Source organism: Adiantum capillus-veneris, chromosome 19, assembly GCF_014529385.1.
Source record: "Adiantum capillus-veneris isolate H3 chromosome 19, ASM1452938v2, whole genome shotgun sequence".
Taxonomy (NCBI): domain Eukaryota; kingdom Viridiplantae; phylum Streptophyta; class Polypodiopsida; order Polypodiales; family Pteridaceae; genus Adiantum; species Adiantum capillus-veneris.
Window position 1 is genome coordinate 41,799,205 of NC_140949.1, and position 288,358 is coordinate 42,087,562.

The following is a 288,358-nucleotide window of genomic DNA, read 5'->3' on the forward strand; positions in this document are numbered from 1 at the left end:
ACAAATGGGGGTTAGAAGTAAACACCATAATCCCAAATATGTCAGTAAAAGAAGGACCATCAACCATAGAATTCGAGGGATGCGAGCAAGTAGATTTAAAGCCTTTGAAACAGCTTAGTACCGATAATCCTAGGATCGGAGTCTATTGTTGGGAGGATAGAAATGTAAAAGATCTTCTGTGGACTTTGTATGCCAAATTAGGACAACTGACGGCCATGAAGATCATCTATATCTTCAAGATCAAGGATAAGGGATCAGCAAACCTACCAACCTACGGATTTTTATAACAACTTTGTTATGATGACTCCTGAGGAGGTAGAACAAACCAATTACCAAGGATATTCCATAAAGGGATTGGATATTGGGACAAGGACCAAAAACAATTCCAAGAGATGAACACCGTGAGAGATCATCTGAGAGAAATGTTAAGAAACCAGAAACCACCTCATCACGTAGAAAACCGGGTGACACTAAGGCCAGTCCAGGGCTACATGAGTCACTATTTCCAACAGACTGGTTTAAAGGACTCGGAACATGACCAACTGCCAGGAGACCGGGAGTTGAACCAAACAGACACGTCAGACCATCTGATTTTCAAAAAGGGATCAAAAAATACAGTGGATCAGGGGATCCATATGACCACTTAGCAAGCTTTAAGCAAGTGCTAAGAGCAGAACGTATATTCGATTTTCATACTCAATTCGAGGGTTTTGGAATGACATTAGAAGAGAAATCATTAACATGGTTCCAAACCAAGGTCAATCATGGACTTAAACACATTAGCTCAAGGATTTGTATCTGCTTGTTCCAAAATAGGGATTAAACACAATACGGTATCTCAAATCTATAGCTTCAAACAGAAACATGGTGAGTCTGTTAGGGATTATGCAACTCGAATGAAACAATACATTGTCAGATGCCCAGAGCTAGAGATACCTGCAGAAGAACGACTAGTATCATTGTTTCTACAAGGACTGCTAAACAAATAACTTCATGCTATACTGTATAGCAAGAAGCATACAACCCTAGAAGCATGTGTGTCAGATGCTATTGACTTAGGAGACAATTATGATATTTTCAACCAAGAAGATATCCCTAAGGATAATCAAAGTTTTTTTACTTTCCTAACCAGAAACCGAGAAAACAAAGATGGTATAGAAGAAAAAGAGACACGAGTGAGAAAACAACATCCACTAAACCGCACAAGTAGGAACGGTTGCTGTAGCACCGCTTTCTGCCATAGAAGACATGCTCAAAAGGATGAATGACATGATGGACAACATGCAAAAAGCACCTATGAGGCGACCAGGACAAGGGATACCTCAACAAGGACAACCAATTAGGCCACAAAAATGGTGTGCAATCGAGGGTAAATGGACCAACCATGAGACCAACAAGTGCTACTTCCGATCAAAGTATGATAAGAATGTTAAGTACGTGCCTATAAGGCCACAAGGACACCCCATGTACAGATATCAGTCTAATATGGCCCAAGCTCAAAGACCACCGATGGGTATGGAAAGACCTCAACAATTGTTGGGTCAACAATTTCCGTATTCAAGTCATAATGTAGTACATGTAAAGTACATGCATCCGGAGGGAGTCATAGATGAACAAGCACCTGTGCCTGTTACGCCTTATGCTGAGCTTAGTCTATCTACAGTAATGGTAGAAGGAGATTGGTATAATTCCACCACCAATGGAAGAAACTGTGACTTATGCTCCACCAGAGCTAGCACCAATGTATTATGTAGTTAATCAAGGTGTCATACCTCCCATGGTAAGACCCGTGATTAAGCCAAGAACGGGAAACGTCACAACCGTGGTGCAGATGATCATTGGAAAAATGAATGCCCAGAGCCTGACAAGAAGCTCAAGCCAATTGAATCTTATTGCATACAATGTTGCAAAAAGGGTGGACACTTTTCGGAAGATTATCCTAAAAATCCTTTAAACAAGGGTAAAACAATAGTAAATGTAGTCCAAGTGATACATAGTAGCTCATCTGAGAGTGAACCGATTGTTCCAATCAAAGTAATAACTAGAGCCTAGGCTAAGAAAAAGAAACACAACTCCTCTGATGATTCGGAGAATACAAAAATTTACTCTCAAAGGATCAAAAGAAGCAGAAGCAAAAGATATGAGATAAGAACACAGAAACAATGAGCTGAAATCGAGGAGAAAGCAAAAAAGCTATCCTAGAAAAAGGTGAAAGAAACTGGAAGCGAAATCAAAGAAACAACCGTGAAATCTGGAGGATCAATTTTGGTTGATAAAATTTTTTAGCCTATTAATGCAGCCTTGGAAGCCTACCAAGAAGGACTTAAAGCAGGCCAGAACATGGAAAACAAATGAAAAAATTATCCCTCTCCAGACATGGAAGCAGTTAAGCTTGAAGCTTATCAAAATTTGGTAAGAATCACGCAAGAAATGGTGGAAAAACAAAAACCCAAGCTCTAAAGTATGGCAAAACCTGAAAGGCTTGTGGTAAGAGACATTAAAGAAAAATACGAAGTGGTGATAGAACCCCACTTTGAACCAAAAGAGCCAGAACTTATAGTGCTGGACAGCGAAGATTCCTTAGACGGAGTTCCATTCGTAGAGGAAGACTGGCCAGGACCCTTATGGAAGAAAGTTCGAGAGATCAATGATGGGTCTAAAGTCACCTCCTATAGAGGAAGTTTTGTTAGACAACCTACCTCCTGATATGGACGTGGATGTACAATCCTTGTATGGGGATTGCGGATTTGAAGCTTCAGGAATACCTAAACCATTGACCTTGAAAACGTTACCCTCTTACTTGGGAGATAACGAAGATGAATCCATAGTGTGTAAGACCACTCAAGTAAAAAGAGCGGAACAGATCCTAGAAGTAGACAACATTCATTCAATCATGTCTACACCCATCCAATGCACTCTTACTTTTGGAGGACTGTTAAAAGTCAGACCATATTTATGGAATGACCTACAGAAAACCCTAGAGAAGGTGGGGATAACGGGGCTAATTGCAAAAAAAATGGAAAAATTGAAACATGAAATGGACAACAAAGAGATTCGATTTGTTCCAATGAACAAAGTCGGAGAATACTATGAAGGGAAAGAAGGAAACACCACCCTTCCAATGAAATATAATGACATTGAAACCATGGCAATATTGGATAGTGGAGCAGGCATAGCCATAGCCACAAAAACAGTATGGGAATCCTGGGCACAACCAACCATTAGACAAACTCAAATCAAATTGTGATTGGCTGACGGACATATTGAAAGACCTTAGGACTGCTAGAAAAGGTGATAGAATTCCTGTGGGATTGAATATCAACACACTTTTGCCATAGTAGACTTTGGAAAGAAACTCAATTATGAAATTATATTGGGAAGACATTGCATGCGACAGGTACAACTTATCTAAGATTGGGGAAACAACTATTTGTACTTGAAGCAAGTCGGATCTATAACAAGGGTTAATTTAAAAGATCACACTTATATGTATGTCTTGAAAACACCCATACAAGAGTTTGATTCAGTCTCTTCGGTTGAAAGTAAGCTTCCATCTTGGTTAAACAAAGACACTCCTGTTTGGATGTGCAGAGCTTCAAAAAATGGAAGCTTAAAAAGAGAAGAATGTGTTTTAGAAAGAGATTGCACAGACGAAGCCTATGTACCTGAACCCTTTCCAGAGCATTTGTTTGAGCCATTTGAGTGGACTCAAATTTTGGCGACAATGGATGTATTTGTGAATACGTCAATGCCTACTTAATTTTGCAATGAGGATAGCTACGACATAATTCCCATCCAAATGATTTCAACCCTTCACATTGAAGATGAAATTGAGGAACCCAAGGACTTGATGAAATCTCAACAAGTCTTTTCATACCTCTACTACGATGCAACAGATGAGTTAGATAAACACTCAGATACCTCAAAATATTCGGGGTCAGAAAAAAAACATGTGAGAGTTAAGCTACTCTTGAAAGGAGGGGAGGAAAAGTTTTTTGACTTTTCTAACCAGAAATCGAGAAGACAAAAATGGTATATACAAAAAAGAGACACCAAAAACGTAAAACAAGACATATGCCATCAGTCTCCAATAGAACACAATTCCTGATGCAAATAGATGCACATGATTATGTCAAGGACAAAATCACTGGCAGATATCCTTCAAAAGAAAATTCAGAAATTTTGAAAATATTAAGAAAACAAAGGAAGGATACCCAAGCAAAACCAAAAAAATAGGAAAAGGAGTCAACCATGACACAACTTGAGCGGAAAAAGAAATATCAAGAGTTGAAAAAAGCTCTAAAGGAGATATATACAACCAAAATGGAAACCATAGAAGAGGATGGTAAAGATGTAATAAGTGTTCCATCTCATTACAAAAAATATACTCTCCAAGACAGAAAAATCATAGTAGAACAAACTGTAGAGAACTACAAAAATAAGGCAAGTCCTACGAAGGGCCTGAGAACGCGAAAAAGATAGACTTGGCTAAACCAGTGGAAGAACCTAGGCATGTCTACATTGCAAATGACCTAACAAAAGATGAAGAAGAACTTTTACTAAGCTTACTAAAAGAATACCGAGATATCTTTACTTGGTCTTATAAGGATCTCAAAAGTGTTGATCCAGAAATCTGTCAATATACCATACCCATGAGAGATGATGAGAAACCAAGTAAACAAAGGCCATACACATATAATGAAAATTTTTCAGGAAGATCAAAAAAGAGATTGAAAACTAAAGGAAGCCGAATTCATTTACGAAATTGAGCACACAGATTGGGTGTCTCCAATTGTGGTAGTACCCAAGAAGAATGGAAAATTACGAGTGTGTGTCGATCTCCAGAAAGTGAATACAGCTATCATTAGAAACAACTTTCCTCTTTAAATCACTGAGCATGTGTTAGAATGAGTTGTAGGAAAAAAAGCTTACAGCTTCTTAGATGGCTTTTCGGGATATAATCAACTTTTGATTGACCCAAAAGATCAGCATAAAATTGCTTTTGCAATGGAATGGGATATTTTTGCCTTTCGGGTTATTCCCTTCGGGTTAACTAATGCTCTTGCTACCTTTCAAAGATTGATGAGCCATGCTTTTAAAGAATATCTTAGGAAATTCTTGGAAGTATATATGGATGATCTATGTGTACATTCATCAATTCGGGTTGATCATTTTTGAACACCTCAAAAAGGTATTCAAAAAATGTAGACTTTATAGGATTTTCTTAAATCATGAAAAGTGCACATTCATGGGTAGACAAGGAAAAATTCTTGGACATACAGTGTTTAGAAATGGCATAGCTACTGATATGGATAAAATTCATGTTATTGCTGATTTTCCTAGACCAACAACAGTCGAGGGGATTCAAGCCTTCATGGGGCGTTATGAATATTACAGACGGTTTATTTACATGTACGTTGTAATTGCAAAACCCGTGTATAGCTTCATTACACACTTTGAGTGGACCGAGCCATGTGACAAATCCTTCATGAAGCTTAAGCAAGCTCTCACCTCAGCTCCAATATTGAAAGCACCAGATTGGAATAAGATATTCCACATACATGTAGATGCTTCCAATTTTGCCATAGGTTGTATACTAGCTCAACCAGGAGACGAGAAAATCGATTTTCCTATTTCTTATGCTAGTTGACAGTTGAACTTGACAGAAAAGAATTACACTACCACAGAAAGGGAAGGATTAGGAATGATCTATGCCGTTAAAAAGTATAGACACTACCTATTAACCAACAAGTTTGTGTTCTTTGTGGACCACCAAGCCTTGTTGTACTTGGTCAACAAGCCATGCAGCACAGGAAGAATAGTGAGATGGTTCATCATTCTTCTGGAATTTGTCAAAAAGGCACTACGCATCAAAGAACAGATCATTTGTCAAGGATTGTTTCAAGAGAATCACGTAGACAATGATCTACCAAATGCCTATTTGTTCTGCGTGGAAATAATACCTCGATGGTGAAAAAACATGGTATCATTGATGACAATAGCTTAAGTGGATTCACAAATACCACTTCCTATTACAATCGGATTAATCGAGTAATCGGCTATGTATCAATTACTAACTGGTAGGCTATACAAAAGAAATCGAGATGGAATATTTCTCTTATGCATTAATCTTGAAGAGAAAAACCAGTACCTAAGTCAAGCACATATTACCATAGTAGGACTTCACTTTGCGGAAGACCAAAGGGTGAAAGCATGTTAACCTGTCATGCTTTTTCATGTCCCGGACAATGCTAGCTAGCACAATTTTGACATATGCTAACTAGTACAATAACTTGAGCTACATCTCCAAGATCTATGACATATGATATATCAATAGAAAGCACTTGAAACAAGGAATCCAAATGTACAACCTCCAAGAAATTTTGATATTATTTGTAAAAATTTTACCGGACGCCCAACGTTTTAAAGATGTGCTAACTTGAAACTGCTAACTAGCACAAAAAGCGCGACAGGTTAACATGCTTTCACCCCAAACTATGTGACGAATTTTGAGACTTGGAGTATTTTGGCTGACTATGAGAAGTGATGTTCGCTCTTTTGTAAAGGATTGTCCTCAATGTCAAAAACAGACACCCATTCCTCACGTAACATTGTTCCAAATGTCACATGTTCCTAAGTGGAGTAACTATCTAGTTACTTACTTATCAAACCGAACATTTCCTGAGGATATGAGTAAACACCACCAAAGAGAAATTGAAACTAAAGCAAGATTCTATGCTCTTATTGGAAACCAATTGTATCGGAGAGGTAAGGATCAACATTTGTGTCTTTGTGCAAATGAAGATGAGTATATTACAATTGTAGAACAAGCAGATGTTGGATTAGCTGGAGGTCACTTTTCTAGTGAGGCCACCATAAGATCAATCTTAATGGCAGGCATATGGTGGCCAACACTTTTTGGAGATGCCAAAGAATATGTTCGAAGGTGTGATGCTTGTCAACGAGCAAAAATGCCAACACATGTAGAGAGAATGCCCTTAAGACCAATGATGGGAGATAGAGCTTTCACAAAATGGGGTATAGACTTTGTTGGGCCAATACAGCCACCTGCTTATAGAACCCAAGCTCGGTATATCATTGTAGCTCCGGACTATTTGACTAAGTGGGCCGAGGCTAAAGCAACTCAAAATAATGATGCTAGAATCACTTCCACATTCTTATATGAGTATGTTTTCACAAAATATAGACTTCCAATAGAGATTGTAAGTGATAGGAGAGCTCATTTCCTCAATGAGGTAATCGAGTATCTGCTTAATGAATTTATGGTCATCCATAATAAATCAGCTCCCTATCATCCACAAGCAAACGGACAAGCTAAGCATATGAACAAAATTCTTAGCTCGGTATTGACTAAAGTGGTTAGTTCAGGAAGGACAGACTATGAAATGAATCTCCATGCTGCTCTATGGGCTTATCGAGGTTCATTCAAAACAACTTTAAATGCTACACCCTTTCACCTTGTTTATGGTCTTGATGCCATACTGCCAATAGAATTTCTATTGCCGACACCAAGGGTAGATAAGGATCTTGAGTGGACTGGACATGAATTGTCAAAAAGACTAGAAGATTTAGAAAAGCTGGATGAGCAAAGACTAACTGCCGTAGCTCACATCTATGCACGAAAACGGAAACAAAAACAGTTTTTTGATTCCCATCTCATCACAAATATCTTCAAGAGAAGGGACTTAGTTTTAATCTATTCCCTTAAGCAACACACTTCCAAGTTTAAGAAAAAGAGAAACGGATCGTTTATCATGGAAGATGTGTCTCCAAGTGGAGTAGTTAAGCTATCCACCCTAGATGGTGAACCAATGGCTAATTAGATTAGTGGATGTCGTTTAAAGAAGTACAATTTTCCGCTAACCAATGAATTGCTAGAAAGAATCCATGCAGCCAAGCAAAGGAAGATAATACGATAGCAAGTTATTGATGAAGCCCAAGAGGAAGTTCGTCTTTGGGTACTCAAACGGAAAGCTGCTCTCAAGAATCAACAGATACCGATTCGCATCAACACTTTCGAAATAGAGGACCGCTCAATGAGCAATGGCACCTACAATCCCTGCCCTATCCTTTGATTAAAATAGAACTGCTACAAGTAAAAGAAAGGCTTTACACCAACATGAAAGTCGAGGGTGCAGATCAAGACCACCCGAAGTGGAGGTTGAGCTGGTTGAACAAGAATCCAAGGTACTTGATTCTGTTCACAAGAGCACCTGCGGCCCTACAAAAGGATCCTACTTTCTGTCTTGTACCAAGAGTAAGGACCTCGATAGCACATGAAGCGCTACTAAAGAAGTGGCCAACTTGGCTAAATTACCCCAGATTGCCTGCTCCAAAAAAGGCACCACCGATGGAAGAGTACATGGTGAAAACCCTAAAGGGCGCCATGTCATTCTTTAAAAGTCTACCAGATTTGTTATGTGCAATGTTATACAAAATCTACCGAATGCTGCTCACCTGCATCGAAGTGTTCCATGAGCTAGAGCAAGAAGGCACCCCTTGGATGTCATTCCTCGAGGGTAACGAAGGGTTGTGCTATGATCTTAGTGGCCAACCTTCCGAAGAGTCCTCTAGGGCTTCTACGCCAGGTGTATGTTTTTACCTTCTCACAATATGCTGGCGTTTGAGAAAGCGTTTAACGGGATTCTTCACTTTGCGAACAAAAATATTTGGGCCAGTGATCAGCAACCTGACATCAAGCTTTGTAGGCTACTCAGCAGTGTAGATGAAAAACAAAGTCACCATGCAGTTCTTGCAAGTGCCACATAAAGAAAGGAAAATCAGATACCAAAAGGCACATTTCATACATGTCAAAAAGACTATCAAGGCCCATCAAATGGAAATCATCCTTATATCACAAATTTTCAAGTACCACGAATGTCCATAGTATCGGATAGAGATCCTAGAATGGCCAGTAATTTTTGGAAGGGTCTCTTTGAGAATATAGATATAATGCTAAACTTATCTTTGGCCTATCATCCCCAAATGGACGGCCAAAGTGCAAAGCTAACCTAACAATCCTTGATCTACTAAAAGCTTATGTCATAGAAGTAGATCAATAGTCCCAATGGGAGAAGTACTTACCCTTACTCGAGTATGCTTACAATAACACTATACATACTTCCACAGGAAAAGCACCTACTGAGGTGATAGAGGGAAGATCAAAAAGTCCCTTGCTACTCAAGGTACATGGGAAGATCTTTGCTGCAGATGAATGTATGTGAGACTGCAAGAATATTTCCAAAAGACTAAGGATGCTATATCCATCTCTCAGCAAAGGCAAAAGACTACTGCTAATAAGAATAGAAGATCTCTAACCTTTAAACAAAATGATTGAGACTTGCTTAAGTTTCCCAAGGCTCAATTAAGACACACAACGGGCAAGAATCCTACGGGACACCAAAAGTACTATGCTCAATTAGCAAAACGGTACTATGGTCCCTTCCAAATTCTTAGGCCAATCAACTCAAGTTACCCAGCCATTGGCTCATACACAATGCTTTCCACGTGAGCCTACTAAAGCCTTACAAAGGAGAGGCACCTCAAGAAGCAATTATTGAAGACCCACCGGAGATCAAGGACCAAGAAGAGGTGTTGCAGCTCGAGTCCATTCTCTTACACGAAGACAAGGTATTACGAGAGGCGGTAAGACTATCCGACGATATCTTATCAAGTTTAAAATTATCCTTTTGAAGATGATAGGATGCAAGGCATACAATTAAAGGATAACCTACACCTTGTCAATGCTTACAATGATTCCCTAGAGTAAGCAAATGTAAATATATATAAATGAACAAAGTTTTTGTCTTATAAAACTCTCTTTTTCTTTATTGTGCGCACATGTTAATAAGTATGCATGCTTAGGATCATGTTTGTGGGGATGATGTCTCCTGCACACCAAGTACAGTTTGTCCCTCTACTATGGAAGATTGATACGGACTAAAGTGTAGACATGCTTGCGGTAGCTAAGGCTCTCAAGCACCAAATGGACTAGTCATCCATTCTGGAATGGTGTCGTAGGGTAAAATAGGGATCCTCTACCCGCTAGCAAACGGACTAATGACTAGGCTTTATCTTCCACCTCATAGTCGAGGACGACTATGATTTCAAGAGAGAGATAATGTCATAAAAACTAATATCTAATTCTCCCAAATGATTTCTCATGTTAAACTGATCATTTAATGTGGGGAAGTACCAGGGGAGTAAAAGCTAGAATATTGGTAAGGCTGCAAGACCGGTCTCTGCAGGGATCCAAATGAGGGAAAATGAGGATCCAAAGGGGGAAAGTCCGTAAAAGAGCGATGTGATTCAATAGGGCTTAAAAGACCTAAGATTCATCTCTATTAAGACTTCCATAGGCTAAGGTTCCTAATTTTTATTCAATAGTCCAAAGGCAATGTAGGGGAAATTTGGATGGTCATGGGAAGACTAAAAAGTCTTCCCACATCCCTATCAAGGAGGGGGTGAGCCATGAGAGTAGGGGATGAGAAAGAAACACAGACACACACACTCACACTCCAAATCTCCCCCTTTACACAAAGGGAATACTGGACACATGTCAGGCTTCTAGGCCAGTTGCCCCCAAGCTTCCCTCAAATCCTATTGGATGGCCATAGAGGTGGACCAATGAGAATTAGGCTAGAGCAAATTTGGTCTAATCAATTTAAAAATGCTTGATAAAAGAACCAATAGAAATTAAGCTCCCTAGAAGACTATTGGACAGTCTAGCAAGGGGTCCAATGAGCATCTAGTAGCCCAATGGCTTGCATGATTCTTATTGGCCAGAAGACAAAAAGGTCCAATGAGAGTTTAGATGAATTATTTAATTACCTAAATCTCTCACAAAAGGGGAAAGGGGGACACTTCTCAACAAACTATCAACTATGCTTCTAATTTGTGATCGGCTAAGCTTTACAAGAGCCAATGGGAGGCCAGCATGAGAATTTAGCAAGAGGGGTCGACCAAGATGAGAGAAGGGGCTGCATTTTACTCTAACTCAATGCTACACACACACACACAAATATACACACAACTCATGTGTGCAAGAAGAACTCCATCTCCTTCTCCAAGCATTGGGAAGTAGAGGCCTACACCAACAACTCTTTGCTATGGAATGCAAATCCAATCAAGAGCCAAGCTTCATTGGCATGCTCATCTTCTCTACAATGCTAATTACTAAGCTAAGCAATGTTATTAGAGTGATTATGTGAGGAGAATACTTCTTTCTCATAAAATACATCTTCTTCCTCTCAATCTATCCTCATTCCCTGCTAGCTCTCACCATTTTTGAAGGTGCGTGACGTCTTGGGACTGAGGCTAGGGACACTAGGTGTGTTTTTCAAGCATAATTTGGTGCATGAAGCTTCCATCTTCATTGCACCAACGAGTTTTGTCAAGGAACACAAGAATTATATTGTACAAAAGTCTCCTTTGATACGAGAAGCTATAATACAAAGCCTTATAAGGGGGGACCGGCTCCATGTAAATCCGGTCAACTATTGTCAATTGTTCTATTTCTCTCTCTTTTCAAGTATTGTCAATTCCAAATTAGCTAGGTGTAAATTTCTATGTTGCTTTCTCAAATTAAGTACTCTCTCTATCCTCATTAGGAACTTGTTCTTAATGAAATGTTCACTATTATCAATTCCCGCTACACACAAGTTACTAGTGCATTAAATGTTACAATTCACATTCACATCATCATTACCGGTTCATATTTTTACATTTTTATAGGGGCTTGGGTTTTCCAAACTCCCCAAGGGTTTTTTAATCCAGGTATCACCGTTTCGTTGTAGAAGCTGATTATTCTTTGTAGCATTTGAAAATACATGTGTCTTATTGTTTATAAATCGAAGAGGATGTATAAATAATCATCATATTTATAATTGCATTGACAAATTTATAGCATTGTTTTATTCATAATATTGTGTAGAGAGCAATGTGTATGTTTTCTTCAAATATATGTGATCGGAATGTGGATTGACTAGAGTGCATTGCAAATCCTGTGCAGATTTAATTACTTTCTTAGTGAATGTTTTTCTAATATATATTGAAAAGAAGAAAAATGTTTTTAAAATTGAACATCGAGTTCTTATGCCTTTAGTATTAAATTGAAATCAATGGAGCAAAATGTCGCCACAAGTAGTACGAAGAAGGCAAAGAATTAAAAAAGCCCTTGGCAAAGCCTCAAGCCAAAAAGAAGGCGGCAAAGCTTGGCTTTTGACCATACATTGTGCCATTTCTGTAAATGACATGTTTTTCCTCTCAGCAACACCATTTTGCGGAGGGGTCTAAGGCACTGTACATTGGTGTTTTATTCCACGAATACCCAAAAATGCATTAAATTCATGAGACATATACTCCCCCCCTCGATCGGAATGGAGGGTGTCCATAGTATATTTCGAGTTATTTTCAGCCATAGCTAGAAATTGTTTGACGCACATAAAAACTTCGGACTTCGCTTTAAGAAAAAATACCCATTCATGCCTCGAGTAATCATCAATGAAAGTCATGAAGTACACGTAATTGCCCAAGGACGGAGTTTGCATGGGCCCACAAACATCACTATGCACAAGCGGCAATCTGCATGTGGCCCTAAATGAACCATCCTTTGAAAACTTTGAACGTTGCATCTTACCCAAAATACAGCCTTCACAAACATGTTTGACAGGTTCTTCAAGAGGCGGCAAAGAACCAACCATATCAGATTTCTACAAACGCAACAAACTAGCAAAATTCAGATGCCCAAAACGTGCACGCCATAGTTTTGCATCTGAAACAATCCTTGAATTTGCAATTGCATTTGTAAAATCTTTTCCACGCTTGTCGTACAAAGTGAGCTTATATAGCCCACGGCACAAAAGGCCAAATGCAACAATTTCATCACCAAAATTGAGATCATCAACCGTACATCTGTCATCCACAAATTTGACTACAAGTCTGGCAACAATTTCATCACCAAAATTGAGATCATGAACCGTACATCTGTCATCCACAAATTTGACTACAAGTCCAAGTCTAGCAAGTGCAGATATAGACAAAAGGTTCTTCTTGATCCCAGGTACATAAAGTGCATCAACAAGTGTGAAAGAACTGCCATTTGCAGCAATAAGCACAATCTTTCCAACTCCCTGAACCAGATAAGAGGAATTGTTGGCACAAGTGACTTATTTCCCATGAGGGACAGACTCGAGAGAGGTGAACAATTCACAATGTGAGATAATGTGCTTTGCAACACCACTGTCAAAATACCACATGTGAATCTACACAATTGACATGCATGCATCATGGACAACAGGATTGTAAGTGCACTCTACCCATTCTGCATCAACATCACCATCACACTCTCCTTTCATAGAAGACTCAACAATGGTTGCATTTGTAGTGGAACCAGCATTTGCATTTGAACCACCCTCTTCCTTCTTAGCCTCTTTGGCCTTCAACTTAGCACACTGCTTGATCAAGTGATCATTAGCTTTACAATAATGGCAATGCATTTTCTTTTTGCCCTTATCACCAAAATTTCTAAGACAAATTGCTCCGGCTCTCAACAGAAGCATTCGGAACAGAGATTTTGCCACTCACAACAGAACCATAAGAAGTGGTTACATTGCTATTACCACCCTTTCTTTGAGAAGCAATAAAAGCCTGTTCAACTGCATGCTGTCTAGTCTTGTTTTTTCTGGAGAGTGACTCTTGCAACAGCAATGTGCATAATGCATCAAACTTGACAACTTCGGGATTTCCTTGGGTCATAAGTCTCCAAGTATTAGCAAAAATCTGGTAAGGCATCAAGAACAGCCTGCACAAGGGAATTGTCTGAAATGACTTCACCTGCAGAAATAAGTTTCTCATTGATATCCTTGACATCAACAAGAAAAGTCTCGATATCATCTTCCTCGTGTATAATCTTCGATTCCAGCTCTTTACGCAGCAAAGCAATTTTAGCCTCATTGTGACTTGCATAAAGACCTGCTAGAATATCCCAAGCCTGTTTTGTAGATTTTGTTGAACAAATGTGAGGAGTAATGGTGCACTTCACAGATAACACAATCAATGCATGAGCCTGCGCATCCTTTACATCCCAACGAGCTTGTTCTACCGTAGGCAAAACAACTCTAATAGCAACAATTCTTGTAGCAAGACCTGCAACATCCTCAACATTGCCTACATCCTCTCAGAACCAGGACGTATATCAATTCCTTGCACAATATTATAGACTTCCTTTGACACAAGAACATGTTCCATCATGTAAGCCCACATACGGTAATTGTCCGCATCCAATATGTCCTCAGCAGCAAACATCTTGAACACATGTGTTTTTGTCAGCCATGGAAAATGCATGCACCTGATGTAAAAACTGCCCGGAATGAGGAGAAACTAAGTGAGACCAGCACATGCTATATAGCACAACCCGCAATAGACTGTATAGGATTTTTTATGCAGAAAACAGAACTCATCAAAATTCTGCAGTAAATGAAATTGCCTATGCAGACCTACCTGTAGTGGAAACAGAGGCTGAAATGAGCCCGAATCAAAATTATAAGCAGACTAAGGCCGTCCCAAAAAAATTGTCGACCTAAGAACGATCGGCAAAGCTCACAAAAATCGAAGAAAGTGAGCACGCGTGTGCTAGAGCTGTTGGCAACTAAGCCCGGGAGGATGCAACATGCTCTGATACCAATTGTTGGAATTAGGGTTGCAGGGAAACGCACACAACTTGGAGAAGATGAAGGAAGCTCAAGGCACACAACAGAGAATTACTTAGTGTGCAATGGAAAGAAGATATCCCTAGAGTGATGGGCGTATATACAATGCACGGAAGAAAAACCCTCCTACAGAGGGAAAAAATGCCCTGACGATCCTAGTGTATTCACACACATCACTACCCCATGTATATGGTAACAGGGGGGTCTTGGCAAGCTTGCTTCAATTTATATTCATTTGCCATGCCAAACATATAATATATTCCTTGTGGAATATCTTGTGAACAGATTGCGTATCGACTGCCATCTTGTCTTAAATGAATTTAAACACACGAGGTGATAATAATGACCACATGCCAATGTATACAATCCACTCCATCCATCAAAATTCTTGTAGCAAACTGGACACTGGGACCGTACAATGCACACACACAAAACACACACCTAGGTCGTGTGGTCAAGTACTCCACTGTTGCCGTGCACTGCGACACAGAGCACGCTCCCACACGACTCCCTTAGGGGATTCACCATTCAGTACCCCCTATACAACGTGTGTTTGCAGGGTATTAAACAAAGCCCTCTTTTAACATGTTTGAATGAATAAAATGACCTCTTATTTTAGGAATTTTCTCCAAAATTGAATATAAAAACCCCTTATTTAATGTATCTCTATTAAATTGGCTTTTTTTTTCATTTTAAAATCGCTTCTAACGAACTCACTTTATACATTAACATGATTACATAGTGCAACCCCCGAGACGATCCCCTCTTTCCCTCTCTCCTTTTGATGTACTTGCGTAGGGGATTCTCTCTCTCTCTCTCTCTCTTTCTCTCTCTCTCTCAAAGTGGCTCAAGAAATAACACCCAGTGGACTCAATTGGAGCGATTCTCTCTCTCTCTCTCTCAAAGTGGCTCAAGAAATAACACCCAATGGACTCGATTGGGGCCCTATATATATTATTTTGCGGGCCCGTTGGGAATTTGGGTTTTCTCGTCGGGCCAGTAGGAAAACACTGATTCCCGACGGCCCCACAAAAATTGTTTTGCCCGACAGGCTTGTTGTGGGTTTCCAGGTTGCTCTCAACGGCTTGTTTGTGATCATGTTAAGTGTGATTATGTAAATATGTTAATAAGACCTTGTAATCACACAAAATCTTAGGTAATTACGCAAATATTAAATCCCTGTCGGATATCCATGGCACATAGATGTAATCAAGACAATGAGGCCACCTATTTAGTGGAAAAAATATGGTGGGGAGAAAGTGGAGATACAACATGTGGTTTTCAAAGTCTTGTATGTGGCCGCCTCTAGAGAAAGCTATGAGCGGAATTGTTCATCTTTTGCCTTACGGACTAAGAAAAGAAATCGATTAACTCCTAAACGGGCTACAGATCTAGTATACGTCTTTTGTAATATGCGACTAATGCACAATCCGGCAAGGATAGCTACACAAGCTACAGAGAAAAGCTTCGGACGTTTTCAGACCCACGAAGCAATTGCAGATTAAGCCCACCTTGATGATGAAATTGAGTGGGATCTTGAAGATGTGGATCCAAATTGTTCAAATGAGGAGAAAGTAAATGATTTGGTGCGTGTGATTGACACTCCAAATGATGTATAACTGACATTATTAATCAAATAAATCTCTTGAGTGTTAGACACCTCTCTCTCTCTCTCTCTCTCTCTCTCTCTCTCTCTCTCTCTCTCTGCCAAAAAGTAATTTTATTAATTTGGTTACTTCTAAAAGTGTAGGCTTTTACAAAAAGAGCAATTACAAAAAGAATGGAATGAACATAGAGAAGATCTAGCTTAGATCTTGGGTGTAATCTCCCATGAACTCCAACAAGCAAAACTCATATGTTCCCATGGATCTACTTGTCTCTTCTTGCAATATATCTTCTTCTAAGGGTCCAAAATTTGCTTCATATCTTGCTAGTTTCTGCTTCAATCCAATACTCTCGGCTTCTAATGCTTCACATTGAGTGCGCAATGATTGTGCAGTCTCCCCTTGGTTGGCGAGTTCAATGCCTTGGCTAGCCAATTTTTCTCAAGGATTGTTGTCTCTTCGGGGAGGTAAGTGAAGCCCTTCTTGGGCAAAGACTCTCCTTTTGTTTGTCTCTTGAGTGTGAACTTGTTCTGCCGGTTGTCCCTTGCCAACTCCTCCCGTGCTAGGTCAATTGTTCCAGCCTACTTTCTGTCCCAAAACATAATGACAATAGCATTACTGCACAAAGTAGATGGCTATATGGTTGTTGTTTGGCTTCTGTCTCTACACCTGTAAAAATCTGGCATGCATGTGTTTTGCCAGTATCGTGTATGGCAGATTTGAAATCTTTAAAGAAGGAGACCCCTTCGCGTTGTCGAAGGACCTAAAAAGTGTGTGCCATGCAAAATGATTTGGGCACAATTCTTGTAGCTAAGCGGTTCTCCATCATTGTCTGATTTATCTTGTTGGGACCTTGCCAAACCACTTAGATCACTTTAACTACATGAATCTCCTCTTCATGGTAGATTTGTTGTGCTAATTCATAGTTTAGGTAGGGATCTTCATTTGCATTTTGATCATGATACGATGGTACAGCATCTTGCTCACAAGGCATATCATCAGCTTGGGAAGGTGTGTCAACGTGATGAGGTATGTTTTCCACCTATGCATAGCAAGAAGCACACATTAACGACATGAAATGTGCATGACCCTCAAACATTGAAATTGCTTTCGCAACATTTTTGGAATTGAATATGAAATAATTTATGACACGATTTTCAGAAAAGACTTAAAGACTTAAATTGAGCAAGCACTGCACACTTTAAAGAATGGAAGAAAACATGTGATTCATATATCATTTAATCACATCAAATGGTCGTAGACCAGAGTAAGTTATAAACTTATAGCCACCATGGTGGCGCTCCATTCATACAAAGTGATAAATCCCATGACATTGGCTTATTTAAGGGATTCCTCTCTTTCCCTTGGGCGATATGTTGCAATAAATTGCACAAAAAGGCTTGTTTTTCACGTTCGGGAGGTTGTGGAATACACAAAATCAAGCTTCTAAGAATCCAACATAAGCTATATACATTAGAGGCTTTAGTGAAAAGAGGGGGGTTTGTGCTAATACTTTTAGGAGGTGCCCATGGATAATATCTTTCTTGTTGTGCTCTTGCTTCTAGGCTTAGTTTTAATATGCAAGGAAAATCTCTTTAGTGTTTGCGACAGTGCTTGATCCCCAATCAACAGAGCAATGCCAGCATACACACCTTTGGTGCCAAAGTGTATCATTATATTACAAGCATGCAGATCATTGTGTAGAAAGTTATCGATATGCAAAAATTTTAGCGTCTGCAAGAGGGAATTCGTGATTGGTAAGATGTCATCAATAAGTTGCTAGAGGTATATTGGAACTCTCTTATGGCAAGTTTTCTCCCACCTTGGTGACATGCTTGTATCCACTGCTCTAGATGACCACTGTTCCACAGTCAGAACATAAACATTGGATTAATGATATGGCACACAACAGCTCTTGCAAGGATCATACCACGATGTTGAATAGTCATGGAAGTGCCCTGTTCTAGTGGCATCTATATGGGAGATTTGTCGTGTGGCATGAGCTTGTAAATCTTGGCCACATACACTGTATCCATGAATTTTGGGTGTGTTAGCTTAACCGGCTTCACAACAGCAAAGCGACCTTCATTGAATTGGGGAGCTTATAGGTGAAAAATAGAAATTTCATCAAGCAAGTGAAGGATGGGGGGGTTAGGCTTTCATCCAAAGCAACTTCCTTCGTAATAGAGGGACATATAGAAGATGTGACTACTCCTATAATTTGGGTGATAGATTCAACAACTACTCCATGAGCAATTGGACCTTCCTCTTCAGTCCTTGGACGTTTGGAGGAGTCTTACTTTCTTCTTTTGCCCTTAAACTCTAAATGTATCAGTGAAATTAATTGCATTCGATTTAGAATCCTTGGGAGAGTCTTCGTCTCAGGATGTTGGATGCTCTTGAACGTCTTGATGATTTGTCTTAAGAGTTGTGGGTGTGTGCATGATAAGGTGTACCCACTTTCAGCAGTTTCCCCCACAAAGACAGCCAAGAAATAGCCTCTTTTAGAATCGTACTCCTTTATAGAAAAAGAGAGATAATCGAGCTCTGATACAATTGACACAAACGGGAGCGTACACGAATAATCACTTGGTAACAGAAATAGAGAGAGAGAGAGAGAGAGAGAGAGAGAGAGAGAGAGAGAGAGAGTTTTATTTTTTAACTTTAGTTGATGACAATCTAGTTGTCCATATGGACGATGAGCTAGTTGGGTAAGTATACACCAATCTGGTTGACCATATATGCGACAATAAAGATAATGATATAGCAAATAATCTAATCTAGTTAACAATACAAAGAACCATTTAAAAGGGCTTCGAGCAATCCTATAAGAAACCATATAGATGACCCTATAGAGAATCATACCATCAACAACATAGATGACCATATGTATCCCTATATAGAAGATCATAGAACTGGCCATATAGACTAGCATAGAACTAACCATATAGACTACCATATACATGTGGTCTATGGAAAAAGGATAGCACTACATTTAGATGACCATATGGATGCCAATGTAGAGGACTATATAAATTCCCATGTAGATAGTCATAGAGACAACCGTAGAGTCTAATATAGATTTCCATAGAACCATATAAAGACAATCATATGTTAATCCATCATATAGAAAGATATCAATGAAGGTGACCATATTGATGACATTAGCCGATCATATTGATGATCCACATAGACAACCAATCTTTAGAAAGTTAACCATGTATATGTCCATGCAGACAATTGTATGAATGACCATAGAGACAACATTGTAGATGCACTTGTAGAGGGCCATGTAAACACCCATATAGAAACTATAAATACAAGCATGTCCTAATCCATTAAAAAAGGATACCAATGTAGATGAACATATAAAGGTCCACATATGTGGCAATCAATCTAATAGTATAGATGAAAATATAGACAACCATACAGAGACCCATGTACCCGGAGAAAGATCCAACAATACCAGATGATCATATCCTAATACATGATAGAAGAGCTAAAATGGGATGTATGAGCCATATGTCCCATTTTAGCACATAGTACGGCCCTTGGGCACCCAAACCATATCGGATGACTGTGTGACTTTTCAAGAGTGGGTGAATGGTGCTCACACCCATTCGTGCAAAGTCTCATGCTCATCCGATATGTTTTGGTCAGTCTCGACCTATACTATGCGCTAAAATGTGTTGCATGAGCCATATGTCCCATTTCAACTCATAGTATGGGCCGCCCATACCATACTGGATGGTTGTGAACCTTTGTAGGGGTGGGTAAGTGGTGCTCACATTCATCTGTGAGACGTTTCATGGACATCTAATATGGTTTAGACAGTCCCAAACCATACTATGCGCTAGAATGGGCCGTATGGCTCATATGACACATTTTAGCACATATTATGGACCTTGATCACCCATACCATATTGGATGGCTATGAAAATTTGAAGGGATGATGAATTTGAAGGGGTGATGAAATGGTTCTCAGTCCCACCCGTGAAAAGTCTTGTGGCCATCCAATATGCTTTGGGTTGTCGCGAACCATACTATGTGGTCAAATGGCCATACGGCCCATTTTAGCACAAAGTATGGGCCTTGACCACCCATACCAGTTTGAATGGCTATGGAACTTTTTAGGAGTAGGGGTGAGAACAATTTTTCTTCCTGTTACAGCCATCCGCTATGGTATGGGCGATCATGGCCGATACTATGTGCTAAAATGGGATGTATGAGCCCAACGGCCCATTGTAGCGTATAATATGGATCGGGACTGCTCAAATCATATCGGATAGATATAAGAATTTGCAAGGGTGGGGATGAGTCCCATTCTCCCACTTGTACAAAGTTGCACATCCATCCAAATTGGTATGGGTGGTCAAGGCTTATACTATACACTAAAATGGGTCGTATGACTCATTTACGGATAGGAGTGAGCACTATTCTTCCACCGTCCAAAGCTGCACATTCATCCGATATGGTAAGGGCAGTAAAGTCCCATACTATTCGCGAAAATGGGTTGTATGAGCCATATATCCCATAGTATGGACCTTAACTACCCTTATCATATCAGATCGTTGTGTAACATTGCAGGGGTGAACTAATGGTTCTCACTCCCACCCGTGAAAAGTATTGTGGCTGGTTTGGGCGGTCCCAAACCATACTATGTGCTAAAATGGACCGTATGTCTCATACGGCCTATTTTAGCACGTATTATAGACCTTGATCGCCCATACCAATCGGATGGCTGTGAAACATTGTAGGGATGGGAGAATAGTGCTCACCCCCACGCGTGAAAAGTCTTGTGGAAATACAATATGGTTTGGGTGGTCTCGAATCATAGTATGCGCAAAAATGGGTCGTATGGCTCATACAATCCATTTTAGTGCATAGTATGGGCTTTGACCACCCAAACCATATCGAATAGCTATGAGACTTTGCACGAATGAGTAAATTGTACTCAATCCCGTTCATGCAAAGTGTTATAGCTATCCAATATGGTTTGAGAGGTCTCAAACCATATATGCTAAAATTTGTTGTATGAGCCATATGTCTCATTTTAGCACATAGTATGGGCCTTGACTGCCCATACCATATCGGATGGCTGGGAAAATTTGTAGGGTGAAAAAATATACTCTCCCCTACTCGTGAAAAGTCTTATGGCCATCCAATATAGTTTGGGCAATCCCGACCCATACTATGCACTAAAATGGGACGTACATCTCATTTTAGCGCATAATATGGGCCTTAATTGTCGATACCATATCGAATGGTTGTAACATTGCAAAGGTGAATTAGTGGTGATCACCCCCATCCTTTGCAAATTCTTATGGCCATCCAATATGTTTTTGGTGGTCCCTAACCATACTATGTGCTAAAATGGACCATATGTCTCATACGGCCCATTTTAGCACATAATATGGCTGCTAATCGCCCATACCATATCGAATGGCTATGAAGCTTTGCAAGGATGAAAGAATAGTGCTCATATCCACCCGTACAAATTCTTGTGGCCATCCACTATGGTTTTGGTGGTCTCAAACCATACTATGCGCTAGAATGGGTCGTATGGCTCATACGGTTCATTTTAGCACATAGTATGGGCTTTGACTACCCAAACCATATCGAATAGCTATGAGACTTTGCTCCAATGAGGAAATAGTACTCAACCCCACCCATGCAAAGTCTTATGGCCATCCAATATGGTTTGAGAGGTCTCAACCCATATGTGTTAAAATTTGTTGTATGAGCCATATATCTCATTTTAGCACATAGAATGGGCCTTGACTGTGCCCATACCATATCGAATGGCTGAGAAAATTTGCAAGGGTGGAAAAACTATACCCTCCCCCACTCATGCAAAGACTTGTGGCCATCCAATATAGTTTTGGCAATCCCGACCCATATTATACGCTAAAAATGGATCGTATGATCATACGTCCCTTGGTGGTGCTTTATTCAATATGTATGGGGAGAGGTGCATTTAACATAGCTGCATATTTACATAAGAAGATTTAGAAATTTTCTAATGTACGAAAACGGGTCTTTTTCAGTGTTTTTCATACAATGCATAACATCATGAGCTTCTGCTCGAGAGGCACCGCATACCTAGCTAGGTACGATTGGGGGCAAGGGACCACCAACCCCCCCACAGGGCCGACGGTCCCCTGTCCCCAATTGTATCTAGCTAGGTATGCAGTACCTCCCTCGCAGAAGCTCATGATGTTGAGGTAAGTCACAATGTTATGATAATTTGTCCAAAACTTCTTGTGAATTAGGGTCTAGAGGAGACATAGGACCGGGATCACAACATACAAAAAGTGAGGCACAATAGCTTAATTCTCCTACAATCTAATGAGGGCGAGTATATAGCCAATGTGAGTGTGATTAAGGTCTTGCAAAAAAATCCATATGGTCTATAATTAAGCTGCGTCTAATTATAGAAGGCTTCATTGTAGTGCAGGGAAACGCGAGGTCGAGCCGCAGTGCAACATTGTAGGGAGGCAAGAGTGGAGGGTGGCAAGTTGAAGGAAGATCAACCTTCGGCACCTCAGATAAGCCTGTGGCACTACACAAGACGTGGGCATGGCTCTCTCTTTCTCTGAAGCGCAGGTCATAGCTCCCCCAACCCCTCTCTCTCTCTCTCTCTCTCTCTCTCTCTCTCTCTCTCTCTCTCTCTCTCTCTCTCTCTCTCTCTCTCTCTGCGGCCCTATGGGGGGCGTCAAGTAGTGAGCACTGTCCAAGCCCCAGAACTTGTTGCCTTGCCCTTGCGTGAGCTACTCGCCAACGGTGCTCAAGGTGCCTCAGCACGTCCTCTATCGACAATCGACTATCGAGTTTTCGTCCACTTACATAGAGTTAACCTACATTAGCTTTTATGCTTTAAGCCTGGGCCAGGCGTACAGCGGCCCCGCGGATCAGCATGCCGCGGTGAATACGTACCCGGGCCGAGGATTGATCTATCGATTGATTCATCAAGTAAGCTAGCTTTCAGGTGAGGAAGACACTCCTTCCGGAAATGAAGGGAACATGTGGCAGCGGAAAAGAAAAAGGCCGAGAAGATACGACGCACCTGCTTCGCCCTCTCCAACTACGCCAGGGCACAGTTTAAGTTTACCTTAAGTTTGCGTCAGCCCTAAAAACAAATACATTTCAATTTTCGCTTGCGTGAAAGGGAATGGAAAAGGGATCCGCTATGCTTTTCACTCTAAGCCTTTGATCTCACCACTCTATCAAAAAGTTAAATAGAGTTTTCAAATATCATAACCTTTGAGAAGGTGTTATTAGCCCCATGTGTGGCAGCGATGTCCTCCTTGGGCACTCCCACTTCACATGAGCTTTCTTGCAGTGGCATCGGCACCAAGGAAACCTCGCCACCCGCTAAGAAGCAAGGATCACAACCCTCGACAGTGAAATTTAGGAACTCATCGAGGAAAATGAGAGACTCAAACAACATCTCCGCAAGCTTGAAGACACTGGGGAAGTAGAGAGCCGACCTCCACTTGCAAAAGCACACGAAGTTGAAGCTTCTTTCACTAAGACTGTCATGGTGGCTAAGAAGGAATCCCATGAAGCAACACATAAGAAGATTGACACCAAGATAAGGCGGTCTTACAAGAATATATGCTACAAGAATCGCTCGACCTCAAGGTTAGGATTGGCGGGCTCCACTCACCATGATGGCCCAGCGAGGACACCCTCGAAGAAGCAATCCCCAGCCTCAATGGCATTCTTCAACTTGTCTTCATTAAGCCCGAAATTGTCTCTTGGATTAATGACACACATAAGCATTTACCACTTGAGCATTGCATACTCACTTTCAAGGACAAAGATGAACAGATGAAGTTGTTACGTCAATCTCGACTTCTCAAGCGAAAAAAGTTTTCAATCAATGAGGAACTGACAACAAAATCAACTCAAGAGTAAAGCAAGCGAGTTGAAGAAGATGCATGAAGCACCCAAGCAAGGTAAATGGGTGGACTGCAAGCAAGGTAAATGGGTAGCCTACCGAGGTGGAAAAGCCATCATCCAAGAGTTCAAACTCCCAAATCGGCTTTCTCATTAGTTGACCCCCCTTAGGTTTCGTTCTTTCCTTTATTTTACCCTCTTGATGGACCCTCAGTCCTTAATTCATACGTATCGATCATCCGGACTTAGGAACCGTTATAATATTTTGTTTTAGCTCCATGGGTCATATATGACCTTCATGAATGATAATTCAATCTCTCTCTCTCTCTCTCTCTCTCTCTCTCTCTCTCTCTCTCTCTCTCTCTCTCTCTCTCGCGCGCGCGCGCGCTGAAGTAAAGAACCCAATTGAAAAGAGAGTGATGGCAAGGAACTGTAGGAAGAGGAGGAGGAGGGAGAGAAGGAGCACAAAGGGGAGGGGGATGTGTACATGTGTTGGCACAGAGACCCCGCCTCACTCTACGTGTGTGTGCGTGAGTGTGAGAGAGAGAGAGAGAGAGGTGCGAATAATATTTTGAGTAACGGGTAAATTACAAGGATATGCTATATAATATTCGAGCATCTCTCTCTCTCTCTCTCTCTCTCTCTCTCTCTCTCTCTCTCTCTCTCGGGCACTAATCTTGTGCTTCCCCTCAATGGAAGCAGAGGACTTGTCTTCAAAAAGGGGCCACTTTAAAGAAGAAAGGTGTCTTTTTAGGAGATTGGCACAACTAGCACACATAATGGAGGTCATGCCAGAGATCAAGGCGGCAAGGGAGAAGAAGAAGGTGTCTTTCTATAGAGACAGCCACGTTGTGATTATGGAGAGGCGTACCACATAACCATGTGAGGCCTACGGGACCAAACTCAACGTTCATGCTTAGAATTGTAATGGGTCTCTAAGACTGGACGTAGGAGCCTTCGAGGATAGCTTCACTAAGAGGGACATTGTATTTTACTCGGACACATCAAGCACTTGGACAAAGTTTACTACAAGTTAGTGGATGGATATAGATGGGAGTCAACCAGACTGGAGACAAGATCAAGGCTCGGGGACGAGGGTCTAGCAGAGTGGTTGTACTTTGCAGGGAGGATGATACACATTGCTCATAGAGATGATTATGCCAGGTATATGTGGATAAAGGTCAAGCCAGAGATTGGCAAATACCTATATACTGCCATATGCAATTTGGCACCTAGTACGTCAACTTATGCGACGCGTAGAGGGCGATCACCATTTACTATTTTAGATGAGGATATATGGGAACTTTCCGAAGATGGTGATATCATGATTTTGGGAAATTTCAATGCAAGGACAACGCAATGCCAGTCATCTTCTATGTCACCTCTATGGATATGTTGAGAGAGCTTGATACTAGTGACATGGGTCTGGCCAAAGTCTCACATGATAGAGAGCAGACAAAGTATGGCAGATGTCCTACTGAGATGGGAGTGCACATGGTTTACCCATCCTACATGGTATTGGGAGATTCCTTGAATCGAGCAGCTTCAGTTATTTTTCCAATTGTCATGGATCTAGTACAGAGGATTATGTCACGATTACACCCAGTTTCCATTCCATGTGTTGATGATTTTGTGGTGGGCCCCAGGCCAATTGGCATGGTAGTGGATAACAATGTTCTAACTTTTTCACTTAATTTCTCTTACAATACAGATGCACCATAACAGGCACCCAGGCCCACTTGTTACACATTTACAAGGGAGAAAAACTATGTCTATATTGATGAGATATGCATGTATCATGTGTGGAGGATCCACGATGCCCTCTTCATGAGCTCACATAGGATCTGGTAGACACACTACATTATAGGCCTTCCCACATAGCCACCCTTTAGAGAGATCTCGTTCTGGGAAGATGCCCATAACAATTGGTATGATGAGGAGTGTAGAGAGATGAGAGTCAGACTATCCACTGAGGTCCTCATGGCCATCACAAATAGTCACAAATTGCCTTCCGATGCCTTGTGCAAAGAAAGAAGAGAGATGACCTGACTCAATTGGAGAGAGATTTATATCAACTACTTGAGTAGGGACTCAAGTGAGGCTTGAAGTTTGTTTCATGAGCACTCTCCAGCACCATCTATTACATCTAAATACATATAAAGTGAGTATGCCACCTCTCTACATGGCCCCGAACCAACAATTATTGCCAGATCCACCAGAGGCATGCCCTTGCATTTGCGCTTTCTTGATTGCAAAGATGTAAGAAGGCTATTGATAGGATGAGGACTAGGAGAGCAGATGACCATGATGGTATGGTAGCTTAGCATTTTATACATGCAAAAGATCTTTTGGTTGATCTTCTTGCATTAATGTTTAATAGAGCTATGTGTGAGGGTTTCCCTGATACTCAAAGCATATCCAGGATTGTACCTGTTTTCAAATATGGGGACCCTACTTTTCTTGGGAATTACCGTACTATCATGATAGGACACACACTAGCTAGATGATATGCATCCATCATTGAGCATGAGATGAGCAGATGGGCAGAAAGAGAGGGCATCCGAGCGCCAGCCATACTACTTTCGGGATGGGTTTCTCTCCCCTAGATCATATTCTCACACTTTGAGCTATTATTGAGGAGGGAAGATTTCATTAGAGGAAGATATACTGTAGCTTTGTGGATTTCAGCAAAGCTTTTGCCGAGGGGAAGCATGATGCACACACTAGAAGAGCTGGGAGTACTAGTAGAGCTCATATGGGGATCATGGTCTTATATATGATGGATCCGGTGATCCGTGCAAAAGAGAGAAGGAGAGAAGGGGAAGGGGATGACTTGTTTTGGTGGAGCTATGAGAGGGAGAATCCTTCTTACTCCTTATTCCTCATTATCACCAATAATAGAATGCAAGAGGCCGGGCGCCGGCCACGGGGCCTGAAACCCTCTTCCATTCTAAAATTGGTTATAATGAGAAATAAGGAGTGAGAGGATCCTCCCTCTCATAGCTCCACCAAAACAGGTATGCCTCTCTATCCCCTTCCCCTTCTCTCCTTCCCACTCTTGCACAGATCACCAGATCCATCAAGTGGTATCATAGAAACTGAAGAACAAGTAGCAGCGTTGGGAGCAAAGGGGAGTCGGGTGGAGAGAGTGGAAGACTCGAAGCCCACACACACACACCCACACACTCCATCTCTGTAGCTTGTCAAAAGTCAGGCTTTCGATAGAGAGCAGTAAAATATTTCTTTAAAATGTGACTCACACATACCCCAAGCATGAGAGACAGCTAGAGAGAGAGAGAGAGAGAGAGAGAGAGAGAGAGAGAGTGAGCAAGAATGTGCTTGAGAAATTGAGAGATAAAGAGAGGGGAGGAGAGAAGGGGAAGGGGATGAAGAGGAAGACGTGTTTTGGTGGAGCTATGAGAGGGGGAATCCCTCTCACTCCTTATTCATCAGTATAATCAATAATAGAATGCAAGAGGGCAGACGCCCGGCCACGGGGCCTGAAACCCAACAATATAGAATAGTTACAAGGCGAGTGCATATGCCCCAAGGGATGTCAGAGATTATTCACTCCGCCACTAAGGTGAAACAGGGCTTCCCATTGTCCCCCACTGTCTTTGGCATGTATGTGGATGAGCCTTTAGATTACATAGAGAGGGAGGGTTAAAAAGGAGCACGATTGGCAAGTACATGGATACCCCTATTGTCGCATGCAGATTGTACTTATTTTAGATTCACTAGAGGGGATGCAACGCCATCTTGATGCTTTACACACATTTGCACAAGGTACTATTCTCTCATGTGTTGTACCAAATTTTCAACTTGGGCTGTCCAAGTCTTTTATAGTGGTATCAGAGCTTCAGTCGTTTGCTTTTCCTAAATCATACCGGTTAGACTAAAGAGCAGATATACTAAAGAGCAACAGAGCAATTTGGTGCTTCCAAATTTACCGGAAATTCTATTAAAGAATCTTCGTGCCTCGACCCCGGTCTCATTACCCACTCCCACCCTTACTTCATTGTGCATCGGACACGCTCCCGTCTTCATCGCTCTGTCTTACAGGGCATAAGCGATAACAAATTCAAGATCACTTGCAAGAGAATAAGGAGTTCGTTTTTGCCCTGAAAATGTTTTTTGACGGTTTTTATTTGTTGCAGATACATTAAAAAATATCTTTAATGGTTGAGGATTTGGATATGCGACAGAAAGCGAAGTTGCTCCTTCTCAACAAGCTCTACATATTGACATGAACGGATTTTATATCCAAAAACATTGGAAAATTAGGGTTTTTGCAAAAAAAATTAGCATGTGGGTAGTTAGTGTTTTTAAAAGATCTTGTTGTTTGTGTATAGATAACAAATAGAACCAAGAATGAGATGTTGACAAATTTGCATTTGAATGCAATCGAGAGCAATGGGAGCTCTAGAGTGAACCTGATCATGATAAGAATCATGAAACACTTTGAAATGGAAAATTCTCGAAGATGACTCTGATTTATGTATGAAATTAATAGTTTTGGAAGAACTTGCTATTTGTGTGCAGATAACATGTGAAATTGATGATGACAAATGCAAATTGGGAGCAAAGACAGCTCCAGAATGAACCCGTTCACGATTCTAAATAAGAATCATGAATTTTGAATGATGATGATGACTAATGATGAATGATATGACTTGATATTGTGGTGAGCGCATCAAGAGAGATAAGATGAGTACACAGCGATAAGATGATTAGAATTGAATGATTGAAACACTCTGTCCAATATGAACTCAGTGTCTGATTGATGAACTAGAATTCTCGGAAATGATTACTGACACATGTGATTGTGTTTGAGTGCAGGACTGAAGGATCGAATGATTGATGAAATGATTGCAACATTTTGGTCTTGAGAAATCTATGGACATCATCGCAATAAGGATTAGTTAATCCGACATTAGTGAGGTCCGCTGTGGATTTGAATGCGATTGCAAATATGTTGCCAGGAATCATAGTCCTAGATCTAGATGGATTCTAGGTGATATGATTTGAATGTGATGTGAATGTACAGTGACTGTCTTCTTTATGCAAGTGCTAGATTTGTGGCGTCTAGTGCATCGGTAATTAGAGTCGGTGTCTACTGAACTGGTTTATGGCTTATGTTTCATTTTGCAGGCATAATCAAGGGTGACATTAGGAATAGGATGGGGTCTAGAAGGGCCTCTTTATTTTCCATGAGATTATGGAAGTGATTGACATTTTGACGAATAAATACATGCCATGTGTGCAAGAATGGTGGGTGTGTAAGAGTAGTCAAAGTATGCACTTTTCCCCCTAAAAAAGGGGATTAACAACTTTATGATTTTTGGCCCTCCACAACTCCTACATAAAATCTTTAGTTTGAGTGGAGATTATAGATCTGTAATCTGAACCCCGAGATCTTTCCATAGATATGTTACATGATATGGTTTTGCTCGCTAGATTTTAAATTTCATTTTGGGAGGGAAATTTGAATTCAAATTAACTAATCATTTTGCCTGTTTGAATTCAAAATTTATCCTTTGATTGCTTTCTTAACGACTCCCTTAAACTGCCAAATAAAGAGGTTCTCCTAGACCTCATTTTCTTCCTAATGTTACAATTCTTTCAAGAGGGGGGTATGTCACAAACTAATGATGTGGTAGAACGGTACGGACCTAATGGTGTGGACAATTGTATGGAACCACTGCAAATTGCGTTGACAAGCTAGCGTGGCAGTAGTACGGATTTATGTGTTTTGTGTTGGCAGGTGCTGACATGCCGGGCGACAGATTTTTGGAAAGTACGATGGTTGCTTTTGGGAGTCCCCATCGCTAGCTTTTGAGAGAAATGCTTTTGGGTTTAGTGCTTTTGAATTGAATGTTTTTGGAGCTCTGCTTTTGGGCATACTTTGTATTGTTTATAAGAGCCCCTAGGACCTCACTCTAAGGGGATCTGGACGCAAAGTCTAAGAGCAGAGGTTCCTCAAGAGTTGTACTTGGCAATGATTAATGACAAAGAAATACCAAAAGGGGCGCCAAATTAGGGACCAATACCTCTGGACGCGGAACTACGTTGGGCCGTGTCGACTCTATTTTGAAAGTGTGATAAAGTTGTGAAGTATTTTAAGTGATTCTCTCGTATGTTGTGCCAGATTTCCAACTTGGGTGTCCCAAGTCTGTTACACATACACAGCTTATGGGAGCTCCCACAAGATCATTATGCTCGACTGGCTATGGGAGCTCCCATGAGATCATTATGCTCAGTTGGTCATGGAGTCCTCCCCACATTTAATAGCATAGGGAGATACATCATGTTGGTATGCACAGATGGCAATATGTTTTGAGCTATAGGGTCTCTCTATAGACAAGCTTCCCCCCTTTCACTATTCCCTAGATGCACCGTTTCTCTCTCTCTCTCTCTCTCTCTCTCTCTCTCTCTCTCTCTCTCTCTCTCTCTCTCTGACACCCACGGAGGGAGGTCACTAGACTGAAAAACATGATATGTCTTAGTTGGATACCAAGAGGACATGGATAAAGCCTATACAAGAGCTGGACACAAAGATAACTAAATAAAGAGAGCATTCTCTCCCAGCTCAAAGAGGGTGGGTTCTTATCTGGGCTTGCCTACATGGCCACCGACTTGTCCCATGGATTACAATGTGCTATTGGACAGATCCAAACATCATCACATCAGTTCGAGCTTGAGATTTCCTACATCGAGACATTTCAATTGAGACCAAGTCGTGCCAGCTATATCAAAGAGAGCCAGAGACACAGCTTCACTATGTATGCCATTGTATAGAGCATACTATGAGAATACATGGTTGCTTTTAGTACCTCTTTAGAGAAGCTTTTAGGCCTCTATCTTATAGTTATGAGATACCAAGATCACAGATGCCTTGGCCTCTTATCTATTGGAGATTCAACAATATCGAGCAAGATTGTTGAGAGAGAGAGAGAGAGAGAGAGAGAGAGAGAGAGAGAGAGAGGGTCACACACTGGGAGACACACCCAGAGACAAATCAGAATGTTCTTCCATCAAAAGATTTAGCACAGACAAGACCATCCAAAGAGGAGGGCTACATGGCACATCACTAGCATAGTATACTGAGTGATCGAGCAACAGAGCTGGGAGATCGAGGTGCCAAGATGAGGGCATGCTCCCATTGACAAGGAGGTGTCAGCAAAGGATTACATCTACATCAGCGAGACATGGGAGACGCTCTGTGTAGACTCACACCATGGAGGATGTCACAAAATGATGATGTGGCATGTCCAACTGATGGATATGATGGATAAAATAACTTTTTATAGGTTGTCCCAACTTATGGGGGTTCCATCCGATGGGGCTCATGTGGACACAAAGAAATTAAAAAGAATTAGCGTGCAACTACTGACGTGGCAAAGATTTTTGTAAATACCGTTAATGTGGCATGTTGTATGGACGGCCCGCAAATTGTGTTGACAGTTGACGTGCCAGTGTACGAATTTTCTATCAATTGTGTTGGTTGTTGGGCGCACTAGCTTTTGGGCCTAGATGCTTTCAGAGCTGAAGCTTTTAAAGTACTTCTTTTGGAAGGCCACCATGGGCCTATAAATATGTAACTAGGGTCTCTTCCTCTCTCAGATTTGCATGGGAGCAATGAGCAAAGAGGACCCTCAGACTTTGTACTTTGCTCAAGCATTAATATAAAAATAAATATCGAAAGGGGCGCCAAACTTTGGGGCCAATACCTCTGGGCACGGAACTACGTAGGGCCATGTCGTCTCTCTATTGAATTGTGATAAAGTCTGTGAAGTGATTTTTAAGTAGTTTCTTGTGTAGTGTGCCAAATTCTTGACTTGAGGTGTCCAAGTGCGTTACAGTGGTATCAGAGCTCATTTGTTTTTCTTCTATGGAGAATCCGATGCCTTTTATCACAACACACATGGATTCAGTCAACAAATCCCGCAAGGAGCAAACTGTTGCACCTGATCAACTAGGTTCAAGAGAGATTCAAATGGGACAATGACCACCTTTTGTTGATTCAGAAGGAGAGTACCTACCACCTTAGCCCACGGAGTATGAACAAATGGAGATGCATCGTCAATAGTAGGTTGATGCATCATCCTCCTTTGGGAGTTCGGACTCCGATGAGCAGATGTTTTACTCTGAGAGGAAGCACTTTTATAGAGACAATCAATATGACTTTCTCGAGGACAAGAGCAAGAAAACCAAAGATTTCAAGGAGGGTGGACAGGCACTAAATTTTGATACTTTTCCACGATTCCAAGATACCCACAAGGCCCCCTTTTATTCAACAGTTCGACATAGCTTATTCAAGAGGGCGCTATTTAGAGCACTCCAAGGTTAGGAGGGCAGCATTCTATCTGAAGGGAAATACACAGACTTGGTGGTCCACTCTTTTGTTACGAAAGGAAGGATCGATGAAGTGACTGCAGTTCAAGCATCTTTTCACTTCCTCTTGGCTCACTCAGGAGTATTTACCTGATGTGGTTAAACCTTGGAATCATCTCCAGATGACCAAGGAAGATACTTTGGATACCTACGGCCAAAGATTTTGGGATACTTTTCTATCGGCCTCTTCTCTTGAAAAGATCATCTTCAAGGAAGAGATCGAGCAATTTTTTTGTGGTCTACCTAAAGAAATACAAGATTACTGTTTATTGCAAAAGTTCGACTCCATTCAACAATTGATGGGACATGCGAAACAGGGATTTGCAATGCATGCAAGTACTCTTACGTATCCAATTGATCAACTCCTGCCCACAAGGATTATATAAAATTTCAATAATGGTAACAAAAGACAAGGAAGGTTTCAAATAAAGAAAGACACATGTCCTCGATTGATAGACGAACAACAATCTAAATATCTAAAAACGAAGAAGTATTTTGAATGTGAAGAACATGGACATGTCAGGATGATGCCCCCACAACGCACCCAGAGGACAACCAGAAGACAAGCCAAAGAGTTCCAGAGCAGTCAAAGAGCGCGGAAGACAAGGAAAGACGAAAGCAGGACTGGTACTAGACTCCGTGGGGACCAACTCGGATTAGATGGACGAAAGCACTCAACTTTGCAGAGCATGGGGTAAAGTGTGAAACCAAGAAGCCCTAATCTTCTTTGATAAAGGAGCCAAGGCCAACTTTATTTCACCAGAATTGGCGGCTGGACTTGGAATTACGCCCGAGGAAATGGGGCCATAGACGGAGGCTGTTCTAGCGGCACCCAGATGGGATGTTTCCATTACACCTATCATTGACAAACTTAGTTTGCATTGTCAGGGGTATTTAGGGCATGAGGACTTTTATAGCATGCCTTTGGAAGGGTGTGACATACTCTTGGGAATCCCTTGGTTATACAAGAACAGTGTCATGGTCGATTATAGGGCAAGGAAAGCCATCTTGCAAAATGAGAAGGGCTGAGAAATTATACTTGATATAAAATTAAAGGGTGATTCTGTCCCACTTGTATCAGCTTCGGCCGTTTCCAAATTAATGAAATCCAATCTTTTTGTTTACTCAATCTTCTTGAAAGAACTGAATGATGAACAAAGGTCAAATATGTATGATCTAGAAAAGGAACGACAAGAATTACATGTGCAGGCTGACTGTTTCTCTGAAGGCCTACCAGGCGAGTTACCTCCTTCACGTCTTGAAGATCACACGATTGATTTGATTCCCAGTAGTAAACCATCGAATGGGTCACCTTACCAAGTTCATCGTTCCCAAGATGAAGAAATAATGAACTAGGTGAAAGAACTTCTTGAAAAAGGTCTCATCCAACCTAGTACTTCACCATTTTGCTCATCGATGTTGCTGGTACTAAAGAAAGATGATCTTGGAGAATGTCAATTGACTATAGAGCTCTCAATAAAATCACCATCAAGAATAGATTCCCCATCCCAAGGATCGATGACATTCTTGACAGACTTCAGGGTCCACTTGTTTCAACAGAATTAATCTGAAGAGTATATATCATCAGATTTGAATTGCTCTTGGAGACGTCTTCAAGACAGACGACTTTTGGTTTGTACGAATATTTGATGATGACATTTGGCCTTATGAATGCTCCAGTGACATTCAATCGTATGATGGGTAGGATTTTCAGAGAGTATCCATCGTTTGCGGGCACGTTCTTTAAAGACATCATCGTCTTCTCCAAGAGTGAGACTGTCACAAAATGATAATGTGGTAGATCTACCCAAAAACTAACAAGATTTAAAGATTATAAGTTGTTCCAAATTATAGGGTCCCATCCAATGGGGGCCTGGGAGACACAAGAAAAATTTAAAAAAAAGAGATCGCGTGAAGGTTGTTGACGCGGCAGGCGCCGTACGAACAACCCCACGTTTTGCGATGAATAATGACGTGGCAGCTGTACAAATTTTTTCCAAATCGTGCTAATGGCTTGGAACGCTAGCTTTTGGGCTAAGATGCTTTTGAGTTTGAAGCTTTTCATGTACTGCTTTTGAGAGGCCATGGCCTTTAAATATGAACCCAGGGCCACTCTTCTACTCCGTTTGTTGAAGAGCAGCTAAGCAGAGAGGACCCTCAGACTCTGTAACTTTGCTCAAGCATTAATTTAAAAAATAATTTTGAAAGGGACACCACACTTTGGGGCCAATACCTCTGGGCAGGGAGCTACGTCGGGCCATGTCGACTCAAGTGAATTGTGATTCAGTTTGTGAAGTGTTTTAAGTGATTCTCTCATGTCATGTCAAAGTCCTAACTTGGGGTGTCCAAGTCTCTTACAAAGACAGAGCATCGACACCATCTTTTACAGGTTATCCAGGCATTGCGGAAACATAAATTGGTCGCAAATGAGAAAAAGAACGGGTTCTTCTTGCCAGAGATACACTTTTTGGGACACACTGTCGCAGCAACAAAAGGTATAAAGATAGCAAAAGGTGTAAAGATGGACCCGGCGAAGGTTGAGACCATTCGTGATTGGCCAAGAATGTTCATGAAATTCGAAGCTTTCTTGGCTTGTGTCATGTTATCGGCGGTTTATTCAAAAATTTGCAAAGGTAGCTTCTCCCTTGCATGTGTTGACTCAGAAAGGTGTTCCTTTTACTTGGGGACCGACATAGATTGCACTCTTTTAGACTCTCAAGGAAAAGTTGACAGCGGGACCAGTTATGGGCTCGCCAAACTTGCAAAAGCAATTTAAAGTTTACTATGATGCTCCTGGTTGCATTTTGGGAGCAATCTTGATGCAAGAAGGCCATGTCATTGCTTACAAGAGCAAGATTTTTTCATGTCGTGAACTTGTTGCAAAGAATTATGAGAAAGAGGTGTTGGAAATTATCCATGCTCTTACACAATGGTTACATTTCTTACTCGGTATTGTCTTCACAGACCATCAGAGTTTAACTACTTCTTGTCGTAGAAGCAGCTTTCAGAAAAGCATTTGAGATGGGCTAACAATACTCTCACATTTTCATTTCTAGATAGTCCATGTTCAGGGACAAAAAAAAATAGTGGCAGATGCGTTGTCTCGCAAGCCCTTGGTCCTGACTATTTCCACAATATGGTAGACCAGTACGCCTTTGAGGAGAAATGTTTTGATAGAGTGCCATTGTCCACCTTTTTCTGGCCACCGCGGCATAGATACCACCTTGAAGAGTGTTGAGCGTTACTTCTACTGGCAAAGGCTCAAAAAGGATGTGGACGAGTTTGTTCGCAATTGCTTAGTATATCAAAAGGTCAAGTTTGATAGGCATAAGTCACTAGGACTTCTACAGCCTTTACCCATACCCTCCCGTCCCTGGGAAAGCAATGCCATGGATTTTATTTTTATCTTCCCAAGACTCAAAGTGGGCATGATGGCATTTGGAGAGTCATCGACAGATTCAATAAACAAGCCAACTTGATTTGGACAATCATCGATAGATTCGGTAAGCAGACCAGCTTCTTCCAGTAAAGAAGACGGTTAAGCCTGATCATTTGGCGAGACTGTTTGTTTCACAAATTTTTTGGTTACATGGTATGTCTGAGTCCATAGTCTCGAACAAAGACCCCCAATCCACTAGTTTGTTTTGGAAGGCAATCTAGGAGAACATTGCCATGCATTTGCAATTCTCGTCCTCATTCTACCCACAGACAGACGGGTAATCTGAGATAGCCAATTCATTGGTTTTTGAAGCGGATCAAAATACGAGAGACTTGGACACTGCTTTTGCCAAGGTCGCGAGGCTCTTGAGAAGTCTCAAGCATAGCATAAGAAGGCAGCCGATAAACATCAACGCGACTTGCAATTGAAGGAATATGATTGGGTGCTCTTACGATAAGAAGGCACGCTTGAGGAAACAAAAGGGAAAGGAGCGGCTTTTTCCAAAGCTAAGTATGCGATATTGCCCTTTCAAGATTCAAGAGAAGATAAATAATGTATCCTTCAGACTGAAGTTGCCTGATACTTGAAAGATTCACAATGCTTTTCATGTGAGTCTCTTGAAACCTTTCAAGGGTGTGGTGACAATCGATAGGGAGCCTAAGGAGCAACCTGAAGTAGAGGAGAACAAGGAGATTCTCGTTTTAGAACAAATAGTGGCTCACAAGGAAAGGAAAGTGAAAGGTAAAGTGATACGGCGGTTCTTAGTTAAGTTCAAGAACTATCCGGCATTGGATGCGAAGTGGATGAAGAAGGAGGACCTGGCAAATGCTCCTCAAATATAAGAACTTTACCTTGAGACTTTTGGTCTAGCTTCGACTATTCCGAGAGATCCCAAAGATCGGCACGGTTGAATCTGATGCAGATGGGACTGCACAAGAGGGGAGTTACTCTGCTCCTTTGTCACAGGTTACCCCAGATGGAATAAAGGATTTCAGGGATACTGATGGGATGATAGTATTCTTCTGTATGACTTTATGAAAAAAGTACTTTGAAATGGGAATTCTCGAAATGAATCTGATTTACATGTGCTCTCTCATGTGAGTAGTGTCTGAGTGCATGTTTGAAAGACGAAATGACTGCATCATTTCAGTTTTGTGATTCCATATGAGATGGACATGATAGCAATAAGAATTAGTCAATCGAGACATATGTGGAGATGTGGGATAAATCTAGATGTGATTGCTAAACACATTGCTGATAGATCATGATCCAATATCTCGATGGACTTTGTGTGATTTGATTTGAATGTTCAGTGATTGTCGTCTTCGTGCAAGTGTTGGATATATGTTTGTCTAGTGCGTCAATGTTTAGAGTGAGTGTCTACTGAACTAGTTTTTGTCTTATGTTTGATTTTGCAGACGTAATCGAGGGTGATTACAATTCTTTCAAGAGGGGGGTATGCCACAAAATGATGATGTGGCATGTCCACTTGATGGATATGATGGATAAAATGATTTTTTATAAGTTGTCACAACTTATCGGGGTTTCGTTCGATGGGGCAATGGAGACACAAAGAAATAAAAAAGAATTAGTGCAAGTGGTGACATGGTAGAGATTTTCGTAAATTTAGCTAACATGGCAAGCTGTACGAACGGCAAGCGAATCGCGTTGATAGTTGACGTTGCATCGTACAAATTTTTCGTGAATTGTGATGGCTGTTGGGACCGCCAGCTTTTGGGCTGGATGCTTTTAGAACTGAAGCTTTTCATGTATTGCTTTTGGAAGGTTATGGGCCTATAAATATGTAACTAGGGTCTCTCCTCTTTCAGATTTGCTTGGGAGCACTAAGCAGAGAGGACCCTCAAACTTTGTACTTTGCTCAAGCATTAATATAAAAATAAATACCGGCACCAAACTTTGGGGCCCATACCTCTAGGCATGGAACTACAATAGGTTGTGTCGTCTCTCTATTGAATTGTGATAAAGTTTGTGATCTTTTAGTAGTTTCTAGTGTGTCATGCTAGATTCCCGACTTGGGGTGTCCAAATCCGTTCCAGAGGACATCGACACGATCATGTAACAATCAATGCAAGCCATCCCCGGATTCTAATACAAATATCCACAATTCTGTCTATGTTCTCTGAGATACACACCCACTTTTTGCATATGTAACTTTCAAGCTTTTGATACCCACCTTTTACAACTCTAGTAGTGTTTTTGTTTAGTTAGTTTCTCTCGTTCTTTTTATTCTAACCTTGTATCAAATTCACAATGATGTACCTCTTACCATGTATCAAATTCACCATGATGTACCTCTTTGGTCTCATAGGTCAATACGACCTTTAGAAGAAGTTAATTCTATCGATCTATCTATCTAACTATTTGCATGTTTGTCTGTGTGGGTGCGCGCGCGCATATATATGGATATGAGGCCATATTTAAGACCCTAAGGTACAGCCGGCGCTATTTTTGCCCGTTGCAACATTCTGTCGCTACCTTAGGGTCTTAAATATGGCCCGTATATATAAAAGAGCCTAAGATAGCGCCGGACATTGTTTCTATCTACTACAACATTCTGAGATCTCTTCGGCTCAAATGGTAGTGCTAGGCATGGCCTCCAGCACCATGATAGGCAAGTCAATTTCTCTGACATTGATGGTTTCCAAAAAGTACGACAACTTTTAAGTTTTCAACAAAACAAGGCTACACTTGACGTTTATTGTAGGTTGTGTTTATCCATGGTCTGTCTACTGTCCAATCCTCCACGACCTGTAAAATTTTTTAGTAAGCCAGAAACCATCCTCTTGAGTCTTTTTTGTATTCACTCATGCAAGATAGGTTTCTATTCGCCCTTCCGAGCATTAAATAGAGAAGCCATATTACAGACATTTTGTATGAAAAGTAGTAACTCTGGGATACCTTTCCCTACTGGAGCATGTCTCATAATCGGCTCCTTTACCCTTGAGCCACACTACATTGCATGAGGTGGCATTCATTGCATCCAATCTCTCTCGAGAATGCTACTCATCCAGAATTTTGCTTATCCAAGGCAGACCTGTGTTTTACATCCGTAACCATCTCAAATTCTTCACATAGGTCTATGTACACACCATCTCAAAATCCTTCAAATGAGTAGGTGTTTGCATCAACTAGACACTTACATCCTCTTGTCGCCATAAAAGGCCCCGTTGTTAGCAGTGTCTTCCTATCCTCATAATCAATAAACATCTCTGATTTTTAGTAGTACCAGAGTCATGCAAGGCACTATCTTGATTTCGTCAAAGTTCAGGGTCAAGGGGCGGCGCACCACAGCCGTATATCTGCTGTCGATTATAATGCGTAATTTCAGGTTGCATGCTGCCGATGCCTGCCAACTCAGCAGCCGAAATACTTAGAAGCCAGGACAGTCTGCAGTGCTGACACATCAGTCCACGGAACGCACTGCAGTGCTGCAGCCAGAATTTTCTGCAAGATAAGGCAATCATCGCATGCCAAGTCAGCAGCTGGAATGTCACCTGCAACCTACGCCTTGAGCTGTACTGTCATCACTGTCACCTACAATTGTTGACGGCCCCCCTCCCCTGGACTATTGACGGCCGGGAATGATCCTTCAGTGACCATTCCCACGAAATAACTGCTCCCGCCATGGCTCACGGCCTCCCCGCCGCTCGCCATGCGGTCACAGTTATTTCGGGGAATGGTCACTGAAGGACCATTCCCTACACCTTCTTGCCTTGCAAATTCCATAATAATCTCAGCCTCTCATACAGACCCCCGCCGCTCGCCATGCGGTCACAGTTATTTCGGGGAATGGTCACTGAAGGACCATTCCCTACACCTTCTTGCCTTGCAAATTCCATAATAATCTCAGCCTCTCATACAGACTTGACCATCCCCATTCAGATTAAGTACATTCTCTGGCAATTCACCTGCAGTAGGCACTTTGAGACGTGTTCTCAGCTTATTTGCTGATATTTATATTCCATTCATCAAAATGCAGCATAGTTACTTAGAGACATCTTGATTGAGCCTTTAAGAAAGGCTTTCGGCTCCCAATAAAACAATGTTCAAAAAGATCCTCGATCACTAAATCTGAGAAAATGCAACACTGATAGTCCCACAGTGAGCCCACAGCAATTGCAGAGAGTCCACAGCCTGCGAGAAAAGACTCAATAGTCCCAATCACTGGGGGCAAGCCTCGAGCTGGCCTCACATGCCAAGCCAAGCGGCCTTGGTAAATCACCGAGACGAATGAGAACCAATCCGGGTGCTTGCATGGCCTGAGGCAGGGTGCGAGTCAACATTTTAGACCCCAGGACTTGCAGAGCCGAGACAGAGCACTGCCAAGACCCTGGGCATTCGAGGCGCTCCAAACAGGGGTAGGGCATCACACTGGACACCATGCTCTATGATAATAGCCATTACACAGACACAGTTTTTGGCAAAAGCATCTTCTCAAAAAACTAAGCAAAAACATCTTTTTTTTTCCCAAGAAAAAGATCCTTCTATTAGTTAATGAAAACTGCCCATAGGGCTACAACAGCCTCTGCAAGAGAGGGCTACAACAACCATGATGGGGAGACTCTCCCAATGAAAAACAGCATATGTACAATGAGGCTAAATCAAGAGATGGGAGGAGGGACTAGCCACACAGGTGGACGGTAGTGCCATCTGAGCACACCCTGGACTATGGTGTAGCAAGGCCCAGGGCGCCAGAGTCGAAGGAAAGCCTCTCAGCGCTCCCGCATGCGATCGGAGCTGCCCTGTAGTCCCTCAAGCTGGCCTCTAAGAGTATGGATCAGCTCTAGCCAAAAGTCACGAACAGTCTGCTGGTGGCACATAGCGAGCCTCAAAGATGCGGAAACAGCGGGCCCGCCAGATGAACCAAAGTGTCAGGCCACTGATGAGCTCCCAACACTCCTCTCTCTCACTGCACCACTCCTGTGGAGTAAGCTCTGTAGCAGGCTCGAGTGTAGGTCGCCCCTCCCGCATCACTATCATTCTGCTGGTGGATGATAGCTCAAACTGAAGTGCCGGGCCCGTGAGGGTGGACCAAGCCGCTGCCCCCCAAGTGTATTGTCGAGCCGTGGAGAGAGCAGGCATCAGCCGAAGAACTCGTAGCCATACCTGCTAGGCCAAGGGACAGTCCCAAAGACAGTGATGCTGACTCTCCACCAAATGGTCACAAGCTGCACATGCGGCCGAGAGACCACTATGCACTAGCCAACTCCCTACTGCAGTAGCTCAATGTGCAACCAGCCACTGAAACAAGGTGACTCGCCTCCGCTGTCTGGAGTCCCACAACCTCTCTCATAAGGCTGCCAAGAACTCGATTGTGAGACCCTCCTCTTGCCAATGACGTGCTGCAGCGGGGCGGGCCTCTCTCTATGTTGCTAGTATATGACGTCCCAGTCGAACAGTGTACTGAAAGAACGGGACTCCTGGGTGGTCTGCAGAAGAGAAGGGGTCCCTCCATAGCCACTCACCAGGATCCCACTGTACTCGTGCCAGTGGACAACACTCCCAAGCCCACAGCCTCCAGTGTCCAGTCTCAAGAGCTGCTGGGTCAAGGTCTATGACGCAAGTCCTCCCACAGATGCCCACTACTCGGATCCTCTAAAAACAACACTCTGCTACTTGTGGGGCCTCTACTGCAACTCGTTGTAGTCGTCCCCCACCCTGAAGCTCAAAGAACACGGCTGGGACAATCTCTGAGCAGGCCCTGACTGAGATGAGAACCTCTAGTCGTGTGAAGGCTCCCATCCACCGAGGTGCTACTCGCTCCAGAGGCGTGAGCCACTCAGCTGGAACTGACGCTGAGATGTCCTGACACATGCTCTACACCCCTCTCATGCCCTGCAACTGGAGCCCCTGCACCTCCTCTGACAAACCTGTGAACTCTAGCCAGTCACCTAGAGAGCGCGTTGGACCTGCTGCCATGGGACCCCAAGAAACATGAGGCCGACTACCAGCCAAGTGGCCTCTCTGAGTGCTAACCATGGGGTTCCAGACGAGGGGCTGCCAAAGGCGTAAGAGCTCCCAAGATCGAAGCAAACTCACAACGAAGCGGTCCTCCAGTCTCCTGCTCAAACCAACTCTGCGCATCTCTGTAAAGATCCATCTGGTCGAAGGTTGCCAAGGGCCTCCTGACTGAGGCACCCTAGCACGAAGCCGCTGTAGCAAGAACTCCTTGCAGGGCTCCTCACCTGGAAGAAGTCCTCTGACGATGAACTTCCCAAGAAGGGCTCTGCTCTGCTCTGCTGTGGTGGATCAATGATCCCAAGCCCTCCCTGAGAACAAGGAACCGTGATGACCTGCTAAGCCACCTTGGCTCGGCCTATCTGAGTGTCATGTTCTGACCAAAGGAAGTTCCTGATCAGCCTCTCTACCTGGCTGATACAAGAACTCGAGAAGATCCAGCAGGAAGTGATGTACCACATAGTCGCCAACAACGCCTGGTTGGCAACTACTACTCTGACAACCAGAGAAAGCCGTGCTGAGCTCCAATGTAACAACTTTTCTCCTGATAGACAGGAGAAGGGGAGCAATCTGCTGCTCGGGAGACAAGTCAAAACCAACCTGACAACCCAAGTACCGAACTGCAGTCCCTGGGGGAATCCACCTGAAACCCTCTCCTGGCATCCAATCGGGCACAGAAGCACTACCAACCAAGAAAGCCACTGTCTTTCTCCAGTTGATCAGTGCACCCGATGCACAACAGAAGGTCTCCAAAGCCTGCTCACATCTCTGAAGGTTGGCCTCCTGGCCATCTAAGTACAAGGCTGAGTCGTCGGCAAACTCAGCGTCCAGTAGCTCATCTCCCCGAATAGGGAGTGCTAAGCCTCGCAGACCAACCTGTTGTGACACCAAAAACCTGCTCATCGCCTCCGCATAGAACAGAAAGAGGAAGGGGGCAAGAGGACAGCCCTGTCTGACCGAGCGTGTAAGCATGAAGCGATCACCTCTACCTCCTGCCAAAAGTACCTGACTGTGATCCTGTCTGTACAAAGCTAACATCCCTCTGATCCAAGCATCTGAGAAGCCCATCCTGCGTAGAGTGCCCTCTAGAAAGTCCCAGTCAACTCTGTCATATGCCTTCTCAAAATCGAGAAGAAGAAGCCTCCCAAAAAGTAAAGATGTTGTCAAGGATACTACGTTCCTGACAAAACCTGTCTGGGTCCCATGTATAAGGCTCTCTAAAAGTGGTTGAATCGTCAAGAGCCTTGGCAAGAATTTTGTAGGCTGAGTTGAGGATGGTGATGGGGCGCCACTGTCGAATCTCATCCAAGGAGCCACCCTCCTTGGGAATGAGGTAGATCAGGCCCTCACTCATGGTGTCAGGCATCACTCCTGTGTGCAAAATGTACTGAAAAGCACTACAGAGATCTGGGCCAAGCAGGTCCCAGTACTCCAAGAAAAAGCTGGGAGTCAACCCATCCTCACTTGGACAGCTACCACGGGGGAGGGCCCTAAGAGCCGTGTGCAGCTCCTCAAGCTGAAGCGGCATCTCTAGCCTCTGACGCATCTCCTCAGTCACAAGACAAGGCATCTGTGCCCAAACCTGCTCCCTGCATGCATCCTGCCGCTCTAACTGCGGCTCTACAGATAGTAACTCACGATAGAAGTCAGTAGCAACTCCACGCATATCCTCGGGCTCACAAGCAACTGACCCGTCGGGCCTCCTCAATTGACTGACCTTGGCATGCGAGTGCCGAGGTCCCACTGTCTCAAAGAAAGCACCAGTCACTCTGTCGCCCACCTGAGTCCCCTGAGATGCATGTCAGTGGAAAGCAAACTCATGTCGCCTCTCCTCTGTGCTAGCAAGCTCTTGACGAGCCTGTTGTAACTGCTCCTCCAACCAAGGACTGTCTGGATGCTGCTCCTGCATCCTCTGTAGAGAAGCAATGCCCCGTCTGAGACGCTGCTCCGCCTCTCTCGCTGCAGCCCGGCGAGCTAGAGACTCCTGAAGAAAAAAATGGCTAATTTGAGCTAGGACTGAGGCCACTCTGTCAGCAGGAGAATCCTGCCTATCCATGCCCTCTGTCCAAAGAGCCTCTACCCTCTCTCTGAGTGCTGAGTCCAACAAGACCCTCTCGGGGATGCGAAGCATCGTGCTCCCACTCCTCTGCCTGTCTGCCACTATGAGGATCACTGGTGCATGGTCCGAGAAAGAGGTCCCTGCCAGGATGCCCACTGACCCTCCCAAGTCACTGAAGTGGTCATTAGAGTAGAAGCGATCTATCCGCGATAGATTCACTCCTCCCACTCTGCGGTCCGATCGAGAGAAGGCAAGACTGTCTGGGGGCCTCACAAAACTAGAGTGCTACCATGTATCCGAGACCCTCAAAGTCATACAAAACCTCTCCCAAGCTGCCAACTCGACTCCATGCACAGTAGCATGGCTGCCACCAATCCTGTCAGAACGGTCCTCCAACATGTTGAAGTCCCCTCCTATACACCAATGATCGGCCTACGGCAAAGACTCAACAATCTGTGACCAAAACTCTGCACGAGCACTCGCCACATTGTGTGCATAGATGTTCAGGAAGCCCACAAGGCCACCCTGAACCTGCATTGTAATCCACTGAGCCCTGCCTGGCACAATAATCCCTCTGCCCACAATGGCCTGCTACAATGAGTCCGTAATAGTCATACATACCCCACCCTGGATGCCTCCAGGTCCAAAAGCAGCTGACCAAAAGGTATCATATCGTCCACACAAAATCTGACCACATCGCCGAATGCGGCTCTCACACAGATGGTGCTCCTGAAGCATAAGGAGATCAAAAGGTATCATATCGTCCACACAAAATCTGACCACATCGCCGAATGCGGCTCTCACACAGATGGTGCTCCTGAAGCATAAGGAGATCAATCTCTCCTCCCACAAGGCAACGCTGAAGATCCAGACGCAATCGGCCCCGCTGTCTCGCTGAAACTGGGGCCCACCTGGTCCCTGCACGTTCCATGAGACGATCCTCATGGGGAGCGAGAGAGAACAGATGTTGCCGCAGCAGCTAGACGGGCTATCTTCGAGGCTGGCTTGGATGGGGAGTAATCCGCATCCGAGCGTCCTCTAGATAGGCGTGACTGCAATGAGTGCCTAGCCCAAGCCCAAGCAGAGCGAGCCGTGCGTAAAGCAACCTCCTCTGTCCAAGAGTCCTCATGAATGTACACATAGCATGGCAAACACTGTGTATCAGCAAAGAAGTAAACCACAATGTGCCTCCATCCTGCTGAGTCTGGGGGTGTCACCGCAAACTTGGCCAATGGCCACAAGGTCTGTAGCATGTCTGTAACTCCTAGTTCTCCCATGTGGTGAGAGAACTCTAGGACCTGTGTATGCAACCATCCCAACACTAAGTCGATAGTCCACTCTGTCTGGGCCCTACCGCAAAGGGGGAAGGAGAAACCAACTGTTGAGTCCAAGGCCTCTGTCCCCCTAGCGGCAAGGAACAGAGCATGCACCCTGAAGCAGGCTGCCTCATGGTCTGCTGAGGGATCGCCGAGAAAACGAGTGAAGCCGTAGTCGAAGAAGTCCCAACGACGCCGGATGTCAATGCTCATCAGACCAAGAGGGATAGCTGCAACGGAAGATGTCTGTACCTGCAAAGGGTGCCATAGGAAAGGCTGACCCTCTCTCGCTAGGCGACTCGTGGCAAAGGCACTGCCAAGAGATCTCCTAGTGTAACCGGCCTGTTAACTTCAAAAAGGGCGGTAGACTTTACTTCAAACCTTGATATAGCTTTCACCCATTATTAGTCGTCTATTCTACCTGTGCTATAATGACACAAGAGAGGGGAATGGGATACAGCTGCTAGAATGCATCTGTATGCGAGTCAGACACCAAATTGGCCCCTAAATAGGCGCCCCTTTCGGTATTTCTTTATTCTTTAACAGAGGGAATAAAACCTGTGATTTCCTACAAGCTGTCCCGCATAATCCAGGCTGAATTCCATCTGTTCTGGCCCAGTTTCGGCAACATAACTGTACTAGGACTCTTCACAGTCAATATTCCCACGCATTGGATGACTTTCCTGACGCATACGGACACTTTGCAAAACCTGGCGAGAATCTGCAGCACGCTGGATTCTCTGTTTTCTACCCCGAAAATGCGCCAGATCACCTGTACAGCAGTCCCCTTGCGTCCCCGAACCTCCTGGGGGTATTAGGGTCCGTTTAGGGCCAAAACCCTAAACCTGCAAAAATACACAGCAGGCTGTAATTCACTGTTTCGGGCTCCGTTTCGCATGCCGGTCGCATCCGTAGCAAGTCCTCGAGCTCCCGCACCTGTAGAGCTACTTGCCCTTTGAATCGGACGAGATTTAGCATGTGAAACCTCTCCAAATCACCTGTACCTGCGGGGGATTAGCCGCTAGCTAATCCAATACCTGTGCAAGAGGCTCTTGCCTCGGCAATCGCGCATGAACCCACACAACTGTACATGGTCAATCTGATGAGCCCACTTGAGGGGCATAACCATAAAGAATAGTGGAGAGAGAGAGCAGTGAGAGGTATGCGGGTCATGACATCCTGCACCTCACTGTACATAGAGGGTAAGCGAGCACTCCATTGAAGCTCTCCCACCTGTGACAGCACTCAAAAACGAGCTCACAGCTCAAAATCACGTTTTTGCCTTCTCTTTAAGTGGTAAACTGGCCTCAGAGTGCCAAGTGTCACTCATTTGTGCATTTTCCTGCTTTAGACCCTCGGGTCTAAAAATATCTCACCTGTAGCCTCTGTTGACTTGGCCACAGAGTAACAAAATGATCCCCATGTCAAACTGCACGTAATGACGCGAAGACATTTTGCCATCCAAAAATAGCAGTCCCTAAAATTTAGGAGTTTCTGCCATTACATTCTTCTAGGTCATCTGACCCTCTTTGTACACTACAGTCACACCCAGAACTGAAATGTAGCCTATGTAGCAAAGGATTTCGCTTTGGCTGGCCAATGACCCCACTTTGGCTAACCATAGTCCTTGTCCAACCTTAGTGCTCTTTAGCCCTCACGCTTGGACTCTCTCTGAACAGTTCCACACTGGCTATGCAATGCAGGGCAGTTAGATTTCCAGAGGGGTGTTTCCAAAAGGTAAAACAAACGAAATTCCCCAAAGAAAGAGAAAATAAACAAAAATGGAATTGCCGCTGGCTGGTGACACCTAGCCGCCGGAGAAGGCCCTGTCCCCTGGGCCGACTGTGGAACTGGAGTAGGAGGGGGGGAGCAGGAGCTAGGGGAAGCGGTGGAGAAGAGGGGCGGGAGGGGGTGACAGAGGTAGAGGGGCGAGGTGCAGAGGCGGCGAGAGCAGAAGGCGGGGGGGAGGATGAGGAAGAGGGGGGGAACTCTGAGGGGAGAGAGGCTGTCAAGGGTGAAGCTAGGGTGGGGGCTGGAGCAGGGACCTCCTCCTGCTCAAGAGGACCAAAGCGGTTCCCCGTGGGAACCCACTGCTGTTGAGTAGGCGCCTGAGGGCCACTCTGAGTGCCAGGCTGACGATGTGGCCCCTGTCGTCGTCTACCACAGGCTTGCTGCCATCCCTCCTCCGCTGGAGCCCCAGGCTCGGAGGGTGGCTCTGCATGTGTGCGTTGTGCCTCTGTCTGTGGCTGCGGGCCAGCCCTGGCAGGCTGGGGTTGAGGCTATGATGTAGGTCGAGGCCTCCTCCGTGGACAGGCCTTCGCTAGATGGCCATCTGTCGGCAAATGAAGCACTGGTTCGGGAGGCCCGAATACTCCACACTCTGTCTAAACCAACCCCCACTCACCCGAGGCAAAAGAATAACCTTCGGGAGCGTGTGAGTGTCTCGGACCAAAACCCGAATTGAGGGAATACCAGTCGCCTTGGTAGCTACTGATGTTGCCGTACGAGGTGTCTCCAGGACAGTCCCAATGGCTGAGCCGATCCTGGATAGAAGTGGTAAGTACTCCCTCCGCAAACCCGGAAAGCAGACCGAGATGGGGATGTCTGCCTCCTCTACTAGAACATCCGAAGCAGGGTCGAAACCATGTCTCCACTGTCGAAAGTGGGCACGTGCTGCTCCGATGGTCAGTGGACTCATGGCGATGACCTTGGACGCCATCTCGGAGGTCTCAAACTCGATGTGGTAGTAGCCTCATCCAAGTATCTGCACGTCCAGGATCTTGCCCACCTCTGCGAGGAGGCGGACCTGGAGAAGGTCACGCAGCTCTCCTCTGCTAGGTCCGGTGCCGAGAATCTTGCAAATGACAGAAGTCACCTGCAAGCGCTCTACCTCTGCGGCTAGGCTCGCTTGCTCTGTCGGTGAAAGAGCAAGTCGAATGGTGGGCTCAGCGGGGTCGGGCGAGGGGGCTTCGGGCGAGTCCCTCTGTGGCGGAGCTGGAGCCTCCATTTGTGTCTACTGCTGTGTCGGAGAAGCAGATAGAGTGATTTCGCTGCAAACGACCTTGACGAGGACTGTCCAAGGAGTAGTACTGCCAACGCCGGCTGAAGGAGACCTTCGGGTAGAAAGGCAAAAAAACGAAGGAAGCAGGGGGGGGGGGGGGGGGGGGGGGGGGGGGGGGGGGGGGGGGGCTGCGCAGGGAGGCAGGCAGGGCAGGCTGTGCTAGGGGACGAGGGTGGGGGTACAACGCAGGGGCAGGGAGGGAAGGTAGCGATGGCCAGGAAGGGGGGAGGGGGAGCGAGCGGGCAGCAGTAGCGAGCGTGCTGGAATAAGCAAAAACATCTTTGTACACATTCTCAAAAAGAGAGCTCCACCGTTGATTGTACCATGCCTTGCATCATCTTCGCACAAAGCGCAAGCTTGTGCCATCATTTTAATGGTATAAGACTGTATATTTAGACTCCACTAGGTGGACATTCTACGAAAAGAGACAGAAAATGGTGGCATTACTGCACAAGGGCTCTTAGGTGGACATTCCACGACAAAAGAGACACAAAATGGTGGCATTACTGCACAAGGGCTCTTAGCTCTATGGAGAGGCGGCAATTAAGCCTAAACATTAGCGCTTCCTTTCAAAATCTTTAGAAATTATTTTGTTGCTGGAGGCCATGCACAGATTCTATTTTCAAAATGGCTTGCTCATAGTTCAAATTGATAAAGAGCTTGACAAAATCAACTAATCATAACTCCTTGTATACAAAAAATGAATCAGTAAATGCAATCTGATGGAATGAATGACAAATTACTCATAATACCTGTGTAAGGTCTTAGGTAATGGACGTACTCTAAATAGATATACATGTTGCATGGCAACTGCAAATAGGATAGATAGCTGCCAAATTTACAAGAACTTGAAGCCCAATTATGAAAAGGGCTCTTTGTACTGAAAGAATACCTGCACTGCAAGAAAGGCTCACTGCGTTGATATCAAATGCTGAGATGCCTGAGAAGCTTGAGAGAGAGACTCCACAACAGCACTCCAAGATGATCCAGTGCCCCAAACTGCAGGCAACACATGCAGGAATGACGGTCATAAGAAATTGGAGTCTTGATGCATCTTCTTGACAAAAATATACAAACACACAAAAATGATGCCCTTTTCAGGAAAAATTCAGTGAGAGAAAATGAACCTCTAGAGTCTACTCAAAACTCAAATTGTGGCATTACTAGTCATGAGTTTGGCACTATTTTAAAATATACTACAGCCTTGTCTACCCCTTCCGGCACAGTAGGTCTGGAATGCCAAAGATGCCAGCATGAACTTTCTAGGCATGAGCAAAGTGTTTTAGAATTTCTAAAGCAGAAAGGGTAAGCAGAGTTCATCCTCAGTCTATGATTCATATGATCTAAGAGACCGTCAACCTCCATACAATGACTTAATCAATGAGCAATATAATAAGGCTTTAGTTCCAGAACATTAATTCACCACTTTTGGCACCCTCCGGCAATTTATACTTCAATTTTTTGTTGGCATCGTTTCAACACGATCATCGACACTGCAACAGATATACAATCATGTAAACAAAGCTTCACCTTTAGCAGGACTATCTATCCACGGTCCATTCATAATATTCAGTATCGTGCAGGCATCAGTGTACTCTAAATCTGGTAGTAGCTTGGGTGTCAATAAAAAGCATCTGAGGAAATCAAGCAATATATTAGCATCCAGCCCTTAAAAAACACAAAGCTTGCCAGCCTTTACTTCAGGGTCATCTTACTGTGGAGTGTTTGGTTCGCTTGCCGCTCTGACCAGCTGTTGAAACATTTTCCTTTCATTAATGGGATCCATTCCTGCACGAATGAATGATGCAAGAGTTGGAGTAAACAACATTAAATGAAACGAACCCTTATTGAACTACCACTTAACACCAGTCAAAACTCTTCTTTGACTACCTCTACATCCTTGATGTCCACAATGTAACCATTCCTAAGTGACTTGAGCTTGCTCCTCTATGTGGTCCCTCATGAGTCCTCAGAAACATATGCATGCATATCAAAGCAAATTGAACATCATTCACTTCCATCACTCAACTTCTAAAAATTCATCTATGTGGACCTAAGTGTCAGTCAAATTTCCTCCAGTGAACACATAAACGACCATGCACCCAAAAATGCATTTCAATCAGCCCTTTTCTGCCTTCTTAATTTAAGTTCCTCTTAATCGTTTTACCCCAGCCTTGATAACATGAAGTCTAAAACTACTGATCTTCAATAACATAACAGTTTGAAAGGAGTTACATATTGTGAAGGGAATGTTAAACAATTCTAACTCCAAGCATGCACTCAAATATATTTCTTAAAAGAATTGTGCTAAAAAATATCATTAGGTGGATAATTCTTTTGATGGAGTAAAAAACACAATGATTCAGTTACAAGTTTTGATATTCAAACACCTTGATTGATCTCATCAACAACTCGAAAAGGGCAATGTGTTAAATCTTGCAAGGACACTAGATAAAGTATTGTTGATACTGAACGCTCCTGGAAAAACAGCAAGCTCCAAATCAACAAATATCAGAAAGAATTAATTGACTCGAACTCAAATGTCTAAAAACATACCCCTCCAGATTGATGATGTGCGCTCAAGACTTGCAACTCTCCAGTTTCCCTGCAAAGAAAGCGTTCTCACAGTAACCTCAGCTATAGATACTGTAAGAAGAAAAAGACTGACAACAACAATAATTTTCAACGTGACAAGCTACTTCTCTGTTAAAGACAAAGTGCCTTAGCATGGTAATTGCAGGTATTTCAAATCACCACAAGTACCATTTCAAACAAATCAAAGAAGTTAATAGATGCAACTGTTATTGAAACTGCGCAAGCTGTAAGATGTAAGCTCATTGCATAATGAAGACAGGTTGACACCTTTGTGTACAGTTCTAACAAGTACTTGTTCTCGACAACCCTCAGCAAAACTTTTAATTAACATATCACAGTATCTATAATCAAATGCATGAGGGCGCACTAACACCAACAAAAATAAGAGAGAAAACATGTGAACATACATCAAATATAGGTTACCCGTTCCTCATCTTTCCCAAAGGTGTGTTCACTGGTCTCCATGAAGTTCCCCTGGTCTCTATAACAAAGTAACCAAAAGGTCTCGATTTTCCCCCACACTGCATGCCACCGCAAAGCAAACAGTGACGGGTTTTAGGCTTAGGGCTTCTACATCAAGGCCAAAAATGCAACTATTCAATGTGCTCTCCTGTAGAGTAGGCACTTTGACACATCTACACCCAGAGCTTGCTTGGAGCACAAGTCTGAAGGTTGAAGGTTCAAGAGGACTTGCAGATTCTTGCCATCACACTCAATCAATAAAGACATACCCAACCAGGGGTGCTAGCAAAGGCGGTTCAAAGCCATCGACTCTCTTGTGCAGGAGCATCCCTCTCCACCATCTTCTCCATCTCCCTTCACTCTCTTGTTCAATTCTTGTTCAATTCTTGTTCAATTCAACTTGTTCAATTGTTTTGAGATATTGAAGTACATTAAAGTCGTGCAGATTTGGTAGTTCCTTGTCTTTCTATCCGACCACTTGTCGGAAGTTGTCACTAAGGTGTAAGAGCTCAGCCCTTTTCTTACCCTTGCAACAAAAGAATGATACTATTGTAACCAGTGGGCACCCCATGTCAATGGGAGAATCACCCAAACAAACTTTAAGCAACTGGAACAGAACTGACAACTTCTAACTTGAGACCTGAAGATGACACGGAAGAGACAGAATTCTCTTCAAAGAACCTTGGCCCTAAACTAGGCACCCCTGGCAGTATTTCTTTATTTATTGATCAAGTTGTCAAAGTTACAACTATCAGAGAGCACACCCACAGAGTGGAAAATATGAGGACTAGAGAGATCTCGACCTCTCGTTTTTAGGCACTAGTACAAAAAACCTCCAAAGCAACTTTAAAAATCACAAGTCATTTTCATAAGTGTTAAAGGCACCAACTATCAATTGATAGCTTTAACTGTCGCACGAAAACAAAATGTTTTCATAAGTCCCAACATAGAGCAGCTCCATCAGCCCTGATCGTCCACTCCCACGTCCACACTGCCGTGCTGTCTCCCATGATGTGGTGTAAATAGCAGCCAGTTGCACTATGACTCGGGTCTGTGGATTCAGGTCCAGCTTGGCTCTACTATTTGTACTTCTCTTCAGGTCCAATGCAAGCAAGCCACGTTACCACTTTGTGACATTCCCTCCCCCACCTCCCCAATCCGTACGGTATAGCCGTACAGTACAGATATTTGTAGCCCTAGCATATGGGTCACTTTGGTCTGGAGCATCTAGACACCTTACATTATCACAAATAAGCTTGCAGATAGTTTAAAAAGAGTATATTGAGTATACAGAAGATTGTCTGCAAAGTCACCACCAAAAATTCTCGCACTTCTTGTGCACGGTAATTGTATCTAGTCTCTTTTGTCATCCATTATGTATTGAGTTGGTTTTCGTTGTATGTAACATTTGAGGAGTAATCGAAGCTGTCACAAGATGGGCACCATGTGCCAACGGAAAAGAACAGACTGAACAAACTTTTAGTACTTCAATAACAACTGAACTAAAAGAGAGAGACGACACGCGACACCGAGTGGCGGAACTCCACCACAGAGAGTATTGGCCCCAAACCTTGGCGCCCCTTTCGTTATTTCTTTATATTGCATCAACACAGTACAAGCCAGTACTCCAGACTCTGCACCTTCTCCAGGAAGCATGCCAGAGAATGAGCCCTAACCTCATATTTAAAGGCCCTTGGCCTGAAAAGCAGTTACAATGAAAAGCTCCAAACTCAAAAGCAACTGGTCCAAAAAGTACTAGCGCCAAAATCTGCCAGCACGTTTTGCAAAAATCCGAACAACTACCACGTCAGCACTATCAGCATGTTTTGCGAAAATCTGCCACGTGAGCATTGTTAGCGGAATTTCAGGGATGTCACAAGACGGGCACCACGTGCCAATAGAAAAGAACAAATTGAACAGACTTTTAACACTTCAATAACAACTGAATTGAAAGAGAGAGACGACACGCGACACGGAGTGGCAGTATTCCACCCCAGAGAGTATTGGCCCCAAACCTTGGCGCCCCTTTCGGTATTGCTTCATATTGCATCAACACAGTACAAGCCGATACTCCAGACTCTGCACCTTCTCCAGGAAGCATGCCAGAGAATGAGCCCATGGCCTCATATTTAAAGGCCCTAGGCCCCAAAAGCAGCTTACATGAAAAGCCTTCAAACTCAAAACCATCTGATCCAAAAGCAATGCCAAAAAGCTGCCAACGTAAATCACGAAATTCCATAAAACTGCCACGTCAGCTGTCAGCACAAAACACGGACATACGTACAAAGCCACGTCATCATGTCAGCGGAAAATCCGAAGTGTTCGTACAACTACCACGTCATCAGCTTTTTAATTCCTTCATGTCATTGGGGCCCAATCGGACGGGGTCCCATAAGTTGGTAGGACTTCTTCTTCTTCTGTTGCTTGTTCTTCTTAGGGTTTAGGCCCCTCGGCAGAGATCTGCAAGTTGGCTCTGCTCCTCACTGACTTGACACGTCAACAGTTTGTGACAGATGTCCGTACAACTGCCACGTCATCAATCCACGTGTGTGTGTGTGTGCGTGTGTGTGTGTGTGTGTGTGTGTGTGTGTGTGTGTGTGTGTGTGTGTGTGTGTGTGTGTGTGTGTGTGTGTGTCTCCTGCTTTATTTTAATGTCTTTATGTCAATTGGGCCCCATCGGACGGCGTCCCCTGTTGCTTGTTCTTCTTAGGGTTTAGGCCCCTCGGCCGTGATCTGAAGGTTGGCTATGTTCTTAAATGACTGGACACATCAACAGTTTGTGACATCCCCCCTTCTTGAAGGAAAGTAATCGTCCGCTATTACAACACATCTGCAAAACAAAACAAGTTAGCTCAAAAATTTCTGAGGGTCATTCAGAGGGACAATCAGTTTGCTCTTTTTGTTAAGGAGTTGGCTTCTCCTTTCGGCTCTTTTAATCAAGGAGTTGGCTTCTGCTTTCGTCCAAATCGGAACTCTTCATATCTGGCGTAGTAAAATTAGCCATCACACCCAAGACCGCAGTCATCTTCCACAGGTGTCTATGCACTAAAATTACATACACAGGCAATCTCATCCAATTAGGAATATTCAGTGGTTGGCACATCACAATGCAACACAAATGCTCACATATGCATGTTACAAACACAACAAACAGCGTCGTTGAGCACTTCCCCGAGACAAACGATCTGCGGTATAAAGCTACTCAACGACTACCTCGTCCCCCCCCCCCCCCCCCCCCCCCCCCCCCCCCCCCGCAAATAACCTAAAAAGGTCAAAGCCATGAGCTCTGAGGAATGTACAACCAAACCCTCCCCAGACCGCAATCTGCGTCGCTTGGAGGTTCAAGCATACAACCAAACGCTCTTCACACATCGGCCTGCGTCGTTCGGAGGTTTTCTAGTATACAACGAAACGCTCCCCGGACATCGACCTGCGTCCTTCTGAGGTTTTCAAGCATACAATGAAACGCTCCTCAGGCATCGGCCTTCGTCGTTCCGAGGTTTTCAAACATGCAACGAAATGCTCCCTAGGCATCTGCATGCATCGTTCCAAGGTTCAAATAGTTCAAATCGGCACCAAGACAGGTTCAAAACAGATACCATCCATTTCAAACAAATTCCAAACAAGATCACCAAACAAGCTCTCAAACAGAACTCAAACTTAAAAAGCAATCTCGACATCAATCGAGCTCAAAAAGTCGACTGACTTTCCATCCGGAAACTTGCACCAAAAATTAGGGTTAGATTCCTTCCATAAGGTCGTAGTCAACCGCAGCATGATCCACAAACTCTTGAATAGTCGAAACAAGCCTCGATAAGCAATGTTCCTCAGGCACAATGGCGGTGATGGTAGTGCCAAGATCTGGCAATCACAATGGACCTCCAAGATTATCATCTTGAGAAGAGACACCTGGTGAGAGATGTCCAAAAATTTCAAGTCGTAATCTGCTAGGGTTTCCATGGCAAGCATTTCAGGATACCCCACTCTGCCACAAGTTACACTCTGAAGGAAGATGTCAGAAACCATATAACTTTGGGCAAAAAATTTCTAGAAAGCTTGCCAAGTCCTTGGAGTGTGCGGCTTGGTAGCTATAGACATCAACATCTGTAAGACACTGCTTTTGAGAAAAACAACAGCTTGTTACAAAACTTGCATCCTTCTTTGCAAGTGATCTTTATGGCTTATGTCCTATAAGACATGAGCGGTGAAGACGGGAGCGCACCCGATGCACAATGTATGAAGGGTGGGAGTGGCTAATAAGTCCGGGGTCGGGACCCGAAGATACTTCAAATAAAAATCCAATAGTCTCTGGTTTGCTCGATCTGCTCTTTTGTAGGACCGGTATACTTTCAAAAAAGCACACGTCTGCTGCTCTGATACCACTGTCACAAGACGGGCACCACGTGCCAACGAAAAAGAACAAACTTTTAGTACTTCAATAACAACTGAACTGAAAAAGAGAAACGACACGCGACACACAATGGCAGAATTCCACACCCAAGAGTATTGGCCCCAAACCTTGGCGCCCCTTTCGATATTTCTTTATATTGCATCAACACAGTACAAGCCGGTACTCCAGACTCTGCACCTTCTCCAAGAAGCATGCCAGAGAATGAGCCCTAACCTCATATTTAAAGGTCCTTGGCTTGAAAAGCAGTTACAGTGAAAAGCTTCAAACGCAAAAGCAACAGGACCAAAAAGTACTAGCACCAAAATCTATTAGCGCATTTTGCAGAAATCCGTACAACTGCCATGTCAACATTGTCAGTGTGTTTTGTGAAAATCTGCCACGTCAGCATTGTCAACAGAATTTCAGGGTTGTCCATACAACTGTCACGTCATTAATCCATGCACGGTGTAGCTCTTGCTTTATTTTAATGTCTTTATGTCACTTGGACCCCATCGGATGGGGTCCCCATAAGTTGGTAGGAGTTCTTCTGTTGTTGCTTGTTCTTCTTAGGGTTTAGGCCCCTCGGCCGTGATCTGAAGGTTGGCTCTGTTCTTCAGTGACTGGACACGTCAACAGTTTGTGATATTCTGTCACAAGACGGGCACCACGTGCCAACAGAAAAGATCAAACTGAACAGACTTTTAGTACTTCAATAACAACTGAACTAAAAAAGAGAGACGACACGCGACATGGAGTGACGAAATTCCACCCTAGAGAGTATTGGCCCCAAACCTTGGCGCCCCTTTCAGTATTTCTTTATAATGCATCAACACAGTACAAGCCGGTACTCCAGACCCTACACCTTCTCCACGAAGCATGCCAGAGAATGATCCCTAACCTCATATTTAAAGGCCCTTGGCCTGAAAAGCAGTTACAATGAAAATTTTCAAACTCAAAAGCAACTAGTCCAAAAAGTACTAGCGCCAAAATCCGCCAGCGCCTTTTGCGGAAATCCATACAACTGCCACATTGGCATTGTCAACATGTTTTGCGGAATCTACCATGTCAACACTGTCAGCCCACGCGTGTGTGTGGGTCCTGCTTTATTTTAATGTCTTTATGTCACTCGGGCCCCATCAGACGGGGTTCCCATAAGTTGGTAGGACTTCTTCTTCTGCTGTTGCTTGTTCTTCTTAGGGTTTAGGCCAAGCTTGGCTCCGTTCTTTAGTGATTGGACACGTCAACAGTTTGTGACAGAAGCTTTATATCTCATGTTCGATTCTAACCACGCGTGTGTGTGGGTCCTGCTTTATTTTAATGTCTTTATGTCACTTGGGCCCCATCATACGGGGTTCCCATAAGTTGGTAGGACTTCTTCTTCTGCTGTTGCTTGTTCTTCTTAGGGTTTAGGCCCCTCGGCCGTGATCTAAAGCTTGGCTCCGTTCTTTAGTGATTGGACACGTCAACAGTTTGTGACAGAAGCTTTATATCTCATGTTCGATTCTAATATTTCAGCTTTGGATGTCTCCAGTGGTCTACGGTTCTACGGTATCGTACAATCGTATGAAAGTCTCAATTTTCATAGTTATCTTGTCTGTCTTTGTTTGTAGTATTAACATTTTGGAGTGATGTTTAAACATACCTAATCTCCAAAAGTATTCTTTAAAAAAACATACAAAATTTATGTACCTAAAAACGCAAACCATTCAGTACTTACGGATACCTTTCCACCTTGCTTAGTTGGCCAGTGGAGCACAAAAGGGTAGAAGAGGTGTGGGTTGATGTATCGAGGATGTGATGTGATACCAAGACATAGAAAATAATATTGTAAACTAGTATCTTTGTCCCAAATTACTCTATAAGTTGAATCCAAGTATAACTCACATCCAGTCCAGCAGTGTCATGCCTTCGTGATAATTCTAGTCCCCTCTAAGCACCGCAATCTGAGTGATGCCTCCTCCAAAGACTACGAGAAAGGTGGTAGCCAAACAATCATGGATCCGCTGTGATTTGAGACACTCTCATTGGAGAATACCAACAAGCCAGATCCCCACCTGTGCTAGCTGTTGCGAAGGCCAGTCTATCATAATTGTCATAAGCATTTCATAGACGCTTGTGACAAAGGCCATGATCATTTAAACGCCAATATCACGCAGATTCGCAGAATGAAAAAAGTGTTTTGCCTCTTGAATTTTGTCAAGAATGAAAATTGAAACTCTTAGTGAGGATAGGTTGAATATTATAAATGACTGTAATAGATGCTTTGCTTCCAAGTTGCCATCCCCTTATCAAAAAAATCATCCCATCAACCTTGTGCCTCACACCTCACAGCCTAATAGAACAATGTAGCAACTGAGTGCATGAAAAAGATCTTGAAACATCACCTGCAACTATAAGTTGCAAGCACAACAGCACAAACCCAACAAAGCTTCAGTAACAATAAAACATATACCCATGAAGAACAAGTGTACATACCTAAACTTCACTTTGATCAAGATCCCATATTGACTAAAATTATTTCCATGTTCATCTGTAAGAATCCAGAACAGAATTCAGTTCTGCAAACCCTTTCAGTTAAGAGCATGATTTTCAAAACACAAAGCTTACCAAGTGCTACCTCGCCTGCAACAGCCATCTCTTGAAAATTCCTGCTAAAGGTTACATTGATTCTAGATACAAGTCCTCTCAAGGTTGGTAACCACTTATCCTAAAAGATATCAAAGATCAGGACCAAACTAAAAGCCTGGTAAAAGCCATATGTCAGCAGACTGAATGATCACAACCTACACTCATCAACCAAGCCTTACTTTGATGGCTTCAACCCCTTGCTTGCATTCATTTAATCTAGTCGCCTCCTCATCGAGTTTGGCACTCAAGCTAGAAATCTGGTAGAATCACCAACTCAATTTCAGTTTTTCCTTTCAGACTTTTCCTCGAGTGTATGTATGTGTAAAAGCACATACAAACAAGACATCGCACAAGACAATATTTAAAAATTTTGGAACTGCAAGGCCTGACCCTACATTTACAAAACATATGCCTTCCTTCACAAAATACGTCAGAGTTTCTGATGACCATCACAAAAAATTAAGTCATTACCATTCGGCAGCGTGCTTCATACTCTTCTAAGACACTATCATTCAAGCAAAGTACAGCATTCGCCTCTGCCATATTTTCTTGAATTGCATCATCCAAATCAGCAATCGTATCTGGCATCTGAACAGCTTATCATGACCAAAAATGGTTTAGCTCAACAACAGAGACCTCAACTACCTTCCAAGGCTACAGCAATGAATGTATCCCTTGCTACCTCTGCAAACTGCTGTTTAATCTCAGGCGTGAGTTTTGCAATGTTTTCTGCTGCAACTTTCGCAGCCTCGACTGCCCTTCTACACTCTTCGACACTTCTCTTACCTGCAACAGTAACAATTAATAAAAAGTTGAAAGACTGATCAGACAGATCAAGGCAACTCAGAAAATCCTAAATGTATAAGAAACCACTCAATTATCTTCTTAAGCCATATACACTTTAGCATCATGAAAAGGATTGATCCTGCCTATTGGTGAGCAGACATACGCCAAAGAAAAACTTACAATGGTCATACTCCTGCTGCGCTTTGGTTCCCTCTGTCTCAATTAATTTCACAGAACGCTCCATTTCTCTGATCTGTTTAGCAAAACACAAACCAGATACAAAATTGATATCCAGAAGAATCTTCATGATTGCACAACAACATAACAGGTTATCCAGAAAAACATAATAAATCTTGCCTTCAATTCGACTTCACAGGCACAAAGACGTCTTGCAAGATACTGTTTCTGGATACTGACAGCTTCATGCAGAAGATCCTGTAGAGCAAGAGTAATATACAATCAAATCCCTCATCTGCAAATCATCTCTGAAATTACCTTCAGTATCACCTCTCAATCACCTTAATTTCAATCGCGCCTTTATGACGCATTTTATTAAGGTCGTGAATCTGCACTCGTATTCTTTGTTCTGCACTTTGAGAATCCTCTTCGCTTCGAATCATTTCCAGCTTCCGCTGCCTCTGTTCTGCATAAACACAGTAAGAAACAGATAAAATTTCATGTTCTTTAATCCAAAACATAATCAAGCTTCAAACAAAGCAAACCCAGATATTACCAACTCTGTTGGCTAAATCTTGGCGCTTCTTCTTTTCCGTCTTTGCCACATTGATAATTCCTTCCTAAACCATTTCAAGCATGAGTACATAGAAGCTCTAAGAAAATTACAATCCATCCTTTTACAATCATAAGAACAGAGCCTCTTGGTAACCACAACAATGTGTGGAACAATAAATCTGTTAGTATATAACAAGCAAAAGAAGAAAATATGCAACCAGACAGTAAAGACTTGGTTATGTATCTGACCCTCTGTCTATGTAACTTTGCTGCATCATCCTCGAGCTGTCTTTGCTCAATGCTTAGATGCCTTAACTCATTGTCGATGCTTCCTAAAGCATCCTCTGCTTGCAGCTTCTTTTGTTGCAGTTCTCTTTGCTCTCTCATATCCACGCCTGTGGGAAAGGGTTGCTGCTATTTCAAGGTACTTTACAAAGAAATATGATAGCATATGCTTGCAAAAGCATCCTTCAGTATCTACTTACTATGTGAGAATATCCGTGCCGGTCTGACAGGCATGACACTTGCAGATATATGGCCTCCATACCTTGAAGCTTGCCAGTGATAGTGATTCTCTGGAGTCCAGAGGTCCATTACCCCAAGTTTGTTTGCTTGATCGGCTTGGCGATTTGTTTCAGAGGTTCCTACAAACTACTAACAAGGAAAGGCATAAGCTACATAGCGAACACAAAATTGTATATGTGTATAACCAATAAGTTTGTCAGCCATCAATAACTTACAGAATGACCCAGCATAGCCTGAGTTCTTAAGACTTCCTTAACAATAGGTGGTGCGGTGAACACATCAATTAGTTTGGCTTTTATCCCCAGGTCTTGCATCTGTCAAGATCATATTCATTAACAGAGGTTGTTAGCAATTGTTAATAAAGCAGCCCAAAAAACTAGATGAAATTCAAACCTGTGCTGTCAAGGAAGGAGAGGATTTGTCTGCAGATGGTACAAAATTCAATACGGGTACTCCAAACTTTTTCAAGTTAATATTCAAAAGATCTCGATCATGCGGATTTTGAGTCACAAAGGCCTAAAAAGTCAAGGCTTTACTGTTAACCAAAAAAACACCAGCTCGAAGTTGGATCTTCAAACAGAAACAAAAGCATTTCAGCACAAGAAGCCTGCCTTCCAGATATAGCCAGCAACGTGACCTTCCAAGTAGGCTGCATAGTCTTGATTTGAAAGATTAACCTGTTAATCAATAGTAAAGTTCACATTGTACTCATTGAGTAGTGCCTGTTTATTACTTCCTCCCTTTAGCCCTTCAATGGTCATATTTAGAATATACGTGTATGAAGCTAAAAACACCCAGAGGCAAGAAGTCTTGTCTTTCAGAACCTTTTCACTTTTAAAGTAGCAAATACGTAGTAGACATCAACCACTCCAACGTGACCGACTCAACTCAAGGGAAGAACATACCTCCAAAAGAACAGGTCCATAAACATCCATTTGAAACTCATTTCGGTGATCTTGCACCCACTGATAAGCTTCAAATATGTGCCGTGCTCCAGAGTCCTTCAAAGCTTGGAGACGACGAGTGCCAAAGCTTTCAATATGTTCCAGCCTAACGCACAAGAAATGCGTAATATCTATTAAGGACTCAAGCCAATCTAAAAGTATCTTTTAGTGATATTTGGAAACTTTCCAGAGGAAGCCAAAGATCTTTCAATCAGAAAATCAATCAACTCCATTGACTATCCAAACAAGTAAGGTGATTGAAAAAAACAGTTTTTCAGTTCAAGAGAAAATCAGCTCTGCTTTAGAAAAAATAAAAAATTTGCCAGCAATCCTAGAGGAAGAAAAACAGCACGTGCTTTCAAAGAAAGAAAACTGTCCAAGCCGTTAGAGACAGAAAACTACACTTTTCTAGAGAGATAAACCTGTTCTAGAGAGAAAAAGCAGGTTTAGCAGGTGAAAATTATTGTCCAAGACATTATATTCTGTACAGTAAATATTGGTCATCCAATACTGTCGTACATATTGTTTTTATCTTTATAATTCTTTTAAAGGCTGCTGATGTTGCATCTTCTTCAAGACCATTTTACTTTAAGAATGATGAGCCAAGTTCACCTTCAAGGCCTATCGATCATGATGGACAAGAAGGGAGCCCGAGTACAATGAGGTAAGTATTATTTTTTTCACTTCTATTATCGGCAAGACGACTAATTTGGAGGAAAACTTTGTTTTTTAAATTTTGATTTTGCATGCTAAGATCTTCCTCACTGGAACTAGATGTCACGTGCACATCTAACCCTATGTGCATGTGGACAAGTTGTTCCTACTTCTAGGGTTTAGGTAGCCTAGGAAGTGTGTTATAGCACCCTTGTGAGCCTGTACGCGGGCCGTGCATGTCCAGGCACTTAGAGTAGCTGCATACCCTCTGATTGCACAACCCATGATCACTACCATTTTATTCAGTACCCAGCATGAGCATTCTCCAGTGCATGAATCCAATTTTGTGACGGCATGTGAACAACCTCTTATGTCACTTTGTTTATTAAGTGACTTTTTAAATAATCCAGATCATGGGGGTTGGGATAGCACTGCTCGACCCAAGATGTTGCACCTATAAAGGGAGGGCAAGTGTCACAAACAGGTGACGTGGTGTGCCCATAGCACACACACACACACATACACCCTCCCCTGGCCGGAAATGCTGGCTGCTCCCGAAATTCACGCGAGGCTGGACTGGACGTGGCAGGCCCGCAAGATTGCGGCGCAAATCCTGGAAGGCCCACGTGGCAGGCAGCGTACGGAATGCAAAGCTGATGGGCAGATTTCTGTACAGCAGTTTTTGCGGCAGTTTTGGGCCAGTTTTTAGTTATGTAAAAACTCTACGCAAGCTAGAGAAAGAGAGCTTTTTTTTTTTTTTAAGCATTCCTTTATCTTACCAAGGCTTGAGAGGAATTACCACTTATTTTTAAAGTGCTTTTGATTTACAGCTTTTGGGGCGCTGCTTTTGGCATCCCTTGTAACTATTTATAAGGGTGGCCTGGCCTCTCACTTCTCAGAGCATATGGACGCAGAGTCTGAGAGTGAGTCCCAGCCACTCAATGTATTTTGTGCAACAGATTAATACAAAATGAAATACCGAAAGGGGCGCCAATCTTTGGGGCCAATATCTCTACACGGTACTCCAGCCAGGCCGTGTCGAATCAATTGTGAACTGTTAACTGTATGGAAGTGAATTCCTATCGTGTCGCGGTAGAATCTTGACTTGGAGTGTCCAAGTCTGTTACAGTGGTATCAAAGCACGATCGATTTCTCTCCTACCGGGAAATCCAATCCTTTTTATGCAGCACTTATGGCTTCAAACAGAGATCAATCGATTTCCTCTGCATCAGACAATGCAAGAAAAGATAACGAAGAAGATTCACGCGAGTATGGCCCGCCTCGGCCTACTGATGCGGAGCTCGAAGAGATGGAACGTCGACGATTGAGCGACGATGCAACAAAGATAATGCTAAATTTTGCGAAGGACCCGAAATTTGCAAAATTTATGAGCCAGACCAAGTGACATGAAACAGGTTTCGATCGTTTCGGGGTTTCGAGGTTTTGAAACGTTTCGTTTCAAAGCGTCAAAAACATGAAACAAGTTTCATAAACGACATTAAATTATATATTCATAAAATATGATAAATATGTATACAATGTAGCACACATGACTCTAGACTTTAATGTCCACGAGAGAGAGAGAGAGAGAGAGAGAGAGAGAGAGAGAGAGAGACATGCTCCCTGCTTAGAAGCGACTTCAAGCAAGCACGATTAAAGAGATGTTCAGTATTGATGAAAGTTAAAACACAGCCACACTAGTTTCATGAATCACACTTTCAATATACCACATGCAAGCTGCAGCGCGCACCTAATTCGTTCGGAATCCCCAATTTGCGTTCGATAATTTCACTGGAGTCGGAATTCGGTAGCAATACGCACTTCGCTACGGGCAACGTTGGGTTCTGGAAAAAAAAAGCCCCAATTTTAAACGTTTCATAAAAAATGCCTATCCATTTCATGCGTTCCGGCAAAACGTTTCATAGGTTTCGGGGTTTCGGGGTTTCATCTACATGAAACGCGTTTTTATGTCACACTGGCCAGACCTCCTTCGACGAGGTGCACTCACAGTGGCGGCAAACCACAGAACCACCCCTCAAACCAGCACTCAAGAAACCTCCTACTCCAAGGATGTATACAAAGCAAGAATTAGAAGAGGTAGTTGATGCACGGATTTCTCGGCTTTTTGACGGGCAGAACAAAGCAGAAAAGCACGACAAAAAGCAGAAGAAAGGAACTAACTTCCCGGGTTATTTGGGTCATCAGTCTACATTTGCATCAGCAAGAAAGCAGAAGAAGCGTGTTCGATTTGAAGGAGTACCCAGTTCTTCTTCTTCTTCTTCTTCTTCGAGTTCTTCTAGCTCCTCTGACTCAAGCGAAGAAGACAGAAAAGGCAAAAAGCGAAGCAAACAACAAAGCTTCGGAAAGGGCAAGAAAAAGGCAAAGAAGTCTAAATCTCGCCCAGTTGTTGACAGTTCTACAAAGGACTCGTCTTCGAATTGTTCGGACTCCGACGACAGCAGCTTTTGCGCAAAGAAGAAGAATTTTTATAAAGCCAACCAGTATGACTTTCTGGAAGATAAAAGCAAGAAAGACCGAGAGTTTAAGGAAGGTGGACAATCAATTAAATTTGACACATTTTCTGGATATAGAGATGCTTTGAAGGCTTTGGCTTTCATTCAGCAGTTTGACATAGCTTTTGTAGATAGCGGAGGCAGTTTCACTAGGTGGGAACCAGCTCTTGGAAAGCCAAGCGGCGGATCATTCAGTAATTACTATGACGGTTACCACAGTAACCCCAAGAAGCTATAAATAGGACCCATTACATTGTAATCGGGTTGGCAATTGTTGGTTGTACTTTTGGGTTGTTTTATCTTTTGACTTCCTACTCTTAGTGTGTGATTGTAGTCCTCAAGCTGTTCCTAAGCTACATTATCCCCACTTGTACTATTACTCTGTAATTCCTAATACAGTAGTCAAGTACACTTCAGCCAGATATACTTTGTATCCATTTCTTCTGGATCTGAATCTGAATCTGAACACTAATTCCAATCATTCAACTTGTCTAATTCTCAGTAGATGTATTCCAGTTCATATAACAGTTCTAGCTCAGTTTCTATCTTTCCTCCAGTCCTACTGATTGAACTAATGAATCACCAGTAGCTGTAAACTCTAACAGTGGATTCAGCTATCTAAAGAGATCAACTCCAATTCCATTTCGGCGATCACGATGGCTAGAGCTGTTGCTCGTTGACCAGCAGACTCTTCTCTCCCAGTTTGAGTTTCAGCTACAGTAATGGCACCCAAACCCAATCGTGGCCGGAAACCATCCTACCGTGTCGACTCTATTCCTGAGAAGTCAAAGAGAGACTCTGATCCCAAGGATGAACAAGTAAGTGACATTGAGGCTCAGGAGGAGCACAGTCATGCTGATGAGGCACAGGACTCTCAGCATTCCAGTCAGCCTCGATGACGCAGAGCTGAAAGGGAAGAACGCAAGGTCAAGAGTTCTCCGACCAAATAGGGAGACAAAAGTGCAAAAGGCAGTAAAGGAAGTCGTCATAGTTCCAGTAGAAAAGCTAGAGAGGAGACAGCAACTGAGACGGAGGCAGAAATTAATTGGGATACAGACACGGACTATTGTAAGAAGGCTGCAAAAAAGAGTCACGATTCCAAGGTGAGAAGAGGAAGAAATGAGGCTGATAGACATGATTACACATCGTCATTAAAAATTCTCTTTTCCCATGTTCAAAGGGGGAAAGAGGGATGTTCATATCCAAGCCTTTGAGCAATATGCTGACTTAAAAAAGATTGATGAAGATGATTGGGGTGACTACTTTCCGCAAACATTAAAGGAGGCAGCAAGAAAATGGTACTACCATTACCCAGCTTGTCAACTCAGATCATATAATAAACTCCTTAGAGCTTTCCGACTAGAATATTCAAACAACAGAGGAGATGAGGATATACTCTGTGAGTTGGATAAGATAAAGCAGGGAAAATTGTCAGTCAGAAGGTATGTTGAGAAAATCAAGGAACTAACTAGACAACTGCAAGAACCACCATCCGAAAAGCGGCTGCGAGCATGGTTTTTGAATGGGTTTCGCAGTAAGAAGCTTAGGGAACAGGAGGTGCCGGCACCAACCCAAGAAATTCAATGATTTGGTGCAGCGGGCCCTGAAGCTCGAACAGCAAGCTAAGAAGGAAAAGAGTCATAAGAAGAGGAGGTCCAGTAGTAGCAGTACTTCTACTGAAGATTCTGAGTCCAGTAGAGCCTCCAGTAGCTCTGAAAGCAGTTCATATGAAAGAACCAAAGACAAGACTAAGAAACAATCTTGGTCTAGGAAGATCGAAGAGATGGTCCGGCAAATTGCTGAAATTAGCCAAACCAGACAGCCGGTAAGAAGAATGGAAACTTGGTGTTCAAAGTGTAAATCTAAAGACCATGTTTCAAACAAATGTCCACAGTGTACTTATTGCAAAGCCTATGGCCATTTATGGAACAACTGTGGTATTCGAATTCATCATTTTAAGAAGGGAAAAGATTTGTCAGTGGTAACATTCACCAATGTTGAACCAGTAAGAGTGGAAACTACCAGTGTTTCTCAAGAGGAGAAACCAGGTGCAAGTGGTATTGGAGCAAGGCGCGGTAGATACCAAGCGGGTACCAGTCGAGGCCGAGGTCATGGTAATTTTCAGAATCGAAGCCTGAATTGCTATACATGTGGTAAGTATGGGCATTTCGCGGCTCAGTGTCCAGACACACCTGGAGTTGCGGATACCGAGACGAAGGTTCCAGAACCGGTTCCTGTACGAGCAGTTACACGAAGCAAAGGGGTGGTGATTGAGGAAATTCCAGACAGACCAGCAAAACCAGTCAATCATGAACGTAGCAAATGGGCTCAGCAGAGAGAGGTGTGGAAGGCCAAGGGTAAAGAAAAGGTGGTTGATGAATGGCAGGAGCAAAGAGAACTAGCGGCAAAAATCACAGGATTTAGCAAAGAAACTGCCAGAGCAACCAGAGAGTTCTGATGCCCGGGTCATTCATAAGATACCTACCCAATTGTCTGAGACAGCACAACCAAATCACTCGAAGACTGGGATGCCTGAGACCAAGTTGCCTGCAGTACAAGGGTTGATGGAAGAGTTGGGAACTGCTAAAGGAGCTGGAAGCACTGAACCAAAGGAATGCTATTGTGAAGATAATACCAGTTCTTCAAGTTCTGACGACAACTCTGAGCATGAGAAAGAGGAGATTCATGTCAAGATTTGTGACAAAATTCAGAAACTCACTGTGGAGTTAGAGGACAGTAAAAGAACTCTACCTGAAGCAGCGAAATTCATCAAGCAGCGAATGAAGGCTGAGGCGGAGGCCAGATCAGTCGACTTGACCGCTATCAGAGATGATGAAGTGCCATTGATTCAGGTGGACTACAAAGTGAGGAAACAGTGGGAACCACTCTCAAGCATTATACTAGATGGAGAAGCAGGGGTAAATATTTTGGGAGTACATCTTCAGCAAAGGATGAGAATTACTAACCTGAAACTAGCACCTTTCAAAGTCCGAATGGCGGATCATAGAGTGGTGCAGGCAATTGGAATGGTAGAGAATATGCAGATACGAGTGGGCAAAGCAAAGTTCAAAGCCAATTTCCTAGTACTGGATGTGCAAGGAGCGTATGGGATGCTACTGGGACGCCCATGGCTGCGAACGACACAGGTTGTTCACGACTATGCTAATCAGACTTTGACAATACAAGGGGCCAGGTAGCAGAATCGAGATTCAGACGAATACAGAAGTTGGAGAAAGGAACTGAGACCCAAAGAGCTCTGCCAGAAGTACAAGGTGAAGAAAATTGAGAAAATGTTGGAAGCTACGAATATTTTTCCATTAACAGAGATAGATCTCAATGCAGTTTTAATAAACAAAGATGAAGCTGAAAAACAAAAGAAACAATTTCCAAAACAGTTCACTGAACTGAATTCAGGAGAACGTACGGTGAGGTTAATTGGAAGGCCAGAAGAACCAGTTGAGTTCAGCACACCAATAGAACCGGCATGCTCTAGAGGAGCTACTGGAAATCGGAATGGTAATTCAGAGCTCAAAGGATCGTCCTTGGATTATGCTGAGGAGTAAACCAAGAGAAAGGGTGGAGGGCCTAAGTGGTTGCTTCCAGATGATCAGAAGATAGAGAAATGTAGTTGAGAAATGGAGTTTAGGGTCTGAAGAAAAGCCTAGAATGATCTAGGTAAATAAACATTTGAATCCTACGATGAAAGAGAAGGCACGACATATGTTCCAGCACTATAAAGATGTGTTCGCATGGGAGTATACTGATCTGAAAGGGGTGGATCCAGAGGTCTGTCAACACAGAATACCACTGAAACCTGATGCCAAGCCAGTACGACTGCAGCGCTATCGAATGAATCCGAATTATGCTAAGAAGGTCAAAGAAGAGATTGACAACCTTCTGAAAGCTGGGTTCATTACTGAAGTAGCCAGTAGCGATTGGTTGTTTCCTATTGTGGTTGTGCCTATAAGAAGAATGGGAAGCTGAGAGTATGTGTAGATTATAGAAAACTGAATGCTCAAACCATTAAGGATCCATTCCCATTACCCTTCACAGATATGTTACTTGATGAGATTGTAGGATATAAGATGTACAATTTTATGGATGGATATAGTGGCTATAACCAATTACAAATTGCTCCTGAGAATCGAGAAAAAACTTTCATTACGGAGTGGGAAGCATTTATGTATCCGGTAATGCCATTTGGCCTTTGCAATCCACCGGCCACTTTTCAGAAATGTATGATGGAAATCTTCAGTAAATTTCTTCATCAATTCCTCGCCATATTCATGGATGACTTCACCGTATATTCCATAGAGGAAAAGCATTTACTATTTCTGGAGATGGTTTTTAAGCGTTGTTAAGAGAAGAGGATTTGTCTAAATCCATTCAAATATGTTTTCTTAGTCTGGAAAGGACAACTACTGGGACATGTGGTGTCCAGAAATGGAATAGAAATGGCCAATGACAAGATCCAGTGCGTCCAACAAGCCAAGGCGCCTAGGAATGCATCAGAATTGAGTTCTTTTCTGGGATATATTAATTTTTACAGAAGGTTTGTGCATAAGTTTGCTTCTCAAGCATTACCATTGTATAAGCTTACAAAGAAAACCAGCAAGTTCATTTGGACTGTTGATTCTGAGGAAAGTTTTCAGAACTTAAAGAGTGTCATCATCAGTAAACCAGTTCTTCGCCAACCGAATTGGGACGTCATCTTCCATGTACATGTGGATGCTTCGGGACTGGCAATGGGAGCGATACTAGCTCAGCCAGATGGAAGAACTGATTTCCTGTATACTTTGCTAGTCGCAGATTCAGCCAGACTAAACAAGGATATACAACCACTGAAAGAGAGGCTTTAGGGATGGTCTTCAGTGCTACGAAATTTCGACATTATTTGCTAGGCAAATTGTTTCATTTCTATGTGGATCATCAAGCCCTATTATTCTTGATTAATAAAGTCATTATTCAAGGCAGGCTAATAACGTGGATGATGTTCTTTATGGAATTTGAATTTCGAATTTTCCATAAAACTAGCAAAAACCACTGTGGCACTGATCTCCTCTCTAGGAGTACGGAGAGCTACTCTGAAGCGTCTTTAAGAGACGAACCAGTGGATGCTGAATTATTTCAGCTAGAAGCGACGGAATCAATTGATCCTAAATTATATGAAGTATATCAGTTTCTTTCTCAGGGTGGCTTCCCAGATGACTGGAAGCAGGTTGGTGGCTTACTCTACAGATTGGGTATCGAAGGGATTGTTCATCGATGTGTGTCTATATGGAGGGCAGACTGTAAGTTATTTCAGAAGCACATCATGGGGAATCTGGTGGACATTTTTCTACTGATATTACTTTCAAAAAGATTCTGCAGGCATATAGGTATATATTGATGGCTACCTGCTATATAACCAAGTGGGTAGAAGCTAAGGCTCTTCCTGACAATACAGCAAAATACACTGCAAGGTTTTTATTTGAGAATATTGTATGCCACTATGGATGTCCTGTGGAGATTGTGTCAAGCCAAGGGACACACTTCATAAATGACACTATGGATATCCTCATGGATATGCTTTCAATCAAGCATCGGAAATCCAAACATATTATCCTAAATGCAATGGGCAGGCCAAAAGCAGCAACAAGACCATTAAGACTATCCTCACCAAGATTGTGAAGAAAAAGCCAGAACAGTGGGACTTGAAGCTTTAGACTGCTCTATGGGCATATAAAACAGCTTATAAGGTCACTACGGGGTTAACACCGTTCAGAATGGTGTATAGCACTGAAGCTTTTGTCCCTATGGAATTTGTTATACCCAGTCTCAGAATGGTTGTAGAGTATGGTTTAGATTTTAACCACAATTTGAAGAACAGACTGGAAGAGCTAACCCAGCTAGACGAGCTGAGACAGAGGGCTATGCTGGAACAAGAAATTGTTCAGCAAAGAAGGAAACACTGGCATGACAAACAAATTAAGGTTCGAGAGTTTCAGAAAGGCAATCTGGTTCTATTATATCAGTCCAAATTAGGCTCTAAGAAACCAAACTTAAAGATAGCCTAGGCAGGACCATTTGAAGTTGATTGGGTGTTCTCAAATGGCACGGTAAGGCTAAAAGATTTGTCTGGATTATTGTTGCCGGGGGTATATAATGGAGCTAAAATCAAGCTCTATTATTCAGAAGCCAAGGAAATGGGCATTGATGGTCTGGGAGTTGAAGACCACGAAAATCCGGGATCAGCTATTTTAGGTCTTTTCCATGTACAACTAGTTCCAGAACCAATCAAAAAGCTAGAACAGCGCCAGTGTGATAAAACCCTGTCCAGACCAGAACCAGAAAAGTATAGACACCAATATCAGTTTTTGGGGGATCAACAGTCACATGGAATATCAGTAGTAATCATTTCAAAGACGAGCGAAACTCTTGTCCAATGCATGTCTGCCTCATCACTTGCGGTGCACAGAACTCTAGGAACGGTAAGTGGTGGAGCTTTTATGGAGCGAACGCGTATAACAATAAGGCGAGTAAGCGTTTTTTCTCGCAAGTCTCCTGCGCAACGCTTACCTTCTATTGTCCATTCACCATCGCCGAGCTCCGAAGTTTCCTCACTACAGCCGCAAACTTCTTCTTCTGAGGAGACTGTGGATTGTCGCTTATCCTTGACAACCACACCTAGATACGGGTTCGACGAATCAAGTAAGTCATATTCTTCTTCGTCTACTGCTTCATCGTCCTCAAGGTGTATGGGTAGGAAGAAAATGTCGGAGAAGATGCAGGAGGCTATCGACGAAACCCAAGCTCTTATTACTACTGCAAAGGCAACTCTTCCACTCATTCCGCATAGTAAGATTCAGTGTTATGTGTTTACTGAGCAAGCCAAGGCTTTACTCCAACTATGGGATTTGCATGTGGTTTTGCAAGCCACAAGGATTGAGTTTGACACAGCCATCATAAGGCAAGTCCTTGATTCTTTTAATGCTGAAGATGGAAGTACTGTGGTCTATGGTAGAAAAGTGACAGTTAATCCAGAGAACATTGCTTTGCTTTCCGAATAACAAATGAGCCAAAGCCATATGTGGCAACCGCAGAGCAGATCTGTGCATCTTTGAAGGAAGATGACGTTGCCAAAAGGAGACGAAAAGCTAGTGCGCAAGGGATTCCAGTAGCAGGTCTCGACCGTCCTGCTGCTTACCGATTTGTGGCTGAAGCTGTGAGCCTGAAAAATAATCCGACATATGTGCCAGAGAAACTCTTTGCTATGCTTTTAGCAAAGAGATTGGATTCTAAAGTCGATATCAACCTCTGTCAGATATTGTCGCACAATGTACTTCAGCAAACTGCCAAGTTGAAGTCTCAAAGTGTATTCAAGGCTTGGTATGTTTAGCAGTTTCTGTACTTGGCAACTTCTCCAGACGCCCATGATCAGGGGAGAATGCCTTAGAGCTAGAAGCCATTCCCAATATCCCAAAATGTGGAATTATCATCTGATGAAGAAGCCCCCAGAAAGCCAGTCAGTTCCCACTGGACAAAAGAGAAAGGCTATACAAGAGGAAGCTGGCAGTTCAAAGAGGCCAAGGACGACACTGACCAAAAGCACGGCTCTCTTGAAGCACCTAGAAAGTCAAATCAAAACAGTGTCTACTGAAAAGACTTCAGCTAGCCAGACTGAACAGCATACGGTCCAAACCACTGGTCAAGTTAGCCAGCCAGCAGGCCAGATTTCAGCAACCACCAGTACTGAACAAGACCAATCAGAAAGGGCCACTCCTGAGCAGCCAGGAGACCAGACTGATAAGGGAAAAGGACCAGCATCTCCAAGTCCACTTGGCAGGGTTTCTGTCCCATACAGTGAAGCGGCCCTGCTATTGACAAAGAAAGATAGGTTACAGCAGATGCAGATTCATCCTCTCAAGGGACGCCTAGTTTTGCAAAAATCTGATTATTCTGCATTACCCTACCTGGCTCCTGTCACGGTCTATGAGCCAACTGACTCTGATCCAGCAGCAGTTAAGGATGGTTGTTCCGTACTTATTCAGTCATCATGGAACACTATTGTCAATTGCATGCAACAAATGCTGGATACTCAAGGGTCAGAAGATGAACTAACTAAGATAAAGACTGAACTGAGGGAGGCTGAGGAGCAGATTGAAAAGCTGGAGCAAGGGAGAGCAGCCCAGAACCTGCGCCACAGTATCCTTGAAGCTCAGTCAGCTAGGACTATTCAACAGTTACAAAGTAAGCTTGACAAGGTGGAGTCTGAGATATGGACCATACGGGAAGAAAAGGCAGGAGCTGAAAGAGCTGCTGATAGGTTTGAAACTATGTTGAGAACGAAGAGAGTTGAGTTCAACTCCTTACTGACCAGCCACACTACTCTGAAGGCCACATTGATAGAAAGATTTATCTATAATAATATGGCCGAGATCTTGAATCCAGAAGGGAATGCTGTTTTCAACATGGATAACTTGAGGGTTCTCATGGAGACAATGCAGAGTGATTTGAAAGATAAAATTTCTGAATATAACAGTGCTCTGGCAAATCAAGCTATCCTTGATTACATTGAACAGCAGAAGGATGATGATAAGGAGGAAGAAGAAGCAAAGAAGGAGGATGAACCAGAAGAAGGGCATGATGATGATGATGATGACTCTCCTCCATCTCCACCTCCAGAACCTGGTACTGGTGGTGCAGGGACAACAAGAGGAAATGATCAGTCTCACACAGACCAACCAGACCAGCCTGAAAGGCAGCAGTCGAGTGATCAGCAACTGGGAAAGCAACAACCCAGCAACACTGGAAAATCACCAACAAACCAGTCACAACACAGTAGAGATGCTAAAGGGAAAGGCAAAGATGTGACTGAGGGTCTAGCAGGTGATGGGCAACATTCATTACAGCTCATCACGCTGAATACGAAATTGAGACATCAACAGACTCCTATAACCAGGCGGTATCTGGAGGATGATGATCTTATCTCTTATCTAAAGCGATTTCAACTACTATATGTCGGCGCCAGGGAAATGGTTGAGCATTGGAAATCAGCTGCTTTCCATGATCAGGAGGTCTATCAACTGCCTGAGCATCCCAGTACAATACAACTGTTAGAAAGGATGCCTGAATGGATATTGACTGTTGAAGAGAGAGTAGCTAATCCACATTGGCAACGGCATTCTATTGCAGATTGTCGTTCCCTAGCCATGGAATTAGAACTTCTGCTGGGGAACAAGCCGACGTATAGATGTATGAAGGATGTCAGGAGTCAATTAAAAGAGGTTTTAATGCAAATGCAAATTGCTAGAGGAGTTCTGGATCAAAGGGTGCGAGCTATTCTTGAAGATCAGACTGCAGTACTCTATCCTCAACACACAGAACCAGTAGATCAGCTCACATACTTCAAGATTACTGATGATCTTCAAGATTGGTATGAGCGATCGATTGTGGAAAGGAAAACCTAGCAAACACTTTTCAATGACGCTCTCCAGCTGAATGATTTCCAGGAGTTAAGAGATGAGGTGAAGAGGATTGAACCGTGTATGGGACAGTGGAAAATTCAGCTCAAAGGTTTCACTAAGATCGCCAACCAACTGCTGCAACTCACTATTGAGTCCTCTAAAGTGTCTTAAAAGGACATTACGGCTAAACCAGGTCTAGGACCCCAATACAGAGAGATGGCTGAGATTCTTTTTGAAGCTAGGATCAGAACTAATCAGCCTCTTCCAGAAAGATGGATCTATACAGCCTCGCATTGTCACAAATTGGCCAGAACTCGTTTCACGAAGGGCAAACGCACGCTCTATGATCCCAACACCAAAACTTATCATCCTCTCATGCCTTATGAAGTAGAAATGACCACAGAGAGGCGGGATGAGCTTGAGCAGGAGGCCATTTCCAGACTCATTCAGAAGGACAATGCTGGCACTGGGACTTCGGAGACACCATCAAGACCTAAGGGCAAAAGAAAGCGGGTTCAGTGGAAGGATACTGGGTAGTTCCATCTTGGTATTTGATAGAAGAATTTTCCAGCCGTCTCAAAATCAAAGAGTTTCAAAATCAGACGGTCAGCTAGGTGTGGATATCTCTCTGGCTGACACCCATGGAATTACAACTATAGGGGGTGTCAAGCAGTCAACAAAGCATGAAGTATGGTATAAAACCATGTTTCAGAAGGATCAGACGGTGGATTTTCTTTCATAAATTTTGGAATCTTACCAAAATTCAAAAAAAAAGGGAAGGATGTAGATGGCGGAGGCAGTTTCACTAGGTGGGAACCAGCTCTTGGAAAGCCGAGCGACGGATCATTCAGTAATTAATATGACGGTTACCACAATAACTCCAAGAAGCTATAAATAGGACCCATTAAATGGTAATCGCGTTGGCAATTGTTGGCTGTACTTTTGGGTTGTTTTATCTTTTGACTTCCTACTCTTAGTGTGTGATTGTAGTCCTGAAGCTGTTCCTAGGCTACATTATCCCCACTTGTACTATTACTCTGTAATTCCTAATACAGTAGTCAAGTACACTTCAGCCAGATATACTTTGTATCCATTTCTTCTGAATCTGAATCTGAATCTGAACACTAATTCCAGTCATTCAACTTGTCTAATTCTCAGTAGATGTATTCCAGTTCATATAACGGTTCTAGCTCAGTTTCTATCTTTCCTCCAGTCCTACTGATTGAACTAATGAATCACCAGTAGCTGTAAACTCTAACACTGGAATCAGCTATCTAAAGAGATCAGCTCTAATTCCAGCTTTCTCTGGAGGGAGTTACTAAGAGCACTCCAACATTCGGAGCGCTACTTCTTACTTCAAGGGTCGAACTTGGTGGTCCGCGCTTCTATTGAACAGGACAACGCCAGTTAAATGGCTGAAATTTAAAAGGCTTTTTATTTCTTCTTGGCTGACTCGAGAGTACAAGCGCCACATACAAACTGCTTGGAACCATCTTCGGATGACCAAGAAGGATACATTGGACTCATACTGCGAGAGATTCTGGAGCTCTTTTCTACCAGCCTCTTCATTTAAGAAGATCTCGTTCAAAGAACAGATTGAGCGGTTTACCTTGGGACTCCCTACAGAGATCCGAGATCACTGCTTAGAGCAAAAGTCAAATACCATTCAGAAACTGATGAGTCATGCGAAACGGGGTTTTGCCATTCATTCAGGCAGTTTGACCTACCCCACAGATGAAATCATGACACAAAGGACCGAACAAACTTCGAACAATGAGGGTAGAAAGAGGAAGAGCAATCCAGAAAAGAAAGAAAAGGATGCACCACCTAAACTCACTCCCTGAGAGAGAGCTCTTTACATCAAAGAGGGGAAGTGTTTTGGATGCGGAGAAACTGCGCACATCTCCGCGAAGTGCCCTAAGAATGCACCGAAAGGACAGAATGACAAAGACGAAGAAAGGCCTGAGAGTTTGAAAGTAGCTGAGAAACGTGGACGACAAGGCAAGATGAAAACAGGACTGGTTCCAAATTGCATGGGTATTGACCCAAGCACGATGGACGAGAGTATAGAACTTTCCCGAGCATGGGGCAAAGTGAAAGACAAAGAAGCCCTGATCTTCTTTGATGGAGGAGCCAAGGCCAACTTCATTTCACCTAAATTGGCGACGCAGCTCGAGATCACACTCGATCGGATGGGACCACTAGCAGAAGCAGTTCTAGCGGCACCCGACAAGGACGTAGCCATTACACCTGTCATTGGCAAACTTCGGTTGCATTGCCATGGGTATTTGGGGCATGAGGACTTCTACATAATGCCCTTGGGAGGTTGTGATGTCCTCTTGGGAATTCCCTGGTACCATAAGAACAATGTCGTGGTCGACTATGGGCGAAAAAAGCAACTTTGACTACAGAGAAGGGCAAAACCATTGTACTTGATGTAAAACTTAAGGGCGAGTCTGTCCCTATTGTATCGGCTTAGGCCGTTTCAAAATTAATGAAATCCAGTCTGTTTGTTAACTCGATCTTTTTGAGAGAGTTGAATGATGAGGATAGGACAAATATGTATGAACTTGATAAAGAACGCCAAGATTTTCACCAGACTCATGCCGACTGCTTTCCAAAGGGCCTGCCAGGCGAGTTACCACCCGCTCGTCCTGAGGATCATACCATTCATCTGATACCTACAAGCACACCATTGAACCGGCCACCTTACCGTGTGAGCTGAGACCAGAACAAAGAAATAATGAACCAAGTGAAAGACCTCTTGGAAAAGGGCCTTGTCCAGCCTAGTACTTCATCGTACTGCTCTCCAATGTTCTTGGTTTTGAAGAAAGACGGATCTTGGAGAATGTGCATCGATTTAGAGCTCTCAACAAAATCACCATCAAGAACAGATTTTCGATTCCTAGGATCGATGATATTCTTGACCGACTACAGGGATCCTCGTGCTTTAGCAGGATCGACTTGAAGAGCGGATATCATCAGATCCAAATCGCGCCGGGAGATGTCTACAAGACAGCTTTTCGGACGACTTTTGGGTTATTTGAGTTTTTGGTGATGCCTTTTGGCCTAACCAATGCTCCTACGACATTTAATCGGATGATGGACAGGATTTTTCGAGAGTACAGACTATTTGTTGGCACTTTCTTTGACGACATCATTGTTTTCTCCAAGGATGAGGCAGAACATAGAGAACATCTGCTGCACGTCTTTCAAGCATTACGAGATCACAAGTTCGTGATTAATGCGAAGAAAATTTTTCCTACCAGAGATACACTTTTTGGGACAGTTGTGTCAACAGGAGTGCAGATGAACTCGGCCAAGATAGAGACTATCCGTGATTGGCCCGATTTGATGAATGTCCATGAAGTTAGAAGCTTCTTGGGATTGTGTTCGTACTACAGGCGGTTCATTTGAAAGTTTGCAGAGGTTGCTTCCCTTTGCATATCTTGACACAAAAAGGAGTCTCTTTCTCGTGGGGACCCACAGAGGTGACTGCCTTTCACACTTTGAAAGAGAAATTGACTACAGGACCAGTTTTGACTTTGCCGGACTTGTAGACTCATTTGAAGTATATTGTGATGCTTGTGGTCGTAGTCTGGGTGCGGTCTTAATGCAAGAAGGCCATGTCATTGCCTATGAGAGGCGATTGTTCTTAAGGCCGGAATTGATAGCACAAATTTATGAGAAAGAGCTTTTGGCGGTTATCCATGCTCTTACTCAGTGTCGACATTGCCTACTCGGAGCAGATTTTACTGTCTTCACAGACCATCAGAGTTTACGCTACTTCTTGTCACAGAAGCAGCTATCGAAAAGGCAGATGCGGTGGGCGAACATCCTGTCACAGTTTCACTTCCAGATTGTCCATGTGCAAGGACAGAAGAATTTGATGGGCAGATGCTTTGTCCCGGAAGCCATTGGTTTTGGCTATTCCCGTGATTCATCATGAGAGCTTCAAGGATATGGTCGATCAGTACGCCATAGATAAAGATTTTGCAGATGTTTTCACTCGGATACGGAATGGGGAGATAGTAGCAAGATATTCCATTCGGGATGGCTACTTGATGAGGAAAACCATGTTGTGCGTTACACAGTCGTTGAGGGAAAAGGTTATGACCGAATGCCACTGTCCACCTTTTACGAGTCACCGCGGCATTGCTACCATCTTGAAAGGGGTAGAGAGATACTTCTTTTGGCCGAGACTCAAGAAGGATGTGGACGAGTTTGTGCGCACTTGCTTGGTATGCCAGAAGGTCAAGTTTGACACGCATAAAGCACAGGGATTGTTATAGCCTTTGCCCATACCCACCCACCCCTGGGAGAGTATTCCAAAATGGATTTCATTTTTAATCTCCCGAGAACACTGAGTGGTCACGATGGTATCTAAACTGTTATTGACAGATTTAGCAAGCAAGCTCATTTCATTCCAGTGAAGAAAACAGTCAAGCCGGATCACTTAGCGAGACTGTCTGTGGCCCAAATCTTCAGATTACATGGCATGCCCAAGACGATTGTGTTCGACAGGGACCCCAGATTCACGAGTTTGTTTTGGAAGGCAATTTGGGAGAACATTGGCACGCGGTTGCAGTTCTCGTCATCTTTCCACCCGCAGACTGACAGGCAATCTGAGATTGCCAATTCGGTCGTACTAGATTTATTGAACTCTTACATCTCGGATCAAAAGACTCAATGGGAAAAGTATTTACCTTTGGTGGAATTTGCCTACAATAACCCGATACACTCTTCGAAGGGGAAGGCGCCATTTGAGATTATTGAAGGTGCTACGAAGGTTCCACCCTTCCTAAGCACAAAAGATAAGATTTTTTAAGCCGATGAGTACACGCATGACTTGGACACGGCTTTTGCCAAGGTCCGCGAGGCTTTGCAGAAATCTCAAGAAAGACAGAGAAAGGCAACAGACCGCCATCGTCGCAATTTGAAATTGAAGGAGAATGATTGGGTGCACTTACGTTTTGAGAAGGCACGCCTGAGAAAGAAAAAGGGAAAGCAGAGGCTTTTTCCAAAGCTTAGTATGCGATACTACGGACCTTTCCAGATCTCCAAAAAGATAAATGATGTCTCCTTTCGACTAAAGCTGCCCAAAACTTGTAGGATTCACAATACTTTTCATGTGAGTCTCTTGAAGTCTTTTAAAGGCGATGTGCCCGAAGATGGGGAGCCTGATGAACAACCCGAAGTGGAAGAAAACGAGGAGATCCTTGTTCTCGAACAGATATTGGCACATATAGACAAAAAGATTAAGGGTAAAGTGATAAGGCGGTTCTTGGTTAAATTCAAGAACTATCCTGCATTGGATGCGAAGTGGATGGAGAAGGAGGACCTAGCAGATACTCCTCAGATTGTGAATCTTTGTAAGAAACTGCTGACGTGTCAAAGCCTTGAAGAATGGAGCCAACTTACAGATGTCAGCCGAGGGGCCTAAACCCTAAGAAGAACAAGTAACATACACACACACACACACACACACACAAAAAAAGAAATTGCGAAGCTGACTGATGACGTGGCAGATTTTGGAAGATCATGCTGGCAGATGACGTGGCATGCTGTACAGATTTCCGCGTTTTGCGCTGACTGCCGACATGGCAGCTGTACGGAATTCCGGAATTTATGCTGGCAGCTTTTGAGCATTGCTTTTGGACCAGATGCTTTTGAGTTTTGAAGGCTTTTCACTGTAACTGCTTTTCAAGCCAAGGGCCTTTAAATATGAGGTTAGGGCTCATTCTCTGGCATGCTTCCTGGAGAAGGTGCAAAGTCTGGAGTACCGGCTTATACTGTGTTGATGCAATATAAAGAAATACCGAAAGGGGCGCCAAGGTTTGGGGCCAATACTCTCGGGGGTGAAATTCCGCCACTCCGTGTCACATGTCGTCTCTCTCTTTCATTGAAGTGCTAAAAGTCTATTCAGTCTGTTCTTTTCTATTGGCACGTGGTGCCCGTCTTGTGACAATCTTTACCGTGAAGCTTTTGGTTTAGCATAGTCTATTCCAAATGGAACCCCGAACTCAGCTTGGCCGAAAATCTGGTGCAACGGGTATGCACAAGAGGGGAGTTACTCAGCTCCTTTGTCAACAGATGCCTCTGAATACAGCTTCAGGGATACTGAGAGCTAACAGGTGTCTACTGTAATGACTTTATGAACTAGAATTCCCGATAATATGATACTGATTTGTTCTTGACTTGTTTAAGTGCAGGAACTGATAGACGAAATGACTACAGCATTTTGGTCTGAATGATCTCCATAGACATGGTTGCAATAGGGATTAGTCAATTGGGCATCTATGAGGTCATGAGTGGATCTAGATGCGATTGCTAATTGCATTGACGATAAATCATGGTCTAAGATCCGAATGAATGTTGAATGTGATTTGTCATGTGATGTCCTGTGATGTCGTGTGATGTGACTATCCATTAGTACATGTGCTAGATGTGTGTTCCTAGTGAATCCCAACTTCCGGATCACAACTTGAGAGACTACCTCTCTCCGATCCGTGGATCTACTTCCCAAACTCGGGTACGAAACCCTTGGGCTGATCTGGCTCTAGTTCCTCAAAGAGCTTTTCTCCTGCAGAGGCTCATGCCTTCCTCTGCTCCTACTCCCTCACGAAGAGGAAGTACACCTGCAATCAAATACTCAAAGATCATAACATGAAAATCGTTACCTTCAAAGTCTTGAAGCTCGAAACGCAACTCGGTTCTCGAAAAAGAAATTCCCCAGAAGAGATCTCTACATAGAAAATCCTCTCTTCCAATCCTACACACAAAAGAGGTGTGTTCTTGGGTTCCTTCTCGTAAATCAGCCCCGTCTACGACGTTTATGGGCTGAAAACAGAGAAAAACAGCAACTTGTCGCGATGGAAACACGCTTCGTAGGCACTTCTTCGCGAGGGAACTCGCGCACTGGGTCTTGACGACATCTGGTACACTTGGGGCAGCCATGGGCATCACCGGCAACGTCTTCTTTACGGCTGAAATCTGCAGCAGCATCTCCTCCTTGCAAAGATTGGTCCTCCTCTCTGAGTAAGGGCATGTGATGCTTTTATAGCTCCTAGCCACGGGCACGAATAGCTGCTCGCGTAGAGATCGCAGCCGTTTTTTTCTTTTTTTTTCTCTTTTTTTTTCTTTTTTTTCGTTTTTTTTTTTTTTCGTTGCTCTGCCAGAAAAAGAGAGAGAGAAAACGCTGGCTGATTTGTTGCCTTATTTATCAGATGGCTGCCCACTTATTAAGTGGGCGGTCGGTCGCCTTTAAAAATGGTCTGAATGTCCAAAAACTCAATAAAACCTTATAAGTTAAAAACAATGCTTTCACAGCACTTCCCAAGCGTCCCTGGATGCAATCACATGCACAGTTGCAATGCAGACATAGACTTCCTCGCGAGAAAGCATTTGCTTTCCCGAAAAGCAATTCCGCTTTCTCAAAAAGCATCCGTTTTTCCTCAAAGTTTCCTCTGAACCCATCTTCATTCAAGTGCTTGCTTTTTCCTTGTTCACAATTCTAACACAGTTCGGAATTTCCTCCCGACTATGGATATTCCCTTTCCGATGCACCCGTCACCCACCTTGTGACGCATCAGGAATACCCATCACCTAGTCCTTTCCTACCGAACTTACGGTACAATCTCCTTCGCGATGCTCTATGTCACCCATCCTATGACGCATCAGAGATGTCCGTTCCCGGATGGTCGGATACTTCTTTCCAATGCTCCCTGTCAGCCATCCGATGTGACGCATCAGAAGTACCCGTTCTTGGTGGCCTTACAGATATTCCCGTTCTCACTGCTCCTGTCATTACTTTGAATGACGCACTAGGAATACTCTGTACTCGGATGTCTCCAGTGAGAAAAACCCTCTCACTTAAATTCCATAATTCATTTAGAATTATTTTTCCTTGGTGTTCCAAGCGAGAAAACCCTCTCACTTATAAATCCAATAATTCATTTAGAATTATTTTTCTGTAAGATAAAGCCAATTTAGCAACATAAAAACTCTACGCAAGCGAGAGAGAGAGAGAGAGAGAGAGAGAGAGAGAGAGCTTTAATTTTTTTTTTTAAGCCTTGCTTTATTTTACCAAGGCTTGAGAGGAATTGCCACTTATTTTTTAAGTGCTTTTGATTTACAGCTTTTGGGGCTCTGCTTTTGGCATCCCTTGTAACTCTTTATAAGTGTGGCCTGGCCTCTCACTTCTCGAAGCATCTGGACGCAGAGTCTGAGAGTGAGTCCCAACCACTCAGTGTATTTTGTGCAACAAATTAATACAAAAAGAAATACCGAAAGGAGCGTCAGTCTTTGGGGACAATATCTCTAGGCACGGAACTCAACCGGGCCGTGTCGAATCAATTGTGAACTATTAACTGTTTTGAAGTGAATTCCTGGCGTGTCGCGGTAGAATCTTGACTTGGAGTGTCCAAGTCTATTACAGCAAGGGGCACCATGAGAAGGCAAAAGACGGTAGTAGAGCCTAGCGCCATCAGACAGCAGGCTCTCTAGCGTTTCCTCGTCAAAAAGATCAGTGTTTTTGCCGCAAGCATCAGCCTTTTCAGCCATCAAGTTCAACGTCTTTCAGCCCAATAACCAGTGTTTCCAGATCAGCCCTTAGCATCACAGTACCGCTATTCCCCTGCAGCAGATCCTTGCCAGTTTTCTTCTATCACAGCACATCAGCCAGCAAGCAGATTTCAGCCCACCTTTCAGCCAGCGTTTTCAGTTTTCAGCCATTGACGCATTAAATCCACAGCAATTCCGGACCGTCGCGTCGCAGTCGCATCATATCCTCAGCAGTTCACCTAGCCTTTTCAGATTTCAGCCATTAGCCTCGCAGATCTCGACCTCGACAGCGACAGCATCGTCGTCGTCATCGACACCAACATCTTCGTCGTCAAGTACCAAAGGTCCAAAGCATCTAGAAGCATTGTACCAAACCTTTGTGCAATCTAAAGCAAATACCTCTCTAGCAATAGAGAGGGGGACCCTTGGAGGGGGGTTTGGGACCCCATTTGGTGTCGTCTCTTCTGTCTCTCTCTCTATAGCACTCTCTCTCACAGTTTGCATTCCACTCTCTTGTTTTGGTCATTGCACATTCTCTCTCTAAGCAAGGAAGGCTCTCCCTTCCTCTAAAGTAAAAGGACCCTTGAGCACTCATTGATCACTCATCCTGAGCTTACATCATCATTCACTTCCGTTGCACATTACACTAGAAGGAGGAGGAGTATTGGAGTCCTCCTCAAAGTGAACATGTCGGTGGTGTTTTCTTTTAGACCCGTTCTCTGCTAAATCCACGAAAGTTGACTGCCAGCCAAGATAGCCCGCGAAAGACTCAAACTTCTCTCCGTTGCAAGATTTTTACCTCTATTTCAAGATTTCATTTATCTTCTACTCCATAACTCGATCAATTTCCTCTGATGTCCAAAAAGCGATCGTCTTATCAGATTGCGGCTTTGTTTTCACTTTCATTGCCAACTGGAGAGGAGGGTTGGCGACCTTCAGACACCTCTCATAAAATTCTGGGATCGGTTGTTTCTTCAAAAAAAATGCATATCTAAGATCCTTAGAATACTTCATGAGGCGCTTTGTACAAGTGCTGACTTGCACTTTCCGTATCTGCAAGTTGTGAATCCTCGATTTGAGATTCTTCGAGTTGGTCAACCAACTCTTCGTCAATCGAACTCTTCTTATTCGAATGTCTATTGCCATTGGGTTCTTCTTCCTACATAACTATAGGCGGGACGTTAAAATCCATGCGTGTGCTGCAAAAAAGTCGGACAAGATCCTCCATAGAAGCAGAATCAATTGAAGCTCTAATACCAATGTAACTGGCTTGGCATTGACAAGGCGGTAATCTCACAACAACAGACGAACTGAAAACTTTAACACTTCAAATCAAACAATAGTCGCGACACAAAGTGGTCGAGTTCCACTTCCAGATGCACTAGCCCCAAAGTTTGGCATCCCTTTCAGTACTTCTTTTTATATTGATAAATCACAAAGCACAACTGGTTGGGAGTCACTCTACAGTCTTGCTTCCAAAGTTAATATGCCAAGAGTGATCTCCTAGGCTCTTATAAAGGACCCTAAGCAGCAGGTACAAAAGGCTAGCACTGCACAAAAGCAATCTAATTTTGGAGCGCAAAAGCCCTGCTTTCACATGTGTAAAATATGCTACATCACCAACAGTACGGATTTTCGTAAATTACGCCGAGAATTTTGGGTGCCATGTCAACAATCTGTATAGCGCATGCCACTTCAGCATCTGACCGATTTTCTCTCCAATCTGTCTTCTGCCGGCAAGTCACACCTTGTCATCACTTCGTGGCAAGGGGATTGGGGTTTGAGAGACGAGCCATCACATCTCGTGGCAAGCATGTTTGCAAGCGTCTCTATATAAGTACGTGCATGTGTATGTGTTCGTAAGTGTGTATGTGGAGGTGTGCATGAGTTGAAGAGGCATGTGTATATATGTGTGTACACATACATAGATGTGTATGTGCATGTGTATGGGTTTGTGGATGTGTATGTGTATGTGGAGGTGTACAAGAGTTGAAGAGGCGTGTGTAAGTCTATGTGTACGTATATATACATATACCTAAATGAATGAAGAGCCCAAATTCACCCATGAAGGAAAGTGGAGATATAGACTCATGGTAGTTGTAATCACTTCCGTTGAGGAATCGGCAACAACTTCAATAACTAAACTGATTGAGAGTGAAGGGGAAAGATGTCGGACCGACATGCCTCTGTACACAGTTGGTGGCCTTCCGGAGAGAGATCGGACAGAGACACAGAGATATAACTGCAACCTACACACTTAGCAACACTTCAAAACAACTGTGAACGAGAAGTCTGGATTTCACTTCAGGCCTGCCTAGTTAGCCTCTTGGCTATCTGCCCTTCCATTGCTCCATCATGCTGCCATTTTGGCCCCACTAGTCTTATGCAGATTATATTTCCCTGTTTAATGTAGCCACCTTAGCCCCACTAGTCATATGCGGATTATATTTCCCTGTTTCATGTAGCCACCTTAGCTCCACTGCTGCACTAGGCCACATTGTTTTTCTTTTCCCACCCTTAGTCAGCTTTCCCCATCCATTCCAAATCCTTCAGCCCTTGCCTTTTCTGCCAATCCCTTTACCCTTGCTTGCTCGCCATGTTGCCTTTTCCTCGCACACCCACACACACATAAATGTATGCACAGATACCCTTCACAATTTCACACAAGGATTTTTCAAATGGGCAAGGAGTATGTTGCTTCCTAGGGAGTAGTTGCATTAGTGGTGGTCTTTCTTGGAGGGAAACTGGTGTTGGTGCTCACGAGCCTTTTAGGTTCACGACTCCGGTAAGGCATCAATTGATGCTTCTGCACAAATATGACTTCGAGCGACAAAATAAACAGTCTCTTGCCTATCTTTATAGCCTGATCCAAAGCTGCATGCAAAAGAATTGTTTCCATACAAAAAAATGGGCCACTCTTCTTTTTGCCAAGCTTGAAACAAGCACATGTTCCCTTAATTCAAAGCACACAAAATGGACACCCCTTGCCCTTCATGTCCAGCAGATTGGGTCGATACCTTTTTACACAATGCTCCAATAAACGACGTTTCTGGGTTGCCAAGCCTTCTTTTTCCTGTTTTTGTCTCTTCTTCTCATCAGCTAACAGTTCTAATTCGTGAATTTGTGTACTGAGGGTCTCCTGAAATGCCACAAAGAACATGTTTATTTCTAGCAGATCAAATGATGTCACGCCCCACAAAAGTAACTTACAATTTCCGCCCTCGGAGGCTCATACGGAGCTATGTTTGAAAGCTCCAGTTCAGCTGCTTGCAATTCCTGACGTGCCTTATCAATGCGCTCCTCTCGATGCATTTCACGACTATGAAGTTCTTCAATCTCTGCTAATTTTGACTTCACTTGCACACTCTGTTCATGCGCTGCAGTAAAAAAATCAGTATACATTCCAGTGGGCCTATAAGGACGACTTATCAACTTGAATGGACAAAATGAACAGCCTAGCTCATGTTAATGTCATTAGAAGCTAATCAAGACCCACCATATGATTCTCTTTTTCCGTCAACTGACTTCTTCTTGAATCCAGCTTCGCCTTAGCCGCCAGAATCTTCTTGCAAGCTGCCTCTGCCTCGTCTTTGAGTCCTTTTTTCATACTACAAGAACCAACCAGAAAAAATCAGCGAACTTCTCCAATACCATCGAAAACCTTCCACATTTTGAGCTTTACTCCTCTTACTCTATAGGTGCACGCAGCTCGATCATCTTTTGAGCCAAACCTTGTACGTTCTTCTTTGATTGCTTTTCCTTCTCCTTTTGTTTCAGTAGAATTTGTCGTTTGGAATCAAAAACTAGCCACGGCCGTTTCTTCTTCATTAATTCAGCCTGGAATGAGCACATACACGCACTTCCTTGCCTAAGCCAATCCTCTAAATAAATGTTATAAAAAAACCCTCCTTCCCTCCCCTCTTCTACACCACGCTCCTCATGCCCTCCCCCCCCCCCCCCCCCCCCCCCCCCCCCTTTTTGCATGCTGCCCTTCAACAATTGTTACCGTCTTTATTCACAAACCTTGCCTTTTAAGAGCAACAGGCAAAAGTTACCTAAGCATGCACATTGCTGGTGAAGACACACGGTCAAAAAATGGGCTTGAAGAGGGGGAATTTCAGCCCTCTTTGAGGGAAGAAATTGACAACATCAATGAGGAGAAGAAGTCATGGGCCGCGGTCATATCCGAAACGCAAAAGAAAGTAGAGGAGGCCGAAAAATGGATTGAGGTTGCCAAGAAAGGGAAAGGTAAGGAAGCTCCTTGTACACCCACTCTTATCAACATGACCCTCGAAGAGGAACAAAGAAGGAGGGTGCGGGCTCTACATGTGAGGGTAACCGGCCTCAAGGACATAAACAATGTGGAAAAAGAGGTCACAAGCCTCACATCAATGATGGGGGTGGAGAAGCCTTCACACACAAAGGCATGGAGAGTGGGCAAGAAGAGTGAGGGCCCCGGAGAATCTTCAAAGGAAAGAGCTCTCATACTACGCTTCCCTTCATTGGAAGAGAAGAAGGAATTCTTGAGGAAGAGACCTACTCTCAAGAAGACAGGTATTTTCTTAGGCGATGACCTCACTCTCTCACAACTTGCGCATATGAGAGAAGTAATGCCCGAGATTCAAGCGGCAAGGGAGAAGGGGAAGATGGCCTTTTACAGAGATGGTCGGGTGGTGATTGTAGAGCGGCGCTCTACATGACGGTGCGAGACCTATGGGACCACATTGAGGATGGCGACTTGGAATTGTAATGGGTCTATGAGGTTGGATGTTGGTGCCTTTGAGGACAGTTTCAGAGACAAGGACATTGTTTTCTTTTCAGAGACTCACCAGGCCCCTGGCCAACTGTTGCCACATGTGGTGGGATACAAATGGGAGACAGCCCACAGAACAGTCACGAGATCTGAGCATGGGAGTAGAGGTTCAGGAGGAGTAGCGGTGTTGTTTAGGGAGGAGCTACAGCCACTACTACATATTGTACGGAGAGATGATCAGGCTAGATACATGTGGGTGAGGCTGAGAGCTGACACAGGTCGATTTCTATATATTGCTATATGTTACTTCCCCCCCAGTACGTCAGTATATGCTGTATCCAGAGGGCAGTCGCCTTTCTCAATTCTAGATGATGATATATGGGAGTTTTCTAGGGATGGTGATATCATCCTCCTAGGAGACTTCAATGCTCGAACGGGCAACTGTCAGACAGTCTTCTACGACACCTCAGATGAGATGCTTAGAGAGTTGGATGTGGATGAGCTGGGGTTTGACAGATGCTCACATGACAGAGAGCAGACTGAGTATGGGAGATACCTCACGGAGATGACGACTACACATGGGCTAGCCATACTTAATGGCTTACAGCGGTTTCCTGGAGCAGCAGGCTTCACATGCTTTCCACACAGACATGGGGCCAGTACAGTGGACTATGTTATGACACAGCCGAGCTTTATTCCTTGTATTCAGGATTTCACGGTGGGAGCCAGACCAGTGGGCGTAGCAGTGGATCATGCTCTCTTGACACTGTCCGTATCTTTTCAGTTTAGTACAGCCCAGAAATCAGGAGGCAGGTCACACACCCGTTATACATTTACACCAGAGACTGACTCGGTTTATACAGAGGCGATCTGGGATCGTCTATGCACAGTTGCTCCAGGCCTCTCAGTAGAGGAGTGCACTACTTTATTGACTGAGACACTACATGATGCAGCATCAGAGGCATACCCACACACTCAACCGGATCGGAGGCGACATTCTGGGAGCATGCCCCAGAATAGTTGGTATGATGAGGAGTGCAGAGAGATGAGAGCCCAGCTTCAGAGGGATCTTCATTTAGGAGTCATCACCTACAGACAGTCGCGGATTGCTTTCCGGCGCCTTGTGCGAAAGAAGAAACGAGCTTACCTGGCCCAGATGGAGCGAGACTTGTATCAGTTGTTCTTGAGTAGAGACTCAGGCGAGGCATGGCGACTCTTCCATGAGCACTCCCCTCCCCCAGTGATTACTTCTCCTGATGTGTGGGGCCAGTATGCGACATCGTTATATACGGTTCCTGGGCAGGATCCCCTTCCAGATCCTACAGAGCCATGTCCACCTACGAGCACCTTCTTTACCACTGAGATGGTAAAGAGAGCCATTGACAGGATGAGGACCAGGAGGGCTTACGATCATGACGGTCTAGTAGCGGAGCACTTTATACATGCTAGGGATATGCTGATGGAGGTTCTTGCAGTGTTGTTCAATCGTGCCATGTGTGAGGGATTACCTGAGACTTGGAGGTTGTCTACTATTGTGCCTATATTCAAGGCAGGTGATCCTACAGAGCCTGGAAATTACCGCACTATTATGGTTGGACACACACTGGCACGATTGTATGCATCCATTATTGAGCAGCAGTTGAGTAACTGGGCAGAGGGTGAGGGTGTACGGGCAAAGGGACAGGCAGGTTTCAGGAGGGGTTTCTCCACTCTTGACCATATTCTGACACTCAGAGCTATCATTGAGGAGGGCAGGTCACATGGGAGACGGATTTATTGTAGCTTTGTGGATTTCCGCAAAGCATTTGACATGGTACCGAGAGCTCGACTGATGCGCAGACTGCAGGAGATGGGGGTGCCCACAGTGTTGATTTGGGGGATTATGGCTTTATACAGATCAGTGATGGGACATGTACGCACCCCAGAGGGGATATCTGACTTAGTTCACTCCACTATCGGGGTGAAACAGGGTTGCCCATTGTCTCCTACTCTATTTGGTATGTATGTTGATGAGGTGTCTGATTACATTGACAGAGAGGGTGATAGAGGTGCCCAGCTGGCAGGGACGTGGATCCCATTGTTGTTATATGCTGATGATATTGTCTTGATCTCTGACTCACCAGAGGGTATGCAGCGACAGTTGGATGCATTACACAGTTTTGCAGAGGATAGTGGATTGTCTGTAAACCTTGGTAAAACCAAGGTCATGGTGTTTAACACCACACCGCAGTGGATCAGGAGATCGGCACCGACCTTCACGTATGGTCAAGAGATTGTGGAGTATACAGATGCATACACTTACCTTGGGATAGTCTTCACTGGGCCGAGGTTTTCTTTGGGGAGAGCAGCAAAGACTAGACTGACCAGAGCTTATGCGGCCTTGGGAGGCTTGGAGAGGATGTGTTCGCAGGTTCAGTTCCAGGAACCTCGGACAAAGTTATGGCTCTTTGATACTTTAGTAGCCTCAGCTATGATGTATGGGGTACAGGTATGGGGACCTTCTGTAGGCCAGGATGGTTGGAGAGGTATGGAGAGGCCCTTGGTATCTATGATCTCCCGATTGATTAGAGCCAAGGCCTCCGTACCTCACGCGATCATTCGAGCAGAGCTAGCTGCCCCCCCCATGGAGATTGAGGCGCTTACCAGATCAGTGTCCTTTGTGCACAGCCTATGGGATACTACTAGAGACAGATATGCTAGATTGGCCCTTGAGTCTTCCAGACAGTTAGCTCTACAGGGGGACACTTCATGCTGGTATGCACAGATGACTTCATGGTTTCAGACGCATGGCTTCACCATGGACAGGTTGCCCCCTTTCCAGTATTCTCTTCAGGCACCCTCGCTGTCTCTTACACGGGTGGAGATCACTAGACTCATTCGTCAGGACCTGATCCAGCTCGACACTAGGAGGACATGGATAGAGCCGCCTCAGGAGTTGAGCACAAAGATGGCTTTCTATAGAGAGCATCTTCTCCACCTCACAGGAGATGGGTTTGTGATTCGACCCAGCTACATGGACACACATATGTCTCATGGTTTGCGTTGTGCCATTGGTCAGATACGCACATCCTCACATCAGCTCGAGATTGAGACCGGTAGATTCAGAGGGATACCAGCAGACAGCAGGATATGCCGATTATGCCAGAGAGAGCCAGAGACAGAGTTGCACTACATATGTCATTGCACAGTGTTCTATGAGATACGGGGGCGTTTCCACTGCTTATTCAGAGAGGGTTTTGGTCCTCTATCTAGGGTCATGAGTTATGAGGATCAGAGATGTCTTGGACTATATCTACTTGAGTTACACAGGTATAGAGACACTTTACTGGGGAGAGCTAGAGAGAGGCAGTCCCAGAGACACATTACAGATTTCTTTTCACTAGATATGGGACAGCCAGAGGAGCAGCCACCACTGCAGAGCTCGTCCCACACTCATTCGACCACTACTGGCACTCTCATCGACCGAGCATTGGAGCTACAGAGATACAGACGACCGCGACTGAGGAGAGGAGCTACACAGCATCGACGGAGACTACAACAGAAGATTCGAGCCATACTCTCTCGACATCCAGAGTGCAGATGAGGATGGATCCTCACCATTTCTTCCATCTTTGTTTCTCACACTGTTACATCCAGTTTACCGGGTACCTATTGTATCAGCTGCTACACCCACGTAGTTTTAGATTGTAGTAGTAGTAGTAGTATTTTGTTCCACTTCTAGTTCTTTTGTACCCAGACATGGTATTAGATTCACTATTTTGTAACTGATTGGTCTCATAGGTCATTTTGGCCTTTTGAAGACGTTAATATAACATTTCATTTTCATTTCTCTCTCTCTCTGTGCGTACCTGCTGCACCAGCGCCCTCCTCCTGCTGCACCAGCGCGCGTACCTGCTGCTGTGCTGCTCCACGCACACTACTGCTGTACTGCGCACTGCTGTGTCACCCCAGCTGCTCAACGCGCCCACCCCACCTGCACAGCACCCCCAATACCCGCCTGTTGCTGCTGCTGTTATACCAACCTGCTGCTGCTGCTGAATTGCCTCTCCTTGCTACACACGTACTCCCTCTCTTCCCCTCACGCAGCCCCTCCCCCCCCCCCTCACGCAGCCTCCCTCCAGCCTCCCCCTCCAGCCTCCCCCTCCAGCAGCCCCTCCTCGCTCCCCATCACGCAGCCATCTCTCTCTCTCTCTCTCTCTCTCTCTCTCTCTCTCTCTCTCTCTCTCTCTCTCACACACACACACACACACACGGATACATACCCACACACACACTACACACATACACGCATACACACACGTACTCCCTCTCTTCCCCTTCTCCCCTCTTCTTCACAATATGAAGAGAGGGTAGTTTCGAAGACAACCATGTCTTCCCCCATCATCAAGACGCCGACATCGACAATGAAGACAACCTTCATGCTCACGAACAAGAGGCTTGCACAATTGGAGAAGGACATGAAAGAATGGTGGATGGAGAGAGAGATATGGAGGGAGGAGAAAGCCACCTTCATCAAGCTATGGAACGAAGAGAAGGAGGACATGAGAGCGGAAATCCAAAATCTCAAAGAGGAGAAGGAGAGAAGGGAACGGGAGAACGAGAAGGAGAGGGAGAGATGGAGGAAAGAGCAAGAAGAGATGAAAGCACAAATCGATCTCCTTCATGCTTCCATCACATCCCTCACCCCCGAGGAAGGAGAGATTAAAGAGGAGGCTAAGGAAGCCCTCAAGGAGGAAATCACCAAAGCCCTCACCGCAAGCATTGAGGACAAATTAGAGGCCACCAAAGAAGGATGGGTCGAAGTGGTCAAAAAGAATATCAAGAAGGTAGCAAGAGAGGAAGCCCAAAAAGATGAGGTACTCATCGTACACACAACCATCGAGGAGGAGAAGATGCGACAAGCTCGCCGTCTCAATGTGCGAGTGACCGGCATCAAAGAAGAAGAAGGGTCTACACCCGAGAGCGATGGGAAAGCTTTATGCAAGAAAGTGGGATACAAGGAAGAAGAGATCCCTTTCTCCAAAATTTGGAGAGCCGGCAAAGATCCAAAGAAGAGAGCTCTCATCCTCCAATTCGCCTCCGAGGAGTCTCGAACTTCTTTCCTCCGAAAGAGGGTCATCTTGAGAGGGCTAGAAGGCCCCCCGATTTATCTTGATGACGACCTCACAAAGATGCAACAAGATCACCGTCGCGCGTGCATGCCTAGAGTCCACCAAGCCCGCAAAGAAGGGAAGAAGGCAATATATCGAGATGGTAGGGTTATCATTGATGGCAAGACCATCACATAGGGACTCGCGGCCTGTGGGACACACGAGGAGATTCATGTCACGGTTTGGAATTGCAATGGAGACCTATGGACACACCCAGAGAGACTTGAGGAGGTGATGAGAGGTCGAGACATCATTCTACTTACAGAGACACACGAGAGCCCAGAGAGAGGGTTACCACGGATACATGGATTCCAGTGGGAGTCTCTACATCGGGGATGTATGCGCCAGCACACCACTCGCGGCTCAGGAGGAGTGGCCATACTCTTTAGACAGGGGCTTCACAACAGACTACAGATTGTTGCCCGGGACCCACAGGCCCGCTACATGTGGATTCGCCTCGAGCTCTCACGAGACAGGATCGTCTACATTGCCCTTTGCTACTTTGCTCCCACAGGCTCCAGATTCGCCCCTATTGAGCAGGAGTCACCATACGCATGCCTCACGGAGGAGATTATGGAGTACTCCACACTGGGTGAAGTCTTCCTTATGGGAGACTTCAATGCTCGTACGCGCAGTGAGCAGTGTGAGACATATGACCACGAGGACTCAGAGGCACTACACACTCTAGATGAGGAGGCTACTATGAGAGATACAGCAGACAGAGCTCCAGTCACAGCCTACGGACGACATCTACTTCGACTTGGCTCCCAGCACCGTCTCGTTATTTATAACGGGATGGTCCAGTGGCCCACCTCAGGGGGCCTGACTTGTATGCCACATGGAGTTACAGAGGGAGGGGGGAGTACAGTCGACTATATTCTGGGACCCAGGGAGGCTACACACCTTATCACATCCTTCACCATTCCACCCATACCCATCGGAGCCGACCACACATACCTCTCTTTCTCCATCACCGGAGATACCATCCCACACAGCTCCACAGCACACACTCCACACACCACCATCCATTTCACACATGAGCTAGCCTCTCTTTACTCGGCCGAGGTCGAGCATGGCCTATGCCTCCTCCACCCATCCACACCACTCTCAGTTCTCACATCACATATCTCTTCCGTTCTCCACACTTCAGCTATTAGCTCTTTTCCACACACCACTCACACAGGACGCACTCCCCCCCCCCCCCCCCCCCCGAGACTATGCCTCAGAACCGCTGGTATGATGATGAGTGCAGAGAGCTATACCGACGCCTCCGTGCACGGCGAGCCTTAGGAGAGATCACAGAGAGAGAGGCCAGACGGCATATGAAGACGCTGACACGCCAAAAGCGGCGAGCATTCGAAGAGGCACAGGAGCTTGAGCTATACCGCCTATTCATGAGCATGGATAGCGCGACGGCATGGCGCACCCTGCGCGAGCCACGTCCGACTACAGCTATTCAGGATCCACAGATATGGCATGATTATGCAGAGCGACTTTATGAGGTGCCAGGGCAGCCTCCTATCCCACAGCCACACGAGCCACGCCCCACGTGCTCCTCCTCCTTTACAGCAGAGATGGTAGAGAGGGCCATACGCCGCATGCAGCACAGACGATCAGCTGACCATACTGGATTACAGAGTGAGCACATCATTTATGCGGCCTCCACTATAGCCCCGTTGATTGCACATGTCTTCAACCGGGCTATAGGGGAGGGCTTCCCAGAGGAGTGGACAGAGCACACCATAGTGCCTATCCACAAATCTGGCGACACCTTGGACCCAGGGAACTACAGGACTATCATGATTGGCCACACGATGGCCAAGCTATATGGAGCAGTACTTGAGGCACAGCTCAGCTGCTACGCAGAGACCGAGGGTTTAGGAGCTCCAGGCCAGGCAGGTTTCAGACGAGCTTTCTCCACCACTGATCACATCTTCGTTCTGCGCTGCCTCATTGATGGGGCAAAGGCGCGGAAGAAGAGGCTTTACTGCTGCTTTGTGGATTTCCGCAAGGCCTTTGACACAGTCCCACGCGAGAGACTCTTCCAGCGCCTTCACAGCATTGGGGTACCAACAGAGATGATTTGGGCCATATATGCTCTCTACGAGAGGGTGACGGGTCGAGTTCGCTTCCCATGCAGTTTTTCAGAGACCATTGCTAGCACCATTGGTGTGAAGCAAGGATGCCCACTCTCCCCGACACTCTTTGGGCTCTACATCGACGAGATCTCCGACTACATACTGCGAGCAGGGGGAGAGGGAGCGACTTGGCAGGTACTCCGGTCCACATCATGTTATATGCTGATGATATTGTGTTGATTTCAGAGTCACCCGAGGGCTTGCAACGCCATCTTGAGGCCTTGGACGAATTCAGCCCACACAGGGGGTTGACTGTGAACCTTGGCAAAACCAAGGTTATGATCTTTCACACATCCAGTGCAGTGAGGAGCGCTGCCACCTTCACAGCAGCAGGAGGACAGGTTGATGTAGTCACCTCCTATGTCTACCTTGGCATCACATTCACCAGCCTACCAGGACCCTTCACTATGAGGCAGGCTGCTGCTGACAGGCTCACCCGAGGATATGCAGCTCTAACCATGCTAGAGCGGAGATGCCACCAGGCACACTTTCAGGAGCCCCGCACGAAGGGGTGGCTTTTCGACACCTTAGTCACCCCGGCCTTGATGTACTCGGCGGCAGTATGGGCACCAGGATTGACAGCTGACCAGTGGACACAGCTTGAGAGGCCACAGGTATGTATGATCTCACGCTTGCTCCGCAACAAGAAGACAGTGCCACATGACATTATTAGAGCCGAGCTCGCCACACCACCTATGGTTGTAGAGGCACTATTCCAGACAGTCTGCTTCATCCAGAGGATGAGAGAGCTACCTCCTGACAGACTTACTCGTAGAGCATTTGAGGCAGCTATACAGCTATCAGAGAGTGGGCATGAGAGAGCATGGTACTCACAGGTCAGAGCATGGTTTGAGGGACACGGTCTTGACATGGAGAGCCTACCACCATTCCAGTACGACCCCCACTCACCATATGTTCACCTCTCTCGCAGTGAGAGGAACTTGGTATTGAGACAGGATCTGTGGCAGCTATACACTAGGAGAGTCTGGGAGTCACCTGGCTTGGGGACGAGGATGTCAGATTACAGAGACCAGTTTCTCACCATATTGTCTGGGGGGTTCATACAGAGACCACGCTACATGGACACATATATGCCACATAGCTCACGGGTGGCGATTGGTCAGCTGAGAGTGGCTTCACACAGGTTAGAGATTGAGATCGGGAGACATACTGGTGTTCCCAGGGAGGAGCCTGCACAGAGGAGGTGGAGAGTGAGGAGCACTTTGTATGTAGATGCAGAGCATACACTGAGATCAGAGGCAGGTATGAGGCCTTATTTAGAGGACAGCCCACTCTCCGAGAGATCATGGACTCTCGAGATCAGAGACAGCTCGGACGTTTCTTACTAGAGATACAGAGCCATCGGGACACACTGCTACAGCCACACACAGCTACACAGACAGAGGGGAGACAGTCGCAGCTCACAGACTTCATTCAGAGGATTGCCGCCCCTCCCTCACCAGACACTCAGAGGGGAGTGACACTCCCACAGGCGGAGGTGAGCCGAGCTAGACGACGACCACGAGTCACAGGCTACAGGGGCGCGAGCTCCCACCACCGACAGGTCGAGGAGATCCGAGCCCAGGAGCGCCGTGCCACTGAGGAGCGAGTGGCTCAGATGAGGGCCGACCCGACAGCTTTCATTCGGGTAGCCTTGGCCCCAGACCCGCCCATGTACCACATCTTACATCCCCCCATTAGTACAGGATGGAGATAGATAGCTTGATGCATTCTCATGATTGTACTACCTTGAGCATATAGACATGCATATACCCCTAGAGATAGAGCTCCATCCCTCCTCAGATACTCCACTACCTACATTCAGTTCAGTTTTGTATCAGTTTTGTTTCATTTGTCTTTCCGATAGACGGATGACATACACACCATGTACATTTGATTTGTCTCATAGGCCGATTTCGGCCTGACATAGACGTTAAAAATCTTTCTTTCTTTCTTTCTCTCTCTCTCTCTCTCTCTCTCTCTCTCTCTCTCTCTCTCTCTCTCTCTCTCTCTCTCTCTCTCTCTCTCTCTCTCTCTGCTGCCGTGCTGCCTGCCTGTCACGCTGCCGTTCAGGCCCTGCTGCTGCAGCTGTTGCGTGCTACTTCAGGCTGCTGCTGCTGGCTGCTGTCCGCCTGCTGCGCCACCCCCAACACTCTCGCCCACCCCCCCCCCCAACCGCAGGTACACTCCAACAGTCCATCTGCAACAAGGATTTTGAAATTCCAGAAATTTTCAAATTCTCAAACTGTCAGAAATTCTCACAATCTACAGGCAGAAATTCAGAAATACAGGAAATTCAAAAAATTCAGATTGGAGATTTTTTCGGCAGAAATTGCAAGGACCTGCAGATTTACAAAATACAGAACAGCATTGACAGAAATTAGCAGAAAATCAAAAAATCAAAAATGTATGATTGATATGAGGAAACATATGTATGCATTATGCAGGACATGGATGTATGCGTGATGTGGATATAGTGGGTTGGCCTCTCTTGCAGAAGTGCAGATTGTGTTTTTGATGGAGGTCATGAGCGCTTCGCCAATGTGTAACGGATAACACAAATGGAAAGGGAGATGAAGGAATGGAAAGCAGACACGGAGGGATGGTGGAAAGAGAAGACCAACCTTCTTCAAATGTTTCTCAACAAAGGCGCGCAATGGAAGAAAGAGAAAGAGGACTTGCACGCAGAGCTACAAGCACTTAAGGCGGATTCCGAAGCACTTAAAGAAGAGGTCTCAGCCCTCAAGCGAGAGCTTGCTGATAGAGCAAGCAGTGGACTAGAGGAAGGGGAATTCCAGCCCGGTGATAGAGGAAATCAAGGTCATCAAGGAGCAGGTACGGATGATCAAAGAGGAGGAGAATCAGAATGTGGTAAAGACGTCTTCGTGGATGGATGTGATCACGAAGACACAGAAGAAGGCGGGTGAGGCTGAGAAATGGATAGAAGTCACTAAGAAAGGGAAAGGGAAAGAAACCACATCTGTCCCCACTCCTACAATCATCAACATGACTCTAGAAGAAGAGCAGCGAAGGAAAACTAGAGCTTTGCATATAAGAGTAACCGGTCTAAAAGACCGAGATGATGTGGCAGGGGAAGTCGAAGAACTTCTCCGCATGATGGGTAGTGAGGCTACTCATACAAAGGCATGGAGGGTAGGGAAGAAGACACAAGGAAATGGGGAGACTTCAAAAGAGAGAGCTTTAATCATCCGTTTCCCATCCATGGAGGCAAAGAAGGACTTCTTGAAGAGGCGTCCTACACTAAAGAAAACGGGCATATTCCTTGGAGATGACCTCACTCTCACACACTTGCGCATATGAGAGAGGTAATGCCAGAGATTCAAGCGGCAAGGGAGAGGGAAAGACGGCCTTCTACAGAGATGGTCGGGTGGTGATTGTAGAGCGGCGCTCCACATGACGGTGCGAGACCTATGGGACCACACTCAAAGTTGCCACCTGGAATTGTAAGGGATCTATGCGCCCTGATGTGGGTGCTTTTGAGGATAGTTTTAAGGGAAGAGACATCGTTTTCTACTTTTGAGACACATCAAGCCCCTGGGCAGTCTATGCCTCACATTAGTGGATATAGATGGGAGACAGCCTGTAGACAGGAGACACAATCAGAGCACAGAGGAAGGGGCTCGGGAGGAGTGGCAGTGCTATGCAGGGAGGAGTTGCAGCCATTGATACATATAGCCCTTAGGGATGAGCAAACTAGGTACATGTGGGTGAGATTGAGAGCAAAGACAGGCAGATATCTTTACATTTGCTATTTGCTACTTTCCCCCGAGTGCGTCAGTTTATGCACCACCGAGAGGACAGTCCCCCTTTTCTATTTTGGATGATGACATATGGGAGTTCTCTAAAGATGGTGACATCATCATTCTAGGGGATTTCAATGCTAGGATTGCCCATCATCAAACAGTATTTTATGATACTTCACAGGAGATGCTGAGAGAGCTGGATGTTGCAAAGACGGGCCTATCCGGACTATCACAGGATGGGGAACACACTGAGTATGGACGACACTTGATAGACATGGGGGACTGCACATGGATTGGCCATCTTGAATGGCCTACAGAGATTTCCCGTTGCGGGGGGTTTTGCATGCTTTCCACACAGACATGGAGCCAGCACAGTGGATTATGTCATGGCACAGCCGAGCCTCATCTCTGGTATCCAGGATCTCGCGGTTGGACCCAGACCTGTTGGTGTGGCAGTGGATCACGCTCTTGTGTCGTTGACCATATCTTTTTAGTTTAGTGTAGCACAAAGCCACGGGCACCAGCCCCTACTCGCTACACCTTCACGCGGGAGACGGACTCTGTATACATAGATGGGATCTACAGACACCTGTGCACAGAGGAGCCAAGGCGACCTCTGGAGGAGCTTACTACTATAAACACACAGACACTACATGATGTAGCAGTAGAGGCATACCCACATACCCAGCCTGAGCAGAGACGCCGTTCGGGGAGCATGCCCCAAAACAATTGGTATGATGAGGAATGTCGGGACAATAGAGCTAGACTTCAAAGGGAGGTGCTTTTGGGGGATATCACTTACAGGCAGTCACAGATTGACTTCCGACGCCTAGTGCGACAGAAGAAGAGGGCATTTTTGGCTCGCCTAGTGCAGGATCTATACCAACTATTCTTGAGTCGGGACTCACGTGAGGCATGGCGGCTCTTTCATGAGCACTCCCCTCCCCTTGCCATCACTTCTATAGAGGCCTAAGAAAGTACGCATCATCTCTGTACACACTTCCTGAGCAACCCCCCCTTCCCGACCCCCCCGATCCATGCCCACACACATGTGCTTTTTCCACCGCTGAGATGGTGAGGAAGGCCATTGACAAGATGAGGACTGGGAGAGCATATGATCATGATGGCTTAGTGGCTGAGCATTTCACGCATGCCAGAGATCTACTAGTAGAGCTTCTAGCAGTTATGTTTAACCGTGCCATGTGTGAGGGCTTGCCTGATACTTGGAGCCTATCTACTATCATATCTATCTAAAAGTCGGGAGACCCTATGGAGCCTGGGAATTATCGCACTATCATGATTGGACACACATTGGCACGGTTGTACACATCCATTCTTGAGCAGCAGCTGAGTAGATGGGCAAAGAGGGAGGGGATACGCGCAGCCCGACAAGCAGGGTTCAAGAGGGGTTTTCTACTCTTGACCATATCTTGACACTCAGAGCCATCATTGAGCAGGGCAGATCAAATGGGACACAGATCTATTGTAGCTTTGTGGATTTCCGCAAAGCATTTGACACAGTACCCAGAGCTAGATTGATGCGCAGATTACAATAGACGGGAGTACCCACAGAGCTCATTTGGGGGGTCATGGCATTATACAGGTCAGTAGTGGGGCATGTACGCACCTCAGAGGGTCTATCCACACCGGGTCACTCAACTATCAGAGTCAAGCAGGGTTGCCCGCTCTCTCCTACTCTATTTGGTATGTATGTGGATGAGGTTTCTGACTACATTGATAGAGATGGTGATAGAGGTGCACAGCTGGCAGGGACATGGATTCCACTATTGTTATATGCTGATGATATTGTGTTGATCTCCGACTCTCCGGAGGGGATGCAACGTCACTTGGATGCTTTGCTAGGTTTGCCCAGGAAAGTGGTTTGTCCGTCAACCTTGGTAAAACCAAGGTCATGGTATTTAATACCACCCCACAGTGGATCGGGAGGTCAGCGCCTGCATTCACATACGGCCAGGAGGCAGTGGAGTATACAGATGCTTACACTTACCTTGGAGTGGTTTTTAGTGGGCCAGCATTTTCATTGAGAAGGGCAGTAGAAACTAGATTGACAAGAGCCCATGCAGCATTGGGTAGATTAGAAAGGATGTGTTCACAGGTTCAGTTTCAAGAGCCTTGGACGAAGCTCTGGCTCTTTCACACTTTGGTGGCTTCTGCATTGCTTTAGATTTGGGACCTTCATTGGATCATCACAGGAGGACAGGCCGCACTGATGGATGGGGGAACATGGAGAAGCCTTTGGTCTCTATGATCTCGCGGCTCATTAGAGTTAAGGCTTCAGTACCACATGCTATTGTCCGAGCAGAGCTAGCTGCTCCCCCACTAGTGGTTGAGGCGCTCACTAGATCTGTCTTCATACACCGCATGTGGGAACTTCCCAGAGACAGATATCCCCGCCTTGCACTTGAGTCCTCTCGACAGTTAGCCATGCAGGGAGATATAGCATGCTGGTATGGAGAGATGACATTATGGTTTCAGGCGCATGGGTTCAGCATAGACAGATTACCTCCCTTCCAGAACTCACTGGATGCACCCTCTCTAACTCTTACACAGACCAAGCTCACCCGCCAAGACCTGACTCAGCTAGACACCAGGAGGACATGGATACAGCCAGCACAGGAGCTGGAAACGAAGATAAAATACTAAGGAATCCTAAACTGCTAGGTGTGAACTAAGCAGCTAGCTAGGATAGCTAGATCACAAGAGATCCAGCATCGGTCGCTGGTGGATCTCATCAATCTCCTCCATGGTCAGTAGTCTGACCGGGCGTCGTGCATGTCGGGCCAAAGCGATCCGAATCCTCTAATGCAGCCTTTGTCGATACTGTGTAGTCCTCCGCAGTCGTGGGCGTCTGGATCTCCCCAGCTCGGTCGCTCGGTCGATCAGTGTGCCTCTGGTGTGAGGTGACGAGCTCTGCTGTGGTAGTAGCTCCTCTCGAAGTCTAGTGGCAGCTCTAAAGAAGTCTGTGATCTGTCTCTGAGATTGGCTAGCCTCTCCTCTCATCAAGCTCTCTCTGTGTCTACGCAGCTCAAGCAAAAACAAACCTAGGCATCTCTGATCCTCATACCGCATGCATGACTCTGGAGAGTGGTCCAAAGCCCTCTCTAAACAAGCAATGGAAGCGGCCTCGTATCTCGTAGTAGACATTGTTGTGGCATGTGTAGTGTAACTCTGTCTCAGGCTCGATGTCACACAGGAGGCATGTCTTGGCCTCTGTTGAAACTCCGCTGTATCTCCCAGTCTCGATCCGCAGCTGGTGTGAAGATGTGCGTATTTGGCCAATAGCACATCGTATCCCATGAGACAAGTGGGTGTCCATGTATCTGGACTTTGTATCAGATCCACCACATTGTAACTTTTTGCTCTCTCTCTCTCTCTCTCTCTCTCTCTCTCTCTCTCTCTCTCTCTCTCTCTCTCTCTCTCTCTCTCTCTCTCTCTCTCTCTCTCTCTCTCTCTCTCTCTCTCTCTCTCTCTCTCTCTCTCTCTCTCTCTCTCTCTCTCTCTCTCTCTCTCTCTCTCTCTCTCCATGTGTGTGTGTGCACGTGTGCGCGCGTGTGCGTGCAGGTGTGTGTGTGTGTGTGTGTGTGTGTGTGTGTGTGTGTGTGTGTGTGTGTGTGTGTGTGTGTGTGTGTGTGTGTGTGTGTGTGTGTGTGTGTGTGTGTTTTCAATGCTTTGGACTCTCTTGAAGAGTTTACCCGCGAGATGCGAGAGATCAGGCATCATTACGCAACTACATCCGGAGTCACCCGGAGCTTGGCTTGGATGGTAGTGCAGTTGCTCTTCTACACTCCTAATCATTTGGATTGCTACCTTCAGAGTTGCTTACACTCGCCCTCGATAACCTTATAGCAGACTTATCCCCCGACCTGGGCAGTAGGCCACTCCCAGCTCATTCACATTGAGAGCCACACCGACAGGCGGTTTGGTGGCGTTGTTGGCGTAGATTCTGTTTTGGTTGACACTGGAGATTGGAGGAAGGAGATACAGGCAAGATGGCGCAGACAGATTGGTCTGGCCTTATCTCTTCTCAAAGGATATTCACACAGCACACTGCTCAGTCTTGCTTCCCTACTTCTACATGATGATTACGGTGCAGACAGCTTGGTCTGACCACACCTCTTCTTACACCCTTCACAACGTAGACTGTTGAGTCTGGCTTTCCCCTCATCTTGGATTACCGTACCAACTGACAGGACACCATCCGGTGGTGGTCCATGCGATCTCCCGGTGACTGCTACAGCTTACGGTAGCTTCTACAATGCAGACTGCTTAGTCGGGCTTTCCTTGATTCGCAAGACGTTTACAGTGCAGATTGCTACATCTGGCTTTCCCGGAGTTTTACACCGCTTAGTCACCTAGCCACACTGGGTTACAGGTTCATGCATTGACAGGCTTCCGATCATTCTCATGACGGTTCCTGGGCTTCCCCATTTTCTCCCAACAGTTTGACTACAGACACCACAGATCCTATTGGGCAGGACACTTGCAGGTCTATTGGGAATTCCTTTACGACGACGAGTTGTTTTCACTCAGTTCGGGACCTTCACGTAGTATCTTCACCCTATATCGGCGGAGTACAGCAGTTTGCTACACTGCTCGTGACCGCACTTTACCATGGAGATCTCTCGAAGGTTGGGACACCCCAGACTGCTGCAGACATTGAGCACATATCTTCATCTGCCTCACATCTTCGGCTTCACGCAGTTTGTTCAGCATCCGGTGTTGAGAGGGGGTGTTAAGACTTATACCACTCCGCTGCTTCATAGGTCTAGGGCATGCATGTATGGCTGTTGAAAACGGCCTGTTCAATCCAAAAAGGGCGGTAGACTTCACTTCAAACCTTGATTTAGCTTTCACCCATTATTAGTAGTCTATTCTACCTGTACTTTCAAGACACAACAAAGGGGAGAGGGATACAGGCTGCTAGCTTGCACCTGTATGAGTAGACCGACACCAGATTGGCCCCTAACTTAGGCGCCCCTTTCGGTATTTCTTTATTGTTTAACAGAGGGAATAAACGTTGTGGTTCCCTACGAGCTGTCCCGCACAAACTTGGCTGAATTTCAACTATTCCGGCCCGATTTCGGCAACATAACTGCATTAGGACACTTCACAGTCAATATTCCCACGCATTGACTGACTTTCCCGACGCATACGGGCACTTTACAAAACCAAGCAAGAATCTGCAGCACGCTGAATTCTCTGTTTTCTGCCACGAAAATGCGCCAGATCACCTGTACAACGGTCCCCTCGCGTCCCCGAACCTCCTGGGGGTATTAGGGACCCTTTAGGGCCAAAACCCTAAACCTGCAAAAATACACAGCAGGCTGTAATTTACTGTTTCGGGCTCCGTTTCGCGTGCCGGTCGCATCCGTAGCAAGTCCTCGAGCTCCCGCACCTATAGGGCTACTTGCCCTTTGAATCGGACGAGATTTCTGGCGTGAAACCTCTCCGAATTCACCTGTACCTGCGGGGGATTAGCCGCTAGCTAATCCAATACCTGTGCAAGAGGCTCTTGCCTCGGCAATCGCGCATGAACCCACACAAATGTACATTGGTCAAATGAAAAGCCCACTAGAGGGGCATAACATACTGCCATAGGGGAGAGAAAGGGCAGTGCGTAGCGTGCAGGGCATCACTCCTAGCACCGCACTGTACATAGGAGGGAAAGCAAGCACTCCATAGCTCTTAACCTGTGACAAAATATCTGCAAATGAGCCCTTCTCCTCTCTAAAATCAGCGCCCCCTTCTCTCGCATGAGGAAAGTGCACCAGAAGGTGCCACTTGGCACATTTATAAGCATTTTCCCGTTTCGGGATTGCCGCCTAAAAATCTCCCAATCGGTCGCCCAGTTGACTTCACGACAGAGTAAGAAAATGTTCTCCTTGTCATTCCGGAGGTAATGACGCAAACACATTTTCAAGTCCCAAAATAGCAGTTCCCTAAATTTTAGGAGATGCTGCCATTGTATCTTTCTAGGTCATCTGACCCTCTTTGTACACTGCAGCCACACCCAGAACTGAAATGTAGCCTTTGTAACAAAGGATTCCAGTTTGGCTAGTCAATGACCCCACTTTGGCTAACCATAGTCCTTGTCCAACCTTAGTGCTCTCTTGCCCTCAGGCCTGGACTCCCTTTGAACAGTTCCACACTAGCTATGCAATGCAGGGCAGTTAGATTTCCCGAGGGGTGTTTCCAAAAAGTGAAAGTAAATAGATAATAAGAAAGAAATCAACAAAAAGGATAGATAGTAGTCACACGCTGGTGACATACCCCCCTCTTGAAATCTCAAACGTCCTCGTTTGCATCTATGTCGTACATGCTCACGGTCAACACTGATGTATTCAACACCTGTCGACACATGTACGACACATACATGCTCATTGTCAACACTGATGTATTCAACACCTGTCGACACATGTACGACACATACATGCTCATTGTCAACCCTGGTGTATTCAACACCTCGTCGACTCATGTATTGCCTGCGTGTGAACCCTGTCCCAATGACATAGTGGTAGCTTCGCACTGTGCCATTGCGAGTCACTAACTTTCCAATGACAAAATGGTAGCTGCACATTTTGCCATTGTCTTATAGTACACGTTGGATCCCGTAACACTTTCGAGCATACCCAAACCGACAGTTTAAGAATGCAGTTACACATGTACTCTTTAATAGAAGCAATTACTGTATCCTTGACATACTGACAAGAAATACTCACTTCTATAGCACTAACCAAACTTTTGGACATTCCATAAGAGCAATTGCCAAACTGACAATCTGTACAGCTCTAACATTCATGTAACAGGTATTTCATTTGAGCTCACTTTAAATACCATGTACATTATTTGTTTCAGAAGCCATTGTCACACTGACAATCCATGTAGCTCTGAAACTCAAGGGGTCAAGGTAGGTTGCAAATCAAAGGCTTCAAGGTAAAGTGTTAACACAGTTGGTGATTCTGCAAGTTCATCTTCTTCCATCCACTTAGCATCCATTGGTGGATAGTTTCTGAACTTTACCAAGTAACGCCTAGCAACCTTGCCTTTCACTTTACTTTCTTTGTGTGCCAAAATCTGTTCCGGGACCAAGATCTCGTCAAGTTCCTCGACTTCCGGCTGATCTTCACCTGGCATATCTTTTGGCACATCACCCACATAGGGTCTGAGAAGACTCACATGAAACGCATTGTGAATCTTCCAACTGTCAGGCAATTTCAGCCTATATGCAACATCACTGATTATGTCGCACACTTGAAAAGGCCCATAGTAACGCATGCTGAGCTTCGGAAACAGTCTTTCCTTGCCCTTCATCTTCTTTAACCTTGCCTTTTCAAAGCGTAAAAGCACCCAATCACCAAGTGAAAATACCACTTCACGACGGTGACGATCAGCTGCTTTCTTTTGCTTTGCCCGAGTCTTTTCTAAGGCCACTTTGACCTTCTTGTACATTTCATCCATGTCCTAAACATACTTGTCTGCTTCAAATATCTTGTCCTTTGTATGCAGTATGGGAGGAACTTTCTTGCCACCTTCAACTATCTCAAAAGATGCCTTGCCAGTTGATGAATGCACTGTATTATTGTATGCATACTCCACCAATGGTAAATACTGCTCCCACTTTCCTTTATGCTCTGACACATAGCACTTCAGCAGATCTAGGACACTAGAATTTGCCTCTTCTGACTGCCCATCTGTTTGAGGATGAAATGACGAAGAGAATTTGAGCGTGGTGCCCATATTCTCAAACAAGCCTCTCCAGAACAAACTTGTCATGCGTGGATTACGATCGCTAACAATTGACTGTGGCATGCCATGATACTTGAAAATATTGCTCATAAACAAGCCTGCCATCTGATCTGGTTTTATCTTCTTCCTGACAGGAATAACATGAGCCTGCTTGCTGAATCTGCAAATAATGGTCCAAATACCATCGTTTCCTGTCTGCGTTCTCGGAAGATCAAAGATAAAATCCATAGCAATACTTTCCCATGGTTTATCTGGAATAGGTAGTGGTTGCAATAACCCTGGTGCCTTTTGCCTGTCAAATTTGACCTTCTGGCAAATTAGGCATTCTCGCACAACGGCATCCACATCTCTTCTCAATGTAGGCCAATAGAAGAATGTCTCAACCGCTTTAACTGTAGTATCGATACCGCGATGCCCTGCATACGGTGGGACATGACTCTCTTCTATAACTTTGCGTCGCAATGGCTTTGTGACACACAATCTGCCATGCATCATCATGAACCCATCTCTGAGAAGATAGTGTTCATGACGTTGTCCATCCATTAGCTGCTCGAAGACCCTTGCAAAATCTTCATCATTTGCATACTGTTCTCTCATATCATCAAGTTCATGATGATAAGGAATTGACACAGCTGAAATTTGTGGCTTCCTTGACAAGGCATCAGACACAACGTTCTTCTTGCCTTCCACATGCACAATCTGAAAGTGGAACATGGACAAGATATTTGCCCATCGCATATGCTTCTCAGATAACTTTGCCTGTGTCAAGAAGTATCGCAAGGTCTGATGGTCCGTTTGGACAACAAAATCTGCACCTAGCAAGTAGTGTTTCCAACTTAAGAGCGCATGAATCACAGCCAGTAACTCTTCCTCATAGACCTGCATGGTCATCTCTGGCCCTTGCAAAATTCTGCTCTCATAGGCTACTACCTTGCCATCTTGCATTAGCACTGCACCAATGCTACTACCACAAGCATCACACTGGACCACAAATGACTTCCTAAGATCTGGCAACACAATGACTGGATCTAAAGTCATCTTTTCCTTTAAGAGATTAAAAGCTGAAATCTCTTTCTGTGTCCATCTAAAGGTGACTGCCTTCTTTTGAAGAGCATGTAAAGGTGAAGCAATCTCAGCGAAATTTCGGATAAACCTTCTATAATAGGAGCATAGTCCCAAGAAACTTCGGACATCGTGCACCGTCTTCAAATCTGGCCATGACTTGAACGCTTCAACTTTTGCAGGATCTATTCTGACACCATCCTTTGAGACAATGTGTCCCAAAAAGTGGATCTCTTCCAAAAAAAAATCACTTTTCTTTGCATTGATGAGCAACCTATGACTGCGTAGCTCTTTGAACACAATGGCCAAGTGATGCCTTTGCTCCTCTTCATTCTTTGAGTAGACTATCATGTCATCAAAGAATGTACCAACAAACTGCTGGTGTGGACGGAAAATTCTGTCCATCATCCTATTGAACATAGCAGGAGCATTTGTGAGACCAAAGGGCATCACTAGAAATTCGTAAAGGCCAAACGTTGTTCTAAAAGCAGTCTTGTGCACATCCTCTGATCTAATGCGGATCTGATGGTACCCACTCTTTAGATCTATCCTGCTAAACATAGCTGCTCCTAATTTGTCCAGAATATCATCAATTCTAGGTATAGGGAACCTATTCTTGATGGTATTCTTGTTCAGTGCACGGTAGTCAATGCACATACGCCATGAGCCATCCTTTTTCTGCACCAACAACACTGGAGAACAGAATGGAGATGAACTGGGCTGAATCAGCCCCTTTTCTAACAACTCCTGTACTCGGCCCATTATCTCTTTCTGCTGAGCCGCACTAACCCTGTACGGAGGCTTATTTGGTGGGCTACTGCCTGGCACCAAATCTATCGCATGGTCCTCGGGTCTCTCTAGCGGTAATTGAGACGGTAATGAATCGGAAAAACAGTCACTATACTGTTGTAAAAACATTGGCCTTTCTTTATCTAGCACAGATAAATTTGATTCATCACAATCTGACACTTCACGTGCAAAAACCAAGTACGCAGAAAGATGCTTTTTCATTACAGAAGTAATAGCAGAAGCTGACACAGTGGGAATAGACTCCCCTTTAAGCTTTACATCCAGAATGTGAGTCTTTCCCCTGCTTGTACAGAGATCTTTTTGTTGTAGGTATCCATGATTCCCTGTACACGAAACAACCAAGGAATACCTAACAACACATCACATCCGTCCAGTGGCATGATGTAAAATTCTTCAGCGTCTACATAGGACTGGATATGTAGGCGCAACTTTCGGATGATGGGTGTCACAGCCTCTGTATGGCCAGGACATGCCAAACCTACCTTTGCTATATACCCCATCTCTTCAGGTCTGATTCCCAACTTTGAAGCCAATTCTGGGGAAATGAAGTTGGCTTTGGCACCTGGATCAAAGAAGATAAGCATTGTTTGATCCCTTACCTTTTCCCATGCTCTGCAAAGCTCACTTGCATTTGAATTTGGCTTGTCGCCCACCATATCTAGCACTAGACCAGCCATGGGCTTCTTTCCTTTCCTGTCCTCCTCGTCTTCAGAATCAGCTGGCCTTTTCTTTGTAGGACAGTTGTATGCAATGTGGCCAGGCTGCTCACAGATGAGGCATTTGTTCTCTGACCTTAGGACCTTCTTTTGCTCTTCTGACTTGCAAGGAAAACGTCTTTTCCATTTCTTCGTTGGTCCCTTTTCTGATTCAGCCGTAGCTTTGTCTTTCCCTGCGTTGGCTGGCTCCTAAGTCACTTTAGGAACCTCCTTGGGAACATACTTCTTCGCTGAATTTTTCTTGGCTGATCCTTCCTTGACGCCAGTATTAAATTCACAATCTTCTCCCTTGAGCAAACCATTGTCAGTGTTTGCTACCTCGATGAGCTGCGTCAAAGTAGTGACTTTGGTCTTCGTGCAGTACTTTCTCAATCCTTTGGGTAGGCCACAACAGTATTTTTCAATCTATTCTGTCAATGGCACAAACCTATAGGAAGTTATTGGAAGTAGAGCTTTCCAAAACTTCCGATTATAGTCATCCAGATTTCTGCAAGTGGCAGGATTAAGCTGGTGCCATTCTGTCATGACATTTGCTTCAAAGTCATCAGATAACCATGCTCCTGCAAAAATCTGCTTGAAGTAAATCCATGTGGACGGAGCTTGCCCTTGAAGCAATGAAGTTGTCCACCATTGTCCCGCATTCCCTGTCAAGAAAGTGGCTGCCTTGCGGACCTTTGAAGCCTCTGTAAAGTTTCCCCCTGCATAGGCCTTGTCAAACTGCTGGAGGAATGAAACAGCCTTCTTCCTGTCATCAAACCCTGTAAAGGTCGTGAATGTCACACCTTTGCCACCTTCTTTGTACGGAGTTGGCCTCTCCAGCGGCGTTAAGTTGTCATATGGAAGTGACTAAAACATGGAAACATTGTTAGGGTTCATTTGTGTTCCCTGACCGCAATTAAGTTGACCTGGAAATGCCATATTTGGCTGCTGATTTGTAATTCCAGCCATACCCAAATTTGCCTGTGGCATCCCAAATTGGCCCTGAGTGCTTTGAAAGCCTGGTAGCATGCCCGTGACACCATACATGGGGTTAGGCATCATCGTTTGAGCACCTCCGAACACTGTTCTTGGCATGTAAAACTGATTTCCAGGTGCATGACCAACCACGCTCTGGAATACCAATCCACCTCCAAAATAGCCAGCGTGTACTGAAGGTGGTGGGAAGACCTGTTGCATAGCCTGTAGGTTGCTTCCCTACCCATTAGAACTAGCTATAGGCTGCTGAAAGGTGGCGCGCTGAATTGGTACAGCTTGATAGACTGGCATCTCAGCCACCTGCTCTTGCACCTTAGGCACAGGTTGTGGAGACTGCATGTTCTCCGTCAAGTGTACAGGTGTTTCCATTGACTCTGCAGTATGAATCACCTGTGCTCGAGCCTTAACAGGCTTTTGAATATGATCCAGTGACCCAACTTGCTGAGACGGAACAGGAGGTTGCAGAAAGGCTAAAAACCTCGGGTTCTGCATTACTTGTGTGAACATAGCCACAGCAGTAGCCAACGGGGTCCTGAATATATCATCATCCGTCTGTGGTGGTCTTGAAGACTCACCCACTTCATGTGTCTGTTGACCCTGCAAAGAGGAAACCTCATCAGTCACATCATCTGGTCTGTCAGCCATAATTGCAATTCCCTGTGTCTGGTCTATGATCCCCTGTGCCTTTAAGCCCAAACTGACCAAGGCTCACTTCTATGGGAAAAAGTGATTTAATCCCGTCGATGGAACCATGAAACCGGCCTATTCAATCCAAAAAGGGCGGTAGACTTTACTTAAAACCTTGATTTAGCTTTCACCCATTATTAGTCGTCTATTCTACCTGTACTTTCAAGACACAACAAAGGGGAGAGGGGTACAGGCTGCTAGCTTGCACCTGTATGAGTAGACCGACACCAGATTGGCCCCTAACTTAGGCGCCCCTTTCGGTATTTCTTTATTGTTTAACAGAGGGAATAAACGTTGTGGTTCCCTACGAGCTGTCCCGCACAAACTTGGCTGAATTTCAACTATTCCGGCCCGATTTCGGCAACATAACTGTATTAGGACACTTCACAGTCAGTATTCCCACGCATTGACTGACTTTCCCGATGCATACGGGCACTTTACAAAACCAAGCAAGAATCTGCAGCACGCTGAATTCTCTGTTTTATGCCACGAAAATGCGCCAGATCACCTGTACAGCGGTCCCCTCGCGTCCCCGAACCTCCTGGGGGTATTAGGGACCGTTTAGGGCCAAAACCCTAAACCTGCAAAAATACACAGCAGGCTGTAATTTACTGTTTCGGGCTCCGTTTCGCGTGCCGGTCGCATCCGTAGCAAGTCCTCGAGCTCCCGCACCTGTAGGGCTACTTGCCCTTTGAATCGGACGAGATTTCTGGCGTGAAACCTCTCCGAATTCACCTGTACCTGCGGGGGATTAGCCGCTAGCTAATCCAATACCTGTGCAAGAGGCTCTTGCCTCGGCAATCGCGCATGAACCCACACAAATGTACATTGGTCAAATGAAAAGCCCACTAGAGGGGCATAACATATTGCCATAGGGGAGAGAGAGGGCAGTGCGTAGCGTGCAGGGCATCACTCCTAGCACCGCACTGTACATAGGAGGGAAAGCAAGCACTCCATAGCTCTTAACCTGTGACAAAAAATCTGCAAATGAGCCCTTCTCCTCTCTAAAATCAGCGCCCCCTTCTCTCGCATGAGGAAAGTGCACCAGAAGGTGCCACTTGGCACATTTATAAGCATTTTCCCGTTTCGGGATTGCCGCCTAAAAATCTCCCAATCGGTCGCCCAGTTGACTTCACGGCAGAGTAAGAAAATGTTCTCCTTGCATTCCGGAGGTAATGACGCAAACACATTTTCAAGTCCCAAAATAGCAGTTCCCTAAATTTTAGGAGATGCTGCCATTGTATCTTTCTAGGTCATCTGACCCTCTTTGTACACTGCAGCCACACCCAGAACTGAAATGTAGCCTCTGTAACAAAGGATTCCAGTTTGGCTAGTCAATGACCCCACTTTGGCTAACCATAGTCCTTGTCCAACCTTAGTGCTCTCTTGCCCTCAGGCCTGGACTCCCTCTGAACAGTTCCACACTAGCTATGCAATGCAGGGCAGTTAGATTTCCCGAGGGGTGTTTCCAAAAAGTGAAAGTAAATAGATAATAAGAAAGAAATCAACAAAAAGGATAGATAGTAGTCACACGCTGGTGACAGCTGTTATGTCTCCACGCTGGCCACCCATAGTCTATAGGTTGCTCCTGGTCCAACGGACCCCCGAGTTTGGGGCCGGTCGCCCACCTTTGTCCGCGTGTCCATATATATGTTTTCATATATCATTTATGTTGGGTCGTGGGGGAATGTTTCCAGGCTTTGCCCTACCTCCCCTTGGGCACCCATTTATGGGGCCAAGGGGATACCCACTTCCACACTATCTGGTTATGTTGTATTGGGTCTCTTGCTCATGGTAGTCATGGGGAGCTTATCGCTCCCTCTTCACCATCTCTGGCATTTGTGTTCTCTGTCTCTCTCTCTCCTCTCACGCTTCCCCACACGTGCACTCTTACAATGGCCTAGTAGAGAGCATTTTATACATGCCAGAGATTTGCTTACAGAGCTTCTAGCAATGATGTTCAACCGTGCCATGTGCGAGGACCTACCTGATACTTGGAGTTTGTCTATGATTGTACCTATCTTCAAATCAGGGGACCCTATGGAGCCTGGGAATTACCGCACTGTCATGATTGGACACACATTGGCACGGTTGTACGCATCCATCCTTGAGCAACAAGACAAGCGGGTTTGTTGCTTTGTGGACTTCTACAAAGCCTTCGATACAATGCCCAGAGCTAGACTGATGCGCAGACTGCAAGAGATGGGGGTTCAAAAGAGTTGATTTGGGGGATCATGGGTCTATACAAGTTAGTAGTGGGGCATGTACACACTCCAGAGGGGATTTCTGATTTGGTTCACTCCACTATTGGGGTAAAACAGGGCTGCCCGCTATCTCCTACACTATTTGGCATGTATGTGGATGAGATTGCTGACTACATTGAGAGAGATGGTGATAGAGGAGCACAATTGGCAGGGACATGGATCCCGCCACTATTATATGCTGATGATATTGTGCTGATTTCTAACTCCTTGGAGGGGATACAGCGTCATTTAGATGCTTTGTACACATTTGCCCACGATAGTGGATTGTCTATTAACCTGGGGAAAACCATAATGGGTCAGGAGGTCAGCACCTACTTTTACATATGGCCAGGAGACGGTGGTGTATACAGATGCATACACCTATCTTGGGGTAGTCTTCAGTGGACCCACATTTTCATTGAGGTGCAGCAGAGACTAGACTGACGACCGCTCATGCAGCCTTGGCAGGTTTGGAGAAGATGTGTTCGCAGGTTCAGTTTCAAGAACCTCGAACAAACCTGTGGCTTTTTGACACTCTAGTGGCTTCAGCTATGCTCTATGCGGTTAAGATTTGGGGGCCCTCAACGGACCACCAAGGCAGATCTAGTAGCACTGATGGATGGACGTGTATGGAGAGGCCTCTAGTCTCTATGCTCTCTCGGATGATTCAAGCTAAGGCCTCAGTGCCACATGAGATTATTTGGGTTGAGCTAGTTGTCCCTCCTCTCTTAGTTGAGGCCCTTACTAAATCAGTCTCTTTCATGCATAATTTATGGGACCTTCCCAGAGACATATATGCTCGGCTAGCACTTGAGTCATCCTAACAGCTAGCGCTACAAGCATGTTGGTATGGGCAGATGACATCATGGTTTCAATCACACGGCCTCAGCATGGACAGATTGCCTCCATTATAGTGCTCCTTGGATGCACCCTCCCTTTCTCTCACACGGATGGGGACAACTAGACTTACACGTCAAGATTTGATTCAACTAAATACCAGAAGCACATGGATACAACCGGTACAAGAGTTGAGCACGAAGATGGCTTTCTATAGAGAGCATCTCCTCCAACTAACAGAGGATGGATATGTGATCAGACCGGCCAATATGGACACTCATTTATCCTATGGACAACGATGTGCTATTGGTCAGATGCCCACATCATCGCATCGCACACCATGTCACGTGACACATCCAACCCTATGTGTCCGTGGACAAGCTACAGCATAGCCAGGGTTCAGTTCAGTCAAGTCAGTATAGAATAGGAGGTGATCTGGCACTTTTGTGAGTCTGTTCGCAGACTGTGCATGTCCAGACACTTAGAGTACACGCATATCCTCTGGTTGCACACAGCATGATCATTAGCATTATCATCAAAATCCATCAGCAGCATTTTCCAGTGCACAAAACCTATTTTCCTTATTTTTGACATTTTTCACTTATTATTCTTAAGTGACTTTTGTTGGGAACTAGGTAGGGCAAATTACATAAGTTTGTATATAAGAAACCTAGCGCTAGCACTTTTTGGCGGAAGAGGCAGCAGGAACCCGGTGTTCATCAGGCAACTTCTAAACAAGACTTCCCCCCCGCGACAACTCTAGCGTTTTCACTCACAAGAAGGCCTAGCGTTTTTGCATCAGATCAGCCAGCGTTTTTGCACTTAAAGATTCTCGATGAAGGTAGATGGCAGATCAGCTCTAGCGTTAGCAGATTCCCCAGAAGACAGCAGATCCACTAGCGTTAGCACATTCTACAGCACTTAGCAGATTTCCACGGCAACAAAAGATTTTCAGCCCTAGCGTTTTTGCATCTGCAAGACACCTCAGTGTTTTTGCAGATCTTCGCAACGAAATCAGCCCTAGACTCAGAGTTTTCTGTTTTCAGCAGTCAGTACCTGCAGTACAACCCCCAAACCTCGCAGATCTCACCTTCTCGCAGCAAATCCTCGCCGCACGGTCAGATCCAACAAAGTTTGCAAATTCAGCCCGGAAAACGCAGATTTCCGCATCTGGGTTTTCAGCACGTCGTCGTCGCATCGTCGCCATCGATATCGTCACCGACATAGAGTCAGAATTCAGCAAATAAAGATTTGCAGATTTCAGCCCTTAGCATTTTCAGATTTCAGCCCGTCTCCTCGTCGTCCTCATCGTCGTTGACCTCGTCGGCAAGTCCAAGCATTGTAGAGATTTGTGTAATCATAAGTAGACCGCTCTCGCCATAGAGAGTGGGGCCTTCAGAGGAGGGTTTGTGTCACAAAAATACGGAAGCGTAAACTGACGTTTAATTGCACTTCAAATACTCAAGAGAATTAGAGGGAGAGAGAAAACTTGACACTTCATTGAGGACCAGAAGATGGGCTGGTCCCCCCCCATAAAGAGAATATCTTTATTACTAAGGGAGAATCTTTACAAGCACAAGAACGGGGCATACGCCCATCCTCTATTCTTTCTTCTGTTCTGTTCTGACTACTGACTGAGAAAGTGTTTCCACTTTCTTTCTGCTTAGGGGATTTCCCCTCTTTTGCGAGATTGGTTGGAAGCTCTCGAAAAGAGAGTCTATCTTCCAAAACAGCTCCTCGGAAGCTCTCACAGAGGAGAGTCCATCTTCCATTAGGTGTTGCCTTCATGCTCATTCATTCATGCATCGAACACAAAAGAGAAACAAGCAAAATGCACACGCACATGCTTGCTGTAATTTTCTGCACATAACCTAAAATTCTTACCTGTGCACACCCCTATGCCGAAACAGAGGTCTTCTTCGCGATGGAATCGCACCAAACTTGATGTAGGCTTAGGATAAGGAGAGAGAAGAGAATTTCTATGGTTGTTCTGCTGAAAACAGCTCTCTTTCTGAGCCTGTAATCTGAGGCTGCTATCTACCCCTTTATTGAAGTCCCGATTTCCCAATCGCTAGAGCTTCAAGGTATTTTTCTGCTAGGGTCTCCCTGAGGTGCACTAGCCCAAACTTGGGCGCACCTGAGACCCCAGAACTGCTAAATCTATTCTAATGTGCACACAACTAATTAGATAATTCTTTTCTCGTAAATAAATTAATTATTTACAAAGTCCGACTTAGTTACATCCCTCTTGGTTCTAAACAATTGACCTCAACTGTAGAGCGTCAACATACCTGTGCAAGATGTCAGGGTAGTCCTTAAGATCGGACTCGGTCATCCACTTTGCATCTAAAGGAGTGTAATTCTTGAACTTGACTGAGTACTTTTGATGTAGACTCCCCGACTTGAGATGTCTCTCCGAGTGGTGTATTATCTGTTCAGGTTGAAGGATTTCCTCAGTCTCTTCGACTTCTGGAGGATCTTCTTGTACGGGCGCCACTGGAGGAGGTCCAACATATGGTCGGAGGAGACTGACATGAAAAGCATTATGGATGCGCCAGTTAGAAGGCAAATCCAATCTCAAAGTCACGTCATTGACTTTATCTGTAATTTTGAAAGGGCCGTAAAATCTATGGGAAAGTTTGACAACTTTCCCTTTGCCGACCCGCTTTTTCAATCTAGCTTTCTCAAACCGAAGCAGAACATATTGTCCTTTTTCAAGATTGAGATTCCTTCTGTGCTTGTCTGCTTTTCTCTTCTGTTGCTCTTGAGTACGAAGAATCGCTTGCTTTACTTGTTGATTGGCAATATCAATATTGCGCACAAATTCATTTGCAGCGAAGATGTTTTCTTTGGTCACCATAATAGGAAGTAAGAGTGGCTTCCCATAAATAATTTCGAAAGGAGCTTTACCAGTTGAGGAATGTATAGTATTATTATACGCAAACTCAACTATTGGTAAGTACTGTTCCCATTCGGATTGTCGTTCCGAAACATAGCACTTGAGGAGATCTAAAACGGTGGCATTAGCGATTTCGCTTTGACCATCTGTTTGAGGATGATAAGCTGATGAAAAATCAAGCTTAGTTCCGAAGTTTTCGAACAATGCCTGCCAAAATAGACTAGTCATGCGGGGATCTCTGTCGCTCACAATAGTCTTTGGCAATCCATGGTGTTTAAAAATCTGAGCTAGAAATATTCTAGCCATGTGATCAGCTTTGATCGTCTTCTTTACTGGAAGAAAATGGGCTTGCTTACTGAATCTTTCTACTATAGTCCAAATTGCATCATTTCCATTCTTAGATCTAGGAAGATCCGTAATAAAATCCATGGCAATACTTTCCCATGGCGTGTTAGGCACAAGGAGCGGCTGAAGCTTGCCATAAACTTTATGTCTGTCATATTTCACTTTTTGGCATACTAAACACTCACGTACATGCTTTTCAATGTCCGCACGGAGTGTTGGCCAAAAGAAATACCTTTCGAGGGCACTAGTGGTGGAAGCAATTCCTCGATGCCCAGCATAAGGAGAATTATGTGCTTCATCCATCACCTTTTGTCGTAAGGGCTGAGCTATGCATATTGCTTGTTGACGATAGAGTGTATTATCCCTGATAGAATAAGGTGGCTTTGAGTGACCAGCTTGAAGATCTGCCCAAATTGTGGCGAAGTCTGGATCTTGAGGATACATCTTGCTGAGAGATTCTAGTTCCTCATGATAAATTGTTGTTAGTGCATTGATCTTTGGACGCCTGGAGAGAGCATCTGCAACTGCATTCTTTGTTCCAGACGTGTGTAAAATCTGAAAATGAAACATTGAAAGAAAGTTGGCCCATCTCATCTGCTTTTCTGATAACTTTCTTTGTGTGAGGAAGTAGCGAAGACTTTGATGATCTATCTTGATAATAAAATCAGCTCCTAATAGATAGTGTTTCCAAATGGAAAGAGCATGAATTACTGCCATTAGCTCTTTCTCGTATATGGAGACATGCAACTCTGCATCTTTAAGGCGCCGACTTTCATAGGCTATCGCGTGACCCTCTTGGTTCAAAACTGCTCCTACACAATCTCCAGATGCATCGCAGTATACTTCGAAAGGTTTGCGAAGATCAGGGACGGTGAGAACAGGTCCGTGACTGAGTAGATACTTCAGCTTTTCAAAAGCTTGTTTTTGTCCAGACCCCCAATGGAATGGAATCCTCTTCTTTGTCAGGTCATGGAGGGGACCTGCTATCGCGGCAAAAGCTCGAATGAAACGCCGATAATAGGAACAGAGGCCAAGGAAACTTCGTACATCATGTACTGTAGTTGGCGTAGGCCATTCTACAACTGCTTGAATCTTATCAGGGTCCATCCTCACCTGATTGTGAGACACTATATGGCCAAATAGTGGATTTCTTTTAGAAAGAACTCACTCTTCGCATTCACAAATAATTCGTGTTTGTGTAATTCTTCAAACACTAAGGCGAGATGCTTATAGCGTTCGTCTTCCGACTCTGAGAAGATTAAGAAGTCATCAAAGAAAACGCCTGTAAAACTTCTATATGAGTGGAAGATTCTATCCATCATTCTGTTGAATGTAGCTGGTGCATTAGTGAGTCCAAAAGGCATCACTAAGAATTCATACAACCCGAAGGTTGTTCTAAATGAAGTCTTATGCACATCCTGAGGAGCTATGCGGATTTGATGATAACCGCTCTTCAAGTCTATACGACTAAAGACACTTGCTCCTTGTAACTTGTCAAGAATGTCGTCAATCCGAGGGATTGGAAATCGATTCTTGATTGTGATCTTGTTTAGAGATCTATAGTCTATGCACATGCGGAATGTGCCATCCTTTTTCTGTACTAGCAAGACAGGTGAACAATATGGAGAAGTACTAGGCCTTATTAAGCCCTTCTCCAAAAGTTCGTTAACCTGCTTGAGAATTTCCTCTTGCTGCATTAGACTAACTCGATAAGGGGGCTAATTTGGAGGAGAACTTCCTGGGATCAAATCAATTGTATGATCCTCAGGTCGCGAAGGTGGGAGTTCATTTGGAAGTTCATCTGCAAAACAATCTTTATATCTTTCTATTAACTTAAGTCTTTTTTGCTCTAAAGAGGAAGAAAGTTGTGAAACAGACACATCTCTCTCTCTTGCAAAAATCAAGTACGCTGAAACACACTTTTTCATTTCTTTCTTGATGGCAATGTGATTGGCGATAGGAATACGCCAATCACCTGCATCTGCAAGTACAAGATACTCCTTTCCTTTATGAGCAAAAGATAAGGTTTTCTAAACATAGTCAGGAATGGGATGCATCTTGTAGTGCCAAGGCATTCCCAAGATAACATCACATCCTTCAAGTGAAGCTAGTAAGAAAGACTCTTGATCCTTGTAGTCGTCGACCTTTAGATTCAACTTCCCTATGATTGGAGTAGAGTTTGAGTTCTGCCCTTTGAAAGCAGATTGCGCTTGAATAGAGACTCCAAAACGATTGGGCTGCAATTTCAGGTCGTCAGCTAGCTTGGTAGAGATGAAGTTGTCTGTACTACCAGGGTCAAACAAAATAAGAGCCCGCTGGTTGTTGATACTACCCCATGCTTTGAGAAGAGCTCTTTCTTTTCCATCCTTGGTTGTATTTCCCTGTACATCTGGGACTGCATTGGAAGAGGGTGGTTGTGGAGGTTTGGTAGGACAGTCACCCTTCATATGACCAACTTGTCCGCACTTGAAGCATCTTCCTTCACTAATGTAGGTTCGCAACTCAGTAGGAGAGAGATATCTCCCTTTGTTGGGCTGATTTGGCTTTGCTTCTGCTTCGGAGGCGGTTCTTTTCTTCTTTTGAGAAGAAGTAGAAGAGGTAGGCTGCTCATGGAGAGCCTTCTGCTTGGCATGGTAAGTGCTTTGCTCCATCTTCGTGGGAGTACCCTTGTCATGTATTCCATCAGCTATGCGGGCTGATTCCATAAGTATCTGCAAGTTACCTCGAGGGTAAAGCTTCATAGCCTTTTGCAAGGCTTCATGCAATCCTGCTTCAAACTTGCGCATCTTTTCCGAATCGTCAATCTTCTTGAATGGAGTGACTTTCAAGAGAACGTCCCAAAACCTATCCACATAGCGTGGAACAGTTTCATTCTCCGACTGTGAAAGTCGATCCCACTCTTTCTTTACCTCTTCCTCATAGTCTGGAGGGAGGAACTGTGCGTAGAACTCCTTCTTGAAAGCGGTCCAATCTTGGGGTTTGCGATCTTCCAGGATACGGGTTAACCACCAATTGCTGGCGGTGCCTTTCAGGTACAAACTGACATGGCGAAGCTTGGATCTTTCCTTAAAATTCCCTTCTGCAAATGAAACTTCAAATTGGCGGATGAAAGCCAAAGCTTTGTCGTTATCACGCCTTCCATTGTAGGTGTCGAATTTCACATCTTTATCTTCCGACTTGAATGTTTTCTGCCTGTGGTGCTTCTTCTTATGGTGCTCCTTCTTTCTATGCTTAGACTCCTTGTGGACAGGAGTCCTTTCCCTTGAATGCACTTCTTGCTGCGACGGATCGTCGAGAAACATGTCTTCCGGAGCAACTATGTCATCCAAATCCTTCATGAAAGAGAACTGAGGGGAATCAGGGGGAACCTGCTCTTGAACTTTTGGATTAAACCGCACATGACGTTCTGGAGGTTTCTTTTGCCTCTCGTGCATGCGGGAAGTTCCAATCAAGGGATCTTTTCTTGGTTGTGGCGCCTTTGGGTTCTGCGGGATTTCTCCCGACCCCATCGGCATTTTCTCCTTCCCTTTTTCAAGAGTATGGAGAATCTTTTGGACTTCTGGATGGGAGAGAGCTTTCTGCAACTCTTCCACCTGCTGTTGAAGGAGAGAGAACTCTATCTCGCGTCCTCCCATTTCTGCAGTTTGCCAAGAGTCGTCAATCCCTTTAGGAAGAGAGAGAGGACCTTGCTCTGATACCACTGTCACAAAAATACGGAAGCGTAAACTGACGTTTAATTGCACTTCAAATACTCAAGAGAATTAGAGGGAGAGAGAAAACTTGACACTTCATTGAGGACCAGAAGATGGGCTGGTCCCCCCCCATAAAGAGAATATCTTTATTACTAAGGGAGAATCCTTACAAGCACAAGAACGGGGCATACGCCCATCCTCTATTCTTTCTTCTGTTCTGTTCTGACTACTGACTGAGAAAGTGTTTCCACTTTCTTTCTGCTTAGGGGATTTCCCCTCTTTTGCGAGATTGGTTGGAAGCTCTCGAAAAGAGAGTCTATCTTCCAAAACAGCTCCTCGGAAGCTCTCACAGAGGAGAGTCCATCTTCCATTAGGTGTTGCCTTCATGCTCATTCATTCATGCATCGAACACAAAAGAGAAACAAGCAAAATGCACACGCACATGCTTGCTGTAATTTTCTGCACATAACCTGAAATTCTTACCTGTGCACACCCCTATGCCGAAACAGAGGTCTTCTTCGCGATGGAATCGCACCAAACTTGATGTAGGCTTAGGATAAGGAGAGAGAAGAGAATTTCTATGGTTGTTCTGCTGAAAACAGCCCTAATCGAGGTGATTAGGGACTGAAAACAGAGAATTACAGCAGCCGCACTCTGCTAAGAGAGCGTCTACGGCAGCTTCTCGCGATGAAACTTCACCAGAAGGTGTCTATGACTGTGAGATCCCTTGTTCTTGACAATGGGAGCACAAGGCTACCACATATGTCGCACGGGGCTGCTCTCAAGCTTCAATGGAGGGCTCCACCGCGTAGAGCACGCTCACATTAGGGGAGGGTAGGTGCACTGCCAGCCCTGAAAATGGGGGAGGGGGGACTCCTAAATAGCCATCAGGAAGAGGGGGCGCTAGGAAGAGAGAGAGGGTGAGAGTGAGAGTGAGAGAGTTAGTTTGCTTGCATTGGTAAGTGTGCCACTTGGCACACTTACTTAATAACTTTAAAAACCCCTCAACTTTCACTTTTAAAAATCCCTAGGCTATTAATGAGATGTGCACATTAACTCACAATTGCACACACAGATGCTACTAATGAAATTGTTCGCTACTCCCGAGCGCAATGCCCTACCGACACTGCTCTGGCATTACCTGCTCGCACTTGTCCGGCCATTTGGTCCGGCATAGACAATTTAAAAATACATTAATTGACTTATCCTAAGGCCGTAAAATGATTCAAGCCTTAGGATTATTATTCTAAGGACCCCATCTCATTCCTGTGCTTGCACTAACGCGCGTATCTTTCTGAGCCTGTAATCTGAGGCTGCTATCTACCCCTTTATTGAAGTCCCGATTTCCCAATCGCTAGAGCTTCAGGGTATTTTTCTGCTAGGGTCTCCCTGAGGTGCACTGGCCCAAACTTGGGCGCACCTGAGGCCCCAGAACTGCTAAATCTATTCTAATGTGCACACAACTAATTAGATAATTCTTTTCTCGTAAATAAATTAATTATTTACAAAGTCTGACTTAGTTACAGTTTGACAACATTCTAGTGTCGTATTCTTCTCTCTCTATCTCTCAGTCTCATACACCTTCATTCACAGTGTTCACCACTTTGTTTGTGATCATTGCACTCTCTCACTAAAGGAACGGAAGGCTCTCCCTTCCATAAGTAAAAGGAACCTTAAGCACAGTTCAAAGCACTCATCTTGAGCAAAGTACAACATTCACTTCCACTGCACCTTACATTGGTATCAGAGCTTTGGAAGTGTTCTGTATCACTCAAGGAAAGAAACAAAGAATTTTTTTTGCTTGTTGCGATCGCACGTAACCCATGTTCCTAATCGTGTGTTTGAAGAGTGACAGGAATCCCAAGAAAGAAGGGCTTGTCCAGCCTGCCCTTGTGCCTCTTTTCACTCATTGAGAGCGGACCGTGCACTTAGCGGCCGGCCAATCGTCGGGTGGGAAAAAGCAACCTTGGTGTGAGCGCAAGGCCGCCAAGAGGTGCACCCGCAGGGAAGAGCAAACCTCGGGTGAAGAGAATATCTTTCTCTAACACAAATTGCAAGCTAAAGAAGAACCTCAAGAACTCAAGAACCTCAAGAACCCAAGACCCACAAGAACCCAAGTTCCTCGTGAACTTCAGAACCCAAGACTTTAGTGGATGGTCATCACCCGAAGCGGAATGGATACTTTGCATGGAGGTGGTGAGCATGGGAGTGGCGAAGAAGAGTTTTCCCCACCCGGAGGTTTTTCTGACTCTCTCTCTTCCCCAACTACGCCAAGGATTGCACTAACTTCTTTGGAAGCTTTCGATAAGATGATTATGGACAGGACGATAGAACAAGAAGCGCAACGCGTCGCCTTGGAGCGCGAGCGCAAAGCAAGAACAGTAGAAAGAAGGGCAACCATAGACCGTGAATACGAAGAAAGAATGGGAGCCATAGCGCGTGAGCACAAAGAAAGAAAAGCAGAAATGGATCGCGAGAACAAAGCAAGACGAGCAATGAATGACCGACACATGAAAGAGATGTTGCAACTCTTTTCTCAAGTGCAAGCACAGATGCACGAGATTCAGGAAAAGGAGACTCTCTCAATCTCTTCTTCTCCAAAGCATGCCACACAGGATTTGCATGGTTATGATAAGCATGATGAATTGCATGATAAGGACAAGAATGATGATCAAGATGTGATTTCTCACGAGCATGATGATTTACATGAAGATGATGTGTTTGTTCACAAGGATGATGGTTTAGTGGATACTTTTTCTAGTGAAGCTAACCTCATTGCAGATTCGATCAATCACCAAAATCCGATCTTGGCTCTCAAGTCGAGGTCCACAGAACGACCACCGGAAGATTCGATAGATGCCGCAAAACTGATCTTGGCTCTCGAGCCTAGGTCCAAAGAAAAACCCCAAGAAGTACTATGTGTTCGAATGATTAGTCAGCACGCATTGTTCGAGTGTTTCATTCAAGATCGTTTCCTGTATTTTAGTCAGCGTCTTTATGTGATCCCTTTCCATACGCATGCCATATTGTACATTGAGCAAGATTCACTCATGAATGAGCACCGATGTATGTGGATGACTCATGAAAAGATGAAAAGTAATGCATTCAAGGAATTCACATTCTATGTCTCTTCCTTGGCATGACACAGTTGTCGAAAGAGCACAAGAAGGATTAAGCACCAAGCATCGGCATTTCCATTGTGAAATGCCACAGTTGATAAGGATAGATCAGAAAAACAAGATTAGATCTCATTGTTTGCGTGTGTCTGATGAACGGTTTGGCACTTCGTCTCTTTGTTCATCTACATTGCATGTACAATCTTTTCGAAAGAATAGTGTGTTTCCAGTCACTTTACATGGAATGGGTATGTTCATCTTTTTGTGTTGGAAGTGGTTTCAAGAATTTTCATCCTCAGAGATTCTTGAAGAAGGTAGACGCATGACTAAAGACGAAGTTGAAGCATTGAAGGAGCCACAGATGACTTTGTGTCACTTTCGGCACGGCCCAAAGAAGCAAGCGTTACAGACCTTTACGAAGTTCAACTATCGCATGACCCACGCATCAGAGTGGGCTGGCAAAGAATCCTTTGGCGATCTCCCTCGAGATACAATTCGGTACCAGTACCTCACTTTGAAAAGGAGGGGATGTCACGTGACATATCCAACCCTATGTGTCCGTGGACAAGCTACAGCATGACCAAGGTTCAATTCAGTCAAGTAAGTCTAGAATAGGAAGTGATTTGGCACTTTTGTGAGTTTGTTCGCAAACCGTGCATGTCCAGACACTTAGAGTACATGCATATGCTCTGGTTGCACACAGCATGATCATTAGCATTACCATCAAAATCCATCAAGAGCATTTTCAAGTGCATAGAACCTATTTTCCTTATTTTTGACATTTCTCACTTATTATTTTTAAGTGACTTTTGTTGGGAACTAGGTAGGGCAAATTTCATAAGTTTGTATATAAGAAACCTAGCGCTAGCACTTTTTGGTGGAAGAGGCAGCAGGAACCCAGTGTTCATCAGGCAACTTCTCAACAAGACTTCCCCCCCACGACAACTCTAGCGTTTTCACTCACAAGAAGGCCTAGCGTTTTTGCATCAGATCAGCCTACGATTTTGCACTTGCAAATTCCCGGCGAAGGTAGACGGCAAATCAGCCCTAGCATTCCCCAAAAGACAGCAGATCCACTAGCGTTAGCACATTTTACAGTAGTTAGCAAATTTGCACCGCAGCAGAAGATTTTCAGCCCTAGCGTTTTTGCATCTACAAGACACCTCAACGTTTTTGTAGATCTTCGCGACGGAATCAGCCCTAGACTCAGCGTTTTCAGTTTTCAGCAGTCAGTACCCGCAGTAGAACCCCCAAACCTCGCAGATCTCACCTTCCCGCAACAGATCCTCGCCCCACGGTCAGATCCAGCAAATTTGCAGATTCAGCCCGGAAAACGCAGATTTCAGCATCTGGGTCTTCAGCACGTCGTCGTCACATCGTCGCCATCGACATCATCACCGACATAGAGTCAAAATTCAATAGATAAAGATTTGCAGATTTCAGCCCTTAGCATTTTCAAAGTTCAGCCCGTCTCCTCGTCGGCAAGTCCAAGCATTGTAGAGATTTGTGCAATCATAAGTAGACCGCTCTCGCCATAGAGAGTGGGGCCTTCAGAGGAGGGTTTGACAACATTCTAGTGTCGTATTCTTCTCTCTCTATCTCTCAGTCTCATACACCTTCATTCACAGTGTTCACCACTTTGTTTGTGTCCATTGCACTCTCTCACCAAAGGAACGGAAGGCTCTCTCTTCCATAACTAAAAGGAACCTTGAGCACAGTTTGAAGCCCTCATCTTGAGCAAAGTTCAACTTTCACTTCCGCTGCACCTTACACATAATTTATCTTTTCGGAGATCTGGAAAGGTCCGTAGTATCGCATACTAAGCTTTGGAAAAAGTCTCTCCTTTCCCTTTTTCTTTCTCAATTCTCCTTTCCCTTTTTCTTTCTCAGTCGTGCCTTCTTAAAACCTAAGAGCACCCAATCATTCTCCTTCAATTTCAAATGGCGACGATGGCGGTCTGCAGCCTTTTATGTCTTTCTTGATATTTCTGCAAAGCCTCACGGACCTTGGCAAAAGCCGTGTCCAAGTCATGCGTGTACTCGTCGGCTTCAAAAATCTTACCTTTCGTGCTTACGAAGGGTGGAACCTTCGTAGCACCTTCAATAATCTCAAATGGCGCCTTCCCCGTCAAAGAGTGTATTGTGTTATTGTAGGCAAATTCCACTAAAGGTAAATAATTTTCCCATTGAGTCTTCTAATCCGAGATGTAAAACTTCAATAAATCTAGTACGACTGAATTGGCAATCTGAGATTGCTCGTAAATCTGCGGGTGGAAAGATGACGAGAACTGCAACCGCGTGCCAATGTTCTCCCAAATTGCCTTCCAAAACAAACTCGTGAATCTGGGGTCCCTGTCGGAGACAATGGTCTCGAGCATGCCATGTAATCTGAAGATCTGGGCCACAAACAATCTCGCTAGGTGATTCGGCTTGACTGTTTTCTTCACTGGAATGAAATGAGATTGCTTGCTAAATCTGCCAATAACAGTCCAGATACCATCGTCACCACTCTGTGTTCTCAGGAGATCAAAAATGAAATCCATTGCAATACTTTCCCAGGGGCGGGTGGGTATGGGGAAAGGCTGTAACAATCCCTGTGCTTTATGCCTGTCAAACTTTACCTTCTAGCATACCAAGCAACTGCGCACAAACTCGTCCACGTCCTTCTTGAGTCACGGCCAAAAGAAGTATCTTTCTACCCCTTTCAAGGTGGTAGCAATGCCGCGGTGAGGTGAACCTTTCCCCCAACGGTTGTGTAACGCACAGCATGGTTTTTCTCACCAAGTAGCCATCCCAAATGGAATATCTTGCTACTGTTTTCCCATCCCGTATCCGAGTGAAAATGTATGCAAAATTTGTGTCTGTGGCATACTGATCGACCATATCCTCGAAGCTCCTATGATGTATCACGAAAATAGCCAGAACCAACGGTTTCCGAGAGAAAGCATCTGCCACCAAATTCTTATGTCCTTGCACATGGACAATCTGGCAGTGAAGATGTTCGCTCACCGCATCTGCTTTTCCGATAGCTGCTTCTGTGAAAAGAAGTAGCGTAAACTCCAATGGTCTGTGAAGACAGTAAAATCCGCTCCGAGTAGGTAATGTTGCCATTGAGTAAGAGCATGGATAACCGCCAAAAGCTCTTTCTCATAAATCTGTGCTGTCAATTCCGGCCTTGAGAACAGTCGGGTTTCGTAGGCAATGACATGGCCTTCTTATACTAAGACCGCACCCAGACTACGACCACAAGCATCACAATATACTTCAAATGACTTCTGCAAGTCCGGCAAAGTCAAAACTGGTCCTGTAGTCAATTTCTCTTTCAAAGTTTGAAAGGCAGTCACCTCTGTGGATCCCCACGAGAAAGAGACTCCTTTCTGTGACAAGATATGCAAAGGGGAAGCAACCTCTGCAAAATTTCTAATGAACCGCTTGTAGTACGAACACAATCCCAAGAAGCTTCTAACTTCATGGACATTCATCAAATCGGGCCATCAAGGATAGTCTCTATCTTGGCCGAGTCCATCTGCACTCCTGCTGCTGACACAATTGTCCCAAAAAGTGTATCTCTGGTAGGAAAATTTTTCTTCGCATTAATCACGAACTTGTGATCTCGTAATGCTTGAAAGACGCGTAGCAGATGTTCTCTATGTTCTACCTCATCCTTGGAGAAAACAATGATGTCGTCAAAGAAAGTGTCAACAAATAGTCTGTACTCTCGAAAAATCCTGTCCATCATCCGATTAAATGTCGCAGGAGCATTGGTTAGGCCAAAAGGCATCACCAAAAACTCAAATAACCCAAAAGTCGCTCGAAAAGCTGTCTTGTAGACATCTCCCGACGCGATTTGGATCTGATGATATCCGCTCTTCAAGTCGATCCTGCTAAAGCACGAGGATCCCTATAGTCGGTCAAGAATATCATCGATCCTAGGAATCGAAAATCTGTTCTTGATGGTGATTTTGTTGAGAGCTCTAAATCGATGCACATTCTCCAAGATCCGTCTTTCTTCAAAACCAAGAACATTGGAGAGCAGTACGGTGAAGTACTAGGCTGGACAAGACCCTTTTCCAAGAGGTCTTTCACTTGGTTCATTATTTCTCTGTTCTGGTCTCAGCTCGCACGGTAAGGTGGCCGGTTCAATGGTGTGCTTCTAGGTATCAGATGAATGGTATGATCCTCAGGACGAGCGGGTGGTAACTCGCCTGGCAAGCCCTTTGGAAAGCAATCGGCATGAGTCTGGTGAAAATCTTGGCGTTCTTTATCAAGTTCATACATATTTGTCCTATTCTCATCATTGATCTCTGTCAAAAAGATCGAGTAAACAAACACACTAGATTTCATTCATTTTGAAATGGCCGAAGACGATAGAATAGGGACAGACTCGCCCTTAAGTTTTACATCAAGTACAATGGTTCTGCCCTTCTCTGTGGTCAAAGTCGCTTTTCTCGCCCGATAGTCGACCACGAGATTGTTCTTGTGGTACCAGGGAATTCCCAAGAGGACATCACAACCTCCCAAAGGCAATATGTAGAAGTCCTCATGCCGCAAATACCCCTGACAATGCAACCAAAGATTGCCAATGACAGGTGTAATGGCTACGTCCCTGTCGAGTGCCGCTAGAACTACCTCTGTTAAGGTCCCATCCGGGGTGTGATCTCGAGCCGCGCCGCCAATTCAGGTGAAATAAAGTTGGCCTTGGCTCCTCCATCAAAGAAGATCAGGGCTTCTTGGTCTTTCACTTTGCCCCATGCTCGGCAAAGTTTTGTGCTCTTGTCCATAGTGCTTGGGTCAGTGCCCATGCAATTTGGAACCAGTCCTGTTTTCATCTTGCCTTTTCGTCCACGTTCCTCAGCTGCTCTCGAACCTTCAAGCCTGTCTTCATCCTTGTCATTCTGTTCTTTCGGTGCCTTTTTAGGGCACTTCGCGGAGATGTGCCAGTTTCCCCGCATCCAAAGCACTTCCCCTCTTTGATGTAAAGAGCTCTCTCTTGAGGAGTGAGTTTGGATCATGCATCCTTCTCTTTCTTTTCTGGATTGCTCTTCCTCTTTCTACTTTCATTTTTTGAAGTCTATTCGGTCCTTTGCATCATGATTTCATATGTGGGGTAGGTCAAACTACCTGAGTGAATGGCAAAACCCTGTTTCGCATCACTCATCAGTTTCTAAATGGAATCTGACTTTTGCTCTAAGCAGTGATCTCAGATCTCTGTAGGAAGACCCAAGGTAAACCGCTCAATCTGTTCTTTGAACGAGATCTTCTTAAATGAAGAGGCACGTAGAAAAGAGCTCCAAAATCTCTCGCAATATGCGTCCAATGTATCCTTCTTGGTCATCCGAAGATGGTTCCAAGCAGTTCGTATGTCGCGTTCATACTCTCGAGTCAACCAAAAAGAAATAAAAAGCCTTTTGAATTTCAGCCATTTAACTGGCGCCGTCTTGTTTAATAGAAGCGTGGACCACCAAGTTCGAGCATTTCCCTTGAAGTAAGAGGTAGCCCTCCGAATCTTGGAGTGCTCTGAGTAACGCCCTCCAGAGAAAGCTATGTCAAACTGCTATATGAAAGACAAAGCCTTCGACGCATCTCTATAACCAGAAAAAGTGTCAAATTTAATTGATTGTCCACCTTCCTTAAACTCTCAGACTTTCTTGCTTTTATATTCCAGAAAGTCATACTAGTTGCCTTTATAAAAATTCTTCTTCTTTGCATAAAAGCTGTTGTCGTCAAAGTCCGAACTATCCGTAGACGAGTCCTCTGAAGAACTGTCAACAACTGGGCGAGATTTAGCTTCTTTGCCTTTTTCTTGCCCTTTACGAAGCTTTGCTTTTTGCTTCGCTTTTTCCCTTTTCTGTCTTCTTCCCTCGAGTCAAGAAGAGCTAGAAGAACTCTCAGAAGAAGAAGAAGAAGAAGAAGAAGAACTGGGTACTCCTTCAAATCGAACACGCTTCTTTTGCTTTCTTGTTTATCCAAATGTAAACTCACAACCCAAATAACCCAGGAAGTTAGTTCCTTTCTTCTGCTTTTTGTCGTGCTTTTCTGCTTTGTTCTACTCGTCAAAAAGCTGTGCAATTCGTGCATCAACCACCTCTTCGAATTCTTGCTCTGTATACATCCTTGGAGGAGGAGGTTTCTTCAGAGCCGGTTTGAGGGGTGGTTTTGTAGTTTGCCGCCACTATGCATGCACCTCGTCGAAGGAGGTCTGGCTCATAAATTTTGCAAATTTCAAGTCCTTCGCAAAATTTAGCATCATCTTTGTTGCATCGCGGATCAATCGTCGACACTCCATCTCTTCGAGATCCGCCTGAGTAGGCCGAGGCGGGCCGTACTCCTCGCGTGAATCTTCGTTGTGATCTCTTCCCGCATCTCCGGAAGCAGAGGAAGTCGACTGATCTTTGTCTAAAGCCAGAAGTGCCGAGTAAAAAGGATCGTATTTCCCGTAGAAGAGAAATCGGTCGTGCTCTGATACCACTATAACAGACTTGGACGCTCCAAGTCGAGAATCTACCGCGACACCACAAGGATTCACTTCAAAACACTTCATAGTTCACAATTGATTCGACACTGGCCCGGTGGAGTTCCGTGCCTAGAGATGTCGGCCCCAAAGACTGGCGTCCCTTTCGGTATTTCTGCAACTCAAAGTACAAGGGAGTGGGAGGCTCTCACTCTCAAAGTCTGCATCCAGATGCTCCAAGAAGTGGGAAGCTTGCCACTTATTTAAAGGTTTACAAGGGATGCCAAAAGCAGAGCCCCAAAAGCTGAAAAATCAAAAGCTGCCCAAAAATAAAGCACTTTCGCTTTTCCTCTCACAAGCCCTCTTAGGGAATTAAAGCAAGGCTTTAAAAACTAAAAGCTTTATCTCTCTTGCGTAGCTTTTGCGTAGCCAAACAGCAGAACGTCCATACACAGCTTCCCGTACGCTGTTACCACATTAGCATTCCGCAGTTCGCGCCGGATTTTGCGGGCATGTCCGTACAGCAGTGCCACGTCAACAGTCGATGCAGGCAGCAACCACGTCAGCAGTTTCAGCCGGTTTCTGCAGGACTATCCATGCCAAAGGGGTGGATGTGTGTGTTGCATTGGGCAGCCATGTCATCAGTTTGTGACACACATTTACATCACATTTCACTACAAGATACGAGGCCGCTTCCACTGTCTATTCAGAGGGGCCTTTGGAGCATTGGCTAAAGTCATGAGATATCAAGATCAGAGATGCCTCGGGTTGTTTTTGCTAGAGCTACCCAGACACAGGGAAAGTCTCTTGAGGAGACTAGGTAGTGGGAGACATTCACAGAGGGAGATCACTGACTTCTTTAGAGCAGAGACTCAGCAGCCGGATGAACATGCTTCCCAACAGACTTCAGTGCCCACTTCTACCAGAGGTATATTAGTGGACAGAGCCACTGAGCTCGCGAGAGCTAGACGCCCACGTCTACGGGGGCGACCACAACATCGACGGAGGCTCCACCACAAAATCAGGACTATTCTAGCACGACATGGGAGACGCCCAGTACGATTCTTTACACATGCGGACATTGACGAAGCTCTTCAGTGACGACCGATGCAGTACTGTCTCGGACAAGTCTTGATGCGGGCATCCTCAAGCATGGATGAAGATGATGATGCTAACAATTTCAGTCTTTTAGTTTTAGTCTTTCACTTTACTTCGTTTTATTTTTGTACCCAGACATTGGATTAGATCCACAAGGATTGTCTCAGTTTGGTCTCATAGGTCATTTTGGTCTTTTGAAGACGTTTAATATATCATATCATATCATATCATCTCTCTCTCTCTCTCTCTCTCTCTCTCTCTCTCTCTCTCTCTCTCTCTCTCTCTCTCTCTCTCTCTCTCTCTCTCTCTCTCTCTCTATCTATATATATATATATATATATATCCACACCGGTTTACTCCACTATTGGGGTGAAGCAAGGTTGCCCGCTCTCTCCTACTCTATTTGGTTATAAGGGGTATGAGCCTCCCGAAAGCGACCACGGGAGGGGACCCCCCACCTAGACACGTTAGCCCCACTCCACGCACTCGTGCACCGTGGGGGCTCCGCGCAAGGTTCCCCAGGGCACGCTATGACCCTCCTTGAGTGCGGGGGAGCTTGGGGCTACGTGGGGCTAGGGACCCGGAACGCGAGACCCTCGGAACACACCACGGCCGCGGACCCACGGAACGCAACGCGACCCAAGCCGGCCCCGACTTGAGCCGGGCTTTTTGAAGGCAAACGTGCCCACCACGCACCTCCACATGACGCGCCCAACTTTGGGCCGTCACACTTGGCATCAGAGCCCCGTTTCCGCGACGGCCCCAACTCTGGGCCGTCACACTTGGTATCAGAGCCCCGTTTCCGCGACGGCCCCAACTCTGGGCCGTCACACTTGGTATCAGAGCCAAACCCAGGAGGGGGGAGGCTACGGGCAAACCTACGACCCGCCACTCAGTTCGCCAAACCCAGGAGGGGGGAGGCTACGGGCAAACCTACGACCCGCCACTCATACTACTGCTACTACTCAGTTCGCCAAACCCAGGAGGGGGGAGGCTACGGGCAAACCTACGACCCACCACTCATACTACTGCTACTACTCAGTTCGCTAAACCCAGGAGGGGGGAGGCTACGGGCAAACCTACGACCCACCACTCATACTGCTGCTACTACTCAGTTCGCAAAACCCAGGAGGGGGGAGGCTACGAGCAAACCTACGACCCGCCACTCAGTTCGCCAAACCCAGGAGGGGGGAGGCTACGGGCAAACCTACGACCCGCCACTCAGTTCGCCAAACCCAGGAGGGGGGAGGCTACGGGCAAACCTACGACCCGCCACTCAGTTCGCCAAACCCAGGAGGGGGGAGGCTACGGGCAAACCTACGACCCGCCACTCACTTCGCCAAACCCAGGAGGGGGGAGGCTACGGGCAAACCTACGACCCACCACTCACTTCGCCAAACCCAAGAAGGGGGAGGCTACGGGCAAACCTACGACCCGCCACTCAGTTCGCCAAACCCAGCAGGGGGGAGGCTACGGGCAAACCTACGACCCGCCACTCATTTCGCCAAACCCAGGAGGGGGGAGGCTACGGGCAAACCTACGACCCGCCACTCAGTTCGCCAAACCCAGGAGGGGGGAGGCTACGGGCAAACCTACGACCCGCCAATCATACTACTGCAAACACAAAGGAAAGATGCGAGCCAGACAGGGCTCTCTATAACAAAATCAAAAAGAGAAAACGCGATGGACTAACTCAACTTAGTTCGTCGCGCCCGGCCACTTTTGTGGCCTATGCTGAACTGAAGACCCATTCAAGTCTACAAGAGACCAAAGGGGCACCGAGCTAGCCCTCCAAATGAAGTCCACACAGGGACCAATGGGATCAGTTTGACGATTGAAGATTCAGCCAAAGCCTTCATGGTGTCATGACAACCAAAGCTACTTCAACCTAAAGACTGAATCTAACCAAGTAACCTTACCCGATTCAAGATTCAGCGATTGGAAACCAAAGCTGGTGTCAGCCTAAGTCTACAACGCGCGTCAAAATGACGATAAGTTTCCTTGCAACTTCGCAAGGGCTGCATTGCGACGGACTTTCCTTCAAATTCGGCTTTCAAAGAAGTCTCCGCGCGGGCCAACGCAGCAGGTGGCTCCGCGCACCTCGGGTTACCTTCTGGGGAATGCTCAAGTATGGGGAATTCTACTTGGGTATTCAAAGCATATCTTTTTTAGCCTTCTGCCAACACACACAAAAATACACACACTTTATTCCAAAAATTCCAATAACAAAGCATGCTATCTACTTGCATTTTCGGGTACAGTTTTCACGCACTTTGCACTATATGCACCCCTTAGACCTTTGGCCTATGCATAGCCAAGCTCTCTTTTCTCCCCTTGTTCGACGAGGACGTCGACCTTTCTTCAACCGGGGGTGTATATAAGGGGTATGAGCCTCCCGAAAGCGGCCACGGGAGGGGACCCCCCACCTAGACAGGTTAGCCCCACTCCACGCACTCGTGCACCGTGGGGGCTCCGCGCAAGGTTCCCCAAGGCACGCTATGACCCTCCTTGAGTGCGGGGGAGCTTGGGGCTACGTGGGGCTAGGGACCCGGAATGCGAGACCCTCGGAACACACCACGGCCGTGGACCCACGGAACGCAACACGACCCGAGCCGGGCTTTTTGAAGGCAAACGCGCCCACCACGCACCTCCACATGACGCGCCCAACTTTGGGCCGTCACACTTGGCATCAGAGCCCCGTTTCCGTGACGGCCCCAACTCTGGGCCGTCACACTTGGTATCAGAGCCCCGTTTCCGCGACGGCCCCAACTCTGGGCCGTCACATTGGTATATATGTAGATGAGGTTTTTGACTACATTGAGAGAGATGGTGATAAAGGTGCACAGCTGGCAGGGACATGGATTCCACTATTGTTATATGCTGATGACATTGTGTTGATCTCCGACTCTCCAGAGGCACTGCCCCGTCTACTACGAGATACGAGGCCGCTTCCATTGCCTTTTCAGAGAGGGCTTTGGACCATTCTCTAGAGTCATGCGGTACGAGGATCAGAGATGCCTGGGTTTGTTTTTGCTTGAGTTGCGCAGACACAAAGAGAGCCTGATGAGAGGAGAGGCTAGCCAGTCTCAGAGACAAATCACAGACTTCTTTAGAGCTGCCATTGGACACCCGAAGGAGTTACTACCACAGCAGAGCTCGTCGCTTTACACAAGAGGCATACTGATCGATCGAGCGACTAAGCTCGGGAGGTCCAGACGCCCACAACTGCGGAGGACTACACAGCATCGACAAAGGCTGCATCAGAGGATTCGGGTCACTTTGGCTCGACATGCACGATGCCCAGTCAGACTACTGACCATGAAGGAGATTGATGAGATCCGCCAGCGACCGATGGTGGATCTCTTGTGATCTAGCTATCCCAGCTAGCTGTTTAGCTGCTTAGTCTACACCTAGCAGTATAGGATTCCATAGTATTTTATTTTGTCATTTTGTCATCTTGTTACTCTGAAAATTTGTATCAGATCCACCACATTGTAACTTTCTTGTTAGGCGCAGCGGAATGATTGTTTGCGCTTTGCTCAAGATGAGTGCTCCGAACTGTGCTCAAGGTTCCTTTTAGTTCTTATGGAAGGGAGAGCCTTCCGTTCTTAATGGAAAGTGCTATGATCACAAACAAAGTGAATGGACATTGTGCGTGCAAGTGTATGAGACTGAGAGATAGAGAGAGAAGAGAGATACGACACCAGAGACGTTGTAAAACCCTCCTCCGAAGGCCCCACTCTCGTCGGCGAGAGTGGTCTACTTATGATTGCACAAAGTGGTACAATGCGTATGCAATGGACTGATGCAACTTAGGACTATGCCGATGACGACAACGGTGGTGACGACGACAACTTTAGGGCTGAAATCTGTGGTCTACTATCTGCTGAATTTCGGGGCTGTTTCGGTGGCTGAAAATGACTGTTTTGTCTGCGTTTTTATGGGCTGAAAATGGGGGTCTTCTGCAACCAACTAGGGCTGAATCTGCTACTGTCCAAGAAGGCTGAAAACGCTGTTCCTCTGCTGCGGAATGGGCTGAAAACAAAAACACTGGCAGATTTGCTATCGCTAGCAAAAACGCTAGGCTGTCTGAGAACTTCCGACGATGGCAGCAATGGAAAACGCTAGGGGATATGGTACTGCTGATGGTCTGCAAAAATGCTATGCAATCTGGTGATGATGGCGATGATGCAAACTGAAAAACGCTGGGGCTGATGTGTGGCTAGCAAAAACGCTAGGCTGTCTGAGAACTTCCGACGATGGCAGCAATGGAAAACGCTAGGGGATCTAGTACTGCTGATGGTCTGCAAAAATGCTATGCAATCTGGTGATGATGGCGATGATGCAAACTGAAAAACGCTGGGGCTGATGTGTGGCGAGGATGGGGACCAAAAACGCCAAGGTGCTGGGGGTTCTGCGGGTTCTTGCTGAGAAGGTGCCTGTTGAGCGCGGAGCTCCTGCTGCCTCTTCTGCCAGAAAGTGCTAACTTGGGTTTGCTTATATATTAACTTAGCAAAATTGCCCTATCTACTTTTGTTTGGAAAGTCACTTAAAAATAATAAGTGAAAAATTCTCTCTCTCTCTCTCTCTCTCTCTCTCTCTCTCTCTCTCTCTCTCTCTCTCTCTCTCTCTCTCTCTCTCTCTCTCTCTCTCTCTCTCTCTCTCTCTCTCTGAGACAGCTCGGACGGTTCTTACTAGAGATACAGAGCCATCGGGACACACTACTACAGCCACACACAGCTACACAGACAGAGGGGAGACAGTCGCAGCTCACAGACTTCTTTCAGAGGATTGCCGCCCCTCCCTCACCAGACACTCAGAGGGGAGTGACACTCCCACAGGCGGAGGTGAGCCGAGCTAGACGACGACCACGAGTCACAGGCTACAGGGGCGCGAGCTCCCACCACCGACAGATCGAGGAGATCTGAGCCCGGGAGCGCCGTGTCACTGAGGAGTGAGTGGCCCAGATGAGGGCCGACCCGATAGCTTTCATCCGGGTAGCCTTGGCACCAGACCCGCCCATGTACCACATCTTACATCCCCCCATTAGTACAGGATGGAGCTAGATAGCTTGATGCATTCTCATGATTGTACTACCTTGAGCATATAGACATGCATATACCCCTAGAGATAGAGCTCCATCCCTCCTCAGATACCCCACTACCTACATTCAGTTCAGTTTTGCATCAGTTTTGTTTCATTTGTCTTTCCGATAGACGGATGACATACACACCATGTACATTTGATTTGTCTCATAGGCCGATTTCGGCCTGACATAGACGTTAAAAATCTCTCTCTCTCTCTCTCTCTCTCTCTCTCTCTCTCTCTCTCTCTCTCTCTCTCTCTCTCTCTCTCTCTCTCTCTCTCTCTCTCTCCCCCCCCCCCCCAAGTATCATAAATGATACATTAGAGGAAGAGAAGAGGAGGAAGGTACGAGCTTTGAATGTCCGTGTCATGGGTTGGAAAGAAGACAAGACCCCCAAGGATGATGCTCTTGCCTTATGCACGAAAATGGAGGCAGATGGGAAAACACAAGTAGAGGCATGGAGAGTGGGGAAAGATGCATCAAGAGTGAAACCACTCATACTGAAAATGCTGATTTCGAAAAAAAAAAGGACTTTCTTTCGCATCGACGTGCCTTGAAAGGAGAGAAAATATTCCTAGAAGAGGATCTTACCCATGCCCAGATCGCGCATAGGAAAGAATGCATGCCACGTGTAATGGAGGCTAGAAAGGCAGGCAAGTGGGCTGTTTACAGGGATGGAAAAGTAGTGATCGATGAGAAACAAAGCTTATGCCGGTGTGCGAGCTATGAGACCATGCTTACCTTTGCTGTATGGAATTGTAATGGATCACTACGTACAGATGTTGGTGCTTTCGAGGAGACGTACAAAGGACGGGATATCATTTTGTACACAGAAACACATCAGTATGGGAGAAGCATCCTACCCGCAATACCAGGTTACAAGCGGGAGTCATTAGCAAGGAAGAAGCCTCGTGGAAATACCTCGAGAGGATCCGGAGGAGTGGCTGTACTATATAGAGAGGAGCTGCACCGTACCGTACAGGTTATGGGGAAGGACGAACATGCCCGTTATATGTGGATTAGAGTGCAAGCTGAGGACCAACATCCATTGTACATTGCAATATGCTACTTCGCACCATCAAACTCTGCCTATGCGGGTCCGAATGGGCTGTCATAATCTTGGATGATGATATAGCACATTATTCTCAAATGGGAGATGTCTTGCTTGCTGGGGATTTTAATGCAAGGACTGAATCATTGCAAACCTCCTTTTTTGATACCTCAGCAGCTGATTTTCGAGAATGTGATAATGTGGATCTCGGGATTGAAAGAGTCTCCCATGACACAAGCAAATGCACAACATATGGCAGATATCTTTTAGAGATGGGATCCACGGATGGGCTAGCCATACTTAATGGCATAGCCAGATGGCCACACTCAGGAAGATTTACCTGCTATACACACCGCAATGGTACCAGCACGATGGACTATGTACTTGCACCGCTTGATCTCATCCCATGCATTCGGACTTTCAGTGTCTCAAAGACTAATTGGGGCTGCTATTGATCATGCATACTTGTCCTTTACACTAGACTGTCGCTACTCTATGCAACCCATGGCTACCCAACAGGGCCATTCATACCCAGGTATCATTATACAAAGCAAACTGAAGAGGTATACGCATCTGAAATTTTCAGATTGTTATCGGTAGTAGACCCGAAAGTTCCATTGACAGCGCTGACGCAACAACTTACACATGCTCTTCATACAGCTGCAAATACAGCTTTTCCCCACTCTCGAGGCACAGAGGGAGAAAATAAGGTTACTAGACCACGAAATAGCTGGTATGATGATGAATGCCGAGAGATGAGAATTAAACTTCGCAAAGAGGTAGCAACAGGGATCATTACACATAAACAGTCCCAAATAGCTTTCCGGCGCCTTGTAAGGCAAAAGAAGCGAAGATTTTTAGCCCAACTTGAGCAGGAGCTATATGAGTTATTTTTAGGTAAGGACTCCAAAGAAGCATGGCGACTCTTTGAAGATCAGCGAGCTCCCATATCCATTACCTCTACAGACACTTGGGGGCAATATGCGACTAGTTTATATACGGTACAAGATCAGCCACCTCTACCATTACCTTTGGGGGGCCGTCCTCAGTGTTGTACGCTCTTTACTGAGAGCATGATACATTCAGCCATTGATAGATTGCATATGGGCAGGGCATCTGATCACGAGGGGTTGGTTGCTAAGCATTGCGGCATGCTCAAGGTACATTAGCACGTTTGCTGGCAAATATGTTTAACAGAGCTGTAGTGGAGGGCTTTCCTGAGAGTTGGAGTTCTAACATCATTGTGCCGATATTCAAGTCGGGTGACTCTACTCTACCTGGTAACTATCGCACAATCATGATATGCCATACATTGGCTAAGCTTTATGCTTCAGTGCTTGAGCACGAGCTCGGTAGTTGGGCAGAGAAAGAGGGTGTAAGAGCACGTGGGCAGGCTGGTTTCAGGAGAGGCTTTGCTACCCTTGATCACATATTTACTCTTCGAGCCATCATCGAGGAGGACCGAACACGCGGGCAGCGCATTTTTTGTTGCTTTGTTGACTTCCAGAAGGCTTTTGACACAGTGCCTAGAGCAAGATTGATGTGCAGATTGTACAATCTCGAGGTCCAAGGTGAGATCACATGGGCTATCCTTGCACTATATGAGACTGTGACAGGTAGAGTGCGCACACTTGAGGGGCTATCAGAGATTATTGAATCTAACATTGGAGTGAAACAAGGCTGTCCACTTTCTCCCACTCTTTTTGGCATGTATATTGACAAGGTTTCAGATTATATTGACAATGATGGAGACAGAGGTGCATTGTTATCAGGGAATTGGATACCCTTGTTGTTGTATGCAGATCATCTCGTGCTCATTTCTGAATCAGCAGAAGGATTACAGAGCCAGCAGGATACATTGGAGAGATATGCACATGATAGAGACTTGTCTGTGAACCTCAGCAAGACCAAGGTGATGATTTTTAATACCACGGCACAATGGGTGAGGGCATCAGCTTTCTCTTCGGTGAGGAAGAAGTGCAGCTGGCTGAGAATTACACTTACTTGGGGGCTGTTTTCACTGGACCCTCCTTCTCCATGAGAGAGGCAGCAACCTCTAGACTTACACGAGGATATGCAGCTCTAGCACGCTTGGAGCAGATGTGTTCACTAGTACAGTTCCAAGAGCCCCGTACTAAGCTGTGGTTGTTTGATACGCTGGTGACATCCACCATTTTGTATGGAGTTCAGATTTGGGGACCGAGTCTTGACCATCGCAAGCAGTCTGGAGAAACCTCTGACGGGTGGAGAGGGATGGAGAAACCTCTTGTCGCTATGATCTCCAAGCTGATTCGATGCAAGACAGCAGTGCCCCATGAGATTGTTAGGGCAGAACTGGCAGCTACTCCGATGGTGGTTTGAGGCACTTACCACGTCAATTATGTATGTATGTGGATTGTGGGATCTTCCATCTCACCGATATGCTAGATTGGCCCTTGAATCATCCCGCCAACTAGCTTTGGGAGGTGACTCCAAATGCTGGTATGCACAGATGTCGGCATGGTTTCAGCTACATGGTTTCACGATGGACAGGCTGCCACCTTTTCAATACTCCCTGGATGCACCATTGCTCGTACTGACTCGCCCGGAGATCAGCAGGATAGTCAGACAATATTTCACACAGCTCGACACACAAAGGACATGGTTGAGCCCCCCTCAAGAACTGGGAAAGAAGATGGCTTTTTATAGAGAGCATTTTCTTCACACTTCCGAGGATGGATATGTCTTGCGGCCGTGCTACATGGATTCACACCTCTCACATGGACTCCGCTCAGTGATAGGTCAGCTCCGCACCTCCTCCCATCAGCTACATATAGAGAGAGCGCGATATACTTCGACTCATGTAGAGGAGCGGATATGTGAGCTATCATCTACGCGACACAGCGCCAGAGATAGAGGAGCACTATATCTGTCACAAAGTGATGACGTGGTGGACAGCAGAAACCCTAATTTCTGGAAATCGCGGAGGTGTTTTTTTTTTTTTTTTTTTTTTTTTTTTTTAAATGAGCGACGCAAAACTCTGCTTTTTTCCTATGATTTGGGAGAGAAAAAGAGAACTTGCTTTTTTATTGGCTCTCATTGAGAGAGAGAGAGAGAGAACTGCTTTTGCTTTCAAGCTTTTGGGGCTCTGCTTTTGGGCATCCCTTGTAACCTTTAAATAAGTGGTGAGGGTCTCACTTCTCAGACCATCTGGACATAGAGTCTGAGAGTGAATCCAGATCCACTCTCTTGTACTTTGAACTGATTAATATAAAAAGAAATACAGAAAGGGGCGCCAATCTCAGTCGACTCCCTCTACATCTGGAGATGCGGACTGGGATCACAACGAAGATTCCGGCACGGAGTATGGCCCGCCTCGGCCTACTCAGGTGGAGCGGCGAGAGATGGGGCGTCGCCAGTTGATCGGCAATGCAATGAAGATGATGCTCAATTTTGCGAAGGACCCAAAATTTGCAAAATATATGAGCGAGACTTCTTTTCAAGAAGCGCGTGAGCAGTGGCAGAAAACCACAACACCACTCCCGAAACCCGCTCTCAAGAAACCTTTTGCCTCCAAGAAATATACGGAGAAGGAACTGGAGAACGTGGTTGATGCACGGATTGCTCAGCTTTTTGACGCCCAAAAGAAAGCCAAAAAGCACGGCAAAAAAAGCAGAAGAAAAGCGCTGACTTCCCGGGATATTTGGGTCGTCAGTCGACTTTTGACAAGGCAAAGAAACAGAAGAAGCGTGTTCGATTTGAAGGAGTACCCAGTTCTTCTTCTTCTTCTTCTTCTGACAGTTCTTCTAGCTCTTCAGATTCGAGCGAAGAAGACAGAAAAGGTAAAAAGCGAAGCAAGCAACAAAGCTTCGGAAAGGGCAAGAAAAAGGCAAAGAAGGCTACATCTCGCCCAGAGACTGACAGTTCTACTGAGGACTCGTTTACAGACAGCTCAGATTCCGATGACGAAAAGTTTTATGCGAACGAGAAGAATTTTTACAAAGCCAACCAGTATGACTCTCTCGAAGATAAAAGCAAGAAAGTCCGAGAGTTTAAGGAAGGTGGCCACTCGATCAAGTTTGATACTTTTTCAGGATACTCAGATGCTTCGAAGGCTTTGTCTTTTATACAGCAGTTTGACATCGCTTTCGCGGGAGGACGCTATTCAGAGCACTCCAAGATTCGGAGAGCTGCCTCTTACTTTAAGGGGAATGCTCATACTTGGTGGTCCACGCTTCTTTTAAACAAGACTGCGCCAGTTAAATGGCTGAAATTTAAGAAGCTTATTATTTCTTCTTGGTTGACGCAAGAATATGAACGAGATAAACGAGCTACGTGGAACCATCTTCAGATGACCAAGAAAGATACAATCAATGCTTATTGTGAAAGATTCTGGAGCTCTTTTCTACCCGCCTCTTCATTCAGGAAGATCTCGCTCAAAGAACAGATTGAGCGGTTTACCTTGGGTCTACCTACAGAGATCCGAGATCACTGCTTGGAACAGAAGTCAGCTTCTATTCAAGAATTGATGAGTCATGCGAAGCGGGGCTTTGCCATTCACTCTGGCAGTCTGACCTACCCCACCGATGAGGCCATGACACAACGAGCCGAACAGACTTCTGGGAATGAAAGTAGAAAGAAAACGAGCAACCCAGAGAAAAAGGATGCACGACCCAAGTTTACTCCTGAGGAGAGAGCTCGCTTCATTAGAGAGGGGAAGTGCTTTGGATGCAGGGAACATGGACATATCTCCGCGAAGTGCCCTAAAAAGGCACAGAAAGAACAGAATGATAAGAACGACGACAGGCCTGAGAGTTCGAGAGTAGCTGAGGAACGTGGCAGAAAAGGCAGATAGAAAAGCAGAACTGGTACCACATGGCGTGGGACTTGCACCAAATCTAATGAATGAAAGTACAAACTTTGCCGCTTTTGGGGCAAAGTGAAGGATCAGAAAGCTCTTTTGAAGGAGCCAAGGCCAACTTCTTTTCACTTGGAATTGGCGGCTCGATTTGGAATTACGCCCGGCAGACTGACGCCACAGGCGGAGGTAGTTCGACTGGCACCCGGATGGGATGTTGCCATTACACCGAGCATTCGCAAACTTCGTTTACAATGACAGGGGTGTTCAGGGCACGCGAGTGACGTTCTACTCAGGATCCCTTGGTACCACAAGAACTACGTTGTGGTTGACTACCGGGCCGAGAAAGCGACTTTGATAAATGAAGGGCTTAGAGATTGTACTTGATGAACTTCAGTTTCTTACTCATTCTTTTGGGAGAGAACTAAACGTTGGATAAAGGTTGAATATATTTTGACCTGATCAAAAGAACGCCAAGAATTTTCTCCACACTCATGCCGATTGCTTTTCAGAGGGCCTGAAGATCAAACCATTGATCTGATACCTGGAAGCACGCCACCGAATCGGCCATGTGAGCCGAGTACAGAATGAAAAGATTATGAACCCAGTGAAAGACCTCTTGGAAAAGGGTCTTGTCTAGCCTAGTACTTCACCGTATTGCTCTCCAATGTTGTTGGTTTTGAAGAAAGACGGATCTTGGAGAATGTGCATCGATTATAGCGCTCTCAACAAAATCACCATCAAGAACAGATTTCCGATTCCTAGGATCGATGATATACTTGACAGGTTACAGGGATCCTCGTGCTTTAGCAGGATTGACTTGAAGAGTGGATATCATCAGATCAAGATAGCGCCAGGAGATGTCTACAAAGACAGCTTTTCGGACGACTTTTGGGTTATTTGAGTTTTTGGTGATGCCTTTTGGCTTAACCAATGCTCCTGCGACATTTAACCGGATGATGGACAGGATTTTTCGAGAGTACAGGCTATTTGTTGGCACTTTCTTTGACGACATCATTGTTTCTCCAAGAATGAGGCAGAACACAGAGATCATCTGCTTCAAGTCTTTCAGGCATTACGAGATCACACGTTAGTGATTAATGCAAAGAAAAGTGAATTTTTCCTACCAGAGATACACTTTTTGGGACACATTGTGTCAGCAGCAGGAGTGCAAATGGACCCGGCCAAGATAGAGACTATCCGTGATTGGCCCGATTTGAGGAATGACCATGAAGTTAGAAGCTTCTTGGGACTATGTTCATACTACAGGCGGTTCATACGAAAGTTTGCAGAGGTTGCTTCCCCTTTGCATACCTTGACACAGAAAGGAGTACCTTTTTCGTGGGGACCCACAGAGGTGACTACCTTTCGGACATTGAAAGAGAAATTGACTACGGGACCTATTTTGACTTTGCCGGACTTGCAGAAGTCATTTGAAGTATATTGTGATGCTTGTGGTCGTAGTCTGGGCGCGGTCTTGATGCAAGAAGGCCATGTCATAGCTTACGAGAGCCGTTTGTTCTCTAGGCCGGAGATGACTGCACAGGTTTATGAGAGAGAGCTTTTGGCCGTTATCCATGCTCTTACTCAGTGGCGGCATTACCTACTCGGAGCGGAAATTACTGTCTTTACAGACCATCAGAGTTTTCGCTACTTCTTGTCACAGAAGCAGCTTTCGGAAAAGCAGATGCGGTGGGCGAACATCTTGTCAAAGTTTCACTTCCAGATTGTCCATGTGCAGGGACAGAAGAATGTGGTGGCAGATGCTTTGTCTCGGAAACCGTTGGTTCTAGCTATTTCCGCGATACATCATAGGAACTTCGAGGATATGGTCGATCACTATGCCACAGATACAGATTTTGCAGATATTTTCACACGGATACGGGATGGGGAGACAGTAGCTCGATACTCCCTTCGAGAAGGCTACTTGATGAAAAAAAAGACTATGTTGTGCGTTACACAACCGTTGAGGACAAAGGTTAGACTGAATGCCACTATCCACCTTTTATGGGTCACCGCCGCATTGCTACCACCACGAAGGGGGTAGAGAGATACTTCTTTGGACCGAGACTCAAAAAGGATGTGGAAGAGTTTGTGCGCAGTTGCTTAGTATGCCAAAAGGTCAATTTTGACAGGCATAAGGCACAGGGATTGTTAAAGCCTTTACCCATACCCACCCGCCCTGGAAAAGTATTGAAATGGATTTCATTTTTGATCTCCCGAGAACACAGAATGATCACGATGATTTTACGATTACATGGCACGTCTGAGAAGATTGTCTCCGACAGAGACCCCAGATTTATGAGTTTGTTTTGGAAGGCAATTTGGGAGAACATTGGCACGCGGTTGCAGTTCTCGTCATCGTTCCACTTGCAGACTGACGGGCAATTTGAGATTGCCAATTCAAAAGACTCAATGGGAAAAGAACTTACCTTTGGTGGAATTTGCCTACAATAACACGATACACTCTTCGACGGGAAAGACGCCATGTGAGATTGTTGAAAGTGCTGCGACGGTTCCATCCTTCCTGAGCACGAAAGATTAGATATTTGAAGCGGATGAATATTCGCGAGATTTGGATACGGCTTTTGCCAAGGTTCGCGAGACTTTGCAGGAGTCTCAAGAACGACAGAAAAAGGCAGCGGATCGCCATCGTCGCGACTTGAAATTGAAGGAGGATGATTGGGTGTGCTCTTACTTTTGAGATGGCACGCCTACGAAAGAAAAAGGGAAAGGAGCGGCTTTTTCCAAAGCTTAGTATGCGATACTACGGACTTTTCCAGATCACTGACAAGATAAATGATATCTCCTTCCGATTGAAATTGCCAGATACTTGGAGGATTCATAATGCATTGCATGTGAGTCTCTTGAAACCTGTTAAGGGTGATGTGCCTGATGATGGGGAGCCTGATGAGCAACCCGAAGTGGAAGAAAACGAGATCCTTGTTCCTGAACAGATTTTGGCACATAACGATAGGAAGAAAGGTAAAGTCCGAAGGCGGTTCTTGGTTAAGTTCAAGAACTTTCCTGCATTTGATGCGAAGTGGATGGAGGAGGAGGACCTAGCAGATACTCCTCGGATTGTAAAACTTTACCTCGATGTTTTGGTTTAGCATAGTCTACTCCAAACGGAACCCAGAATTCAGCTTGGCCGGAGATCTGGTGCAGTGGGATGCACAAGAGGGGAGTCACTCCGCTCCCTTGTCAACAGATGCCTCGAGTTTGATACTAAAGTCACTGATTTCTCTTTGAGCTTCAGGGATACTAATAGCTGACAGTATTCTGCTAGATGACTTTATGAAATGGAATTCCTGATAATGATACTGATTTGTTCTTGACTTCTTGTGAGTGCAGGAACTGATAGCCAAAATGACTGCAGCATTTTGGTCTGATTGATCTCGAATAGACATGGTTGCAATAGGGGTTAGTCAATCGGACATCGATGAGGTCTCGATTGGACCTAGATGTGATTGCTAGCTACATTGCCGATAAATCATGGTCTAAGATCCGAATGAATGTTGAATGTCATGTGATGTCCTGTGATGTGACTGTCGATTTTGTACATGTGCTAGATGTGTGTTCCTAGTACGTAGGTACTAACAGTCAGTATCTACTAAGACGGTTTATGGCTTTTGTCGGTTTTGCAGGCGTAATCGCGGTCGATTACAATGCTTTCAAGAGGGGGGTATGTCACAAAGTGATGACGTGGCGGACAGCAGAAACCCTAATTTCTGCCAGAAACCCTAAAATTCCTGCAAACCCTAATTTCTGCCAAAAACCCTAATTTTCGGAAATCGCGGAGGTGTTATTTATAAATTTTTTTTAAAAAATGAGCAACGCAAATCTCTGCTTTTTCCTATGATTTGGGAGAAAAAAAGAGAACTTGCTTTTTTATTGGCTCTCATTGAGAGAGAGAGAATCTGCTTTTGCTTTCAAGCTTTTGGGGCTCTGCTTTTGGGCATCCCTTGTAACCTTTAGATAAGTGGTGAGGGTCTCACTTCTCAGAGCATCTAGACGCAGAGTCTGAGAGTGAATCCCGATCCACTCTCTTGTACTTTGAACTGATTAATATAAAAAGAAATACCGAAAGGGGCGCCAGTCTTTGGGGCCAATATCTCTAGGCACGGAACTCCGACGGGCCAGTGCAAATCTATTGTGATTTGTGAATTGTTTTGAAGTGGTTATTTGGTGCTGTCGCGGTTGATTCTTGACTTGGAGTGTCCAAGTCTGTTACAATATCTGCCAGTGTCCAGTGTATTATGACTCATGAGATCAAGGGACGCTTCCACTGTCTTAGCCGAGATGGTTTCGGGCCTTTGTCTAGGGTGATGGATTACGATGATCAGAGGTGCCTCGAGCTCTTCTTGCTCCAACTACGGCGACACAGAGAGGACCTATTACAGAGGGTGAGGTGTTCTAGGCCGGGGCCCATCCAAAGGCCAACTACAGCCTACTTCCCGAGCGGCCGCCCCCAAGCAGCAGACTACACGATAGCCTGACTACACGACAGCCCGACCCACTCCTTGAGAGAGCCACAGAGATCAGCAGATCCCGACGCCCATGACCTCCTCACAGGTAACGCCGCCGCTCCATATACCACCAGTGTATTCGGGCTATCATTGAGAGATACAGAGCGACTCCTACGAGGTTCTTCACAGAGCAGGAGATCGATATCATGCTACAGAGACCCATGAGAGAGTTCATGGGATGACATAGGACAGAACCAGGTCCAAGAGGACACCCCTCCACCAGTTGCTTGGAGCTCAGCAGGCTGCTCCAGCCTCCTATGCCAGCCACTCACACCCCCTCCTTTTCAGATGTTCAGCCTTTACTTCAGTACTTCATTTTTGTATTAGACACTTGGACACACTTGATGAGGATGTGATGTATTGGTCTCTAGGTCTTTTAGGCCTTTTGTAGACGTTAATAAACATTTCATTTCAATTTCATCTCTCTCTCTCTCTCTCTCTCTCTCTCTCTCTCTCTCTCTCTCTCTCTCTCTCTCTCTCTCTCTCTCTCTCTCTCTCGGAGCCCCAACTCAACTGTTGCCCCGCATGCTGCCGCTCTCCACACCCCCCCCCTCCCGCGTGTTGCCGACTCTTGAGGAGTCGAGGAGCTTCGCGCTCTCTCCTATCACGCTCTTTGTTAGACGCTTGCAAAGGTGGTACTCTCTCTCTCTCTCTCTCTCTCTCTCTCTCTCTCTCTCTCTCTCTCTCTCTCTCTCTCTCTCTCTCTCTCTCTCTCTCTCTCTCTCTCTCTCTCCGCGAGCAAGATGCTAAGCGCGAGGGTCTGCTGTCTAAGCGCGAGGCTGTTGTCTGAGCGCGAGCAGGCATGGCGGGCTGCTGTCTGAGCGCGAGGTTCTGACGGGCTGCTGTTTGATCGCGAGCAGGTCTGGCAGGCTGTTATCTAAGCACGAGCAGTGCGTAGGTCTCAAGGTAGAGTGGGTTGCTGAGCGTGCAGGGGCAGCGCTGGAGAATTCCCATGGCCGTCACCCTTTACAGTGTCCACCAGCTAGCAACATCAAGGGTCTCTCTCTCTCTCTCTCTCTCTCTCTCTCTCTCTCTCTCTCTCTCTCTCTCTCTACGCGAGCAGGATGCTAAGCGCGAGGGTCTGCTGTCTAAGCGCGAGGCTGCTGTCTGAGCGCGAGCAGGCATGGCGGGCTGCTGTCTGAGCGCGAGGTTCTGACGGGCTGCTGTTTGATCGCGAGCAGGTCTGGCAGGCTGTTATCTGAGCACGAGCAGCGCGCAGGTCTCAAGGTAGTGGGTTGCTGAGCGTGCAGGGGCAGCGCTGGAGAATTCCCATGGCCGTCACCCTTTACAGTGTCCACCAGCTCCACCTGCTAGCAACATCAAGGGTCTCTCTCTCTCTCTCTCTCTCTCTCTCTCTCTCTCTCTCTCTCTCTCTCTCTCTCTCTCTCGGCGCCGTCGTGCGCCACCCCAAAGGGCTGCCGAATTTGGGCGCCACCACATCTGCAGACAGGCGCTGCCTTTGCCGAAGATTCCATAGGTAGCAGGGGTCGCCACATTTGTGGCTCGGGTTCGATGGATCCGCCTACCGAAGGGAAAGGGCCGGGTGTAGATAGCTACACCACCCCAAAAAAAACAACAGCTACATTTAAACGGAGAAACACAGATACTGTACTATCACCAAGATCCTTACGAGTTGGGAAAACCTCCAGGATACATATTGAGCTAATGATGGAGAAGGTCCAGGTGATGCTCACATCAGAGCTAAACTATATGAGGGATGACATCAGGAAGGAAATGCACGCGAGCGCTGAGAGCTACAGGAACTCTATGTATGGAGACATGATGAGAGAACTAAGGAGAGAGATCCGGGGGATACAGAATGAGGAAATTCAAATCTTGAAAACGGAATTACGAAACCTAATCAAGGCCGAAGTAAATGTAACAGAATGAGTTATGCAAAAGAAACTCGATGAGGCAGTAGCAAGTTTTGAAGCATGGAGAACAAATATGGAAAAGCACATGGGGGAAAAAGATGCAATAATCGAGGAGCTAAAAGGAGAACTCGCGGCTTGCAAATGCAACTAAGGAGAAGGGAGACGACCAACCTTCGGTGCTGAAGGAGCTCGAGGACATGAAGGATCATATGAAAGCTCTACGGGAAGGAGATGAACAGAAATCGAAAACAGCATCTTCATGGGCGGAACGTCTTTTTAAGACACAAGAAAAGGTTGATGAAGCAGAGAAATGGATTGAGGATGCGAAGAAAGGGAAGGCCCAGATGCCTGAGACCACACCTACCTCCACCATTATTAATATGACCATCGAGGAAGAGCAGAAAAGGAAGAATCGGGCTTTGCATGTGCGGGTCACAAGAGTCAAAGACAAAGAGAATGTAATGAAGAAGTGAAGGAACTGCTACAACGCATGGGCATCACAGAGCCTACTCACACAAGTGCATGGAGAGTGGGCAAGAAAGGAATCAATGAGAAGGAAAACGTAAAGGATAGGGCACTTATTCTCCGCTTCCCGAATATAGAAATAAGGAAAGAATTTCTAAAGAAGAGGCCAACTCTTAAGAAAACCGGTATTTTCCTGGGAGATGACCTTACATTGGCACAAGTGGCACACATGCACGAGTTGATGCAAGAGATCAAGGCAGCAAGAGAAAAGGGGAAAATCGCCTTTTATAGAGGAGGGAAGTAGTGGTTCTGGAAAAGCGCTTATCATGACGGTGCGAGACCTATGGGGCGACGCTCCGGATAGCGGCGTGGAATTGTAATGGATCATATAGGCTAGATGTAGGTGCCTTTGCAGACAGCTTTAGGGACAAAGACATAGTTTTCTACCTAGAGAGACACCAGATACCGGGACAGCTTATGCCACATGTGAAGGGTTATTTATGGGAAACAGCTGGTCGACCAGACAAGAGATCTCTACGGGGTAGCCGGGGTTCAGGAGGAGTAGCAGTCTTATTTAAAGAGGAGCTGAAACCACTACTACATATTATCAGGAAAGATGAGCAAGCAAGGTATATGTGGGTGAGAATGAGAGCCGAGACAGGTAGATTTCTATATATCGCTATATGCTACTTCCCTCCAAGTACATCAGTCTACTCCTCACCTAAAGGACAGTCCCCTTTCTCCATATTGAATAATGACATATGGGAGTTCTCTAGAGATGGAGACATCCTTCTCTTAGGAGACTTTAATGCCATAACGGCCAACTCTCAAGCAGTATTCTATGATACTTCTGAGGAAATGCTCAGAGAAGTGGATTTATCATAGAGGGGGCTTACTAGAAACTCACAGGATAAAGAACACACTGAATATGGGAGACATCTCATGGAGATGGCAACTATACATGGTTTGGCCATACTTAATGGTCTAGAGAATTTCCCTTTATATGGAGGATTCACATGCTTCCCGCACAGGCATGGGGCCAGTGCAGTGGATTATGTCATGACTTCACCAAGCTTTATTTCTAGTGTCGAGGACTTTAAGGTGGGACCCAGACCGGTTGGGATTGCAGTGGATCATGCTCTCTTGACCTTATCAATCTCCTTCCAATACAATGCCTCTCAAGTACAAAGGAAGAAGACACACGCAAGATATACTTTCACGCCAGAGACTGATTCAGTCTATGTGGAAAAGATCTATAATAGGATGTCGGCAGCTGAGCCAGTATATACTGTAGAGGAGATTACTTCTCAGTTAACAGAGATACTACATGGAGCAGCACAAGAGGCATACCCACATACTCAACCTGATCAGAAGAGAGGACCTGGGAACATGCCTCAAAACAGTTGGTATGACGAGGAATGTAGAGAGACGAGAACCCAGGTCCAGAAAGAGCTTACACTTGGGATCATCACATATAAGCAGTCTCGGATTGCTCTTCGGCGTATAGTACGTCGCAAGAAAAGGGCATTTTTAGCCAAACTGGAGAAGGATTTGTATCAACTCTTCTTGAGTCAGGACTCACATGAGGCCTGGCGTTTATTTCACGAGCACTCACCGCCTCCAACGATTACTTCTCCTGAGATTTGGGGTCAATATGTAACATCATTATATATGGTATCTGGACAGCCTCCATTACCAGATCCGCTAGAGCCATGCCCTGCTACTAGTACTTTCTTCACTACAAAAATGGTGAAAAAAGCCATTGATAAGATGAAGACAAGAGCATATGATCATGATGGTTTAGTAGCTGAACATCTGATCCATGCAAGGGATCTACTTTCAGAAGTCCTTGCTCGTCTGTTTAATCGGGTCATGTGTGAAGGATTACCTGAATCTTGGAAATTATCTACTATTGTACCTATTTTCAAGTCAGGGGATCCTATGATACCCGGGAACTACCGTACCATTATGGTAGGTCACACATTGACCCGACTCTACGCATCCATTCTTGAACAAAAATTGACTAGATGGGCAGAGAATGAGGGCATAAGGGCAACAGGGCAAGCTGGATTCAGGAGGGGTTATTCCACTTTAGATCATATTCTTACGCTCAGAGCCATTATTGAGGAAGGAAGAGCAAGCGGGAGAAGGATGTATTGTTGCTTTGTGGATTTTCGGAAAGCTTTTGATACAGTACCAAGGGCCAGATTGATGCGCAGGATGCAAGAGTTAGGGGTCCTCAAAGAGATTATTTGGGGGATCATGGCCTTATACGGGTCAGTAACTGATTATGTACGTACTCCAGAAGGGGATTCCGACATTGTTCATTCCACCATTGGAGTAAAGCAGGGATGCCCACTGTCCCCTACTTTATTTGGTATGTACATAGATGAGGTATCAGATTACATTGATAGAGAGGGTGACAGAGGTGCTCAACTTGCAGGGTCATGGATCCCTTTGTTGTTGTATGCAGATGATATTGTATTGATAGCAGAATCACCTGATGGAATGCAGAGGCAGCTAGATGCATTACATAAATTTGCGGAGGACAGTGGACTGTCGGTAAACTTGGGTAAAACCAAAGTTATGGTGTTTAACACCACACCGCAGTGGGTTAGGAGATCGGCACCTACATTTGCATATGGCCAGGATACAGTAGAGTACACAGATGCATACACATACCTTGGTGTGGTATTTGCAGGACCGAAGTTTACTCTTAAGAAAGCAGCGGATGGTAGATTGTTCAGAGCCTCTGCGGCCTTGGGAGGGTTGGAGAGGATGTGTTCACAAGTGCAGTTTCAGGAACCACGAACAAAACTTTGGCTCTTTGATACTGTGGTGGCTCTGGCTATGCTTTATGGGGTCCAGATTTGGGGACCATCTGTGGATCAGGATAATTGGAAGTCAATGGAGAGACCTTTGGTATCTATGATTTCCCGAATGATTAGAGCCAAGGCCTTCGTACCACACGCGATTACCCAAGCGGAACTAGCTGCCCCTCCGATAGAAATTGAAGCTCTTACCAGATCAGTGTCCTTTATACATGGTTTGTGGGATACAAATAATTGCCGATATACTAGACTGGCCCTCGAATCCTCTCGACAATTAGCAATGAAAGGGGATACATCATGCTGGTATGCGCAACTGTCCTCGTGGTTTCAGAGACACGGGTTCAGTATGGAAAGATTACCCCCCTTCCAATACTCTCTTGAGGCTCCATCACTGGCAATTACACGAACGGAGATTAATAAAATCATCCGCCAGGATCTTATACAATTGGATACTAAGAGGACATGGGTAGACCCCACACAAGAATTGGGCACGAAGATGGCCGACTACAAAGAAAACTTCCTACAGCTATCTGAAGATCGATTTGTGATTCGCCCAAGCTACATGGATACCCACCTGTCTCATGGTTTGAGATGTGCTATTGGTCAGATTCGTACATCCTCACACCAGCTGAAAATTGAATTTGGCGGATTTAGGGGAATCCCACCTGAGAGCAGAATTTGCAAGTTATGCGGAATGGAGCCGGAGACAGAATTACACTACATATGCCATTGCACCGTATACTATGAGATACGTGGGCATTTACATTGCCTATTTAAAGAAGGCTTTGGACCTCTAGATAGAGTCATGCAATACCAAGATCAAAGATGCTTAGGCTTGTACCTGCTGGAACTACATCGGCACATGGATAATCTAATGAGAAGACAAAGAGCACTACAGCCTCAAAGGCAGATCACAGATTTCTTCGGATCGAGAGAAGCAGGAGTGGAAGGAGAAGCAAGAGGCCAGCAGCCAGCACAAAGGAGTACCCACATTCATACCAAAGGCACCCTCATTGACAAGGCGATTGAGCTTAGCAAATCGAGACGACCACGACCGAGATGCAGAAGCACGCTTCACCGGAGGAGACTAAAACAAAGGATTGGAAGCATTCTAGCCAGACACCCAGAATGCTCCTAAGAAGTTTATTTAATACTTTGTATTTAGTTTTTCACATTTATTTTCACACTTAGTACTTTAGTACTAAGGTCCCCAGACATTGTAACAGATTCACCACTTTTGTATCAATTTGGTCTCATAGGTCATTCTGGCCTTTTGAAGATGTTAATATAACATTTCATTTCATTTCATTTTCTCTCTCTCTCTCTCTCTCTCTCTCTCTCTCTCTCTCTCTCTCTCTCTCTCTCTCTCTCTCTCTCTCTCTGCGCGTTGACCCGCTATTGCACCTGCGTGCTGCCCCCCTCAGACCCGCCCCCCTCAGCCCCCCCCCCCCCCCCCCCCACACCCGCAGGTACAGCAGCAGCAACAAACAGTCCAGCAGCAGTCTGCCAAAAACCAGAAATCGCAGGCCTTCAGAATTTTGCCGTTTTTTCGGACAATTGCAGAATAATTGCAGAATTCAGGGAATTTACAGGAAATTCAATAACTGCAAAAATTCAAAATTGCAGAATTGGGCAGAAAATTGCAGAAATTACATAAAACGGGGTTTTTTGTCGCTTTAGTCGTATTTTGCAAAAATTGCAAGAAATGTGCCATGTATGCTTAGTGTGGAACATGTATGCATAATGGGGAAGCAATTGTACGTGTAGGTCAATTTTTTCTCGTTTTTGGCACCGATCAAACATGAGGAAGCAAAATGATAAGGCCGACCCCTTAAAAGATGCAGTCCATAAGTGCAAAGAAGAAATGACCGAAACCATTAACAAGATCAACCGCCACCTATTAGGGACAAAAATGCTCGAAGATTGCGTTTCAGCCCAAGAAAGCAAGATCACGGCAATGGGAGATCGGATGACGGCCCAAGACGAAGAGATTGCGTCACTCAAGAAGGAGCTCACTGAGGCACGATCACGAAACACACTTCAAGAGGGAGAATTGCAACCCTCTGTGATAGAAGAACTCAACACTATCAAAGAGCAAGTGGGAGCCATCAAAGAAGGGGCAGAGCAACATAAAAAAATGACAACTTCTTGGGTGGACGTTATTAGTAATTACAAAGACTCGGCAGAAAGCAGATGAGGCTGAGAAATGGATTGAGGTTGCCAAGAAAGGGAAAAGCAAGGAAACAACATCCACACCCACCATTATCAACCTGACACTAGAAGAGGAGCAAAGAAGACGTGTACACTCTCTACGTGTGAGAATTTGCGGCCTCAAAGACAAAGATAATGTACACGAAGAGGTAAAAGAACTCATGGCTTTGATGGGGGTTCATGAGCCGACACACTCTAAGAGCTTGGAGAGTGGGCAACAAGAAAAATGGGAGCAAGGGGGAAACCTCAAAAGAAAGGGCACTCAACCTTCGCTTCCCCTCCATGGAAGCGAAGGACTTTTTGAAGAAGAGACCAACTCTTAAGAAGACGGGCATCTTTCTCGGGGATGACCTTACCCTCTCACAGGTTGCCCACATGCAGGAAGTAATGCCAGATGTAACAAACTGTTGACGTGTCAAAGCCTAAAGAATGGAGCCAACTTACAGATACAGGCCGAGCCCTAAGAAGAACAAGTAGCAGAAGAAGAAGAAGTCCTACCAACTTATGGGGACCCCGTCCGATGGGGCCCCAAGTGACAAAGGATTAAAATAAAGCATGACCTGCGCACACACACACAGAAATTGATGACGTGGTAGAATTTCGAAAATTGCGCTGACATAATGACGTGGCAGGCTGTACGGATTTCCGCATTTTGCGCTGGCTGATGACGTGGCAAGCTGTACAGATTTCCGTGATTTACGCTGGCAGCTTTTTGGCTTTGCTTTTGGACCAGATGCTTTTAAGTTTGAAGGCTTTACTATAAACTGCTTTTTAGGCCAAGGGCCTTTAAATATGAGGTTAGGGCTCATTCTCTGGCATGCTTCCTGGAGAAGGTGCAGAGTCTGGAGTACCGGCTTGTACTGTGTTGATGCAATATAAAGAAATACCGAAAGGAGCGCCAAGGTTTGGGGCCAATACTCTCTGGGGTGGAATTCCGCCACGCCGTGTCTTGTGTCGTCTCTCTCTTTCAGTTCAGTTGTTATTGAAGTGCTAAAAGTCTGTTCACTCTGTTCTTTTCTATTGGCACGTGGTGCTCGTCTTGTGACAGTGGTATTAGAGCATTAGGCGTGTGCTTTTCTGAAAGCATACTGGTCCTACAAAAGAGCAGACAGAGCTTTTGGAATTTTATTTGAGGTATCTACGCCAAACAACACGAACTTATTAGCCACTCCCACCCTTACTTCATCGCGCATCGGGCGCGCTCCCGTCTTCACCGCTCATGTCTTTATAGGGCATAAGCCAATTAAGATCACTTGCAAGAGAAGAATCCAGATTTGTTTCAAGTCACTGTTTTTCTCGAAAGCAGTGCCATGCAAGTGTTGATGTCTACAGCTACCAAGCAACATACTCAAAGTACTTGGCAAGCTTTCAAGGGAAAAAAAAAAATCTGCCCGAAGTTATATGGTTTCTAACATCTTCTTTCGGAGTGCAACTTCTGGCAGAGTGGGGTATCTTGAAATGCTTGCCATGGAAACCCTAGCAGATTATAACTTGAAGTTTCATCTCCCAGTAGATGTCTCTTCACGAGCAGATGACCTTGGAGGTCCAGTGCGATTGTTATGTCTTTGGGACTACCATCGCCGCCAGAAGAACACTGTCTGTCCAAGAGCTGATGGACCATGCTGTGGTTGTCTACGATCTTATGGAAGGAACCTAACCCTAATTTTTTATGCAGGTTTCAGGATGGAAAGTCAGTCGACTTTTCGAGCTCGACTGATGTCGAGACTGCTTTTTAAGTTTCAAATCTGTTTGAGAACTTGTTTGGTGATCCTGTTTGGAATTTGTTTGAAATGAATGCTATCTGTTTTAAACCTGTCTTGGTGCCGATTTGAATTGTTTGACTCTGGTTTGATACTGGTTTCAATGATTGGTGATTTTACTCCCGGGTAGAGTAGTGAGAAATTATGTTTATGAATGCTTGTTCATACTCATGGCCCGAACCCTTGTGGTTATTTGCGGGGGGAGTATTGAATGATTGAAAAGTGCTGTTTTTTTTTTACTCATGGCCCGGACCCTCGTGTCAGTATAGTAGTAAGCTCCTCCAGAGGTCGCCCCGGCTCCTCAGTGGATAGGCGTTTGTAAATCCCGTCTATGTATACAGAATCCGTCTCCCGCGTGAAGTCGTAGCGAGTAGGGGCTGCTACCCGTGGAATGTGTGCTACATTGAACTGGAAAGAGATGGTCAGCAACACAATAGCATGATCCACTGCCACCCAACAGGTCTAGGCCCAACTATGAGATCTTGTATACTAGATATGAGGCTCGGCTGTGCCATGACATAATCTACCGTGCTGGCTCCATGTCTGTGTGGAAAGCATGTGAAGCTTCCTGCAGTGGGAAATCTCTGTAGGCCATTCAAGATGGCCAATCCATGTGCAGCCCCCATTTCTGTCAAGTGCCGTCCATACTCAGTATGTTTCCCATCCTATGATATTTTGGATAGGCCCGTCTCTGCAATATCCAGCTCTCTCAGCATCTGTGAAGTATCATAAAATACCGAACGATGATGGGCAGTCCTAGCATTGAAGTCCCCTAGAATGATAATGTCGCCATCTCTAGAGAATTCCCATATGTCATCATCCAAAATAGAGAAGGGGGACTGTCCTCTGGATGGTGCATATACTGACGTACTCGGGGGAAAGTAGCAAATGGCTATGTAAAGATATCTGCCAGTCTCTGCTCTCAATCTCACTCACATGCCTAGCTTGCTCATCCCTATGAGCTATATGTATCAATGGCTTCAACTCCTCCCTAAATAACACTGCCACTCCTCCTGAGCCCCGCCCTTTATGCTTTGATCGTGTCTCGTCTACAAACTCTCCCATCTGTAACCATTAATGTGAGGTATAGACTGCCCAGGGGCTTGATGCGTCTCAGAGTAGAAAATGATCTCTCCCGGTAAAACTCTCCTCAAAAGCATCCACATCAAGACGCATAGATCCATTACAGTTCCAGGTAGCAACTTTGAGTGTGGTCCCATAGGCGTCACACCGTCATGTGGGGCGTGGCTCCAATATCACCACTCTTCCATCTCGGTAAAAAGCAATCTTACCTTTTTCCCTTGCCGCTCTAATCTCCAGTGTCACAAGACGGACACCACATGCCAATAGAAAAGAACAAACTGAACAGACTTTTAGCACTTTGATAACAATGGAACTGAAAAAGAGAGACGACACGCGACACGGAGTGGCGGAATTCCACCCCAGACAGTATTGGGCCCAAACCTTGGCGCCCCTTTCGGTATTTCTTTATATTGCATCAACACAGTACAAGCCGGTACTCCAGACTCTGCACCTTCTCCAGGAAGCATGCCAGAGAAAGAGCCCTAACCTCATATTTAAAGGCCCTTGGCCTAAAAAGCAGTTTATAGTAAAAAGCCTTCAAACTTAAAAGCATCTGGTCCAAAAGCAAAGTCAAAAAGCTGCCAGCATAAATCACGGAAATCCATACAGCTTGCCACGTCATCAGCCAGCGCAAAACATGGAAATCCGTACAACTTGTCATGTCATCATGTCAGCGCAATTTTCTGAATTCTGCCATGCCATCAGTTTTTGTGTGCGTGCGCAGGTCCTGCTTTATTTTAATCCTTTGTCGCTTGGGGCACCATCGGACGGAGTTGGTAGGACTTCTTCTTCTGCTACTTGTTCTTCTTAGGGTTTAGGCCCCTTGGCCGGCATCTGTAAGTTGGTTCCATTCTTTAGGCTTTGACACGTCAGCAGTTTGTTACATCTCCCCTTCTTGAAAGAGAGTAATCGTTCGCGATTACAGCATATCTGCAAAACAACTCAAGTTGGCTCAAAAAAGTTTCCGAGGGACAATCAGTTTGCTCTTTTTATTAAGGAGTTAGCTTCTCCTTTCTGCTCTTTTGATCAAGGAGTTAGCTTCTCCTTTCGGCTGTTTTGATCAAGGAGTTAGCTTCTCCTTTCTCTAGATCCAAACTCTTGATATTCCGGCGTAGTAAAATTAGCCATCATACCCAGACCGTACTGATCTTCCACGGGTGTCTTGATGCACTAAAATTACATACCCAGGCAATCTCATTTTATTAGGAATATTCAGTGGTTGGCACATCACAATGCAACGCAAATGCTCACATATGCATGTTACAAGACATAGAAACATAAAGCCGCCGATGAACACTCCTCCCGCATAACTTAAAAAGGTCCGGGCCGAGAGATATAGAGGCCTTTTACAACCAAACGCCCTCCAGACCGCAGCCTTCGTTGTTTGGAGGTGCCGAGAGTAACCACTACTCAGACTTCTTAATACTCCTCCCGCATAACCATCCAGGTACGGGCCGGGAGTCACAACAACAATACTCCCTTCGTAAATAACCACATTACACGATGCTACAGTGGAGGCATACCCACACACACAACCTGAGCAAAGACGTCGTTCTTGGAGCATGCCTCAGAACAGCTGGTATGATGAGGAATGCCGTCAGAGTAGAGCTAGACTTCAGAGGGAAGCGCTTTTGGGGGACATCACTCACAGTTACTCACAGATTGACTTCCGACGCCTAGTGCGGCGGAAGAAGAGGGCATTTTTGGCTCAACTAGAGCAGGATCTATACCAGCTATACTTGAGTCAGGACTCACGTGAGGTATGGCGGCTCTTTCATGAGCAGTCCCCCCCCCCTGCCATTACCTCTACAGAGACCTGGGGTCAATACGGCATCATCTAAGTACACAGCATCTAGACAGCAGCCCCTTTTCGACCCCCCCCCGACCCATGCCCACACACGTGCTTTTTTCACCGCTGAGATGGTGAAGAAGGCCATTGACAGGATGAGGACTGGGAGAGCATATGACCATGATGGCTTAGTGGCTGAGCATTTCATGCATGCCAGAGATCTACTAGCAGGGCTTCTAGCAGTTATGTTTAATCGTGCCATGTATGAGGGCTTGCCTCATACTTGGAGCCTTTCTACGATCGTACCCATCTTCAAGTCGGGAGACCCTACGGAGCCTTGGAATTATCGCACTATCATGATTGGACACACATTGGCACGGTTGTACGCATCCATTCTTGAGCAGCACAGTTGAGTAGATGGGCAGAGAGGGAGGGCATGCGTGCTGTTCGGCAAGCAGGGTTCAGGAGAGGTTTTTCTACTCTTGACCATATCTTGACACTCAGTGCCATCATCGAGGAGGGCAGATCCCATGGGAGACGGATCTATTGTAGCTTTGTGGACTTCCACAAAGCATTTGACATAGTACCCAGAGCTAGATTGATGCGCAGATTACAGGAGATGGGAATACCCACAGAGCTCATTTGGGGGATCACGGCATTGTACAGATCAGTAGTAGGGCATGTACGCACCTCAGAGGGTCTATCTACACCATTTGACACAGTACCCAGAGCTAGATTGATGCGCAGCTTACACGAGATGGGAGTACCCACAGAGCTCATTTGGGGGATCACGGCATTGTACAGATCAATAGTAGGGCATGTACACACCTCACAGGGTCTATCTACACCCATAGCAGCTAAAATACGCGTATTTTATTTAGAATACACGACGTCCCGTATTGAAATGTACAATACGTCTCATAATGTTTTCTATTCTAACGTTTTTTTGCTCAAAACGTATGTCTTTTTCTAATTGATCAATTGTCTTTTAGAGCTTCATGGTGCTTGTTTATGTATGCTATGGCTAAATATTGAAGAGTCATTGAGGAGGTCCATAAACCGCTTCATTTGTTCTTATTAAAGTATCATATCTAAAAAATTTGACGTATTTTTGAGAAATCTAGTACACGTATTGTACACCGCGTATTAAACGTCTCGTCCCATACCGTAGCTGCTATATCTACACCAGTTCACTCCACTATTGGAGTGAAGCAGGGCTGCCCGCTCTCTCCTACTCTATTTGGTATGTATGTGGATGAGGTTTCTGACTACATTGAGAGAGATGGTGATAGAGGTGCACCGCTGGGTGGCAGGGACATGGATTTCGCTATTGTTATATGCTGATGATATTGTGTTGATCTCCAACTCTCCGGAGGGGATGCAACGTCACTTGGATGCTTTGCATAGGTTTGCCCATGAAAGTGGCTTGTCTGTCAACCGTGGTAAAACCAAGGTCATGGTATTTAATACCACCCCATAGTGGATCAGGAGGTCAGCACTCGCATTCACATATGGCCAGGAGACAGTGGAATATACAGATGCTTACACTTACCTTGGAGTGGTTTTTAGTGGACCAGCATTTTCTTTGAGGAGAGCAGCAGAGACTAGATTGACCAAAGCCCATTCGGCATTGGGGAGATTGGAGAGGATGTGTTCACAGGTTCAGTTTCAGGAGCCTCAGACGAAGCTCTAGCTCTTTGACACTTTGGTGGCTTCTGTATTGCTCTATGGAGCTGAGATATGGGGGCCTTCATTGGATCATCACGGGAGAACATGTCGCACTGATGGATGGGGGGACATGGAGAAGCCTCTGGTCTCTATGATCTCACGGCTCATTAGAGCCAAGGCTTCAGTACCACGTGCCATTATCCGAGCAGCGCTAGCTGCCCCCCCACTAGTAGTTGAGGCGCTCACCAGATCTGTTTCCTTCATACACCGCTTGTGGGAACTTCCTAGAGACAGATACGCCCACCTTGCACTTGAGTCCTCTCGACAGTTAGCCAGGCAAGGAGACACAACATGTCGGTATGGGGAGATGACGTCATGGTTCAAGGCACATGGGTTCAGTATAGACAGATTGCCCCCCTTCCAGTACTCACTGGATGCACCCTCTCTCACTCTTACACAGTCCGAGATCACCAAGCTCATCCGCCAGGACCTGACTCAGCTAGACACCGGGAGGACATGGGTACAGCCAGCACAGGAGCTGGGAACGAAGATGGCTTTCTACAGAGAGCATCTTCTCCAGCTTACGACGGACGGTTTTGTGACGAGGCCCAGATACATGGACATCCACTTGTCTCATGGGATACGGTGTGCTATTGGCCAGATACGCACATCTTCACACCAGCTGCGGATCGAGACTGAAAGATACAACGGAATGCCAGCAGAGGCAAGGACATGCACCCTGTGTGACATGGAGCCTGAGACAGAATTACACTACACGTGCCACTGCCCCGTCTACTACGAGATACAAGGCCGCTTTCACTGCTTGTTCAGAGAGGGCTTTGGACCACTGTCCAGAGTCATGAGGTGCGAGGATCAGAGATGCCTAGGTTTGTTTCTGCTCGAGCTGCGCAGACACAGAGAGAGCCTGATGAGAGGAGAGGCTAGCCAGTCTCAGAGACACATCACAGACTTCTTTAGAGCAGACACTGGACACACAGAAGAGCTACTACCATAGCAGATCTTGTGGCCTCACACCAGAGGCACACTGATCGATCGAGCGACTGAGCTGGGGAGATCCAGACACCCACGACTGCAGAGGACTACACAGCATCGACAAAGGCTACATCAAAGGGCTTGGATCACTTTGGCCCGACATGCACGACGCCCGGTCAGACTACTGTCCATGGAGGAGATTGATGAGATCCGCCAGCGACCAATACTGGATTTCTTGTGACTTGTGATTTAGCTATCCCAGCTAGCTGCTTAGTTCACACCTACCAGTTTAGATCCCATAGTACTTTTATTTTATCATTTTGTCATTTCATTTTCTTACTCTGACTTTGTATCAGATTCACCACATTGTAACGCTCTGGTCTCATAGGTCATTTTGGCCTTTTAAAGACGTTAATATAACATTTCATTTCATTTCTCTCTCTGTGGATAATTTCCTAAGACGTTAAAATTCTCTTCTTCTTCTCCTCTCTCAAATTAAAATGACAAACCTTTAACAGCAACTCATTTCTTTGGCGAACACGTTCCACGTCTCTCTCCCTTTCAGCATTGAGCGATTTAAGTTCTTTTAAGTGAGAGTCATGCTGACCCACAATCTGAGTTGGAAAAAACGAAAAACATACCAAAAAAACACGCTAACCATGAGAGCTACACATGAATAACAATGAAACAGTCCCATGTTCATAATCGCAATTTACCACTTCCAGCTTTTTCAACTCCTCAGTTTTCTCAATCAAAAATTGGTGATGCCTTGACAGTTCGGGGTCCCCAACAGCTTTTTCAGTTTCCTCTAGAAGTTGGATTGGGGTCATTTTTGCAAATTCACAAACTCTGTCTTGGGGTAAGAACTGCAGGTAAAGAAGAGACACTTAAATGGAGCAGTAATTAATTCATGTAACTGATATTATAGAATGCTAGAAACCTCTACATAAAAACAAGCGTCACAAAAGGGTTGAGCAACATGCATAGCAAGAGGATAACCCGGTATGGTTAGATGTAAAGTAGCAGAGGGGGCTGTAATACTCGGGGTTCAATATGTGGCCATTGTAGAGCAAAACTAAGGAGCGTTAAAGAGTCTTACTTGAGTTAAATTGTTCACTTGGATATTAAACTGCTGAACCAGATCTAGTATGTCCCTCTTTGGTACAGCACGACCTGACACACAGAAGAAACATCACAAATAAGATAGCAGGAATATATTTAAGCCTGCAGCATGGTGACCTTCAAAGGCAAAACTTCTAAAGTACTTTTATGCTGATACAACACTACGAGGCAGACCATTGAGTAGCCAATCTGACTTGTTTTGCTTGTTGATTCTCCGTGTGATCTCAACAGTTTCCCCTGCTAACATTCCTCGAAGGGTAAGCTTCACCCACCCAGACTCCTCGCCTCGTTTTACATAGTCACCAATGCTTGAAGCACGGCCTAACAGCTGTCTCACACACAGTCACAATCCACATGCTAGTTTTGAAATTTAAGAGTTCATTAGAAAAGCAAATTCACATTAATTGGCCAACAAAGTCAACCTGTGGCTCTCCAGCAAGACCAATAGCAATAGCACAAACAAGGGAACTTTTTCCAGTGCCGTTAGGGCCAATCACTAGGTTTAAACGTGGTCCTGGCTTTGAAATAAGATGTGAGTACGTCATGAAATTTTGAATCTCTATCTGCAGAATGTTTCCTGGTGAATAGCCATCAGCACCCCTGGTAAAACAAAGGAAGAGTATCTCAATAACCCCGAGAAAACTTCTAAATAGTTAGCAATAAGTGGGATAATAAGATGCATATTCATCCTAGTGAACTTAATATGGGAATTCTCGAAAAAAGCACCTAAAACTTGACCCTTTTCAAATAAAAAGCCAGCCTGCAGAAAGGGAATAAAAACTCCTGCACTTACATAAGAACCATGGGAACGATGTCAGTTAAATGACATCATGCATAACTATTCTGAACTTTAACAAGAAGCATAAAAGAATATGAATTAAAAGTCAGCCAACCGCGAGAAACCAAAAACTCCTACACTAACAATAGAGCCATGGAACCATGGGCCTTACAACTTGGAATTTCAAAGAAGAGAAAATTTTATGGCATCGATCATGTCCAATATAACTAGTAGCACGAGCTTTTGCTCCTGAAAGTAGTGTGCCCTATGTAAGGAGAATCACTTGGACAGGCTACAGATTCAAATCGATTCATTTGATTCTTTCAGAACATCTTTGTTGTCTTAGCGTTTTACATCTCTTTAAGGTAAATCTGCTATAAAAACACAGTAAACTCAATTTTGCAGGCATGGGACACATTAATTATATGCTTGTACGATCAACTTAGCATTCTCTCGGCATATGCCAACACAAATCAAATACTTTCATTCCTTTACCCACGATGTTGGTAGGTTGAAAAGAATGTAAACCCTTTCCCGCATACCTTTGGACCTGGGTCAGGGAATGGAAGATGCAACACTAACTTGCCCCAAAAAAATCAATCCATACTCTGAGAGGCGTCCAGCAAATTGCTCCCATGCTAGAGAGGAAAAGGACTCAAAACATTACATTGGTTTGGAGGACCTTTTGCAGAAGCAAATGCAGCTTTGAAAAAAAAATTGTGCATGCGGCCTCCCATCTACAGATACAACTTTCTTAAACAGGGAAGTCACAGTCCAAACACACCACAACACGGCACAACTATGGCGTTACTGAAAAAGTACAAAAAGGTCCTGCAGTGTGCATTTGTTTACTTGCAGGGATACCTAAGAATTGCAGAAGGCCCTTCGAAACTAATAAATGAGCTCTAGCACACTCGTACTTGCAAACCATAGCTGTTCACTGTTCAGCCCACCTCCCAGATGTAGAGTTTGAGCAATTGATTGTCACGTCGTTGAATCTCTACTTGCATTGCCTTGGTATAGGTGAAGATGACTCTCTCTCTCTCTCTCTCTCTCTCTCTCTCTCTCTCTCTCTCTCTCTCTCTCTCTCTCTCCCGTGAGTAATACCTGTTCGCAGGAGTGAAGCGAGGACGCTTAAAGGAAGGCTCCCCCGCCGTGCCTGGAATTCTCGACCGCTTGCCTGCAGTCACGTCCCCCATAGCTGGACTCTCAAATGGAAGAAAATTCCCGCGATTTTAATTGGGCTACTGATACAATACTTCTATATGCATACGTTAATATGCCCATATACCAAAACCAAGGAAAATTACCAAAATACCCCTGATTTTCAAAAAGGGGTAGGGTACTTTGAGAACTTTCACAAATTGCAGGGGTATTTTGGTAATTTTTCCGGTAATTAATTCAGTTGATTCCTTCGTGTTGGTGTACTTCAAGAAAAGATGAGTTCTAAGGTGTAATTGAAGCACCTCTCTCTCTCTCTCTCTCTCTCTCTCTCTCTCTCTCCATGACTCGTTATTGATAGAAACTATCCAAAAACAATATGCTTGAAATTAAGTTTTTTTATTTTATTAGAACTATGTGACCAAACTCACTTCTATGATTTGAATTGTGTGGCCCGTATTGCTTGTTAGTGACACCTATTGTGAATGGGAGTGGGCGTGTGTGTGTGTAGAGAGAGAGAGAGAGAGAGATGGTTTGTCTTTTGAATCCTTCCTTCCCCATCAGCTTCACTTCACCTCCGTCTCTTATCAAGGCAATGGCCATAAGTGATCAACAGTGTTCGTAGGGCTAGCTCGTCATGTTCACAAGAAACGTTCGTTGGGGCATGGACAAAATGAGAAGTGACACTACAAGAGGTTGTGCGCACTTGTGACACTGTTAGCGACGGAAATACATTGGGTTTTTATAATCCCTCACGTTGCTAAGACCGTCGCTAACAGCGTCGATACGGGAACGTCACTATAACGGTCGCTATATAGCAACGCCTATAGCGACGATCACATGCCATCTATAGCGACGTTTATAGCGACGCTGCAGAGCCTTATATAGCGACGGTCATAGTGACGCCCAAGAAAAAAAAAATGGAAATTGGTGGCAGGGCATTGAATGCCCTACCACCCATCAACCATATTGAATGTTTCATTACTTGATTCACCTTTGAAAAAAAGTGCAAGCTTAAATATAGACCCAAAGTGGTCACCCACAAGACGATCACATGCCATCTATAGCGACGTTTATAGCGACGCTGCAGAGCCTTATATAGCGACGGTCATAGTGACGCCCAAGAGAAAAAAAAATTGAAAATTGGTGGCAGCGCATTGAATGCCTTACCACCCATCAACCATATTGAATGTTTCATTACTTGATTCACCTTTGAAAAAAAGTGCAAGCTTAAATATAGACCCAAAGTGGTCACCCACAAGACAATATAACCCACAAGACAATAAGTGGTTATATTGTCTTGTGGTCACCCACAAGACAATATAACCATTAACTCCATCATCCATAATATTGTTTGCAAAATAAAGATAAAGAATAAAGATAAAAAACCGACAAAAGTAATAGATGAAAGTAAATCAATGACAATTGTACACATCCTAGGCAAAATCACTTGATTGTTAAAATTTGCAAATGTAATAGTTACAACACCATTGACATTATTGAAAACATATACATGGTTTTCAAAAGTACTTATAAAAGTCGTCTCATGATACATATGCTATGACAAAAGGAAACTAATGCTACCTAGCTACGGCTAGACTGACGTCGTCTAATCAGACGTCTCATCGCGTCCAAGCGGCGTATCTGTCGGATTCTGCAAAAAAAACAATAAGACAGCTTTCTGTAAGTATAAACATATAGCGACATTTATAAAACAATACAACAAATAGAAAAGAGTAAACCCTAATACTAACCATGCCGCCGCGAGAACTCAGAATGTCCATCAGGGCGTTTAAGCCCTTCTTGCCTGCGTACTCGCGCTCATACGGTGTGGGGTCACGTCCTGTCATTGACCATTGTCAAAACATACAAAGAATCCATTATGTTAGAATTTAAAAACCCCTAAACCCTAAACTATCAAACCTAAAGAGCAATGCGAAAACACTTACAAAATCGGCCTCAAATGATGCCCACCCGCCGCTCCCCAAGTGGTGCGAGCTCCCTGCCTCTACTCGCACTCTGGCTACCTCCTTTTGTTGCTTCCACTTGTCGAGATTCTCGCGCGCTGCTTTCTCGCATTCTTCCAATCTTCTTTGGCCAGCCAATCTAGTATGTTCCATCCATGCTTGATTACTTTTGCACTTCAGAACGCTTGTGCTTGCAGTATTCGCGCATTCGAACCTTCATTGGGTCTTCATTGAAGCGATCATCCCGTGTTGGAACGGGAAACTCGTCATGAAGCATGCTGATGACTCTGTCTTTTAAATCACTTGGTACTTCACTCCAGGTGTTTAGTATGTAGTGTCTAAACACGTGAGAGCAAAGACCGCGCATGCACGAGATCACCTTCTTGCCTTCATCATCCAAGATGATGTCGCCGCTGAAGTCGACGGAGTAAGGCAAGCCCTCTCGCCGGTGACGCGTGAACCTGGGTGTCTCGGCAGGGGTCTCTAGCGGCGTGTCGACGGGGGTACGGACGTCATGTCTCTCCACTGGAGTCTGGACCCTGAAGCGAGGAGTGTCGACTGAAGTGACTCCTGGAGGAGTAGCTAGTGTGGTGTGGCCGCTAGGAACGGCCGTCATCCGCACAAAACCTGGTGTAGATGGAGATGTCGTGGCTGGTGTCGGGGCGGGCAAAGAAGGGGAGGGTAAAGAGCCTCGTCGGACACGAGGCGGTGTCGAGGCATCGACGGCGACATCCCCACAACAACCGCCGCCGCCACCACTAGAGCACCGGTGCCTAGACGAGTGTGAAGATCATCTCGTCGACACTAAAGCTTCGAAGCGCGCTGAATGCTCCAAAACAAAGGGAGACGCGGCCGGAGTAGGAACGCGCGATGGTGCGCCAGAGCGATGACGCTCCACGTACCACTGTCTCTGCCATACCTGCATTAAACACACGAACATTTAAACTTAAACTTAATATTGAATGAATGGAGAAGAAAACATGGACAATTAGAGAGAGAGAGAGAGAGAGAGAGAGAGAGAGAGAGAGAGAGAGAGAGAGAGGGGGGACTCATAAAGGGGGAGGGATTCCTACATAGCAAGATTTCGTTGAATTTCTATGAATTTGTAAAAGCACTGCGCTCCGGGTGCGATGGAGACTGAAGCTGCATCGCGAAGGTCTGCTCCTTTCACCCAATCAGCTAGATCTAGTGGTGGGACGAGCAGCATCTATATTGAGCAAACCAGCTTTGTGATTGCAGCTTCAGTCTCCATCCCACTCGGAGCACAGTGCTCGTCGTCCCTACTTGTGAGAACATACTTAGAGCATACGTACCTGGAGTGGACGCAAAGACCATTAAATACAATGACACAATAACGCATATAGACAGAAATGGACAAAAAGCCACGTGAATACAATATACATTATAAACGGAGCTAGATTGTTCAAATACAATATTATGGCTTTAAGAGGTCTCTCTCTCATCCTCGCAAAGCTTAGCATAACTTCCTATATCTATATAGAGCTCTCCGTTTAAACAGATGTCCTCTGTTTCATTTTGTAGATCCTCTGCATGCACCCCATAGAGAGTAGCAGCTTGATGCTCGTCTGGCACCAGCTCAGCGGCTTCTGACTGAGCATCTTCTTCGATCTCCTCCATTGATGCCACAGTGATTGGCACATGGTAGCCTTCATACGTCCGTGCACTACGAGGGGCTACCTCTATGACGTACCACCAGTTTGATGCAGACTTTGTAGGATGAAATATCACCTGCCAGAGCCACATAACTTACATGAGAGCTTCCAAGCACATAACTTCTAAAATGGGATGTTAACTATTTACATACTTACTTGTTCACAATACTCGGGTCGTACGAAAGTGTCTCTTAGGTCAGTCCATTTCTTAGTTGAATTCACCTCAAGAAAACCAGACTCTCCTTTTCGCACAGTAGCGTCGCGACCCTCCATGATTATCTTGAACCATTGCACGTCGAACAAGTCGACAAAAAATCCTCTATAATCGATCCTCAAAATCTCTTGTAGCGTGCCGAAGCAAGTGAGTTCCGCCACCACAGGATCTGCATCAGAGGACCGTCGTCGACTAGACTGTTCAAATTTGCCATGATTCCACAATCTTGAGTAAAACACTTTTTGTCGATCCGTTCCACCCTAAAATGTTGACCTTTACACCATGCTGTTGTGTATGCCTTATACTACAACCAATAGAGATTATGAGTGGCCGTTCAAACATCTAGAAAGTCACTAGTCGTACATTGCAAACTTACCTTGGTCGCGCAACCCCGAGAGTACTCCCACTCCTCCTCAGTCACTTCTTCACCACACTATTGTTCGCTTTTCAATTGGTTGTGCAACCATCTTAAGCTCATAAAGGTTGGTAGGCTCTCCAAACTTGTTGGATAGTGCATCAGTGGTCGTCTTCCCCGTCTCCACTCGATTCGTTCCCTTTGTGACTCTTGCTTTGCATCCTCATATTGTGAAATCCACTTTTGCATCACTGGATTGTGAAGCATGCAAAATCGGTTTATTTTAGCCTCTAGATCTTCCATCATCTTCTTCTCAACACTGAGATTGCACATGACAATCCCAGATATGCGCTCATCATCTATGGTTCGCCATAGCATGTCCTGAGCTTTATCAAATCCATCTAGCCACTCTCCAATGTACACTAGGGACTCTGATACCAGCCAACCTTCTACCATGCTACCCTCCGGACGTGCCTTTTGACTTACATATCCCTTGAGTGTTTTCATGAAACGTTCTAAAAAGAACATCCATCTGGAATGTATTGTGCCAGCTATTTCCACCTCATCAACTATGTGAACAAGAAGATGCACCTGAATGGTTAGCATGGTAGTAGGAAAGTGTTTCTCAAACATGCATACAACCTCCGCAACGTTTAGTTTGGCAAATGGTATGGAGTCTACGTTGATTTGTAGATTGTGTTATAGATATTAAAGTCCACACACGAATTTGTTACACAATTCTCACTATGATATATTCCACTATGAACATACCTGACACATTTTATGCCAGTCGTGTGATTCAAACCGGTAAGCTTTCCTTCTTTAGTAAAACACGTTTGGAGCGAGTGCATTACGCCAGTGGGGGTCCGCAAAGATCGAATGGTCTCTTTTACTTTGCGTTCTTGGGCTCCTGTGAAAATCCATGGTGCTTTAGGGAGTTTTATCGATCCATCAGATGCTGTCTGTGGCCAATATTGCTCCATACGATCCACATTTCTAAGGTCATTCTGGCTCCCAAAGTATCTTTCTTGCCGGTCGGATGGTCCCATAGTAGATTACTCACATTCTTGAATATGTGCATTGGATCGAGCAAGTGATTGATCATGAGTCGGGGCTAGTATGGTAACTCGTACCATAGAGATAGTCTCTTCATCCCTGGGGGCGAATCGTCATCTCACATCTCCTTATGCTCTAACCATGCTTGTGCAGACATCCTCGGTGGCTCTCTTTCCAAAAAGCCGTCGCGTAACACATGATTCTCTAGAAGATACGCTTATGACCTTCGTAGATTTGCTTCTTCAATGAGGGCACCCGACGTGCATTCAGTCTAGGTGCACATGTGACACATGCTCTGTATCCGCTTGTTTGAAGCCCTACATGTATACACATGATAATAGATGAGCTTGAGAAAAACCAAGATTTACAGTGTTTGAGTGAGGAGTGTAAATCACCCAAGCATTCTGTTAGTCTGGGATAGTCATGCATGGTCCACATTAGAATGCCTCTAATCAAAGCATTCCGTCGACCTGTGTGTCGGCTCATATCCACCACTTCTATGCCAATCCACAATTGTTGTAGCTCTTCCAATAGTGGACGAAGATACACATCCATATTCTTCACTTTATATCGCCCCGGCACAATGAAGCTTAGCCATAGGTGCCCCTTCTTTGTAGTCAACCACGGGGGAATGTTGTAGTTGACGATGACAACGGGCCATACACTGTAAGATGTTCATCTTTGACCAAATGAATTTACGCCATCCATAGCCAGGCCTAGGTGCAAATTTCGAGCTTCCCTGGCAAAATCCGATCATGTTTCATCTATATGTCTCCAAGCTGCGCAATCTGCAAGAATCCGCAGCACACCGTCTGAAGATTCATTCTCCTCATGCCATGATGCTAGGGCGGCCATGGACTTACATTAGAAGAAATGCTTGATGCGAGGGGGCAGAGGAAAATGTCGCAAAAACTATTGCGGAATTTTTGTTCCGTGGAGATCTACTCGATATCTCTCGGAATCACATCCATGTCTATGTATTCCCCTCTGAAAAGAATGTAGTCGTTAGGACAAGCGTGGATCGAATTGTAATCCATCCCCAAGTTTTGCAACATCTTTCTTGCTTCCTCTCAGGAATCTGGCATCACATTATCAGCTGGCAGTATGTGCTCTTTGAGCAATCTACACAATGAAAAAAATACGGTACAATTGTGTAAAAATCTATCATATCATTATATATCTAGAGTTTTTTATTAAAGTAAACTAATTGTAATAGATCACCTGAAAAGCGTTGTGACGCTAGTGTCACTCCATCCAAACTTTGTATGCATGTTGAGAAGAACCAGGAGCGCCTTCAATCTAAACACACGTGCTCCATCATACAATGGCGTATTGGCTTCACTTTTCATATCATCATAGATAAGCCTTTCTGAATCCATGATCGTCTCGATCATTTCATCGATCTCGGGCTCAAACATTGCCTCATTGGGAATGCGGTCTATATGATCATCCCTCGAGCTGTCAGAGGCTACATCTTGTGGCCTCACATATGCTGCTTGACCAAAGTGTCTGCGAAAACGTCTATTGGGTTGCAAGATTGCTACATGTTAGCCAGCCTCAGAGTCCGACGAGTTATAATTGGCAACAACTCGATCTATAATATATGGATCGAACTCGCCAAATTCGCGAACGTGCTGCAAAGAAACGCGTTTTGTCCATCGCACAGCATGCTTGCATTGATTACAAGGACATAAGATTCTTGTTGAGAGATAGGTGTTTCGGTTGGACAGCCCCACATCCTCGTCACTACTCATAATGAGGGTAAAAACCTTATAACCTGGACAACAAATTTAATCTTCTATTGGCATTCTTCATCTTTTATCTCTCTCTCTCTCTCTCTCTCTCTCTCTCTCTCTCTCTCTCTCTCTCTCTCTCTCTCTCTCTCTCTCTCTCTTTGTTCACATTGTAAACTACCTCACATTCTCTAGTCATGTCAATCCCTGCACACCTCGGTCTAGAGGTGCACGGAGATCAGAACCACCGGGTTATAATCTCATCTTTATATGCCTATATTTGTGGGTACAAGAAATCTACACACCCACGTCTACATAGTGCATGTAGTGGACAAAACCCCTTTGCCTCTTCTCTAGCTGTAGCATTTCACAGCATCTTAACATCTTTTCACAATAGATATTTTCATCGTTCGTCTAACTCTAATTTTTTTACCATAATCTCGAAGGTAAACTCTAATATAAAAACTCAATCCAAAATCTAACCCAATTGAACATGTGGTGATTCGCTCCATTGAACGGTAAAAGACATACCAATGGGCCTACTAGCTACGTAGATGTGAATGGGCCTCACATATACAAATACTTCAATGCAAGAGTTTAATAATCTCACCTCTCCACCCCGTCGATCCATGACCCACTCCTCTCTTTCAAGCCAGTCAGGTCTGGCATCTGTGCATCTGACCTCCGATGCTTCATGTAGTCACGCATGCGTCTCCTCATCCAAGCATCGTAAAATGTATTCTCCAGAGAGGGAACTGGAAACTCCCGATGCAGCATAGCAATAAGATAATCCTTGGAGGCTTTATCCTGAGCCCTCCAAAGAGACCATGACATACTAGAGTGTGTCAGAAAACCTATCTACACAACTGTTGTATGCGGCCCATCACCTGCTTCCCCTCACGGGTCATAATGATTTTATCGTACATACGATTGATAAGGTACGTGTATCCCTTTGGCATGTCCCTCCCGTGAACTATAGCAACCCTGTCCGGTGAATGCTCATTGTCCAGGCCTCTAGGCAACCCCGATGCAGTGTTCGGGTCACTCGTCAGCATCTTCGACGTAGTGGCCGGGACACCACTCTCAAACACGTAGGCAGTATGATCCTTCGGTGTAGTATGAGCAGTCTCACAAGCAGGGACACTCCTCGGTGTGTCCTAGGGACTCTGCAACACATGAGCTCCAGGAACGAAGTGCTCCTCGTCACAACAACCACCACCGCTAGACTGTCGTGGAATTGTTGGTCCGCATGGTCCATTGAACATAAATCTAGATCTAATTTAATCTTAAACTCAAAATAAACCTAAATTTAATTTAATCTAACGTAAATCTAAATCTAACACGCGTAAATAAACCTAAACTAATCTAACGTAAATCTAACTCAAAATAAACCTAAATCTAATCTAATCTAACCTAAATAAACCTAAATATAATCTAATGTAAATCTAAATCTAATCTAATCGTAAACGATAAAAAGAGGAAAATGGTATAACCTTTCTATCACCCAAGTGTGGTAGATTGGTTATGCCATTTCCCTCTTGAATAACAGGTCTTGAGGTCAACTCCTCGTCGACTAGATCTTTACGGTCTCTTGGGATAGTTTCCTACGACGTTAGAACTTTCTTCTTCTCGGGTGTGTGTGTGTGTGGGTGTGTGTGTGTGCGCCAATAAAAAGAGGAAAATGGTATAACCTTTCTATCACCCAAGTGTGGTAGATTGGTTATGACATTTCCCTCTTGAATGACAGGTCTTGAGTTCAACTCCTCGTCGGTTAGATCTTTAAGGTCTCTTGGGATAGTTTCCTACGACGTTAAATTAGACTCTCTTCTTCTCAGGTGTGTGTATGTGGGTGGGTGTGTGCGCCAATAAAAGGAGGAAAATGGTATAACCTTTCCATCACCCAAGTGTGGTAGATTGGTTATGCCATTTCCTTCTTGAATAACAGATCTTGAGTTCAACTCCTTGTCGACTAGATCTTTAAGATCTCTTGGGATAGTTTCCTACGACGTTAAAACCCTCTTCTTCTTCTTCTTCTTCTTCTCTCTCTCTCTCTCTCTCTCTCTCTCTCTCTCTCTCTCTCTCAAACACAATGTGTGTGTGTGTGAGAGAGGGAGAGAGAGAGAGAGAGAAAGACGGGAAGGGAACATGAGAGAGAGGAGAGGGAAGGAGCATACCTAGCTCTCCTTCCTCTCCTCATGTGTGTGTGTGTGTATATGTGTGTGTGGAGAAGAAAGAGAGAGAGAGAGGGAGAGCGCGGGTTACCTTTGCTTGCTTGAGCGCCGAAACTCAGATCTGAGATCTGAGTTTTCGCACACTCTCGGTTTTTTTTTTACCGTTGTCTCGGCGTTGCTATGAGCATCGCTAATTTACTTGTAACTTAGCGACGCTCATAGCGACGTCGTGGGTTTTCACTTTTGAGCGTCGCACTGTTAGCGTTGCTAATATTAAGTACCTCTTGTAGTGTGAGTGTTTGCACTTGATGATGGTGGTTATATGGCAAGGCTAGTTTCACGCAACATAGGGCATGAAGAGAGGGGCTCATGGTCGGCTTGTACCGACATTGAGGCATTGAGGAAGAAGGTAAGAGGGAAGTGGAGGAGGTCGACGAGGAAGGGAGTGGAAGCTGAGGGTGGAGGAGGAGGCTTGACTCAAGAGGATGTTGATGGGCACAAAAGGTTTCAAAATGGCTATCGTAGGAGACCTTAGCTTATGATTTTAATCATTTGAAGGGCGTCAACCATTCAAATTTTACATCATGACTGTCTAGTACGGGGTACCAGCTGAAGTTATATAAGAAGGGGAATTAAGTGAGATTCGGGGAGTAAGCTCATTCTGAAGGTGTCGCACAAGGAGGGGAGAAAGGCTAGCATGAGTCGCACAAGGTAGGGGAAGACCAGTTGGGTTCGCGCGAGGCAGAAGTGGGGGTCACTACAAGAGGTTCTTCACACTTGTGATGGCTGTAGCGATGAAAATACTCGGGGATTTTTTTCCCCCCGTGTTGGAATTAGGGTTGCAGAGAAACACACGCAGCTTGGAGAAGACGAAGCAAGCTCAAGGCACACAATAGAGAGTGTGTTACTTAGTGTGCAATGGAAAGATTGATGGCCCTACAGTGATGGGCGTATATACAATGCACGGGGAAAAAAACCTCCTAAAGAGGGGAAAAATGCCCCGGCGATCCTAGTGTGTTCACACACATCACTACCACATGTATATGGTAGCAAATCCCCCTTGGAGTGATGCGGTGAACGAGAGCTGGCACATGAGTAAAGGGAAGTGCCATGCCCTAAGGACATGATCAGCAGTCCACAGAGGGGAGTAAGCCCAAAGCTTTGCGGAAAGCTTCAAGCTTCTCACAAGACAATGCCTTTGTGAAAAGATCTGCAAGGTTGTCCTGTGTTGGCACATAAGCCAAGCTGATCTCTCCTGCTGAGAGCCTCTCCCTGACATAGTGGTAATGCACCTCAATGTGCTTTGTGCGAGCATGAAAAACTGGGTTCCCTGTTACTTCCAATGCGCTCTGATTATCAGTGTAGATAGTGTTGGCAGTGTCCTGTCCAACACCCAAATCAGCCATAAGGCGTCTGAGCCATACACACTCAACCGTAGCTGTGAAGACTGCCCTGTACTCAGCCTCACAACTCCAAATGGCCACAATAGGTTCGTTCTTGCTCAACCATGATATACGCGAACTGCCAAGCATGAAACAAAAACCACTTGTGGACACTCGCGTGTCAAAACAACCAACCCAATATGAGTATAAAAAAGCATGTAAGTCTGGCGGCAATGATCCCCCCTTGGGATAAAACAAGCCAAGATGTAAAGTGCCACTAAGGTAGTGGAATATCCTCTTGATAGCCTGTCAATGCTTAGACCCTGGGCTATGCATAAATCTGTTGACTTGTGAGACTGCAAACTGAATATCTGGCCTCGTGTTGCATACATAAATGAGGCAGCCAACAGCAGTTTGATAAAGAGTGACATTAGCAAGATCGCCAGCATCATGTAGACTCAACTTCAAACCTATTTCCATGGGAGTGGCAATAGGTTTGCAATCCTCAAGTCCAAACTTACATAGCAATGTCTCTATGTAACTTTTCTGACACAAGGCAATACCACCATCACACTGCTTAAACTGTATACCCAAGTAATGATGCAATAGCCCCAAATCTTTCATCTTGAAAGTAGCATTTAAATCAGCCTTAAATTCAGAAATATGTCTTTCATTTGGTCCAGTGATCAGCAAATCATCAACATAAAGAACCACAATGAGAAGTACATCATCCTCACGCTTTACATACAATGTGCTTTTTGTTGGACTGTTACGAAAGCCTCGTTTGACCAAATGAGTGTCAGCTTTCTCATACCAAGCACGAGGAGATTGCTTCAACCCATACAAATCCTTATTACATCTGCACACTTTGTCCTCCTGTCCTTTTATGACAAAACCGCGAGGCTGCGTTACATAAACTTCCTCAAATATGTCACCATTCAAGAAAGCAGTAACAATGTCTGATTGATGTACATCCCAACCAAAATGAGCTGCCAATGCACATAGAAAACGCACAGTAGTCATATGACAAGTGGGAGAAAAAGTCTCTTCATAATCTAGGCCTTTTTGCTGTGCATAACCCTTTGCAACAAGTCGAGCCTTATGGCGATTGATCTCATCATCTGGCTTACGTTTCAACTTGTTAACCCGCGTCGTACCAATGGCCTTTTTGCTAGGAGGCAAATCACATAAAGTCCATTTGTCATTTCTATAAGTGCATCATATTCTGATTGCATGGCAGCCATACAATTTTCTGAATTCTGTGCTTCATCAAAAGATAGAGGCTCCTCAACATCATGTAAGCTAGACACAGCCAAAGCATAACAATCTGATGCATAAGATGCATGGCGAGAGCCTAAACGAGTACGACTAGACAAAGGTGCATCCAATTTACTGTCACGCAAAGTGTGCACCAACCATTTTGGCATACCTCTAGCCTGATCATTTTCAGCCCTTTCCTCATCAAGTACATCATGTACATCTGCATCAGTAATAGGCTGATCTAAAACATTTTCAGAAACCCCCATAGGCTGTACATTTGCCTCATTGGAACTTACATTCGTATTTCCACCACTGAAAAGAGGCAACAAAGTGTCATAAATGTCCTGTGAGCTTACATTATTGTCTCTAGTACATGACAACAAGGGCTGAACAGAATCTTCCACAAACATTACATCCTGTGAAACCAGAATACGTTTTGTTTGCGGATGATACAACCTGTAACCTTTGCTCTCAGCACTATAACCAACAAAAATACATTTGACAGCCTTATCATCCAATTTTCTGTGCTTTGTTTGTGGCACCAAGGCATATGCCAAACAGCCAAAAACACACATGTGCTCAATAGAAGGCTTTCTATCATGCCATGCTTCATATGGAGTAATCGACTGCAAAGCTTTCGTAGGACACCTGTTTAGTACATAAGTGGCACACATGATGGCCTCAAGCCAAAAAGAATGCGGCAAAGCTTGACTTTTGACCATACATCGTGCCATTTCCGCAAGTGACTTGTTTTTCCTCTGAGCAACACCATTTTGTTGAGGTGTATAAGGCATTGTACATTGGTGTTTTATCCCACGACTAGCCAAAAATGCATTGAATTCATGAGACATATACTCCCCCCCTCGATCGGAACGGAGGGTGCCCAGAGTACATTTCAAGACATTTTCAGCCATAGCCAGAAATTGTTTGAAGCACATAAAAACTTCAGACTTCGCTTTAAGCGGAAGTACCCATGCATGCCTAGAGTAATCATCAATGAAAGTCACGAAGTAAAGGTAATTGCCCAAGGACGGAGTTTGCATGGGCCCACAAACATTACTATACACAAGCTGCAACCTGCATGTGGCCCGAACTGAACCATCCTTTGGAAACTTAGAATGCTGCATCTTACCCAAAATACAGCCTTCACAAACATGTTTGACAGGTGCTTCAAGAGGCGGCAAAGAAGCAACCATATCATATTTTTGCAAACGCAGCAAACTAGCAAAATTCAGATGACCAAAATGTGCATGCCAAAGTTTTGCATCTGAAATAGCCCTTGAATCTACAACAAAATTTGCAAAATTTTGTCCACACTTGTCGTACAAAGCGAGCTTATACAGCCTACTGCACAAAAGGCCAGATGCAACAATTTCATCACCAAAACTAAGATCATGAATTGTACATCTGTCATCCACAAATTTGACTACAAGTCCAAGTCTAGCAAGTGCAGATACAGACAAGAGATTCTTCTTTATCCCAGGTACATAAAGTGCATCAACAAGTGTGAAGGAACTGCCATTTGCAACACTAAGCACAATCTTTCCAACTCACTGAACTGGATAAGAGGCATTGTTGGCACAAGTGACTAAATTCCCATGAGGGACAAACTTGAGAGAGGTGAACAATTCACGATGTGAGGTAATGTGCTTTGTAGCACCACTGTGAAAATACCACACATGTGAATCTGCAGCAACTGACAAGCATGCATCATGGACAATAGGATTGTAAGTGCACTCTACGTAAAAGCCTATTCTGCATCAACATCAGCATTACAGTCTCCTTTTATAGAAGACTCAACAACGATTGCATTTGTAGTTGAACTAGCATTTGCAGTGGAACCACCCTCTTTCTTCTTAGCCTCTTTGGCCTTCAACTTAGGACACGAATTGATCAAGTGATCATTAGCTTTACAATAATGGCAACGCATTTTCTTTTTGCCCTTATCACTGGAATCGCCAGACGAAGTGCTACCAGCAGAAGCATTGGGAACGAAAGTTTTGCCACTCACAGCAGAACCATAAGAAGTGGCTACATTGCTGTTACCAACCTTTCTTTGAGAAGCAATAAAAGCCTGTTCAACTGCACGCTGTCTAGTCATGTTTTTTCTGGAAAGTGACTCTTGCAATAGCAATGTACATAATGCATCAAACTTGACAACTTCTGGATTTCCTTGGGTCATAAGTCTCCAAGTACTAACAAAAGTCTGGTAAGGCATCGAGAACAGTCTGCACAAGGGAACAATCTGAAATGACTTCACCTGCAGAAATAAGTTTCTCATTGATATCCTGGACACTAGCAAGGAAAATATCCATATCATCTTCCTCATGCATAATCTTCGACTCCAGCTCTTTACGCAGCAAAGCAATTTTAGCCTCATTGCGACTTGCATAAAGACCAACCAAAATATCCCAAGCCTGTTTTGCAGAATAATGGTGCACTTCACAGACAACGCAATCACTGCATAAGCCTGCGCATCCTTTACATCCCAATGAGCTTGTTCTGCCCGTAGGCAAAACAACTCTAATAGCAGCAAGACCTGCAACATCCTCAACATCGCCTGCATCCTCATAACCAGGACGTACATCAATGCCTTGCACAATATTCCAGGTGCCCTTTGACACAAGAACATGTTGCATCATGTAAGCCCACATAGGGTAATTGTCCCATCCAACGTGTCCTCAACAGGAGCAAACATCTTGAAGACATCTGTGTTGTTGTCAGCGATGGTAAATGCTGCACCTGATGTGAAAACTGCCCGAAAATAGGAGAAACGAAGCGGGAACAACACATGCTATATAGCACAAACCGTAGAAGACTATAAGGCACCTCTTATGCAGAAATTGACACTGACAGAAATTCTGCACAAAATGACGAAATAGCCTGTGCAGTACTGCCTGTAGTGGAAACGGAGGCCGAAATGACCACGAATCAAAAATCTTTGTCGACCTGCTAATGCTCGCCAAACCTCACTATAATCAGAGAAAGTAAGCAGTGTGTGCTGGAGCAGCTGGCGACTAAGCCCGGGAGGACGCAACCTGCTCTGATACCAATTGTTGGAATTAGGTTTGCAGAGAAACGCACACAGCTTGGAGAAGACGAAGCAAGCTCAAGGCACACAATAGAGAGTGTGTTACTTAGTGTGAAATGGAAAGATTGATAGCCCTAGAGTGATGGGCGTATATGTAATGCACGGGGGAAAAAACCTCCTAAAGAGGGAAAAAATGTCCCGGCAGTCCTAGTGTGTTTACACACATCACTACCACATGTATATGGTAACACCCCAGCGTCACTATACGCGTAGCAAAGAAAACGTCACTATTTGCATCTCTATATGCATCTCTGTATATAGAGACGCATATAACGACTTTGTAGTTGCCAATTTAGTGATGCATATAGAGACATTGCAGTACCAAAAATAGCGACGCATATAGCGACGTCCAATAGTAAAAAAAATTGGTGGCAGGGCATACATTGCCCTGCTATCCATCAATCATATTGAACATAAAGTTTCCAAAATAAAAAGCAAAACTGACAAAAGTATATCAGTGAAAGTGAATTGACAAAAGTAATACATTGATAAAATTATACACATCATAGGCAAAATCACTTGATTATTAAGCTTTGACCAAAATGTTCTACTTACAACACAATTGCCATTATTGAAAAAATACATCGTTGACCAATATTACAGAATTGACGTAGACACGTCATCTCCTTATACATGCTATGAGAAAAGAAAACTGTTGCTATCTGGCTACGGCTAGATTGACGTCGACTAATCTGATGTCTCATCGCGTCCCAGCGGCGTATCTGTCGAATTTTGCACAAAAAAAAGACTTTCTGTAAGTATAAACATATAATTACAAAACAATCTAATTTCCAGATTATTATCAAAATACAATAAATGTAAGAGAGTAACGTTAAATACTAACCAAGCCAGAGCGAGAACTCAGAATGTCCATAAGGGCATTTAAGCCCTTTCTGCCCGCATACTCGCGCTCGTACGATGTGGGGTCACGTCCAGTCATCAACCACTGTTCAAAACATACAAAGAAAAATACCTATAACTACCAAACCTAAAGGGAAATGCAAAAACACTTACAAAGTCGGTCTCAAATGATGCCCATCCGCTGCTCCTCAAGTGGTGCGAGCTCCCTGTCTCTACTCGCGTTCTGGCTGCCTCCTTTTTTTCTTCCACTTGCCAGGATTCTTGCGTGCTGCTTGCTTTGCATTCTTCCAACCTTCTTTGGCCATTCAATCTGGCGTGTTCCGCCCATGCTTTATTGCTTTCTACACTTCAGAGCACTTGTGCTTGCAGTACTCGCGCATCCGCACCTTCATCAAGTCTTCATTGAAGCGTTCATCCCGATTTGACACGGGAAACTCGTCATGTAGCATGTTGATGACTCTGTCTTTTAATTCATTTGGGACTTCACTCCAGGTGTTTAGTATGTAGTGTTGAAACACATGAGAGCAAAGGCCGTGCATGCGTGAGAGCACCTTCTTGCCATCATCATCCAAGATGATGTTGGCACTGATGTCAATCGAGTGTGGCAATCCCTCTCGCCTGTGACGCATGAACCTGGGTGTCGCTGCACGTGTCTCAGCAGGGGCCTCGATGGGGGTATGGGTGATAGGTGTCTCCACTGGAGTCTGGACCCGAAGCGAGGAGTGTCGAGTAGGATGAGTCCCGGAGGAGTAGCCAGTGGTGTGTAGCCAAGAACGACCGATAGAGTAGTTGCGCAAAACCTAGAGTAGAGGGCGACGCCGTGGCTAGTGTGGGGGCAGTATAGAAGGGGAAGGTAAGGAGCCTCGACGACTACGAAGTGGTGTGGAAGCCTCAACGACACCTCTTCCATAGCAACCATCTCACCACCACTAGAGCGTTGGTGCCTTGAGGAGTGTGTAGATCGTCTAGTCGCCAGTGAACTCTCAAAGCTCGTTGATTGCTCCGAAGCAGACGGAGACTCTGAAGGAGTGGAATGACACGACTGTGTACCAGAGCAATGACAGTCCTTGTACCACCTCCTTTGCTCGGAGTCCAAGGAAGCAAGAAATTGATCATTATATGTCATAATAACTAATATCTAATTCTCCTAAATGATTTTCTCATGTTAAACTGATCATTTAATATGGGGAAGTACCAAGGGAGAAAAAGCTAGAATATTGGTTAAGCTGGCAGACTGGCCATAGTAGGGATCCAAGGGGGGGGCCATCTGCAAAAGAGCAATGTGCAACAATGGGCTTCAAAGACCCTAAGGTTTAGCCCATTAAGACTTCCAAAATGCTAAGGTTCCAAAACTCAAAGGTTAGGTCCAATGGTCAAAACCTAGAGCAAATTGGATGCTTATGTGAAGACCCTAAAGTCTTCACATATCCCTAGATAGGAGGGGACGAGCCCAAATTGTAGGGGAGGAGAGAGAAACACAGACACACTCTAGCAGGCTCCCTTTACACAAAGGGAATAGGAGACACATGTCAACTCCCTAGGCCAGTTGCCCACAAGATGCATTCAATTCCTATTGGATGGCCATAGAGGTGGACCAATGAGAATTAGGCTAGAGTACATTTAGTTTAATTCATTTTAAAACACTTGATAAAAGAACCAATAGAAATTAAGCTCTCTAGAAGACTATTGGACAGTCTCCCAAGGGGTCCAATGAGCATTCAGTAGCCCAATGGCTTGCCTGATTCCTATTGGCCAGAAGACTAAGGGGTCCAATGAGAGTTTAATTGCATTGATTAATTACCTAAAGCTCTCACAAAAGGGGAAAGGGGGACACATGTCACAAGGCTATCACTTATGCTTCTTGATTATCATTGGCTAAGCTTTGCAGGGTCCAATCGGATGCCAACATGAGTAAAAATCATGAGGGGTTGACCAAGAGAGAGGGGGGACCTGATTTTGGCAAGGCATTATCACACACACACTCACACAATCTCATGGTGACGCAAAGAAGACTCTCTCTCTCCTTCTCAAACTTTAATGGAAAGCTCATCATCTACTCCAAGCTTGTGAGAAGGGAGGCCTACACCAACAACTCTTGCCTTTGTGATGCAAATCCAACCAAGAGCCAAGCTCCAATGCATGCTCATCTCCTCTACCATGCTAATTAGCTATGGTAAGCTTTTATGAGTGATTATGTGAGGAGATATACTTCTTTCTCGTAAGAATACTCCTTCTTCCTCTCAATCTACTCTCATACCCCGCTAGCTCTCAACATCTTTGAAGGTGTGTGAGGTCTTGGGTCTGAGACCGTGAGGGAATTGTTGTGTTTTATAAGTGTGAGCTAGGTGCTTGAAGTTTCCCTCTTCATTGCACCAGCAAGTTATTGAAGGAACACAAAGTATTGGATTGTAAAATCTCTCCCTTGATGGGGGAAACCTATAATACAAAGCCTTTTGGAGGGGGGACCGGCTCCATGTAAATCCGGTCCTCGACTTTTGTCAATAGCTTAATTTCTCTCTCTTTTGAAGTATTGTTCATGCCTATCTAACTAGGTGTTATGCTTTTTGTTGCTCTCTCCATCCAAGCACTCTTGCTATGCTCATTAGGAATCTATTCTAATGAAATGCTCACTATGTTTATGTTATTTTTTGCTACACGCAATTTACTGGGCCATTAAATGTTACATTGGTCACATATCCCTAGATAGGAGGGGGCGAGCCCAAATTGTAGGGGAGGAGAGAGAAACATACACACACACACACACTCTAGCAGGCCCCCTTTACACAAAGGGAATAGGAGACACATGTCAACTCCCTAGGCCAGTTGCCCCCAAGATGCATTCAATTTGCCCTAGGCTTTGACCATTGGACCTAACCTTAGCATTTTGGAAGTCTTTATGGGTTAAACCTTAGGGTCTTTGAAGCCCATTGTTGCACATTGCTCTTTTGCAGATGGACCCCCCTTTGGATCCCTACTGTGACCAGTCTGCTAGCTTAACCAATATTCTAGCTTTTTCTCCCCTGGTACTTTCCCATATTAAATGATTAGTTTAACATGAGAAAATCATTTAGGAGAATTATATATTAGTTATTATGACATTATCCATACCTACATTAAATACACGAACATTAAATCTTACTGATGAATGGAGAAGAAAATCTGAATAAGTTGTAATTTGATTCACAATTTAAATTTCACAAGTTTAGCATAGAGAAAAAAATGTATAAAACTCCACGTGAATACCATATATATGATAAAAGGGAGCAAAATTGCTCAGATACAATATCTATGGCTTTAAGAGGTATCTCTCTCATCCTCGCATAACTCCCTATGTCTATATAGAGTTCTCCGTTTAGGCAAATGTCCTCCGTTTCATTTCGTAGGTCCTCCGCATGCATCCCATAAAAAGTAGCAGCGCAGGCTCGAGCTCGTCTGGCACCACCTCAATGGCTTTTAAATCAGTGTCCTCTTTGATCTCCTCCACAGATGCCAAGGTGATTGGCAAATTGTAGCCCTCATACATTCCTGCACTACAAGGGGCTACCTCTATGCTAATTGAAGAATTTTTATTCATTTATTTTTGCCATACTCACAATTGTGAGTTGAGAGTAATTATATTAACTAAAAAAGAATACAATTGTGCTCAAGCACTACATGTGCCGTGAAGGGGGCGAGGGTTCTAACAGAGGCTTGTGCAAAAACATAGAGGAAACAAAACCAACGGTGAAGAGCCTACTCCCTCAAGTGTTCTAAGCAATTCAATGCACGAGTCCATTCTTCATCCTCGTACACGGACCTTCTTCTTGCTCCAACAACATGGATGAGTTTAGTGTTCATGCACACGATATCATCAAAATGGGCCACAACTAGTTTGGCCTCAAAAACTCGAAGGTTTTCTTTGGTTGTAGAGAGATAGAGCTATACCTATGCTCAAAATGCTAGTTAAAGAGACTCCAATCATTGAAGAGGTTCAAGTGGCTCCAAACAAGGTAGAGGATGTATAGTCAAGTTCAGGTATGGTTGGTCAGGCTCCTTTGGTTTGTGTTAGATATCAGAAAGTAGGGTTTGCAGATGAGGTTGAAGTAGTAGAGATTGATAAAATTCTAGATCTTGAGACATACAAGGAAGATGAAGCCAGCTGTAGTAGTTCTCTGGATGCGGAAACAACCTAGGAGATAGATTCTTTCCATTCGAGGTATGAAGAGAATGGTCTCTTGCATGTGGATAAAGATGTGGTAGATATGTGTGAGGAGCAAGAAAACGTGCAAGTAGAAATGATGGACATAGAACATGTAGAGGCATTCATGACTACATACAAAGACATGCAAGTGAAAGTGATGTGTGGTACAATGCTAATGGCCATGCTTGTGAAGGTGGTGACGGATTGTGCGCTCCTTGCCGCACTGTCGAAGCAAGGGACTTGCCGATACACCGTGTGCGAGCCACAAATGGCTCCAAGCACACAACAAGCCTAAACTAGCAAGCTCAAGAGAGCCAAGGGTGTGTCACTCACCGCTCTACGCTCGCCTTCGTGGTGGATTCCTCGCCGCGATGAAGAAGAAGCTGCAGTCGTGCCGTGCTCAACCGCTTCGCCGCCGTCGTGCCTTCGTAATGCTCGATCGCACACACACTCTCCCTCTCTCTCTCTCTCTCACACACATACACACACACACAAAAGGAGGCGAAGAAGAAGAAGATGGAGATGGAGCAAGAGCACTCTTCTATTGCACAAATGAGAGAATGAGTGAATTTTAGGTTTAGTTGGCTTTTATATGAGCTCACCCCATTCACACTTGGGCGCCCATGCTTAGCCAACTAATCCCTTGAATTTCCCGGTTAGAGTGCGCCTCTCATCGGCGATCACTCTTACCCTTTTCCTATTGGTCCGACAAGCCCGGTACCTGACTCTACCAAATACATAATACACGTTAGTCGTAGGTGATGGGGTGTCCGTGAGCCGTGAGGGTTGACATGCCCCCCTTCCTGATGTAGATTCCGTCCTCGGAAGCTATTGAGTTGAAGCTCGTTCGTCGAGGTGGAAGAGCATTTGAGATGAATGTTCTTAGCCTTCTTCAGTCACTGCAAAATCAAACAACATTGGCACAGTAATTGCATTCTCATAAGTGAGTAAAAAGCATATGTAGTTTTAGGTAGACAAATTGATTGGTAAAAGAATTTCAAACAATTTGTCAGCAATGAACATTAAATTGCAATGTAATCAAATGCATAAACAGATGTAAAGGTAAAAAATTAAACAAGTCTGGGATCGCTAATTTGACGGTCGAAAGGCACTAGAGATCGAATATTAATACCATGGGTAAGCTTCTTAATTTTCTGTGGTCAATTAAGTTGTTTAATCGCGAGAGCCAAGTATTCATGTTCGAGGGCTGACTAGAGGCTATATCTAGAAGACCTTATAGTTAAGCTACCATAAAAGGAATTTCTCATGAAATCATCGCCTGACTGATTACTTTTTCTTTGACCCCCCAAATTCTTTTCACAGTGATTCAATTTGATGTTTGTGCTTATTTTGTATGCCTTGGGTTTTTTGCTTTTCAAGGAAAAGCGCCCACACTGGGAACCTCTTGGGATCTAGTACCATAGGCAATACATGTGAGTGAAGTACCAAATCAAGCTGAGATTTCTCTTCCAGCTTAAGATTTTACAGTGTGGCACTTTGATTTTTTGTTTGTTCATTTTCAGCATTTTAATTTTGTAACTTTGGGGGGTCATATAACACTGATACACCTCCCCAGGCTCATCACACTAGTAAACTCTCTTTATAATACTTAAGCTAAAGGTCAATAGGGTCAAGCCCACTAGAAAGCCCTAGTACATTTCACAAAATGCTGCCTAAATCGGATTAAGAACCTAAGTAACCATTGATTATTAGGAAGGCATTCCCCATGGTATTAAGAGAAGATCTCTAACACCTAACTTGGTCAAACTAGCTTAGTTGGACTGCTTGATTTTTAAACCTAGACAAGTGATTATGACAAAAAATTACATTGAATTAAATGTTTGTTACTAAGCAAATGTGCTGGATATTATCCTACCAATCACAATTAAAGCAGACAATCATAGATGCAAAAAAGATAAGGGGCAATGCTAATGGACAAGAAACACCTGTTTGTGCCGATGGTCGCGCTTGATTTGAAGAGTGAGTCGAGATAAAGATTCCATGAAGGTCCAAATCCTATCAATCGCAACACGCTCCTGTACACACTAGGAAACAAAAGGAATACCTCCAGGAGGCACATTAGTGGGAAAAGGTACCAACACTTATTGAACACAACAAAAAACATAAGGAACCCTAACCTAATTATTTGCACTCCCCTAGAGAGTCAAGGGAATAGGATACTGTAGAGGTTGGGGGGAAATCCTAAGGCTAAACCCCTATCCTCGTCGTCGAGATAAACAAAGTCATCATCCATGAGACCATATGTGCCATCCGTGTAGTCCTGTAAATTTTCTTCTTTATCATAGGTGCCCATGTTTACTAAGAAGGTCACTAGACGCCTATAGTCATCTTGGTCAAAAGGGTAGGCTTGTGCAATGGGAGAAACGCTCTCTACTAAGTATGGATCAGACGTGGTCAAGAGACGTATCAGCCATTCTAACTCCTCAAAATTCCTCTCACATGCTAGCGTACCTATCAAATCCCATTCACATGCAAGCACTGGAAAGACCATGTGAAATATTTGTGAAAAGTAACGAGGGTACCTCTCACCCAAGGCAGGAGTGGATGACTCTAGCGTACTAGCCATATCTGTACACGCAAATAGATGATGTTTAGAGTGCAAATATTACAAGGGTCGTGTTCTTGTGCATAATTTGTTTTTATGATTTGTGTTATGGCTCTTGCTCTTTTACTTTTTTATCTTGTTTTTGTGAGTATAAGGCTTTATATATACATTCCCTAAGATTGGAGATTAAGAGGTCAGGGAGAAAGGTTGAGAGGGAAGCAAGTGAATGATGGATGTCCACAAACACTCCCCCCTTCCTTGGGTAGATCATACCGTTCAAAATGATGGCATCACCCTTTGAAACCAATTGTTCCAGTTGGTAATAGGTGAGGATTTTTGCCAGTAGTTTTCTATTATCCTAGGTGCCTCGTCAAGTTGCAAGGGTGGTAAGGTACTCTCCCAGGATCGAACTTGAAGTGGTTCATCAGGTGATTCTTGAACATTGGGAGGTGTGGATTCTTTTGTAGCTTCATGGAGGTCCACTACTATAGATGGAGGCTGTGTAGAAGCTTTTACCTCTATGGATGAATTACATGAGGAGCTAGAAGCTTCAGGGAACTCCCCCCTTCCTGAGCTAGGTGGAATAAATTGGTTTTACCTTGGAGCCCAAACTAGCTCTGGACTAGGTGTGTAGCATTCTGTGATCTTTTCCTTCCCACGGTCTGCCATTGGTAGTGTTACACTGTTTGACTCATATGGGTTTGTTGTCGTTAGGGAAGGACACATTTTACGTTTAGGTACCCAGATTTGCTCATTTCCATCATAGTAGCCTTGGGCTTCTAATAGTTGTTTTGGAATCCATCGTGATTTGGTCTTGACCCTCCTAGGGCGCGCTCTTGGTTTTCCGGGGAAATTTTTTCTTGGAATGGATGGGAGGGTTGAGGTAGTTGGAAGTAAGGCCTTGGGGACCCATTGATATGTACTCTTAGGTCGTGCAGGTTGAGTACTTGCAATATTACTGCTTGCTGCAACTACAAGTGTTGAAGTGCTAGGTTCATGGGTAGCTGGCAAAGACGAGTTAACCACCTTGGCTTGTGAATGTTGGCTATCCTTCAACTTTGCTAGAGTTTGCAACGTAGGTGACTTTGCTTGAATGATAGGGGTAAGAGTCGGTGGTCGCGTCGTGACACTACCAGTATCCCAATCAATAGTGCATTTGGTTGCCAACATCCACGTGCGTCCCAGGTTTACGTTGCCTTCCATAGCTCCCGCGGGCATGACTAGAAACCTCTGCACTATGCTTCCATTGTCATAGACAATAGGGGTCTGAAGGACTCCAAGAATAGCAGTTTTCTTTTTATTAATGCCCTTGACTTGCATCGTACTCGGGGATAGGGTCGGTTTCCCTAATTGACACCAAACTCCATAGGATAACAAATTGTGTTTAGCTCCCGTATCTAATAAGGCATTGTATAGTACTTTCCCATAGGGGCTATTTAGCTCAATTGGGTATCGTAGGGGTGACTCAGATTCTAATGAGTCGTCATCTGTGTCCTCGAAAAATGCTTGCATGATTCCCAGATTAGCCTCTCGTTGGCGTCTAAGACGTTGTTATCGTACTCGAGCCTCAACTCTTGCTTGGATCTTTTAAAGCTCTGCTTGTTCCTTGGCAGCCTTCTTTTTATGGATGGCTTGCAACTCTTCCTGGCTTAGAGGATCATAATATCTTTTGAATTTACTCCCATTAAGGAATCCAATGGTTTCAACTCCATCTAGAGTCTCCACACGAATGGTCCCTTGCGGGGTAATTTCACACACTCGATATGGTCCCTTACCAGCGTATTTCAATTTCTTCTTTTCATTACGTACCCCGTACATAAGAACTTTATCACCAACCTTGATGTCTTTATCCTTTAAATGGCTATCAAACCACTTCTTTCTCCTATCCTTCTCCACTAGAGCATTTCGCACAGCTAATTGCCTTTCTTCATCTAGCCTTTCCAGGATATATAATCGCTCCACTAAGGGGTTACCATCCCAACCTTCTTGAGAAGCTACTCGAAGACTAGGAATGACAAACTCCCATGGCATAACTGCTTCTTGGCCATACACCATCTTAAACGGTGTGCAATTAATAGCAACTTTATACGCAGTACGATAAGCCCATAAAGCTGATGTAAGCTTTAGGTCCCAATCAGTGCGATGAGCCTCCACTGTCTTTGTCAAAATGGAGATGAGAGTTTTGTTGGTACTCTCAGCTTGGCCATTTGCTTGGGGATAATAGGGTGTAGACTTGTGGTGAGATATCATGAAGTTTGATGTGTGTTCTTTTATTACTTCATTTATAAAATGAGTTCCATTGTCACTCACAAGTTCAAAGGGGCATCCAAAACGTGTGATAATGTTCTCAAAGAGGAACTTAGCTGTTGTTTTTGCATCCGCCTTTCGTGTTGCTTTTGCTTCAGCCCATTTGGTTACATAGTCAGTAGCCACAATGATATATCGTGATTGCGTGTTACGTGCAGCCGGACTAATCGGTCCTACAAAGTCTAAGCCCCACTTTTCAAATAGTTGGGTTACCTTGATGGGATGTAGAGGCATCCTATCACTTCTTTGTGGCTTCTTGAAGCGTTGGCATTCATCACATCCCTTTGCAAAAAGTGATGCATCCTTAAACAGAGTGTGCCACCAATAGCCTGACTGTAAGATCTTTCGGGCAATCAACTTTCCTGAAAAGTGACCACCAGCTACGCCCATGTGTGCCTCTTGTAGAATATATAAATACTCATCCTCGCGAGCACAGCGTCTAAGAACATCATCTTTTCCTCTCTTATAGAGAGTTCCAGCCAGTAAGCAATAGGGTTCGCATTCCTTGATTAATTTTCGAGCTATATCTTTTCGCAGTTCTTTGGGTGGAAAACCATTAACTAAGAAGTTAACAATCTTTTCACTCCATTCAGGCATTGTCTCAACAATGAACAAAGGAGTATCAGGCAATTCATCATCAACCCCCGTAGGAGCTTCGTCATTAGGGATACGAGATAAATGATCCGCCATGACATGTTTCCTCCCAAGCCTCACAACAACGGTGAAGTCAAACTCAAGAAGAATTAACAACCATCGTGTAATTCGACCTGTCGAACACGGCTTGTTTACTAAATATAGAAATGCTTGATGATCAACATAAAACACAAACTTGGTAGCAAGAAGGTAATAGCGAAATTTCTTTACTGCGTAAATCATAGCTAGACCTTCGCGCTCTGTAGTAGTGTAGTTCATCTCGGCATCATTTAATTGGCGACTTGCAAAGCTAATAGGGTAGTCCAATTTATGTTCTCCTGGTTGAGTTAGAACACACCCAATAGCAAAATTTGATGCATCAATATGCACATGAAAAGGTACATTCCAATCGGGAGTTCGCAGGATTGGAGCACTTGTTAGGGCCTTCTTTAATAACTCATAAGATTGATGACATTCTTCCGTCCAGTGAAACTCGATAAGAAGCTTGTACAATGGACACGCTATCTCGGCAAAGTTTAAAATAAACCTTCGATAATAACCAACATGGCCCATAAATCTTTGAACTCCTTTATAGTTCGTAGGTGGTGGCAAATCGGCAATGGCTTTAATCTTACTCTCATCTGTGGATATCCCATTCTTGGACACTATATGCCCTAGAATGACTCCATGCTTAACCCAAATTTGGCATTTGAAAGGGTTCAATGAGATGCGATAAAATCTGCACCTTTCAAATATTTTTCGTAGATATAACAAATGCTTCTCCCAAGAAGAATAAACACAAAGGTCGTCTAGGAAAGCTTCACAAAACTCCCTTAGAAATTCTTTAAACGTAGTGTTTATTAATCGTTGGAATGTAGCAGGGACATTTGTTAAGCCAAAAGCCATAACACGAAATGCAAACACTCCAAACTCTGTGATAAAAGCAGTTTTAGCTTGGTCCTCTAATGCAATTGTGATTTGATTGTAACCAGAGTACCCATCTAAAAAGCTATAAGCTTCCTTGCCCGCAACTCTTTCAAGCACATGTTCTGAATATGGTAAGGGATAATGATCTCTCCTAGTGGCTGCATTAACTTTCTTGAGGTCCACGCACACTCTTAGTTTCCCATTCTTTTTTGGCACAATGACTATTGGAGAAACCCATTCTAGGGTGCTCAATAGGCTATATGAATCCACATTGGATAAGTTTTTCAATCTCCTCTTGTACAATTTTGGCGTACTTAGGATTCATTGGATAGGGTCGTTGCTGGACGGGTTTAGCAGTGTTGATAATGGGAATTGTATGTTGCACCACAGAAGGTGGAACGCCCTTCATGTCATGATATGTCCAAGCAAAGATATCCTTGTATTCCTTGAGGAGCTCCTTAAGTACAGCCTCTTCAGTTTCGGTAAGGTCTTGAGCAATAAAGACTGGTTTAGACTCCTCACCTGGTTCTACTAATTCTATCTCTTTAACTACCGCTGGACCATCATAGACTCCACTGCTTCCATTGGTAGGTATTCGTTGGGCTTTGGCATACACAACCTTTCGCTCCCCCGTGGTATAAGATTTAAAATGTTCAGGAGCCGTATGTAAGTCAGCAGGCTCTTGTCCTGACAGAGACCTTTCTTTTAGTTATGCCTCCTTTTGTTGTTGAGCTAACTCTCGGTTTTGATGTCTTCTTATAGTTCGACTCAATTTCGGCTCTGTAACCTCCAATTGAGCGAGGTCAATGGGTCGCGGGCTGCACCACACGACACTCTGGAGATGTTCACCCCAATTGTCTACTAGCTTTCGATGAGCATCACATGCCCCTAGATAGCTAAGCCATTCTGCAGTAGATCTTTCCTTGTTTATCCTAGCTCTCACATTTGCTCGATATCGTCGTCTCTTATATGACCTTTGTTTCTTGTTAAGGTTTTGATTTTGGTAAATGTTTGAACTCGACTCGCCTGATAGGTCTTCGCTTGTATCTTCTTCACTCTCATATGAATTACCATAGATGGTCGTACTAGGCCTTGAGTGTTCAGTTTCTACACTTGGTTCACTCGATGTTTCCTCAGGTTCTGAATCCATTTCTTTCTGAGATTCCGTTTCCGATGTGTATTGGCCTGAAGCCTTTGAGGAATCATCGGTTTCACTCTCAGGTAGGTGTGCCTCTTTCTTATCATTGGATGTTACATGCGCTACACCTAACATGTTTATTGGTGCAATGTGTGGTATCTCTTCCCCATCTGGTGTTACCCAGGTTGTTCCTCTAGCTCCCCATGTATCTATAGTTGCCGCTAGGTGTACCCAATCGACATTGTCTGACTCAGCCATTCCGGGTAGGATATCCATATAAGGAGAGTTCTCCCCAATATCCGTGTCTTCGTTACATGTGTAACAATACTGTAATGGAGCTGAGTGAATCGTTGTGTCTGATCGATTATCAATGATGAATTTATTTCCTAGAGGATGCATTCGATCACTTAAAAGATCAACTCGAATGACAGAGTCTTGGAACTGTAAGTAGACATGGTTTTTGGACCAATCATGCACCATTTTTGCTTCCCTCATGAATGGACGCCCTAAGATCATCTCAAATGACATAGGATGCTTGGAAAAATCCATAACAATGAAAGTCCCTTACCTTGTGTCCCAAGACCTTGATTCTGAGATCCTTTAGCATTCCAATAGGCGTAACAATAGATCCATTAGCCATTTTTACCACTACGCTTGTGGCTTCAAGGTAAGGTTGCCCCATAGACTCCCAACAACTCTTTGTCACCATGCTGACTCCCGCACCACCGTCAAGGATCCCCTTTACAGTTAATCCTTTAGTAGTGATTGGTAGAGTAGCATTAGATTCATCACCTTCAAAGTATTGCCCCAACTTGTTAACGGGTACTTCAATTACAGATTCATGTCCCGCTAGGTCAGATGGTGGTGCTAAATGTTCCTCATCATTCATTACCGAGTCAGGTTTCTTCATATGTGCAAGCTGTGGTAATCCGGCCTGTAATTCTCCATTGAGGAAGGCTCGAAGAGCTGAGACTAGCTCGGGGTCTTTATATAGTTTGGACATGATGGTGGTTCTAACTTTAGAAGACATGAAATCCATCAATTTGGCAACATTTAATGGCATCTTGTGGGACGTAGGACCCTGACAAGAGAATGGTGAAGATGGAATCTCCACTTCCTCAAGGGGGTCGGGCATTCCCTCACCAAACATTCTCTCTAGTAGGAAAGGTGCGTGTCCACTTTCAGATGTCCTACCCTCACTCTCTTCCCGAATGATACTGGGTATAGCTAACGGCCTGTAGTTCTTGTGAGGTTGAACTTGTGTGGGAAACACTGTGTCCGACATCTGGATATGTTTGGGTTCAGGTTCTAATGTTCGTTGAGTTTCTTCCACCAAACCCCTCAGTTGTTGGACTCATTCAATTTCCACTGTTGGGTTTGGATAGGTTCCAATCTTTCTCTTGCAATCCTCATTTTTTGTCTCTCGTGGCTTATCTTGGGGGTTCGCAACTGGGTGGTTTAACTTTAAGTACTCTTTTGGTGTTCGTCGTAATTCCCTCTCGTGATCCTCCTCACTGGCTTTTTCCTTTGTAGTAATAGTTTTGGTCTCCGTGGTCTCTATCGAATCTGAGTCATCCTCAGGGTCATTCATATACACGGGATCCTCTCCTATCCCTATATTAGTCTTTGAACTAGGTTTTGAGCTAGAAGCATTAAGGGATTTCTTTCTTCGTGTTTTCTTCTTTCTCGCTCGCCCAATGAATGCAACATCTCTCTCTTCGAGGATGTAATTTTGCTTTTGGAGCATCGACCGTGTGAGTGCATTCACTGGTGCTATGTTTATAGTTGGTGGTGTCCCATCAACAATCTCTATTAAGTTCAATGGTGTGATTTTCGGCGCATTTGGATTCTTAGGACACTGTGCGATCAAATGATCTATGCCACAACGATTACAAATGAGTATTGGCATTGCCAATGCACTCCCTTGACTTGTTTGCATTAGTGCAACATTCTTTTGCAGTCTAATGGGGCACTCAGCTACTCGATGTGGTCCACCACATTCGTAGCACTGAAGAGGTGGTCTCCTGGCAAAACTATTAATGTTTTGGCCTCTTGCTGCTAGCGCAGTAGCTTGATATACCGGTTTGATTTGTCCCCAATGGTCTTCCATATAGTACATGGGACACTCCTCAAGCATGTCGACTCCATAGGTGATACTAGAGTCTATGTCCTCTTCGCAATCTACATAAGTACTAGATGACTCGCAACCTATTTGGTTCATAGGTGTAACTCTTGGATGAGGGGGTTGCGGTCCTAGCACTGGAGGTGGAAACGGTGTGGTTTGGACCACATTTTGGGTTCTAGGGACCATGTGTTGTAATGGCAACTGTTGCTCCATGGGTGGGGTAGGCATCAATGCAGGAACTCGAGGTGAGTCTGCCCAAGCTATAGGCGGTCTATTTTCCATGATGCGTTTAAGCATTAGGCAATCCTTCGCTTGATGGCCATACCTACCACACGCATTACAAGTCCCGTTAAACTTTACTCTGAAAGTAGGGCATTCACTCGTAGTATGTGGGCCCAAGCAAATTGAGCACCATTGTTGCTCCCTTCTTGGATACATATGAGTGTTTTGTGGAGCACGATTACCCCTAAGGCTTTCTTGGATGGCCTTGGTGAGATCTGCCAAAGTCATCTCAGATATCGTTTGCTCTTTCACGATTGGCTTTATCTTCATTGGCTCATGCCCTGATGCTTGCGAGCTACTAGACTTCGGCTCGGCAGGCACTCTTTCTCCTACAATCATTAAATTATCCTCCAATTGGATTGCATTCATGGTGACTGCTTCCCAAGTAGTGATACCTCTAATGACTAGGCCATTATAGATACTTTCATGTCGTAGTCCCCTAATGAATCTATCGAGCAATTGGTTGTTGTTGAATCGCTCGTTTGGATTGCATCGAGAATTCAAATTCTTTAGGCGACTAATGAAGTCTCTCATGGATTCACCTTCTTCTCGTTGGGCTTTCTGGAGCTGAGAGGCTACACCCCAAAGTACTCCCTCTCGTATGTCTTCTTTTAAGAACAGTCTCCTAAGAGTAGAGTAGATCGTTTTCTCTTCTACTCTTAAGGTTCTATACCAATCTCCAGCCTTTCCGCTTAGGGTCAAACTCAAAGCCCTACACTTATGTAGCTCATTGTGCTCTTCCAAGGAATCGTACACATGTTCAAAGACTTACATATTCTTTCTAGCATCTCCGTCTCCACTGAATTTCTGTGTGAGCTTAGCTACTTGAACTGCCTTGCTCCTAGGCTCTCTATCAGGTGCACTACGCATGTTTTCCGCAATAGAGCGACCGATAGTTTGAGCAAATGCTGCCAAATCTCCTATTTGAGCAGGTATAATGGGTGTATGTGCTCCTGGAACCACATGTGAGATGGGAGTTGGCCTTGGCCTTGGCATACGCGCGGCTCTTGGGTCCCATATTTCGTATGGTGGTGTACCAGACGGTGGTCCAAAGTTTACAGGAGTGGCCCTTGGCATAGGGGGTGCCTGATATGGCAGGTTATTATTAAATGGCATGGCTCCACTTGTATAAGAGCTTGGATAATTCCATTGTGGATTGTAAGCTCTTGGAATAATCGGAGGTGTAGGAGCTACATGAGGCTGAGGTACGACAGGTGCACATGATTGATACATACATGTAGGTATAGTTGGGGGCACTGTGCTACTAGGCATCGGCGCAGTATTAACAAATAAACTCCATGGTGTACTTCTTGTCATGCTCACCACTGGGATATGCATGGTAGCCGTAGTGTCATGAAGAGAAAGATGAGCTAGATCTGGGAAGGTAAAGTTGCCACTTGTGGGCTCAGATTGTACTGAGGCTCCTGGCGAAACAACATATGGAGGATCAATGGGGCTCACTGAGAGAGTCTCCATTTGTGATAGGGTTGGTTGGTTGGCCTTTCCCGTATCCAAGAATCTCATTAGGCGTGTTGAAGGCATGTTGATCCCTGTGTTCTGTCTTTCTAACTCGACAATCCTATGGAGGACATCATAGAGTTTCTGTTGTTGCTCATCTATGCTAGTAGCACCCGATGTGGATTGTAGAACATCTAACCAACCCACATGATAGGTGTGTCCTGTGTACCAATCAGTTAAAGCTTCTGCTTGTAGGTCATACTCCCAATTTTTGTTTAGAAATATCCCATCTAGGCCTGGCGTGCTGGAGGTTTCCCTTGAAGTGGAAGCATTATTGCTCCCCATAGCTTGCCCCTCCGTGACTGCTACCTTGGGAGCACTTGGTTGCTCGGCTGGCATGATTGTTGTCATAGGAGCCTTTGCTTTCAGGGCTCGACTTTGTTCTAGCCCTCGTAGGTTCTCAATTTCCCTCTCCCTTGTTGCTTGCATATAGCATTCGATCTCTTGCACTTCGGCAAGACTCCTACCATCGGGTAGTAGAACCTCAGAGGGAGATAGTCCTAAAGGATCAGGAGGTGCAGTGGATGGAACATTCACATGCACACTCTCAAGAAGCATAGGGTCTATTTTAGGCATGAACGACGAATTTACTTCCCCACTCCCTTCATTTATTTCATTAACCGCATGTTCGGAGCGAGTAGCTCTACTAAGGGTCTCTTTTAAGCGGCTAAACACGCTGGACCCGGGCCGTGGGCCCATGACATGCATGTCTTGACTTGAACTATCAGGGTTTGGTGTAGGATACCCCTCCATGACTTCGTAGTCAGAGGAAGAATCACTAGACGCGATATGAGGATCTTGGGTCGCGCTACCTTGAGTCCCGGCCGAAGGTCCAGAACCTAGGGTGGAGGAATAATGGGTGCCCGCGTAAATGGAGGCACTACCAATATGCTCGTGCTCTAACACTCGTCCAGAGCGTAGGTTCATATGACTTCCACACTCTAAGCGCGTTGGTGAGTGCCCGTGAAGGCCGCTCACTTAGTTTTTTATTTATTTATTATAAAGGTGTTTATAACCCAAGTTTTTCGTTATTCTTGGTTATTTTTTGTAACCAAGCCACAAAATATGGCGTGTAATAGCTCAAGACGAGCGTTTTGGTTAAAGGAACGTGCCGTGCTTTCCAGCTCCCTATTCGGCTACGTGAAGCCCTCGAAATCCTAAAAATAGTCTTTATAGTCCTCGAAATCCTTAAAATAGTTTTTAAATATAAAAAGGTGTATAAACTATATTTTAAAACTGAGGACTGAGGTTTGGGTTTGGGCTTGAGCTTGGGGAATGATCCCCAGCCCGATCCTTCATAATTTTTTTAAAAGTTTTTTTTTTAAAAGTCGCCGCGCGCGCACACACACACTTAACCTACACCTAACTTATCTACTTACAGCTAATAGAGATACTGCCACACACACTCTAACACTGTTTACACAGTACTACAGTAGCTAACAGATCTACAAAACTAACCTTACAGAACTAACATTGAACCTTACAGAACTAACATTCCATAGCTAATACCTTAATTCTAACAACACATTGCAAAAAAATTGTAACTCCTTCTTTACAGAAAACAAAAAAGACAGTACAATGTAACAAAAATCTTCTCCACACAACCACACACCCTCCTTCTTCACAAATCCTTCTCCACACAACCACACACCTTCCTTCTTCACAAATCCTTCAATTGAAATTGCATCACAAGAAAGCGTAAAGTACTTAACCGAGCTTAGTGTAGGGCATTTCCCCGGCAGCGGCGCCAAAAATGTGCGCTCCTTGCCGCACTGTCGAAGCAAGGGACTTGCCGATACACCGTGTGCGAGCCACAAATGGCTCCAAGCACACAACAAGCCTAAACTAGCAAGCTCAAGAGAGCAAAGGGTGTGTCACTCAATGCTCTACGCTCGCCTTCGTGGTGGATTCCTCGCCGCGATGAAGAAGAAGCTGCATTCGTGCCGCGCTCAACCGCTTCGCCTTCGTAATGCTCGATCGCACACACACTCTCCCTCTCTCTCTCTCTCTCACATACACACACACACAAGGAGGTGAAGAAGAAGAAGATGGAGATGGAGATGGAGCAAGAGCACTCTTCTATTGCACAAATGAGAGAATGAGTGAATTTTAGGTTTAGTTGGCTTTTATATGAGCTCACCCCATTCACACTTGGGCGCCCATGCTTACCCAACTAATCCCTTGAATGTCCCGGTTAGAGTGCGCCTCTCATCGGCGATCACTCTTACCCTTTTCCTATTGGTCCGACAAGCCCGGTACCTGACTCTACCAAATACATAATACACGTCCGTCGTAGGAGATGGGGTGTCCGTGAGCCGTGAGGGTTAACATGGATGATGCTACAATGGTGTAGTAGGTGTGAATCTTTTCTGAAATGGACAAAGCTATTTTGGTTATGAAAATATAGCAGGTGGGTGAAGGGGTGGTGGTTGCCCCGTCTGACCCACTTTTTATGGAAGGGCTTGATGATGCTAGGATTGAGGATGCTACAGGCATGGAGGCAAGCAAGAAGATGAAGGTGGAAGAGTTGTCAGTGCAACATGCATGCTCTATGGTGCATGGAGGGGAGTCTGATTGTAGCCTCATCCAAGCTATCAAAGGAGGTATGTGCTTCATGGTTGAAGGGTATGCTTATGGGTGCAGTTATGCAATGGACTATTCATCAGTTACATGGTTCTCTAGAGGAGATCTTTATGCTACATGGTTGGAAGGGAGGGTCAGGTATGTGTATGATGCAGGATGGTGTGCATTATGGTGCTCTATTTGTAGTAGACACATTACATTGTAATAGATCACCTGAAGAGAGCTGTGATGCTACTGTCACTCCATCCAAACTTTACCGGCATGTTGAGAAAAACCAGGAGCGCCTTCAATCTAGACACTACTGCTCCACCATACAATGGCATAATGGCCTCACTTTTCATGTCATCATAGATTGTTAGGTAAAGGCAGTGTGCCTCATCGTGCTTTGCCCATGTCTGTCAGCCAATGTCCGGTTGCCCACATTTATCTCCTTATTCTTTATACATACAAAGAATAAGGAGCTCTCACTCATTCTCACATTGTGCTCATACAGTGAGATTTGGGAGCTCCACCCACATCCTGTGTACTCTCTCTCTCTCTCTCTCTCTCTCTCTCTTTGCACACACACCGCATTCGCGTACTCACAATTGGTATCAGAGCTCAAGGATTGGGAGCACCATTGGAGCTCAGTGGGGAAGTAGGCGCAAAAGCAACAAAAATTGTAGCACATTTTTGAAGATTTGTTTCGGCCTATCAAAACGTCTTCATTCAAGATGATTCCCTTCGATCTTGCTCGGTTTTTTGTCCTCTTCAACTTTGCAAAAGAAAGTTTTCTCAAAATCTTTACCAATTTTGAGATACGTCACTCAGAATGTTTGCACGTCTAGGATACACGGCTGCATATTTTTACATATCCGTTTTTACATGTAAAAACAACACATTTCAAGTCCATTCCCTCTATTTCATTTTTTTTGCGTGGTCTATAACTTTGCAGAGGGAAGTTTTTGCAAATTCTGAACGGTTTGGGCGATATGGGCTGACCAGCTGCAGGGTATTCGAAAAGTTGAGGATACGATGTATGCCTTGTGTGGTTTGATGTCATGGAGACTCATGTGATTGTAGTTTGAGCTCGAAAATGTATGCCTCGAGCTTTTTTTTTTTGCAGTCACAGGTAGAGTAGGTATTTGTGTACTAGATTTGCAGGTGTTTGCAATGATGTATGCAAAGTGTGGAGATTGGTGCATGCATCTGGAGTGCAGTTTGATACGCTTTGGTTGCTCATGGTTTTGAGCGTGCAGTCACTTTGGTTAATGGTTTTGTAGCCGTTTTGTTGAAAAAACTCTGGCGACATTTTCCCAACAGTTTTATGCGCATTGTTGATGCGATTGAGATTGCGATTGCTTGTAGCACTCAAGATTTGTATGCAGTGTTTTCCCTTTTGGGTGGTGCATCACGAGTGTGTTTTGCTCTGCATTTTTGATCTTGAGTTGTGAGTGCTCAACCATTTGGAGCTTCCAGTTTTGACTCCCAGCTACAGGTTGAGTCTAGTACTCCCACAAGTGTTGCCATTTGCAGTTGAGGACATATTCTATAGTGTTTTGGCTTGCATACCGGTTTCGGCACAACAAGTGGCTTGAGCTTTTGTTTTGTGTATGCTTTTGTGGGATAGTGGCTGGAGTTTATTCACCTTAGTTTGTGATCAAGCTTAGCTCTCACATTGACAGGTTTACAGGCAGGTTTGAGGGTCATTTGTGAGCTGAAGTTTTTAGCCATCGTTCCCTCTTTGCAGGTGCCTATGTAGGGCTCAATTGTAAGCTAATTTGTAGCACAATTGTGACCTATTTCTTCAGCTATTTGAGAGCTGAATTTGGGGCTGATTTGCAATCATATTTTTCAGCCATACAAGAACTTGTTTTTCTCTACAAATACAGTTCTTGTTACTCTTAATAGTGGTTGATTTTCGACTCCCACTTTTACACAGGTTGTGTATCCTACAGTTTTCTGGCACATTGTTCATTCATTGACACATTTTGGCAGCAATTTTTCACTCACATATATATGTCATTTGTGGCACCGTTGAGTGATACTCCGGCTAGAGCGGTTTGGCTCTGTGTATGACTTTGTGAGGTGATTCCGGATGAGCACATTCCCGGATTGGCCATTCGGGCATTTGTTGTTGTCTCCATTGCGATTTACTGTTGAGTTTTTTGCTCTAGTTACAGAGGAGACTCTATCGAAATTTTTCCAGAGATGTATGCCTATTACAGAGGCTAGTGAGCTTGACCGTTTGGTCACCTTCTTTGCTTGAGACAATGGTTTGCTCTCGGGTGGGAGAGTCTTGTGATCTTGAGCATTGTTTGCCATAGTTTTGGCATGGATATGGAGACACTTCAGGTTAGAGGTGGTTCTCGATCACGATCGTGTGGCTGACATGTTGGCAATGCAGCCATGATGGGCATATTAGGCACAATTGCTTCAGGCGTATGAAGCAACAAAAGAGGCAGATGCATGGTGCTACTATGAGGACAAATGCTAGAGAGTATGCATCTGACAATTATGTCACTTTTGAGTCTAGCTTGCCTTCAGACTACTTTGTGTCTTGGGATAGCACATTGTCTACCCGTTTTCTACTAGACGAGCATACGGTTTTTCATGTGACGCCATGTCATGATTTGTTTTGCTATTTCTCTAGTGGGATACTTGGTTGTGTGCAATTTGCTGATGGTTTAGCATATGACATAGAGGGTGATGGAGATGTATGCATGTCTTTACCTAGCGGTGCATTGCTTACGTTACGAGATGTACGTTATGTACCAAGACTCAACGAGAGTCTCATTTCAATGCGTTAGTTATAGAGTAGTGGACATTGTGTACTGCTTACAGAGCAGTCATTTCAGATGCATAGGGCATCACTGGTGATAGCCAAAGTTGCTAGAAGTGGTATGGTATACCCTTTGCATATTTCTGACACACGAGGCGGTGTAGTCTCTGTGTATTTGCATCCATGTTTGGAGCGAGGCGTAGGTGTGTCTCTTGCGGATGTGCCGCATGGAGAGCAGGTTGTGCATTTGTCTTGCAATGACGTTCACGAAGACAGTGGTATCTGAGGGGATGCACAGCTTTGTCAGTCATCAGTTGAGGTGACACCAATCGAGCCAGAGACCGATGCATTGTTCTATGATGCATCTGATACGTTTGAGGGCGACAATGTCCTTCAGACGGCTGTGTGTGATTACAGTGGTGCTAATTTTTTGGTTTTGCAATCATTCTCAACAGATATGCCTTTTCCAATTGGCACCAATAGTGCATGTTTTATCGGCTTTCAGGTCTCTCATGTCTGACCTTTTGGTCTCGAGATTTGATCTTGCTTATGCAGTTGGTGCATTTGCAGTGGGAGTTGTCAGTCCTGCGATGATTGACACTGACATTGTGCATTGTGGAGCCATGCAGGTCGTCACTTGATACCTGCATCAGGAGTGTCATTGTGGCTCTAGCCCTAGTGGTATGCATGTTGCATCTACACTAGAGCGTGTTTGGAGTGAGCCACTGGGCATAGGTTGAGAGCAGTCTTCTCTCACCTCTTGTATATACTAGTTGTAGGCTAGTCTTCTCGCCACTTATTGCAACACAACCTTTAGTGGGAGAACGTTAGGTAAAGGTGGTGTGCCTCACCGTGCTTTTCCCGTGTCTGTCGGCCAGTGTTCGGCCACCCACATTTATCTCCTTATTCTTTATACATACAAAGAATAAGGAGCTCTCACTCGTTCTCACATTGTGCTTATACAATGAGATTTGGGAGCTCCAACACATCCTGTGTACTCTCTCTCTCTCTCTTTCTCTCTCTCTCTCTCTCTCTCTCTCTCTCTCTCTCTCTCTCTCTCTCTCTCTCTCCCCCCTTCTCACTTTCTGCACACGCACCGCATTCGCGCACTCACATAGATAAGCCTTTCTAAATCCATGATCGTCTCAATCATTTTGTCGATCTTGGGCTCAAAGATAGCCTTGTTGGGAATGTGCTCTGCATGATCACCCTCCAGCTATCAGAGGCTGCATCTTGTGGCCTCACATATGCTGCTTGAGTAAAGCGCTTGCGAACACGTCTATTGGGTTGCAAGATTGTTGCTTGTTGGCCAGCGTCAGAGTCCGACGAGTTGTAATTGGCAATAACTTGATCTGTAATAGATGGGTCAAACTCACTAAATTTACGAACGTGCTTCAAAGATGTAACATTTAATGGCCTAAAAACTTGTGTGTAGCGGAAATTAACACGAACATAGTGGGCATTTCATTAGAATATATTCCTAATGAGAATTACAAGAGTGCTTGGGTGGAGAGAGCAACAAAAAACATAACACCTAGTTAGATAGCATGAACAATACTTTCAAAAGAGAGAGAAATTAAGCTATTGACAACAGTTGCGGACCGGATTTGCATGGATCCGGTCCCCCCTCCAAAAGGCTTTGTATTATGGTTTCTCCCATCAAGAGAGACATTGTACAATACAATTATTTGTGTTCCTTCAAGACTAGTTAGTGCAATGAAGATGAAAGCTTCATGCACTAAGCAAAACACTTAGCGAACACAACATCAATTATCCCCGGTCTGAGACCCAAGACCTCACACACCTTCAAAGATGGTGAGAGCTAGCAGGGTATGAGAGTAGATTGAGAGGAAGAAGAAGTATTCTTACGAGAAAGATGTACATCTCCTCACATAATCACTCATATTAGCATAGCTTAGCTTAGTAATTAGCATGGTAGAGGAGATGAGCATGCATTGAAGCTTGGCTCTTGGTTGGATTTGCATCACAAAGCCAAGAGTTGTTGGTGTAGGCCTCCCTTCTCACAAGCTTGGAGTGGGTGGTAAGCTTTCCATTAAAGCTTGAGAAGGAGAGAGAGTATTCTTTTCTTCACACATGAGATTGTGTGAGTGTGTGTGTGATAATGCCTTGCAAAAATCAGCCCCCTCTCTCTCTTGGGCGACCCCTCTTTCTATTTGCTCTTGCTATGCTCTCATTGGACCTCCCTAGGGCTAGCCAATGACAATTAAGCAGCATAAGTGATAGCCTTCTGACATGTGTCCCCCTTTCCCATTTTGTGAGAGCTTTAGGTAATTTAATAATTCAACTAAACTCTCATTGGGCCCCTTTGCCTCCTGGCCAATAGGAATCAGGTAAGCCATTGGGCTGCTGAATGCTCATTGGACCCTTGGGAGACTGTCCAATAGTCTTCTAGAGGACTTAATTCTCATTGGTTCTTTTATTAAGTGTTTTTAAATTAATTAAACTAGATTTACTCTAGCCTAATTCTCATTGGTCCACCTCCAAGGCCATCCAATAGGAATTGGGTACACCTTGTGGGCATCTGGCCTATGGAGCTGACATGTGTCCCTCATTCCCTTTGTGTAAAGGGAGCTTGTGTGTGTGTGTGTGTGTGTGTGTGGCTTTCTCTCTCATCGCCTACAAGGAAGGCTCGCCCCCTCCTAAGTATGGATTTGTAAAGACTTTTTTGACACACACAAAGCATCCAATTCCCCCATGGTTGACCTTTGGACACAACCTTTGAATTTTGGAACCTTAGCATTTTGGAAGTCTTAATGGGCTGAACCTTAGGGTCTTTTAAGTCCATTGTTGCACATGGCTCTTTTGCAGATGGCCCCCCCTTTGGATCCCTACTGTGGCCGGTTTGCTAGCTTAACCAATATTCTAGCTTTTTCTCCCCTGGCACTTCCCCATATTAAATGATCAGTTTAACATGAGAAAATCATTTAGGAGAATTATATATTGATTATTATGACAAAAGAAACGTGTTTTGTCCATCGTACATCATGTTTGCATTGATTCCAAGGACATAAGATCCTTGTTGAGAGATAGGCGTTTCAGTTGGACGGCCCCACATCGTCGTCACTACTCATAATGAATGTGTCGACCTTTACACCTTGAACATAAATTTAATATTCTCTTAGTGTCCTCCGTCTCTTATCTCTCTCTCTCTCTCTCTCTCTCTCTCTCTCTCTCTCTCTCTCTCTCTCAATCTCCCTCGCAATCAAGAAACCATAGATCACACTGTAAACTACCTCAAATTCTCTAGCCATGTCCGATCCCCGCACACCTCGGTCTAGAGGTGCAAGGAGATCAGAACCACCAGGTTGTTATAATCTCATCTTTATTGGTCAATGACTATATTTGTGGGTACAATAAATCTACACAGCCACGTCTACATGACAATGCATGTAGTGGACAAAACCCCTTTGCCGCTTGTTCAGTTGTAGCCATTTCCTAGTGTAAACTACCTCTTAGAGCTATGGTTGTAAGTGAAGCCATCGTTTTGTGGTGTGCACAATGCGAGAGTGCTACAACTTCTCGAGAGTGCTTTGAAGAAGATATTCTTTATCATGCTTCTTGCTCTTCATCTCTTCACATCAACTCCTTGTTCGAGGGATTACTGAGCACATTGCATGTCTGCTTCTTGCTCTTCTCAATCTCCCTCATTTCTAAACTCCATCTTGGGGGCGTAAAGAAGATCTTGTAAACAAGTACATACCTAAGCTCTTTACTTAGTTGCAAGATCACATGCGCAAACGCCTTGTCTGCAAGGCGTTTGCACATGTGAGCTTGCAAACAACTACATACCTAAGCTCATGTGAGCTACATGCAAACTACTGTGAACATAACCATAAGCCTAACTCTAAATTTTAACCATGATATATCATGAAGCTAAACTTAAATATAAAAACTAAATGCAAAATCTAAACTTCAGCTATTATCACTAACTATCATTAAATATCCCTAACTACGCTCTAAACCTTAAATATAGAGTTAAATAGTAAACCTAAACCCAAAGCTCTAACATTAAATCTAAACCTAAACTCTAACTTAAATGTAAAAACTAAATCCTAAACCTATGACTCTATCTCTCTTTATCTATATATGTCATAGTACATCTATTTACAAAGACGGACATTGACAAAGCTCTTCACCGACCAATGCACTACTTTCTCGGACAATGCAGACATTAGATTAGATCCACAAGGAATTTATCGGATTGGTCTCCTAAATCATTTTGACATTTTGAAGATGTTTAATATAAAATTTCATTTCATTTCTCTCTCTCTCTCTCTCTCTCTCTCAATGTGTGTGTGTTCATTGTTTATGTATGCAAACTCTCTCTCTCTCTCTCTCTCTCTCTCTCTCTCTCACACACACACACACACACACACACACACACACACACACACAGTGTCGATAATTCATAGAGACTATAGCGACACTCATAGCGACGTCTACCCTGTAAAAAAATAATATGTGAGCGCCAAAAACTCAGATCTGCAGATATAAGTTCCGACGCTCTTGCGAAACAGCTATACCCGCCCCCCTCTCTCTCTCCTTTACACACACACACACACACACACACACACACACACACACACACACGAGGAGAGGAGGGAGGGCTAGCTATGCTCCGTCCCTCTCCTCTCTCTCCCACACACACATTGAGAGAAAGAAAGAGGGGAAGAGAACATGAGAGAGAGAGGAGAGGGACGGAGCATACCTAGCTCTCCCTCCTCTCCTCGCGCGCGCGCGTGTGTGTGTGTGTGTAAAGGAGAGAGAGAGGGGGGCGGGTACAGTTGTTTCGCAAGAGCGTCGGAACTTATATCTGCAGATCTGAGTTTTTGGCGCTCACATATTATTTTTTTACAGGGTAGACGTCGCTATGAGTGTCGCTATAGTCTCTGTGAATTATCGACGCTCATAGCAAAGTCTATAGCGACGCCGTGAATTTCCCACATTTGAGCATCCCACTATTGCCATCACTACATTGAAGAACCTCCTGTAGTGGGTCTCGAAAGGCAGGGGAAAAACCAGTAAGGGCCACTACCTTGGAGCTGGTACACCCAGGGGTAAATTTTTTAAAAGTTTATGGAGAGAAGTAGTGTGCAAATTAATGTGTTGGCTCTCATGGTTACGAGATGAACCTCGTGGTTGAGGTGCCCCATGGGCTCGTCTTTGAATCCAAATCCAGAATTTTTAAAGTGTAAGCTGCAAAATAGTAAGGTGGAGGAAGGAGTGAGATTCGGAGGAATCTAGCATATTATTGAATATAATAAGGAACAACTGAGTATGTATGAGTATCTAGATGGTGTGTAACTTTAAAGGAGACTATAGTAGTGGAGTGACTATTACCTCATTGCATAGCTTGTGACTTTTACCTCATGCCATATCTTGTTCTTGAGGCATCATATCATCTCTCCCTAAAGCTTTTCTCAAATTCTCTATGAGCTCACCACAATAATTGGAAATTGGAGTTATCTGGTGTGTGGAGGAAACAAATTTGCATATTATAATCTCAAACTTCTCTGGTGGTAGAGGGGGACTTATGTTTCTCGTCTAGTGTTGGATGGACTTTTTTATAGTTAAAATAGACGTGTTTCTCCTCTAATGTACGATGGACTTTCTTATAGCAAAAATAGAATTTGATACGTTTTCTTTTATGGAGACTTGTTAATTCCTTCTTGGTATGGATGCCATGCCATTGCTTGCTCTCCATGTGTTAGTTGTTGGATATTGTATAAGCTATGGTCTTAAGTCTTGGTCATCTTCATTGACAACTTTCTAGATACAAATGTCGTAAATTGATTGCTTTGATGCGAAGATGATGCAAATTGATATAAGTACTTTTGAGATCACATAAACAAAAATGAAATGAAAATTATTTGTGTACCTTTTGTATTGGGCGTACCTTGCTATTCTTCATCAACGAGCACTACCTCAACTGATAGAGCAAGAGCCTCTTATGTCTAAGGTCATAGGTTCAAACACCCTTGATAGATCGTGTGACATATAGCTCTTAGGGGATGTTCTACAAGTGTTGGATTCCTCATATCTCCCCAATACTTTCAACAAAACTTTGATTCATTGAATAACAATAAATTGTTGGAATTAGGGTTGCAGAGAAACGCACACAGCGTGGAGAAGATGAAGCAAGCGCAAGGCACACAACTGAGAGTGTGTTACTTAGTGTGCAATGGAAAGATAGATAGCCCTAGAATGATGGGCATATATACAATGCTCGGGGGGGGGGGGGGGGGGGGGGAAACCTCCTAAAGAGGGAAAAAATGCCCCGGTGGTCGTAGTGTGTTCACACGCATCACTACCACATGTATATGGTAACAAATCCCCCTTGGAGTGATGCAGTGAACGAGAGCTGGCACATGAGTAAAGGGAAGTGCCATGCCTTGAGGACATGATCAGTCCACAAAGGGGAGTAAGTCCAAAGCTTTGTGGAAAGTTTCAAGCTTCTCACAAGACAATGCCTTTGTGAAAATATCTGCAAGGTTGTCCTGTGTTGGCACATAAGCCTAGCTGATCTCTCCTGCTGAGAGCCTCTCCGTGACATAGTGGTAATGCACCTCAATGTGCTTTGTGCGAGCATGAAAAACTGGGTTCCTCACAACTGCCAATGCGCTCTGACTATCAGTGTAGATAGTGTTGGCAGTGTCTTGTCCAACATCCAAATCAGCCATAAGGTGTCTGAAACATACACACTCAACCATAGCTGTGAAGAATGCTCTGTACTCAGCATCACAACTTGAAGTGGCCACAATAGGTTTCTTCTTGCTCAACCATGATATACACCTTGCATGTCAAAACAACCAGCCCAATCTGAGTCTGAAAAAGCATGTAAGTCTGGCGGCAATGATTCCCCCTTGGGATAAAACAAGCCAAGATGTAAAGTGCCACTAACGTAGCAAAAAATCCTCTTGATATCCTGCCAATGCTTAGACCTTGAGCTATGCCTAAATCTACTGACCTGTGAGACTGCAAACTAAATATCTGGCCTCGTGTTGCATACATAAATGAGGCATCCAAGAACAGGTTGGTAAAGAGTGACATCTGCAGGATCACCAGCATCATGTAGACTCAATTTCAACCCTGTTTCCATGGGAGTGGCAATAGGTTTGCAATCCTCAAGTCCAAACTTACATAGCGATGTCTCTATGTAATTTTTCTGACACAATGCAATACCACCATCACACTGCTTAAACTGTATGCCCAAGTAATGATGCAATAGCCCCAAATCTTTCATCTTGAAAGTAGCATATAAATCAGCCTTAAATTCACCAATATGTCTGTTATTTGGTCCAGTGATCAACAAATCATCTACATAAAGAACCATAATAAGAAGTACATCACCCTCACGCTTTACATACAATGTGCTTTCTGTTGGACTGTTATGAAAGCCTTGTTTGAAAAAATGAGTGTCAGCTTTCTCATACCAAGCACGAGGAGATTGTTTCAACCCATACAAAGCCTTCTTACATTTGCACACTTTGTCCTCTTGTCCTTTCTTGACAAAACCGTGAGGCTGCGTTACATAAACTTCCTCAAATATGTCACCATTCAAGAAAGCAGTAACAATGTCTGATTGATGTACATCCCAACCAAAATGAGCTACCAATGCACATAGAAAACGCATAGTAGTCATACGACAAGTGGGAGCAAAAGTCTCTTCATAATCTATGCCTTTTTGCTATGCATAACCCTTTGCAACAAGTCAAGCCTTATGGCGATTGCTCTCACCATCTGGCTTGCGTTTCAACTTGTAAACCCACTTTGTACCAATGGCCTTTTTGCAAGGAGGCATAAAGTCCATGTGTCATTTTCTATAAGTGCATCATATTCTGATTGCATTGCAGCCTTCTAATTTTTTGAATTTTGTGCTTCATCAAATATAGAGGTTCCTCAACATCATGTAAGCTAGACATAGCCAAAGCATAACAATCTGCTGCATAAGATGCATGGCAAGAGCTTGACCGAGTACGACTAGACAAAGGTGCATCCAATTTACTGTCATGCAAAGTGTGCACCAGCCATTTTTGGCATACCTCTAGCGTGCTCATTTTCAGCCCTTTCCTCATCAAGTACATCATGTATACCTGCATCAGAAATAGGCTGATCTGCAACATTTTCAGAAACCCCCATAGGCTGTACATTTGCCTCATTGGAATTTACATTCGAACATCCAACACTGAAAAGAGGCAACAAAGTGTTATAAATGTCCTCTGAGCTTACATTACTATCTCTAGTACATGACAGCAAGGGCTGAACAGAATCTTCCACAAACACTACATCCCATGAAACCAAAATACGCTTTGTTTGCGGATGATACAACATGTGACCTTTGCTTTCAACACTATAACCAAAAAAAATACATTTGACAGCCTTATCATCCAATTTTTTGCGCTGCACTTGTGGCACTAAACCATAAGTCAAACAGCCAAAAACACGCATGTGCTCAATAGATGGCTTTCTATCATGCCATGCTTCATATGAAGTCATAGACTGCAAAGCTTTCGTAGGACACCAGTTGAGTATATAAGTGGCACACATGACAGCCTCGAGCCAAAACAAATGTGGTAAAGCTTGACTCTTGACCGTACATCTTGCCATTTCCGTAAGAGACCTGTTTTTCCTCTCAGCAACACCATTTTGCTAAGGCATATACGGCACTGTACATTGGTGTTTTATCCCACGACTATCCAGAAATGCATTAAATTCATGAGACATATACTCCCCCCCTCGATCGGAACGGAGGGTGCCCATAGTACATTTCGATACATTTTCAGCCATAGCTAGAATTTTTTTTGAAGCACATATAAACTTCGGACTTCGCTCGAAGTGGAAATACCCATGCATGCCTGGAGTAATCATCAATAAAACTCACGAAGTACAGGTAATTGCCCAAGATGGAGTTTGCATGGGCCCACAAACATCATCATGCACAAGCTGCAACCTGCATGTGGCCCTAGCTGAACCATCCTTTAAAAACTTAGAACGCTGCATTTTACACAAAATACAGCCTTCACAAACATGTTTGATAGGTGCTTCAAGAGGCGAAAAAGAAACAACCATATCAGATTTCTGCAACAAACGTAGCAAACTGGCAAAATTCAAATGCCAAAAACGTGCATGCCAAAGTTTTGCATCTGAAATAGTCCTTGAATCTGCAACTGTATTTGCAAAATTTGATCAACACTTGTCATACAAAGTGAGCTTATACATCCCACGGCCAGATGCAACAATTTCATCACCAAAACTGAGATCATGAACTGTACATCTGTCATCCACAAATTTGAGTACAAGTCTAAGTCTAGCAAGTGCAGATAGAGATAAAAGATTCTTCTTGATCCCTGGTACATAAAGTGCATCAACAAGTGTGAAAGAACTGCCATTTGCAGCAGTAAGCACAATCTTTCCAACTCCTTGAACTGGATAAGAGGCATTGTTGGCACAAGTGACTGAATTCCCATGAGGGACAGACTCGAGAGAGGTGAACAATTCACGATGTGAGGTAATGTGCTTTGTAGCACCACTGTCAAAATACCACACGTGTGAATCTGCAGCAACTGACAAGCATGCATCATGGACAACATGATTGTAAGTGCACTGTGCACTAAAAGCCCATTCTGCATCAACATCAACATCACAGTCTTCTTTTATAGAAGACTCAACAATGGCTGCATTTGTAGTGGAACCAGCATTTGCAGTGGAACCACCCTCTTTCTTCTTAGCCTCTTTGGCCTTCAACTTAGGACACTGCTTGATCAAATTATCATTAGCTCTACAATTATGGCAACGCATATTCTTTTTCCCTTATCACCAGAATTTCCTGACGAATTGCTGCCAGCAAAAGCATTAGGAACAAAAATTTTGCCACTCGCAGCAGAACCATAAGAAGTGGCTGCATTGCTGTTACCACCCTTTCTTTGAGAAGCAATAAAAGCGTGTCCAACTGCACGCTGCCTAGTCCTGTTCTTTCTGGAAAGTGACTCTTGCAATAGCGATGTGCATAATGCATCAAACTTGACAACTTCAAGATTTCCTTGGGTCATTAGTCTCCAAGTACGAGCAAAAGTCTGGTATGAATCTGGTAAGGCATCAAGAACAGTCTGCACAAGGGAACTTTCTGAAATGACTTCACCTGCATAAATAATTTGCTCATTGATATCCTTGAGACCAGTAAGGAAAGTGTCCATATCATCTTCCTCATGCATAATCTTCGATTTCATCTCTTTACGCAGCAAAGCAATTTTAGCCTCATTGCGGCTTGCATAGAGACCTGCTAGAATATCCCAAGCTTGTTTTGTAGATTTTGTTGAGCGAATGTGAGGAACAATGGTACGCTTCACAGACAACGCAATCAATGCATGAGCCTACGCATTCTTTACATCCCAACGAGATTGTTTTGCCGTAGGCAAAACAACTCTAATAGCTGCAATTCTTGCAGAAAGACCTGCAACATCCTTAACATCACCTACATCCTTAGAACCAGGAAGTACATCAATGCCCTGCACTATATTCTAAACGCCCTTTGACACAAGAACATGTTGCATCATGTTAGTCCACACAGGGTAATTGTCCCCATCCAACCTGTCCTCAACAACAAACATCTTGAACACATGTGTGTTGTTGTCAGCCATGGTAAAGGCTACACCTGATGTGAAAACTACCCGTAAAGAGGAGAAATGAAGCGGGAACAACACGTGCTATATAGCACAAACTGTAGAAGACTGGAAGGCACCTGTTATGCAGAAAACGGCACTGCCAAAAATTCTGTACAAAATAACAAAATTGCCTGTGTAGACCTGCTTGTAGTGGAAACGGAGGCCGAAATGAGCCCGAATAAAAAATATGAGAAGACTTAGCTCTACGAGCTGTCCCAAAAATTTTGTCGACCTGCGAATGCTCGCCAAAGCTTACAAAAATCGGAGAAAGTGAGCAGGCATGTGCTGGAGCTGCTGACGACTAAGCCCGGGAGGATGCAACCTGCTCTGATACCAATTGTTGGAATTAGGGTTGCAAAGAAACGCACACGGCTTGGAGAAGATGAAGGAAGCTCAAGGCACACAACTGAGAGTGTGTTACTTAGTGTGCAATGGAAAGATAGATAGCCCTAGAGTGATGGACGTATATACAATGCTCGAGGGAAAAAACCTCCTAAAGAGGGAAAAAATGCCCCGACAGTCCTAGTGTGTTCATACACATCACTACCACATGTATATGGTAACATAAATTTGGTAAAACGATTGATTGAATAATCACAACACACAAAGAGAACAACATAAAGAAGAATAAAAACACAAGACATCAAAGTGGGTACCACCATCTCCCTCAATCAATATGATTGAGTATTTTCCTTCCTCGTTTTTATTTGTCTCATGGAGCATGAATTACAATAACGTAAATTTATGAAAGATAAAAGAGCATGACCTATGCAATGAAGAGAGTGTAGCCATGAATATGAGGAAAAATTAGCATAAAAGAGGGTAAAAGTGTATCTTATGTACCTTTGCTTTGAAGGAGATTCCGAAGGCTCCATTGGCTTCAGGGGGGTGTAAAATGACAAGTCACTTGCTCAAGATGCTCATGGAGTGCTCGTCTTCCTCGTAAAGAGTCAAGAAGCTCGTTCTTGTTAAAAAAGTGTGGTGCACGTGAAGATGCAATTTTGGGATTCTCTTTCTCTCTGCATGCATGCACTTAAAAATAGAAGTAGTTTCCTTTTCACTTAAACTCTAAGAATAGTAAGTAAATTTGAGTTATATTTACATTGCTTCTTTTGAATGGTTTTTGAGAATAAAACATAAGCAACATTGATAAAATGTCCAAAAGTAGTATTAGTTATAACCTTATCAAGCTGGGATGCTCCACCTCACAGAGTCAAGTGTGAGTCGTAATTTCAAGTTGTAGGTATCTCTCTTTTCTTTTTCTTTTTTAATGTCCTTCGTTCTTCATCAACTTCCTTATGTTCATTAAAGTTCTCTCCATTGTCATCCGCAGCCTTGTTGTTTATGACAAATCTTTTTCTATGGTGACAATCATCTTACAACCTTTGTTTTTCTTTTGCTCAAATTCGGTATTATTAGAGGGCAGTATGTGGTACCTATTTCAAAAAATAAAAGATTTAAGAATCATCTAAAGATACTCAAATTCTAGGCAAGGACTCGAAAGCAAAAGGTTGAAGTGCCTCTCTCTCTCTCTCTCTATACTTGGTGCATGAAAGCGACCACTTTGGAGTTCTCTCTCTCTCTCTCTCTCTCTCTCTCTCTCTCTCTCTTTCTTTGATCTCTATGCGAGTATTCTAAAAATGATTTGATGATGGCACGCGAGACGTGAAGCAAAGTCATGCTCTGCATCAACGGGAAACATCACCAGATGAGAGGGGTTGTTGGTTGAGCAAGCAAAGGGGGTGTAGCAGATATGCCATGTAGGGGCAAAGATGATGCCTTTGTCTGGCATTCTCTCTCTCTCTCTCTCTGTGCAAGCTATGGGCAACCCTAATACTTTATTCTGCCAGTGTGATGTGTGTGTAGAAGGCAAGGTAGGGCCAGGCATGCGGAGGGAGAGAGACGCCATGGAGGTGATGATGAGAAAGCAGCAATAAGGTGCAGCCTCATACTCGCCACAACCAACAATGCCCCCCAATTCATGTGTCTAATTAGCGATGGCGAACTTCGCAACCGTGATCATTGTCTGCTTCGGCCTCGTGATCACCACAGCTTGCTTTGTACGCCTTAGGCTATTACTTACTCGCAAACGAAAGGGGAATATTCAAACTCACTAGTACATTTTAATTTAAAGAGAGCCAGTAGAGGGCAGTAGGGGGTACCAACTGGTGTAAAATTTTTAAAAAATGGTAATATTTTAGAAGGAAAAAGGAAAGGGTGGCAACAAAAAGTTGGACATTAGTGAAAGGGTGGCCAAAAGACTTTAGTGCATGGCTGCATGCGGCAGCAATGAAGCATAGTTAGGTTTAGAATGTGTTATGCATGGCATTTTTGTGACAGAGGATCAATATGCGAGGGAATGTCTAGCATTGTTGCGATGGATTCTGCTTAGAGCTACAACACTGATGCAACAAGAGAAGGAGGGGAGGTCTTGCAAGACAGGGCATGCTGCTAAGTGCAACTGCGAGCAGGCATGTAGGGCAAGCAACGCATCTGGGATTGTTTGCTGCAAAAGTTGATAGTGAGTAGTGGCTCAAGCACAAGAAGGTTTAGAAATTTTCTCATGTAGGAAAACCAAGCCTTTTCTTGTGTTTTTCATACAATGCATAACATCATGAGCTTCTGCTCCAGAGGCACCGCATACCTAGCTAGGTATGCGGTGCCTCCCTCACAGAAGCTCATGATGTTGAGGTAAGTATCAATGTGGTAATTATTGTGAGAATTTGTCCAAGGTAGCGTACAACAATTTGATGTTAGTATCTATAGGCTTAATTAGTTATTATCTTCTTTGCTCCACAAAACTGATGCAAATGACAAGTTATTGGAGTCTGGTTAGTTTTTTGCTACCGTGCAACTCTTGCAGGTGAGGAATCGGAGGCCCATGCAGTAGCAGAAGAGTTCGAAGGTAGTAAAAGAGCTTGCGGGCATGATGTTATGTGGCATTTGTTCCAGTAGGTAAACACGATTGTGGTATGAAATTCACTCATTTTTGTTGTGTATGCTTGTCCGAGAGAAAGCGATATTTGTTATGCATGTTGTTGTTGTAGTCATCAAGTGCACTTTGTTGCTAGGGTAATTGTGTGATGGCAAGAATGTAGCATCTCGCATTCGCACCAGCAAGCTGTCCCTTTACTTCAAGGAGAGGCCGAGGGAGATCAGGGCTCTCAAAAGAAAAGAGGATTGCTCGAACAGAATGCAACAAACCTAAGAAAATACTAGAATTAAGCATAACTAGTGTATCTAGGGGGAGGGGGATATAGATGTCACTTTGTTCTCGAGGGTAAGAGCATTTCTTGAAGAGGAGGTGATTTCTGGTATACGCTCAATTGAGCGCGGTGGCACTGTCTTCCATCTTCATTTTCAGATGGCTGTGCGAATCATGGAGACACCCATTCTAGCCGTCATCAAAAAAATGAAAGAGTATCTGGCATGGGATATTGACAGTCCTAGAAGTAGAAAAACATGCATACCTTCCATGGAATGCTAGGCTAGAAGAACATGAAGGATATGGATCAACTACATCATGGAAACTTCTCCCACAATGTGATAGAAAACGATTTAAACAAGGGCATTGAATTGTATATACGGTATGAGGCCAACAAACTCAAGAATAGGGTTTGTTTAATGCATACCAACATTTTTGACCGTGCACTTATGTACTGGAAGTTTCACTTGCAACACCCACTTGGCAATAACTTCCTCTCAACACTACACCACATGCTCACATCCGACAAGTGCTATCCATTGCCATCTTTGATAACACCTTTCCAAGGTTGTGGCATGCCATCAAAGAAAATTCAAGCACTATTTTTCCATCCACAATAACATATCAATATATGGTTGATTTATCTGTGCTTGATGAAGCTTACGCTAACACATAACCTCAATTTGATTGGTTTTTGAGGTGACGGTAAGAAACACACAGGTTTGTCAAAATTTATTGATCATTTTTGTTCTTGCTTCGGTGCTTGCAACGATCATGTGGATTTATCAAAGCCACAAGAAGGGGTTCTCATCGACGCTACACCTAGAGATGCGCATGCAATTGGCTCGCCATCACACGCCTAGCGCAGACTCAAAGGGCGAGAAAAACTATTGTTGTGTATGAAAACAATGACAAAATCGAGGAACTAGGTACTGCATTCATTCCTCTTGTTAGTAGGAGAGGAATGACTAATATTGCTAGTTAGAATGATGTACATAAGCTATTCTAAACTGCTATCAAAATGTCTTGTCTGATTTCCTCCTCCTTGTTCTAATACTCTTTTTGTTGTTGGCAACGATGATGGAGTCCTCAAACCCTCGCAAAAATGAAGACACACAACCTCCAAAAGCGCAAGGTCTGAAAGAGGTTGCAACAATGGAAAGGCTTCAAGAGATATTGTTACAAATGTGGCATCAACTACGTGGGGATGTTACTGAGGACTCTACGTCTCTTCGCACATTCATCAGTAATTCTATAGACAACATCAAAGCCATGATAAGTGAATGCAATGCTTGCGCAAGGAAATTACAACTCTTAAGATATACCTTAGTAGACTTGGATGCTATTGTAATCCATTTAAATAATATGATTTTTACAATTCATCCTTGACATATTGTGCAATTCTAGTGTCTTTGTCTATGTATATGATCAAATTTCCCTTTCCCTCCATGTTTCACCTTATTTTTGCTATGTTTCTTCATGTTGAGGAATCTGTAAAAAAATCCTCAAAAAATAGACTAAAGCTTTCTCATCCTTCCTCTGTAAAAGATGCATTACCTAGGGGGGGTGTATGCAAGAAATATAAAATTTACACAATTCATCAACATAAAAATTTCAATATACATCAGAGTACAAAAGTGATAGCATAGGGGAGAGAATGCTCACACTTGACCTAGCATGGAGTTTAAACCATGAGCCAAACTGCACTTGGAGGTACCTAGCGACTAGTGCTACCCCCGAATGTGTATGAGTGAAAGCATACTAAAAAATGGTTCAAGTGGAGGGTGAATATATGTGTACACTCATCTGTAGAGAGAGAGAGAGAGAGAGAGAGAGAGAGAGAGAGAGAGAGAGAGAGAGAGTAGTGCATTGCAAAATAGAGTGCATAAATATAAGGAAACACAAAAGATAATATTTCAATGCCTTGATTAAATGAAAGAAGAAAACCATGAACAAAAATGAGTATGTCATTTTTGTTCATGGTTTTCTTGTTCATTTTCGGGGGGGGGGGGAGAGAGAGAGAGAGAGAGAGAGAGAGAGAGAGAGAGAGAGAGAGAGAGAGAGCAAGGTGAAATAGAGTGCATATATATAAGGAAACACAAAAGATAATATTTCAATGCCCCGATTAAATGAAACAAGAAAACCATGATACCAAAATGACTTGTAAGAAGACGGGACCCCGTGTGGGATCAATAGGTCCACCCATCCGTTCACTCCTACTATGGATAAAAAGAAGACTTTGTTGGGAGCAAGCAATAATACCTCCATTCCATGCCACACTACGAATGATGCCGCTTCGCTTCTCTCCATGAACCTGATTTTTGAAAGGATTTCAAATACTAGCAAGTGGTATGATAACAACACCAACCATACCAGTTTAAGCACCACACCTCTTTGGTAAATACTGGGTGTTTAAGCCAACCCAAGGCAAAGTCCAAGATGTGCTAGCTATGTAGGCCAATTCAACTCGTGGTCTACTACCCATGTAGACCAACCTAATAAAGAAGAAGATCTAGGCAACACCATTGATCCAACATAGCCCTAGGTCATTGACCGTTTCATCTTGGACTATGCAATGGGTGCATCTAATTTTATATCAAAGCTGTCATGAGAAACATAACACATGAGTCTAACCATAACATGGCATCTTGTATATACACAAACAATCCTTTCCAAAACAATCAGTTTGTATAGGATCTCTACCCTTACACATTTGACAGAATCTATCAAAACCACATGATCCAAATTCAAACCATAAATCATAAGCCAATTCTTATCACACGGGTGAGCACTCCACCCTACTATAGGTGATGCACAACCATCCTGTAAACCACTATAGCACATAACATGGTTGCAAAAATTTTGGGTAGCACAACCGTAATCAAAAAAATAATCCAAGAGCCATATCGCCTACCACAACCATAACCATAACCATATTCATAAGTGTAGAGGGTAGGTGTTTGGTGGATACGGGCGCATACAGGCGTATGCACACCAAACCCGGTGGACATTCTATTTTTTTTTGAAGAAAACCCTGTAATTCAACCTAAGATGAGTTGTAATCATGATGAGATTAGACCATACCCTTTTTTATTTTCTCTGAGTCTACCCCTTGTAAGAGGCCGGATGGCCATGGGAAATCCCCCTAACTTTTAAAGTCAAAACCCTTGGTTTTGAAGGGGAGATTATCATTAGCTAGAAGAAGAAAACTTGCATTATGGAGGCTCCTTGTGACTACAACTTGTAATCATCTTTTCTCGTGAATGGGTAATCAAAATTCTATTCCGAGTAGCACATTGCGTTCCTTGTCTCTTGCCCTACAATCTAAGTGTAATCATTTTCAATTCTGCTGTGGTTCGCGACGTACCGTTTGTGAGCTAAATGCATTGATTTGGGAGTTAAAGTGGTTGTTTTTTGATGTTTTGACCATGGATAAGTGTTTCTATGCTTAAGGTGGATCTTTCCAAGTACTTCTGTTTCAGTTTTCTGCACATTTTTGGTGATGGATCGTGATTCATGTACCTTCCCAGATGGTGACAGAACTTGGTAGGATTAAGCCCATAAGTGTTGTGATACCTCTCCTTAAGTTTCGTGACATTTCGGATTCGTTTGGATACCGAAAAGGTGTGATTACGTTGAGTGTTGAGAATGGACGCATATTGATTGTCTGCCTAGGAAGTGGCTGATTTGCTTTTGTCGTAAGAACGAGTAGTCCTTGAGTTGACTTTGGTCAGATTGACACTCTCATTAAGTCTCCGTGCCCCACCCCGAGTCGCTTCCTTGCATATTGACATTATATTAGTACAAAAGAGCTATGCTGCAGACGTCCATCACGGCGACCCGCTAACACTGGCGCCGTTGCCGAGGAAACCGATCCTTAGGTGGTGAGTGACTCAGTGCACAAAAAACAAAAAAATCTCCCTTCAAGCTTTTGATACCTTCCGCTTACCCATAGGCAGTGAAGCAGCTAGATGTAGGTTTAGTGCTTAATAGAAACTGGAGTCCGAGACTAGCCAGTGCTATTCCTTAAGAGCAAAGAAAGCTGTGAGTGAAGTACAAGATAGTATTTCGTTCTTTGATTTTTCACATGCTTGGAAAGGGCTGTTCCACCACACACATTGTTGTTATTTTCGTACTGTTAAGTTCAGTTATGTTTGCATATTCATTTCAGTTGTAGGAGTAGGTTAGGTAACAAATTACACCATCATTTGTGGCCAAAAGGATCGAGGGAAAAACTGTCAAAAACCTTATCTTGGTGTTGAAGACCATAACTCGGAAAAACTGAAGAAGTGATGGTCAGAGCTTCAAAACTGGACCAAACCCAGTAAAACTTTCAAGAAGGGGATGAAAACACTTGTTGAAAAAGACTGTGCAAAAACCTGTCAAAAATCTTGCCAAACATGGATCTCGATCCATGTACCTTTTTGGCAAAATGTGCTAAAATTATTTTCTTTGCTTAGAAAAGGCTCTCAGGCATCAGAACCTTGAGTTTGGTAAGAAAAAGAGGGCTAGAAGATCATAAAAATCAAAAGACTGGAGTGAGCATACCAAAACCTTGGAAAAAAGGGAAAACAAGGAAAAACTGAACTTTTAATTGCCCAAATCCAAAAAGAGATGGGAATTGGGACCAACTAGAAGGAAGGATTCCACAGAACCAAATTTCATGCCCAGGTGCTTTCCAACATGGATCGCGATCCGTGTTCCAGGTAGACATCTGACATCAAGATTTGACCAGTGTACTCCTGATTACTGGTTGAACAACTTTTCCAAAAGGAGCCATAGACAAAAAGTGAAAAAAGCTAGTCGAAATACTAGAAAAGAAGTGGTCTGCAAAAAACCGCAAAACAGACACAAAACTCTGCTTCTCACTTGGAAAAAATTGACCAAATCCAAAAAGACTTGGGGAATAGCATCATCATACCTTGTGTGATCAGCTCACAAAGTGTCAGTCCAAAATCTTGCCAAACATGGATCGTGATCCATGTACCTTTTTGGAAGTTTGAGCTGATAAAAGACAAGCAGGGAATTGATGGCAATTGGAGCACTTTCTCCTAAAGAACCCTTATCAGGAAATTTCAAAAAGAGGGCAAAACGTGACAAAAATAAAGTCAAGGGGGGAAACCACTGACATAAACCCTAAAACTGACTTTTGGTGTCCTAAAAAGCTTTAAAGCATTCAAAAATCATATAGTCAGCATCACTAGGCCAAAGACTAGTTGTGGGCCAAAATTCAGTGTAATTTTGACACAAAGAAACATGGATCACGATCCATGTTCCCTTGACACAAATTGACACCAAACTAGTACCATAGGTAGAGGGTATCACAGAGAGTCTAGTGGTCCTTCCAGAGTTGAAATTGGATGCAAGAAACCCTTCCAACAGCTCAGAACTGACAGAAGCTCAGGCAAAGTGAAATTCAACTTAGCCTCCAATCTAGAGATTCATTTCTAAAAAATTTGATACCATAAGATCCCTTAATCATGCTGAAGCTGATGGTATCAACAAAAGCTCAAATGGCTTTCCAACATGGATCGTGATCCATGTACCTCTGAGCCAGAACAGAGATTGAAACTTACCACACAAGGAGCTAGGCCATAACAACCAGGTGCTTCTTTCAAAATTGAAATTGGATCAAAATTGTTGAGGTTGTGTAGGGAAGTGTGTGCTAAGTTTTGTCAAACAAAAGCAAGAACTAACAAGAATAGCTGTAAGCTTACAGCTATCAAGCACATTTTTGATAGATTGCATGTACTAGAAGATACTACCGAGCAAGCAAGAGCAAATGGGAGATTCAAACTATTTAATGAGGTAACTCGGTTTGGATTTTCCTTGTTACCAATTCTTCATGAATCTACGATCAGGAAGATTGTACCAGAATAGGAACCACAACATCTTTGATCAAGGGAGTAATCACTCAACGGAAGAAAGTGTGAATCAGAAACCACTGCCGCCTTTGGAACCCATTTTAGAGGAGAGTTTCTTTGACACTTCGTCTGAGAGATCATACGGCCTCATGACTGAAGATTCTAGCAAGTCAAACCCAAGGGAACAACTTCGATGGGTGTAGGTCCTTCTCAGCCTACATCTGATGTGAAGTTGTTGTATGTGAAGTTGTTGTATGTGAAGTTTCAATTTGAAAATGTGCTTAAAGCCAAAATCTATAAGGATGGAATGGACCACTACTGTGTTAAGTTGGAAAATAAGACGAGCAAGTTCAGAGACCTTGTAGATGTTGATTATGACGGGGATAGATATTTCGACCAAGAGGGAATGATATACCTAGTGGTTCATAACCCTTATATTGTGGATAAATGGGGAATGACCGGCACCAAGGACAAAGTAGATAATGAACCTGCCGATACACCACCCAAAATGGAGAAACAAAATGCGGTACTCAGACGCACCAATGAGATAGAGCGCCTTAACACGGACAACACATATGTGGGGCTTTATAAGTTCACTAATTGAGACCAAACACTCTATTACAGATGTGACGAGCCCCGCATCAAAGAATTAACAGACCGAAAAAACTTGTATGTTTACACGTACACAGAGGGTAGAAGTATTCAGGTGGTCATCATGGATAAGTATGGCCGAAAGTACTCCCCAATGGATCAAAAGGAGTTAGAGAGATATACATATTTTGGAGGACCACTCCACCATTACTATGTAAATCCGAAAGCTGAAAAAACCACGACTACTCACATCAGACCTGAGACTGTACTTGAGAGTCCCTTGAGAACCAGAGTGGAGGATTCTTATGGACATGAATGAGTTCCGAGAACAGAACCCTTAGGGTTGACAACGACTAGGGCTTCCATGAACACACATAGGGGCAGCTTTGTTCCTGAATTCACTTATACCATTGGAATCCCTCCTACTATCACATGAGATCGACTTGATGAACAAAGAGCGGATAGGATACCACTGTTAGTACCAAGAGGAGATTACGAACCAAGAGAAGACATCCCAGGGGGACCAGGAGTTGTTAGAATGGTTGCAGAGGCCAGGTATATGCGACCATCTCAGGTGGCAAAATGCTTACCCAAAAAGTATAATGGATCTAACGATCCGTATGCCCATGTTTCAATCTTTAAACAAGTATTGAGAGCGGAACAGGTAACTGATTTCCACACTCAATATGAAGGATTTGGGTTGACATTGGAAGGCACTGCCCTGACTTGGTTTCAACCATTAAACAACTTAGAATTCCCAAGTATTGAGCACCTTCTCCGAGAATTCGCTGAGGAGTTCTCAAAAAGAGGGATCAAGCATAACAGTGTCTTTCAGATCTATGCATTTAGGCAAAAGGAAAAGGAAAAAGTGAAGGAAGCATCGCTTTGTTTCAAGGTGTACATAGAAAGATTCTCTGCTTGAGAACTACCTCAGGATGAAAGACTATCAATCCTCTTCATAGAGGGACTGCGAAATGACATGCTCAAAAAGGACTTGCACCTGAAAGCCTGTGTAACCTTTGAGCAAGTCACGAAAGAGGCATTGTATCTTGTAGATAACTGCAAAGCATATGGGGAGGTGACTGAAGACACAGATCAGGGGACTAGTAGCACCTCTTCAACCACGAGTGAGTCCACGACAAAATTGGGAGGGCAAAACACTGCTGTGCCGGATGTTGATCAAATGATCGATGAAGTGATCAGGAAGATAAACCAAGGAAACAAGACGAACCTAAACACACCACAACCGCCCACCCAAAAATGTGATACTTGTGGAGGTGACCATCCAACCCAGTGGTGCAACCTTCAACCAAGGCCAGGAGCGAACGCACAGCGGATATTGAAGTGGTGTGCTACAGAACAAAAATGGACAAACCATGAAACTCACGAATGTTTCTACAATCAGAACTATGTTAGAGAGAGACAATACGGACCACATGGGGGACAACCACTTCCGCCCCCTCCAAGGTACCAAGTAGGGCCAAATAACGCAATCTTGGGTCAGGAAAATGCTCAACCGGTGTTGGGACATCAACCTCCTTTACCCCAGGAAAATAGGGCTATGGTAAGGATCTCGCAACCCATTGAACCACCTTCTAATCAGACTATGACCCACATAGTCTCATACCGAGAAGATTCAGACAATACTTACGAAAGGGAAATTGATAGGAATGCATATGCTCTAGAGGTATATAATCCATGGATAATTCCGGAAGAAATGCCCAAGCCCTCATACATAGCACAACCAACCAAAAATCATTACTTGGTCGATGAGAATATGCTCATGTTTATGGCAAATCAGGGCTACAAACCTAGAGGCTACCCTCTTAGAACATGACAACCGATGGGAGCTCCACAAGCTTCTCCACCACCTGTAGGACCATGCTATGAATGTGGCGGTGATCACTGGGCTAGAGTGTTTTCAAACAAAGGAGAGCAGGTGAATTTTTTTGGATTCTGTGACGGATGCACGACCGACCATCTTATTCCACACTGCCCAGAAAACCTCGAAAACAAAGGAAAAGCAACCATGAACAAAATAGGGATTGTACCAAGCTCAAGTGGATCAGAAACAGAATGGAACATTCCAATAAAAGCGGTCACTAGAGCTCAAGAAATGAGGTAGCAAAGAATGTCCCGGCCAGTCAAACAGAGATAGAAAACTTATCTGTCCGAACCCCTAGGAAATCCTGGAAGGCAAAACGAAACAAGATGAAAGCCAAAAGAGAAAAGGAAAAAACAGCATTGGAAACCAAATTGCAGAAAACAGAGGAACAACTTCAAAGGGAAAGAGACCTTAAGAGCAACAACGAGACAAAGAAATTGTCGGAACTGCCATCAGGAGGGTCAGTCTTAGTAGACAATGTGGTTGAACCTCTGGATGCAATTCTGAAAGCTTACGAGGCAAGGCTAAACCCTAACCAAACCCAAGAGGATAGGTGGTTAACATACCCTCATCTAGGCTATGAGAAAGAGAGGCTAAAGATGTGCAAGGAGCTCATTCAAGCCGTTCAAGCGCTTATGGAACCATCAATTCCTACGACCCCAAAAATCGAGGCACTCATACGAGAGAAGATTCGGGAGTTAGATGAGAGGGGAATTGAAGTGAATAACCTACCCAATCTGGTCGACGAAACACCGTTGGATACGAGGGTGGTAGCCAATACAACCGATGGAACGCTTTTTCAGGTGCCGCTGCCAATTCCGGAGGTAGAAGAACAATGGTCTCAAGAGCTATGGGAACAGATTAGGAATAGGAAAGACAAAAGTGCCACACTTGTGTCAGCTCCTATCCCGAAAATCCACCTGGAGCATGAGCTCTACGCAAATGATATCCAATCATTGTATGGAGATGCAGGCACATCGATATCGGAAGACAGTAAACCACAGTCGTTGAAGACTTTACCTTCATTTATTGGTACCCCTGAAACTCGATCTGAGGTAAGGAAAGTTCCATCTCAGTGGAAAGCCAATCCTAAGATGATGGATACTAAAACTCTTCACGAGTTGATGTCACCACCTATCCGTTGTACACCGACTTTGTCAGAATTGCTGAATGTTAGACCGCATCTTTGGGATGAGGTCACAAAAAAATTGGAAAAAATAGGGCTTGTAATTCCGTCACCTGAGGCCTCTCGAAACACGCTAAAGACACAACCCTCGAAGTAAAGAAGGTAGGGGACTATTGTGAAGGTGAAGAAGGAAATACTACCCTATGGGTAGAGTACAAGGATGTAAAATCGGTAGTGATATTGGATAGTGGAGCCGGAATTTCCATAGCCACCAAAGCAATGTGGAAAAAATGGGGAAAACATGCTCTAAGAAAGACTAGAATGAAACTTCAACTAGAAAATGGGTACCTGGAGACACCTATTGGTATCTTGGAGCAGATTGTAGTAACCTCTTGTGGAATTGCATATGAACACACCTTCGCTATTATGAATTTCGATGAGAGCAACAATTTCGACATCATTCTGGACAGACCAATCATGCGTCAGCTCAAAATGGTTCAAGATTGGGGTTACGACTATATCTATCTTAGGAACAAGGATGTCACTACAAAAATTAGTGTCACAGATCATAGCTATAAAGACGTAGAAAGAGCCTCAGGAGAAGACTTGCATTCCACAACTGACCAGGAAGGAGGAATACCGGCTTGGCTCTAGAACAAAGCTCACCAATGGACAGGAGAAGCTTCGGATTGTGGAAGTCTAAAAAAGGAAGACTGCATTCTTGATAGGACTGCACAAGATGAAGCGTACATACCAGAGCCTTTTCTAAAAGAGATGTTCGAACCGTTTGGATGGCAATAAATATTAGCTACTCTTGATGTTTGTGTCAACGAAGTGACCCTCACCAAATTTTGTGATGAGGAAGGGTATGATATCATTCCATTCCAGATGATGAATGTCCGCCTAACTCCGAAGATCGACAAAGGCGTACCTGACAAGGAAGGGGTGACCGAATGCCGACGCATAGTGGGCGAAATCTCTGTAAGGAACCTTGTCCAAACGAATGACGAAGAAGATTTTCAAGACTCGGCTGATAAGACGCTAGAGGATAACACAGACGATGAAGTGTCTAGTAGCTCGAGCTAGAGCATCAAACGGAAGGATTGCCGAGTGATCTACTATATTTCCCAAACCAAAACCCTCGAAGACAACGCAGGTATCGGGATAAACGCAGAAATAACCACAACAAGCACATCGAGGACTTAGTACCTCAATTGAATGACAAAACTTAGTACTTGAGATTAGTCGAAGCGACTGACTACCTCAAGGACAGGATTTTAGGGCGATATATGAAACCTGACTTAACCAAAACAACATCAAAACAAAAACCAAAAAAAGAGAAAGATACCAAAAAACTGTTTAAGTTGTCCAAGGTGGAGTGCAAAGTCAAATACAATGATTTGAAACGAGCATTGAAAGAAGTTTGGACAACAGAAATGAAAATTGACGAGGAATCAAATGATGATAAATTCAATGCACCATCCCATTATAAGAAGTATACCATTCAGGATAGGAAGATAATGGTGCAAAAACCCAAACAAGATCCCAAAGAACCAGGAACTTCATATGATGGGCCTGAAAACACAAAAAGCATCAACTTAGCAGAACCAAGTGAGGAGCCTAAACCGGCACATATTGCCACAGACCTTACTGAAGAGGAAGAGCAACTTCTAGTCGATACGCTCAGACAATATAAAGATGTCTTTGCATGGTCATACAAAGATCTAAAGGGGATAGATCTGGAGATATGTCAGCACACGATTCCCCTTAAGAGTGATGCCAGACCACGCAGACAACGTCCTTACACGTACAATGAAACTTTTGCACAGAAAATCAAGGAGAAAATAGACAAACTGGAGGACACCGAGTTTATCTACGAGATTGAGCACACAGAGTGGGTGTCCCCGATTATGGTGGTACCCAAAAAGAATGGCAAACTGCGTGTTTGTGTGAACCTCAAGCAAGTAAATGCAGCTACCATCAGGGATACCTACCCACTGCCAATAACTAATATGTTATTGAGAGGGTAGCAGGGAAAGAGGCCTATAGTTTCTTGGATGGGTTCTCAGGCTACAACCAGTCGACGATTAAGGCGGAAGATCAACATAAGACAACTTTTGCGATAGAGTGGAGTATATTTGCATATAGGGTAATGCCTTTCGGCTTGACCAATGCCCCTGCCACATTTCAAAGACTAATGACCCACGCATTCAAAGAATATCTCAGACAATTTCTGGAGATCTACATGGATGATCTTTGTGTTCATTCCCATCGACGAAGTGACTACATTACTCATCTGAGTAAAGTCTTTGAAAAGTGCAGAACATATCGTGTTCGCTTAAACCCGAAAAAATGTGCCTTCATGGTAAGACATGGTAGAATTCTGGGCCACATAGTGTCCAAAAACAGCATTTCAACCGATCAAGAAAAGGTGCAGACAATTGATGCACTACGAGACCAACGAAGATAAAAGAAGTGCAAGCATTTATGGGGCATTGCGGATACTACCGGTGTTTCATATATATGTATGCTATAATAGCTAAGCCATTGTACACCCTCATAACTAAGTTTGAATGGACGGAGGAATGTGAGCAGGCTTTACCAAAAATTGAAGCAACATTTGATTTCAACTCCAATTTTGCAAGCCTCTGACTAGAGCAGAATCTTCCATGTCCATGTGGATGCATCGGCCTATGCCATTGGGTGCATATTAGCCCAGCATGGAGAGAAGAAAATGGATTTTCCCATTTGCTACTCGAGTCGACAACTAAACAACACAGAGAGAAATTGCACCACTACGCAAAGAGAAGGTCTGGGAATGATCTATGCTGTCAAGAAATTTAGACACTACCTTCTAGCCAACAAGTTTGTCTTCTTCGTGGATCATCAAGCACTGCTATATCTAGTAAACAAACCTTGCAACATTGGAAGAATTGTCCACTGGTTTATACTATTGCTTGAGTTTGACTTCACGGTGGTTGTAAAAAAGGGGACCACACACCAGAGAGCAGATCATCTTTCACGACTATTTCATGGGGAAGCACCTACAGGTGTTGATGATAAACTTCCTGATTCATATCTGTTTAACATAGAAATGATGCCGCGATGGAGTGAAGAGGTCATGTCTCTACTCACAATCGGCTCTTTGCAAATAGAAAGATAGCCATCAATGATCCATCAAACAACCATCAATGATGCCGCGATGGAGTGAAGAGGTCATGCCTCTACTCACAATCGGCTCTTTGCAGATAGAAAGACAGCCATCGATGATCCATCAAACAACCATCAATGATGCCGCGAAAGAGTGAAGAGGTCATGCCTCTACTCACAATCGGCTCTTTGCAGATAGAAAGACAACCATCAATGATCCATCAAACAAAAAATCTCATCCTTTTAGCAGGATGGCTATACAAACACGGTAAGGATGGGATACTGAGACTATGTGTACAGCCTGAAGATACCACCTACTACTTCAAACAAGCTCATATACAAAATACAAGATTTCACATTGGTGAAACACAGACAGGCCAATGGTTACAAAGACTGGGCGTCTACTGGCCAAACATGGAGTACAATGTCCATAAATATGTAAAATGCTGTGTTAGATGTATAGTACAGCCCCCAGTGGAACATGCCACAATGTTTCGGGTAGTACAAGCACCTAAATGGAGTGCTCACATCATTGAGTGCTTAAAAAACAAAACCTTTCCAGCAGAATGGGACAAAGCAAAAAGGAAAACAGTCGAGGAAGAGACCAAACACTATCTTCTCATTGCCAACTAACTTTATAGGCGGGGAAAAGACAAACAATTACGGCTGTGTGCTACAGAAAGTGAATATTACGTCATCCTAGATGAAGCACACGTGGGACAATCCGGAGGACACTTCTCCGCTGATAAAACGACAAAGCTAGTGCTACACTCAAGCATATGGTGGCCGACCCTGTTGATGGATGCAACCACATATGTCAAACAATGTGATGAATGTCAACGCACAAAACCACCCTTGAGGAGAGATGAAATGCCACTGAGGCCGATGATGGGAGTACGGGATTTTGCCAAATGGGGCATTGACTTCATTGGTCCCATTAACCCTCCAGGATACAGGACACCCGCACAATACATCATCGTAGCAACAGATTACATGACGAAGTGGGCGAAAGCCAAAACAACCCAAAAAAATGATGCAAGGACTACAACCCAATTCCTTTTTGAAAACGTCTTTACGCGATATGGACTACCAATAGAAATAGTAAGCGATAGAGGAACACACTTTGTGAACGACGTCATTGAGACCCTCCTTGACGAATTCATGGTGGTCCATCGAAAGTCAGCACCCTATCATCCGCAAGCCAACGGACAAGCAGAGAGTACCAACAAAATCCTATGCACAGTGCTCACCAAAATAGTCAGTGACTCAAGAAATGATTGGGATCAAAAGTTACACACCGCCTTATGGGCTTACCATGTAGCTTTTAAAACCTCCATTGGAACGACTCCCTTTAACTTGGTATTCGGAATTAATGCAATACTACCATTGGAATTCCTAGTCAAATCCCTCAGAGTGGCAACACAATTAGGATGGACGGGCCATGAGCTATCCGAGAGACTAGACGCCCTAGAACAGTTAGATGAAACTAGACTTAAAGCGATAGCTGGGATATATGCTCAGAAAAAGCAAATGAAAGCTTTTTATGATCAACACGTGATTGGTAAGGAGTTCCAGAAAGGGGATTAGGTTCTCATGTACACCCTGAAACAGCACTCCAAAAAACTCAAAAAGCGAGGAATGGGGCCTTTTGTGATCCATGATATATCGCAAAGTGGAGCCGTTAAACTTGCAACATTGGCGGGAGAGGAGATGCCTAATTGGACGAGTGGTTGCAGGTTAAAGAAATATCTTCTTTCGCTGATACGAGACAAACTCGCAACACTCCATGCAGCAACTCAACACAGATGTCAAGCACAGGACATTCGGGAACAAGCACAACAGGAGGCCAAACTCAGAATATTGAAACGCAAGGAACAAGCAAACTTCCAGAGGAAAGAATTATTGGATGTGGCTATTCAGGACGCTCCGATAGCATCCATACAAATGGCGACTACATGGCTAGGAGGGATGGATCTATGCATTCAGTTACAACTTGCCCGACGGCACCACCGAAAGAGTGTTAGTGGACACAGGGGCCAGGGCTAATGTGGTTAACTACTCCACTTTTAGAAAAATCACACAGGAACCTCTAATGCCCAACACTATGGAGTTCAAGGTCGCAAGCAGAGGTACTATGGACAGTCTGGGCCACATAAATTTGCCAATCAAATTTGATGGAACAATTTATCCACATCAATTTCATGTGGTCAAAGATCATCAGCTGAACGAAGCAGTTATTCTGGGAGTGCCGTGGATGTGCACTTCTCAGGCCACACCAAACTGGCAGGACAACACATTAAGCATCGAACATGAGGGCCAATCTTTAGCCACGCCATTTCGTACAAACAGACTATGAATGGGAACCTCTACCTTCGCCACGTGCGGCAGCTCAGCGATCATCCACCACCATGGTCACAAAAATATGGGTTAAAAAATCAATAATGGAAACCAAGCCTAGGCAATTGTGGATACCTAAACGCCAAATCAATACACGTAAACCTACATTGCCTACACAAAAGTTAAACCATCACAAATTGCCCACCGCTGTTGTCAAACGGCCTAACCCAAGGGATCACTCTCTTCGGCATACAACCACACTCAAGTGGGTATGGCAACCAAAACAACATCGCCTTCACGATGCCTCTTCTGGTGGATCCCTACCTAAGAAATTTCGATGGCAACCCAAAAAATGCCAACAACTGACCCCATCGGCAGCATCAAAACTCTTGTTGGTTACAGTCAAACACAGAGCACGCCTTCTACAACTACTATTGTTCGGACCAAGCAGCTTTCAAGGAACCTCACCACCAATAGCCACTGAACATATTATTCAGCACCTATCTCTTGCACAACAATTCGTTTTACCATGCATATCCTCCATGAGCATCATAGAGCCACACTATACGGCTATGCATAGACACACGTTTTATTCCCATGCACTCTAACACATGCTCGTCCCAGAAGACTCACTCTAGGAAGGGGGGAAATGCGGTTGGAGTATCATTTGTATATACCATTATTATCATCCTACTTCTTTTCTTTTCTTTTCGTTTCCTTTTCTTTCCCGTGTCTTGAAAAAACACAAGTTTTTAGAGCCTGACAAACTCTTAGTTGGCATAATCATGAGCCATATCGTCACCATCTAATATCGGCATAAGAGTATGTATATAAGGGAGGTGACACTAATTTTGGCTAATTTTTGGCCGACTAATAATCATTGTAAATAATTTTCTTTTACAAAAATGCAAAAAGTGACAGGTAATCAACAAAAAATTGATAAGTCGAGCCAAGAAAGTCAGAATCGACTTTTGAAAGCAAACGCTGAAACTTCAAAGCAAGGACTTCAGACATGGCTAATATGAAAAAATTCAACACAAAATGAATTTTGGACCAACTTTTGAAGGATCAAAACTGCAGATCGGACGCCATTTGTAAATTGAGTGTCAGAATGACGAACGGTTCGAACTGCAGGTGATGTGCCCAACAAGATATGAGCAATGAAGGTAAGTATAAATGGGGCATTCCGGGTAGACTGGGATCATATAGTCAAAAAAGGGCAACAGAAGCTCATTTGCATTGAGAGAGAGAGAGAGAGAGAGAGAGAGAGAGAGAGAGAGAGAGAGAGAGAGAGAGAGAGAGAGAGAGAGAGAGCCACAGGAGCATAGAGTTTTCGGAATTGCTTCTACCTGCTGCAACCACCTCGGTGGATCCCACTACACTAGATTTGACAGTTATGATCATTAACCTTGCAAGAGCATGTGTGTGTGACCCATACTGCATCAACAGTACCAAAACAACAAATCAAAGCAGTACAGGGTCGCAAAATCAACAAACTAACAGGGCCAAGGAGGGAGTCCAAAACCCATCAAAAATAAGGAAAAGTTCATTAGTAGACCTCAACTACCTGGCAGAATCATCCAAGCTAAAAACAGTAGGAAAAGGTGCTGGAACATGGATCGCGATCCATGTTCCCAAAACCTAAGATCAGGGAAACTTCTCAGAAGCAACAATAGAGGCTCAAGAACAAAACCCCAGGACTATTTTTGCAAAAAGCTTTCCAACATGGATCGCGATCCATGTACCTTTTTGTCAAAATCATGTTAAAAGTGGCTCACTAGCTGGACAATGAACAAATAGTACTAGGGTTGCAAAATAGTCACAAAAAGTGCTCTATAGATCATCAAATCCACCTGGATTGCGACTTTTAGTTTGTAAATGGTCTTTTGGTCAAAATTAATGCTAAAGTAATTTGGGAAACTTTAAACTCTCCTCGAAGCCTATCAACAAGCAAATGTAACTTAAGAATGGTGATGGGATCAAAACCAAGCAAAAGTTTACTTGCAAAATGGTGAAACTTGCAGGATTCAGTTTGCCTTCTCAAAAGAATTCAATGTCTGGGGGAAATTGCCAAGGAACCCAACAAAGATATGAACCACAAACCTCTATCATCAGAAATCAAAGCAAGAAGAGATTTCAGGCAAAACATGACTCCAAAAGTGGTTGCCAGAAACAAATTTGGTCAAAACGGGAAAAAATATGGCCATAAACTAAAAAATGGGGCAAACTATGGAAAAACATGTCCAAAGTTGAAAAAATTTCACCAGTGTACTAGGGAAACCTATAGGAACCAATGTGCACAAGAACTGTATTCAAATGCTTCCCAACATGGATCGTGATCCATGTACCTTTTTGGCCAAAATAAGTAAAATCCATGCCATCTGATTCAGTATGATAAAAAAATCCAAGCCTTGAAGTTTCAAGCCATTTGAATCCCAAAATCCACTTCCAAAAGCCAAAATCTCTGAATCTGTACATGATTTTCAAAATTTAGCCCAAGTGTCAAACCATTGATCCAAATCCCAAACTTTTTGGACCAAGTAATAATCAAGATGAACCCTACCGGATGGTATCATCAGATTTCCAAAATATTGCCCAACATGGATCGAGATCCATGTACCTTTAGCTCTAAATCCAGAGAAAATTGCTCAGTAGCATCCCCTTATGCCCAGGGACAACTTCCCAAAGTTAGAATTTTCAAATGCTTCCCAACATGGATCGCGATCCATGTTCCTTTTTACCAAAATCTATCTATTTTATTACAGTTTTGTGCCTATAGTAATCCTAGGTGCACTGGTGAAATTTGGTCAAGTTTGGAGTAGTTTTGATAGAGTTAAGCTCACTTTTTTATTTTATGGTCAAGTTTACACTTTCCGACAATTTTGATCAATGGCTAAAACCTGATTTCACTTGCAAATTGGCAACATGATGCCTCGAAGGAAAGCACAGAGGGAGTGGCATGTGGCACCCTATGAGACAACCGATATCTCATCAAATGAGAAAGCTCACCTCATCGAGCAAGTACTTGAAGCAATTCCGGCAAACATTTTCATTGGAAGATTCCAAGCCGCAGATGGAGAAATTGTAAAGACCACCATCTTTCCCCAGGAAATGTGGACTTTGCACCAGAAACCAAAAGTGCAAGCAGGGGTCAGATGCCTACAACTCGACAATTTCTTAAGACTGCCTCCTTGGGGAATAGATTTCAGACGAGCTCACGAGCTTATAAGTACAATTCAGTACAATGGGGAAGCAACTATGACAGACAAAGATGAAGCAATTGTTAAGGTAAAAATCACAGTTGAAATCATCAATGAAGCTCTCCATCTGCCGCAAGGGACGCACAACCTCTTGCAGAAAACGAAGGCAATCGACAATGATAAAGCCTTTTTGAAGCAACGCGGCCACAAGCTGACATATCAAGACCTGATATACTCAGAAACGGAACTGCCATTGCATCTTATATCACAACATTTCAAGGTGCAGAAGCCGCCTAGATATACTGAACCCTTGTTGCATATGGCAGTGGTGATGGCGATGGGTTTGGCTGAAGGCAGGGTGGTCAGTTGCCACATTGGCAACTACCTTCTTGACACGATTGTGGAAGCAAACCTAAAGGGCGGTCAAAGAAGTAAGGCTTACATGAATGGAGGACCCATGCTCACACGAATAGCCTATCAAGCATTGGGCATGATAGACGATCTACCACCTGCCCAAGTGCAAATAAACCTAATCCACAGGTCCAAGAGAGCTGTGAGACCAGTGGCAGGACCTTCTACAAGGCCGAATCCTGGAGTCAAACAAACTAGGCAAAATGCACCCCTAAGAGATTCTGACAGTGAGAAAACAGAGTCGGATGCTCGAAGTAGCCAGGAAGAGGGATCTCACGGCACGAGATACTCGTTCTGAGTACTAGTCTTCGGAGGAAGAGAAGGATAGCCCCTACACACTGGGATATATTCAGTTAAAGAAAAAGGCTACATTGGCAGAAGCTATTCCCATCACTCATGCCAGGAGGACAATGGAAGAAGCTCAAGCGTTGAGGGAAAAGCTCCGCCAAGAAAAGAAAGAACAACAGCGAACCCAAGAAACAGAAGCGGATGACGAGAAAGAAGATGATGAAGTTGAGAATGCTCCACTGATATGCAGGCCAACAGAGGCCTTGGAAAGGATCAAGCAACAAAAGAGGAAGGAAGCTAAAGAGAAACGGGAAATTGCCAACGCCATGCGGCAACGAATTCACAATGAGCTCAAACAAAAGATGGAGCAACGGCAGCTAGAAGAATCAAAGAAGCAATGCGTCGATGATATAGAATCATCTGTTGATGAATCTAAAAAGAGTAAAAAGGAGAAAAGTCTCTCTCAAGGAGAGGGACAACACGAGACGGAGGAACAACAAGAACAAGACCTCGGTTCTCCCAAAGACGCTGAGACAATTTCAGAGAGGTCAGAACAAGAGAAAGGAGAAAGTGCAAGACAGTCGGAGCAAGGGTCGACTAAAAGCAGACGGAACAGTAGATGGATCAACAAACAGAATCACAGACAAAACCTGCCACAACCTCTGATGCAATAGAGGGTTTGAAACAGAAGGAAAAACAAGCTGATGTGGTTGAGAAATCATATCAAAGCCGAAAAGACCAGCATGGGCCAAGAACGCAACGCACACAAGCGGCCATAAAAGAAGGAGCGGAGATAGTTAGCTCATTTGACATTGACGGTCACCTAGAGTAGATCAAACTGCAATTCCAATGTCAAAGATCTCTTTACAACCTCAAGGAGTTGGAATTAGAAGATAACCAAAAGGAGGTATCAAGAGCAGCAGCAGAATCCTGGTAATTGAAGCAACAAATAGAGGCACTAAAGAACACACAAGTCCAGGCTCAATTGGAGTTGCAGAGAGAACGAGAAAATGCAACTTACTATTATAAAGAAGTGCAACAATTCAATGGGTGAACTCTACATTACAGATCGAACAGCAACGCCTAGAGGAGGAGCTAACCAGAGAAAAGGAACAAAATGAGAAGCTACAAGGCTCATATGTGGTGGTTAGCACGTCTCTCACTCAGCTCCTGGCCAGACAGGAGACACCCTCCTCTTCGACTATGACTGCAGGCTCTACTTCCTTGAGCCAAGAAATCAAAGAGTTAAAGGAGGCCCTAAAACAAGAAAAATATGACAGACAGATCATGACAACAGGTCATAGGGCCCTACAACACGCCAAGGATGAAGAAATTGAAGACTTAAAAAAGCAACTGGCTGAGGCAAGGAAGGAAGTAGAGGCTCTGAAGGCAAATCAAACAAAGCATCAGCAGGACCCAGGAGAATTTGAGCAGGGTGAAGGATTCAAACAATTTGCGTTCAAAACTCATCAAACAGAAATGCCCACTACGAGCACTGGAAAAGGCACGCAAGAATCTGCAGATCCAGTTACGACATCCACCTCGGAGTCGGCAAAAGATGAAATTCAGCACTGGATCTCATATGTCAAAGACCCTTCACACAATGCATATATGCAATATGAATTAAAAGTGCTGGAATCAGCTGCCCTCCTCATGATCACTCCAGATGAGGTTGCAAAAAATCATGGGCACGAAATGATCGCACTACCATTGATGCGGCAAGAAGTTTGATTATGGAAGCAAAATATGCTCCCAAAAATTGAACCAAACAGTAGAGGGGACTACAGAGAGGTTCCAATTACAGCTCTTCAGATTGGAACCATCCTCGACAATCAACCTCTCTGGAGAAAAAAATGGTTCGATCAGTGAACAATTGACGAAACCTATTACAGGAATGCCCCCCAGCATCTCAGGATCGACCCCACTTATTGTCCCATCAACAGACGACGATCCTGGGACAATTTTTACAGTTGGCAAAGCAAAAGACTGGCAATGCTGAACTACACAGTAATTACCAAGCCACTCAATAACAACCCCCCATCATAGCATTACATGGTGCAAACTCTGAAAGGAGCAATCAATATGATGAAAGAAATCCCAGACCTCGCTTGTCACATCCTAGTAAAGATAGGCAAAATGCTTATCACGTGCATTACAACTTTCAGAGACATTGAAGCAGTAGAGCATCCATGGCAGGTGTTTGTCGAGGGGATGCGGGGTATTTGCTGGAATATGGAGACCGAAATCCCCAACAGAAATGTTATCATGGGATTATATGCAAGAGTCATGTTTCTACCATCTCATTACATGCAGACCTTTGAGGAAGCTTTCATGACAGGTTTCTTCGAAGTGGACTCTTCCATATTCAATCCAATGATGAAAGATCTGCCAGCCCACCATATCGCCTATCAAAGTAAAATCAGCAATAATCCCTTCAGAGAGCTGGCAACCAAAGTCGAGATCAAAGCCAGAGCTCAGAAGTTTAGAAATCTCACTGCAACACTCGAAAGAAGGCACTAAAGGAACTCCCTCAGATGCAGCTTGCACAAGGGCATGCAATGAATAGGAAGGGGGGAAGGTTTGGTGGATATGGGCGCATACAGACGTATGCACACCAAACTCGGTGGACATTCTATTTTTTCAGAAAAAACCCTGTAATTCAGCCTAAGATGAGTTGTAATCATGATGAGATTAGACCATACCCTTTTTTATTTTCTCTGAGTCTACCCCTTGTAAGAGGCCGGATGGCCATGGGAAAGCCCCCTAACTTTTAAAGTCAAAACCCTTAGTTTTGAAGGGGAGATTATCATTAGCTAGAAGAAGAAAACGTGCACTGTGGAGGCTCCTTATGACTACAACTTGTAATCATCTTTTCTCCTGAACGGGTTGTCAGAATTCTATTCCGAATACCACATTGCATTCCTTGTCTCTTGCTCTACAATCTAAGTGTAATCATTTCCAATTCTGCTGTGGTTTGCGACGTACCGTTTGTGAGCTAAATGCATTGATTTGGGAGTTAAAATGGTTATTTTTTGATGTTTTGACCATGGATAAGTGTTTCTATGCTTAAGGTGGATCTTTCCAAGTACTTTTGTTTCAGTTTTCTTCACATTTTTTGTGATGGATCCTGATTTATGTATCTTCCCAGATGGTGATAGAACTTGGTAGGATTAAGCCCATAAGTGTTGTGATACCTCTCCTTAAGTTTCATGACATTCCGGATTCGTTTGGATACCAAAAAGGTGTGATTATGTTGAGTGTTGAGAATGGACGCATACTGATTGTCTACCTAGGAAGTGGTTGATTTGCTTTTGTTGTAAGAACGAGTAGTCCTTGAGTTCACTTTGGTGAGATTGACACTCTCATTAAGTCTCCGTGCCCCACCCCAAGTCGCTTCCTTGCATATTGACATTATGTTAGTACAAAAGAGCTATGCTGCAGACGTCTGTCGCGGCGACCCGCTAACAGTAGGAACTAGCTCTCACAGATGCCTTGCACGAGGGTTTACCTGGATGAGTTACTTGGCGGAGTTAACATTAGTTACCATATGCTATGTGACTATGCAACTAGCTAGACTCCAATATGGACATCTATAAATAAGACCCACTAATCCCATTTTGGGGACTATTGACACTCTAGACATGCTAGATGATCTTGAATTTTGACTCGAGGCTTTGTATTTCATAGAGCTTAGAAGCTCTCGGTGCTAAGCCTTGTACCAATTGTACTTTTTAGATCAATCATTCTATAGTTTTTTTCTTTGAACACTTGTACTTCAGATCATTATTTGAATCTGAATACAGTTCCAACTTTCTCATAGTCTAAAGTCTATCACTCTGGGTCCAACTTTGGAATAGCTCATTTGTTCATGTGAAGTCTGTATCTCTCGTTTGCCATCTAAAGTCTTGAGTCTATAATTTGTACATTTGAAGTCTAAATCTGGTCATTTACTCTAGATCTAACTTTGGAATAGCTATCAAAGGGATCAACTCATTCCAATAAGGGAATTTCAACCCTTGACCATAAACCATCAATGAAATCAACTCCCACACTTTGATTGTACGTATTGGCCACTGAGCCAACACCCATGGTCCTTGAAGATGGAATTTTTATGCACACAAAAGAGTTCAACTAGCGACTAAACATAATCTCAAATCACCAATTTAAAAGCTTTTAACCATATGCAAGTGATGCACCACAATTGCACCACCCTTCTTCCACATAAAGCTAGTTTTGACCTAGAAGGATGGAAAGAAATACACACATGAAAGCGCATGAAACATCCACATCTATTCTTTGAGGTTTCATACATCATATAAGATAATCTCATAACCCTAATCATCACCTAAAATTGCCCCAATATTTTAACCAATCACATGCCATAACTTTACACTTAAGTGTAAAGAAAATTTTTCGTATTTTTGGATGCACAAATGATACAGAAGAGTGAGTGTTTGACCTTATACCAATGTTTCAAGCTCAGACCTATAACATATACTATCATTTCACCACACCACTTCACTCATATGAGACTTATGCTAACAAGCGTGATGCAAAAAGAAAACCGTCTTATGCAAAATCACCCATACATTTTGAGAAACCATACGTCAACATGTGAGTTTATAATTGTCAAACAAGTGGAACCAACTCACCAAAATAAATCATATACCATATATGACATTCACGTCAAACCCACAACTCTATATAGTACCCCTCCTAGGTAGCACCCCTACACGTATAGGTAATCTCTTACCAAAAGCAATCAATAGTTCACATACATGATGTGGTAATGATGATCTAAATAAATTTATTAGTGTTTCTAAAAGGTCTTGAATTTGCTAAGTGGGTTTCCCCATCTGATGAATGCGTGTGGTAGCCCTCCAAGTAGCCTAGGGTTGAAAAGTTTGGTTATGCAAAAAACCACAAGCTATATTCTGACCATAACTTTTCACACAAGTGGAATTTTGGCATGACATGGGAAAGACAAAACTCTCTAAACAATGTGATCAATCTTCACTTCATAGGGTTTGGCATGATTCATAAACGACCTAGGAGATACGATCAAAACAATGTTCCTATCGCATACATGACACGAGAAAATCGTGCTTTTTATGTGTCTACATGAACATAAACACACATCATGCTAAACATGATAAGGCAAGCATGAATCAACATTAAATACTTTTGTCAAGTCCATCGGGACCTATGTTCACAAAAAAGCATCAATCGAGAGTATAGGTTCTGTACACTTAACAAAAATGAAAGTAGAGAGTGAAATAGATGGTGTCTATGGAGTTTAGAGCTTCTTACGATGATCAAGGAGTGATCCTTGCTACCATATACATATGGTAGTGATGTGTGTGAACACACTAGGACCATCGGGGCATTTTTTCCTCTTTGGGAAATTTTTCCCCCATGCATTCTATGTACGCCCATCACTCTAGGGCTATCTATCTTTCTATTGCACACTAAGTAATACACTCTCAGTTGTGTGCCTTGAGCTTCCTTCGTCTTCTCCAAGTTGTGTGCATTTTTCTGCAACCCTAATTCCAACAATTGATATAAGAGCAAGTTGCATCCTCCCAGGCTTAGTCGCCAGCAGCTCCAGCACCCCCTGCTCGCTTTCTTCGATTTCAGTGAGCTTTGGCGAGCGTTTGCAGGTCGACAAATTTTTTGGGCGTGCTCGTAGAGCTTAGTCTGCTCAGATTTCTGATTCAGGCTCATTTTGGCCTCCGTGTCCACAACAGGTAGGTCTGCCCAAGCAATTTCGTTAGCACGTGCTAGTCTCACTCAGTTTCTCCTCATTTCGGGCAGTTTTTACATCAGGTGTAGACATTTTCCATGGCTGACAACAACACATATGTGTTCAAGATGTTTGATGTCTGGTGAGGACAGGTTGGATGGGGACAATTACCCTATGTGGGCTTACATGATGCAACATGTTCTTGTGTCAAAGGTCCTTTGGAATATTGTGCAAGGCATTGATGTACGTCCTGGTTCTGAGGATGTAGGTGATGTTGAGGATGCTGCAGGTCTTGATGCAAGGATTGCTGCTATTAGAGTTGTTTTGCCTACGACAGAACAAGCTTGTTGGGATGTAAAGGATGCGCAAGCTCATGCATTTATTACGTTGTCTGTGAAGCGCACCATTATTCCCCACATTCGTTCAACATAATATGCAAAATTGGCTTGGGATATTCTGGCTGTGGTTGTTGGACGGATACGCCGCGACGGACGTCAGCACAACGAGAACTCACCTAACAAGATTTGTCAGCTAAGGACGAAGCTCGACCCGTAGGAACGTGGAAGCAAGCATAGGGTGTCAACCTACACTCGACCGACTCCTAACTAATTCTTACAGAGGTCTCTACCCAATGTCTAAGTCACAACCTTCAAAAGTGCATAAGAGGAAACTTCCTACAACGCTTTCTAGAGCCGAACACCCATCAAACAATCTCAAAACACCACAGAACTTGAAGGAGACCCTACTAACACCAATAGGTTGCTCTCCCTAAGGTCTATGAACCAAAACCCCAACCCAAAACACTCGGTGCAAAATCATGTAGGATGTTTGGCCGAAATTTGTAGGTCTTCGTTTCCAAAATCTAAAGTGCCTAATGTGTAGCTCTACTCAATATGAACGCGTGGATATGCTGCAATGTAAAATCGGACAACGTATGCTCACCGAATCACCAAATGAAGCTCGTAGATAGAGCTTGCAAAACCGGACCGTATGCGCGCAATGTAAGTATCGGTGCGTAGCTTTGGTCGGGGGAAACACGCTGTACTTCTCCGCACTCGATTCCGACCACCGGTGCACACGTAGCGTCAAGATGAAGCTCACACTCTCTCTCGTACACAGTACGCTCACTCACAGACTTCAAACTTTTAAAAAAATGACAAAAGGTCTTTTCATTAAGGTCAAAAGTGGTATAAATACCTTACAATTCTCAAACCCTAAAGTTCCAAATCAACCATCTACTCAATCTAACTGTCAAAACTGGGATACAATCTAGAAACTTCTGTAAGCCCCAATATTTACAAGGTGAAATGTCGAGTTTTCTCAATAAATGAATAATTACAAAAATGATAATCTGCCGAGCCGTCATTTTTCGTAGGGTGTGTCCAACTTCTAACACTCCCCCCTCCTTGCCTAGTTGGTCCCCGACATGGCTGTTGAGCTGCTTCTTCATCTTATGGTTTTGCGCATCTTGAGCAGCGACTCGTATCTTGCATGTAAATCTAGCAGTGTTGGGCCGAATATATCAGTGTTGATGGTGAAGAAGCCGGTGTAGAACGCTTCTTCAAAGGCCTGGAGGTGATAGGATGGCAGAAACATTATCCTTTGATACAATGCATGTATCACCTCCTTGGAAGGCTGACCAGACAGATCATATGCACATCTGTAAGTATCTTGAAAGAAGAAGATACTGTCTGTCACCTGGCCCGGTTTGAATGTCTCGAAGACTGCCAAAAGGGTTTTGCAGATCTTTCTCATCATTATGCAAGAAAGGTCAGGCGAGCCAGTGAACAATTTGATGGCGCCCGTTAGGGTTTTCACCATGTATTGAACACTTATTCTCTCGCCTGCCTTCAGGCCTGGCAGCTTCGGATAGTTCAGCCAAGTGGGTTGGCTTCTTTGTAGTATCTCCTGGGCCTTCCACGTCCGTATCCTTGGTAGAGGGTAGAAGCTTAGGTTATCTCTGATGATTTTGGGTGCCTCTACCAAATGGATTAGGTACTGTTGATACTTCGTCAGCCACGCCTTTCTCCACCTGGGCTCGGAGTCGACTATCAATTTGGCCCCTTCAGGCTGGGAGATATCTGCTTTGTAGAGTGTCACTGTCGGCTCTTCTCTAATCCTCTTGTTGATGGTGGCGGCTTTGTACTTTAGCAAAGGATATGGGAGAGAGGGCTGTAGCCATTCACGCCGGAGGTTGCTGGCGTCGATCTTCTGAATGGTCATGGATTTAAAAACCCTATGCTCCCATTCCAAGGCTTCCTTGGCCGTTTCTCTGATTTCTGTCTCTATGGCCTTGCGCAGCTTCTCTTCCTCTTCTTGTGTCAGATCCTGTGGCTCTTGAGAGGGTCCTACTAGGATTTCCTCTTGCGTGGGTGTGTCCATAGGTTCTGCCACATTCTCTAGGTCTATGCCTTCCATGCCTGTCGGCCCTGTGCCTGCCTGCTCTTCTGCCTGCTGTCCTCTCAGCTCTTCTATCTGCTTTAGGAGTGTCTGTTTCTCTGCTTCAGCTTCTTCTCCCATGTTCACGAGGAGGTCGTTCAACTCGGCGTTTATCTTCTCCGCCTCCTCGAGCTTTCTCTTGATAATTTCCAGCTCATCTTGCATTGGTTTTTTCTCTTCTTCCATGCGTGTTTGCATAACCACCGACCCTTCCTCCATCATCAACCTTTGCTTTTTCTCTAAACTCAACTCTTTCTAAAGCTCTTTCATCTGTTCTTCATAGATCTGGCTTTCTGTAGTGGTGTGAGTCGAGCTAGTAGCTCTAACTCTGGCAGGAGATGCCCGTAGCCGCTGGATGGTTTGATCTTTAACTTTAAGCTAGTCCTTGAGCTTAAGGACCTCATCCTAGCTAGCCTCTTGTTCTATTTCTGCCTTTTCTTTGGCATTTCACATGGCCTCAACTTCCTTGGACTCCTCAGCAAGTTGTAGGGTTAGGTTATCCCTTTCCCTCTCTGCATCTGTCAATGACTTGCTGAGTTGTCTATACTCCTCTTCGGCTCCTTGCAGTCTTTGAGCTGCTGCTTGATTTTCTCTTTCCATTTCCTGGCATCTTTGCAATGCCTTTGCTAGACCGCTTGCAGCTCTGCTTCTCTCTCTATCTGTCTTTGGCTTTGTTTTTGTAAAGTGTCAACTTCTAGCTTTATCTGCACTTCAATGGCTTTGAGAGTTGCCATTTCACTTTTTGAGGCCATTGACTGTGCTCTTAGCCCGGTTAGCTTTGTCACCACCACATCCCAATCATTGGTGGGCCGGTGCAGGTCCATTGTATCAGTGACCATCTCCTTTAGCTCTACTAACCGTAGGCTTTGCATTTGCTCTTTGGGCCCCGTGCTTGCCAAGTCGAATGCGACTGTGGTAGCCTCTTCTTTTGTATATTCGATAGCTAGCAGGTCTAGAAATGTGTTGTATGATTCATTTGGCTCTGGCTTCTCACTTTTAGGCTTAGCCTCTTCCTTTGGTTCTTGCTCTTGGCTTTGTTCTTGCTTGGACTCTTCTTGGTCTTCTGGTTTGTCTTGCTCCTCTTTCTCTTCTTGTGGAGGGCTACGAGGAGGTGGTGAGGGCGGTGGGTTGGATTCAGGGTTGGCCGGTGGAGTTGTCTGCTTTTTCTTGAAATCTCTGTCCGCCTTTGTCTTCCTTTCTCTCTCTTGGCCTTCCTGCTCTTCTAGCAGTTTCCGTCGGACTTGCTCCACTTCCTCTTTTGTAAAGGGTACATGTGGGATATTCTCTGCTCTGGCATCCAGAATCTCAAAATTCTTAATGTAATCATGGAATCTGTCTCTGTGCACCCTTCAGGATGATCCCGACATTGCTTCTAGAGACGGCTTCCATAGCTCGTCTAAATCTCCTTTGAGGGCTCTTTCTGCCCTGAAGCTTTCCATCAGCCGCTCTAGACGTGCCGCTTTCTGTGATTTTGTCTCTTTTACTGGCACTTGGGTAGATTCTTTCTTTCCCTTCTTCAGCTCTGGCTGCTCTTCTTGCACGGTTTCTAACCGGCGTTTCAAACGGGTTGCCACCCTTGGTGCTTTGGGCTGTTCATCTTCCTTATCTTCCTTGAGCCTCAGCCAGTCGTTTTGTGATGGAGGGTCGGGCCATCTTCCCTTGGCGTGCAATGCCCCATAAATCACCTTCGTGATTAGCTCACCCGGCACGATGTATGTGGGGTTCTGGTTGCCCATCTTCACCAGATTATCATGTACATAAGCTGCATAATTGATGATCTTCGGCTTGCTTTTCTGCATTGCCCAGGTGAATGCTTTTGGCAATTGCTGCACGCGGCATCCTGTACTTTTGTGGCCGCTTTGTACATATATGGAAATATTGATTGTACAGCTGACTCGTGATTGCCACTTTGGGGTTAGCAATATCTTCAAAGGTATAGTTGGCTTTCTTTTCAGTGTACACCTTTACTTTGTCCTTCTTTTGGTTACACTATCTCCCTTGTTGGAGAGATCTAGTGCAGCTGCCACTACTCTTTCTGTGATTAGAATCTCAGTGCCTGGCTTGCCCTGCAGATCTGTAACTCGGGCCACTCCATCTTCTTTTATTGTTGTCACATATTCCAATAATATTTTTATGTCAATACCTGCTGACACCGCTTCAAAGTAATTGTGGAGATCAATCTTCTCCAGATACTCTGCCATCTTGCTTCTGACGAACTCATTGAGTTCCCGCGGTAGCATTGGTAGCTCTATCACGTTTCCTTCGGTGTCTTTGAACACGCCTTGGTAAATCTTTAGATCATTGGACTCTAGCAGATCTTCTTGGATCCATGTGCTTATTGGCTTTAGAGTTCCTTCTGGTATGACGAAGGGCTCTACCTCTTCTAGGTAATCTTTTATGGTCATCCTTTTCTTCTTTGCCGGTGACTTTGCGGCTGCCATAGATCCTGTTGCACTCAGGAGTCCGAAGTTAGCGTTTTTTCCATATCAGCTGAGAAACTGAGTTTTATCTATCCAAATGACTTGAAAATTAAAAATAAAGCTTAAAAGAAACTTGTGAAACTGTGCATGTGCTCACAGTGCAATTCTGGCCAAAAATTTTCATTTAGACATCCTACGCGTAGGATGTCTTTTTCATCAGATTTGGGTGATACTTGACATGCTGGTGGTCCTTGGCTTGTACAACATGGCTATGTGCTTGGATTTGGATTTGGGCATCAAAAAGTGGATTTTTGGGTTGATTCAGGCTTTAGGTCACAAATTGGGTAGAAAGTCCACAACAAGTAGCAAGTGATGTCCAAATGGGTTTAAAATTGATATATGGGCTCATTGCACCATGGTATTGGCTCCCATGATGTCACTCTTTGCACAAAAGGTCAAAAATATACTGGAGACGTCCTACGCGTAGGATATCTATTTCATCAAAATGGCTTGGGATTTGTTCTGTGGGTAGTCCTTGGCATGTGGAACATGGCCATGCTCTTGGATTTTGATTTGGTCAAGAATTGATGTTGGTAAGACCCTGGGTAGTGTTTTTGGGCTGAAAAAATGTATCTTGAAGGTGTTGGGGGTAAAAAATGATTAGAATGGCTTCAAACTTGGTATATGAGCTCTTGAAGATAATGAGAAAAGATATGGAATGTAAAAATACCCTCTGTAGGCCAACAATGTCAAATAGACATCCTATGCGTAGGATGTCTACTTCATCAATTTTTGCAGGTTTCCACACAGATTGGTTGGCTAGGTGCTCATGAATGTGTTGTGCAAGTTTCATGTGATTTGGACAAGTTTTGGTAGGTCTATGGCCCATTATTGCCTCTATGCCCTAACTTTGCGTTTTTTTAATGCATATGAGGTCAATGTTGGTCCAAATGGGATGAAATTTGGTGGCTAGCATGTAACGGCTATTCAAAAAATGTTTGTGATAAAAAATGTTGGGTTCTGTGCCCAGAAATGCCCTTGAGATGTCCTATGCGTAGGATGTCTTCTGATGATTTTTTCGTGGAATCTATCACTAGTGCCTGCCCTTAGTCCCCCTGAGTCCCTTTTAAGCCTAATTTCAACAAAAAAGTCAAATGGATAGAAAGTAACTCCCTGTGTGGATTTCAGAGCCTCCAAGATGTCTTCTGACTTTTGGAGTGCTTTTCGGCGATGAAATTTCTTGATATTGGTCTCCATAGCTTCCCGATCCCTTGGGGATCCTTGCCGTATGGTTTTTGTCGACTTTGGCTTCACCGGAGCTCCATTTGGCAATTTGTCGCTCTAGAAGCACCCGTGGTTGCGTTTACAAGTCTTCGATGATTTGTGGTGGTCTACCACCATAGGACTTGGTTGTTGATGGTCTAGGAAAGCCGCTCGTGAAGTTTGGTGGCAAACGGACATGTGGTTTGGCCGCGAGAGCTATTTAACGCTTTGTGTGTCTGATGCCGTTTCTGAAGTTTAGTGCCGCTTCGGGTCACCTTTTGGTCATGTGGGCTACATAGACTTGTCGAGCATGTCGAGATGCTCCTACCCATGAATTTTGGTAGCATTTGGATGCCGTTCCGCCGATTTCCCATTTGGTGGCCTCTTGCGGGATTCTAGGAATTAGGGTTTTTCTCGATGGTTTTCTACTGCCTTTGGATACCAAGACTGGTCTCCTATGCTAGGGTAAGCTGTCGATGAAGTCTCGTTGCTTTTGGGTTAGCCGTTAGGTGGCCGCTTCTACTTGTAGGTCTCTACTGCCCGGTTTGTGTGTGAACCCTACGCTAGTTTTCGCGACAAAATGACAAACATGCGCGAGAAGCTCAAGGTGGTGAGCCTACCTCTCATGTATGAAGCCCGTCGGGTAGTCGTGCGCGTCGTAGAAGCTGTTGGAAGTTCTGCTCGCTCTAGGTGGCAGAAGCTCTCTCTCAAAGGACAATAGTGAAAATGAGGTGAAAATTTCTTATAATGGAGGTCCGCAAACCACTTTTCATGAAATTTGACATGTGCTCCCAACTTCTCGCGAGATGCGGTTTAGGCTCAAAAATTTCTTGATTTGGACTCCATTTGCCCTGTTTACCAGAAATTTGGCATTTCGGTCAAAATCTGGCCAAACACGCTTTCCGCTCCAGTCTCATAATTGCACCCCCACTGTACCATAGGTTGTCCTATAGTCACTTATCATCCCCATATTTTTTGTTTTTCATTATGACCGTTTTTCACCTGCTTTTTGTATTTTTTAAGTTTTTTTACCGAAAATTAGCAAAATTAAAAGGAAAATAGCAAATCAAACCCAAAAAATCCTCAAAAATCATAATAAATCAAAAACATCACCGCAAAACATTATATATACTCACATGCAATTTTTATGGCCGGATTCTCCGTTTTACCAATATTTTGCCCAAAAAATGGCTATTTCTACTTATATACACACACCTAGAGGCTTGATTCGGCGTTTGGCCCCATATACCTATAGATACATGCTGTATAAGGGCATACGTACTTGGGTTAGTCCAGAAAATTTCGCAATCAAACAACAACCCTTAAAAATAGTCGAAAATCATGCCCTGTTTTGCTCTTTCTGCTATTGGTTCCGCATTTGAGAATGCCTCCCCCCCTCCTAGCCGGAGTCCTCCCGGACGACAAGGTATCGCCTCAGAGTATGTGCCATGCATAGGTTGAAAATTTGTGCTAATGCTTGGCCAATTAATGTTGCCCTATTTATGCATACTCGGTCAATGCATGGAAAAATTAATGCTGTTTTAGGGAAGGGTATAAGCAAGATGCTTATTGGCATTCGCCGTCGAGGTTTCCTATTTTCTTTGCAAGTAAAAGCTGTAACTCTACTGCTCTTTGTTTAATTGTCTTTCTTGCAAAAGGCAGTCGCTTTGCCGCTACTGTTGATATGGCCGTAGTCGTCTCTTTGGAGAGGATTGGCTTGGCCGGAATGGCCGTAGCCCGTATCTCTTTTGCTTTCCATTGGTAGCTTGTCTTTGTCGGTTTTTGTAGGTTTCTTGTTACTTCCTTGGTTGCCACTGTTTTGTTGCTTATTGGCATCCACATAAGTCGGTTTTCCGGTTGCAAATGTAGCTGTCTGCCTTCCGATGTTGCTTGTATTGAAGGGAGTTCCTTTTGCTTTTGTTTCGGTATCCAAATGCGAGTAACATTTGGGTTATTGCTGAGCATTTTCTTTTGGATCCATATCTGTTTTATGCCCTTGGTTTTTGGTTGAACTATCTGCTTCGGTCGAATTCTTCCGTTGTATTGTTTTTGGTCTGCCATGTCATTTCTATCCTTCCGCATCCATACTTGTTTCCCTTATTTTGGTAACCTAGATCTTTGCACTGCAATCGGTGACTTCGTATGTATGTAGTTAGCATGATTGGATTTTACCTGTTTGTTAGCCTCGGGTATCATGTTGTTCTTTGGTGGCACTCTTGCTTTTGGCTCTTCTTCCAGTGATTGCATTGCTGGCAGCCTATTATTCCGGTATTGCTGAGCAAAGGCTATTACCTTTTGTTCTTGTGCATGCTGAAGTTTGACTGCATTCGCATTCCAATCTATCTGCACATTGTACTCTTTTTGCCAAGGTTGTCCCAACAACATTGGGTGTTGTGTGCTTTCATCCTCGACTACATAAAATTTGTGTGGGTAAATATATTGATGTACTTGTACATGCAATATAGTCCAGCCCAATGTTTTCAGAGAATGTGATGTACTACTTTCAAGCACTTGTAAAGTAGGATGAAGTTGACCTGTAGACTTGAGCTTTATGTATAATCTGTAAGAGATTAAATTTGCTTGAGCTCCAGAATCAAGAAATCCCGCCGATTCAACTTGATTGCTACCCACTTTGACTGCAATTATTGGCTCCAGTGTGTCTTCATCAAACTTCGTTAGTCAAATGGCAATGATTCACAATGGTGCTTCACAGAATTGTTGTTGTCGCAGAAGTCTTTGTTTTGCAATGCGTTCTTTTGCTTCTGCTTGAGCTTCTTCTCGTACTCTCTGTTTCTCTTTCCTTCGTTGTTTTCCTTGATGAATTTGTTGAAGCATATCCTGTGTCAATGGTAAATGATATTTCTTCAATCGACATCCACTAATCCAGTTTGGCATTTCTTCACCTGCTAATGTAGCAAGCTTGACAGCTCCGCTTTGTGATAGATCACTAATCACAAAGGGTCCCATCCCTCGCTTTTTAAGTTTCTTGGCATGTTGCTTCAAAGTATAAACAAGTACACAATCACCTGTTTTGAACTCTTTCGTGCGCACATGCTTGTCAAAAAACTCTTTTTGTCTTCTCTTTTTAGCATAGATCGAAGCTACAGCTCTCAAGCGGAGTTCATCTAGCTTTTCAAGATCATCTATTCTTGAAGGGAGCTCATGCCCTGTCCATTCTAGGCGTTTCGCTACTCGTAGAGTTGGAATTAAAAACTCTATGGGTAATATAGCATTTAGGCCAAACACCAACGGTGTCGTTCCTATCGATTTTTTGTAAGCTACCCTGTATGCCCATAGTGTTGAGTGTAGCTGCTGATCCCAATCTGTTCTTGACTCTGACACAATTTTAGTGAGAACTGTGCATAGTGTTTTATTTGTGGCCTCAGCTTGTCCATTTGCTGTGGATGGTATGGAGCAGATTTCCTATGTATGACCATGAATTCCTCTAGCAGATATTCAATGACTTCATTAAGAAAATGTGTTCCACGATCACTGACAATTTCTATTGGTAAATTGTATCGTACAAAAACATTCTCATACAAAAATTGTGCAGTGGTCCGTGCATCTGCTTTTTGCGTGGCCTTGGCTTCCACCCATTTTGTGAGATAGTCCGTAGCCACAATGATATATTGGGTATGGGTGCGATATGCAGGGGGTGAAATAGGCCCCACAAAATCAATGCCCCATTTTGCAAATGCCCTTGCTCCCATCATTGGCCGTAGTGGCATCTCATCTCTCTTTATCGGCACCTTGGTGTGCTGACATGCGTCACAACGCTTTACAAACTCTTCAGCATCCATGTGCAATGTAGGCCACCATATTCCTGCGGTTAAGACAATTTTTGCCGTCTTATCGCCTGAAAAATGTCCTCCACTTATACCTCCATGTGCATGTTCTAGAATCAGCAGGTATTCACTTTCACTTGCACAGATTCTAAGTTGATTGTCCTTTCCTCGCTTATAGAGTTGGTTCCCAATTAACTGAAATTCACGAGCCTCCAGCTCTATAGCCCTTTTCCGTGCTCTTGTTATGTTTTGAGGAAAAATCCTGGTGGTTAGGAAATCAATGATATATTGACTCCATGCAGGTGCAATGTTTACTTGAAACAATGTCGCGTGATCCACTGGTCGTTTGGCACTACATATAGTACAATTGGTAACATAAGAATGTGTGTCCGCATACATAGTTGGCCAATAAACCCCTAACTGTTTCAGTCTCTGGTGTGTTTTTACTGTTGAACAATGAAATGCACAATCTTGGACATGTGCTTCTTCAAGGTAACACTCGAATTCTTCCGGATTTATACATAATCGTAGAATTTGGCCCGATCCTAGATGATATAGTCGTCCTGCAATCAACTGGAAGTTTTTTGTTTGTCGAATTGTTTGTTGTTTGGATCTGTATTCCGTGTTATCAAACCTACCTCCAAAAGAAAGAATGCTAACAATTTTCTGAGACCATTTGGGTATCATTTCAATATTGAAAGATAAGCATCTGGTATGTCATCATCTACTCCTTCAGGAGCTTCCCCGTTGTGTATCCTTGAAAGATGATCCACTCGTAGATGGGTTTTACCCTTTTTGACCACCACTGTGAAATCAAACTCTAGCAATATAATAAACCAGCGTACAATTCTCCTGTATTGCATGGTTTATTTACCAGATACAAAAGAGCTTGATGATCTGTGAAGAATATAAATTTGTTTGCGAGCAAATAATGTTGAAATTTCTTTATAGCAGAAATCAATTCTAACCCCTCTCTTTCGGCGGTTGTGTAGTTCTTTTTCGCATTGTTTAACTGTCGGCTTGCATAAAAAACTGGAAAATCCATTGTTCTATCTCCAGGTTGAGCCAGAATACTCCCGATTGCATATGCAGAAGCATCAATGTGAACATGGAATATCTTTTCCCAATCTGGTGCTTTAAGTACAGGTGCTGATACAAGGTTTTCCTTCAGCTTTTGGAATCAAGTTTCACACTCCTTAGTCCAATCGAAATTGACTAGCAAACGATACAGAGGTTGTGCAATGACTGCATACATATATATGAATCTTCGATAATATCCGCAGTGTCCCATGAAGGATTGCACTTGTTTCACATTAGTAGGCCTGGGTAGGTCTACTATGACTTTGACTTTGTCTAGGTCAGTGGTTATGCCATTTCTTGAGACAATGTGTCCTAAGATGCGGCCTTGCCTAACCATAAAAATACACTTTTCAGAGTTAAGACAGATTCGATATGTTCTACATTTTTCAAATACCTTTTGCAAATGGTCAATATGTTCCTCTCGTAGAAGAGAGTGTACACAAAGATCATCCATGTATATTTCTAAGAATATTCTCAGGTATTCTTTGAACGCGTGCGTCATTAACCTTTGGAAGGTAGCTGGGGCATTAGTTAAGCCAAACGGCATAACTCGATCCGCATAAATTTCCCATTATGTGGCAAACGCTATTTTGTGTTGATCCTCCATTGCAATTGCCAGTTGGTTGTATCCTGAAAACCCGTCCAATTGATCCTTCATTGCGATTGCCAGTTGGTTGTATCTTGAAAACCCGTCCAGAAAAGAATAAGCCCGTTTTTCGGCAACCCTCTCAAGTACATGTTCTGTGATTGGCAAGGGATAATTATCCCTTATGGTGGCTGCATTTACCTTTTTGATGTTTACACACACTCGCAGTTTTCCGTTCTTTTTGGGGACTACCACAATGGGTGACACCCAATCTGTATGTTCGATTTCATAGATGAATTCAACTTCCATCAGGTTGTCAATCTCCTCTTTGATTCGTTTAGCAAATGTGTCATTATATGTATACGGACGCTGTTTGCTAGGTTTTGCATCGCTAGGTTTGTATGTTGGCATATCGCTGGATCAATTCCTTTGAGGTCTTTGTAGGACCATGCAAACACATCTTTATACTCCTTGAGAAGTTGTGTTAGCCATTCTTCTTCTTCAGGCTCTAAATCGGTTGCTATATAGACCAGCTGAGGCTTCTCACCTGGTTCCGCAAGGTCTATCCTTTTTGCATTTTTTGGCCCATCGTAAGATTCCTGGTTGGTTCTTTCCCTGACTGGTGGTGTCATTATGATTTTTCTGTCCTGGATGGTAAATTTCCGATAGTGCGATGGTACATTCATGTTTCCCTTCTCTGACTCCCCTTTAACATCACTATCTTTCTCAGTAGTCCATACCTCTCGTAAAGACCGTTTCAGTTCTTGGTAAAGTTCTATTTACGCTCCAGTTTGGTCCACTCTTGGTCTTTCGTGTTTCTTTTTTTGAGTTTTGAGATTCTTGTGATTTTGTTTCTGTTTTAGCTTTTCGTACTTGTCTTTTATCCTCTTGTGTTCTTTCCTTGACTTTTGAGAATCTTCATGATATTTGATCTTTTACACAATCCTCTGCTTTTACAAGCATCAAATAGTGAGTTTTAGTTTTTATCCTGGGCATCAGGTTCTCTCTCGCTTTGTTTTCTGCTCGTTTTCTCCTATAGCGTTCTTGGCGTCTAGGGTACTGATTAGCAAAATTATAAAACTTGATATTCTTTGTTTTCTCCCCACGGTCACTTGAGTTTTCTGAACACTCATTATCTACATCATTGTTTACCTCCAGATGTTCAGAGGAGTTATAAAACTCTTCTTGTTCTGGTGGTTCTATCGTCTCATCTCCTCCTGGTATAATGCTTACCATGTAGTAGGGTAGCACATCATAGCCATCCTTGTCGTAAAATTTTTTTGTTGGACTATCTGTAATAGTACAGACATCCAATGTTGCTAGTATGTGTTCCAAATTCTAGAGGTTCCAAGGCATCTTCAGGGAAAGGTTCCGGAATATACTCCTTGTCCTCAATCGCTCTTTCTAAGATGCATTCCTCTCTTCTTAAGCTTCCACAATGTGAAGCTCCGCACATCCACAGCTCTTTTTTTTGCCCTAACCATGCTGGGATTTCCGATCCTGCTAATGTAGTTGAATCAAATTCTTCCATTGGTGTCTGGTTCACATCGTTGTAACTATGGTCTTTCAGGTGTATTTTGGTTGTTGTCTCGCCATGTTTGAGGTTTATGTGGTCGTAACCCCAATCTTGGACCATCTTCAATTGTCGCATGAATGGTCTTCCCAAGATGATCTCATAATTGTTCTTTTTGTCGAAATCGACTATTGCAAATGTATGCTCATACTCGATTCCGCACGAAGTGACAATCACTTTTTCTAAGAGTCCTAGAGGCTTCTCCATGAACCCATCTGCCAATTGCAATTTCATTCTGGTAGCTCTTAAAGCTGGTTTTCCCCATTTTTTCCAGAGTTCCTTGGTGGCGATAGCAACTCCCGCTCCACTGTCAAGAATAGCTTTGGAAACTACTCGGAATTCTACTGGTAGCGTGGTGTTTCCATCTTCTCCCTCGCAATACTCTCCAACCTTGTTTAATGGTACTGGCCTAGTGTTTAGTTGAGGCTTGTCCAATTCTCTGCTCCCTTCCTGAAGCTTCGAGGTGGGGTCTTTCACTCCAAATTTTTCTAGGCATTTACCTACTGTGGTCCACATGTTTGGTCGTAACCTTAGGAGTTCGGCTAATGTGATTGTGCATCCCACCGGGGTGGACAATAACTCAATCAATCCTTGTGAATCCATCACTTTGTTAGAAGAAAATCTTTGAGATGGGATTGCTCTCACTTTAGACTTGGCTTTATACTCTCCTAGGTAAGAGGGTAGAGTTTTCAACGAGTCTGGTTGGCTGTGCCCCGAACTAATTGATCCCCGGTCTCCCCCTTGTGAATGTATATCAAAGTTCATTTGCGACCTTGCCTCAAATTCTTCAATAGAAGGTAAGATCTCATTATTCTCTTTTCTCGTGCTATTCATGTGGTTACTCACCCTGTTAGCCTCGTTGGCCTCACGGATTTGCTTCCAAAGATCATCTAGACCGTTACAGTCCTTACCCATTTCTGTCAATGTTTTAGGCTGGAACCCCTCACTTGCCTCATCTGTTGTATTTGGCACTATGATAGGCTCTCCTCTGGACTCATAGGCATTCATGAGTCTTTCCTTCGTTTCTACTTGTTCCTCTAAAGTTGGTTAGATAGGGGTTGGAGCTGGTACTTCATGCCAATTTGCAGGTTTACCAAGCGGGTCTTCCATCAATGATTGAGCTACTTCAATCATCTTTCTACACATTTCCAACCTTTGTTTTTCTATTTTAGCATATGGATAAGTCATCCATGTTTGCTCCTGGGTTTGGTTCTTTTTGAGTCTGGCTTCAGAAGCTTTTAAAAGTGTATCCAACTGCTCATTTACCTTGTCTGCCACAGTACTGATCCTCCTGATCCTACACTTTTGGGCTCTGCTATTTCCTTGGGTGCTATGGTTGCCATGGTGTGTGAGCTTAAGCTAGCTAGATCCTCTAACCGCTCTAATCTATCCTTTGTATGTTTTAACTCCTCGGATAGAGCTGTTTGCTCTCGTTCTTTCCTGGCTTTCATACGTGCCTTTCTAGCTTTCCAAGTGCTTTTCTGATTTTTCGTTTCTGAACTTGGGGCATCGGTTTTTGGCTCTTCAATTATGGGTTCGTTTGTCATTCTTTGAGCTTGGGCTCGTGTCACCGCCTGAATAGGTATGATTGTTTCATTTTCTGACCCTCCACTGGAAGGTACTGTTTCTAGCATGTTCAAGGTAGTTTTTGCTTCTTTGCTGGGGTTTTTAGGGCAATCGGGAATCAAATGAGTAACTCCACACTCGGTGCAATATGCGTTGACTCTAATGATTTCATCATGAGGACAGTCTCTTAGCCAATGGTCTCCACCACACTTGTAGCAGGGTCCCTTGGGTGGTTGAGGTGCTCCTTGAGCTCCTCTTTGTTGGTATGCATGTTTCTGTCCGCCCATGCCTCCGTTGGCTATGAACAACAATGTTCGTTCATCTAAGCTATATCTTCCTTGTCCTGCTGCCTGTGCAGCTGTTGGTGGTCCTGTACTTCCTATCATGCTCCATGGTTCTGGTGTCGAGGGTTCTTCCGGTGGATAATAGACAGAGTTTGCTGCATATCCATTGGGATCTTCATAATATGCATGCATAGGCACCAAAGCCTTCTCCTCGGATTCGGTTACTGTTGGTGTGTATCTTATACCGATCGACTGGTCGTAATCCTGGTAGGGGTGGTTGTTGCCCTAACACTGGTTGTGGTCTTTCTACACCTACAGGTCCTGGTAGGTTGCCTGCTTGATACCTAGGAATTGGTGGAGCTTGAGGAGAAGCTACCTGAGCTTGGGGAGCGTAAGGTCTCTCTCTCACATATCCCTTGTTATAATAACATTCCTCTGTCCCATGGTTTGTCCGTTTTTGTTCAATAGCACACCACTTGGGCTGTTTAGCCTGGGGTTTGGTGTACAAGTTAATCTTTTTTAACACTTCCTCTACAAGCTGCTCTTGGTTTACAACTACTTCTCCTTTTGGTGCATTCTTAGAAGACTTGCTTCCACTTTGTTGTGAAGATGAATCGTCGTCAAGGTCCTTGAACTCCCCCTCTTTGTAGACCGCACAATTGTCCACAAGGTAAAGAGCCTCCTTGGTCAACTCATTCAACGTCGTGCTCCGCTTCATGTGTAAGTCCTTTTGGAGATCTACATTCCTTAGTCCTTGGATGAATATAAGCATAAATCTGGATTGAGTTGGTAGTTCTTCCACAGGGAAGAACTTAACATATCTTTTTAGTCTTAGGGCTACCTTTCATACAGATTCCCCATCTTTCTGTTTGAATTTATGGATTTGTGAGACGGTATTATGAGCTATCCCCCTTTGTGAGAATTCCTCGATAAACTCGTCAAACACTTCCTCCATAGACTCAAAGTCTCTAGGCTCTACAGAGTCAAATCAAGTAGCAGCGTCATCCTCTAGGGTTAGTCCAAACCCTGCAAATTGGGTAGGGAAGTCTAACACCTCTTCAGCTCTAATTACACGCACAAAGGCTGCTACATGATCTCTTGGATCTCTGTTTCCTGTGTATTTCTTGTTTACCCATTTTTGCACTTGAGAAGGTCTAATTCTACGATGGTCTACAAACCTCATCATTGGATCTCCACGTTCTAATCGATATACCTCCTCTGGTCTTCTGTAGTAGGCTAGTTCCTCTCCCAGTGGTGCTCCTAAGCCATAATTTCTAACAGTTCTCGCCAGAGATGGTTCATCTCTTCGAACTTGTTGTATGGGTGGTCTTCCAGGCTCTGTTGACCCTTGAGTCTTTGGCTTACTCTCTCCTTGATACCTTGAATAGAGTGGTGGTTCTTGCAAATCCCTTAGCCCTCTTGCAGCTTGTTGATAACCATCTCGGTTTCAGTCTTGTTCCAATGTTGCACTCTATAGAAGCCATGCCTGCAATGATGGCTGAGTTGCTGGTTGGTTTTGATTGTTGAATGTCTGCAGTCGGGTAGAATGTGAGGTAGCGTCATACTCCTCTGAAAAGGGATTTGTCGACTTGCTAGGGGTGTAGGTTGCTCTTGGCACTTCGTCTGGGGCATATGTTGATGCTCCTGGAACTGTTGCCTTTTCTAACTCCTCTGGGAGAATACGTTGGTATTCTCGCCCATACCTATCAACAAAAACTATATCCTTCCCCATAGCAGTTTCGTAAGAGAATAAGTAAAGAACCTTGTCTTTGCTTAATTTGGTTAAGTATGGTTCTTTGTAGCGAAAGTAAGCGACTATTCCCTCACTCTCATGCTTGTAGATTCCCACGTTCTCATTATAAGTTGAAACCCTGGTTGTTTTCTTATCATACATAAAAATTGCTCCAGGTTGATCAATGTTTGGTGACGGTTCTTGAGCTTCTGAAACCGTTTTCCCTTTCGCCATGTTATCTCCATATCTGTTGTAATCTTCAGGGTTACTAACTATCAGATAGTGGTTCCCCTTTTTGTCTCGAAATCTATCTCCATCATCATAGACTCGAATTATCTCCAGTCTCTAAGCCGGCCTTTCTTCAATACTAATGCACTTGCATCCTCGATAATCAGAATAGACTAGGGCTCCCCTCGAGTTTGTTCCTTCTAAGAAGATCACAGTGAGCTTGGAATCATTCAAAGGATTTCGGGAGGTGCTTCCTCCTGGCATTGGTCCATCATAGGTGAAACCTCCTGGCTGTTGACTACCCATCATGAAAAAAGATTTGTCTGACGAAGTGTCAGTATCACTACCTTCCTCAATAATCGGTGCTAGTGGATCTAGCCTTGCCTGAGTTACACTCTCCTCGGTGGACACTAAGCTACCTTGGTCACCTGCCACCTTCTGGTCTCTAAAAATGTATCTTCCTGATCTTAAATTCATCAAAATTAGCAATGCAATTTATCACAAATCCAACCACTCACCTGGCAAAGGATCAGTCTCCGCACAACTTCTTGCTTTGCTGCTGAATATACCTGTACACAAGCGTTTAATTTCGGCAATCGAATCAAAGCATTTAACTACTAGAGGTTATCTTAGTAATGATTGGTATAACTGGAGAGTTAATCTCAACCACTACTGTATTTTATACACTGCTGATGTTCTGGATTAGGTCTGCTAATTTGGAACTGTACTTCCCTTGGATGTTGGTCAATTTACGTGAAAAAGTCTGAATTCAGTCTTTGCTCCGTCAAATGGACAAACAAGGTCCAAATTTACTTGTGAAAGAAGTTCTGGAACCCTTAAGCCAAATGGAACCTCAATGTCTAAGCCCAGTCAAATTTTCTCTTCAGTAGGCCCCAGTAGACATCCTACGCGTAGGATGTCTCCTGCTCTGTTTTGCCTGGATTTTTGCACTATGGATTCCCCTTGATGTGCTGAGTCCATAGTTGTTTTTACTTTTTGATTTGGACAGCTATAAGCTGGTCAATGGATCAGAAATATGTTCCGACAGCTTGTTGCTGGTCTTGATCAGTCTAATCATTTCCAATTTGAACCAAAATTGACTAGGAGGCTTGCCTCAGGCTATACAACACCTTGCTATGCCCACAGTCAGTATCTGGCTTCAATTTCTTGCTTTAGACATCCTACGCGTAGGATGTCTTTTTCATCAGAATGGCTTCAAATTCAAAGCACAGGCTCCCCTTGAGGTGCTGATCACTTTGGTATGCTCAAAATTAGGTTTGGAGTGCAAAATCACTCAGAAGACATCCTATGCGTAGGATGTCTTTTTGGCCTCTTTGACCCCATACTTGATCCACAACTTCCACTTGGTGTCAGCAACCCAGTGGTATGCTTAGATTTTGGTTTGGATTTCAAAAGTCCCCAATTTTAGCTATTCTTGCCTTTTTCAGTCAAAAGTGCTAAAGTCTGCTTTGAACTAAATTTTCTCACCCAAATGAGATGAAACCCCTCTCAGTCACTCAATATATCATGCAGATCATGCTCATGCAGCCATCCTATGGTTTTGGTCTTAAAATAATGCTTTGGCACAATTTGGGTAGGATGTTTGGCAATTTCAGTCTATCTGACCATATCCTGTCAAGATATGGTCAAATTTCCACTTTCCAGTTGAAAATAGGGTAAACCCCACCTTCTGAACACACTGGTCAACGCAAAATTCCAAAATTCCCACCAGATTAGCCCGTACACATCCTATGCGTAGGATGTCTCCTGGCTTAAAATTAAAAATTTTCCTGATAGAAATGCTCCTGATGCTCTGCAGCTCTATTAGAAACACTCACAGTAACTTTTGGACTTCACTTCAACTTTCAAACACACTTTTGCGTCTTTTTTTGCATCTTTTACAAGCTTGTGATGAATTTACCAAGCAAGTATACATGCATGAAGTGCTCTAGATCCTGAATCATGATGTCCTACTTACTCTACTCCTACTCATCATGTGAAATGGTGATAATGGTGTTTTGGTTGCTCTCTGGCCTCTCCGGACTCTCAAGCTCTCCTCTCACCACTTCTACCACTCCAACTCCTACTCAAGAACTCAACTAATACCTAAAACTATCTCAGTCTACCTAAATCTACCTAAGTCGAAGGATCTAGGCCAGACACACGCTTCCTAGACTCCCTCTAAGACCTAGAGAGTCCTCCACTCTCTGGTCCTATCTAAATGTAAAACGAGACTCTTGGCAAGCTAAAAATCCCTATCCTCAAGGACTAGTCTCGGTCACCTACCTAAGGTTTTCGTCCCCGGCAGCGGCACCAATGTTGGACGGATATGCCACGACGGACGTCAGCACAGCGAGAACTCACCTAACAAGATTTTCCAGCTAAGGACGAAGCTCAACCCGCAGGCACGTGGAAGCAAGCATAGGGTGTCAACCTACACTCGACCGACTCCTAACTAATTCCTACAGAGGTCTCTACCCAATGTCTAAGTCACAGCCTTCAAAAGTGCATAAGAGGAAACTTCCTACAACGCTTTCTAGAGCCGAACACCCATCAAACAATCTCCAAACACCAAGAACTTGAAGGAGACCCTACTAACACCAATAGGTTGCTCTCTCTAAGGTCTATGAACCAAAACTCCAACCCAAAACACTCGGTGCAAAATCATGTAGGATGTCTGGCCGAAATTTGCAGGTCTTCGTTTCCGAAATCTAAAGTGCCTAATGTGTAGCTCTTCTCAATGTGAACGCGTGGATATGCTGCAATGCAAAATCGGACAACGTATGCTCACCGAATCACCAGATGAAGCTCGTAGATGGAACTCGCAAAACCAGACCGTATGCGCGCAATGTAGGGGTTTGGCGCGTAGCTCTTGTCGGGAGCAACACGCTGTACTTCTTCGCACTCGATTCCGACCACCGGTGCACACGTAGCGTCAAGATGAAGCTCACACTCTCTCTCGTACACAGTATGCTCACTCACAGACTTCAAACTTTTTTAAATTGCAAAAAGGTCTTTTCATTAAGGTCAAAAGTGGTATAAATACCTTACAATTCTCACACCCTAAAGTTCCAAATCAACCATCTACTCAATCTAACTATCAAAACTGGGATAAAATCTGGAAACTTCTATAAGCCCTAGTTTACTACCAGACTTTTGCTAGTACTTGGAGACTTATGACCCAAGGAAATCCTGAAGTTGTCAAGTTTGATGCATTGTGCACATTGTTGTTGCAAGAGTCACTTTCTAGAAAGAACAGGACTAGACAACATGCATTTGAATAGGCTTTTATTGCTTCTCAAAGGAAGGGTGGTAGCAGCAATGCAACCACTTCTTATGGTTCTGCTGCGAGTGGCAAAACTTCTGTTCCCAATGCTTCTACTGGCAGCACTTCATTTGGCAATTCTGGTGATAAGGGCAAAAAGAAGATGCGTTGCCATTATTATAAAGCTAATGATCACTTGATCAAGCAGTGTTCTAAGTTGAAGGTGAAAGAGGCTAAGGAGAAAGAGGGCGGTTCCACTGCAAATGCTGGTTCCACTACAAATGCAGCCATTCTTGAATCTTCTGTGAAAGGAGACTGTGATGCTGTTGTTGATGCAGAATGGGCTTTTGGGTAGAGTGCACTTACAATCCTGTTGTCCATGATGCATGCATGTCAGTTGCTGTAGATTCACATGTGTGGTATTTCGACAGTGATGCTACAAAGCACATTACCTCACATCATGAGTTGTTCACCTCTCTCGAGTCTGTCCCTCATGGGAATTCAGTCACTTGTGCCAAAAATGCCTCTTATCATGTTTGAGAAGTTGGAAAGATTGTGCTTACTTCTGCAAATGGTAGTTCTTTCACACTTGTTGATGCGTTTATGTACCTAGGATCAAGAAGAATCTTTTGACTATATCTACACTTGCTAAACTTGGACTTATAGTCAAATTTGTGGATGACAGATGTACAATGTATGATCTCAATTTCGGTTATGAAATTGTTGATCTGGCCTTTTGTGCCGTGGGTTGTATAAGCTCACTTTGTATGACAAGTGTGGACAAAACTTTACAAATGCAATTGCAGATTCAAGGGCTACAGGGAAAGGTTCGATTTGCATGCTTACTGTTGAGTTTGTCCTTGTTTGTAGTCTTGCTTTAAGGAGGAAGTTAATCCTCTTTGAGGATCTCGTGAATGCTCACTCTTTTGGGCAAGGTTGATAATGGACTGTGCTAACACTTTTTCAAACCAACCATTTTTGGCTTCCAGCTTTGTGCAGACCTTTAAAACAAGGGACAAGTATGCTAAAGTTTTCTTGTTCTCTAATGTGTCGTACTTTGTGGGCATGTAGGCTTCTAATATATTTTGTGTGTGTGTGCTCACTATAAGCTTTAAAAGCCAATGTGCTTCATTGGCACTTTCTCCCTTGTTCAAATGAGCATGGCTTGGCTTGCAACGTGCATCATCTATCATCGTGTCAATGATTGTGATTTTTCCAAGTGGCTTCATTCTCTACCTTTGTTTTAGAAAAAACCCTTCTCTTAGGTAAGGCCAAAGTTTTGTGATATTCAATGGCTATAAGGCTACGAGCTTGTTCAAATCCGTGCCTTAGCCTTTTGTGAGTAGCAATTTCTATCATAATAACTAATATCTAATTCTCCTAAATGATTTTATCATGTTAAACTGATCATTTAATATGGGGAAATACCAGGGGAGAAAAAGCTAGAATATTGGTTAAGCTGGTAGTGTTATGAGCTAGAAGAGAGCAAGAGGAGGTGCTCACAATGAAGAAGAACTTGGGACTTGATGATAAGATTAATCTTGACTATAAGACTTAATACTTTATTAAGAGAGCTAGATACAAGACTTGGATTACATGACTTGAGTACAAGACAAGGCTTGATTGCAAGGACAAGACTTGAACAGAAGACAAGAACTAGAAGAGGGCTTTCCTCATAGGGGCCTCACAAATGGTGTTGGCAAGACTGAGGGGCTTGTGGCCCAAGACCCCTATTTATACTAGTGCTTGAGGAGGTTACTTGAGGAGGTTAGAACTTTCTAGGTTGTTCTTGAGGAGGTTAGAATCTTCTAGAACCTTCTTGACCCTTCTAGTTCTTCTAGAAACTTCTGGATCCTTCTTCAACTTTCTAGAGACTTCCAAAAACTTTTAGATTCTTTCAGAATCTTCTCCAAGCTTCTAGAAACTTCTAGAATCTCCTTGATACTTTTAGAACCTTCTAGATTCTTCTAGATTCTTCTAGTGATGATGCAGGCAATAACATAGGCGATGACACATGCAATGATGTAGGCGATGACATCATTGATGACATAGGCAATGATGCAAGCGATGACATAGATGATGATGCAAATGATGACACAAGCGATGACATCAATGATGATGTAGGTGATTTCATAAGCGATGATGCCGTCTTCTAGAGTTTTCCAAAACTTTCTTCCAAGATCTTTCAAGACTTTCCAGAATCTCTTTAGTGATTTCCTATAGGAAATTCAAGAAGACCGACCTTCAAGCCTCCATGACAGGCAGACCGGCCACAGAAGGGATTCAAAGGAGGGAAAATAGGGATCCAAAGAGGGGGCCATCTGCAAAAGAGCAATGTGCAACAATGGGCTTTAAAGACCCTAAGGTTCAGCCCATTAAGACTTCCAAAAAGCTAAGGTTCCAAAATTCAAAGGTTGTGTCCAATGGTCAAACCTTGGTGAAATTGGATGCTTAGTGAGTGTGCCAAAAAGTCTTCATGACTCCTAAAGAGGAAGGGGCGAGCCCTAATGGTAGGGGAAGAGAGAGAAACTTGTGCGAGAACACACGCACACTCAAATGCTTCCCTTTACACAAAGGGCATAATGGACATATGTTAGCTCCCTAGGCCAATTGCCCACAAGGTACACTCAAATCCTATTGGATGGCCATGGAGGTGGACCAATGAGAATTAGGCTAGAGTAAATCTAGTTTAATTCATGTAAAAACACTTAATAAAAGGACCAATAAGAATTAAGCTCTCTAGAAGACTATTGGATAGTCTCCCAAAGGGTCCAATGAGCATTTAGTAGCCCAATGGCTTGCCTGATTCCCGTTGGCCAAAAGACAAAGGGGTCCAATGAGAGTTTAGTTGCATTACTTAATTACCTAAAGCTCTCACAAAAGGTGAAAGGGAGACACATGTCAGAAGGCTATCACTTATGCTACTTAATTCTTACTAAGCCTGGCATGGGCCAATCAGGTGCCTGCATGAGTAAAATGCAAGAGGGGCCTACACCAAAAACTCTTGGCTTTGTGATGCAAATCCAACCAAGAGCCAAGCTTCAATGCATTCTCATCTCCTCTACCATGCTAATTACTAAGCTATGCTATGCTAATATGAGTGATTCTGTGAGGAGATGTACTTCTTTCTCGTAAGACTACTCCTTCTTCCTCTCAATCTACTGTCATACCCCACTAGCTCTCACCATCTTCGAAGGTGTGTGAGGTCTTGGGTCTGAGACTGTAAGGGAATTGATGTTGTGTTTTATAAGTGTTTGCTTAGCGCTTGAAGCTTCCATCTTCATTGCACTAGCTCGTTATTGAAGGAACACAGAGAATTGTATTGTAAAATGTATCCCTTGAGGGGGCAACCTATAATACAAAGCCTTTTGGAGGGGGGACCAGCTCCATTTAAATCCAATCCTCAACTGTTGTCAATAGCTTAATTTCTCTCTCTTTTGAAGTATTGTTCATGCATATCTAACTAGGTGTTATGCTTTTTGTTGCTTTCTCCACCTAAGCACTCTTGTAATGCTCATTAGGAATCTATTCTAATGCAATGCTCACTTTGTTCATGCTATTTTCTACTACACACAAGTTACTAGGCCATTAAATGTTACATTGGTATTAGAGCACAAGGTTTCTCTTTTCTTGCTCAAGAAGGGAGGTCCTCAAGATAGCTATAAATGGTTGGTATTATTAATTGCAATTGAGTAAGTAAAATAGGGATTTTTCAACCTTGTAGTGTGCCTTGGTTTATGCAGATAACGGGGCATCACTGTCGAGAGCTATGGTCTTAATAGTGGAGTCCTACGGGGATTGCCTACGGCTTAACCACTATTGAGCTATTAGAAGCTTGACAGGAGCCGGTACTGTTTTGGTGGTGAAAGACCCTCTCTTCTATTCCTTGCAATTAATGATAATTGAGCCACGGGTACAATAGCTTGAGTGCTTTGCTAAATGGGTAAAGAGGAGCAGAAACTAGGGCTTGAAGTGCCAAAGTACACCTAAAAATATTACACCTAAAAGTTGTTAGAATGGCTGAAAATAGTAAAGAGAGTGAAATTAATGTTAATAGCTTTGATTTCTCTAATGAGCAGGCTACTAATGATGCCCCTATGCTTGTTAACTACCTTATTTCTAGGCTTCAACAAGCCATGGGAAATCCATCCCTCCAAATTGAAGTGCAACGGCAGCTTCGTGCTCATGGGATTCAAGCTCCCCACCATGATGAGAGAGTACCTCGGAAGCCTGCTTGTGAGACTTCCAAAAGAGGCCTCTCTCCAATTCGGGAAGAAGAAGAGGATCCATACGAAGGGCTCAAAAATTTGCTTCTTGATGATGCATCTCCTTCGTAAAGAAGAACTTAAGAGCCCCCGCCAAAGGAATGAGAAAGAAGTGAGTCACCTGTCACCTCGACGGAGATGGCTCCACGAAGACGGCGGGCAAAATGCTCTCCATCACCTTCGAAATGGAGAAGACCACCGCACACTTCTCCACAACAAAATTCAAAGAGGGATGATAAAAAAAAAGAGAAGAAAAAGCGAGAAAGAAGTCACCCTCTTCTCCATCTTTTTCATCCTCTTCCTCTTATAAAGAAAGTGATGGTGCCGACAAGGAAGACCAAGGCAATAAAAAGGCGAGAAAGAGGTCACGCTCTTCTCCATCTTCCTCAAATTCTTCATCTTCTGAAGAAAGCGATGGTGCAATTTTGAACCATAAAAAAGAAGAGGCCATAGGAAAGCCTATGCCGCATTGGAAGAGGTCATCCAAGCTTAAGAAGTTCAAAGAGGGAGAAAGAGCATCTTTTTCCTTACCTATGATGGCACCTTTGGTGCTATGGACAAAGTCTTGGCCTTTATCCAACAATTCAATGTGGCGTTTGGAGATGAGGGCTTCACGGAGTCCTCTAAGCTACGCCATGTAGCTATGCACTTTCAAAAATCCGACAGGCAATGGTGGTCTAGCCTACAGACAAACGGTGAAGCTCCACAAACATGGAAAGCTTGAAGAGCTTCCATCATGAAGCAATTTTTAGTCACCGATGCCAAAGACAAAGTACTCACCAAATGGCGAAGCTTGAAGCTCTCTCCCTACAAATCCATTCATAAATATGTAGACAAATTTTGGGACTTACATATCAAAGCCATTGTCTTCAAAAAGATGAATTTTGGAGAGCAAAAGCAACAATTTTGTGTGGGCTTAATTGAAGAAATGGTGGAGTATGTCAACTCCCAAAGGCCATGCACCATATCTGTAATTATACACCATACTATGGTGGCTTCTCAAATCAATTTCCAAACAGGGGCTAAGAGAAATCTTAAGCCCACGGAAAACAAGGGTTCCAATGAGCCTAAGGGGAAAGACAATGTCCAAAAGTCTCCTAGGGAAATTCCAATAACAACAAAGCTAAGGAGAAGGGAGTTTGCAAAGGCAAAAATAAACTCTCTCCTGAAGAGCTTGAGCGTTATCGCAAGGATAACCGTTGTTTCAAGTGCGGCGAGCAAGGGTATGCGTATCGTGCTTCTCCCCAAAAGAACACCCGCCATGAGCCTCTTAGAGCTACCTTGGTCAAAATCCAAGAAGAGGAAGCTCACCACAAAGGATCTCCTCTATGCCATGCTTGGGGAAAGGTAAGAGAACATGATGCTTTTATTGTCTTTGGCCCTGGTTCTACTCAAAATTTCATATCCACAGAGTTGGCCACCAAGCTAGGCATCCAAGCCTATGAGATGGGAGATGTCCTACCCGCAGATGGTGCTTTCAAGGGGCAAGAAGCTTCAATCACTCCCTTAATTGGGAAATTGAGGCTCCATGTCCAAAGCTATGTGGACAAAGAGGACTTCTTTATCTCTCCTCTCAAGCACGAGGATGTAATCCTAGGGGCACCATGGTTTGATTGCATGGTTGCCAATGTTAAATTCCCTGAAACGAAAATCTACTTTAAGTACATGAAAAAAGATATGTACATAGAGGCCAAAGAGATGGGTAACACCATACCCATTGTACATACACAAGCTTTCAATAAGTCAATAAAGAGCTCTATTCCCGTGTACATGATTTTTGTTAAAGATTCTCAAAATGAACCTAATGCTTTAGCAAAGAAAATATAAACAATCACAAGGAATTAAAGTTATCCAATTTTCTCAAGGGATTTCAAGATGTCTTTATTGACGACATCCCTTGTGAACTACCTCCTAAATGAGGCAATAATGACCATGCAATTGAACTTCTTCCAGGAAGTTCATCACCTAATAAACCTCCTTATAGAGTTTCTGAAGCTCAACAAGAGGAGATTATGCGGCAAGTGCATGAGTTAGTTGAAAAGGGCATGGTTAGGCCTAGCTCATCTCCATTTTGCTCACCCGTGTTATTAGTGCAAAAGAAAGACGGCACATATTGTATGTGTGTCGACCATAGAGCACTAAATATGGTCACTATCAAAAATAGGTTTCTAGTTCCACGGGTAGAAGACCTATTGGATAAGCTACAAGGGTCCACCTACTTCAGTAGGATTGACCTAAAAAGTGGCTACCATCAAATAAGGATAGTTGATCAAGACATTGTAAAGACCGCATTTTGCACTACGTTTGGTCTTTATGAATACATTGTCATTCCTTTTCACTTGAACAATGCAGCAACCACATTCAACCGCTTGATGGAGAAGCTATTCAGGCCTCACCGAACCTTTACTGGAGTGTTCTTTGATGATATCATCATCTACTCTAATTCATTAGACGAACACAAGCAACACCTCCAGGTAATAATTCAAGTCTTAAGAGAGAATAAACTTTATGTTAATCAAAAGAAAAGTGAGTTTTTCTTACAAGAGATTCAGTATTTAGGTCACATTATCTCTCAAGATGGCATCCAAATGGATCCATCAAAGTTAGAGGTAATAAAAAATGGCATAAACCAAGGAATCTTCATGAACTAAGAAGCTTTATAAGTATGTGTGCATACTATAGATGCTTCATAGAAAAGTTCTCACAAACCGTGGGACATTACATGACCTAACAAAGAAAAACATTAGGTATACATGGTTTGTCAAGGAGAATAATGCTTTTGAAAAGCTTATCTCTCAACCTGTGCTTACACTACCGTATCTCTCAAAGCCATTTGAGGTCCAATGTGATGCTTGTGGTGATTGCCTTGGAGCTGTTTTGCTCCAAGAAGGGCACGCCATAGCCTATGAAAGTTGAAGGCTCGACCCTGTTCAGCAAGCTTTAGGCATATATGAAAAGGAAATCCTCGCAGTTCTACATGCCTTTGTCTCATGGAAGCACTATTTATTGGGGACTCCTATCATTATGCGGGACGGATTACAAAGCCTTAAGCACTTCATGACGTAGACCAAGCTCTCTGACAAACAAATGAGGTGGGCAAATTTCCTTTTGCAATTTTATTTTCATATTGCTCACATTGTTGGCAAGGATAATTAAGTAGCCGATGCACTCTCAAGACAGCCGAGAGTGAATGTGGTTTCCATAGCAACTCACAATGATCTATTTTCTATGATAGATGAGTATGTATTGATCCCAATTTTGGAGATGTGATTTCTGCCCTTGCAGTAGGGAAGAAAGAGGAACCATTTACTTTACAAGATGGTTATCTTCTCTATGGAAATAGACTATGAGTTACTAACTCACTACGTGATAAATTAATGTATGAATATCATGGTCCTCCATATACGGGGCATAGAGGGATTCAGTCTACCCTAAAAGGGATTGAAACATATTTCTATTGGCCTACCATGAAAGCAAACATACAAGAGTATGTTTCTAAATGTGTGGTATGCCAAAAGACGAAGTTTGATAGAGGGAAGCAACTTGGGTTGCTTCAACCTTTGCCAATCCCTAATTCACCATGGGAGAGCATATCCATGGATTTTATCTTTGGATTGCCTAAGTCTATCCATGGGAATACGGGAATATGGACGATAGTAGACAGGTTCAGCAAACAAGCTCCTTTTATACCTGTCAAAAAGACTATCCAAGCCCATCAAATGGCAACCCTCTTCATATCACAAATCTTCAAGTACCATGGCTTGCTGATGTCCATAGTGTCCGATAGAGATCCTAGAAGGAAGCTCACAAAAGGGGAAAGGGGGACACATGTCAGAAGGCTATCACTTATGTTACTTAATTCTTATTGGCTAAGCTTGGCATGGGCCAATGGGGTGCCTGCATGAGTAAAATGAAAGAGGGGTCGACCAAGAGAGAGAGGGGGCTGAATTTTTCAAGGCATTATTCCACACACACTCACACAAGCTCATGTGTGAAGCAAGAAGACTCTCTCTCTCCTTCTCAAGCTTTAATGTAAAGCTTGTCATCTACTCCAAGCTTGTGAGAAGGGAGGCCTACACCAACAACTCTTGGCTTTGTGATGCAAATCCAACCAAGAGCCAAGCTTCAATGCATACTCATCTCCTCTACCATTCTAATTACTAAGCTATGCTATGCTAATATGAGTGATTATGTGAGGAGACATACTTCTTTCTTGTAAGACTACTCCTTCTCCCTCTCAATCTACTCTCATACCCCGCTAGCTCTCACCATCTTCGAAGGTGTGTGAGGTCTTGGATCTGAGACCGTGAGGGAATTAATGTTGTGTTTTTTAAGTGTTTGCTTAGTGCTTGAAGCTTCCATCTTCATTGCACTAGCTAGAGAAATATGCTCTCAAAGAGAAGATTGCCCAGGAAATAGATGCTAAATGGAAAGCATCAATGGATTGGGAGTTGAGAGTCCTCCACTTAGTCAATGTAACTCAACTCACTCCCAACCAAATCAATGCACAGTGGCATTCATTGAAGGAACACAAAAGAATTGTATTGTAAAATGTCTCCCTTGATGGGAGAAACCTATAATACAAAGTCTTTTGGAGGGGGGACCGGCTCCATGTAAATCCGGTCCTCAACTGTTGTCAATAGCTTAATTTCTCTCTCTTTTGAAGTATTGTTCATGCCTATTTAACTAGGTGTTATGCTTTTTGTTGCTCTCTCCACCCAAGCACTCTTGTTATGCTCATTAGGAATCTATTCTAATGAAATTCTCACTATGTTCATGCTATTTTCCTTTGCACACAAGTTACTAGGCCATTAAATGTTACAATTTCACTACCACTTGGGAAGGCAATTTTTGTTGATCGTAGTTGCACCATGGCAAGGCCTCACCTTTAACACTTAGAGGCACTAAGGAATACACGTTTTATGTTATAGGATCAATCCCTTTAGACTCAAAGATCTACCCAAAGACTTGAAATCAATACCTACTAATCAAGTGGAATTGAGAGAGTGAGAGATTACCCCTCCCCGGGGGTTTATGCACAAAATACACAATTTACACCTTTACACAATTTTCAATATACATCAGAGTTGCGGAAGCGTTCGCATAGGGGAGGAGCTCTCAGTGGCCGACCAAGCATGGAGTTTAGGCCATGAGCCGAACTGCATCTAGAGGCACCTAGCAACTAGTGCTACCCCTAAATGGGTGTTATGAATGAAAGCGTACTCAAGAAAAATATAACATTGTGGAGGGTGAATATATGTGTACACTGTGTTGCGGGAAGAGAGAGAGAGAGAATAGTGGAGGGTGAAATAAAGTGGACAAAGACATGAGAAAAAGACAATAGAGAATCTTTAAATGCCCCATCTAAGTGAAACAGGAAACCATATATTAATGCAATGACAAAATTTGGGTATACCATAACATCAAAAAGTTTATGACAAAATGACTAGCAGAGCACTGGACCCTGTGTAGGGATCGACCGGTCCACCCATCCACATCCACTCTACTATGGACAGAGAGAAAATTCACTTCATCAGGAGCGAGCCAAAACACCTCCAACCTACCTACGCTAGAAATTAGTTGAGGCCGCTTCGCCTCCCTCCATGAACGCGAGCTTTGAAAGGATCCCAAGTACCAGTAGGTGGTAGGGTATCAACACCAACCATACCAGTTTAGGCGCCATGCCTCTTTGATGCCCAACATCGGGTGTTTAGGCAAAGCCAAGGCAAAATCCTAGATGTGTTAGCCGTGTAGGTCATTCAACCCCTGATGCACTAACCGTGTAGATGAGCCTAACAAAAAGAAGAAGACTTAGGCAACACCAACGACATTTTAGTCTAAGGCTAAGAGATGTAGGTGATCCTAGTCTTGTAGCGATGTAGCCATGAGAAACATAGCACTTGAGTCCAATCACAATAGCACTTTCCATATGCACAAACAATATTTTCCAAGCAGTAAAGCTATACAGGGTCTCTACCCTTACACGTCTACCATGAACCATCTAGATCACTTCATGATCCAATCCCAAAACCATAAACCATAATCCAATCACTTCACATGTGTGAGCACTCGACCCAACTTGGGTGAGGCAACCAATCCTGCATAACCATAAACCATAATCCAATCACTTCACATGTGTGAGCACTCCACCCAAATTGGGTGAGGCACGACCAATCCTGCATAACCACTTTAGAACATAGCATGGCTACAAAATTTTTGGCAGCATAACCATATCCAGGAAAAAAAACCATGAGCCACACCGGCTTCCACCATAAAAATCATAACCATAATCCATGTGGGAGTCATGAAAGACTTTTTGGTCATCACTAAACCATCCAGTTTTCCCTAAGGTTGGTGGACCATTGGACGTAACCTTTGAATTTTGGAACTTAGCATTTTGGAAGCCTTAATGGGCTGAACCTTAGGATCTTTGAAGCCCATTGTTGCACATTGCTCTTTTGCAGATGGCCCCTCTTTTTGATCCCTATTTTCCCTCCTTTGGATTGCTACTATGGCCGGTCTGCCAGCTTAACCAATATTCTAGCTTTTTCTCCCTTGGTACTTCCCAATATTAAATGGTCAGTGTATATGAGAAAATCATTCAGGAGAATTAGATATTAGTTATTATGACATTACCTCTCTCTTGAAATCATAGTGGTCTCGACTATGGGGTAGAGAAGATAAAGCCTATTCATTAGTTCTTTTTCTAGCCAGTAGAGGATCCCTATCTTACTCTACGACATCGTTCCGAAATGGACACGACTAATCCATTTGGCGCTTGAGAGCCTAAACTATTGTCCATATTCCCGTATTCCCATGGATAGACTTGAGTAATCCAAATATAAAATCCATGGATATACTCTCCCATGGTGAATTTGGGATAGGCAATGGCTGGAGTAATCCAGGTTGCTTCCCTCTATCATACTTGGTCTTTTGGCATACTACACATCTTGAAACATACTCTTGTATGTCCACTTTCATGGTAGGCCAATAGAAATACGTCTCTACTCCTTTTAGAGTAGGTTGAATACCTCTATGCCCCGCATAGGGAGGAGCATGGGATTCATACATAACTTTCTCACGAAGGGAATGGGTAACACATAGTCTATTTTCGTGGAGAAGATAACCATCCTACAAGGTAAATGGTTCCTCTTTCTTCCCCAAAGCAAGGGATGACATTATGTCTCTAAAGTCAAGCTCAGTAGCATACTCATCTATCATAGAAGATAGATCATTGTGAGTAGCTATAGACACCGCATTAACTTTTGGTCGTCGTGAAAGTGCATCAGCACTTGATTGTGCTTACCAGCAATGTGAGGAATATGGAATTAAATTGCAAAAGAAAATTTGCCCACCTCATTTGTTTGCTGGAAAGGTTGGTTTGAATCATGAATTACTTGAGACTTTGGTGGTCAGTTTGTAGAATAAATGGAGTCCCCAATAAGTAGTACTTCCATGTGTCTAGGGCATGTAGAAAATGTAAAATCTCTTCCTCATAAATACCCAAGACTCGTTCATTGCTGGAAAGGTTGGTTTGCATCATGAAATACTTGAGACTTTGGTGGTCGGTGTGTAGAATAAATGGAGTCCCCAATAAGTAGCGCTTCCATGTGTCTAGGGCATGTAGAACAGGCAAAAGCTCTTTCTCATAAATACCCAAGATTCGTTCATTGGTTTTGAGCCTTCGGCTCTCATATGCTATGGCATGCCCTTCTTGAAGCAAAACTGCAACAAGGCAATCACCACAAGCATCACATTGGACCTCAAATGACTTTGAGAGATCCAGAAACATGAGGACTGGTTGGGAGGTAAGCTTTTATTTGAGCTTATAAAAAGCATTTTGATCCTTAGCAGTCCATACATATTTAATGTTCTTCTTAGTTAAGTCATGTAGTGGTCCTGCTATTTGAGAGGATTTTTCTATGAAGCGTCTATAGTATGTGCACATACCAATAAAGCTTTGTAGCTCATGTAGATTCCTTCGATTAGGCCATGCTTTTATTACCTCTAACTTTGATGGATCCATACGGATAACATCTTGAGAGATAATATGACCTAGGTATTGAATCTCTTGAAGGAAAAAATTGCTTTTCTTTTGGTTGAGAAAGATCTTATTCTCCCTCAATACTTGAAAAATCACTTGGAGATGTTTCTTATGTTCCTCCAAAGACTTGGAGTAGATGATGATATCATCAAAGAACACTCCAGTGAATTTGAAAATGTAGCTAGTGTATTAGTCAAGCTAAAAGGCATTACTAGATATTCATAAAGACCAAACATTGTACGAAATGCAGACTTTAGGATATCTTCATCCACTATCCTTATTTAGTGATAGCTACTTTTAAGGTCAATCCTACTGAAGTAGGTAGATCCTGTTGTAGCTTATCAAACACATCTTCTACCCGAGGCAGTGGAAATCTGGTTTTGATAGTGATATGGTTTAGTGCTCAATAGTCCACACACATACAATATGTACCATCTTTCTTTTGCACTAAAAGGACTAAAGAACAAAAGGGAGAGGAACTAGGCCTCACCATTCCGTTGTCTACCAATTCCTATACTTGCCTCGTGATCTCCTCTTGTTGAGCTTCTGAGACTCGATAAGGAGGTTTGTTAGGCGGTGAGGTTCCTTGAAGGTACTCAATGTGATGGTCATCATCCCCTCATTTTGAAGGTAAGTCCATGGGGGTATCATCGATGACCACATCTTGGAACCCTTATAAAAAATTAGGCAAGTCTAACTCTTCTTGATTTCTACCATTTACATTTGATGGAACATTAGGATCTTTTAGAGACTCTTTAACAAAAATCATGTACGCAGAAATTGAGCTCTTCATATGATTAATCAAAAGTAGGAGGATTTACAAGTGGAATAGTGCGACCACACTCACTAGCATCTATATATATGTTCTTTCCCCTATAGGTGAAGTAGATTCTTCTTTCAGGGAACTTTATATTGGCAGCCATGCAATCAAACCATGGTGCCCCTAGGATAGCATCCTCATGTTGGAGAGGAGAGATAAAAAAGTCTTCTTTGTTGACATAGCATTGGACATGAAGCCTCAACTTCCCAATCAAGGGAGTAACAGAGGCTTGTTGTCCCTTGAAAGTTGTATCAGCCGTTACAATATATCCCATCTCAAAAGCTTGAATGCCCAACTTGGTGGCCAACTCCGTTGATATGAAGTTGTGAGTAGAGCCAGGGTCAAACAAGATGAAGGCATCATGCTCTCTTACCTTTCCCCAAGCATAGGAAAGTGATGATCCTTTGCAATGAGCATCCTCTTTTGGAGCTTTGATGGTGGCAGCCCTAGGAGTGTCATTGCAAGCATTCTTCTTGGGGCAAGAACGATAGCCATGTCCTTGCTCCCCACACTTGAACCACTTATGGTCCTTGAGAAAAGATTCTAGCTCTTTAGGAGAGAGTTTTTTTTTGCCTTTGTAAACTCCCTTCTCCTTGGACCGATTGTTTTTGTTGTTGGAAGTGCCTTGGGAGGAATTTTGAGCATTGATTTTTCCCTTTGCATCATTTTTGTCTTTGTTTTCCATGGGCTTGACATTCCATCTAGCCTTTTGATGGAAATTGATACGTGAAGCAACCATGGTGTGATGGATTACTTTGGTGATAGAATAAGGCTGTTGAGAGTTGATGTTTTGGCCATCTCTTCAGGTAACCCCGCATAGAATTGTTGCTTTTTCTCGACGAAGTCTATATTTTGGAAGACGGTAGCCTTGAGATGTAAATCCCAAAACTTGTCTAATACTTGTGGATTTCCATGTCTTTGGGGCCTTTGCCATTGCCACGAAGGCTAGCCCACCATTGACGAGCTGATTTTTGGAAGTGCATAGCCACATGGTGTAGCTTGGAGGAGTTCGTGAAGCCCTCATCTCCAAAGGCCGCATCAAATTGATGGATGAAGGCCAACACTTTGTCGATAGCACCAAAGGTGCCATCATAGGTGAGAAAAGAGATACTCTTTCCTCCCTCCTTGAACTTCTTTAGCTTTTGTGACCTTCACCATGCAGGGTATGATTTATGATGTCCTCGCCTCTTGTATTCTCTAGGAGAATAGCCATAGCTTTCGTCGGAAGAGGAGGAAGGTGGAGAAGAAGGAGAAGAGGGTGACCTCTTTCTAGCCCTTTTCTTCCTTTGTTTCCTCTCTTCACTTTTGGAATGACGAGAACAAGGACTATGTGTTGATCTTTTCCTCTTGGGAGGAGTCATGTTCGAAGGAACTTAATGCTTATTGCTTTCTTGCTCTTTGGATTCCTCCTCTCGTATGGGAGAGAGTCTTCTTTTGGGGTTCTCTTTAATAGGCCTCCTAAGTCGTCTCTCCTCTTAGAGAGGAAGGGAAATCCCATAAGCACGAAGTTGTTGAGTAACTTTGGCTTGCAAAGCAAGGTTGCCCATAGCTTGCTGCAACCTAGTTACGAGATAATTCGCAAACATGGGAGCATCTTCATTTGCACCTTCATGTGCAAAATCAAACTATCTATGTTGATTCTATTCTCTTGGTTATTGGCAGCCATGTTAACCAAATTTATGTACGTACTTAGTGTATGCTTTGGCAATTCAAAACCTTAGTTCCCACTCCTCTTAGCCTTTGAAAATCGGCTCTTAAGTGTCCACACCCACGACTCAAAGTGGTTAATTATAGAGAGTAGTGGAGTAGGTCTAACATAGCAGAATTGCCGAGGGCTAGCTCCTTTTGGACTTCTTATGGCTCAATAATCATAAAGCCGTAGGCAAGTCTAAAAAGACTCCATTATTAAGTCCAAAGCTCCCGACGTGTGCACCATATCCCACATAGTGGGCTCAACAAAACCGATAATAGATCCCAGTTCCACTTACCCTAATATAATTAACAAAATCAACCATTTATAGGCTACTTAAGGACCTCTCTTCTTAAGCAAGAAAAGAGAAACCAAATGCTCTGATACCAATGTAATGGAATTGGCCGATTAACTTGAGAGTAGCGGAAATTAGAGAGAGTACTTTTGTGAAATTACTTTGTGAGCATAGCGGGTGAACATAATTGATGGTAGAAACATAAACATAGCATTTAGTTAACTTGGCATGAACAATACTTTTGCAAGAGAGAGAATTTAGAGAACATGACAACAGTTGAGGACCGGATTTATGTGGAACCGGTCCCCGCCCCCCCCCATTAGGCATTTGTATTATGATTTCTCCCATCAAGTGAGACTTGTTACAATACAATCTTTGTGTTCCTTGTGACCTAGGTGATGCAATGAAGATGGAAAGCTTCATACATCACGAGCATAACATAAACTTTGAGGAAAGCATTAACTATCCCAAGCCTTAGTCCCAAGACCTCAAACACCTTCGAAGGCGGAGAGAGCTAGCAAGGAATGAGGGTAGGGAAGAGGAAGACGAAACATTTCATAGGAGAAAGAATCAGTTCCTCACTTAATATCACTCTTCTTGCTAGAATACATAATAGCTAATGAAGATGGAAAAGATGAAAGCTTAAGCATTGAAGCATGGCTCTTGGTTGAATTTGCATTCCATAGCCAAGAGTGTTGGTGTAAGCTCTCAACCTCTCTACTTGCTTAGAGAAGGAGAGGGAGCTCTTGCACTTCGCACTTCAAACAATAAGGTGTGTGTGTGTGTGTGGGGGGGGGGGGGGGGAGAGAGTATACCCCTCAAGCATGTCCCCTACTTGCTTTGGTCGACCCCCCCGTGTAGCTCATTGGATCCCTTAGGCCTAGCCAATCACAAGCAGGAGTCTTACCAAGCAGGCATACTAGTCTTGGGACAAGTGTCCCCCTTTCCCCTTTGAGAGAGAGAGGACTTGATAAATGTAAAAACAATTTATTAAGTCTTATAAATTATCATTGGACCCCTTGGGTGGCCAACCAATAGGCTTCAGGCACACCATGAGGGCAACATGAGGAGGAACTTGACAAGTGTCCCTTTTGCTTTATTTGTACCAAGCATGCCTTGTGTGTGTGTGTGTGTGTGTGTGTGTGTGTTATCTCTTATCCCCCCTCTTGTAGGGCTTGCCCCCTCCTTGTTAGGGAATGGTGTTGACTTTTGTACACCTCAAGCCACTCAACCTTGGGCCTGGTTCCCACCACAACCTTGGCCCTTACGCCCCTCGAGCTTGAGCCGGGTTCCCACCTCAAGTACAACCCTAGCATCTCAAGCATGACAAGCACCTCAAGCACCTTACTCATCAAGCACGTCAAGCACCTTAAGCTTGGGCTGGGCTCCCACCTCAAGCTCAACCCTAGCTTACTTAAGGTCAAAGGACTTTTACACTAGCTATTGGAGGTCATCAATGAAGCTAACCCTAAGGTATTTATGCTCCATTGGTTAGCCTTGCTCTTTGATAGACCATCTCTCATTTGGGACCCTTTACCATTGGCCCCGTCTTGAGATAGATCTATAAGCACATGTCTATATCTTAACCCTTGGTCCCTTTTATTCTCCCACATTAAATGATCAGTTTAATATAAGAAAATAATTTGGGTTGGTTAGATATTAGCTTTTATGGCACATGCTCATGCATTGATTGCATTGTGTGTGAAGCACACTATCACTCCTCACATCCGTTCATCAATATCTGCAAAACAGGCTTGGGATATTCTAGCAGGTCTTTATGCAAGCCGGAATGAGGCTAAAATTGCTTTGCTCCGTAAAGAGCTGGAATCAAAGATTATGCATGAGGAAGATGAAATGGACACTTTCCTTGCTGGTGTCAAGGATGTTAATGAGCAACTAATTTTTGCATAAGAATTGTGCAGACTGTTCTTGATGCTTTGCCAGATTCTTACCAGAATTTTGCTAGTACTTGGAGACTTATGACCCAAGGAAATCCTGAAGTTGTCAAGTTTGATACATTGTGTACATTGATGTTGCAAGAGTCACTTTCTAGAAAAAACAAGACTAGGCAGCGTGCAGTTGAACATGCTTTTCTTGTAGCTTAAAGAAAAGGTGGGAACAACATTGTAACCACTTCTTATGGTTTTGCTACGAGTGACAAAACTTCTGTTCCTAATGCTTCTACTGGTAGCACTTCGTCTGGCAATTTTGGTGATAAGGGCAAAAATAAGATGTGTTGCCTTTATTGTAATGCTAATGATCACTTGATCAAACAATGTCCAAAATTAAAGGCAAAAGAGGCTAGATCCACTATAGGGTCCAATACAAGTGCAACGATTGTAGAGTCTTCTGTCAAAGGAGATTGTGATGCTGATGTTGATGCAAAATGGACATTTAGTGCATAGTGCACTTATGATCCTATTGTCCATGATGCATGTATGTCAATTGCTGCAGGTGGGATTTTGACAATGGTGCTACAAAGCACATTACCTCACATCGCGATTTTTTTACCTCTATTGAGTCTGTCCCTCATGGGAATACGGTGACTTGTGCCAACAATGCCTCTTATCTTGTTCAAGGAGGTGGAAAGATTGTGCTTACTCCTACAAATGGCAGTTCTTTCACACTTGTTAATGCATCGTATGTACCTAGGATTAACAAGAACCTTTTGTCTGTATCTGCACTTGCTAGACTTGCTCTCGTAGTCAAATTTGTGGATGACACATGTACAATTCATGATCTCAATTTTCGTGATAAATTGTTGCATCTGGCCTTTTGTGTCGTGGGCTGTATAAGCTCACTTTGTATAACAAGTGTGGACAAAATTTTACAAATGCAATTGCAAATTCAAGGGTTGTTTCAGATGCAAAACTGGGGCATGCACGTTTTGGACATCTGAATTTTGCTAATTTGCAGAAATTTGATATGGTTGCTTATTTGCCACCTCTTGAAGCACTTGTCAAACATGTTTGTGAAGGTTGTATTTTGGGTAAAATGCGGCATGCTAAGTTTCCAAAGGATGGGTTAGTTCGTGCTTGTGGGACGTGTGTCTAACTTCACTATCCTATCTTATTGCAGTATTAGCGAGAACCAAGATTAAATTGTCAATCCATGGGATGAAGATGACTTGACTAGTGCATAGAGGCTACAAGAGGAGGTCAATCTCTCGGAAAACAACTAACAACTCGCATCTAACTCACGCTACACTCAAGTCACAGAAATCACTAAAAGCCAATCGCTCATCGGCAAACAAACCACATCCATTGCAGCATCAAATGACATCCAAATGTAACAAAACTTCTAGGACATGTTTATAAGACCTAAGTACACATGCTTATGGTCTCAAACCCCACTTTAGTTCAAGTGCCAAAATCACAATTATTAATAGCAATGGATTTTTGACCTAGTCGTTTTCGACCCAGAATATATCTAAATGCTTAGCAATGATGCCCCAATACCCCGCCTATGCTTAGTTTTTGATTTGAAAGTGTAAATTCCTAGTTATGATGAAATTAGGTCGCGGGTCGGCGACACCAAAAGCTACGAATTACTGTGAAGTGCTTACGTCAATGCGTAGAGCTCTTACCTACGGTTGCAATGCAACAAACGCAATTGGAATGTGACAACTGGAGAGGGAGTAGGAAGCGCAGAAGGAGAGAGGTGAGCGTTGTTAGGTCATGCTGTGTATTTCATTATCCAAAAAACTTTTTAATAACTTATAAAAATTGGCTTTTATACCTTAGCCAAGGTTTTTGGTGGTCAAAACTAATAATCTGGGAGCTCTACCAAAGATAGATAATGACAGATTGATAGAATTTGGAAGCTTGTAGCCCCGGCTCATCAATTACAAGGTTTATCCAAAAAAATAGGAGTTACAATATTCTCAATTTATCAAAATAATAAGTGTTTTTACAATGAGAACTCCAAAAAATGGTATCCGTAGTATCTGTTTTAGCTTGCTGCTAACATTCCCCTCCTCCTCGCCTGTGTTGTCCCTTGACACAGCTTTATGGGCTGAAGTAGTCTTGGGGCTAACTGCTGGCGAGGCGGTCTTTAAGTGCTGTTAGAGCCTTTTGATATCAGATTTTCCGTTCCTTATCTGGCACTTGCAAGAACTGCATAGTTACTCTATTTTTGAGCTCCACTACTGAGTAGCCTACAAACATTGAGGTCAGGTTGCTGATCACTGGTGCAAATATCTTTGTTTGCCAAGTAAAGAATCCTGTGTAGAACGCTTCCTCAAATGCCAGCATATTGTGAGAAGGTAGAAACATGCACCTGGCGTAGAAGCCATAGAGGACTTCTTCGAAAGGTTGGCCACTGAGATCATAGCACAACCCTTTGTTACCCTCGAGGAATGACATCCAAGGGGCGCCTGCTTGCTCTGGCTCATCGAACACTTCGATGCATGTGAGCAGCATTCAGCAGATTTTGTATAGCATAGCACATGAAAAATCTGGTAGACTTTTAAAGAATGACATGGCGCCCTTTAGGGTTTTCACCATGTATTCTTCAGTCACTGGTCCCTTTTTAGGAGCAGGCAATCTGGGGTAATTCAACCAAGTTGGCTGCTTCTTTAGTAGTGCCTCATGTGCTATCCAGGTCCTTACTCTTGGTAGAGGACAGAAGGTAGGGTCCTTTTGTAGGGCCGTAGGTGGTCTCGTGAAAAGAATTAAGTACCTTGGGTTCTTGTTCAGCCAACTCAACCTCCACTTTGGGTGGTCTTTATCTTTGCCCTCGACTTGCATGTCTGTGTAAAGTCTTTCTTTCACTTGTAGAAACTCAAATTTAATCAGAGGGTAGGGCAAGGATTGTTGGTGCCATTACGCATTTATTTGATTGGGAGTGAGTTGCGTGACATTGACAGAATGAAGCACTCTCAGCTCCCAATCCATTGATGCCTTCCACTGCTCATATACCTCTTGTGTAACTTTTTCCTTCAGTGCATATTCTTCAGCCTTTGAGAGTTGGACCATGAGCACTGTGTCTGCTTCTGTAATTGGTACTTGAAATTCTCCCTCGCCGCCCAGCTCTATTGTTGACTGTGTCTCCATGTCAACAAATGATACTAAGGGGATTTCTATCTGAGGTTGCTCCGAAGTGCCTCCCTCTTCTTGTGTTTTTGTCCTTCCCTCTCTCAGTAGCCGGTTGACTTGTTTGAGTTCAGTTATCTCCTTTAGCAGCTCGTCTTCTCTTTGGACCCGCATCAAGGCCAGGTCTCTGCGTTGAGACTGCTCTAATTTTAGCTCCGGCTCGAGGTCTTTCTTTTCTAATGCCTTGTAGACCTCGTCTGTTCCCTTGATCGAGATGACGGCTGGATTTTCTCGTATTTGCCTCAAGAATATCGCCTGATCATTGATTCTTTAATCTGAGTACTATAGGGAAGCATTTGCCACATCTAACTGTACTTGGATCTTTTGAGCTGATAGGTTGTAGTTAGAAGTTTGTTTGTAACTTCCGTCAGCTGATCATCCTTGGCTTTCCATGCATCTGACAGTTTGGTAAGCAGCTCACCCAGTTCTTTCATTTCTTTCTGTTGCTTATCTCTTGCGAGCTGATGTTGTTTAGCTTCCGCTCTCAACTCCTGCACTTGCCTCTGTAGATCGGTGATGACATTGAGTCTGTAGTCAAGCTCCCCTTGGAGTGTGTCAATCACCATCTCTAACTCTTTGGCCCGTGTGCTACAGCCAAGTGCTGCTGAGCGAAGTCTTTCTGTCATCTCCTGCATTTGCTTATCATAATCGTTCACTTGTAGGATGACTTCATCATTCGATTGCCAATCTTCGCTTTGTGTTATTTGTCTTGATGTTTCTACATATTCTTTTACCTATGGCTGCGTCATGGCTAATGGTTGTTGTTGTTGCCCTTGTGTCTTTTGCTGATATTTCTCTGTTGAGGTAGAGGGTTGTATCTCAACCTTATCTTGCTATGTTGAGGTAGAGGGTGTTTCCTCGGCCTTTTGTTCTCTTATGTGCTCAAATTTTGCAGAGTCCTCTTCTGGTGCAGGACTGGTTTCCTTTTTTGTCTCTGGCTCTTTCTCTATTTGTTCTCTTGAGTAGAGACATCTGCTTGTTGTGCTGTTTTTGCTGCTTCTTGTTGTTCAAATTCTTGTGTAGTTTCAGCTGTTTTTTCGTGTTCAGGCTCTACTTCTTTTGTTGGCTCATTTGTTGTGGTTCTAACAGGTGATGGTGGTGGGCTTGGCATTGGTTGATCTTGGTGTTCAAAGACAGGAGAAGAGATGCAGGGAGACACATCACCTTGGGCATGTTGTGCTTCTCCTTGTGCAGTGGTCTCCTCTGCTCCCTTTTATTGTTCTTCCACCTCTTTCGCTTTTCTCGCCGCTTCTTAGACTTCTTTTAGCTTTAGAGCTTCTGCTTCTTGGTACATCCATTCAAGTACTTCAGTGGGTTCTTCAGCCTGCTTGTTGGTGTGATGCTTGGTTCTTGGTCCCTTAAGCCCACTAGGCACCCACTTTTTCGGGTCCTTTCCTTGTGCTTGGTGGCTGCATTGGTATACTTGTTTCTCTCTTTCAAACCGGGCTTGCTTTTGAACAGGCTCTTCTTGGTGTGCTGCCACGGCTTTTCTCTTCATTTCCTCCCGTCGTGCTCTTTTTTCTTTATTATCCGAGCTCTCACTACTGTGCCGTTCCGGTGAGCTCTCAACCGATTTTTCATCAGATTTGTAGGATCTCTTGGCCGATCTTTTAGCTCGAGGAGATGGTTGAGCTGACACTATCCAAGTGTTTTGATCTGGGGCAGGTGGTAGGTTGTCGGCCATGCCGATGGCATGGTATGCAATCCTTGTCAACACCTCTGGTGCACCCAGGTATGCAACCTTTCCTTCTTTCTTTATTCCTTTCAAAGTGGTCAAGACATATTGAGCATGGTCAACCGGTTGCCTGGTTGTTGACTCGAGGACTTGCGTGAAGGTGGTGTCAACTGCATGGTTTGGCGTGTATACCTTGGCGGTCTCTTAGCAAGGACATGGAAATGTTGGTGGTATAACCTGGCTAGCTCTTCAACCTGCTTGTGAATAAGGTCCAAAGGTGGCTGCGGCGGTTTATTTTGTGAAAGTTCCGGCCGTCTTCCTATCCCTTGCCCTCATTGTCATTCCTTATATGGGCAATCTGAGTGCCTCTGCCACTATTTCCTTGGTGATCACCACTTCAACTTTGTTCCCTTCTGGGTCAAAAATTGCGCAGTTACATCTCTCTTGATCGTGGACAAAATCTAGTAAGATTTTTGGAAGTCCACTCCACACGGCTCTTGTTCATAAGAATCTCCGAGTCCTAGCCATCATTTGGCATCTTTGGTTTCGGGCTTTGCGACGACAGCATACACTTCTTTTGGTAGGAGTTGCAACTCTACCTAATGTCCCTCCTCGCTCTTGAATCTACCAGTGAGAACACTGTGGTGTGATGCTCTTCAAGCTGTTCCTTTGTGAGATAGGTTGCCTTGGTGGTTTTGACTGAATCGAGGTCCAGTTGGTATGCTGGTAGTTCTTGCAACTTTTCTTTTTGGTTGAGCTTCTTCTTGGCCCTCCCTCTCTCAGTGAATAGAGTGTCAAAGTTAGCAGATTTGACAGATTTTTCTCCGAAATGTCCTTTAGTCTGAAATACTGACAATTTTGGTCCAATTTGCTTCAAATCAATTTTTGAACAAGCATAGATGCATAAAAGCATGCAAGGAACAAAATTGTAAAGTTCAAACAAAAATTTGCAACCAAAGTAAATAATCGCGATTATTTATAGCTGAGTTCAACTTTTTGCAAATTTGGCATTACAGGCTTGAAGTATATATCAAATAGATACTCTGAGTGAAATATGGGCTCATTTGGATGCAGAGTGAAAATGGTACCAGATTTTGTCTTTAGGTCTCTGAAATAGTAGTTATAAAGGAAATTTGAGATTTTGAGCTCCAAATTGGTTCAAACTTGGCTAGTGGGCTTAACACATTATGCACTTTGGATGTAAGATGGCAAAATAGCAAAATCCCCCCATTTTGGCTAGAAAGTAAATAATCGTGATTATTAACTTTTCTACCAAAATCAACATTTTTTGGTACAAATTGGTTCTAGGCATTGTATAGGCCTTGTATATGAGATATGAGGTGATTTGGATCAAGAAATGTGGTCCATAACTCAAAATTTGACTTCCAAAGACTTCTTTGCGTTTTTTTGGAAATTTTCCAAGTTATAGGTGCTCATTTTGGCACATAGTTGATTTTTGGCATGTAATAGGTGTGTACACATGATAGGTGAGGTGATGACACAATTTCCAAGCAAAAATAGTGCAAAAGTAAATAATCGCGATTATTTACAGCAGTCACAATTTTCTTGCAAAACTTAATTTTTTTGATCTAAACACATTCTATACACCTAAAACAAGTCCTAATTGAATTTGGTCAAGTTTGGTCTTGTCGACATCACTTTGTGCTTTGCCGACTCTGAAATCACTGATTTCGGTGACTACATTGCCTATTGAGTTGGTTTGTCACTTGTGAGGCTTTGGACTTGTCCGCAACATAGTCGTGAAGCAACTCATCCAATTCTCGCTCATTTGGAGTCAGTTTGACCTCGTATGTCGAATTTGATGCTTTGTAGCCTTCGAACTGTTTTCTGCTTTTTGAGGGCTTTGCTTAATTGATTTCACAAAACCAATCATATACATTGTATATACACCTCATAGGCAAGCTGTCTTTGGAGTTAGAACCAAATTTTGGCATCTGCCAAAAACCTAACTTTTCTATTGGGGACCCCCTCGACCCTTGCCTAATGGTCAACTAATGATACAAAAAGGTTCTATTATGTTAGGGCATGCTATAGTTCAATTCCCATCTGATTTGGTTGAGCTGACAGGCCGCTATGGTCAGTTTTTGGTCGTAGGTCTTCGTACACTGCTCGGATTCTAGGGTTTTTTCTAGGGGTTTAAACTAGCTACCAACCGTACAAAATGGATCATTGACGAGTAAAGAACTTACCCCTCATGTCTCGTGTGAGATGGCGCTGAAAACGGGCAGGTGTAGACTCCGGAAAGTATGCGCGAAAGAGGTCGAAAAGCTCTCTCTGCAAAGGTGACAAGTGGAAATGAGGTTGTTTTAGCCTACCTGGGATATCTATACCCGGACTTTCCGAACCATTTTTCCCTAGATTCCCCGTTAGTCCTATAGGCCGTGAAATCTATGTTAGACTCAAAAATTTTCCCGATCGGATTCCTGTAGCTCATTCTGCAAGAATTTTGCAAAAGTAGGTTTGACCGCTTAATTTAGGCTTCCCGCTTCCATCTTCCGATTTCATTGAAATTTTTTGTGCTTGTCCACCTTGTCTTTCTGATCACCACTGTGTCTTTTGTTTTTCCATCTGAGCTCCTTTGCTATTCCTTATTAAATTTTAACATGTTTATTAAAAAATCAAAGAAAATAACAAAATGCGCTAAAAAAGCAAAGTGAAAATCCAATAATTAAGAAAATCCATTGAAAAACACAAATTTATTGTTTTTTGTTGGATTTCTCCATTTTTAAGTCTCATTATCAAGAAAAATGATAAAAAATAACCAAAAAGATCTATTTTTGATGATTTTTTGATAGTATATACACTATTTACACTCGTTGGGAAGATATTATCATCAAATTTTTCCTTGATGATGAATTATAAGGGCATTATTTGGTAATTTTGCAAAAAATCACATGTTAACATCGAACTTTTTCCTCCCTCTTCAAACATTGCCTGTAATGGAAATGGCCTATGAACTTTGAGAGTAGCTGAATTAGGAAATTAGGTGAAGCACTTTTGAGAGATTACTTTGTGAGCATAGCGGGTGAACTTAATTGATGGTAGCAACATAAACATGGTACCTGGTTAACTTAGCATGAACAATACTTTTGCAAGAGAGAGTTTAGAGAACATGACAATAGTTGAGGACCGGATTCATATGGAGCCGGTCCCCCGTCCAATAGGCATTTGCATTATAGTTGCTCCCATTAAGAGAGACTTGGTACAATACAATCTTTGTGTTCCTTGTGACCTGCTTGATGCAATGAAGATGGAAAGATTCATGCATCACAAGCATAACATAAACTTGTAGAAAGCATTAACTATCCCAAGCCTCAGTCCCAAGGCCTCAAACACCTTCGAAGGTGGAGAGAGCTAGCGGGGAATGACGATAGGGAAGAGGAAGAAGAAACATTCCATAGGAGAAAGAAATAGTTCCTCACTTATCATTACTCTTCTTGCTAGTATACATAATAGCATAGTAATGAAGATGGAGAAGATGGTAAGCTTAAGCATTGAAACATGACTCTTGGTTGGATTTGCAGCAAAAGTGTTGGTGTAGGCTTTCACTCTCACAAGCTTGGAGAAGGAGGTGGTGTTCCTCAACTTCCACCAAGTGAGAATGGCCTTGCAAATGAGTGTGTGTATGTGTGGAGTATATCCCCCTAGTACCCCCCTTCCTTGCTTTGGGCAAAATTTCTTCATGCTGCAAGCTCATTGGACCCCTCTCCCCTTAGCCAATCACATGCCGCATGCAGTCAAGCACATGGGTAGTCTTTTGACAAGTGTCCTCCTTACCCCTTAGAGAGAGAGAGTTTGAAAATATATAGATATTTGTTAGATGGAAGTAGAAGCTCATTGGACCCCTCTTTAGCCTAACCAATAGCATTCAAGCACACCATGTGGTTAAGCTTAGTGAGAGTCTGACATGTGTCCCATGTGCTCTTTTAGAATTCCCCTAACTTTGAGATTTTTATGCATAGGAAGTTTGTCAAGTAACTTCCTCATTAAGTGTGTAGGTTCTCTTTTTAACTCAAACATCTTACCCCCCATGCATAGGAAGCTTCTCAAGCAACTTCCTCATTAAATGTGACAAGTACCTCAAGTACCTTAGTCATCAAGCATGACAAGCATCTTAGGTGGAGTTCCCACCTCAAGCACAGCCCTAACTTGTTTAAGTTTAGGTCGGGTTCCCACCTCAAGCACATCCCTAGCTTGCTTAAGTTTGGGTTGGGTTCCCACCTTAAGCACACCCCTAGCTTGCTTAAGGTTCCCACCTCAAGCAAAGCCCTAGCTTGCTTAAGTTTAGTTGGGTTCCCACCTCAAGGTCAACCCTAGCTTGCTTAAGGTCAAAGGACTTTTAACACTAACCATTGGAGGTCTTTAATGAAGCTAACCCTAAGGTATTTTAAGCTTCATTAGTTAACCTTGCTCTTTGACAGACCATCTCTCATTTGGGCCCCTTTACCGTTGGCCCCGTGTTGAGATAGATCCGTAAGCACATGTCTATATTCATAACCCTTGTTCCCATTTATTATCCCATATTAAATGATCAATTTAATATAAGAAAATCATTTGGGTTGGTTAGATATTAGATATTTAATGACATTTCCCTTAATTACTTAGTGCCCTTCCACCCCTCCTAGATGGCGTACTCCGGGACGACTGTGTGCATGGGTTGAACAATCGTGTCTTATGCATAGTTGTGGTTGGCTCTACCATGCTTTGAAGGTCAATACAATTCAAACCACTATGTTGTGCAAGAGCTGGGTCTTGAGTAATTAACTCAAGGGTTTCTAATGTCGAGGCTTTCTGATGCTGTCTTCCAAAAAGCAAACCTTGTAGCTTGTGCGCTCTCTGTTTGATTGTACCATCAGGATGCTTCAACACGCTGATTTCCTGAGCTGTTGGTAGCACTTTTGACTGTTGTCGAGCTTTTTCTCACCATTGGTAGGTGGGTTTGCTTGGTGGGGAATGGTGTGGTGGAGTCTTTTGAGACTTAACTCTCCATTGCTTGATTGGTTTTACGGTTTGTGAAGAAGATAAGTGCTCCTTTTTTTGCCAAATCCATTTCAAGTTAGGTTCCTTCCTCGGAGATGCTCGTCTTTGTGTTTTGAGCCTTGGACCTTTCTTTGGTTTTGTCGGTGATGTTTTGGGCACCCAGATTTGAATCAGCTCATCCTTAAGCTGTGCTTTTGGTACCCGAATTTACCTGACTCCTTGCATGCTACTTGTAGCATTTGCTCGTCGAGAGGATGGAGAAGATTAATTACTTCGTGGTTTGGTATGTTGATTGCTTCCTTTCCATTCCTCCTTGCTTGGTGGAATTGGAACAATGAGTTGCCAGCCTTTAGGTGATAGCTTGAGCTGATTTGTATCCCAATGTGGTACTGCTTTGTAAGTCCGCATCCAGGGAATTCCAAGAATCATCGTCTCATTCATGTGTTCATATGGTAAGCATACAGACGGATGAGGATATGAACATCCATGTACTATCACATTCAAGTTGACTACTCCCAATGTTGGTGTTGGGTTCTTGTTGCATCCTTTGATTGTCGCTATTCGTGCTGTCAAAGACTGACTTGTTGCTTTCTTGTACGTGGAATAACTGATTGCATTTACTCTAGCTCCTGTGTCGACCAAAGCATTTGTGCTATGATTGTTGACCTGTACTTTGATGCGCAGTTCCATTCCTTATAACCATTCATCATCTGTTAAAACTACATCTTTAGGCAATTCCCATTTTCGGTCATCTATTTCCAAAGTGTTGATGGGAATCGGTATCTGTTGATTCTTGAGAGCAGCTTTCCATTTGAGTACCCAAAGCCGAGCTTTCTCTTGGGCTTCATCAATAACATGTTGTCATTTAATCCTTCTTTGCTTGGCTGCATGCATTCTTTCTAGCAATTCATTGGTTAGTGGCAAATTGTATTTCTTTAAACGGCATCCACTAATTCAATTAGCCATTGGTTCACCATCTAGGGTGGATAGCTTAATTGCTCCCCTTGGAAATACATCTTCAATGATAAATGGTCCGTTTCCCTTTTTCTTAAACTTGGGAATGTGTTGCTTAAGGGAATATACTAAAACTAAGTCCCCTTTCTTGAAGATTTTTGTTATTAGATGGGAATCAAAAAACTGTTTTTGTTTCCGCTTTTGTGCATAGATATGAGCTACAACAGTTAGCCTTTGCTCATCTAGCTTTTCTAAATCTTCAAGTCTTTCTGACAATTCATGTCCAATCGACTCAAAATCCTTAGCTACCCTTAATGTTGGCAATAGAAACTCTATTAGTAGTATGGCATCAAGACCATAAACAAGGTTAAAGGGTGTAGAATTTAAAGCTGTTTTGAATAAAACTCGATAAGCCCATAGAGCTGCATGGAGATTCATTTCCCAGTCTGTCCTTCGTGAACTAGCCACTTTAGTCAGTATCGAGCTAAGAATTTAGTTCGTATGCTTAGCTTGTCCATTTGCTTGTGGGTGATAGGGAGTTGATTTGTTATGGATGACCATAAACTCATTAAGCA

At 44.0% G+C, this 288,358-nt stretch overlaps 1 protein-coding gene across 4 annotated transcripts; it reads right to left on the bottom strand.

Moving 5' to 3' along the window:
• Positions 1 to 16,459: 16,459 nt before the first annotated feature.
• Positions 16,460 to 164,544, bottom strand: SMC5 (structural maintenance of chromosomes 5). 4 transcript variants are annotated; one of them, XM_086490514.1, is made up of 31 exons: positions 164,407 to 164,544; positions 162,944 to 163,121; positions 162,696 to 162,849; positions 162,499 to 162,572; positions 162,116 to 162,265; positions 161,909 to 162,013; positions 86,412 to 86,557; positions 86,217 to 86,328; positions 85,931 to 86,086; positions 85,738 to 85,859; positions 61,507 to 61,651; positions 61,213 to 61,278; positions 60,995 to 61,117; positions 60,817 to 60,915; positions 60,562 to 60,727; positions 60,326 to 60,471; positions 60,078 to 60,141; positions 59,863 to 59,987; positions 59,702 to 59,779; positions 59,525 to 59,597; positions 59,241 to 59,344; positions 59,030 to 59,146; positions 58,738 to 58,815; positions 58,538 to 58,637; positions 58,406 to 58,460; positions 51,040 to 51,088; positions 50,874 to 50,961; positions 50,199 to 50,271; positions 50,014 to 50,117; positions 49,376 to 49,482; positions 16,460 to 17,375 (listed from the first exon to the last, which is right to left on the bottom strand). In XM_086490514.1, exons 1-30 carry the CDS (start codon positions 164,496 to 164,498, stop codon positions 49,394 to 49,396), a joined length of 3,231 nt encoding a protein of 1,076 aa, XP_086346640.1. In that variant the 5' UTR covers positions 164,499 to 164,544; the 3' UTR covers positions 16,460 to 17,375; positions 49,376 to 49,393. The 4 variants fall into 4 exon arrangements, with proteins under 4 accessions (XP_086346640.1, XP_086346642.1, XP_086346639.1 ...); XM_086490516.1 differs by lacking the exon at positions 16,460 to 17,375 and adding an exon at positions 163,248 to 163,304 and having other exon boundaries at positions 49,106 to 49,482; positions 164,407 to 164,484; XM_086490513.1 differs by lacking the exon at positions 16,460 to 17,375 and having other exon boundaries at positions 49,107 to 49,482.
• Between the last annotated feature and the right edge of the window lie 123,814 nt (positions 164,545 to 288,358).

Coding starts and splice junctions, on each gene's coding strand:
- SMC5 (XM_086490514.1), bottom strand. CDS start 164,498: ATGGGGGACGTGACTGCAGGCAAGCGGTCGAGAATTCCAGGCACGGCG. Junction 59,988..60,077: donor AGATTTAGCCAACAGAGTTG/GTAATATCTGGG, acceptor GTGTTTATGCAG/AACAGAGGCAGCGGAAGCTG. Junction 50,962..51,039: donor CACATCATCAATCTGGAGGG/GTATGTTTTTAG, acceptor CTGTTTTTCCAG/GAGCGTTCAGTATCAACAAT.